Source organism: Triturus cristatus, chromosome 6 (assembly GCF_964204655.1).
Source record: "Triturus cristatus chromosome 6, aTriCri1.1, whole genome shotgun sequence".
Classification (NCBI taxonomy): Eukaryota; Metazoa; Chordata; class Amphibia; order Caudata; family Salamandridae; genus Triturus; species Triturus cristatus.
In genome coordinates this window covers 1,426,768,550-1,427,056,907 of record NC_140589.1, presented here as the reverse complement: position 1 = coordinate 1,427,056,907, position 288,358 = coordinate 1,426,768,550, and the positions used below count along the sequence as shown (strand labels likewise).

General features: G+C 43.6%; 1 long non-coding RNA gene across 2 annotated transcripts; it reads left to right on the top strand.

The window, feature by feature from the left end:
* Positions 1–81,690: 81,690 nt before the first annotated feature.
* Positions 81,691–208,461, top strand: LOC146821491 (uncharacterized). Of its 2 annotated transcripts, XR_014962729.1 has the most exons (4): positions 81,691–81,746; positions 114,043–114,090; positions 154,538–154,716; positions 207,155–208,461. It is a non-coding gene; the product is annotated as an uncharacterized LOC146821491 (long non-coding RNA). The 2 variants fall into 2 exon arrangements; XR_014962728.1 differs by lacking the exon at positions 114,043–114,090 and having other exon boundaries at positions 81,693–81,746.
* The last annotated feature ends 79,897 nt before the right edge of the window (positions 208,462–288,358 follow it).

Below are 288,358 nucleotides of genomic sequence, written 5' to 3'. Positions count from 1 at the left end.
TTGTACTTAACGCAAGCATACATACTCCCATCACTTGCCTTCATTGCACATGCTCTGCACAGCACTACATCTCTCATTAAATGCATGTCTCACCGGCATACACACACCCACTACATGCACTAACCACACATGCACTGCACAGTACTGCTCCATCTTTGCCCTGCACCCTTCCCCGGCACACATACTTTAAGCCAAGGGTCACTACTATTGCACTATGCAGCACTCCACATCTACCTGATGTAGCCCAAGAGGTGAGTTAAGCACACAGCAGAAGAACTTTAAAAAGGTGAGAGAGACTGTAGGCCTCACTTCAGTACTTCTGATCACTACATAATATGCTGCCACCACTGCACTTGTCACAGTGTTGATGAATCACGCACACCACCATAAGCAATTTAATCAATAGTTCTCAGTTGTTTTATGATTAGGTAGGCGTGCGGGGAGGTAACGTCCTCTAAACCAAGGCGTGATTGAGATCAAAAAGGTTGCATTTCCCTACACGGGAGATGTCCCTCCATGCACACTGCCAATGTTGTGAACTTTCATTGGTTTGTAAAAATGATCAATAAAGTTTGAGTAGTTAAAATCAAACATTTATTATCCATGTGTTGTATTATATCTTCATTGTATTCCTGAGATGATGATATTTTGTTTGAAACAAATCCATTAAAGGGTTGTACTTGATTAATGAATCAATCATCCGAATGAAAATCCCAATGCATTTCGGGCAGTTATCCTGCCCTTCGTCAGGGAGTAGATTCCTAAAAAAAGTAATGATGGACGAAAGTCAGGCAACCTGAATGTTGAAATATGAGTGTCTGATAGAGAAAACAGGTGCACGAACAGTAAAACTGGTGCTGTGATAATCCCAGTGAAAAACGTGAAATAATCATGCTCAATGGCAAGGTGCTTCATAGGATGAATAGTGAAAAGAAAAAACAGATATAGATAAGCCTCTTGTTGTTCGTTAAAAAATGTTAATGAGTAATCGCGCTGGTGTTAGTGTAACAGTGAGAAAAGCAAAAGCCCAAAATAAGAGCCCAAAAAGACCGCAGTCACGTAAATCGAGTGCGTTAAGTGCGTGAAAAATAGGCTGTGCCTGTAAACAATAATAAAATGCGTGATGGATGAAAAACTAGTCAGTGTGCACAAAGGATAAATGAATAACACAATGGCGGTTGACAAGATGAGTGCTGCGAGTGCATGATAAATCAAAGAGAATCACATATCCTTAGTGCAAAAGTGAAGGCAACTGCATTTCTCCCGCGGTTGTTGTGTTCAAAGTGTGTACGCTCTCGCAAAATAAAACCCGAACGGGTGTTAGAAAGTGAAAAGGTACTGAAAGCGACAACCAGTGTTTAATGGGTGGATCTATGGCGGACATGTTGGAAAAGTAAACCTTGTCATGGAGGAGGGTGTATCAATCAACGTTGCGGCGAACAGAATGAATGGGGTAGTTCAAAAAATACATTCCTTTTAACAGTATTAGATGTGTATTAACAACGTTAATAAGAATACAACCTAGTGAGGAAATACAAATTGAAGTCTAAAAAAGTGGGGAAACAAGAAACAGAAGTAAAAGAAGTGAAAATGACGAAAGAAAATCGAGCAAAAATGGAAGGGAAAACAGGAAATGATGAGTTTAAAAGGAAATGTGTAGATAATTAAAAAAAATTAAAATGAAACACAATTTAGAAGCTACACGATGAAGACAGAGTGATTGGATGGAACAGAAAAGTTGAAAAAAGGGATGAAGAGGTTAAAGGAATACTGGAAGTAGTGCAAAGGACAATGATTATTTATAAGAAGCAACTATATTCAATATAATCATTTAAGCCATGCGGCACCAACGAGTTCATTTTTCTGATCCAGAACGATTCTCGTTGTAATAGATGTTTCTTATTGTCTCTGCCTTCTTTGATGTCTACAATTTCACATACCAAAAATCGCAATTGGCTGATGTTATGGTTGTGATCAATAAAATGTGCAGCCACAACCGATTTTAAATTCTTGTTGCGTATGTTGCTTTTGTGTTAGTTAAGTCTCGTTTTGATTTTCCTTTCCGTTTTGCCAATGTATACCAATCCACATGGGCATTTCAACAAATATACCAGATTTTTGGAATCACATGTGGCTGTGGTATAGAGTTTGATGGTGTGACCCTGTGTGAGATGACGGGTGGTATTTCCTCTTATGATGTTGTTACAATTGCCACAGTTGTGACAAGGTATGGTTCCTTTGTGCTCTGAATTTGATTCCACTGTGGCTCGTGGTCTAAGAAGTTCAATTAAATTATTACCTCTTTTGTACGCAAAAAGTAGTTCCTCAAAGAAAGCGTTTTTGAAGTCGGGTTCTACTTGAAGCATAGGCCAATGCTTCAATATAACCTTTTTGAGACTTGTGCTTTCAGTTGAAAATTTCATCACAAGTGCCAATCTGGATGTAGATTTTGTGAGATTTTTGGAAGTGAGTAATTGCGATCTAGAAATGGACGATACACGATTTTTGGCTTCAGATGTAATCTCTTTTGGATAAACCCCGGTTGTGAAAACGATTTTCCATCTCTAGTATGTTGGTAAGAAGTAGGTCTGGATCCAATATGATTCTCTTAATTGTCAACAGTTGAGAATAGGGTAAATGTGCTTTTAATGCTGGCTGATGGAAGCTACTGAAATGTAACAGATTGTTACAATCTGTGTTTTTCCTGTCTAAAGCCGTTTCAATTTTTTGATTCTTAATGTATATCAACACATCCAAGTAGTTTATTTGGGAGTTGTCAATGTTGTAAGTGAATTTTAATCTGTCGTCCACTGAATTTAATTGGTCGATAGCTGTGATCAACATGGTCTTGGGGTCATGCCACATTAAAAAAATTTCATCAATGTACCGAAAAAATGATACTAAATGTGTGTTCCAGATGGTGACATTGAGAACGTGATCCAGTTCAAATTTGGGCATGAAAAGATTTGCGTAGCTGAGAGCTGTGCAATTTCCCATGGACGTACCAGTGAGTTGTAAATAAAATTGGTTGTTGTGTGAAAAGTATCTGTGGTACAATGTGAATTGAAGAAGCTCCATTAAGAAAACTTTAAGGTCTTGATTGAGATAGGTCTGTAGTCGGAAATATTCAATGGCTTCTATACCCAGGTTATGGGGTATTGAGGTGTATAATGCCATTACGTCAATAGTACAGAAAAACATGTGTTCATGCCATTGTGTTGAGATGTTGTTGATTTTGTTTAAGAATTTAGTTGTGTCTTTAATGTAAGTTGACATTGATTGTACCAAGGGCTGTAGATATTTGTCTAAGTATTTGCCTAGTGGTTCATGGATTGATCCTCTTGTAGATACTATTGGTCTCATTGGTGGATCTAGAAGAGTTTTATGAATTTTAGGAAAGTCCTGAATTAGATATTTGCGATCTATTTCTCCTATGGTGCCGTTGATGACCGCTTTGTCAAGGATGGTTTTGAGTATCCGTTGAAAATGTTCAATAGAATTAAATCCTATCTGGGAATAGATGGTTGAGTCAAGTACGTGTTCATCAATTTTTCGGTTGTAATGCGAGGTATCCATTATAACCAATGCTCCTCCTTTGTCTGCGTTGATACACAAGATCTTTGTGTTGTTGGCCACATTTTTTAAAATACTCTTATCCTTCATAGTAAGATTTGAGTGTCTGATTTTGTTGTGTTTAAACACCTTTTGTAAATCATTTTTGGCTAAAGTTTCGAAAGTGTCTAGTACCTTATGGCTGATGGGCGCCATGTACTTGCTTTTGACTTTCAATCCCAACAGAATGTTTTCTTTTGTTTCAAACGGTTCTGTCATGACATTGTCGAAGAAGTGTCTCAGTCTCAATGTGCGCATGAATTTCTATATGCTCACCTCAGCCTCCAAGATATTTGAAGTGTATGTAGGCACGAATGAAGATCCTCTTTGTAACACTTTAATCTCATGGCTGTTCAAAGGAGATGAAAAAATGTTGATTTCAAGGTTTTCAGTGTCTTTCACTTCTGACTCCGAGTTACTCGTTTCTCCAATGTGAATTCAGGAATTGTGCCTTCTTTTGCCCCTCCTGGTTCTTCGTTGCCCAGGTGGCCTGTTCCTAAAAAAGGAACCGCAGATGAGGAAGTAGAAGTGGAGGTAGATGGAATAATTGAGGTTGATGGAGGATCCAAAATAATGTTTTCCCTCTGGTTTGTTGGTCTCGGTCTGTCTTTATTGGTATCTGCATCACTGCTGGCTGGTGATGTATCTGTTTCAGATGACTTGTTGGGGGTCTGTTTTGTCTCCTTCTTGCATATACTTCTCCGAGTTTATAGTCTATGGTGTCTCTACTAAATTTGCGGACTTTGTGTTCATTTATTTCTTGTGTGTGTCTAGATAGTTGTTCATTGATATCCGTCAATACCTGTGACCAGTTTTCTGTGGAGAGTTTGGAAGACAATTCACTTTTTAGTTGTGAGATTTCAGTGTTAAGTTCCGCCAAAAATTTTGATAATTCTTCTATGATGAATAAAATTAAGTCCAGGGAGCATTTGTTTAAAATGCCATACCATTTATCTATGAATTTCAGATCGTTTTTGCATAATGAAGGTTTAAGTGAGATTCTTAGGCCTCTAGGAATGCGTTGTGCGCGATGATATTTGATGAGCGTACTGGCATGAAGACGTTGGCTTATTTCTCGTTTGGTTAAATTAATCAACTGTTTAATGTTGCAAATACTTAGACAAATATCTACAGCCTTTGGTACAATCAATGTCAACTTACATTAAAGACACAACTCAATTCTTAAACAAAATCAACATCTCAACACAATGGCATGAACACATGTTTTTCTATACTATTGACGTAACGGCATTATACACCTCAATACCCCATAACCTGGGTATAGAAGCCATTGAATATTTCCTACTACAGACCGATCTCAATCAAGACCCTAAAGTTTTCTTAATGGAACTTCTTCAATTCACATTGTACCACAGTTACTTTTCACACAACGACCAATTTTATTTACAACTCACTGGTACGTCCATGGGAAATTGCGCAGCTCCAAGCTACGCAAATCTTTTCATGCACAAATTTGAACTGGATCACATTCTCAATGTCACCATCTGGAACACACATTTAGTATCATTTTTTCGGTACATTGATGACATTTTTTTAATCTGGCAGGGCCCCAAGACCACGCTGATCACAGCTATCGACCAAGTAAATTCAGTGGACGACAGATTAAAATTCACTTCCAACATTGACAACTCCCAAATAAACAACTTGGATGTGTTGATATACATTAAGAATCAAAAAATGGAAACGACTTTATACAGGAAAAACACCGATCGTAACAATCTGTTACATTTCAGTAGCTTCCATCAGCCAGCATTAAAAACACATTTACCCTATTCTCAACTGTTGAGGATTAAGAGAATCATATTGGATCCAGACCTACTTCTTACCAACACACTAGAGATGGAAAATCGTTTTTACAACCGGGGTTATCCAAACGAGATTACATCTGAAGCAACAAAACGCGTATCGTCAATTTCTAGATCGCAATTACTCACATCCAAAAATCTCACAAAATCTACATCCAGAATGGCACTTGCGACAAAATTTTCAACTGGAAGCACAAGTCTCAAAAAGATTATATTCAAGCATTGGCCTATACTTCAAGTTGAACCAGACTTCAAAAATGCTTTCTTAGAGAAACCACTTTTTGCGTACAGAAGAAGTAATAATTTAATTGAACTTCTTAGACCACGAGCCACAGTGGAATCAAATTCAGAGCACAAAGGAACCATACCTTGTCACAATTGTGGCAATTACAACAACATCATAAGAGGAAATACCACCCGTCATCCCACACAGGGTCACACCATCAAACTCTATACCACAGCCACATGTGATTCCAAAAATCTGGTATATTTGTTGAAATGCCCATGTGGATTGGTATACATTGGCAAAACGGAAAGGAAAATCAAAACGAGACTTAATGAACACAAAAGCAACATACGCAACAAGAATTTAAAATCGGTTGTGGCTGCACATTTTCTTGATCACAACCATAACATCAGCCAATTGCGGTTTTTGGTATGTGAAATTGTAGACATCAAAGAAGGCAGAGACAATAAGAAACATCTATTACAACGAGAAACGTTCTGAATCATAATAAAAAACTTGTTGGTGCTGCATGGCTTAAATGATCGTATTGAATATAGTTGCTTCTTATAAATAATCACTGTCCTTTGAACTACTTCCAGTATTCCTTTATCCTCTTCATCCCTTTTTTCAACTTTTTGTTCCATCCAATCACTCTGTCTTCATCGTGCAGCTTCTAAATTGTGTTTCATTTTTTTAAATTATCTACACATTTCCTTTTAAACTCATCATTTACTGTTTTCCCTTCCATTTTTGCTTGATTTTCTTTCGTCATTTTCACTTCTTTTACTTCTGTTTCTTGTTTTCCCACTTTTTTAGACTTCAATATGTATTTCATCACAAGGTTGTATTTTTATTAACGTTGTTAAAACACATCTAATATTGTTAAAATGTATGTATTTTTTTAACTACCCGATTCATTCTGTTCGCCACAACGTTGATTGATACACCCTCCGCCATGACAAGGTTTACTTTTCCAACATGTCCGCCATAGATCCACCCATTAAACTCTGGTTGTCGCTTTCAGTACCTTTTCACTTTCTAACACCCGTTCGGGTTTTATTTTGCAAGAGCGCACACACTTTGAACACAACAACCCGCGGGAGAAATGCCGTTGCGTTCACTTTTGCACTAAGGTAATGTGATTCTCTTTGACTTATCATGCGCTCGCAGCACTCATCTTATCAACCGCCATCGTGTTATTCATTTATCCTTTGTGCACACTGACTAGTTTTTCATCCATCACGCGTTTTATCATTGTTTACAGGCACAGCGTATTTTTCACGCACTTAACGCACTCGATTTACGTGACTAGGGTCTTTTTGGGCTCTTATTTTGGGCTTTCGCTTTTCACACTGTTACACTAACACCAGCGCGATTACTCATTAACATTTTTTAACGAACAACAAGAGGCTTATCTATATCTGTTTTTTCTTTTCACTATTCATCCCATGAAGCACCTTACCATTGAGCATGATTATTTCATGTTTTTCACTGGGATTATCACAGCACCAGTTTTACTGTTTGTGCACCTGTTTTCTCTCTCATACACTCATATTTCAACATTCAGGTCGCCTGACATTCGTCCATCATTACTTTTTTTAGGAATCTACTCCCTGACAAAGGGCAGGATAACTGCTCGAAATGCATTGGGGTTTTCATTCGGATGATTGATTCATTAATGAAGTACAACCCTTTAATAGATTTGTTTCAAACAAAATATCATCATCTCATGAATACAATGAAGATATGATACAAAACATGGATAATAAATGTTTGATTTGAACTACTCAAACTTTATTGATCATTTTTACAAACGAATGAAAGTTCACATCATTGGCAGTGCGCATGGAGGTACATCTCCTGTGTAGGGAAATGCAACCTTTTTGACCACTGCACTTGTGCCACTTAACTCCTAGTGAAGATAGTAATGTTCCACCACTTTGAGAGTACTGCTTTAAGGGTACCTCCTGGTTCAACAAGACTACACCCCATGAGACATGCCTATGTCTAGCCACACATACCTGATCCGTGTTTCCCTATGACAAAAAATCAGGATTACGTATCCAGACATCAGTACAGTTGGTCACTCAGGGGAGGGCTCCATGTCTCTTACCATGCAGAGGACTTTTCAGTCCCAAAAGAGGTAAATGTAGATTTACTATTTAAACTCAAAACTTTCTTAGCTTCAAAATACGTATATCGCTAAGGTACGTGTCTGTGAAGTTAGTCTGTCCCCCTTTTACTTCTGATACTCTGCTTAATCATGTAAAATTCATGTGAATAAAGTACATTTTTAATATTCAGAAGCTGCAATTTCATCTGGTCATTAATAGTGCCCAGAATCTTCCTATTGTTGGCTGAAAGAGATAGGAGACAAACTCCAGGTGTTACTTAAATAGTGATGGTCAGCAAATACCTGCATTTTAAAGGTCCATCAGTCAATCAATCAATCACGTGTTTGTTAAGCGTGACTACTAACCCGTAGCGGTCTCAAGGCACTGGGGAGGAGGGGAGGTGCAGGTTCCAGTCCATCAAGGAGGAGGTCTGTCGAAGAGCCAAGTTTTGAGGTTTCTTGTGAAGATTGAGAGTGATGTTGTCTGTCTGAGGTGGAGTGGTAGGGCGTTCCAGGCCCTGTCCGCGAGGAAGGAGAAGGAGTGGCCTCTGGATCTGGTCTTTCTGGTGTGGGGAACCACAGCGTAGGAGAGCTGGGCTGATCATAGGGTCCTTTGGGGTGTGTGGAATTCGAGTAGGCTGTTCAGGTATGCCGGTCTGGTGTTGTGGAGGGCTTTGTGTGCGTGGGTGAGAATCCTGAAGCTGATTCTGGCCTTGATAGGGAGCCAGTGGAGTGTGCCCAGGTGCTGGGAGATATGGTAGTGTCTTGGCATGTTGAGGACCAGTCTTGCAGCGGCGTTCTGGATGTTTTGTAGCTTGCGGGTGAGGTTTTTGTTTATTCCGGCTTAGATTGCGCTGCTGTAGCCAAGTCTGCTGGTGACAAGGCCGTGAGTGACAGTCTTTCTGTGCTCCCCTGGGGGATGCATTTGAAGGTCTTACGTAGGAGGTGGAGGGTGTAGAAGCAGGAGGATGCGATGGAGTTGATCTGGCGGTCCATTTTGAACTCAGAGTCCATGATGATTCCAAGATTGCGTTTGTGGTCCATGGGGGTGGGTGGGCTTCCGAGAGCAGGGGGGCCACCAGATGTCATTCCAGGCATCGGGTGTCTGTGGATGGTGGGTGTTCTGAAGGTGAAGTGGATGCATCAATGGTCTGTCCACGGGAGTTCAGTGGTGTGTCTGAAAGTGATGGAGTTTCCTGTTGTGAAGAGGGGGTCGAGGGTGTGTCCTTCTGAGTGCGTGGGTTTGGCTACAATCTGGTGGAGTCCAATATTGTGGAGGTTGACCAGGAGGGATGTGGTGTTGGGGTCTAGCTGGTTGTCGAGGTGGAAGTTGAGGTCTCCCAGCAAGGTGTAGTTGGTGGACGCGATGGCTTGTAGGGAAATGATGTCCGTGATGGAGTTGGTGAATGGTCCACAGGGTCCGGGGGGTCGGTAGATGAGAGTTCCTCAGAGGGTGGTGGTAGGGCTGGCCTGTATCTTGATATGTAGGTGTTCCATCAGGTCTGTGTGCTCTTCGTTGAGTGTGCTCAGCCAGAGGGTGGATTTGTGGACGATGGCGATTCTTCCTCCAGGGTGGGTGGGGCGGTTCTTCCGGGAGATCTTGTATCCTTGGGGAATGGTGATGGCAATGTCCGGTCCCGAGGTGGTGTGGTTCCAGGTTTTGGTGAAGAATGCTGAAAGGTCTACTCACAAAGAAGGGTATTGAAAGGTGGTGGTCAGAGAAAACCTAGAGATTATGGATGTATCACTAGTGCTGCAATAAGGAGGGAAATGGACAACTTTGATGAGTGACCCTGAGAACCTCATAATACACAGGCACAGATCACTGCTTTCTGGAGAATGTATGAATTATGCATAGCTTAAACATGACAAATTCTAAACAAGGCTTAGTTGGTTTTAAGATCCACATTAATGCTCTTCAAGAGTATTGGAAAAGAGCAATGGGTGACCATTATGTTGAATTTTTAATATGATATGATTTGAAATGTTACCTTGAACGCAATTTGAGGCAGCAGGTAGCCTAACTTGGTGCTGCTTTCCCCAATTCCAGCAGGGTCCGGTCAATGCAAGTGATACTCTTTAATTAAAGAGTAGCATGGGGATTGATTGGCTTAGGACAAGGAAGCAAAAGTCCCTCAAGAGTCCTTCAGGGTGCAGCATCTATATCCTAGCTCTCTAGTATGCTGCATGTTGCCAGAAGCACATACCAGAGCTTGATCTTCCATGGGAGCTGAACCGCTGATGTATATTTCTCAATTCCCCAACACCACTGAGAGCTAGAAGTTACTCTGCCCACAGTACTGAGGGGAAAGGGGAATGGGAGGAAAAGAGAGACTGCCACTGCGGTGCTTCTTTTTGCGAAATATCTGGACCTTCCTGCACCTGAAACACCTGTATTACTCAGTGGGATAGCTTCTCTCTAAATGTAGATTTGAAAATTGTCCTGTAAATAGCCTTTTAATTATATCTTGCATGTGCTTGCACAGTCCTCATTAGTCTTTTCCTTTCTTTTACAGTTGCAGCTGACTTGAAGACCAGGAGTGAAGATTAGAGGTGGTAAGTACAAGTACATATATATATATATATTACCTACTGGCGGTCGCCAGTAGGTAGTTATAGTTAGGACCCCTTTTCCATAGGAAATCCGCAACATTCTATTTTGAATAACTTTGGCGCCGGTCGACGAATCCTCGCGAATTTCTCAAAATAGGTGGGGCGCTACGCTCCGCTCCTACCCTGAAAGTCTCGGGAGGATTCGTCAAGCGGGGGCTGAGATAAAAGGGGGGTCCCAAAACGCGTTTTTCCCATGCATTTTTCCATAGGACCTTTAGACAGGGCTACAGCCCGAACGGCTGAACAGAATTACTTGAAATTTGGCAGAGAGGTAGTCCTCAGGTCAAGGAAGTGCCTTTTGTAGGTTTGGTGTAAATCTGTTCAGTAGATTCTGAGAAAATAGCCTTTAAATCAATATATATATCTGAGCCAGCTTACGGTACGCTTACCGTAAGCTTACTGTACGCGTACGGTGGCGTGCGCGAGCGCGATTCTGATTGGCTCTTAGATCTTAGTAAACATTCGAATCGGCCGAAACCAGGAAGCGGCGGCCGCCATTTTCTCTCTCGCACTGAGAGTTAGGTTGTTAAATAAAACCAATAAACATGTAAAGGGGCTGTTTAGACAGCTCCCACACACATAGCCATGTTGAGGGAGTCCCCAAAGACCCCCCAAGGCCAAAAATGCAATTTTTATTTTTTCGCTAATTTCGCCGATTACGCTTACCGTACGCGTACGGTAATTTTTTTTTAAAAAAAACACTATCCACACTCTCCCCACCCCCTGTGCTTTTAGTGGCCGCAGACCACCAAATGTGTAGGGCTTATTAATAGTATGAAAAACCACAATATTTTTAACAAAAATAATAAAAGAAAAAATTATCCACACTCTCTCCACCCCGTGTGCAAATGGTGCCCGAAGGGCACCATTTGCGCATGGCTTATAAAAATTATGAAAAATTAAAATATTACCTTTCAAAACGAAGTGCATCATATGTCCTCCATGTGCGCACGGTGCGCGAAGCGCATCGTGCGTACATGGCCCATCTAGCGTAACGTGGGCACGCGGTGCGCGTAGCGCACCGCGTGCCCACCGTGCGTGCACGGCACTAACTGCGTAAAGTGGGCGCGCGGTGCGCGAAGCGCACCGCGTGCTCACTGTGCGCGCACGGTGCGCAAAGCGCACCGTGCGCGCATGGAACGAACTGCGTTAAGTGGGCGTGCACGCCACGAATGGCGTAAAGTAACTTAGCATTTAAAAAACCGTACAAATTCACTGAAAAAACCATAGGTTTCACACACGTTATAGTTAGGAATTAGCATTTAAAAAACCTTGCAAATTCACTGAAAAAACCATAGGTTTCACACATGTTATAGTTAGCGGAAATTTTACTGATAAAAACCCAGTGAAATTCCCCCGTTATAGTTAGTGCAGGCAACTATAACTCACGCGACCGCAATCTTCTGCTGATGACATATGTGTCTTTATGAAAAAAAAATATTTGTAATATATGTATAGCTAAAAATGTATGGAAGAAGACATGGGCAAATAAGTGTCTAAATACAGTATTAGCATCAGCAGAGGATTGCGGTCGCGTGAGTTATAGTTGCCTGCACTAACTATAACGGGGGAATTTCACTGGTTTTTTATCAGTAAAATTTCCGCTAACTATAACATGTGTGAAACCTATGGTTTTTTCAGTGAATATATATATATATATATATATATATATATATATTTTTTTTTTTTTATAGTTACAAGGATGTATGAAGTACTGCTCTGTTGTTGAGTCATTGAATTGATAAGTAGACAAATTAGATTTATGCAGCGCGCAATTGGATTTTTTAACTGGTATTTCTAGAATACTAGTAGCGCTGAAGATAATATGCCAAAACCAGTTCTAACAGAATAGTCTCATAGCTGGATGAAAGTGCTGCAGAAATTGCGGTGAATCACATAGCGCATTGCTAGTTGGTTTGAAATGTACTAAATTGGTAGCGCTGTTGAATTGGTTGTGTCAGTAACTGACAACTGAGAAAAAACGGACAGGAGAGATTTCCAAAAAACAAAGAAACTCTCTCAGTCTGCTAGGAAATACCTGGTTACTTCTGCAGAGACGTCTCAGAGAAAAAATAGGCATCACAGACCTGCACACTCCAAACACAGAACAAATACAAACTCAAAAGCAAGCAAAGAATTTCCTTGCTGAAGTTTCTTCCTGACTGAAACGCTTCAGGGAAAAACGTTCCTTTCTCCTTCTAGACGACAGTTGAAGTGTGCAGCACCACAGGTGTGCGAGCGCGATATTCCCTAAGCGTTTTAACAGCAAAAAAACACTAGAACGCTAACCTTACTCCAATAGGCGGCCGCCATATTAGAATTCCGCCGAGAAGAATGGAATGAATATTATTGAACCATTTTCGACCGGAACCATCTGGCTACCAATTGGCTCCAATTTAATGGAGATTTCCTGCACAGACTCCTCTGCCCAAAACTGGGTTTGGGACGAGAACAGCTCACTTTTGGAAAGAAACACTCAGTCCTGACAGTACCTCCAACCAAGAACCCTCCTCCTCTCTCTCTCTTGGCTTCTGTGGGTGAGTCTTGTGAAATTCCTTAACCGATCTAGGGGCATGAACATTTGAACACTGTTCGCAAGAGGCTACATACTGTCTCACCTGAGCTTCCATGCTTGGCCACCAAAATAATCGTCTCACAAGGTCCAGAGTCTTCTTCACTCCCTTGTGTCCATCCAATGGATTATTGTGTACCAAATGAATGGCTTCACTCCGTAATTCTTCATTGGGTACATAGAGTTTTCCCTGGTAGAAAAGCTTTCCATCTTTAATTTCTCTATCTGGCCCTTCCAGAACCCAATTCAACTTTTCAGATTCTGAAAGATGATCCTTTATTTGCCTTCCAATTCAGAATACAAAATTGTTCCAACAATCTTTTCTTCGGGAATAATATGGCCTTCTTTTGAGATTTCTCTTTCTTCGCCAGTATTCAAACGGGATAAAGCGTCTGCTTTACCACTGGCTGATTCCGGCTTGTAGGTCAAAACAAAATTATAGTCTGCAAAGAAGAGGGACCATCTCAATTGCAGAGGGGTAAGAGTTCTTGCTGACTTAAGGAATTGTAAATTTCGATGATCTGTAAAAACTGTGATTTCATGTCTTGCTCCCCATAAATAATGCCTCCATTCTTGAAATGCATCCTTTACTGCTAATAGTTCTTTGTCAGCAATTGGATAATTGACTTCTTCAGCTGTAAATTTACGTGATCGGTATGCCACTGGATGAAGCTGGTCCATGTCTTTATGCCTTTGCGAAAGGACTCCACCTATGGCCAAGTTTGAAGCATCTACTTCCACAAAGAAAGGTTCCCCTGGATTTGGGTGTAATAGGACCAGTGCAGTGGTGAAAGTTTCTTTTAATAACTGGAATGCCTCTTCTGTTTCCGAACTCCAAACAAATTTTTCTTTCTTTCTGGGCAAACGAGTGATGGGACTAATCTTCTCAGAAAAGTTATGGATGAAGCGCCGGTAGAAATTGGCAAAGCACATCTTTGACTACACACTTCTCCAACTTAGCAAAAAGTTGGTTTTCCAACAATCTTTGCAAAATTGCACCAACATGCCTGATGTGCTCTTCTATGTTTGTGGATAAAATGAGAATGTCATTGATGGAAACAATGGCAAAACGATCCAGATATTCTCATAGAATGTCGTTGACAAAATGTTGAAATGCAGCAGGAGCATTACACAGTCCAAACGGCATGACCTGGTATTCGAACAGACCAAAACGAGTTCTAAATGCAGTCTTCCACTTGTTACCCTCAGTCATGTGTACCAAATGTTAAGCCCCTCTTAGATCCAATTTTGTGTAGATGTGGGCTTCCTTAACCTGATCCAAAAGTTCAGAAATGAATGGCAATGGGTAACGATTTTTCTTGGGACTTGATTTAGGGCACGATAGTCAATGCAAGCTCTAGGTTTCCCATCTTTCTTAGGGATAAATAACAATGGACACAAGACCGGAGACTTTGAGGGTTGGCAAAACCCATTGGGTAAGTATTTGTCCAAATATTCTTTCAAAAATTCATTCTCAGCTTCTGACAGAGCATATATCCGACTACATGGCAAGGATCCACCTGGTTCAAGATCGATCTTAAAATCGTAGTCCCGATGAGGGGGCAATTTTGTTGCCTCTTTCTCATCAAATACGGAGATCAAGTCATTATATTTCTCTGGTATGTCTTCAACTTCCGCTGAACAAATCATCCGCGTTTGTTCCCCCCGAAAAGACGATGGAGACGGCTGAGGATGGGAAGCACTAGAGTCAAAACAATGCCCCACACAGTAGTCCAAATTCAATTCAATTGTTCTCTTAGCCCAATCAATCTTTGGATTATGTTCGGTAAACCATTGCAGCACCAAAATAAATTGAAACTGGGGGGCATCGATGAGGCTAAAACTCGAGAAACTTCAAAGTCTTTCGGGTCCAATCAACGTGATCTCTTCGGTGTCATAAGTAATGGGACCTGAAGATAAATTGGTGCCATCAACAGCACAAGCAGGCTACGGATTTTCTTTCTTGACAAAGCGAATTCCTAAAGACTCTGCAAATTTAATGTTGCAAAAATTCCCCGTAGCCCCTGAGTCAATCATTACCAAGACCTTTTCCATATCAACATCTCGAAATTTGATCACACAGGAAATTATCAGATGAGGGGCGGACAACTGCAAGGTATTTACTATTTGCTGGGTATTTGGAACTGTCTCTTCGGCTGCTCCCACCAGAGCAATTCCTTCTACTGGTGGAACCTGTCTTTTACTCAAGTATTGTTCTTTGGTTTCTTTGGACACTCTTTGACAAAATGACCCGGATTTCCACAGTACATGCACAGCTTACCACTCCTTCTCTTCTCTCTCTCTTCCTTGGTCAATAGACCACGCACTGTGCCAATTTGCATGGGCTCCTCACCGGCCCCTGTTTTACTGATCTTACCTGCATCAGATTTGATCCTATCAAATCTTGGCAGAATATATCTGACTTCTTTTCGACGTTCATTTCTTCTTTCAAATTGTCGTTGATCAATTTGCAAGTCCAGGTCGATCAATTCAGATAACTCAGTAGGTCTCTTCGGAATTTGCGCTAAGCCATCCTTGAACTCATCCTTCAGCCCTCTATAGAAAATTGTTGCTCTCTTGGCTTCCGGCCAGTTAGTTTCCACAATTAATTTGTTAAATTGCGCTAAGTAAGCGACCAGCTCACGATTCCCTTGCTTTAAATCTAAGAGTTCATTATCTGTGGTCTGTGAGATGGTTCTTCGATCAAAAATTCTAAGGAACTCTGACTTGAGCTCTTCAAAATTGTAAAGAATATTATCATTAGAATTCACCAACAGCATGGACCAAGCTGCAGCATCTCCACTCAGGTAAGACAGTATGAAGGCCACCTTGGACTGGCCTTCTTTGAAAATTATGGGCTTACATAAAAAATTTAGTAAGCACTGAGTGAAGAAAATCTGAGCCTTGTGCGGATCACCTTGAAATCTCTCTGGAGGGGCTAATGGAATTGTCGGGGACATGGCATGGATCACTTGAGTGGTTAACTCAGCGGCAGAAGAAGAAGGAGAGAAGGATTGGGACCTTTGCTCCTAAGGGCTAGGGTTGGAACTCGTGACTAACTCATCTAATCTTTGACGAAGGAAACAGGCTTCCTGGCTTGACTTCCTAACCTCTTCCCTGGTTTCACTTAATTGTTTCTGCAACCCTTCCAACACTGACGCTAAGGCCTTAGCATCTATACCTTCAGCCATTCTGCCCAAGTGGAAGGTTTTGGTAAGGCACTTCAATCTGTCAGAAGATTACCTAATCCACAGCTGATGTATATTTCTCAATTCCCCAACACCACTGCGAGCTGAAGTTACTCTGCTCACTGTAGAGTACTGAGGGGGAAAGGGGAATAGGAAGAAAAGAGAGACTGCCACTGTGGTGCTTCTTCTTGCGAAATATCTGGACCTTCCTGCACCTGAAACCACAAAGCACAATATTACTCAAACCCCCTGACCCTTCCGCTGTTAACTCTTATAACTCTCCCTCTAATTCTATATACCTGTATTACTCAGTGGGATGACTTCTCTCTAAATGTAGATTTGAAAATTGTCTAGTAGATAGCCTTTTAATTATATCTTGCATGTGCTTACACAGTCCTCATTAGTCTTTTCCTTTTTTTTACAGTTGCGGCTGACTTGAAGACCAGGAGCAAGGATTAGAGGTGGTAAGTACAAGTATATATATATATATATATTTATAGTTACTAGGATGTAGGAAGTACTGCTCTGTTGTTGAGTCATTGAATTGATACGCAGACAAATTAGATTTAGTTGCAGCGTGCAATTGGATTTTTTAACTGGTATTCCTAGAATACTAGTAGCGTTGCAGATAATATGCCAAAACCAGCTCTAACAGAATAGTCTCATAGCTGGATGAAAGCGCTGCAGAAATTGCGGTGAATCACATAGCGCCTTGCTAGTTGGTTTGAAATGTACTAAATTGGTAGCGCTGTTGAATTGGTTGTGTTGGGAACTGAGAGAAAATGGACAGGAGAGAATTCCAAGAAACAAAGAAACTCTCTCAGCCCCGCTAGGAAATACCTGGTTACTTCCGCAGAGACGTCTCAGAGAAAAAGTAGACTTTACAGACCTGTAGACTCCAAACACGGAACAAATACGAACTCAAAAGCAAGCAAAGAATTTCCTTGCTGAAGTTTCTTCCTGACTGAAACGGTTCAGGGAAAAACGATCCCTTCTCCTTCTAGACAACAGTTGAAGTGCGTAGCACCACAGGTGCGTGAGCGCGATATTCTCTAAGCGTTCTAACAGCAAAAAAACACTAGAACGCTAACCTTACTCCAATAGGCAGCCGCCATATTAGAATTCCGCCGAGAAGAATGGAATGAATATTATTGAACCATTCTCGACCGGAACCATCTGGCTACCAATTGGCTCCAATTTAATGGAGGTTTCCTGCACATACTCCTCTGCCCAACACTGGGATTAGGAAGAGAACAGCTCACTTTTGGAAAGAAACGCTCAGTCCTGACACATGTAGCCTCGCACAACAGAGGCTTCTTGCTGCACGTCAGGTTGGCCAAGCAGTCCAGGCCTGAGTAGGCACCTTGACATGCACACTTTAATATACAAGGCTTTAGAGGGACTGAGGGACTGAGGGAGGCCTGCCACTCAGGATGCAGCTATGCAGTGAGAGGTCAAGCATACTGCCAATGCACCCATGCAAATTCCAGTGTTGGCAGACAATAAAGAGAAATAAATAGGCAATGCATGATAAATCAAGGGTTATGGGGCACCACTGCAATTCCTATGTGGAAGCAAGATGTTTATAAAGTAAATCACTTTGCCCCATTTAGGTATTTGAACTGAAGTCCATGAATCTTTTGCAACAAATATAACAAGCATTGGCATAGCCAATAGGTCTCGCCTTTGGAACCTTATAAGTATTTAGCCTGCAACAGTTGCATAACTAAATACTTTTAAGGTCCCAAAAGCGACACCTATTGGCTATACCAAGCGGCCGTGCGGCTGCGAAAGTGATCGCGATCTAACATCAAAGCGGCCGTGCGGCAGCGAAAGTGAAAGTAATCGCAGTAAAGCGCGGCGCGCGCGTGCCCGCACACATGCACTGTAGCTCTAGGCTGGCCTGGTAGCACTTTTTGGAGCCCTCTCAGGAAGTCTCGCCAGACCAGCGCATGCGCTGGGTCAGGCGAGACCTAAAAATTAACAATTGGTTTCTTCAGTTCCATAACTATGCACTCAGCCCTCCACCGCTATAAGAATATCATTCTGGTCCCATTCTATATCATAGAATGAAGATTCATCCAAATTATAAAACACCTCCAGTCTGCCCATAGAATGTGCTAAATCCTTAAATACGGGAATCCACATAGCATTATCCAAGGACACCATAGACCTCAGTAGAGCTCTATGAATACCCTTTGCCACATTAGGTCATATGGAAGTCCACAAAATAATATACATTTTTTTTATATAACCCCGGTTATGTACCTCATGAAGGGCATGGTAGACACAGACTGAGATAGGCTCGGAAGCATTCTAACAAAGCAATTTGGTTCTCCCTGAATGGGTGAGGTGTTCACAAATTGCTATGTGTCAGCACATAAACAGCCCTTGCAGTGCCCTCCATCTTATAAATATGCATCATGCAATCAATAAATGTACCACTCTTCTTTGATGCAAAACTGAAAGTAGCTTGATTGACTTAACATTGCTTAAGTAGCTCAGTTGATTTGGATATAAAACCTATTTCAAACTGCACTACCAAGTAGATAGACTCATCCACTTCAATTTCTAGACAATTAAAACCAGAGATCTCAAATAAACAACATAATGAATTACAACCAATCGGGCCACGTCACTGATCCCGTGCATGGTCAGCAGACAGGAAAAGTGGTGTAACTCTGTTCCCTAATTTAGGCGAGTCTTGGCACCCTCCCTCCAATTCATTCCCCAGACGATTGATATATAAAGAAGAACCATATCTTTAAATTGACTGGAGGTGTGATTGAATTTTGACTAACAAACTAATCAAAGCTTCATCCAATACAGGGTCAGCTGTTTTTTTTTCTCCACAATTTAGCTCTATTGAGGAGGTACAAAGCAGGTGCTAAGCCCTTGAATGCAAGATGTACTGTTTCCATGTTTCACCACCACATATTTAGATACAAATGCATAAAGGCTCATGTATTGTTCAGTCATTCCTAGCCCTTTCCCAAAGGAAAACAGTACATTGGATAAAATGCCCTTTTCTTCAGCTCAGCTTTGCACTGTGATGAGAAACAGTCTACCTAAAAGGAGTGAATAATTGAGATTGAATGGCAGCATGCAGGAACTTTACTATCCTGCTTGTTGAATATTGATGCAATAACAGAATGATCCCAAGATCTAACCTCATGCCAGATATAAGACTTGATCTAAATTATATTCAAATAAGCTATTTTAGCCCATTCAGTTATCTAGGGCTGCCATGATCTAAGCTGATGTAAAAACAATGAGTTCTGAAATGGCCACAATATTATTCCTGTTCTGATGAGTAAAATATCTGTGTGCAAAGTATTGCTATTGGCAAAAGAATATAAAAATATTATAGTGGCAAACCCATTGTGACGACCAGTTTCCTGTGACACAAGGGCAGTGAGGGGTTACTGGACTCCAGTTGCATCAATTGGAGCAGTACAAGGAGGTGAGGTGTGTTAGGCATACAGAATATAGTTTACACAGTAATACCAGCTAATAACACCAATGTCTATTCAGGGCTTTGCTTTATAAGAGAAAAGTACTTTAATACACACAAGAAAAATATACTACACATATAACTAATATACACAGTGAAAACGGGAAGTCTCTACAACCCTCTGGACCAGAGTTCTGAACCCAAGCAGTATTATAGCATCTGGACACTATGCACTATCAAAACACTGTTAACATTGCATTATACAGACCACTATCGACAAGGTTAAGCTTCAAAGCTAGAACAATGTTACCAAACTTGTATTGCAGTGAAGTGGTTTCATCAGTTATAAAGGCATGTGAAGACACACCTTCCTGTTCCACTCACTGTCCAACCACTCAAAGTAACTGAAGTGCCTACCCTTCCTTTGCCAGGACAACACTTTAGGGGTGTCAGGCATCTGGTTAGGGGTGCCTGGTGTCTTGGCAGAGTTACTGGAGTGACACTAGTCCAGTAGCCACTGGGCTAGCCGTAGGAGCGTAGTGGCTGTCCAGGGTGCCTCAGGATACCCTCAGATGACACAAAGGGGCAGGTGCCTGTACCACACAGCCCACAGGGGTGGTGCTTCTTGTTACTAATGGAGGACAACAAGAACAAAGATGGAGGCTATGCAAGGGTTCAAATTGTAAATATTCTGTAAGCTGCAGATGATAACAGGCAGTACACATACGTCCCACTATGCAGGGGAGGCATCAGGGGCAAAACAGTCTTAAAGTCAATGACCATATGGAGCTTCCCTTGTCTTTCTCAATGTTGATATGCAGCACCTTTCCTTATCTTGAGAAGCTGAATGCATTCTCTTTGTGCTTCAAAGTGCTTACCACCTCAGCTAGCCTCACAGATATCTTGTTCTTTACTGAGATGCCACCTGATGAGCTGAAGCCTAACTTCTTCAGTCAGACTGGCAAATTCCTTTCATGCATAATCCATCACTGAGACACCTTCTCAAGTTCAAACCCTGTTCAGGGTTCTGGTAAAATGGCATTCCAGCTCTCCTGGATTCCACTCCTGGGTCTCAGCTTCCTCAAAAACCCTGATGGGTATCGGGTCAGAAAAGGAGGACAGCCTTGAAAAAACAACTGTCAGATGAGGCAAAACCTTTAGAATTCCCTGATTCTCAGGCCGATTCAATCAGGCATTCTGTTGCTTTTGAATCCTTGGTGCCCCTCCAGTCACAGGCCATATTTCCTGCATGTTCACTGTATGATCAGTGCATGAGAAGGTCTCTTGGGAATTGTCCTGTCTATCATCAAGAGAAGAATTTTGATAAACTTCAGATCCGGAGGCCCTAACCATCAACTGGCAGAAAGGTAGGGGGTCATGCTGGGAGTGGGATTCTGTGGTAAATACATATAAGAAATGGTGCCTACCCCAAACCACCACGTGTCTACAAGAATAAACAGTAGGTGGGCGGGCAAATGGATTGCCCAGCAGAACAATTATCAGCTTGATTCACATTAAACACAATGGCTCACCATCCTCACCCAGTGAACCCACTAGCTCGCAAAACACACATACCAGACATGACAGAGGCAAAAAGAACCCAGTGAGACTGCAGTAATGGAGATTGCTCAGACTTTACCAGGAGGGAGATGGTAAGCAAAGTCTCCTAAATGGTACTAGGGTACAGGTACCCATAAGTACAAATGAATGCTGCCACTACTGTCAGTCTACCACCACCTTGTTACAGAGGGCAGTAGCCACTTCCGTAAATAAGACATGCGCTATGCATGACCCCTCAACCACAGAGCCAATCTTTCGGACCTCAATTGATATAAACAGGGAGACCCTCAGTGATCATGCATAATTGTCATGTTTACTGAGGTAGAGATCAAGAAAACAGCTTTCAGAGACTTGCCAGAAGATCCACATGGGACAGAGAAGCACACTCTTTAGAGCAATGCAGAAGACTTCTCATCCACCTAGTGATTAGTGAACTACTTTTTGTAATGGAGAAGTACAAAAGTGATGGGTGGAGTGTGTGAATTAATATCTGCTTTTGGTATATTACTCAGGCCATATTATCAGACCTTCACTTTTTGGCCCACTATAGCGCTCTAGAAGAGGCCAGCCACATGCATATCAGTCCAGTCTGAACTTCCAGAAATGAACACAAGCAACTTCAAACTAGTTTTGGTCTTGTATGACTCTCTAGTGGGGGACAGCTTGAGATTTGTTTTGATTTTTCACTTCTATTGCGCTGATTAATCAAAGCCACAAACTTCAAAAAAGCTCTGGGTTCGATACCCAAAGAGACAGCTTCTACATCAGCACATGATTTTGTGCAGATCTTAGACCTCTTCAGTGCAATAGCCCTACGATATTGTATTATCTGCAAAACAATCTCAGTTATACACATGAGACTCCTAATGGAATCATTTCTCGCTCATTGTATGTCCTATGCACTTTGAACTAAGTCACCTTGCTGCCTGGTTGCCTCCTTAACCTGAATTTGCAATGTGTGGGCTACACAATTTTTAAAGTTCCGACAAACCACAGGGACTTGTGAACTCTCCAAGGTATCATCTTGGGAAATGTATATATTTAGACAAGGTTAACTGCTTGTGTATGAACGGCATTAATGACTGTGTCTAGGCATCCGAACCCCTTAGAATACATTTTTCAGCATATTGTTTATCCTTTAATCCAAAGATAATGTGCGTATTTTATGGTTATTCTTTGTCGTTTGGTGTTTTTGAACATTACTCCTATCACTAGAAGTGTTGACCAAAACTAGAAAATAATCAATGAGTCTATCTGCCCCTCTTTCATCAGGTTGGGACCTGGTGTTAAGATCCCCCAGTCAGGTCTAAAATGGTTTTCAAGTTTTATACTTTAAATAACCACGATTAAACATTGAGTGTATACAATGCACAATTGCTTTAAAAAGGGTAATTGTATGCTTACTATTTTTAATCTTTGTCATATTTAGTGCAGATATTTTCTTGATAAGCAAATGTATGGACATTTACATTTTTACGTATGCATTTATCATTTCTTTACCAGGTCTCAATTTGTTTTTACCTCAGAGCTCCTGAAACAACAGGTGAGATGGATCAGTGGTGATGATCAGTAAAATCCTTAGCTGCTAGGCTGGTTTTTTCTTTAAGGACCACCAGTAAGGAGGAGGAGGAACCAAGAAATAGCAGTAAGAGTAAACCCACTAAGAGAGTCACTTGCTCTACTACAAAAAGGCTCTGGGTGGGTACTGTAAAAGGCCACTGAGTGGTAGGACAAATGGACACCACATACCAGGAGACGTGGATTATGGTCCTCCTGGCCAAGAAGAAGATTATACAGTGGCGTGGTCTGTGCACATCCCAACATTATGTGGGCCAACAGGCAACCTATCCATCACTTCAGAGGCCCCCTCAATACCACAAAGGATACCTCTGAGCCTGCATGTGTTGATCAAATCCACTGCTCTGAATAAGTCAGAATGGATGCTTTGAAGGAGGCCATGAGGGAGATAGGTCCTGGTCAATTAGCGATCTCTCAGGATGTGAAGGAGATAAGTGGTCTAGTGGGTACTCTCCAAGAGATGCTAATTGACCAGCATATGGAATTATTTAATCTTCCAATGTCCTTGATGGCAGGCATTACGTCAGATGCCTTCCCATCCCACAACATCTGATGTTGTAACTTCTCCTAGTATCTCAGTCCACATTCTCTTCTACTCCATTTTGACAATTGCGCCTATTGCAAAATTCTCAATGAACTTCCACGAGTTAAAATGTTAGAATTTAATCGTGGTTCATTGAAACAGGCGACTCTTCAATCGCTTTCAACAAACCTGGCTGTGATGCAATACCTCATCTGGAAACCAAATGGTCAAGGTTCGCCCCTACTTGCACCCCAGGCACACATTTGCCTTTTTGCAAATTCAGACCCATGCCCTTAAGCGTTTGGGGCAATGCATCAAGTCTTTAAGGTGGATATTTGTGGTTCAAGAAGTGCTACTTTTGAATCAAAGGGAATACTTCTGAGTACCATGCTACGGCTTAGAAAGAACAAGGTTTCTAGAAGTTCTGATGCCACGCCCAAGAAGATTCCTTACGTAATTCTGGGTTCAGATCTGAGATGTTTGTGGAAGCATCATGGCAAGTGTGACTGAAAGTTACCTTCCAATGTATGTACAGGCCTGATGTTTCCTCGCCATATTGTTGATCTGCATTGTATATTATCATCATTGATTGTTTCTGTGTATTCCGGTTTCCTTTTATATTCTGGTATGGTTGTTGATTAGACTGTGGGAGTGGGTAAGTCTGTATGTGTCCCTCATAGTTTGCCTTGCCTCCTCTCCTTGTGCTCTGGAATGTTGGCCTAGAGCTCTGAGGTGGACAGGCCTAGGGAAACAGAGGATTCATGGGCGTCAGCAGTTGAAGGTGCCTGACCTTCTTTCCCACTGAACTTAAGAAATAATACTTAGACTTCATGTTCCCACCAACACAGTGTTACTACGTCTTAGCATTTACAGTATTACTTGGCTCCCAAAAATCTTACCCCCATGGCATCTTCGTCTTTCATATGAATGAGTATATTTACACACATGATGAATAAATACAGAATCCGCAGATTTACACACATGATGAATAAATACAGAATCCGCAGTGTATATTTAAACACAAATATATTGCTTCAATTTTGTTGAGAAAATACATTCCATTCAATTCAACGTAGGTCACTTTCTAAAAATAGCTATAATTCAGCATAAGAGGAACCTTGCAGAGATGCCAACTTTCATGTCATCACCTATTGCTGTGCAATAAAAGACGCACATGCTGCCATATATGCCATGTCTCTGCTATTAATTACCAACTGTAGGAAAATAGTCCAGAAGAGCTGAAAAGCTAGTTCTGGTTTTCATTATTTTAACCGCCCTCGTAATTATGCTCCATGACCTGCCCTTCACCCTCTCTGCTGTCTCTGGCACTAGTCATCCTGAAAGTCATGAATGTGGAGCAAAGGCATGGATGACATTTTTTAATACAGTCGGGTACCCAACAGGGGATGGAATATATATGTATAACATACAAAAGCCCAATTATAAGCATGACCAATAAGATGTATGCATCCTTTAACAATGTCATCAATGCATTCCCTGCAAGTACTCTTGGAGAACGGACCTAGTGGAATACAGATGAAGCTGTTTTTTAGATCCACCATTAGAAACATTTCACTCTGGTGTGGCAGCTTTCATCCACAGTCTCTGGAACAGCACTTACCATACTTGCAGACACTCAGGGTGAAAAGGATCACATCCGCCATTAATGATTATGACTATAAAATACAATAAATGATCGGACAGAGGTCATCGTTAGCTGAAGTATGAGCAGTCGATAAAGCACACAGGACTTACGTGAGATATTATTATGTAAATTAGATCAATTAGCAACAGAATAGATTATGTGTCAATGTGTCAAAATAATGAACATCAAACCCAACCATTTAAAACACCATTAACAAAGACTGGATAAAGTTACATCATACAAATTCAATTAAAAAGATTTTGAAAGGGGAATATGTATTCACCTAACAAAGAGCTGGAAACATCAAAATTGTAAACATGAATTTAAGTGCCGAAAAGAATTTCGTGTGCAGATTTACTGACCCACGTGAGCTGCTGTACATAGGCAAAACAAAACTCTCAGTTAAATAAAATGGAATAACCAAAAGTAATATCTGAACGAAATATATGAAATCACCCATTGGCATATCAAAGAGAAGACAACATTATTTTAATGCAGTTTCAAATCCTGTGAGTAACATAAAAAAGAAAAGAGGGGGAGACTGTGATACACATTTACTTAAGAATGAAGCAAGGTGGGCAGGGAAACTAAAGACTATGGGGCCTATGCATCAACAATGCCATTTGCGATTCCTTATTAGCGAAAAATAAGGAATCGCTAATAAGGAATAGCAAAAGGCTATGCATGTAGGAATCGCTATTCAAATAGCGATTCCTTAATAGAATCGGTAATACCGAATCGGTAATAAGGAATACCTACCCATTCATTCCTATGGGCTTGGAGGCCCATAGGAATGAATGTAAAGCCAGTCTGTATTAGCGATTCGGTATTACCGAATCGCTAATAGCAGGAGCACTTTCAAGGGTGCCAGGGTGTCAAAAGGACACCCTGTTGCACCCCTGAAAATGATATGTGCACATATGTTGCACACACACATGCTCTAAGGGCATGTGTGTGCGCAACATGAAACTTTGAAAAATGCACAAAAGTGCATTTTTCAAAGTTTTTGCAAATTACCATGCAGTTCATCTTCATGGTAATTTGCTCCCCCTATTAGCGAAATTGCTAATTTTTTAACTTTGATGCATTGCATTTAAGGAATCTCACTTTGGGATTCCTTAAATGCAATCGCTATTTAAGGAATCGGTATTTAAGGAATCCCTATTTAAAGAATAGCTATTTAAGGATTCCTTAAATAGCGATTTCTGCTTTTGGGTTGATGCATTGGGATTGGGTATTTTTTACTTAATACCGGGAGCTATTACCGAATCGGTATTTTACCGACTGAATTTTGGGTTGATGCATGAGGCTGATTGAGTCTAATTTTGACACTGGTGGGCTGCCCGCTCGTCATCAGGATGGGGGGATCAGCTCCTCTGTCACTCCATCGGGTCTACCACCTGCCAGATGACAAGGTCACCACTGGCCTTAGGTGATCTCTATGACTTCAGAGGAGCCGTCGCCACAATAGCTCCGTGCTGAAAAGAGGAAGAGGGACGCTGAAGAGGCGAGTACATCTTCTTCAGCTATATACAACACCGCCCCTCCTGGAGAAAGGATACCGGAAAAGGTCCTGCACAAGGAGCAAGAATCCCTCTTTCCAGGCTTGCATTGCTTGGTATGCCACAAGGCCATCTCTTGGGGGAGAGCAAAGTGGAGGAGTGTGCAAAACTCAGGTGCTTCCCCACCAGGGGACATGTACAAAATATATTTTTCTACCATTTTTTTAAAGTTCATTTTTGTTTAGCTTTTCACAAGAAATAAAACATAAACAACAAAAACAATCAAAATAATTTTCCGAACCAACTTTAATGATTTGTTTTGGATGTAAGTTAGAGCAATTGAGAGTAAGTGAAAATACTGGGCAGCAAGAGAGATGAGTGATTGAAACAGTGAGTAAGACAATGAGTGAGACACTGAGAGGGATTGCTCAGCGGTGGTTAGCCGCAACCTGTGGTGACTGACAACACCCACTGCCGTCTTTGGCCGTGTGTTTCAGGTAACAAGACATGATTAGGCACAAGCTACCAAAGAAATGGCAAACATGGAAGAGATGACACACAGCATGATATGCTCTCCCCCTTAAGTGGAGATCTAACCTTGAAGAAGTTTGGACTTGAGACGAATCCAGTCTGGATCTTTTGCAGGCATCTCTTTCTCTCTACTCACCCCCTTTTAACCTTATATTGAGGCTTCATTATCATCCTTGACCTAATCCAAGAGGTTTCTAGGGAGAGACGGAGGATTTGGCCTAGACATCCTCATGCTTGAAGTACAGAGGCCGTGAGAGTGCACTGCAGCGGTTGGCCGTAATGCAATGCTTCCACCTGGGTTCTGTGCCCAGCCCACTGGAGGAAACCAACACCCTGTACGCATGGCCTTGGTTCATGCAGAGTGGAGGCTGGCCACAATGCTTGGCCTCAGACCAGGCCCCACGCTGAACCCATGAAACGTGGCCAGCACATTGCAAGCAGCCAACTCCCGCTGCGTACAACCTTCAGTCATGCACAGGGGGGCCTGCCTGCAGGATCTGGCCAGAGGGCTAGCCCTGCATCCAACCCACTGCAGCTAACCAATTCCTGCTGCATGAAGGGATTGGATCACACAATAAGGTGTTTAGCCATGCTCCGTTTTTAAAAATGTTATTCAGATTTGTGGATCCTCATTTGGAACCCCAAATCCGTTGCAAGGTTTATGCCTGGGTACATGAGCCTAGGTTAAGCGTCATCATTCCATTCTTTGGTGGCCAGGTTAGTAAAATAGAGCTTAACTGCTTTCATGCTTATGACGAGCCCAGCTCGTCATGAGGCACAGTGGAGCTGTGCTCATGATGAGCTGGGCTCATCATAACGGTCGCGCCACTCCCACGCGTAATTGATTCCCCGCCTGTGCAGGAGAATCAATCAGTGGGTGGAGTCGTGACGAGCCCAGCTCGTCATGAGCACAGCTCCACTGTGCTTCATGATGAGCTGGGCTCGTCACGAGCACAGCGCCGCCGCCACCACCCCCCCACGCCGCGTGGGAATTACCCCCACAGCGAAGGGGATCTAGCAGGCTAAGCATCAGCGCTGGGACGCCCCCGGGTAGCTACGCGCTTTATAAATCCAAAAATAAAATTAATAAAATAAATAAATAAGTTATCATGTCTAAAAGCTTCTCCCACCTTCCAGAACCAGGAAGGTGGGAGAAGCCCCAACGTCGGCTATCTGGTCACGCTAGACCAGCTCAAAGTCAAAACCTAAGGCCTTCCACAATGGAGCACGGGTCGGATACAGTTTCAGAGTAGTCCAGCTGAAGGTTTACCTTCTTAAATATTGTGTCAAGAGTCGCATTTGTGATGGAAAGGGCTGCAGGGAGCAAGGAGTGCATTGCAGGGAACAAGTAGAGCGTTGCAGATGGTGGTCAGAGTGGCACAAAGAGTAGGCTGGGCATCATGGAAGATGGGCTGGAGCTTTGCAGTGGCAGTCCTATGCAGCTTTGTTGATTGCTGTGAGAGGAGACGGGCTGGCAACAGACTGCGCTGATTTTTCATTTGCCCAGGACCTGCGAGGTGCCTCTTGGGGGTCAGGAACTTGCTGAAGGACAGGTCCAGCAGCATTGGGGGGGGTATGTCCTTGTGATGTCGGCTGTGATATGGGGAGGCCAGCAGACTAGCCCTTTCAGTCACTCTGGTGTCCTGGGTTCAAGATGGAGTTGCACGTCTAGTTCTTCCTCCCATGGACTAGGGCAGCAAGAAGCAGGTCAGCACAGCAAGGCAGCAACTCCTACAGCGTAGCAGTCCAGCAGAGCAGCAGTCCTTGAAGTAGCACAGCAGTCCTTCTTCAGAGTATCCACAGGTCCAGAAGTGTACTCAAGTGGTGGTGTCTGAAATCCATCTTCTATGCATTTCTGCCCTGGTTCTGGAAGGTGGGAGAAGCTTTTAGACATGATAACTTATTTATTTATTTTATTAATTTTATTTTTGGATTTATAAAGCGCGTAGCTACCCGGGGGCGTCCCAGCGCTGATGCTTAGCCTGCTAGATCCAGGAGGGGGCAGAAGGGGAGTGGGCAAAATGTCAAATTACGGAAAAGTGTTTAAGGAAATAACCAGGTTTTCAAACGCTTACGGAAGGACAGCAGGTCCATTTCCGTTCGGATGGAAAGGGGAAGGGCATTCCATAGCTTAGGGGCGTTAAATGCGAAAAGGCGGCCTCCTGAGCGTGCTCTTCTTATTCTGGGGGTGCTGGCCAGGGAGAGAGTATTTGATCTCAGCTGTCTAATGGATTGATGGGGTGTGATGAGAGGTCTCAGTATGGGTGGGCCTCTGCCTTGGAAATTTTATGCGTGATGCAGAGGGTTTTGAAGGCAATTCGTTCCTGGATTGGAAGCCAGTGGAGTAATTTGAGAGCACTTGAATGTCATCCCAAGGAAAAAATAGGTCTTGCAGTAGTGTAAAACAAATTTACGGGTTTTTCACTACCAGGAAGTGTGAGAATTAAACGTTTATGTCCAACTTTTTAAATACACTGCACCCTGCCCTTGAGGCTGTCCAGGGCCTACCTTAGTGATGACATATGTATTACAAAGGAAGGTTTGGGCCTGGCAAATGATTTATTTTGCCAGGTCGAAATGGCAGTTTAAAACTGCACACACTGGCTCTGCAATGGCAGGTCTGAGGCATGTTTACGGGGCTACTCAAATGGGGATCACCTTACAGTTCTACAGGCACACTAGTAGCATTAAATTCACAAGCCCTGGGCACATATAGTGCCACTTTACTAGGGACTTACAAGTAAAGTAAATATGCCAATTGGGTATCAGCTAATCTAACATGTTTTAAGAGGAGAGCACAAGTCCTTTAGCACTGATGCGAAGCGTCCTAAGGCCAGAAATTATTTTTCAGCAAAAAGGAAAAATAGGGGTCACAATGTATGTATCTACAATGTATATGCGCAAGGGTTTCTGAGGGAGACACTGTCTGAAATGCTTAAAATGGTAGAAAGATATTGGAAGACTAGGAAAAAACCCACTATATGTTATCCTGGCTAAGGACTGCAACACTATTTTGAGCCTCTGGATAGGGATGACATCAATTTAACTAAAGAGGAAGACGAGTGATGGGGTATGCCCTAACTTGACTTAACTCCTGTTAAAATGTGGACTCAAGCAGCACTCCAACTGAAGGCTCTTTCATTAGAGCAGGGACTTAGTGCAATGAATGGTTGAACAAAATCAGACAGCAGGGGAGCCTTTACATTTAATAAACCCAACTGTGAGAGTTGTATAAATTTCATCTTGATCAATCTAAGATTAAGGGATAAAGTTGGGAATATATTAGTTAAGGAGAGGATTGAGAGTGACTATAATACTCTATGCCTCTACATGCTACGAATCTGGGAATACCTTTCCACTGATTCTCATCTTCGTAGGTTAACACAGGACGTTCAGCTATCCAACAAAACACATACACTGAAATGGCATCAGATAGTTGTATGACCTGATATACTGTCTTCCATTCATCTAGATCTATTCTGTGCCACCTCAAATGTATGTGACTTATTGGTAAATAACAATAATACAAAGGTAGCCACTTGTATTCACTCCTCTTTTTTTGACCAGATAACAACAGATCAATAGGGCTAGGAAGTCTTGGGAAGACGATATGTGGGAGGAGCTAAGAGTATCTTTACAGAATAAGGACTTTAAGACCTTTTGGGCTATTGTTAGCAATGGTAAGAAAGACTCTGACCCCATTACTGGCTCTAATATTGCCCCAGTACTCTGGGAAGGGCATTTCGGTGGCCTATACTCAATAGCGGATTTTAATCCACTTCCCCCAGTTGATTCTCCTCCTATTACAGCTTGTAGTGCTGCAGTTATCCCACGAATTAAAATTAAGGAGGTCCAACATGCCATTTCTATGCTCATACCTAACAAAGCGCCGGGCCTGGACAAAATCCCTGGCGATCTTTTTAGGTCTGAACCTACGGTGTGGGCTCCCTACTTATGTGTCCTTTTTAACTCTATTCTGTATGGTGCAGAGCCACCAGTAACTTGGCGTGGCGCAGAGATAGTGCCTATTCACAAAAAAGGCTGCCCTTTACAGCCCTCAAATTATCGCCCGATAAGTTTAATTGACACGACCCAAAAACTTTTCGGGCGCATAATTTTGAACAGATTACAGGCCTGGGAAGAAGAAAATAATGTTTTAAGCACTTTGCAGGCCGGCTTCAGGAAGGGTACTTCAACCCTTGACCAGATATTTCGTCTTCAGGTTATATTCTGGAAGAATGTGAGAGTAGAGGGTGGCAGCCTCTACCTCATTTTTGTTGATCTAAGGTCAGCTTTTGATCTGGTCCCGAGAGAAAAGCTCTGGGCCGTTCTGCAAGGGCTTAACATTCCCCCCTATCTCTTGGGTGTTTTGAAGAACCTACACAAGGCCAACTTCGCCCAGGTTAGATGTGGGAAGTTTGGCGAACTCTCTGACCGTTTTCCTGTTAGTCGAGGAGTTCGACAAGGATGTGTGCTAGCCCCCACGCTGTTTTGCCTATACATTAACGGACTTATAAAACACCTTCTAGCCCTCAAAGACACTGACGTTCCTAGGCTTGTATCGGGCAAGGTACCTGCTCTAATGTTTGCTGACGACACTCTGTTGTTGTCACGCACTCCCATGGGAATTCAGCGAGTCTTAGATGGCTTTGTTGACTTCTGTGGTGACAGAGGCCTTGAGATCAACCTAGCCAAAACGAAATTCATGATTCTGAACCCCCCTAAAAGTACCCGCCCGAGCCCAGTCCTGAACGGTATCCCCCTTGAAAGGGTGAAAACGTTCTCTTACTTGGGGATTACACTCCAGGAAGACCTTGGCTGGGGAGGCCAGGTGGTCAATTCTACACTTAAGCTGACCCAAACTACAGGAGGCATGGCTAGATTGTTTAGTGGCACGGTTTTCAAACCAGCGGCCCCAGTGGTAGAAATTTTTAAAACTCAAGCCCGATCTGCCGCTACTTATGGAGCAGAACTATGGGGGCATTCCCAAATAGATAGTCTAACGAGGGTCGAAAACTCCTTTATCAGGAAACTATTAAGTTTACCCCTTAGTACTCCGCTGGTCCCAATTAGATTAGATCTGGGATTGCTACCCATTGAAGAAGTGGTGGTGGCCCGGCCTGTCCAATATTGGAAGAGACTATGGTCCAATCCAGACCTGGAAATTTTCAGAGAAGAATTTCTGGATCTCTGGCCTACACTTAAACACATGAAGATCCCTTGGTTAACCCATGTTAGGGAAATATGCCTCAAGATTGGTCGCAGGGAACTCTGGGATACCCCAGAAGTTTCCTGCCTATCTGTTACTAAAACCAATCTTGCTGAAGAACTAAGATATTTTCATCTAACACGCCTGCACATGGATCCGAACATGGGTAGGCTGACTGAACAGTTTCTCCAGATTAAACTGAACTATGGGAGGGAGTTATTTCTGGATCTGATTTTCCCTCCTGTAGCCAGGAAACTATACGTTCAATTCAGAATGGGTACCCTACCACTAAGGTCCTTCACTTCTAGATGGGACATTAATAATAGTATCTCATGCCCTGCATGTGGCTACAAACTGGAGGATGAAATTCATGTGTTCTTTGTTTGTCCAGCGTACATTATCCCTAGGAAACGCTGGGTAAAATCGATTTGTAGGAACCTTGGTTTTAGAGACTGTGTTAATGCCCTGCAAGATTTAAAATACGACACCCATCCCCCAATTGTGTTCGCAGTTTCACGCTTTCTTAATGCTGCATGGCTTCAGCGTAGGAAATTTTCCACCAATTTTTAACAATGTGAAAATTTTAATTTAATCATTTTATTCTGTTTTGGTGGTTAAAAAGTGATCTGCTCTTGTTTTCGATATATATTTTGTTGTATTGTATTCTGCTTTTATGGCCCTTGTGGCCGAAATAAAGTTTTTGACTGACTGACTGACCAGATAGGTTTGTACTTGTTTGTCTCAAGTGCCCAAACTAGAAAAAACACTCACAACAACAATTGGTTTAATAACGAGTGTAGACAGACCAGAAGACAGCTAGTATTGGCTATTAGATAAAAAGCACTGGTACAGATAACAGCTTTGCGGAAGGTGTATAAACAAGTACAACACAAAGCAAAGAGGCAATGGGATGAGAAGAAATAGTGTGAGCTACTGAAAACAAGCACTGGTAAAGATTGCCATAAGTTGGCAGGGTATGCTCAGACGTGAGTCCCTTGCTCACTTTGCCACTGGATTCAAGCAAGCGTGGCTGAAGATGGCTGAAATGCCAGAAACCGGTCCTAGGAAGCTTGTTTCCGGTCCAGGGAAGACATGGCTTTGCAGATCGGGCTGGACTGTTCCCATGAGGCACAGGGTCAGACTGATTTGCATATGGCAATGTCTGAACTGGGGTGACAGAGTGGGCTAAAGAACGGTGATGGATCAAACCCAGATCTGTTGACTGGGTGTGAGTGTTTGATTGATTCTGATGCTCCGTCCATCACCACCCCCTTTTGTACCACTGGTAAAGATCCCCGGAAATTCTGGTCCAGTGTGGCGTTGGGGGATAATGTGATTACACCGAAGCCTGTAAACTACAAAGTGCTGCCAAGTGATTGGTTTAACCATTTCAAGGATTTATATTCTGACAAAATCCAGGCCCCTTACTATGATGACCAATCACAGTATGATATCTATAATGACGATGGGCGGCACTTGGTATTTGATGTGAGCGACATAAAAACTGCCCTAAATGTTTTGCATGTGGCAAAACTCCTGGACCCGATGGTATACCAGGTGAACTTTTCCTCCATGACAAAGATAATTGGTCCAAGCATATCTTAGCATTGACAAATGCAATTTCAAGTGGAGCACTAATTCCTAGCACTTGGAAAATAGCTGAGGTAGTACCAGTCTATAAAAAGGGGGAAAGGGATATGCCTACAAACTATAGGCTTATAAGCTTAATTGACACCCTTCAAAAGGTGTTTTGCCGTGCGAAGTCTGTCTTTGTCAGTTTAAAGTCCTTTTTATACCTGGTATCCCTCAAAAGCTATGGCAGATTTTACGGGATATGGGAATGCCTTCAAATATCCTCTGCATCATAATTCTACTCCATAAGGATAACTTTGCTAGAGTAAGATCGGGTGAACAGGGACAACCTACATACCCTAGTACCATCAAAAAGGGTGTTCGTCAGGGTTGTGTCCTGGCCACTACCCTGTTCTCCTTGTACCTGAATAATGTAATACACTTTTTATCACTGTATTTTAATAATGCTCCCTCCATGGCTGGAGGAAAAATTCCCACTCTACTCTTTGCTAATCACACTTTATCAGTGTCACAATCTCCAAGCGGATTACAATGCTTACGGAATCGCTCTGAGGAATTTTGCTCTAAGTGTGGGTTAGTAGTTAATACAGCTAAAACTAAGTATATTACAATGAGATGTGTTGTTTTAGAACAAATATATTTATTTGACTATTTTAGGTTTATGCTATCGTCTAAAATTTCATGGAAAATGCATGTCAACAAAGGCTCCCTAAAACTTAAACAAGTTGTGGATGCCATACTGAAAAAACACAGTGCATCGAATAGTACAGTAGTTTCCAAACTGTGCACCGTGGCACGCCAGTCAGGGGCGTAACACCGGCCCCCCGCATCCCCCACATGCGGGGACCCCCCAAGCTCCAGGGGGCCCCCACATCACAGTACTCCGTCCAGAGAGCGCCTGATTGAGCTCGGAGGGGGCCCCGCCACTTACCTTGCAGGGGCCCCCCCTCAAGTTTCGTTACACCACTGACTCCAGTGCGCGACAAAAACTAGCCAGGGGCACTGCGTTCTCAGTAGCTGAGCAGAGTACATTATGAATTACACCGCCCTCTGGAGTGCAGGCTGAGGGCGCTTCGTCTGGCGCCCACTTGCTGGCACTTAGTGACACACTGGCATGCAGGAGGCATTAACGCAGGCGATCTTCCATTCTTGTATGCTTCAGCAACTTTCCATTTTCACCACAAGAGGCAGCGCTGTCTGTTATTGCATCTTTCCAGCAGAAGAGCCAGTCTCTCACCCATCGGTGCATATCACGGCTACGGGTACTTTCAGGATACAAACCTGCACTGATCACCTGATCACCACGAGCGAAAACTGGATTGGTTTAAAAGTCCGTAGCAGAAACGTACCGACCGCTACAGGATGCAGGTAGCATGTCATTTTGTGAACAAGCTGTGTATGCTCAGCTTTACAAAAGAGAGAATGGCCTCTGCGGGGCTGGCTCTAGGGCGGTGGGATTGGTGCCACCGCACCAGGCGCTGATTTGGGGTGGGGGCATCATTTTTGCTAGTATATCATCATTTTAAAAGCTCCTGCTTTCGCTTTCCCGGTCTCCAGCAATTTTCAGGCATCAATTAAAATGTCAAGATAACTCCCGTGATTAATCATCTTCCTGAAAAGAGACCGGAGGTTTGTCTAGTGGAAGTCTTGACTCGTCCTAAGGAAGCGCAGAGGGTTAAAATGCCTGCTGCTAAGAACGTGTACCATGCAGATAACAAAGTGCATATAATGTAAATAGGTCAGTGGGTTATTTCTCCTGTAAGAGAGCTCCTTTTGTTACTTGTGGTTTATAAGTCAAAATCCTAATATAGAACATTGAGCTATTAACTGCCATCAACGAGCTGCATGCAAACTTCAGGGTATATGTTAGAGCTATATGTTTTTTTGCCTAGTCTTTTATCATCCTAATCTTGTGAAAAGGGTTCATTTGGGTAGAACACAATTCTTATTATTAAAGAGAACCCCTAACAATGATGTTATGTTTTAAATTCTGAATTTGTGTTTGTCCAGAATAAGGAATCTTAAACTATATTGCCTACCAGTATCGATGACATGTCACTACTACACTACACCTTGTAGTCCTGTCTGATGTAACATTTCCTATGCACTGATTTAAAAACATATGATTGTCTCTGTGTAATGTGTGTGTGATGTAAAGTGCTCTTACATCTTACACTGGTATGAGTGGTGCTATAAAACTAAAGAATCTGAGAGAGTGTGATTATGGAGACGAGGGGCATTGTTAAAGGGTGCTAGTGGGAGAATCTGTGGCAGAGGTGGACATTGGCGGGGCGCCAACAAACATTGTCGCACACGGTGCCACCAGTGCTAAAGCTGTCCCCGGGCGTCTGTGCTGTACCAGGTGGTCTCACAGCGTCTGGAGAACCCGCTCTTGCTTTCTCTTATAATCCAGAGAAGGAAATCAAAACTTTTCAATCTGAAAAGTACATGAAATTTAATTCACTAGATCTAGATAAGTGAGATGTTTAGCACATTTTTCGGGAGCTGCCAAGCTGGAGCTGCCTTACTGCCTCATGTGGGTGTGATCGTTCCAATTGGAATGTTGCCTTAGAACATATCTGATCCTAATATATGCCTTTCTATACTTTTAACCATGTAGCTGTGAAAACTGCTGGTAGCCATTACAATGTTGTTTCGGCCAGTATTTCATTTCCAGCATTGTTTTGGTTATTTGTTGATTATTTGCAATTCCTAGAAGCAAATGTTGATAGCAGTGTATGTATCAATGCAGAAACACTTCGCCATTGTTTGATATCTTACTTTGGAAATAGTAAGAATGTAGTCCAAGGGCATTCACTAACAAAGTTAAACAAAATTATAAAGCAGGCATGAACTGATAGTAGTGATGAGCAGAGAAGCAAATACCTGGTAGCAGTGCAAAGCTGCCAGACTTCCTGCAGAGAATATACAAAAAATAAAGCGGGTTGGGATGAACTATGGAGCAATGAATTAGCAGGGTGGTGGTGAACGCAAATGGCTGTTGGGGAGGAAGAGAAGAAAGCCATGCCCTCACAGGGATGCTAAACGACAATTGCAAAAATTGTCCCTGTCAGCAGTGGAAGGTTGCGAATTTTCCAATCAAAAGGATGATAAAGAAGGATGGCACTAGTAGCGGGACAAATAGAAGAAAAGGGAAAAGGTCACCAAATGAGAGCCATTGGTATGAGAATATTGTTCCTAAGAATTGAAGATGATGAGTCAAAGGTCTGTAGAGGTGACTAAAGCAAAAGTGAAGATGAGAGCTTGCAGTTCAGTGAGTACGGAAATGCTATATAGTAGTGCTTATTGAGGTACTGTAAGAGGAAGAGAGTTAATGTGAGTGGGTATAAAAAAGGGACAAATAAAGCATAGGAGGACTAGAGAAAGTGGAGCGTGTACAGCAGTGGTTCCCAAACTGTGCGCTGCGGCCTCCCGTGTCCCTGGCTGGGTTTGGCTGGATGTATCCAGCTCCAGGCTGAGCACTCACGAACAGCAAAAAGATGCAGTCACTGCATGGCCCGAGGGCGCACAAATATTATGGAAAGCGAAAGTAGACATATCCACACATTATTCTCCATACATTCATCCCAATTATTTTGAGAGATTAAAATGCAAATAATACCAAGGCCAGGCCTACATCCCGACAAAAATAAGTAATGTAATGGGGAGCCGCGGCCAAAAGCCAATTGGTCAAGGGAGCCACGGGTTGAAAAAGTTTGGGAACCACTGGTATAGTAAGCCTCTCTGTAGGGCCACCCCAAACTTTTTGCCTTCCTCCTCCACTTTTTCTGACCTCATTTTTGTAGACTATAGGACTCTGAACACTCTACCACTGCTATCCAGTGCTGAAGTGCATGTGCTCTCTCTTCTAAACATGAAGAAGAAGACCTTTATTGTATGATTATTTAAAATCTTTTACAAAGGAAGCAACAAAAGTGCAAGTTAAAAGCATCAAATCTGGTTTAAAAAGACATGTATAAAAAGCAGAAATACTATACAGTGGTTAAACACTGTCCATTTAGTAGCAGCATATGCAGAATTTGGTGTATGGAGTGTGCAAAGTACCATTGTCGGAGGTGCTTGGTATGATTATTTAAATCTTTTACAAAGGAAGCAACAAAAGTGCAAGTTAAAAACATAAGATCTGATTAAAAGGACATGTGTAAAAAGCAAAAGTACTATACAATGATTAAACACAGTCCATCTAGTAGCAGCATATGCAAAATTTGGCGTGTGGAGTGTGCAAAGTACAATTATCGGAGGGGCTTGGATAAGGATTATTCAGCTGACTCTTCTCTGGCTGTTCGTATGAGCATTTCAGCAGCTGCGTAAAACTTCCCGATTAGTGCCAATTCCATCGGGACAATAGTGGTGTAAATATGCCTTAAGGCCTCCTTACATGATCTCACGCTGTGTTGTATGAACATGGTTCTGAGGTACAAGCGCCTTGGAGAAAGCAGGACTGGGCAACAACAAATGACATGCTCTGCGGATTCTGTATGATATTGACATAGGCAGCAGCCAGAGCTACTTGGTGACCAGTTTTTCCAGTGGGCTCTGTAGTCTTGTATTGGCAGGGTTAAGAGCCTCACTCTCATAACATTTTGTAGGGCTTTTCTAAGCATGGTAATACTGGCTCATACCCAATTGTATATTTAATTTACCTATAAGTCCTTAGTGAACTGCTCTAGATGTGTCCAGGGCCTGCAAATTAAATGCTACTGGTGGGCCAGCAGCACTGCTTGTACCACCCACTTAAGTAGCCCTCTAACCATGTCTCAAACTTGCAATTGCAAATTCCAAAATCCGTTACTATGAGGCCTACCTCCCTCATAAGATAACGCTGGGGATTGCTTATTACATTTAAATAAGCTGTCATTCTTAATTGAGAGGAGGTAGATCTGTCATGTTTAGTACCAATGAAATTGTAATGATAATTCCTCTTTAATGGCAAAGTAGAATTTATTGATACAATGTTGAAAATGCCACTTTTAGAACTTTAAAGGACACACAATTGATGGACGGAATGCAGAACAAATCAAAACATTAACCCTCAGTCAAGAGATCTGGTATAAATCCATCATTCTTTGGCTCACCATGCCACCCCAGTTTAGACCTGGCCATATGCATATTAGTCTTGACCCTTTGCCTCATGGAAACAGTCCAGCCTGAACTGCCAAGCCATGTACCCCCTGGATTGGAAACAAGCATATTGTGTGTCTTTTACTTTTGGAACTTTGGCATTTTCCTTCTCTTGGACCTGTGTGCCTGCAGCCTGTTTCTAATTGCATGTCTGTGGTGGGTGACAGCTGAGCTTTGTGTATTCCCTCTAGACTGCCACACACAATGGGAGCTTAAGTGGGACTTGATGGGCCATCATGGAGGATGGAAGGGAGGAGCTGGGCACAGCCTCACACTTACACCGAATAGGCTATGTCCTGTCCCCATCCATACAAAGGGCAGCATACCCTCTTTAGTGAGTCTGGATCCAGGGCAGGAAGGTATAACCTTTGTGCACCCCAAAGACCCTTCTTTGAAGACTCCCCCACTTCAAAGGCACTACTGTGTATACGAACTGGACCTCAGTACCCACTCAGTACCACTTCAGTACACTTCTACACCTGTGGATACTCCGCCAAGAAGATGGACTGCTGTGCTGCTGAAGGACTGTCACTCTCCTGGACTGCTGCTCTGGAATTACTGCTGCCTGCTGCCCTCCTTGCCTGGGTGGAAGGATTGGACCTGCATTACTTATCCCCAGTACCCAAAGTGACTCCAAGGCCTATTGGCTGGCCTCCTGATCTAAAGTCTCAGGGACATAAATGACTTCAAGCCACTATGCTCCTGGACTCTGCAATCTGTGAGTCTTCCCTGCCAAGTGGTGCCACCAGAGTCCTGGACCATTCGAAGTGGGCCTAAGGTGTTTGCTGCATCAGAACGTTCTCATCTTCTGCTGCGTGAGCAGAATCGATGCGTCACTACTGTTGCAGGAACTGAACCAGTGCACTGCCTTCGTAACCTGTGCATGAATTTCAGAACTGACGCATCCTCTGTTGCGGGAGCAGAATCGTCGCATTGCCTCTGGAACTGGCGCTTCACCTTCAGAACTGACACATTGCCACTGCTGTGTGGAGTAAATCGATGCATCACCTCTACTGCGTGGAGAAAATTGATGCACAATCTCTGCTGTGGGATCTACACCGATGCATCACTTCGGCTGCATCCGGCATCTTCGTTGCCACAACCAGGATTATGGCACTTTCGTTCAGCGGGCCTCACTGGGTCCCTGTATCAACCCCACAATTTATCGCAGATAGCATGAACTTTTTGTCCCGGTACGCGCAACCAGATATCCCAAGCAAGCACTTACTGCTTCTAAGCTCTACTTTACAGTTTATTCTTTTAAAAACCAGATCTCAAGTTCCAGTTATTGGATTTTTGTTGTTTTGGTTTTATTTTGTTTGTTCAATGAAAGGGTATTTCCTAACCTGGTGGGGAATCTTTTTGTGTGGTGTTTTCACTGTTTGAAGTGCTGAACACATACTTTACACCTTGCCTCTAAAGTTAAGCCTGACTGCTCAGTGCCAAGCCACCAGAGGGTGAGCATAGGTTAATATAGGGTGTGTTTGTACCATGACTAGGATTGTGGGTACTGCTTGACCAGGGCTTTTAGCCCAGTCAACCAAGAACTCGATTTCTAACAGCCAATTACTCCAGCTCTACAGCTTTATGACTTGAGCCTGTGTATGCTGTCCTCTATGGTGCCAAGCTTTGTGGCTTTCATAATTTAGCAGATGTGCCCAGAACTGAAAATACATTTATAAGATCCTTTTTCTCCCTTCCCTCTAGTACTCTGTTGAACCAGATAAAACCTGACATGGAGATAAAACCCATTACAGACAAAACTAGAATCAGACCAGACCTGAACTGGAGAAGGCTGAGAGCCACATTGGAAATATCTGGCTAAGCTGAAGCTGTTCAAGCGATAGTACAGCAGGATAGATTTCATAAAATGGACTGGCTTAGTAACGTCAAGAAACTGCTGAGCTCTTTGGGTCTACAAGATCTTTGGGAGATTTCCCACACTGAGCGCCTTCCATCTAAAGAGATAATTAAAGGATTATATTGGTTTTGGATAGGACAGAATCTCACCCAGAATACAAGTCGGCATACTTTGTCAATAGAATTCACTGAACTTAAGACCACTAGCGCTTTCAAACAATATGTGGTCCTTATCACTGATCCGCTAGATAGAAAATTATATATTCAATTTCGATTTGGATCTTTGCCTTTCAACGCGTTTACAGCTAAACTTCAACTACTTCATCCACTTTATACCCTGTTTGTAATATGCACACTGAAACACAAGCTCATGATCTGCTTGTCTTGTATATCCTATATACATGACCAAGGCTTACTTGGATTAAATCAGTATGTATTCTGATGGCACACTGATTCATGCGGAAGCTTTAAGAATACTAAGAACAGACCCTAGACCATTTTATGCCTGTGCAGTAGCTACATTTTTGGAAAGGATGTGGATTATAAGGCTGAAAACCATGTTAGCCCTAACGCAAACTTAAAAGCCCACGTATTTATGATTTGCCTGCATAGAAGAAATTAACACTATCCAAGTGCAACCCCAATGTCGACCCCTTATAGTTTACATAGCGGGCCTGTATAGAGGTTTTTGTTTAATTATTAGGTGTTGCCCCTTTCTGTTATCCAAATGCCCCAGGGGATGCTTTTGGGCTTTAGATGAAGCACTACTAGATAGATAAATAGAACTTTCGCTTGAGTCCCCAGCAGGATTCCGATGGGGCTCGACCATCATTGTGAAATTGCAATCCGGGTGTTGCGATCACAATCTTTTCTACTTATGCCTGACATATTTGGTATTGCTCTCCTTAAGATTGTACTTGTGGTCTACAGGCCTAGATTGTGGTTTACATATGCTAGAGTGATTTTAATGAACTGAAGCTTTTGCACTATTGCATTTTGCACCTTAGATATGGATTGTCACGACGCACTTTATACTTCATACATGGGCAACATGGTAATCAACTTCCTTTTACCTTTCATTAGCAATGGGAACATCCCTTGCTTGTAAAACTCTATGCTACGGAACTATGTAAAAATCTGTATCTAGGGAATAAATTTTTTTAAAGAATGTGGTATATGATTCCAGGATACATTTCTAGACCCTGTTCTGAATGCGACTACCTTAAAAAAAACTCATGAAAAGGCAACTTGTCCATGCTGGTATTCAGCTGGAATCTGCAGTCCCAAGGGGGCACAGTCACAGGTAGCAAAATTGTGGTCGCCTAACCATAGCCAGCGGCATTCCAACCTCTTAACGTAGCAGGGTGTTCCTTCCCTGTCCTTTGCGTCCTACTGGTGACCTTAGCGATGTATCTGCTCCAAACGAAGCTCTGCAGAAATAAACAAATACATTAATAAATACAAGCAAAAATATTTCGCTGCCAAAAGTAGCCTAAAACATAAATATATAATGACACAATTTAATTTAATCGAACACCGCCATCTATAATAGATTTCGCTGCAGTAGACCACAAGCGTCGGATTATTTTCCTCAGCTCCGGATTGCTGCAAATGAAGAAGCTGGGACTTCAGACTCTGTGCGGCACACATCTTGGAAGAGAAGTGGGTTCGGGGAGGTGAGAGAAGGAAATGAAACTTTCTTTTCAAAGGATGGCATTGCTTTTATAGAAAGCTCCGGTGGAGATCCGACTGCCAGGCCCCAGAAAGCGGCACTGTTTTTATGGTAGGCAATTTATCACCCAGGAATGTGTTCAAAGACATATTTTTGACACTCATTCCACCTCAGAAGGAATTCATTACCTACTTTCCCAGCCACAGAAATGTACCAAGATGCACTCGCTTGAAACTGCAATACTTGTTCATCGGTTTACGGAAAGGTAGTGTCGGAGGGAGAGCGCGTGGATTCCTTATTTTCGCAGAAATCTTTATTTATTTTATCTGTTGCACAGCATGAGTATAGTTTTGTAGCACCCTCGCCCCTTCTTATATGATTCTTGACGAGCTTTTCGAAGCCATAACTACGAGGAGAAACAGCACAGATACTTCTGTTGATGCTTATGAAAAATATAATGCATACCGAAACGTGTCATGTAGACCCCACCTATAATATCGGGCGGTGAACGGTAATATCGGGCGCAGAAATCGGGTGCCACCTAATCGGTAATATCACCTGCTGAAATCGGGTGCTCGACATATTTTTTGAGCAATGATTCACTTCCTGGGGTTTACAAATAATTGGTAACAAAGGAGCCGGCGCTGTTTGCACGCCTTCGCCTATGTTTTTCACATTTTCGTGCCGAATTGGCAGTGTTTGTTAATGTAATTTACACTCTGATGTTAAAAGTCTGCTAGTGCTAAAAACATGTCAACACCATTTGTTACTATTTTAACAGAACTGCACGGACCTAAATGGCCTCAAAAGGTTTCTAGATGGTGCTAATTTTGATCCATTCTGAAGTTTGCGAAAGTGCTGCTTTACCCTCTCTTTCACCCGAAAAGGAGGGTGAAAAATATTTCAATACTAATTTGTGCTGGTGCATACTTTTCGAAGAAGTTCATATTTGAAACATTCTCTCATTTGTATGTGTAATTCATAATGCAGTTTGGCATACAATTCTTTAATTTGTATTGCGAGTTGAAAACCAAAGAGTCGTTCTTTGGGTGCATGACTTATCGACAGAACCACAACCTTTTCGTATTTAATAGAACCAGAATGGGCCTTCTTTGGTTGATGAAGGTTATATGAGCATCAGCGGGTTGAAGCAGCCTGCGGGTGCAAGGTGTAAGAACGCGCTGTTGCTTGGACGATCATGGAGATCATTCTGGTTGGTTCAAACTTGGGGTTTAGGATATTTTGCCTAAGGAATAGATTAATCGTTTTAAGATTTATATTAAGTAGGGTAGATTTTAGATTACAATTAGTACATTATTGTTAGTTAGCATTAGGATTTGTATAGTGGGATGGTTTTTAATACATATTTTTTTTCTTTATTTCAGTGTTTCATATGTTTATGTTGGAAAATACACATCAAGCATGCAATTTGATGTTAAGGTAAAGTTATTTGTAGGAATTAAAAACTTCAGTTGGAGCAGTTATGTAGCTCCTCAACATGATGTATATATACATATGTCGATTTGGACAAAGACACATGCATTTATCATATAGACTGTTAGACAACACAGCCATGGTTAATCTGCTACATTGTGTGAATGGTCAATTAGATAACTTTTCATTACAACGTTAAAGATGTACCGTTTTTAGATTGCAATGGCAGTGGCACACTGTGAGTTGCCTGGTGATAAATCCAACATTAATTGTTAGTATTTGTAAGTAGTGTAAATGTACTGATATTATCTGTGCCAGACCTGAAGAGATACATTCATTTGGTATAATCACGACAATGTTCTAATGTTTTTTGGTCAAAACTGCACACATTTCAAGAGAGATGGAAGAAGTAAATCCTGGAATTATGGGTCCTTAGTTGCACACATTGTGAATGTCATGCCACGTTGTGACTTAACATATAGGCACACTATTACACTATGATGATATTATCATATTGCGAGGAGCCATATGGGATTAAGTAGCAATGTTACATCATGCTGCACAACTTTGTCAATTAATTTAACTCTTTTAAATGCTATAATCAAATGACTACAAAGCACAGACTGTGATCCTTATGTGAAATGGATATATTATTTATATATGTTCCTTTCTTTGACTTGTGTGGAACAAACAAGGTCACACTGACACTTCATAGAACTCAAGGCCTCTTTGTTTTGTGTTGCCCTTATTAGAGATAGTCAAGATATGCCCTTGATAGTGCAAACTGTTTACATTTTCTGATACTAGCTGGAAAATACTGACCTCTATGTACTTAGTCAGTGTGCAGGCTAGTGAATGATGACTTTGAAATCTACATAAACAAGTGATTTGCTACCTATTTGCATTTGGTAACCTATAAAGTTTGTCATCTGTATGGTCATTCAGGATGTTGTACCTGAGGTAGAAGTGACACTTAGACCTGACATATGTGTACAAATCTTGTTTAATGTGGCTGAATCATGGGTACCATCGTAGAGTGCACAGTCTCCATTCTGCTAACGTATCACAGCGCCATGTAATTGAATTTGAAACAGCACATGAATTAACTACAAACAAAAACACTCATGTTAGGATAATGTAATGTTTAATCAATGTTGTCTCACCCACACTAGTTAATGGGGAACTTATGTTTATGAAAGTTTGTTGTAGAGGAGAAAAGCCAAACAACAAGTAATACAATAATGCAAAACAAATATGCTCACAAATTGAGATACATAACATAAGAGTGCCCTACAGAACATTACAATTAGCTAAAAGGTATGCTTTAAATTAAGAACAGACGAACAAGATCAACTACATGTCACCAACTGAAGACTGCAGTTGTTTGAAAAGAAGGTGCCATGATGTCAAACACACAACAAAATAAATAAATAAGTGTTCAGAAATCATCACTAATGTTCAATGGGCCATTCTAGGTCTCAAACTTGGGAACTGTACATCTTCAACTTCTGACTAGTGTTCAGCCTCCTGTTCTTGTTTTTGAGGTGGTATAGGAAGCTGTGGAGTGATGGTAGATGGCTCCAATGCACAAACGTTAGAGGGTGAAGCTGCATGGCCCAATTTCCCAAGAACATTAGTGAATGCCACAAAGACGGCATTATATTCCCTGGCAAGGTCCTGCTGGTGCTACTACACGGTTACAAAATTGCTGCTGAGGGCACTAGTTGTTGCAATGAAGGAATCCATATTCCATTCAGTCCTTGTTCCAAGGATTGGATGGAGGAATTGATGGCTCATAGGTGATTCACAACATCACTGGTGGTTAATGTTGAAGGTTGTTGTTTGCTACTCTGTGACATAACACCAGAGCTGTCAGGAGACGAGGCACCAATTCCATGGAGCCAAGAGTGGGTGTCTAGTACTGCCTCTGACAACCCCATTTTGGCGCTGAGACACCTCCAGACTCCTTCAAGAGTTCCCACTACAGTCTCTATCCCCAACTTGACTTTTTCCGTCATAAACTGCTGGACCCCTACCACTCTCTGTTGAAAGTTGACTTGGGGGACCTCACTTGCACTTGGCAAACAGGTGTATGAGAAACAGTCTGGAATGTTTCAATTTGAGACCCAACAATGTCTCCTTCCCTTGCCAAGATCGGAGAAGAACTGTCAATGGTGTCCAGGAGTTGGTTGAAAGTATCTTCATCTATGGGGGGTGGGAGGAGTCGAAGGTAGGATGTTCATCATGAACAGGCTGTTGTACAAGATAGGTAGCAGTTTCCTATGAAAAAGAAGTGGACTACATTAGCGTTTCGCAGAGGTTGTATTTCATGGACAGATTCCTACATTGATTATGACAGTCTTATTTATTTATTCGGTTCATAGAAAAAAACCTTAAGAGCACATACACATAAAAACATTAGAGTAATATTTTTAAAAACAAGTAAAAATTACAAATAACAGATTAACATCAGAAAGCTTAATGCTACAGTCAAATTCATCAAAGTGCAATGCCCGGAAAAAATGATAAAAGATAATACATCTCATTTACTAGAACAACCCAGTTGACACCACATTTGTTACGTGGCAATTATCGGAAGGCACAGCCACAGTCCAAACAGAATTGCACTAAAATAAGAACAGGTCAGCTGCAATTATAAACATTGTCTATGCTGGAGGGCACACTTCAAAAACAGAAGCCACACCTAAACATACTTTCAGGGAAGGGATCCTCTGTAGAAATAAAAGGGCTGTTACATGCTTAGTAATCGAGGCATCTTTGAGAAGAGGAATTACAAATCTTTTGGTAAAACAACAATAAAATCTCCAAAAGAATACAAAGTGTCCTGGGGTTTCAAAGAATCCTCGTCACAAGAGTATGCCAAAAGACAACAGGATATTTAAACCAGCTCCAAATATGGCTTCAACCCTGGTGTGGTTTGGACCAGTAGATATTCCCTTTTGGCCGGTTTCTTCATCTCCAACAAATTTCTTATCCCCCTTCTAAGGTCCCTGAACATGGACTTAACCCAGACTTTATTGCTACTGGGTATATTAGCTGGCTGGAGAAATATATTGGGTCTGCCTAGCGTGTTACAGATATCCCTAATATACAGAAACCATAGGATACAGGGGCTCCTGTATCAGGCATAAGTATTTTGTTCAGACAGGCTTCAGGGTTGTTCCAGGTTGAACACCATAACATCAGTGGCTCCAGGTTGATTTAATCAGTAACGTATGGTATGCCAAGTTCCTCATGAGCCAAGTACGTGAGCGATCCCTGCAAAAATGCAAGAATACATCTACATACTCTGTTCTCCTTGCCCTGTAGGAACATGGTTCCCTCGAAGCCCCTCAGGCCGGCGCCGTATTTTACGACAGGTAGACACTTCCATTTGAAAATCGCAACTATGGATGCAATGGGCTTGCTGCTGATTTTAGAGGAAAGACTAAAGAGCAAGCCAATAGAGTTATAAAACTTAAGTCTCCTCTGTTTCATGCACGGGCCCCAGGTCCCCTGGGAGTCAAATGTTATCCCCAAGTTAGAAAATTCATGCATTCTAGAAATTGGGGCCCCTACAGTGCGAGAATTCGCAGCTTTACATTTTTGAAGCTGCAGGCCATGACAAAAGACTTAGCAGAATTTGTGACAAGGCCGAGGCTGGCCATAAAATTTACAAAAGTATCTAAAAGTAGCTGCAGGTCATTAGGTGTACTAGACAATAGAACAGCATAATCTGCGTACAGGAGGACAGGGATTTTCCGCCTGTTTGCAGCTGGCATGTATTTTCCCTTATTAACTAAATTAGAATCCAGGTCAATAATATATAATCAAATTAAAACATTTAAAAAATATATTTTTATTGTTTTCAAACACAACACAAAATGAATGCAGGATCCGTACATTAAGACTTCGACGGATCATAAATCCAGCTATACATTCTGATATTACACTCATCTAATCCCCCCTCTTACCACCTGCGCTCCTAAAGCCCTTCCTGCTCGGCATGATTTAGGTGTGTAGTTCCATCCAATGTGGGGCCTAATGAATCAACTCTCTGCCTATCTCTCCACCCTATGCCCCTATACCTCTATCAGGGGTGCTATCGAGTGGTTCTTTTCTATGTCTCCCCTTCTTCCATGCCCCATGGCCCCATATCTTCACATATTTTTTCTTGCACCCTCTGCCCTTATAGACCTCTTTTTCGATAATGTTACAGTGTGCCATTCCTTCTTCCCAGTGTCTGAAAGATGGAAGCATGTCGCATTCCCATTTTTAAGCTACGTCCCTCTTAGCCACCATGTATCCCATGTTAACCACTATCTTCTAGTACCTTGTGAGGTCAGAGGGGTCCCATATACCCAGCAAGGACCTGCAAGGTGATAATTCAATGTCTATCCCCACTGCCTCCCCCAGACATTTATTCACTTTGTCCCAGAATGTGCAGACTGCAGGGCATTGCCACCAGGTGTGAAGGAAAGTCCCATCCTCTGCACACCTATGGAGACACAAAGGGCTTTCAACCTTCCCCATCCTGTAAAGCAGGGTTCTGGTATAATATGTTCTGTTCAGTATACCTTGATTTGTATTAGCCTAAACCTTAGGGGAGAGGTTGTGGCCTTACAGCCAGAGCTGCCGACTTTAGAGCTGGGGAACCAGGTTCGAGCCTCGGCGTCGGCTCGGCTCGGCTTCCAGTGATTTTGGGCAAATCACTTAATCTCCCTGTGCCTACCAAAAAATTAATGTGTCCTTGTGTAACTCAACTGTTGTTCATGTAAAGGGCTCCTTAGGGTCGAGTTTACGCTATATAAATCTGCAAATAACAAAAAAAGCTTGCCTTTATGGCCCCTTCTGCTGGGAATCCCAGTGCTTCCTGCCAATCCTCGTCATCAAATTCCCCTGAATATGCCATCCACCTTCCTTTTGCTGGGAATCCCAGTACTTCCTGCCAATCCTCGTCATCAAATTCCCCTGAATATGCCATCCACCTTTCTTTGAGGTTGGTCAAAGGCCCCTGCATATTCTGCATTAGCGTCCCATATGTCAGCCATATAAGTTTGAACCTAATCTGTCTGTCTAATAACCTGTGTTCTGATGGGGAAACCGACTGGGTCTCTTCCTTCTTAGTAATAATACGTGTGAGTGCATGTCTCAACTGCATCTAATTCAACCATTGTGCAGTAGGCATCTGGTACTTCCCTTGTAGATGATCAAAAGGGACAACCCCATTTGCATCCCACACCTCAGTCAATGTGTTGAGGCCTATTCTATCCCAGCCTAAGAAGTCCTTCAGTTCAGCCACTTTTTTTCAGACAAGTAGCCTCCCAAATCGGAGTTCTGGGTGTGAGCCTTATGTCCCACTTCATTTCCCTTAGCAAGCTGTTCCAAATATATTGAACTGTGGTCAAGGCCTGGCATGCCCGCCTGTCTAAGAAGCCCCCATATAACACATCCATATAACTATGGTCTCCCATTCCCCATTCGTCCACATGAATTGCTGGGTCCACTGCGCCTGTTTATGCCCAACCATTAACTATCCCCACCAGCACTGCCTCATAGTACTTTCTAACATTGGGCAGAACTATGCCCCGTCATATTTATACTGCTGCAATGTATACATTGCTCTGCGGGGCTGTCCCCAGAGCAGCCCCCTCACATGGGCGGCCATTCGTGAGACTATAAGGGCAATTCGGCAGCACATAGCAGGCGGGGCAAAGCTGTCATTTTAAACATTGCTGCTTTCCCCAGTAATGGCAGGGGTAACGTACTCCAATGTTTTAATGTCCTCTTTTAGCCTCTGTAACAGCAGGTCCATGTTGGCATATATATGTGAGTCAGCATCTCAGGTGATCCAGATGCCTAGATATTTGAAGCTATGTGGCTCGACTCTCGGTGGAAGTGTAATCAGATTTGTCTGGTTCCAGTCCGCCATGGGAAGCAGAAGTGACTTCTCCCAGTTGATTGCAAACCCGGAGAACTCCCCGTATATCTGGAAGATCTCACGGATTTGTACCAGTGACTGGTCTGTGCCGGTCAGATCAAGCAGGATGTCATCCGCATATAGTAATATTCGTTCTTCTCACCCTGAGTCCCCGTCCAGCCCCATATTCTGGCATCCACCCTCATGTGGGTCGCCAGGGACTCTCGCCAAAGCGAAGAGCATTGGGGAGAGGGGACAACCGTGCCTCGTTCCCCTCACCAATAGGAAATTTCCTTGAAAAACAACCGTTCACTCTTACTTTAGCACACAGTTCCTGATAGAGCAAGTTTATCCAGTTAAATAACTTTGGAGGTAGTTATGCTAACCAGTGGAGGGGCATGGCCAGTTATCCTGCTTGCTAAATATCTGGCTTCACGATCCTGCCTGCACTACCCCTTGGTACCAGAATGTAATCCAGTCTGGAGGACATATCATGAGAGTGGGAATAAAAAGAGAAGCCCCATTCTTGTCCATAGAAATCCCTCCATACATCCAGTAGATCAAAGACCTGCAGAAAGCCCTCCAATTTTAATTTCGTACTTTCCCCTTCCAAACTTGTACTCATCCTATCCAGGTATGTGTTATGAACTAAATTAAAGTATCCCAATGATTGTGAATGCCTGTTGGAAACTCCTTAAGAGTTGACCTATTTATTTTAGTGTAGGTGATTGGAGACTTGGTGTTGAGGATCATCACCTTTTCAACTTCCCATTTCCCATTATCGCTGTGTAACATTGTGCTTCATCCAACCATGTACGGAGGATATGTAAAGTCAGGGATCTTTTCAGTAAAATGACCACCCCATGTGAAGTTGGATTGTGTTGTGTATATGATGCCACCTTCCAAGTCTACTGTGTTACACACCTATCAAATGAGTCTCCTGAAGGAGAATTAAGTCGGCCTTGTATCTATTGAAGGCTCTTGCCACCAGGCTTCTCTTCAGTTTATTACCCAGCCTGTTTACATTCCATGAGACTAGGGTTAAGTTATGCGATCAATCCATAGTATTTACACTGGCCCCTATTCTCCATGCCTAGTTGCACAGAGGGATAGTATTACTGCCCTGCATCCTGATTTAATGTTGATGTGTCAACTCCTGCATGAACTGTACTGTAACATTCCCCTGACTCCCCCACCCTACCTTGCCATGCTGTGATCCACAACTAGACCACCTCTCATATTCACGGTATGTGTGAACCCTTGGACCCCAAAACATGTTAACCCTTCAACTTTAAACTGCTCATGTGGAGGAGTGTCTCCAAAGATGCTCATTCAACAATAGCCCACCTTCTGATAGGCTGCCTGTCACCCCTGCCCAAAGCAGTCATGAAGCCTATCAAGGTATCTTTCAGTTCCCACTGGGATCCATCAGTCACTTTGTCCACCTCCTAGGCTCCTACCGCATAGTCATTACTTACAGTTTGCCTGCACACATGGGCACCAATCAAACAATATGATCTGATGTCATTGGGGTAGTCACCGGCAGGGTCTCATCATCAGTTTCTGTGCTAGAGCCCACATATTCTGTCCCCCCATAGCCAAGGCTCTCCATTTGTTGTTGTCTAAAATGTCCCTGCTGTTCTTAATGGCATTCACTGCTTGTGCTTGCTCTGTTTTTATCTGCTTCTTCGCTTCTTCCTAGGAGAGGATCTACGGTCCACAGTCCTTCATTTCCTGGGTTTCCGTTGTTTCCGTTGTTGCCATTCTGAGTCATTCTTCAAGGATTCTGCTGTTATGGATCATTTGGCCTTCAGCCATTGCCACACCTCATTCAGTGAGAGTAAGAAATACACCTTCTCCTGATAGACCACTCGCAGTTTCACCGGGAAGATGAGGGCATACTGAGACCCAGTTGGCACAGCACGTTCTTGATAGGCCTGAAAGCCCCCTTTTGCCTTCTGACCAGGGACGTGAAGTCCAGATATATGTTGACTTCCTGTCCCTCCAGCAGCCATGGGCCGTGCCATCAGGAGATTTGAAGAATATTGTACCTGTCCTTATAGTTAATTAGGCATGCAAATATCAGTCGGGGAGGACGCCCCGGGGCCAGTGCCTTGGCCGGTATGCAGTGTGCTCTCTCCACTGCATAAAACATGAGGGCTTACCATGCAGGACTGTCTTCTTCAACCAGTCCTCTACCAAGAGTTCAATTCTGGGCCTCTGCCTTCTCAGGGACCCCAACAAGTCTTACATTGTGCCTCCTAACCTCCCCTTCACATCCTTAAAATAATCCGCGACAGCAGCCGTATCCTTTTCTTGTGTTGCGCATCTCTTCATGAGCTCTCAAATCTCTTGGTGGGCCATGTCTCATTTCAGTTCAACATCTTGAATACTCTCCAATAGTTTCTTATGGTTTGCTTGTAGTATGCTGGCATCGTTCACCACAAATGTAATCTGCGCCTGCAGAGACAGTCTTATGTCCTTAATTGCAGTGAGAATGGCTGCAGTATGAGCTGTGAGCACAATCTCCCAGTGCCTAGGGATAGGCCACTCCCCTCCTCCAACTTCCACTACAAGCACCTCCATTGTAGTTAACTTTGCTGCTTTTGACTTTCCCATCGTGGATCAGTCAGTTTCACAGCATGCAGTGGTAGAGCCCAGGAGCCCCTGTGAGAGGCACTAATTATATGGGCCTAGTAATAGTGGTTGTGGTGCCTTGCAGCTGTTTCATCCGCAGCCCACTCTGCTCTCCCTTATCTCCAAGAGCGTATCTTTTATGGTGCAAGTAGAACAATCTTGAATCCCCCCAAAAATAAAAGGGGGAACTGATCGTTTCCTCAGCACCATACCTCCCACTGAATGTTGGAGGTATAAGTGATTCCTCGCAGTGATAGCCACTGCTTTATGCTGCTTCAGTGCCCTTCGCTGTCTACATAGAGGTCAGGGCCCTCAGTTACACTGCGTCACATCCAAAGCGGGGGTTAGGGGGTCCCAAGCAGCAGTATTCAGCCCCACCCCCACACCACATCTCAATCATTGCTGTTGCTGCCCCCATATAAATTTGGGGGTCCCAAATGTCCAGTTTAATCCACCTCCAAGGCGGTGGGGGGTCTGAGGGGGAGACGGCCATTCCTACCTCCCATTGTGCGGGCTTAATTCAGGCCTCTATCCAGTCTCCAGGCTTAGGCCGCACCCACCTCCAGTTTACCAGCGGGTTGCTGGTCTTGCCCAACCACACTCCGGCGCCGCTGCTCTCTCTGCTTCATCGGACGGCAGCTGCTGTCCACCAGGGGTAGCAGGCAATAGGGCTCTCTCGCCGACGCTCTCGGTATCTCAGCCTACCTCTGATGAGCCTGAGGTGGTTCTATGCTCAGTGTTGTTGTCTGGGCGCCATTTTGTGGAGACACAGGCCACCGCATCCAGACCTCTTTTCTGCTGTCTGGCCTGTGTGTGGGCCTGCAATAGTCCCCAGTACAGCTCCGGCAGCTGTTGTAGTAACTGCCCATCCGGCACTGCTGGTTTCAGCGGCTGTATGTCAGGATTCCCGTCTCCGGGGCCTTTATGACAGGAGGAATTCAGTGGAAAATGTCTTCTGCCATTGCCTGCCAGTCCACGCCCCCCAATAAAAATAAGATTGGCACTAAAACCCAACCTTGCATAACACCTCAGCCCAGGCTAAAACTCCCACTAGTTCGCCATTTGGCCTGAATCTGACAGTAGCATTTTTAGTCCGTGTGAAAGGCTCTTAAAAGGACACAAGCCCAGGATCCAGCCCCTTAGATTCAAGTACCTCCCAGTGTTTGGACCTGACCACGATGTCAAAAGCGCAGGCCAGATCCATAAATGCAAGGTAGAGATGTCCTTCCTTAGCTAAGGTGTATTTGTTAATTAGAAAGTATAGATTGAGGTACTGCTCCTGGGTGTCCAAGCCTGTTCTAAAACCGTATTGAACATCAGAAATAATGTGGTTCTTGGTAGACCAGGACATCATTTTGTCAAGAACTACCCTGCCAATAACTTTGACCGAGGACTCAATAAGGGAAATAGGCTTATAACAACTGTGGGAGGCCCTATTATTTTTTGTAAAGATGGGTATAGTTATGACTGAGCGCTTAGACTCTGGAATGCCACATTTACATGCAGCATTAGCAGGGGAGATCATAGTAGTAAAATGAGGTTTCAGATGACTCAAAGGAGAGATAGAGGAGGGAAGAGTCTAAAAAGGGTTATACAGAAGATCACAGTAGTAGTGTGAGGTTTAATAGTCAAGTAAGGATCATAGGGAGATCATAGTAGTGGAATGAGGTTTGGGATGAATCGGAGAGTGGAGGTAGAGGATATATTGAGAGAGGTATAGGAGGAGACATAGAGTAGTGCATTGGAATAAGTTGAAGGCTTTTTGTCTTTCTTTCTACAGAAGGAGCAAAGTAATACATGTATAGATACATAACTACATAGAAAGGATATACATATATAAGGAAAATACAAAAGAGATCAGTGGCGGCTGGTGAGGTTTGTGAGTGGTGAGGATAGGCTTTGTCGGGGTGGGGGATTTGGGAGGACGGCATTTTTTGGGAGAGTTGCTACATGCAAAATAAAGTCAACCCATTGTGTTACCACCCAACAAAGAACCAGAAAGACAACATCTTTTCAGCTCATGATGTACTCACCGTACACATGTTGTAGCAGCCAAATAAATACTGTTTGACACATGATGGTCTGCACTGGAAAAATAATATTTCTTTACCCAAATTCCGCTAGGGCCACCTGTCCCAGTCCTGGTCAATCAGATTTAGGGCATTACTTATAAGTGTCACAATATATATTACTTATAAGTGTCACAATAATTTAATACTTATAAGTGTCAGAAAATATTATTTTACTTATATTTTATTACTTATACTTAAATTACTTATGACTAATCTTTGCAATTGAGCAATAAGGAGGCAATGCTCTTTTGCCATGTTTGCTGCTTGTATTAAAAGGAATGCCCTGTAGGTCTTACATAAAAACACTTGTGACTGAATAGACAATGTTGCAAAACAAATGTTCCCTATTCTTTGTTTATATGATATGGATAAAGGGCAGACCAGTTTGCTCCTTGCCATACTACACAAGCAGCGACTACTGTGCAAACGAGCATTTACTCCGCACTTGTAACAGGACAAAGCTTGAGGCCATATGTTTTCGTGACTTGATGAACAGATCACATCTAATTTCAGAGAATTTAGGGATGTTTAATGCTACCTATACTTTTGGCATAATCCAAAGTTACCCCCATCCTATGTATCCTCTTGACAGCAGTGCATTTTTACCTCTTTTTCACAGTAGGCTGGTAAGTAACAATCTGATACTCTGAAACCTGTTCTCAATAGTCTCAAGTTATCGCATAGAAAATAAATAGTTTACATTTTTCATTACGTTTGGCATTGATGGCCACTATTTACCAGGGGTGGCGGGGAGGGTGAGTCGGACGGGGAGGGTTTGAAACGGAAAAAAACACTGACCTACAGGCCAGCCACCTGGCCGGCCACTGACTCTCAGTCTGCTCGCTGCCGCAGCCTCTCGGACCTGGAAGCAGGAACAGGAAGCACCCAGGCTCCTGACTCCCCTAGCCAATCACAGTGCTACAGTGTAGCGCTGTGATTGGATTCGTTTTAGCACCATGGTTCAGCGCTCAGGCAGGGCATGGGAGCCCGGGCCATGTTCTGTACCCAGGCCGTGAGGCAGCCTGGGTGCAGAACATGCAAAGTGTGCATGACAGGTTTGGGCGGCCTGAGAGAGCCGGTTAAAGTGTCAATGCGCACTTTTGAGTGTGCAAACCACTCCTCCCCTGTCCTGCTCTGGCAGCCAAGCCCTGCCCTGCACCAGGAAAGGAAAACTGAAATGATATTAACACTAGTTATTATCATTTTAGTTTTCTTTGACTACTGCTCACAGAGCAGTCTGGTGACGCTCCTTCAACTTAGCAGAGGAACCGCCACTGAAGTTTGGAGCATCTAAGAACTCTCAGCCAACCTGTTGGTTAAGGTAAAACACGTGCAAATTTTCAGCCTGAGGGGACATGTATATAGTTGAAAGCATGTGAGGCATGTACTAACCGCAGCACACTAGAATAACGGACGACTGCAGACAGTGAGCTGCACATGATTCCATGAAAGGTGGAAAGTATATATTTATATATGTGTGTATATATATATATATTTTTCCACATGCACAGCAGTTTCAGCAGCGTAAATAGGAGAGCACTCACAGGTCCTCTTCAAAAGTTATTTATTGGTGCACAGACCCCCCCGCACTGACAGTCGCGTTTTGGTAATCGGCCTTTTTCGATATATATATATATATATATATATATATATATATATATATATATATATATATATATATATATATATATATATCCCAATACCGTAGGGACGATTGAAGATGGCAATGGAAATGCCTCAGCTCCAAAGACCACACGGACACGGACCGTCATGTGAGTGCTGCTTTTATTTTACTGGCAGTGTCGTCTTGACGTTTCGGCTCCCATGAGCCTTGTTCACATGACAACGTGAATGTATAGAATGACCCAATAAATAGTAATGGTAAAAGTTCATAGTTCAGCCTAAAGTCATGTGACCATAGACATAAACAAATTACTTCAGTATGATCTTAGCGCTGACAGTGCAAAATAGGCAAAAACTGATTTAAATGCAACCAATATAAAGATACTTTCCAACTTATTGTATATACTTAAAAATGTGTAAAATACATTATAAAAATACTGAACAACAATAAATATTCATATAAAAATATATATAAATATATATAAAAAGACACAATTCAGTTTAAAATCCACATCTGCATATTTACATAAAATAATGTAAAAAACTAAATAGCTTAAATGCCATGGCATCAATGGATTTGTGCATGCTAAACGGATATGAGCTCCATCCACATAATTATAGATGATAATGCTCTATTCCCTCTGAAAAAACTGATACGTTTGCTAATTTAGCCACGACAAATTAGCATTTGCAAAGGCTTAAATTATCGGCTTGAATGCCAATGGCTAATATCGGCCAGTTAGTAAGGTTTGATCATACATTACGAAAACTCGATTAAAAGCATGTTTTATAAACGTAAACTAGTTATATAATAATTTATATACATTTATTATGGTTAGTATTGCTAATAGCTAACAGTCATCAATATAGATCCTGAAATCATACTCTATACTTTGAGAAATGAAACAAAAAATCATAAGGAAATTACCATCACTACAGAAGAGTACCCACATACCTAAAAAACACCTAATGTGGAGACGTACTGGAAGTGAAATGGGAAATGCAAATGTGACTTATACACTGTGCCTAAATAAGTGATATGTAGTTACTTACTCAAAGAATATTTTTATTATTTATGTAATAGTATCAGTTTCATCGCTAAAGCATAAGTGTTGGATTCATGCTACACTACCCAATAAATTATGGATATATCATTGTTAAAATTGGCCAACCATGCCTGTAGAAACTAGATTAAAACCAGTTAGCTAAAAAATCTAAAATGACTAAAACGTTGTATAATTAGATAATGTCTGAGATGTAAATGGTGACACCTACAGAGCTTTTCAATGGGTTCTATAATCCGTAAGGACCACATATGAGACTCACTTCAAATGCATGATCTAGTGATTTGGTGTTATACATACGATCAGATATACAATATTAAGATAGTACAAAAGTATTGCCAATCAGGCCTGATGGAAATACGATCGCAAAAATCCATTAATATACTGTACATTACCAAAAAAGCGTCATTTAACAACCTATGTAGCACTCAAATAACTTTTGAGATCAACCAATATAGTCAAAATAAATAATTTAACAGTATTCCACAGACTTGTGTGATATCATAAGAGAGAAGAGAAGAAGAAAAAAGATCAGTTAAACAGTACTCAGTTAAGGTAGACAGGTTTATAGGTCCTCCGTGACATTCAGACCCTTAGGGCATTTTGTATCGAGCTGAAGAATGTAACGGGTTTCCAATTTACGGAGTTTGGCTTCTCTGTTACCCCCCCGCCTGCTAGCATTGACAGCGTCAATCACAAAGAATTTGAGGAGACGATTATCACTCTGATGTGTGTCTTTGAAATGTCTAGCAACAGGGTAGGTATTGTCCTGATTCGATATGGCTCTTAAGTGTTGCAATATCCGTTTATGAACGGCCAATTTGGTGCTGCCGACATATCTAAAGGAGCAGGGACATTCAAGTATGTATATGGCATATTCAGTTTTACATGTCAGCAACTTTTTAATCTGATGTTCAGTATTGCTGAAGCCATCCTGATATGTCTTAGTGTTCACTCCATGCGTACAGGATTTGCAGGTTTTACATCTAAAGAAGCCAGTATTAGTTTGTAGCCAAGTAGATTTTTCAATAAATTCTGGATTAGTATCAACTAAATGGTCCCTCATAGACATAGCTTTGCTGAATGTTAAGGAAATTCGTTTAGGCAGTGATGGCCCTATGATAGGATCATTCAAAATTATGGGCCAATTATAGTTGATGATCCTATAGATATCTTTATGCTGTTTACTAAAGCCTGTTATAATTCTAAAGGTATTCTCCAAGTCATGAGGACTATCAGTGATGTTGATACCTTGAGTTCCCTGTTCAGTTGGGGCCATAATAGTATAGATACTTAATAGTTCCTGTCTCGTATACTTCATTGATTTCGATATGGCACTATCTGTGCTACGTCCAGAGTAACCCCTTTGGATGAATCTCATCTTGCTCGCTGACTGTGCATTTTCCAGATCTAAAGTATTACTGCAGACTCGTCTAATTCGCAGCATTTCCCCATACGGGATGCTTGCTATTAAGTGTGCCGGATGTGCACTACCTGAATGTAATACAGTATTGCCTGCTGTTTTCTTACGAAACAATCTAGTTTCCATTGAGTTGTTCTTAATATAGACTTCAGTGTCTAGAAATGTAACAGATGTCTGGCTCATGTTAGCAGTAAACGCAAGATTGAGATCATTCACATTGATACTAGATATGAACTCCTTCGCTTGTTCTTCGTTACCCTTCCAAACAATGAAAAGATCGTCAACGTAACGATACCACGTAACCACATATTTGTCAACTGTTTCCTTGTGTTTGTCCCTGAGGACCAGTTCCTCCCAAGCGCCCATATGTAAACAGGCAAAACTTGGAGAGAAACTGGCCCCCATAGCTACTCCCTGAAGCTGACGGTACAGTAGATTGTTATACATGAAGACATTATTGGTCAAACAGAATTTAAGCATGTGGAGTAACATATCGTTATGATCATTATTGAGGTTTTCCCTCTGGTTTAGATAGTATGCTACTGCCATTAAACCATCATCATGCTTGATGCTCGTATATAATGCAGTTACGTCAAGGGCTAGCATCCAAAAGCCTTCCATCCATTTGATTTGTTGAAGCTTGTAGAGAAAATCACCTGTATCCTGTATGTAGGACAAAAGCTTTTTGACGTGTGGCTGCAAAAAGTAATCGATATATTCAGACGTTTTTTCCAATAGTCCCCCCCTAGCAGAAATAATAGGCCTGCCTGGGAGCTTGTCCTCATTCTTGTGTACCTTAGGGATAAAATATATCACAGGGGATATATATATTGCTTCTCTAAGTTCCCGGCAATTTCTCCAAGAACCAAGCACTCGCAGGGGGAAAAGTTTGCTAGTCTTTATTTTGCAAACACACCTGACGCGTTTCGGCTGGACGCCTTTTTCGATGGTCACAGGCGCGCTGGAAACGGCCATTTTTATATTGCATCACAGCAAGTTTCAAACATCAAAACATCGTTGATATTGAAAACAGACAACTTAGGTCAAAAATGGGGACGCCATCTTGTAAAGGCCACGTAACAATTCCCAGGCCTTCATATACTTAAAAATCTCATTTAAATAATGTAATTATATCATTACATCAGATTAATCGATGACTGATTTTTGAAAAAACACACAATTTAGCCCTGTATGGGCCCACAAAGCCACCAATTAATAACTCTTAAAATTCATTGCATATATCGCTGACTCAAGCCCTATATGGGCATACAGTCTAAATTCATATTGTTCCCAAATTAACCTCCAACGGAAACAGTTCAATTCCAGAGAAAACAGTTCTACAATCAGAATCGCATTATCTTAAAATACACAGTAACAATGGCTACTAATCCCCTAGATGTACAGCAAGTTCCTCATTCGTATTCAGCCCTGCAGGTGCTTTACTTTGAAGATCTATAATAAAACGTGATTCTAGACGCCTCAATTTCATGACTCTGTCTCCACCCCTAGGAAGTGTGGGGAAACATGATCCAACACAAAAAACACCAAATTGGTTGATCTCGATTACTATTGTGTTTGGCCATGAAGTGGCGAGCCACTGGGTATGTCAGATCACATTTTTGAATATATATATATATATCCATATGCAAAGGTCAAAAATTTAGGCGCCACATATTACTTATGTTTAACAAGGGATATATATATATATATATATATATATATATATATATATATATATATATATATATATATAAAAAATATATAAATATCCATATGCATGGTCCAAACATTTAGGCGCCACACACAATCGTGCTTAATCCTTCTTTAATGGCAGGTTGCAGGGAGACAAACATCACCTTGGGCAGCAATAGCGTTCTCCATCACCAAACGTTTCTGGCTACCAAGCCCTTGATCACTGGAGTCTGTGGGGGGCAGGCTGCAACACGTTTAACGCCGCACTCGTGGCGTTTCTGAGATAGTCCCGCCTAGTGGGCGTGCCTCCCGGCTGCATTATGGTACTTGTGGTGTAGCTAATTTCTCCATAGTGGTATGCAGCCCACTTTCACCGTGTTTTTAAAGTCCTGTAGTAGGTTGCTGTGCCAAGAGACACTCGAGTCCATGCTTGTATTCTCCTGCCAAAAATGGACACGTTGTTCCAATTTGCTCTGCCATTTTCAAAACAGCGCTGGAGCCACTTTTCAGTGGCGGGGCACCTCGCGACCCTGAGCGGGGCCGCAATATATCCATATGCAAAGCCCAAAAATTGAGGCGCCACACACAATCGTGCTTAATCCTTCTTTAATGGCAGGTTGCAGGGAGACAAACATCACCTTGGTCAGCAATAGCGTTCTCCATCTCCAAACGTTTCTGGCTACCTAGCCCTTGATCACTGGAGTCTGTGGGGGGCAGGCTGCAACATGTTTCACGCCGCACTCGCAGCGTTCAGATATAGTCCCGCCTAGTGGGCGTGCCTCCTGGCTGCATTATGGTACTTGTAGTGTCGCTAATTTCTCCATAGTGGTATGCAGCCCACTTTGACCGTGTTTATAAAGTCCTGTAGTAGGTTGCTGTGCCAAGAAACACTCAAGTCCGTGTTTATATTCTCGTGCCAAAAATGGACAAGTTGTTCCAATTTTCTAACGCTTGGTAGCCAGAAACGTTTGGAGATGGAGAACGCTATTGCTGCCCAAGGTGATGTTTGTCTCACTGCAACCTGCCATTAAAGAAGGATTAAGCACAATTGTGTGTGGCGCCTCAATTTTTGGGCTTTACATATGGATATATTGCAGCCCCGCTCAAGGGTCGCGAGGTGCCCTGCCACTGAAAAGCGGCTCCTGTGCTGTTTTGAAAATGGCAGCGCGAATTTGAACAACGTGTCCGTTTTTGGCAGGAGAATACAAGCACAGACTCGAGTGTCTCTTGGCACATTAACCTACTACAGGACTTTAAAAACACGGTGAAAGTGGGCTGCATACCACTATGGAGAAATTAGCTACACTACAAGTACCATAATGCAGCCGGGAGGCACGCCCACTAGGCGGGACTATATCTGAACGCTGCGAGTGCGGCGTGAAACGTGTTGCAGCCTGCCCCCCACAGACTCCAGTGATCAAGGGCTTGGTAGCCAGAAACGTTTGGAGATGGAGAACGCTATTGCAGCCCAAGGTGATGTTTGTCTCCCTGCAACCTGCCATTAAAGAAGGATTAAGCACGATTGTGTGTGGTGCCTCAATTTATGGACTATGCATACGGATATTTATATTTTTATATATATATATGTATATATATATATATATATATATATATATATACAGCTCCCAAGACTCCCTTACTTTTCAGATAGAGTTAAGCACTCACTGGAGGGGTTGAATATCGGATTTTCTTTATTTCAGCAGAAAAATCGAACAGCAAGACAGACGCGTTTCGAAATAATCTTCATCAGTGTCTCGTCAACAAGACCGCGCGCAAACATTAAATAGAATTGCGTCATGTTTGGCGCGACAGCATGATCAAAACAAATGATGGCAGTAATCCCACGCTATCTCATTTTGAGTGGGGCGGCCATCTTTGAGTGATGTACTATATGCACAACAAAATGTGAATAAAACGTAAATCTTAACCCTCGAGGAGCCATTGCAGAAAAAATTATCACACACTCAATGATTCATTCGGTATTTCTCTTGTGTACAATCTAAATGTGTCACAATCCCCAAAATTAGGAAATCAATGCAGTTCATCAAAATATGTATATTACAATGATGGCCTCCAAATGTGAGGAAATTAATATACACATAACCGTAACTCAATGGATAATTCTATTGCTATGTGACACACAACCGACATAACGCCATATCTTGGCTATTCCTCTGCATATATATGCAAAACGTGTTTCGGACATGGCTCCATATTCCACAAAATCAATATCACAGTGCCATCTATGATGTGAGGGAACAGAGGGTAAACAGTCAGTAGGAGAGAGGTAAGAGGAAAAGTGCGAGAGAGACAACAAACAGAGAAGTGAAAGAAGTGGCCCTGGAAAAGGCTTAGATAAAGTGTATGAGAGGGGAATAGAACACATTGAGAGTTTCACGAATTTTCAAAATTCAACAGTGTCACAGAAACTGCAAAATTCAAAGAGTTTCTGAAACTTCTACCAACCATGTAATGGCCCAACATCCACACTCACTTGCATATTCCAAATTTAAACATTGTTTGTATTGATAGTATGGATGCTACCAAACGCATCCATATGACCTTAATAGCATCTCCAAGGCGGTCTGCAGCATATTTATCTACCCAGGTGTACATTCAATTCTTCCCCACTATTGAGACCGTGGGGTGCCTTCGTATGCAGGTCTATAATGTAGCGGGACTCTAATCTTCGCAATCTTTGGACCCTATCACCCCCCCTGATATTGACGGGCACATGGTCCAGACCAAAATACTGTAAAAGCTCCCTATTGCTGTGATGATTAAGAGCAAAGTGCCTGGCTACAGGGTAATTGGTGTCTTTCTTATTGATTGCGCGCTGATGTTCTAAAATGCGCATTTTGACGCTGTTGATTGTACTGCCAATGTATTTGAGCCCACATGGGCATGTTAGGCAATATACTACATGGGTGGTAGAGCAGGTGATACATTTGTCTATGTGTCTTGGTTTGCCCACCCCTGGAATGCTGTATGTGAATACTCTTTTACAATTTTTACAGGCCCTGCACTTTCCACATGGGAAAAATCCTTGCAGTGCTTTAAGCGTGCCTGTGGTCGGTTGTGTGTCACATAGCAATAGAATTATACATTGAGTTACGGTTATGTGTATATTAATTTCCTCACATTTGGAGGCCATCATTGTAATATACATATTTTGATGAACTGCATTGATTTCCTAATTTTGGGGATTGTGACACATTTAGATTGTACACAAGAGAAATACCGAATGAATCATTGAGTGTGTGATAATTTTTTCTGCAATGGCTCCTCGAGGGTTAAGATTTACGTTTTATTCACATTTTGTTGTGCATATAGTACATCACTCAAAGATGGCCGCCCCACTCAAAATGAGATAGCGTGGGATTACTGCCATCATTTGTTTTGATCATGCTGTCGCGCCAAACATGACGCAATTCTATTTAATGTTTGCGCGCGGTCTTGTTGACGAGACACTGATGAAGATTATTTCGAAACGCGTCTGTCTTGCTGTTCGATTTTTCTGCTGAAATAAAGAAAATCCGATATTCAACCCCTCCAGTGAGTGCTTAACTCTATCTGAAAAGTAAGGGAGTTTTGGGAGCTGTCTATTTACGTGGGGCATCGCCACGCTATAGCACCCGCCTGCGAGTGACCTGGCCTGCTGGTGCAAGTTCAGGAGCGTACATATATATATATATATATATATATATTACCTACTGGCGGTCGCCAGTAGGTAGTTATAGTTAGGACCCCTTTTCCATAGGAAATCCGCAACATTCTATTTTGAATAACTTTGGCGCCGGTCGATGAATCCTCGCGAATTTCTCAAAATAGGTGGGGCGCTACGCTCCGCTCCTACCCTGAAAGTCTCGGGGGGATTCGTCAAGCGGGGGCTGAGATAAAAGGGGGGTCCCAAAACACGTTTTTCCCATGCATTTTTCCATAGGACCTTTAGAACGAGCTACAGCCCGAACGGCTGAACAGAATTACTAGAAATTTGGCAGAGAGGTAGTCCCTATGTCAAGGAAGTGCCTTTTGTAGGTTTGGTGTAAATCTGTTCAGTAGATTCTGAGAAAATAGCCTTTAAATCAATATATATATCTGAGCCCGCTTACGGTACGCTTACCGTACGCTTACCGTACGCGTACGGTGGCGTGCGCGAGCGCGAGCGCGATTCTGATTGGCTCTTAGATCTTAGTAAACATTCGAATCGGCCGAAACCAGGAAGCGGCGTCCGCCATTTTGTCTCTCGCACTGAGTGTTATTTATCAAACATGATGCCCAAAAACATGTTACGGGGCTGTTTTGACAACTCCCTCCCACATAGTCATGTTGAGGGAGTCCCCAAACATCCCCCAAGAGCAAAAACGGTTTTATTTTTTTTTCGGCAATTTCGCCGAGTACGCTTACCGTACGCTTACCGTAAGCGTACGGTAAAAAATAGAAATAAAAAAAACACTATCCACACTTACCCCACCCCCTGTGCTTTTGGTGGCCGTAGGCCACCTAATGTACAGGGCTTATTACATCAGTAAAAAAACTATATTTTGGCAACATGAAATTATAAAATCGAAATAAAAAAAACACTATCCACATTGACCCCACCCCCTGTGCTTTTGGTGGCCGAAGGCCACCAAATGTACAGGGCTTATTAAAGTTGATAAAAACCGTGCACGGAACGCACTGCGTTAAGTGGGCGCGCACGCCTCGAATGGCGTAAAGTAACTTAGCATTTAAAAAACCGTACAAATTCACTGAAAAAACCATAGGTTTCACACACGTTATAGTTAGGAATTAGCATTTAAAAAACCTTGCAAATTCACTGAAAAAACCATAGGTTTCACACATGTTATAGTTAGCGGAAATTTTACTGATAAAAAACCAATGAAATTGCCCCGTTATAGTTAGTGCTGGCAACTATAACTCACGCTACCGCAATCTTCTGCTGATGACATATGTGTCTTTATAAAACAAAATATTTGTAATATATGTATAGCTAAAAATGTATGGAAGAAGACATGGGCAAATAAGTGTCTAAATACAGTATTAGCATCAGCAGAGGATTGCGGTCGCGTGAGTTATAGTTGCCAGCACTAACTATAACGGGGCAATTTCATTGGTTTTTTATCAGTAAAATTTCCGCTAACTATAACATGTGTGAAACCTATGGTTTTTTCAGTGAATTATATATATATATATATATTCACTGAAAAAACCATAGGTTTCACACATGTTATAGTTAGCTGTACATTTCACTCGTAAAAAACCAATGAAATTCCCCCGTTATAGTTAGTGCAGGCAACTATAACTCACGTGACCGCAATCCTCTGCTGATGCTAATACTGTATTTAGACACTTATTTGCCCATGTCTTCTTCCATTAAATTTTAGCTATACATATATTACAAATATTTTTTTTTCATAAAGACACATATGTCATCAGCAGAAGATTGCGGTCGCGTGAGTTATAGTTGCCTGCACTAACTATAACGGGGGAATTTCATTGTTTTTTTACGAGTGAAATGTACAGCTAACTATAACATGTGTGAAACCTATGGTTTTTTCAGTGAATTTGCAAGGTTTTTTAAATGCTAATTCCTAACTATAACGTGTGTGAAACCTATGGTTTTTTCAGTGAATTTGTACGGTTTTTCAAATGCTAAGTTACTTTACGCCATTCGTGGCGTGCGCGCCCAGTTAACGCAGTTTGTTCCGTGCGCGCACGGTGCGCTTCGCGCACCGTGCGCGCCCACTTTACGCAGTTAGTGCCGTGCATGCACGGTGGTCACGCGGTGCCCACGTTATGCGGGATGGGCCATGTACGCACGATGCGCTTCGCGCACCGTGCGCACATTTGTTAATTTCATAGCTCTTATATGCCATGCACAAATGGTGCGCTTCGGGCACCATTTGCACACGGGGTGGGGAGAATGTGGATAATTTTTTTTTAAAAAATTTTTTACCGTACGCGTACGGTAAGCGTAATCGGCGATTTTCCGAATTTTTTTTTTATTTTTTGGGGGCTTGGGGGTTGTTTGGGGACCCCTATATCAATGCTGGGTGGTTAGGATCTCAAGAAACTGCCTCTTTAGACATTTTTGGGCTTCGTTTTTGCTGCCCAACTCAGAGAGCGAGAGAGAAAATGGCGGCCGCCGCTTCCTGGTTTCGACCGATTCGAATGTTTACTAAGATCTAAGAGCCAATCAAAATCGCGCTCGCGCACGCCACCGTACGCGTACGGTAAGCTTACGGTAAGCGCACCGTAAGCGCACCGTAAGCTGCCACAGATATATATATTGATTTAAAGGCTATTTTCTCAGAATCTACTGAACAGATTTACACCAAACCTACAAAAGGCACTTCCTTGACCTGAGGACTACCTCTCTGCCAAATTTCAAGTAATTCTGTTCAGCCGTTCGGGCTGTAGCTGTGTCTAAAGGTCCTATGGAAAAATGCATGGGAAAAACGCGTTTTGGGACCCCCCTTTTATCTCAGCCCCCGCTTGACGAATCCCCCCAAGACTTTCAGGGTAGGAGCAGAGCGTAGCGCCCCACCTATTTTGAAAAATTCGCGAGGATTCGTCGACCGGCGCCAAAGTTATTCAAAATAGAATGTTGCGGATTTCCTATGGAAACGTGGTCCTAACTATAACTACCTACTGGCGACCGCCAGTAGGTAATATATATATATATATATATATATATATATATATATATATATATATATATATATATATCCCTTGTTAAACATAAGTAATATGCACATTTGTTAATGCTAGGGTTTAAGGTGAGTTACCAATCTAGAGCAGAGGTTTGCTGCAGGTCTGCAGGCCTGCTCACATGAGTCAAACCATTTGGCAGCACTGTCTATTCACTTTTCTGACTGCCTGGAGCGAAGATGGCATCCGCCCGCTCCAGCATTAACTCATGTGTGAAGCAGACACCACAAGTTGAGTCTGTGCAGTGTGTCTTAAGCCATGTTAACAAACTATGCAGACCTAATATCTTGCCTTCCCACACTCAAATGTCTACAACACCCTTACATAGCTCATCACAGTATACCGCCCTATGACAATTTGGGAAAGAGAGGGGTCACAATGCTCTCCACGCCCTGATTGACGTGGAGGCTTAGCACTACAGGAGTTGAATCAAAAACGGCCAGAGCTAACTTTATCTCCATGTCATTTGGGAGTGGAGACTGGTACTTTATGTTCGGTCTTTGCTGAGCTGATGACCTCACGGGCCTCAGGACTGTGAAATTGTCAGCCCAGCAAATACTGTAGCCTATGGGAACAAGTAGAGAAATCCGCCGTCCTGTGACCTGTCACGCTGCATGCACTAGTTTCAACCTTACAAACAGCAACAACGGTGAGTCCAGTCGTGAGTGGCAGACAGTGCCCGTATGATTGCTATTATTTTTATAGGGAATGTAAAGTAGGCGGAGCCACGATGCCCTCCTGCAGAAACTGCCACTGAAAAAGATATCAAATGGTATTGCATAAAGTTCTATATGTGCAAGTATTGATAGATAGTCATAAATTCAGACTTTCAGGTGTTGTTGTACGTAAAAGCTAATTTATTTGTGTATTTCTACAATTTTTTTAATTTTGTATTTATTTTATTTTTATGTCTTTCCTAATATTTAAATAGTGAAGTGCTAATAGGTACAATTGTTCTGATCATATTTACATATTGTGATGGAAAAATGTATTTAACTTAGACCCATAAGCCGCTAATCAAATAATTTATATGAAAACTATGCAGTGACCTATATACATGTTGAACATACAAACATATATAAATATATATTTCATGTATATATATTTTTTTTAACCATATGTAATATATACATTTTTTAAACTGACCTTAAGAATATTTACATATTTTTAAATATTAAGTAGGAAATATTTTGTACAAAGAAATGCACATATCTAAATAGTCATCCGTGGCTCTTATGTTTGGGGGTAATGAATTCTATAGATTGGCTGCTTGAACAGAGAAAGAAGTACCACCATGTTTTTTTCTTGCATGCTGGGGTTTTGAGGCAAGGTCCCAATATTGAGCAGAGGTTCCTCTGTTGTATGTATTTGGTGATTTTATTCCTTATAATAAGTGCTCCTGTTCCATATATTGCTTTATGGTTGACACAAAGCCACTTGAAAGTGCATCCTCTGGCAATTAGAAACCAATGTAGGGCCCTCAATGCAGGGGAGATGTAGGCTTGTGGCTTTACATGTAGGAGAAGTCTGGCAGCAGAGTCCTGCATTTGTTGTAGTTTTTCCATTGTTAATAAAGATGACCCATAGTGGAGGCCATTGGTGTAATCTTTAGACAGTACAAGAGAGATGGTTGATTGGACCTTCTGTGGGAATCCTAGGTGGGGGACCATGTGTTGCAGAATTTTCATAGTATTGGAGCATCATCTTGCTAACTTGGCCTCTTGGGTATTCATTGATAATTTGTGGTCCATGGTAATTCCATGGATTTTTTCTTCCTTTTATACTTTAGAAGGTGGCCCCAGATCATCAGGTGCTGAGTGGGTCATAATTTTTCCAATCGCCACATGTGAGTATTTCTGTTTTGGAGCATTCAGTTTGAGGTGGCTGCGTGTCATCCACTGATCAACCACTCTGAGGCCACTAAAGATTTTTGAGTTTCCAATGTCTTTGGGGCTATCCAGTTTAAGAAGCATTTGTGCATCATCTGCATAGTTATAGCATGCGAGCTGAAATTAATTGATCGTTGTCGGTAATTACTTCACATAGATTTTGAAAAGCATGAGTGAGGTGATAGAGCATTGAAAAACCCCTACATTTTTGAAGTATGTATTGTTTCTGTGTAACTTTGTCCCGACGTTACATCTAGGTGACGGTTTTTGTTGCACTGGGAACCTTGCACACTATTGTCACTTTGTATCGCCTTTCTTTCAACAATGAATTCCATCTATGGTATACTGTGCTAATACATTGCTATTGGACATCCTGTAGCCCTGAAGAAGTCGTGGTTTCATACCCTGACGAAACACGTGTTGGCTGGGCATCTGATCACTGATTAAAACCACAAGAAAGATAAAACGCCATTTGACTACTGTTATAGTTGTGTATTTTGTGACTTGCAGTAATTCAAACTGTTGATATTATTACGTGTTCACAGGTCATCTGTAATACTTAAATCTTAGACTCCGGTCTTCTTTGGGGGTTCAGGGTTATCCCCCCACCTGTAGCACCGTGCAAATTTGCTTTGATATATAAATACGTACACACGAGGAGGCGCCACTGCATAACGCATCACTTTAAACCCCCTGCGATATTTTTTGTATTTTTGAAGTATGGTTTGGATGTGAAAGGGGGAGTATGGGTAGCATTTGTCCTGTTTTGAAGGTAGGATGTGATCTAGTCGTGAGCAGTCTCCTTTGTGCTGTCTTCGTAGAGTCTTTGGATTTGAGTGTCATGGTCAACTGTGTCAAAGGCAGCTGAAAGGTCCAAGAGCAGTAGAGCAGCAACCCCTTTCCAGTGTACTGTGTTTTTAAAGTCATCCCGGATGGCAATGAGGGCAGTTTCTGTGTCCTATTTGGAAGTCGGAATGTATGGAATTACCGTCTATGAATTTTGACACCTGGATGAATATTGTTCTTTCTGTCAGTTTGCCTAGGAAAGGTCCAATTGTAATCGGTCTGTAGTTGTTTGGATCATGCAAGTCCAGGTTTGTTTTCTGTAATAATGTATGTCTTTTTGAAGTCTTCTGTAAAGATCCTGTAGTTAAAGAATTATTGATGATTGTTTTACTTCTGTGGCAGCAGAGGTAGTTAAAAGAATTTCTTGAAGATTTGTGGTGGGCAAGGGTCAGAGGGCGGTCGACTGGCCCCCTTACTTTGACTAGATCCATAAATTCAATTTATGATAGCTGTTCGAAGGAATGCAGTGGCTGGGATAGCCTACCCTTGGAGGGGATTGTTGGAAATAGGTTAGTACTGGTGGTTTTCCTTTGCTTTAAACAGGAGACCAACATGTCTGCTTTGGTTGTATAAAGATTTGCCAGTTTCTTGGTAAATCCTTGAGTTCCTTCTGTGCATTTAGGTTTGCGAAATTCTGTGAGAATTTTATGAAATTCTTTATTTACATATTTTGCCTTTTGAATTCTGTCTGAATAGTCCCTTTTTTAGCTCTTTTGATTGTTTACTTGTATGGTCTGTTAAGTTTGCGTGGGTGAAGTTTGTCTTGATTACTATTTGTTTTGACCCAAGTGAGCTGCAGTTCTGCAATGTGTTGTTTTATATTTTTAGTTCCTCCAACATGCTTATTTTTTTGTCATGCTTTGTTGTTCTTTGTGATATTAGTATATAAAACGCTTCCTGGAGCCACTCATAACGTTTTTAAATGGAATATACTGTGTCTTATCTTGTTGGAAGTTATTTGTTTTTTTAAGTATTCAAAATGGAGTTTTTTCCACGGTTGATAGGTGGATGTATGTACGGTCCCTTATGCATGTTGATTTGTGGTGTTTTGAGTTGGAAAGCTACCAGAAGATCATCTGACCATGTGAGTAATCCTTTGAAGGATAACTAGTCTTGGATTTGTAAAAATACATCTAGGATCTGCCCAGCTGTTAGACCTGGCACCTTGGCGTGAGTCTCCCTTCCACTTTTTGTCGTTGTGCCTCATGTGTTTTGCTGGTGTTAGCTGCTCAGAGCACTGTGCCACTGCCAACCAGTGCCACAGTGCAAGTGCTCCCTATTTAAAATGTATATGTTGGTTGGATTCCATGATTGGCTTATTTGGTTTACTGTCAGACCCCAGTAAAGTGCACCAGGAGTGCCCAGGGCTTGTAAATACAAATGCTGCTGGTGGGCTTGCAGCACTGGTTGTGCCACCCACAAAAGCGGCCTGGTAATATGTGTCTAAGGTCTGCCATTGCAGAACCTGCATGCAGTCTGGCACTGTCATGCTGACTGGGCAAGTGCACCCACTTCCCAGTCCCTAAACCTTCCCTTAACTTCATATTAGTCACCCCTATGGTAGGCCCAAGGGCAGGGTGCATTGTAAGCATAAGGTAGGACAAGCCCTGATGTGTGTGGCATGTCCTAATAGTGAATTACAGCCATTTTCGTTTTTCACTATTGCAAGGCTACCTGTTCCCATAGGCCAGAATGGGCTGTTAGAATTGTTACATTCTATGATCCTAACAGACCCAGGGAACATGGTAGAAATTTGAGTTTAGTATGCCTGAACTCAGAATAATAAAATACATATTTTAGTAAAGTTTATTTTAATATTCTGTGTTTGCAAATACCACTTTTAGAAAGTTGGTATTTGCTTGCCTAACCATTTCAGCCCGCCTCTGCTATGATGTGTATCTGCCTGTCTGGTTTGTGTGAGTGACAGGGCTGGGGAAACCCAGAGGGGCAGGGCTAGGTAGCCTGGTGGTGAATAGAGAGATTGACATCCAGATGGGTGGGAGGAGTACACCTGGACTCTGAATAGGGCTGTGCTCTGCCACCACAATGCTGGCTCCACCTCCTGTGGAGCGGCTGATGTCTCTGCCCTGCACCCTGGATAGAAAGTCAGAGTCATGTCAACAAAGTGCTCAGGAACTGGTTTGGACTGGGCAAAGGCCCCTCTACCCCAGAGGAACAAAGGAATTAGGGGTATAAGTATTGGGACCCTGCTCCCAAGAAATTAGATCCTGCTTAACAAGAAGAACCTCTGCCTGAGGAGAAGGAACTGAGAAAGCTGTAAGGAGGAGTACTGTCCCTGACCTGGGGGATTGGCCTGCAGTGGTTGCCTTGCTGCTGAAGGAGAGGAGAAAAACTGCAAAATACTTTATTTCAACTTGTGCTTAAAAGATCTCCAAGGGCTTGGAATAGAGCTTGCCTCCTGCTGAAGTCTCAGGAACAACAGACTTCACCCCCCAGCTCCCCAGAGTCTTTTGGAAGTGCCTGCTGCTGTTGTTGGGCCTTCTGAGGGACTGCGTGTCGCAAGGAGCTGGAAGCGCGACTCAAGAAGGAGAAGCGTGCCGCCGTCGGAGCTGTTGTCGTCGCATCTCGCAAAGTGTGTTGCCGCTGCAGCATCGCATCGAGCGGAAGCGTCTCGCATCATCCAGGAAGTGTCTCGCAACGCCAAAAAAGCGTGTCGCCATCATAGCCATCGTAGCTGACGCATTGCACCGCATCAAGAGAAGAGTCTTGCATCGAGGAAGAAGCGTGTCGCCATCGCAGCCATCGTAGTTGTCGCATTGCACCGCATCAAGAAAAGCGCCTCGCATCCACGGAGAAGCGTGCCGATGTCGGAGCTGCTGTCATCGCATCGCGTAAAGGGGTGTTGCCGCTGAAACATCGCATTGAGCGGGATGGGTCTCGCAAACGTCGGAGAAGAGTGCCGCTGCCAAGGCCGCTGTCGTTGCATCGCGTAAAGGGTGAGGCCGCTGCAGCCGACGCATCGAGTCGAGTCTCCTCGCAACATCGGAGAAGCGTAACGCATCTGGAAGATCTTCACGTCTTTATTTCTTTGCACCAAAAACTTCATCGCATCAACACCCGTTCAACACTTTCGTTGCCCTGCGTGACGCATCTAAAAGGTACATTGACTTAAAGTGTCGCATTTAAGAACTTAAGAGAACTAAGCAACCTTCTACCATCTGAAGTAACAGTATTGTGTATTTTTGTCGTTTAATGGTCTTGTGGTAACTCTATATAAAGAATCCTTATTTTTAATAAAAAACCTGTGTGGTGTCCATTTGTAGTGTTGTCACTGGGTTACTGTATGTGTTCACAAATGCTTAACCTATAACGCTCTGAGATAAGCCTTGTCTGCTCGCGCCAAGCTACCTAGAGGGTGAGCAGGGGTTGTTTTATTAGTGTAACCCCTTACTCGGACTATAGGAAAGGTTCCCTGCTTGTCACAAGTACCTACCTGTGCCAACCAGAGAACCCGGATTCTAACATTGGTGGTCAGCGGTGAGGATTCTGGACTTGCATGTGTGACTCATGTACAATGATTGGTGAACACTACTTAGTGAGTGCAGACCTTAAACGCAACCAATACTTGTTGGTAGATTTCTTTCTGGGACTGTCTATTTTTGAGTACTGCCAAGCTTAATCATGGTGGAGAAAGCAGCATCCATAGTCTCTGTTGATACTGAATGGGAATGGGAAGAAGAGAAACCGGAAAGCTACAAAGTGTCACAGCTAAAGTTCTTCTGCAGGAAATTTAATGTTTCTACTACTGGATGTAAAAACAAGGCAGAGTTCTACAAGGCGCTGAGGGCCTGGGTAGAAGCAAGGAATGCTACTGATGATGATAATGCAGAGGAGCAGATGGATGGGACAGTGGGTCCAAGAGGAAGGAGAACCCCTTCCCCTGCCGGTAGCAGTGTTTCTGGTAATAGTCTATCTGCAGAGGAGTTGGCAGATAGAAAAGGGTGTAGGATGCACAAATTGGAGCTGACCAAGCTCAAGTTAAGTGGGCAGTTAGAATTTGAGATGCAAAGTAGAAAGTTAGCCCTAGAAGAGGAAAAGCTACAGTATGACCATGAAAAGTTTTTGAGGGAGTTGGAGCTGAAAGCCCAGAGTTTAGAAAATGCTCCCTCTGGTGGCAGCACACCGTCAGTGCAGGCAGAATCAAGGGTGTACATACCCAAAGATGTAGTGAAAGAAGTTTTAAAAAATGATGACATAGGGCAGTGGTTCAAAGCCTATGAAGTAGCCATGTCTTCTCAGCGGGTCCCTGAGAAGGATTGGGGAGCGGGGTTGTGGGGACGGTTCCTTAGTGAGGGGCGGGACACATTGCTAGACTTGCCTTCAGATGATTATAATTCTTATCCCCATATGAAGGCAGCTTTGATGACTAGGTATGGGTTGACCCCTGAGTTGTATAGGCAAAGGTTCAGGGGTTGCACCAAGATTCCAAACAGTACGTATGTTGAGTATGTGACTTTGTTTTGCAGAGCACTGGATGGTTGGGTGAAGGGTAGCAAGGTTAATGATTTTCAAGGGCTTCTTGATTTAATGGCATGGGAGCACTTGTCCAGTAATTGTTTTCCTGAGCTACGCCAGCACCTGATTGATAGTAGGCTGACTAACCCTAGGAAGCTTGCTGAGGAGGCGGACCGCTGGGTCAGTACCAGGGTCCACAAGGGTCCAGTGGGAGACTCCGCTAAAGGTGGGCAGGGTCCCCAGCAGAAGAGTGGGAGAGAAAAGGGTAAACAGAGGGAGTTCCCAAGATGGCCCCAAAGTAATCCCCAATCGGAACCAAGGGAAAGGTTCTCAGCCTCCCCCACCCCAGAAACCGACCGGGGCCCCAACAGGTCCACCTGTTCAAAAGGGGCCCATAAAATGTTACAAGTGTAGTAACATGGGGCATTTTGCCTCTGATTTAAAGTGTCCTTTGTATGGTAAACCAGCACCCACTGGTGCTCCGCCCCGGCATGTGGCCAGTGTAGCCTTGGGGGAGGAGATGGGTGTCCAAGGTGGGTGGAGTCCCACAGAGATGTCCCTTGTCTCATTAGGAGACTGTGAAGTGGTCCCCCAAACCCAACTGCCTGAGAACACTAAGAAGTACAGGCAGTGGGTGACCATAAATGGCCGTAGAGTGGAAGCTCTGAGAGATACAGGAGCCAGTGTGACAGCTGTGAAGTGTCACCTGGTGTCTCAAGATCAGGTTGTCCCAGGAGCATTCTATCCAGTTGTTGCCGCTGACAACACAGAGAGTCACTGCAAGGTGGCTCAGGTTCCCTTTGAGTGGGGGGGGGGTCTCTGGTACTCTTCAGGTAGCTGGAGGCCCGCCATGCCTGTAGACTGTCTGTTAGGGAACGATTTGGAGAGCTCACCTTGGGCTAAGGTGGAGCGGAGTGCTCACATGGAGATGTTGGGTATGCCAGATTGGGCGTGTGTCACCACACGGTCCAGGGCAGCCAGTAGAGGTGCTCAAGAGGTCCTGGAGCCTGAGAGGGAGGCCCAGGGACCGGCCTTAGAGAGAAGGAGCAGGGGGCGCGGGAAACCGGCCCCTGAAGTTCCCACGGCCCAGGAGGAAGCAGACCTTGAGGGGAATGCCCTGGAGCCTACAGGGAAGCAGATAGCTGAACTGGGAGACCTGCCTGAGCTGACCCATTGGCAGCAGGAAGGAGGTCCCACCAGGGAGGACTGTTGTAAGGCTCAGAAAGAATGCCCTTCTCTCGTGGGTATGCGGCAGCAGGCTGCAGACCAGGCCGCAGGTGATCAGTCTGGGTCACATTTCATTTACTGGGAGAACGACCTCCTGTATACAGAGCCTAAGGTTGCTGAGCCTGGGTCAGCCCGTGTGCTGGTGGTACCCCAGGACTTCAGAGCCTTCCTACTGGGGCTGGCTCACGATGTGCCATTGGCAGGGCATTTGGGGCAGGACAAAACCTTTGAAAGGCTTGTCACCCACTTTTATTGGCCTCAAATGCGCAGGAGTTCAGACACTCACTGCAGGACATACCAGACTTGCCAGGCAAGTGGAAAGAGTGGGAGGAAGCAGAAAGCTCCACTCCAGCCATTCCCTGTGGTCGGTACCCCATTCCAGCGAGTGGGGATTGACATTGTAGGGCCACTGGACCCCAGGACAGCCATGGGCAATAGGTTCATCCTGGTCCTGGTGGACCATGCCACTCGGTACCCGGAGGCCATCCATCTGAGGACAGTGACGGCCCCCTTGGGGGGACGTGCACTGATGGGAATTTTGTCCCGAGTGGGATTCCCTCTAGAGGTGGTGTCTGACCGGGGTACCAATTTCATGTCCAAATACATGAAATCCCTTTGACAAGAGTGTGGTGTAACCTACAAGTTCACCACACCTTACCACCCCAAGGAAATGGGTTGGTTGAGAGATTCAACCGTACCCTCAAGGGCATGATAATGGGTCTGGAAGAACCCATGAGGCGTAAGTGGGACGTCCTCTTGCCATGCCTTCTCTTTGCTTACCGTGAGGTGCCACAGAAGTCTCTAGGAGTCAGCCCCTTTGAGCGCCTGTACGGCCACCCAGTGAGAGGACCTCTAAGTCTGGTCAAGGAAGGCTGGGAGCAATCTCCCAGGAAACCTCCCCAGAATGTATATAGTTACATGCTGGCCTTTAGGAATCAGACTAGGCGATTCAGGCAACTTGCTGAGGCAAATCTGTAAGCCAGCCAGAAGGAGATGAAGCGGTGGTACGACCAGTATGCCACTCTGGTAGAGCTTCAGCCTGGACAGAAGGTGTGGGTCTTGGCCCCCGTGGAGCCGTGTGCGCTCCAGGATAAGTGGACCGGTCCCTTTGAGGTTGTGGAGTGCAAGAGTCCTGTTACCTACGTGGTGGACCTGAAGTCTCCTAGGAACCCCTTAAGGGTCCTACATGTCAACCGCCTCAAGCCCCACTTGGAGAGGTCCCAAGTGGGCATGCTCTTGGCAACAGATGCTGGGATGGAAGAGGAGACCAAGCCTCTTCCTGACCTCCTGTCAGCCCAGGAGCAAGATGGGTCAGTGGATGGTGTCATCCTCTCTTCTGCCCTGACCCCTGAGCAACAGAATGATTGTCGCCAATTGCTGGGGCAATTTTCTGATCTGTTTTCCCTGGTTCCCCGTGTCACTGATTGGTGCGTCCATGATGTGGACACTGGGGATAGTACACCCATGAGGCACAAGGCCTACAGGGTGACTGACAGGGTGAGAGCATGCATCAAGGAGGAGGTCTCCAAGATGTTTGCACTCGGGGTAATTGAGTCCTCCAGCAGTCCTTGGGCCAGCCCAGTGGTCTTGGTCCCAAAGGCTGCAGTGCCGGGAGCCACACCCGAACTCCGGTTCTGTGTGGACTACAGAGGACTCAATTCAGTCACCAGGACTGACGCACACCCCATCCCCAGAGCTGATGAGCTCATAGATCGGCTAGGGGTTGCCCACTACCTCAGCACGTTTGATTTAACGTCTGGGTATTGGCAGATCGCCTTGACCGATGGGGCCAAAGAGAGGTCAGCATTTTCCACCCCTGATGGGCACTACCAGTTCCGGGTTATGCTCTTTGGGATGAAGAATGCCCCTGCCACCTTCCAGAGGTTGGTCAACCAGGTATTGGTTGGACTGGATTTGTTCAGTGCAGCCTACCTGGATGACATCGCGGTGTTCAGCTCCACTTGGGAAGAACACCTGCACCACCTCTGGGAAGTGTTGATGGCGCTGCACAAGGCAGGCCTCACGATCAAGGCGAGTAAGTGCCAGATCGGGAAGGGTTCTGTGGTGTACTTGGGGCACCAGGTGGGGAGCGGCCAGGTGGCGCCCCTTCAACCCAAGATAGAAACCATCCTGAATTGGGAGTCGCCCAAAACCCAGACAGAGGTGAGAGCCTTCCTAGGTCTCACCGGGTACTACAGGAGGTTTGTCAAGGGGTATGGCAACATTGTTGCCCTCTTGACAGCGCTTACTTCTAGGAAGCAGCCCAGGAAAGTGATTTGGACTGACACCTGTCAGAAAGCTTTTGAGGCCCTGAAAGCTGCCATGTGCACGGCGCCCATGCTCTTGGCTCCCAACTTCTCCAAAGAGTTTATCGTTCAGACAGACGCTTCACAGCATGGTGTGGGGGTTGTTCTTTCACAGATTAATGAGGAGGGCCTAGATCAACCTGCAGCCTTCCTTAGCAGGAGGTTACTTCCACGGGAACAGAGGGGGAGTGCTATTGAGCGTGAGGCATTTGCTGTGGTCTGGGCACTGAAGAAGCTAAGACCCTACCTGTTTGGGTCTCACTTCCAGGTTCAGACAGACCACAGGCCCCTCAGATGGTTGATGCATATGAGGGGTGAGAATCCAAAGCTGTTGAGGTGGTCAATTTCCCTACAGGGTATGGATTTCACGGTGGAACATCGCCCTGGTACAGATCACGCCAATGCAGACTGTCTGTCCAGATTTTTCCGCCTTAGTGATGAGGAACTCCCTGGGATAGGGTAGTTCTCCCCACTTTTCAGCTGGAGGGGACACGTGTTAGACCTGGCACCTTGGCGTGAGTCTCCCTTCCACTTTTTGTCGCTGTGCCTCATGTGTTTTGCTGGTGTTAGCTGCTCAGAGCACTGTGCCACTGCCAACCAGTGCCACAGTGCAAGTGCTCCCTATTTAAAATGTATATGTTGGTTGGATTCCATGATTGGCTTATTTGGTTTACTGTCAGACCCCAGTAAAGTGCACCAGGGCTTGTAAATACAAATGCTGCTGGTGGACTTGCAGCACTGGCTGTGCCACCCACAAAAGCGGCCTGGTAAAATGTGTCTAAGGTCTGCCATTGCAGAACCTGCGTGCAGTCTGGCACTGTCATGCTGACTGGGCAAGTGCACCCACTTCCCAGTCCCTAAACCTTCCCTTAACTTCATATCAGTCACCCCTATGGTAGGCCCAAGGGCAGGGTGCATTGTAAGAATAAGGTAAGACAAGCCCTGATGTGTGTGGCATGTCCTAATAGTGAATTACAGCCATTTTCATTTCTCACTATTGCAAGGCTACCTGTTCCCATAGGCCAGAATGGGCTGTTAGAATTGTTACATTCTATGATCCTAACAGACCCAGGGAACATGGTAGAAATTCGAGTTTAGTATGCCTGAACTCAGAATAATAAAATACATCTTTTAGTAAAGTTTATTTTAATATTCTGTGTTTGCAAATACCACTTTTAGAAAGTTGGTATTTGCTTGCCTAACCATTTCAGCCCACCTCTGCTATGGTGTGTATCTGCCTGTCTGGTTTGTGTGAGTGACAGGGCTGGGGAAACCCAGAGGGGCAGGGCTAGGTATCCTGGTGGTGATTAGAGAGATTGACATCCAGATTGGTGGGAGGAGTACACCTGGACTCTGAATAGGGCTGTGCTCTGCCACCACAATGCTGGCTCCACCTCCTGTGGAGCAGCTGATGTCTCTGCCCTGCACTCTGAATGGAAAGTCAGAGTCATGTCAACAAAGTGCTCAGGAACTGGTTTGGACTGGGCAAAGGCCCCTCTACCCCAGATGAACAAAGGAATTCGGGGTATACGTATTGGGGACCCTGCTCCCAAGAAAATAGATCCTGCTTAACAAGAAGAACCTCTGCCTGAGGAGAAGGAACTGGGAAAGCTGTAAGGAGGAGTACTGTCCCTGACCTGGGGGATTGGCCTGCAGTGGTTGCCTTGCTGCTGAAGGAGAGGAGAAAGACTGCAAAATACTTTATTTCAACTTGTGCTTAAAAGATCTCCAAGGGCTTGGAATAGAGCTTGCCTCCTGCTGAAGTCTCAGGAACAACAGACTTCACCCCCCAGCTCCCCAGAGTTCTTTGGAAGTGCCTGCTGCTGTTGTTGGGCCTTCTGAGGGACTGCGTGTCGCAAGGAGCTGGAAGCGCGACTCAAGAAGGAGAAGCGTGCCGCCGTCGGAGCTGTTGTCGTCGCATCTCGCAAAGTGTGTTGCCGCTGCAGCATCGCATCGAGCAAAAGTGTCTCGCATCATCCTGGAAGTGTCTCGCAACGCTGAAAAAGCGTGTCGCAATCACAGCCATCGTAGCTGACGCATTGCACCGCATCAAGAGAAGAGTCTCGCATCGAGGAAGAAGCGTGTCGCCATCGCAGTTGTCGCATTGCACCGCATCAAGAAAAGCGCCTCGCATCCACAGAGAAGCGTGCCGCCGTCGGAGCTGCTGTCGTCGCATCGCGTAAAGGGGTGTCGCCGCTGCAACATCGCATCGAGCGGAAGCGTCTCGCAAACGTCGGAGAAGAGTGCCGCTGCCAAGGCCGCTGTCGTCGCATCGCATAAAGGGTGAGGCCGCTGCAGCCGACGCATCGAGTCGAGTCTTCTCGCAACATCGGAGAAGCGTAACGCATCTGGAAGGTCTTCACGTCTTTATTTCTTTGCACCAAAAACTTCATCGCAGCAACACCCGTGCAACACTTTCGTTGCCCTGCGTGTCGCATCTAAAAGGTACATTGACTTAAAGTGTCGCATTTAAGAACTTAAGAGAACTAAGCAACCTTCTACCATCTGAAGTAACAGTATTGTGTATTTTTGTCGTTTAATGGTCTTGTGGTAACTCTATATAAAGAATCCTTATTTTTAATGTAAAACCTGTGTGGTGTCCATTTGTAATGTTGTCACTGGGTTACTGTATGTGTTCTCAAATGCTTAACTTATAATGCTCTGAGATAAGCCTTGTCTGCATGCGTCAAGCTACCTAGAGGGTGCGCAGGGGTTGTTTAAGTAGTGTAACCCCTTACCCTGACTAGAGGAAAGGTTCCCTGCTTGTCACAAGTACCTACCTGTGCCAACCAGAGAACCCGGATTCTAACACCAGCCATGTACATGGGTTTGTGGACGATCTGGTGTAGGTTCAGTGTGTCTAGACCAGTGATGTAGGTCTTGGATCAATCATATTGGGTTTGTCAAACCATATGTTTAGATCACCAAGGATTCATAGGTTGGAGTGTAGTGTCATGAGGTATTAAACTACATCTAGAACGCGTCATCATGATGGATGACAGCCATTAAATAGTGAGTAAATAGTGCTCACAGAAGCTCCACACAGCTACCTGTAGTACAGCACTAAATTTCACATTGATTTCCTATAGGAGTTGTGAGATTTGATCAGATTTCGTAATTAATGAAGCGCAATTACACTCCTTTGCCAGGCGCACAGCGATAACAGGATTCTCCTGAAAATGTTTCTTCCATTTTTACAATTCAAAAAATCTTTAATCCAACTTTTCAAATGAGTTTCATCACTTCAGTTTATTGTTCTTATCAATTGCACATGTACGATGTTGGAGTGTAATTGCGCTTATTAAGTACGTCATTTGAATCCGTGATACCAGGGTGGATCACGTTGTCTAGGCTGCACGCAAGAAGTTTGAACTGGATGATTTATGGCATAGACGAGAATATTGGTGTGCACTGTATCACTTTTCTACATTCGTAAGACGTCTGCCCTACCTTACATGTAGCACCCATTGGATTACCAACAAAACTGAGTACAATAACTGCACACGGAAGAAGGCACATCCTGGCAACGGATTTTAAAGGATATTTTATTGATTTTCTGGAGATTACGGACATTTTCAGTGCTGTCGAGTTTTCGCTTTGTGTTTAGAAATGGAGTAATTGATGTGAAGTTGCTTTCCAACTGTGCAAATTAGAATATGATGCTATCGAAGCATGAGCGTTATTAACATCATATGGGTGGGCGGGGTATTTCGACAGAATTGTTTGGGGAGAACATTTCACTTGAGTGAGGGGAAGAGCAGTATTTACAGCAGTAGGTTAGAGCAAGTTTGCGCGTAAATGAAGCCACAAACAGTGCATTATGGGCAGTTGAGTTTTTGGAGGACAAATCTAATTAATGTGTGGCTGCGCACATCCGGTTAAGCGTGAGGGGCGGAGCCACGTGAAGTTAATTTAAAGAGGGGGAAAATCAGGTAATAACAAGATGCTGTCCTGAGGAGGGCCATACAAGCGGAGAAGTTTATGCCACTGCAAAAGTCAAGAAGGTACGAGAGTAGCTTGGGTCGTTGTGTACCATAGCACGCTGTAGTTTGTAGAAGTTAATAGCACGTTTACGAGGGCGAACATTCAGCTGGGTGTATTGAAGAATATGAAAGTTAACATGGTGAAGGAAGAGAGAGTAGGATATAGGCTCTTTCACGGTAACTGCAAAGTGAAGATTCTAGAGGGAAAAACGCTATGCGAGGCAGGTTGCGATAGGATTACATTGCATTTGCATCTTTTATGTTACTGTTTATGAAGACAATGGGAGCTTGAAGTATTAATCCATTGGTATTGTTTTTTATTCGTAGTAAACCCCTGACGAAGAGCCGCCAAAGGCTCGAAATGCATTGGGTACATTGTTTATCATTACCAAGGATCTGTTGTGAATTCTATCGTGCCCAGAAAAAGGCCCGGATGGGCATATCTGTTGCATTAGAAACAATGAAAACACCAACATCGTACGTGTGCAATTGATAAGAACAATAAACTGAAGTGATGAAACTCATTTGAAAAGTTGGATTAAAGATTTTTTGAATTGTAAAAATGGAAGAAACATTTTCAGGAGAATCCTGTTATCGCTGTGCGCCTGGCAAAGGAGTGTAATTGCGCTTCATTAAGTACGTCATTTGAATCCGTGATACCAGGGTGGATCACGTTGTCTAGGCTGCACGCAAGAAGTTTGAACTGGATGATTTATGGCATAGACGAGAATATTGGGTGTGCACTGTATCACTTTTCTACATTTGATCAGATTTAACATTTTACACAACATTGAGAGTAATTTTACATTAGCCTTCATAGGGATTCTACTACAAGTATATGTTAAGGTGAATTGTGAGACCATGTTTCCTCACTTACCGTCTATGAAAATTCTATAACATAATGATCCTAAACATGGCAGCCAGTATGTTCTTTAAAACACATCCATACTTGCGCCATTTTTGGCAAGTAACACATATTAAGGTAATTAAGTGTTCTGTGCCATGAATGAGGATAAGCCAAGCTATCTCTTGGAGTGCAGTATCATGACCTCTGGGTATTATTTTATAATGTTGGCATTTCTGAAGGTATACCACAATCCTTCACACACATCCAAGCCTGCAGTGCAAGCACCCTTGCAATTTGGGTGTGTGTGTAAGGTGTGTAATTAGGCAGCACTTAATGCACTACAGGTAACTAGTATATGGATTGTGGACCTTTTTCATAGATTTTATATGGTACTATACACTCCATTTATAAATGCACACCACTTCAAGTTGGCTTGTGGGGCCACTGCACTGGACAATTTAGTACCAATGCCGTATGTTTGTGTGAAGGCAGATTTGTGTGCTTAACAAATGGCCTGGGGGTATGTAGATAAGTTATACAGATCCGTACATATCTGCCCATGTGTTACAGTACACCTCCTATATATACACAAATTTTGATTCGTCCTGGTATATTCTGCATGTTCAGCACTATATGATAATGCAACATCAATTCTGTAACATGGACAGTGGCACTATGTGTGCTTACATGTAAAGGTTATTTGAGTGGGGCCAGATTGATAAAGGGCTTGCATTGCCCTTGCATCACGCAAGGTGACACAAGCCAACTCGAGCTCTTTAGCGGGATTAACTAAGCCACTCAAAGCCACTTTGCATGGCTTAGCAGATCCAGAGCAAGACAAGGTAGCTCAAATCGCTGCCTTGCATTACCCTGTGTTGGAAAAGTGTTGCATACGTAAAGAATGGTCATTCCTATCCCCATTAGCACATTCCCAGTTCTACACAGACTTGTAAACCTGGGAATATGTCCAAGTGGTAAGCCTTCACAATAGATGTGTCATGAGGAGTAATGTGTTAATGTGTTAATTTCTCTGCGCTATTTCCTCTTTCTACATGTGTTGCATTCTGCAGCACACATAGAAAGAAAACAAATGCCTCTAAAGATAGTTTTTTTGCAGGAAGGTGTCCGCTCCAGCACAAAACCAATCCTGCCTATAAGACAGGTACCCTTCCTGCATTGGTGCTAGACTGCACCCAGTGTGCTAGCACAGGGAGAGAGCAGGAATGCATCATATCTAAGTAGATATGGTGCATTCCTGCTCTCTTACTTTTACGCAGTGCAGCAAGTTGTCTTTCTGCATTGATTTGTGTGACATCTTTGTATATCTGGCTCTGTGTTTGTGATAATATTGCCGATTTAACATCTCTATCACATGCTTTATCACTCATCCTGTACATCTTGTTGGTTCTCAATGCCAGCACTGTCCGTGTCCTCGACTCTGGCAACCAACTCAGTTGAAATGAGTGATACCACCTGCTTCTTCAATGGGTTCTACTCCTCCTGGACATCTGGTACTCCTCTGGTATTTATTGTAGCCTTCAGTTTACTGGCCAGTTTCTCTTTTGCCACCTTTTCTTGCATTCAGCTGTGGTCCATCTTGTTGAAGCCACACAGTTGATCTTGTCCACTATTACTGCCATAAAGTATCCATCTTTGCTAAGTAATTTACAGCTGACAAACAAAAATGTATCATTTTTCACCATCTCAGTGATCAAAATTTGGCTTTCCTCCTCTGTGAAATCGACCTTCCTCTTCTTCGTCTGGATGTCAGATCCATCTTCAGGGTTGCTGCCCTCCTGCCTTCCTGATGCTTCTTCCATGTTTCCAAAATATTGGTGTGTTCGAATTTACAATTTTGTGCATGGCTTTTTGAACTTTCGTGCCAACCAACTGCCTCCTGTGTGATGCAAATCTGACATGTGGCACATAAAGGTGTAATCTGGCACACAAGCAAGCTTTGTGTCACACTGGTAGCTGTTGTGGTATTACACAATGCTCTGAAACTATATTATGCTATTTGACACATCTCTCAGCCCTGCGTCACGGTGCGCATATACAAAATATTGTGCATCCATGATGCATGAAAGTGGCACAGCGCAGCTCAAAACATTCTCGCGCAACGCTACACTATGCAACACTGCATGAGTAAATCTGACCCTAGATGTCCTAAAATGCTTTGTTGATTTTTGCCTCTTTCCTCCATGAATCTTTATGGCTCACCTGGGCTTCTTCATAGCCCTCCCATGCCGAGAATCCTGGAGCCGGTTCTGGTCAAACGTATCATTTGTTAAATAAATGCCTTTCAGAAAACATTTCACAGTGTCTTGGACGCTATGCTTTGCAAGGGTCTTGAATGTCAACCATCATGAATTGTTTTAGTTCTCCAACAGCCTTGTCTAGGTTAATTTCTGGGCACAGGAACTCATCTTTATCAAAAAATATTTTATGATCATGTTTTACTTACAACCTAGACACGGACACCCATGAGATTTTGTTCTGCTTCTTTCACCACTCTTCGTCCCCTTTTTAATTTTCTTGCAAGGAAGAGATTGCTGCCGACTTTGAAAAAGAGACTACAGGCTTGAATCACGGCCTCGATTCAACATCCCGTGATCCTGGGCAAGTCACTTGGGGCCATATGTAGGTAGCTAAATACCGGTCGGTAACGGCCGAAATTCGGTAAATATGCCGTTACCGACCGGTATTTAGTCAAGTTAGATGTAGGAGGCCAAAAACCAGTTTTCGGTAAATATGAAGCGGTAAATACCGATTCATATTTACCGAATACAGATTTACCGAAGTGGTAAATATGAAGTGGTAAATATGAAGTGGTAAATATGAAGTGGTAAAACTGAAAAAGACATGCAGGTAAATTCGGTAATTAAGAAATCCATGAAATTCGGTAATTAAGAGTCGGTAATTAACACGGATTGAAAGCAGGTGGTAAGCATCAACAGTGCATATAAGCAATCCCAAAATGCAACAGCGTGGACAATATGGCCGCTCTGTATGTCATTGCAAGGCGCCTACGTCTACAGGCAGCAGGTCTGAGGATTTGGAGACGGGAGGAACGCATCTACAGACAGCGCATCACACTCTTTCAACAGACTGACGCAGAGATACATGAAAGGTACAGGCTACACCCACAAACCATCATGGACCTGATCAGGGACCTGCCCCCACTCCTGGACCAGCCAACAAGAAGGGCGCATGCCATACCACCACATGTGCAGGTGCTCTGCAGCCTACATCTACTCGCATCTGGCAGTTACCAGGGGGTGATAGCTGCGGTGGGCGGTGTATCCCAGAGTTGCCTGTCCCGTTTCTTCAGGAAGTTCCTGGATGCCATGATGCAGAGAATGCACCACTACATCAGCTTCCCAAACACACAGGCTGAACTGCAGAAAACTAAAACTGACTTTTATCACATGGCACAGTTCCCCCATGTCATTGGCTGTATTGATGGCACACACATCCCAATCTGCCCACCAGCTGCCACTGAGCACATCTACAGGAACAGAAAGTCCACCCACTCCATCAATGTGCAGGTAATCTGCGATGCAGGGAACATCATCACTGATATTGTAGTGAAGTTTCCTGGGAGCACCCACGACTCCTACATCTTCCAGAACAGTGGGATCTACACACGACTGCTTGCCGGAGAATTTGGAGACGGATACCTGCTAGGTAAGTAACAGTGACGCCCCATGAGACTTGCAAATCATAGTGTATTGAGACATGTGACTGATGGTTCACTTTCACTCACCTAGGTGACAGTGCATATGCCGTGCGGTCATTCATCCTCACTCCCTACCTACACCCATCAACCCAGAGTGAGAGACGATATAACGTGGCACACAAATCTACACGCAACGTGGTGGAGCGCAAGTTTGGTCTATTGAAAAGCAGGTTCCGCTGCCTCCACAAAAGCGGAGGCGCACGCCAGTACACACCCATCATCTGCTGCAAGATCATTGCCACTTGTGCAATGCTGCACAACCTTGCCACAAAGAGAGGTACAGAGGTGGAACTAACAGATTATGAGGACAATGATGATGATTCAGGTCAGCCAGAGGACAACGCTGCTGGAGTGCCAACAGCAACAGATGGGAGAGAGAGATGGGCAGAGATCACATGCAACTATTTCTGAGTAAGTAAGGGGACACAGCCAATTGTTGTATGTCATGACGTAGTTTTAATGCGGCACTACGCCACAACACCAAAAATATGCCATTCTGGCAACATTGCGTATGTACAAGGAGTAAGTCCAGGGTTACGTCACCCAATAGTATTTGGCTATGCGGTGCAGCATTAATGCTTGCGTCCACGCGCTACAGTGCCGGATGGCACGGATTGAGCCTCCTCACTACTGCCAATCCCAAGCCGCCTGCTGCTCCTGCGGGAATCTGGGACCGGGGGTGTTATGCTGCTCGTGCTGCTGGTCTCGATGCTTTCTGCAGCATCCCCTGCACCACTTGTGGCCGCCTGACTGATCAATAGCACCTCCAGGGCACTGGTGACCTGCACCATCCCCCTAATAACGTCGCTGCTGCAGTGTGTCAGGCCCTCCTGCATGTTGACTGAGCGCCGGCAGAGTAGTGAAGTTGCTGTTGCCAGGCGGTTGAGTGCCCTGGTGTCCCTGCCCCCCCTCTGGCGTTCCCGGCGCCTTGCAGCTCTATCTGCGTCTAACTTGCTGCACAACAGCTGCATGGACTGTGACACGTCCCGCAGGCCCGCTGCCATGTCAGTAATCCCCGCCGCCATTGCGCTGATGTTCCTGCCCATGTTTTTGAATGTGGTTCTCAGTCCCCGCACATGCCGCTGGACTGACATGACTGCCTTTGTTTGTAGGCGCTGCTGCTAGAGCATGTTGCCCTCGAGTCCCACAAAGACCCCATGGCTGTCACCGTCTGCTGGTGGACTCTGAACCCGCGACCTGCGGCTCCGTCTTGCACCCGTGGGTGCTCCCTGTGAGGTGGAGGGCACAGTGGCAGAGCTCCCATCCTGGGGCATTGTGTTTGGCTCCAGGCCCATGCTGTCGTCCGATGAGGTTTCTAACGCTGCCAACCTGCCAGCAGCACGCCTCCTCAGCATCACAATTGCAAGTGGTGATGTGGGCGGTGACTCATGCATGAGTGGTGATGCGGCCTGTGGTGGTGGTGATGCAGGCTGTGGTGGTGGTGATGCAGGCTGTGGAGGTGGTGATGCTGGCTGTGCAGTACTCGTGCTGGCCAGAGCAGACCTGTCTTGCCGGTGTGCCCTCTCTCCTGTACCATGTGCAGTCCTGCGCGATGTTACATCTTTGGACAGAAATGCAACATCAGCTCAGTGTACCTGAAGGGCTGCATTGCAAGCATCACAATAAATTCATGTAACACTCTCACATTGTCCTCTGCCTGCTTTTGGCTAATGTGTGTACCATGCATTGTTGTCCTGTGCTAATCACTTCATGGTTGGGGGTTCCCTGACTACATCTCCCATAATGCATTGCCTGTCTGCACTAACACATGGACTGGAGTGGGATACTCATTTCACAATGGGGGATGTGGGAGAGGGGTAGGAGGGGCTACATTGCTGTGCATTCGTCTTACCTTGTTGGGTGGCGGCTCTGGCAGAGCTGTCGGCATCCCCAAGGCCCACGACGCTCTCGTGCTCTATTGTGGCCTCCACCAGCTCCTCCAGTTCGGTGAGGGCAGGTGCCCTGTTGATTCCACCTCCAGTCTGGCTGGCCTCCTTCTGGATTTCCCCCATCTTCATCTTTGTCACAATCCTCAGGTCGTACCAGCGCTTTTTGAGTACCTCGATGTCCCTGTGGGTCACTCCCACAGCATTGACCTGCGCCTGGATACCCAGCCATATAGTGCGCTTCTCAGACTCCGGCACTTGCAGGGACTGCCTCCCAAACAGCTTCTGGTGCTGCTTCACCACCTCCTCCACTAGCACCTGGAGTTCCTTGGGGCTGAATTTCATCTTCCTCCTCCTTTCCCCTCCATCTCTCTGTGTCCTCTGGCTGGACATGATGATTTAGAGCTGCACAAACAGGCACTTGCTCCCTGCCTCTCCTCTGCACTCCAAGCCTCTCCAGAGTCTGTTAATTGTGTGCACCTGCCTGGGTGTGGCCACTTCCTGGTTGGGTGGGGTGTGGTTGCACAGGATTGGCTGTTTCATCCAGTCATGTGATTTTCTTTTCCCGATTCGGTAAATACCGATTCGGTATTTACCGAATCTGTAAATACCACCTCGGTATTTACCGATTCGGTAAATACCACCGCGGTATTTACCGATTCGGTAAATTCCGATTCTTGAATACCGAATGTTACCGATTCGGTAAATATTACCGAATTATTACCTACATATAACTTACCGATTCTTAAATACCGAATCGGTACGGTTCGGTATTTAAGAATCAGTAAATTTTATTTACCTACATGAGGCCCTTAATCTTCCTGTGCCCAAAGACAAAAATAAATGTGTCATGTAACCTGATGGCTAAATACCCTTGACCATGTTTGTGTATATAAAACTGAAGAAGAAAATTATTTTTTACACGCTCTCTGATTTTATTTTCTTGAACAAACTTAGTTCCACTAACCAGCCATGCTGAACTTTACAACTATTCCCTCTGAACCCCACCTTTTCTTCACCCAGTCAAAAGAAAGCTATGTCTGAAGAGTGCAGCTGTTCTATTGATTAGGATGCAACCATGTTACAACAAACTTAGTTCATGTTTATTTCTTTATATATTAAGAGGTTGAGTGTAGAAGTAACATTGTGCCTTACATGTCTCTTCAGAAATGGAATTCTCCAAAGTTTAGTTGCTCCAGAGCTTCAATGTCGAATTCCCTTTAATGTAAATGAGAAAAGTTGAAGGTCAAGTGGGCAGTATCTGTTACATTCTAAATAATGTTTGTCAGTTAGGCTAACAGAGTTGCTTGACATGACCACAGAAGATAGGATGGATAGGAGGGAGGGTAGAGAGCTTCAGTTCTTGAAGTAAGGTGGTAGAGTTGTGGATCGAGGCAGTAAAAGGGCATCTGGAAAGTTTCAAAATGGGACCAGGGGCTGGGCCTGGACTGGCTTATCTGCCTGGGGAGTATGGTCACAATGTAGAGGGTCATTTAGGTAAGGCACTTCAGCAAATCAGCAAACAAGATGCATGGTAGATAGCAAGCCTGGGAGTGGACCAGCAGTGAGGGGAGGATTCTGGGCTGTGAAATTGCTGAAGAGCAGCCCCCCGGATCTAGAAACCCTGAAATGTGGTTCAGGTGGCACAGACCTGGAGGCCAAGGTCAGAGAGTGGAGTAATAGGCACTCATAGATCTTCTTGGATGAAGGCTCCCAGCAGTGGAGCTGCAGGAGTGATCGATGAGTAGGCAGTCAATCAATCAACCAATCAGGGTTGATATAGCATAACTATTCACCCGTGAGGGTCTCCAGGAGCTGGGGTTGGGGAGCAGATCCGTCTAAGTGCTAGGGCCATTTGAAGAGCCAAGTCTTGAGGTCCTTCCTGAACTGGATTAGCGTGGGCGATAGTCTGAGGTGGAGGGGTAGGGTGTTCCAGGTCTTGTAAGCGAGGAAGGAGAAGGACTTTCCCCCGGTTCTGGTCATGTGGATCCATGGGAAGGTGGCCATGGTGAGCTGGCCGGAGTGGAGACGTCTTTTGGGTGCGTGGAAGGAGAGGTGGCTGTTCAGGTATTCTGGTCTGGCCTCGTGGAGGGCCTTGTAAGCGTGGTTGAGGAGTCTGAAGGTTTTTCTTCTGTCTGCCAGGAGCCAGTGGAGTTTGCGGAGGTGTTGAGTGATGTGGCTGTGCTGGCGGAGTTTGAGGACCAGTCTGGCTTGGCGTTCTGGACATTCTGGAGCTCGCATAGGTTTTTCTGTCTGCAATATTTAATAGTACACAATAGAGACTTTCTGATGTGGCTGCTCTCACATTTTGCAGCATGCAACAGATCTTTGTTGATTGCAAGTTTTATTTACATATTTTAATGCAGTTGTGCTATACATTCTTTTCTAAAAGTGAACAGCTTTTTTATTGAAATACTTAAATCATCTCTCATGCTTGCGTTGTTTTTTTGACTATGTTTGCTCATATAATATATTCTTAGGTTCCATAACCAATGCAATTGTTTGCTGCTGTACGAGAAAATACTTTAATCGGCCCTTAACCTATTCCCATGGTGCATTATGTGCTGCATGGAAGAGCTACTTGGTGCATGATATCTAGTAACATCCTAGGTGGCTATATAGTATCACTTTGCCTTAGAAATTATGCTGTTATTTTCTGCGGAAACATTTTGTGAAATTGAAGGAGTGCCCCTTTAGATTGGGATCTGGTTCAGAAGTGGTGTTAAAAAATATTACACAAGCTTTACTTTCTATTTTTTTCTCATATGGGTCCCAGCCTCATGAAGAAGAGATTTTATGTTTCCTCTGTTTCTGATTTTAAGCAGGCGGCTATAGCCAACAAGCAGTGGCAAAGTCAATAGGTCTTACAAGTTTGAGACCTATTGGCTTTGTTAATGTTCTTTAGGCTATGCTGTACTGCCTCTTGCATTATTTTGCAGCTGCGGTGCACCATGCGTACTCCTACAAAATTAGGAGGTTGCTTTTTTTTCCTTTTTATTTGCTGACCCAATTCAGATTGGAAAATAAAAGGAAACAAATGTGCTAGAAAAAATATTTTTGGAAAGCAGGTGGGGGAAGCAACACTGTACGGATGTATCATGGGGCACGGTGGGTAGGGGTGAACCAACACTGGCAGAGGAGCATGAAGGCAACATGGAGGGGCCGGTGCAGATTGAGGCAACATGGGTGTAGAGAAGCAACACTGTGGATGTGGGTGGAGTGGCAACATGGAGCATGAAGGTAGGGGGAAAAAGCAAATGGATGTGAAAGAGAGAGAGCATTTGGAATTGGGAGGGGGTAGAAGCATGTGGGAAAGAAAGCCACACTTGCAGGGGGAGCACACTAGGACAAGCAATTCACAGAGAGGGGACAGGGATAAGCATATGGGTGAGCATCAGCAGCATGGATAGAAGAAAGAAGCATGCTAGGAAGCCAGCCAATAGCTAGCAATGGGTGTGAGCGAAGCCTACACTAAGCTAACATCATGTCTCACAACAGACAGCGCATGCACTATGTAACATAACAGGTGTATTTGTAAAGCGCATGGTTACCCGTAGGTGTCTTGGCACTGATTAACAGATGTTTCTTGTTACCCAACGGTATTCATTTTATCAACCTCAGATGGATGAAAGGCTGAGTGGATCCGCCAGGATTTGAACCTGTGACCATGAGGTCGAACACAGGCCCCTGCAGTGGCTGCTTTAGTCCACTGAGCCACCAGACCCAGCTAGAAGTCAATACCTAAAAATGCTAGATTGGCAATTGCTTTGTGCCATATTTGAGGGCAATGTCACAAAGGTGGCTCTCCCCTAGATATGAAAAATGTTTACACGCACCCCCATTTCTTTATGGGAGCCTGTATTATGGCTGGTTTACCGCAGTATCATGAGCTACCATAGAGAATTGGGAGTATACAACCGAACAGTGTTTGGTCGCATCGTAATCAGGCGGTTGGAACCGCACACCGGAGGTCGGTCGGTCCCATTACCGCCACAGTGTTTGTCGAAGGAAACCGGTCATATGGGTGTGCTACCTGAAATTAGGTGGTTGATGAATATTTAATAAATATTATCACATGTAGGGGCATGACTAGATAAGTAAGCATAGCCTCTTTTAGGAGTAATACATGATACTCATTTGATATAGATTGTTTAAAGCTTTCATGTGTTCTCTATAACCAGGTCTCGTTTTTTGAATCATTGGGTGCCTGCCACAGGGTGCATGATTTTACGCACACCCCCATTTGTTTATGGGAGCCTGTATTACGGCCGGGTAACGGCAGTAGCACAAGCTTCCATAGAGAAATGGGAGTATGTGACAGAGCAGTGTTACGTCGCATCGTAATAAGGTGGTCGGAACTGCACACCGGAGATCAGTCGGTCCCGTATCCACCACGGTGTCATCGTAATAGACCCCATAATGTGGTATGATGAGAACGAGGAGGCAAAGAAATTCAAAATTATAAGATCGTTAAGATTTTTAAAGTTATGCAAAGTTGTAGTTCAACATACACCAGTAAAAACAATGCAGCCAAAAAAGCAACTGCATGCATTAGCTCATAGAGAAAGAGAACCAGCAGAACTGACGACTACGTTTGAATAGAATGAACTTTACAGATATTCTAACTCTTAAAAGGTTTTGACATGTGATACCATTGGGAAATGTAGCCTGAAGGTGTTAAGATTTCATTAAAGAAGATACACAAATAAGACTGAATAGACCCACAGAATATGTGAGATGGAAGGCTGGAAGACTGTTTAAATATTGCTTTGAAGACATAGTCACAATTTTCAATCTTATTTATTATATTAGACTGTTAAGAGGTGCATATGTGGATGACGATTTGCACCATAGTTATTGTTAGAGAGATAAGTGTAAGTAAAATATTTCTGAAGTTACCAATGATGCTGTTGAAGGCAAATGATTACATTTATTTATTTTCAGCATTTATAGAGCACTCAATCACCTAACAGGCATCCTGGCGCTGACATAAAGGTGCACAAAAGACTAATGTTCCGGGGAATTGTCAGAAATAACCAATTAAACACTAGGGAAGAGCCAAGTTTTTAGTCTCCTTCTGAATGGGAGTAGCTCCTCCAGTTGTCTCAGCTCCAATGGAAGCTTGTTCCAAAGTCGGGCAGCGGAGATACTGAAGGCTCTACCTCCAGTTTTAATTTTTTTTAATCTTGGCACCCTCACCATTCTAGCTGAGGAAGAACGGAGGCTTCTCTGAGGCACATACCAAGCAAATTTCCTCTGTATTAGTTTCGGTCCAAACCCATGCAAGGCTTTGAATACTATGCAGAGAGATTTAAACTGGACTCTTTGTAGTATCGGGAGCCCATGCAGCATCTTCAGAGCCGCAGAGGAAGAGGAGCATCTTGACCTCCCCAAAGCTAGATTAGCTGCTATGGTTTGAATCCTCTGAAGCCTCACCATTAGATATCTCGGGGATTCCAGTAACAAGGCATTGCAATAGTCCAATCTACTTAAGATGGTACTTTGCACTACCAGTGCCAGAGCATGAGCTGGCAGGAGCGGAAGAATTTTTTTTAAGGACTCTAATGATAGCGAAGGAGCTACCCACGGTTTTATTAACCTGTAATTCCAGGGTCAGCTTATTATTAAACATGATCCCTAGGTTACGAACCTTCTCGACGGGCATCACTGGGCTAACAGTAGCTACTGGCCAGAAGTTCAAGGGAAGCACAGGAGTGGCCTTCACTACTGGGCAATAGAGAATCTCAGTTTTATCCGCATTAAATTGCAGCGAATTCTCCCATAGCCACTGAGCTGTATCTACTGAGCTGTATCTCGTAAACAATCATGGAACACTTCAAGAGATGCAGACTGTTCTCCCTCTAAGGAGAGAGTAAGTTGAGTGTCATCCACATAATTTACAATATTAAGATTATGCGCCCTTAAAACAGCAATCAGAGGTCTCAAATAAATGTTAAATAAGATCGGGCTGATCGCGCAGCCCTGAGCAACGCCATGAACGATGTTAGTAAAGTCAGACTGATAGGGAGGAAGAGCCACTGCCTGTCTCCTATCCGAAAGGAAGGATTGAAACCAGCTCAAAGCCGTGCCTGCAATTCCCACCTCTTTGAGTCTCTTCAGGAGAGTAGCATGGTTGACCATGTCGAATGCGGCAGACAGGTCAAGCAGGAAGAGTACCACCGCTTGACCTCTGTCTGCACGCATACGAAGCTCATCCAACACGGTCACCACGGCAGTCTCTGTACCGTGTGCAGGGCAGAACCCAAATTGCACGTCCTCCAGGATTCCATTAGTTTCCAAATAATTAGAGAGCGATCTACTAACCAGGTGTTCTACAATTTTAGCTGGATAAGGTAGCAAGGAGGGACGGCCTGTAACTTTTCGGGCAGGTTGGATCAATTGTTGCCTTTTTTAGAAGGGGTGTCACCAGTGCCTGTTTCCAGCGGGTCGGTACTACTCCACTAAGAAGTGACTGATTGCAAATAAGGCGGAGTGTAGAGTACAGTTCTTCTCCCAACTTCTTTCAAATTTTATGAGGTAAGGGGTCTAGAGGTGATCCCGAGGAAATAACCAAGGCTACTTTGAACAGGTAAACAACAAATTACTAGGATTGATGGTAAACTGTAATCTAAAACTAATGAATTAACACCTATATATGTCTGAAGATGTCATTAGAAATCAATAAAGAGACTGACATGAAAATAAGAATTAATACATTGGAGCCAATGCCTATTATATACAGGGAAGATGTCCTGGAGGCAAGTGTGGTTTGCATGTTGAAAGATATATGGTGTACCGTTTACAAATCGCTTAAGTTTGGGGTGCAAGTAGTACTCTATGTTAAACAAGGTAAAGGCTGAGAGCACCTGATGTGGGTTTTACCTTGTATTTTTACAATATTGCAACATGGGGTCTTGTCGTTTAGTTGTCAATACTGGTATTCTGCTGGTGAATGGTGTATGTTACCAACTATAGTTCTGCTGTTCTTGCTATTATGCTGGTTCTTCTGATGCAGCATATTTTCCTTATTGGTGTGTTGGGACATAGTTGGTGCTTTCCTTATAGGTGTTTGCTAAAGGATACCTGTTGAAGACTTGGCACTGTTTAGATTATCTTGACAATGTTAGGAGTGAGACAAGAAAATGGCACAAATGGTAATATGCTCTTGGCTTAAAGTTCATCTTTGCACGGTTCTATTTTTCGTTGTCTAAGTTCGAGAGTTCCTCCCTTCCTTGTCCATGATCTACATATTTTACTGCTGTGTTTTTGTGTGTTTGAACAAGCCATGAAAATAAGATGTCATGTTTTTATACCTTCAAGATAATGGGAGGTACAGAGGTTTTTTTTTAAGCTAGATCTATTTGCCTGGGGCCTGGACAAGAGTAAGCTTCGATGTAATGAAGAATTGAAAGAAGCATTTATAACCCTTATCTTTCCACACCACTTTATGTTTTAGTAAGAATCAATGATAAGCACTTTCTCTCTCTCTTTGAACAGTGCTGCATAATGAGTACATTATTCTGTTATACCATAAAATTAGACATGTTTGGAACACAGATACCTCCAAACAAGTTTTTTTATGTCAAGTAATTCGTAAATTGCTTGACATAAATATAGAATAGAATTGTTTTTGGACAGTTTAGCTTGCAAATGTGCAAACAATCTCCTGGCGCTGGCCCTGGGCATTTATCATTTAAAAATATCATATTTACAAACTGCACTGGAGCAAATCTGCAGTTACAAGGATGATCTTCAAGATACACTTGAAGAATTGCTTGGTGTATTGCCTTTTCAGTTGAGCATGTCATCGATGGTCTACGCATCTTCACATTTGCTCTAGTACAGGTCGTAGTGAATAAGGAATACACAAAACCATTATGAGCTGCTTGTGGGCATCTCTTAATTTATTTTAGAGAACATACATGTGATCCGAGATGTACTTTGGGAAACTAGAAATGGAAAAGTGTGGTGACTGTCAGCTTACCTAAGGGTGATTATGAAAACCAGCATGGTCCCACATTTGAAACATATGGGCCAGATGTATCAACATTGAATTTTGCGATTCCATAATAGCGAATTTTACTGATTTGATAATTATGGAATCGCAAAATGCAATGTATGTAGGTTTCACAAAACATAATTGCAATTCCTACATATTCCTTAATAGCTAATCGCAAATTGTGACTCGTTATTAAGCAATGCCTTCCCAGTCATTCCTCCATAGGAATGAATGGTAAGACATTCGCAATTTGCGATTACCATATTGCTAATCACAAATTGCAAATGCAATTACAAGGGTGATAGCGGGCCAAAAGGCCACCCTGATGCACCCCCAAAAAAGGTAAGTGTGCACATGTGGCGCACATGCATGCCCTAGGGCATGTGTGTGCACCCCACGGCACCGAGAAAGTCAAAAATGTGCATTTTTCTAGGAATTTGCAAATTACCACCAACTTGAAGTTGGTGGTAATTTGCGATTCCTTAAAGCAAGGTCGCAATTTTTACCTGCTTCCTGCATTGCATTTAGGGAATCGTAAATTACGATTCCCTAAATGCATTCGCAAAATAGGTAATCGCAAAAATTGCAATTCCCTATTTTGCGAATGCCTTTTGGGATGATACATCCCAAAAGGCTTTTTACCATTCGCAAACGGGCCGATACTACGAAGCGGCCCGTTTGCAACTGGTAAAAGGCTTGATACATCTGGCCCGATGTCACTAAAATCGTGGTTGGAACTGATAATCAGCACACTTAAAGAATAGCTCTTACTACTTTTTTCATCATATTTCTTGCACTTGTGCATAAGTGTGTGTTGATGAATGTACTGTAACACACACACATACACAAAACATGAACGCACAGGGACATGCATGCATGAATAAATACATAGGGATATTATCAAGGGTTCCTGGCCAATGTTAATGCAGCGAATCCTGTGCTCCATTGTTAACCCCATAGTCCCAATCCTCAATTTATGACATGCATAGACTAAAGTTTTTTGTTTGTTTTGTAATATACAACATCTCTCAAGGCATGGAACTGCACTTAGTTTCCCTTATCAAAGATTAAGGGCTATTCGGGTTTGTGAAACTATTATTCCTTTTTTTAATTATCTCGAGCTAAATTGTGGCGGAAACCATAGGCTGGATCATAAAACATTATAGCTGGCTCTAGTTAATGTTCTTGGTGGTAAGTAAGGCAGTGCTTGGTGCAAACACCTTTTACAACTGTATTATTAATGCATGTATGTGGAGCTGAAGATGTATGACTAGAATATATGTCCAAATTCATGAAATTACTGTCATGATCGGTGGCCCTCACTTTCCTGCCTGTTTGGTCTTCTATGGAGGCATGATATTCTGAATGTCCTGAATGTATGTACGTGCAGACAGGAACAGCTGAGGCTGGTGGTATGTGTGGAAAGAAGCTTTGCTTCTCTGATAAATGCACGGTGCAAGACACAAGAACAAAGCCAAGAAAGACTACATGCCCCATAAAGCCACAGGAGTTTCATCAGACTTGCAGATAGTGGGTGCCATCTTGAACTCCTGTAGTACACATTTCTAGTGGCCCACAGAATATGTGCTAAGGAATTGAGATACATATTTGCTGCAACCGGGAACTTGGCAGAATGCTTTTAATTTGCAGATTGTTGTTCTATGGGAGCAGTATGGCACATTACCTGCTTTTTACTGACCATCCCAAAGTCAGTGAGCAGGGGACAGCTTCATGGCCTGCATACTTTTACAGCTCACAGCCAGGTGATGAGTATGAATTGTAAATTGTGTGATCTTTTTATTCATACCATCAAAACACCCAGCACCATAGTGGGATGCCTTGAGAAGCCATAGCTGCATACCCTTCATCACCTTTGCACATGTGAGCAAGATCTTTGCAGAGGTTGTGTAAGGACCCGCTCTCAGCACATGCTCACATATTTAATAGATAAAAAGGAGGGTCAGCATTGTAGGTGTCCTGAAAGATTAAGTTTCAGAAACAAGTTGTTATCATTGAGATGCTAATCATTAAAATGTGAAATTCCACTGTCAAGAAGCCCTGAACAATTTATTGTAATACTAAGTCCTCCCTTAACCAGATTTAATTAATGGTAAGTACATGCCTGATTGACAAACAAAAGTTTCCATAAAGATGTGTTCTTTTCTCCTATTATCATGCTTGCGCTCCACAGGTATGCACAGTATAGGCTCCGAAGCAGGGACCTCTTCCTTCCCTCACCAGTCAAACAGATGACTGAACAAAACTGATGTTCAGACTAGAATAAACAGTCTTCTATGTCATTTATTGGTGTGCTTCCAGTATAGTTTTGGCTTTGCAAAAGTAAGATTTAGGGTTACAATGCATCCATGCAAAATGCTTTACTGTACCAAATGTTAACAAATCTCGTGTAGTACCCAGTGAGGCCTAAGAAGGCTCTCTCCTGGGTTTGGGTCTTGGAAGGCTTTCAAGCAATGATCGTCTGTATTTTTGGGTGGAAGATGCCACACTTTGCCTCCACTTACTTGGTGGCCCTATCTGGCACTTACTTGTCTTGATAGTCAGGCCTTCCTGGAGGTATTGCAGCTAGTCATCCCAGTTGGAGCTAAACACAGCTGGAACTGGTTGACCAACCTCTGGAAGGTGGCAGTGGCGTTCTTTAGTTCAAAAGGCATCACTGTGAACTGAAAGTGGCCCTCGGTGGGAGAACGCTGGTCTCTACTGGGACCCCTCAGCCTGGGCAATCTGATAATATCCTGAAGTCAAGTAACTTGGCTTTCTCCAACATATCAATGAGCTCATCAGCTCTGGGGATATGGTGAGCATCAGTCTTGGTGACTGAACCGAGGCCCCTGTAATCCACACAGAACCTAGGTTCTGGGTGGTGCCTGGTGGTGCCACCTAGGGATCCAGTATCACTGGACAGGACCTGGGACTTTTTGAGAGCTCAAGAACCCCTGAATCCTTGCTTCAGGTTGTCATGCTGTCCAAAAGACTGTAGATGCCATTCTTGACAGGCATGCTGTCCCCAATTTCTATGTCATGGGTAGATTAAATTGTGAACCCTGGGTTAAGGTAGAAGACAGAGGCAAACTGTCCTAGAAGTGGAGGCAGTTTCTGTGTTGCTCTGTGGTCAGGTGTGGGAAAAACAATTGCTTCCACTGACCCATATTGCTCTTTGGAAGACAGGGGGCTTGGGAGGGTTTCACTCTCCTCGTCCTCACTATCATCTTTCAGCAAGACCATAGTGCCTTCAGTCCTCTCAAAGTGAGCTTGAGGCAAATCACATGTAGGACCCTCCAGGGGTACATATGGGGCTTGAGGTCCACCCAGTAGGTGACCTCACCTATTTAGTCGCTCATCTCATAGGGTGCGGTCCACTGTTCTTTCGTGGGCCAGGGCTCCATGGATTCCATCTCCTACACCTTTTGGCCAGGCTAATACTTCACCAGAGTGGCCTACTGATTATCCCAGTGCTTCATGACTTCATGGCTGGTCCACTGCTTCTCATTTGCCTTTTTTCAGAACTGCTTCATCTCAGACTTGAGGGCTAACATGTAGTTCACTACATCTTCAAGAGGTTTCCTGGGAGCTTGCTCTCACTCCTCGTTCACAAGACTGAGAAGTCCAAGCATAGGGTGCTCAAATAGAAATTGAAATGGATTTGACCCCACTCACTTCTGAGGCACTTCCCCATGTGCAAATAGCAGACAGGGCAAGCGGACGTCCCACTTACTCTACAAGGCTTCTGATAGGCCCATATTTATGCCTTTCAGGGTATGGTTGAATCTTTCAACACACCATTGGTCTGGGGCTGGTATGATGTGGTGAGATTATAGTTTCCCCACACTCATCCCACACTGAATTCATGTACACTAATATGAAGTTGAGACACCTGTCTATCACAACCTCCATGGAGAAACCCACATGGGTAAAAATACTCATCAGTTCCCTGTCCACCACGGATGCAGGCACCAATCTCAGAATAAAGGCCTCAAAGTAACTGGTGGCATAGTCTACCAAGACCATGATTAACCTATTGCCTATGGTATCTTGAGGCCCAACCATACCGAGGCCCAACCATACCAATGCCCACCCAATCAAAAGGGTGTTCTCACTACAGGGATTGGAATCAAGGGGGCCTTTTGCATTACCCCTGACATCCCAATGGTAAGTTGTGCAGAATTCATTTGATTGTACCATCATTGGGCCAATAAAAGTGGGTGACTAGTGGGTTAAAGGTTGACGCCTGCCCCATATGTCATGCCTGGGGGATGTCATGTGTCAACTCAGAAAGAAAGGCCTGATGGTGTTGGGGGACCATCAACATATGGGTTGACCCAGTCTCAGGGACCTCAGGTTCACAATATAGGAGACCATTCTCTCACTAGAAGAGGTGAAAACCAGAGGTGTCACCAGCTGCTAGGGCCATGGCCTGCCGCCATAGCCTTTAAGAGTGGGGAACTCCTTCTGTGGCTAGCGGAACTCTGCCTAGGATGGCCCAAGTTGGACACCCAGGGCTGGAATGTCTTCTCCTGTAAGTTCTAAGGCTTCTCTTTGAGGATCTGCCTCCTCTTGCACATGGGAATTTCTAGGGTGGTTTTCCCACACCCCTGCCCTTCCTCTCCTTGGCATGCATTTGGGCAACTTTTTTAGACTCCAGTTCCTTTTGATTCGCCTGACAGGCTGCCATGGAATATGTGGACAGGCACCCCCATTCAGGTAATTCCCACATCTGCAAGTGGGACCTGAGCTCTATCTATTTTCAGATGGTGTGCTCTAGGAAATTTTCTAACTGACGTCAACGGGCATGGCTGGACTCAAGGCTACCTATAAGGAACCTGAAAAGGGAACTCGAGGCACTGGATAGTTATTCATCTGGTTGTTTGCTGTCCCAACCTGATGGATGACAGCAGAGACTACCTGCTCTGAGGACAGCAGATGACACCCAACAGTAGCCATACTGACTGCTGTCTGTCTCAAAGCTTTTTCCCCTCTGTCCATTGATAGTGAGGCACTATATACTTTTTCATATTATCAGGCATGTGAGCCTTAGGCACCATCTCTTTGTAACCAAGGGACACTAGCGTAACCTTTGTGCTCCCACAATACTAACTGACACAGCCTCCTACATCTGTTTCACACTGACCATTCACAGGGTAGACTCACCAAAGGGGAGCTGCTTCTGCTGGGATAGGTGACATCCTCATTTCTGTGCCCATGCTGGTAACATTCATGGCACTTGGGATGGAAGTAGCAATGGGGACTTCTTCCCATTTAAACCACCTGTTAGACCTATCAGCCTTAGGTTGATCTTACCCAAACATATTTCCTTCACCCCTCCTATTTTTCTGACTTCGTTTTTGTTGGCCTTAGAACTCTGTGCATTTTTTACCACTGCTAACCAGTGCTAAGGTGCTTGTGCTTATTCCAATACATTTTGGTAACATTGGCCTATACCTGATTGGCATAATTAATTTACTTGTACGTCCCTAGTAAAGTGGCAGACCATATATCCAAGGTTGGTAAATTAAATGTTACTAGTGGCCTGCAGCCGTCATTGTGTCCCTTCCCTAGTTATATAGCCCCAATAAAACATGTCCCTGAGCTGCCATTGCAGCCTGATGGCAGTTTCAAACTGCCAATTAGACTTGGAAAAAATAACTCATTTGCTAAGACTAAAACTCCCTTTTTATTACATATATATTATCCATAAAGTAGGTCTAAAAAACCCAGAGGGCAGGGTGCATTGAATTTAAAACGTTTGACATATACTTTTAAGTTTCTCATGCCCTGGTAGTGAAAAATTTAAAACTGTTTTTCACTACTGTAAGACCTAACTCTTCCATAGGATAACATTGGGTTACCTTATTACATTTAATAAATGATAACTTTTATTTGGGAGCAAGTAAGAAAGTCATGTTTGGTGTTCAAGACATTGTAATTTAAAACCCTCTTTAATTGTAAAGTCATTTTTTAAGTCCCAATTTTGACTGTCACTCTTAGCAAGTTGGCATTTTCTTGGCATTACCATTTGGGGCCTGCAACTTGTTCCTGAGTCTCATGATTAGGTACCCAAGTCAGTTGGCTTTTGTGTATGCCTCTCAGACAGTATCACAATATAAGGTCTGGGTGTTGGCAGGATCACAATCTCTGGCTGGATGGGGGAGTAGAGCGGTCACCTTCCACACTTGCACTTCAAAGGAAGTGGCCCAGCTCACACATAAATGACTTAACACTAGCCTATTGTGCCCCCAGGCTGATTGAAACCAGTGCAGGTAGGCAGTAAATTCAAGACACCTCAGTAGGGAGAAAGTCGAGAAGCTTCTCCCACTTCAAAGTGGGCACAAAGTATAAAAAGGGGAACCCTCAGACTCACTCTTCAGATGGCTTCTGGGCCTTTGGAAGACTGGGATTAATGAATGCTATGTTGCTGCTCTGCTGCCTTGATGCCTTGCCTGCCTGCCCTGAGTGGGAAGGGTATGCCCAGACGTGGGTCCCGTGCTCTCCATGCCACTGGAATTAAGCTATCCTGGCTGAAGAGGGGTGAAACCCCGAAACAGGTCCTAGGATGCTTGTTTCCAGTCCAGGGAGGACCTGGCTTGGCAGTTCGGCTGGACTGTACCCATGTGGCACAGGTTCAAGACTGATTTGCATATGGCTGGGTTCAAACTGGAACAGCATGGTGAGCAAAATAACGATGGATTTAGGCCCAGATCTCTGTCCTGGGGTGAATGTATGACATTGTTCTGCATTCTGTCCATCAACAGTTGTTTTTTTGCATTTGTCACCCCGAGTGGGAAGGGTATGTCCAGACTTGGGTCCTGTGCTCTCCATGCCACTGGAATCAAGCTATCCTGGGTGAAGAGGGGTGAAACCCCGAAACCGGTCCTAGGATGCTTGTTTCCAGTCCAGGGAGGACCTGGCTTGGAAGTTCGGGCTGGACTGTACACATGCGGCACAGGGTCAAGACTGATTTGCATATGGCTAGGTTCAAGCTGGAACAGCATGGTGAGCAAACAAACGATGGATTTAGGCCCAGATCTCTGTACTGGGGTGAATGTATGACATTGTTCTGCATTCTGTCCATCAACTGTTGTTTTTGCCTTCAAAAGGGACTGCTTTGCTGCCATACTACCTCAGGAAGAAGGACTGGACCATCACCTTGAACCTAGGACCACTTGAGTGACTCCAAGGGCTGGTTGGCTGGCATCCTATTTTGAGCTACAGGGACACAGCAAGCTTCAATGCCCTTAAATCAGGCACCTGGACTCTCTCTGCTGTAAGTCCTAATCCTCTAAGTGCAGCCTCCCCAGTCCTAGACCATTGGAAATTGAGATAAAGGTGCTCTGCCAGCCCAGCTGTGGTCCCCATCGGAACCAAATCAGCATGACCTAACTCAATGTAGTCCTCGCAGCTCCTCATGGGAACAGACGCTGCACGACACAACTTGATGCAGACCTCTTATTGCAGCCCTTGCAGTTCCTCATTGAAACGGACGCAGCACAGTGCAGCTCAATGCCAACCTTGCAGTCCTTGCTGGTTCTCATTGAAACTGACGCTGCATGATATGTCTCAAAGCAGGATCCTGCATCACTCCTCAGAGCCGCCACTGCATGGTGCAACTCCCTGCATCAATGACATAAGGTACAATTCTCAGCTAGCCTAATCTGGTCCCTGTATCCCGCTGTGCTCCATTGTGATTGGTCTGAACTTGTCACTTTGTTCTGGTCTGTCGTGACCAGATAAACACAGTTGTCACTTTGTGCTTTTAGGCACTATTTCTTTTACCTAAACCTTTAAAATTTGCATATCTTAAGTCCTACTGATAGGATTATTGTCATTTTGGTGTCAAATAATTAATTAAACATTACTCTATTTTTCTCAATTGGTGTGGGATTTTTCTTATGTTGTGTTTTTACTTATTTACTGTTTAAGTTATGCATACATACTTTTCACATTGGCTCTAAGTTAAACCTGATTGCTTTTTTACCAAGCTACCAGAGGGATAAGCACAGGTTAATTTAGTGACTTTTTGTTGTTCACCCTGACGAGAATTGGGAATATTATTTGAGGTGGGCTCTAAAACACCTCAAATAATACACCATTTTCTTACATTGATGTTCAGTGGTGGGTTTCAGTACTTGTGTTTTGGCAGTGCCACTAAGTGATTTGTGTTAAACCAAAAATTCCTTGTTAGAATTTGATATCAAAAGCCGGTGCAGTTGTTGAAGAATGTGGGAAAGCTCTGAATGGAGAAGTCTAACGTTTGTGCCCAAGAAGGCCTTTACATTGATAGGATGCTGCTCGGTATCGGTCCCATTGAAGCCATCTACGTTCATAGTTAGAAACTTTTCCAGAAGTCAGATCTCGAGTGACCGCTGCGCCTCTCACCAGGCCGGGTCACCCCCTTGCTCCTCCTGCCGCCTCCTGCTCCTGCCTGCCAGCCTTGCTGCCTTTTTCCGACGCAGACGCCCCCCTGGCCCCCCAAGCGGCCCAGCCTCAGCAGAGCCGCCCGCTCGCCAGTTTCCCGCCACAGCTCGCCACAGGCCCCGCCCACCACCGGCCCATTGGCCGAGCCGCTCCCGCCGCCCAGCTGACCCGCCCTCTCGTCCCCCTTCTTAAGGGGACAGCAAGGAGTGCTCGGGAGTGACCGCTGCGCCTCTCACCAGGCCGGGTCACCCCCTTGCTCCTCCTGCCGCCTCCTGCTTGCCAGCCTTGCCGCCTTTTTCCGACGCAGACGCCCCCCGAGCGGCCCAGCCTCAGCAGAGCCGCCTGCTTGCCAGTTTCCCGCCGCAGCTCGCCACAGGCCCCGCCCACCACCGGCCCATTGAACGAGCCGCTCCCGCCGCCCAGCTGACCCGCCCTCTCGTCCCCCTTCTTAAGGGGACAGCAAGGAGTGCTCGGGAGTGACCGCTGCGCCTCTCACCAGGCCGGGTCACCCCCTTGCTCCTCCTGCCGCCTCCTGCTCCTGCCTGCCAGCCTTGCCGCCTCTTTCCGACGCAGACGCCCCCCTGGCCCCCCGAGCGGCCCAGCCTCAGCAGAGCCGCCCGCTCGCCAGTTTCCCGCCGCAGCTCGCCACAGGCCCCGCCCACCACCGGCCCATTGGCCGAGCCGCTCCCGCCGCCCAGCTGACCCGCCCTCTCGTCCCCCTTCTTATGACACCCCCAGAGCGACCGCGCAGCGGACGCGCGCAGCGGGAGCGCCGACTGAGCACCGAAGGTGTGCCAAAGGTAAGCCTGTCTGCGCCCGTCCGCGCCTGGCAGCACCCAGCGCCAGGACCCCTGGCCCCCGCAGACCCCAGCCCACCCGCCGGACGTACGATGCCGCCACCCTCAACGCACTCAACGCCGGCCGAATCCCAGGATGCTACCGAGCCACCCCGAGACGCACCCACGGACCCTTCTGCTGCAACGCCTGCAAGTTCACCTGCATCCGGACCAGCACTACTCCAGCACCAACCAAGACCAAGACGAGCAACAGCAGCAGCCACCTGAAATGCATCCTGCTCAACACCCGCTCCGTCCACAGACACGCCATCGAGCTCTGGAACCTGCTCGACACAACCTCACCAGACGTCGCCTTCCTCACGGAAACCTGGATGAACGCCTCTTCAGCGCCCGACATCGCCATCGCCATCGCCATACCAGACGGCTACAAGATCATCCGAAGGGAACGCATCAACCAGACCGGAGGAGGCATCGCCATCATCCACAGGAACACCATCCTCATCACGACCAACACCGACGACACACTCGTACCCGCCGAGCACCTGCACTTCCAGGTCCACATCAACCCCAAGACCACCCTCAGAGGCACCCTCATCTACAGACCCCCGGGACCACGCACACAATTCAGCGAAGACATCGCCGACTTCATCAGCCCGCACGCCCTCCTCTCCGCTGACTACATCCTCCTCGGGAACCTCAACTTCCACCTGGAGAACAACAATGACCGCAACACCACCACCCTGCTGGACAACCTCGCAAACCTGGGACTCAAGCAGCTGGTCACCACCCCCACCCACTACGCCGGACACACACTCGACCCCGTCTTCTCATCCAGTAAGGACATCGCCTTCAGCCACGCCACCGGACTCCACTGGACGGACCACAGCTGCGTCCACTTCAGCTTCAGAAGGACCACGATCCACCACCACCTGCAACAGGTTGCACGCAGAAGCTGGAACAAGATCACAGCCGACCAGCTCGCGACCTCCCTGAGCATGAACCCTCCCACCAGCGCAACGAACCCAAGCCAGGCGGCCACCAACCTCGCGAAGTATATCAGCAACTGCACAGACGACCTCGCCCCTCTGAAGACCCCGCCTAGCAGACCCGGTAGCAAGAAAGCCCCATGGTTCACCGACGAACTCAAGAGCTCCAAGAAGAACTGCCGAGCCCTCGAGAGAACATGGCGCAGAGACCCAACACCGGACAACATGACTGCCCTCAAGCTCGCCACCCGAAAACACCACCAACTCATCCACGCCACCAAGAAAACCGCATTCAAGGAACGACTGGACAACAACGCACACAACAGCAAGGAACTCTTCAACATCGTTAAAGAGCTCTCCAACCCTAACTCCGGAAACGACATCACCCCTTCGCAAGACCTCTGCAACTCCCTCGCCTCCTACTTCCACAACAAGATCGCGGACATACACAACAGCTTCAGCACTCAACCGACGCACGCCACGACCGAACCACGGCCCCCCACCACCACCCTCTGCGCCTGGACCCCGATCAGCACCGAAGACACCGTCCGCACGATGAACTCCATCCACTCCGGATCTCCTACCAACCCCTGCCCTCACCACGTCTTCAACAAGGCTGATGCTGTCATCGCACCCCACCTGCGGGACATCATCAACACCTCCTTCGACACCGCTACCTTCCCGGAGAGCTGGAAGCACGCCGAACTCAGCGCTCTACTAAAGAAGCCATCAGCCGACCCCACCGACCTCAAGAACTACCGCCCCATCTCGCTGCTCCCGTTTCCTGCAAAAGTCATCGAGAAGACCGTCAACAAGCAGCTGGCCGCCTTCCTCGAGACGAACGGTTCCCTCGACCTCTCGCAGTCTGGCTTCCGGGCCAACCACAGCACCGAGACCGCCCTGATCGCAGCCACCGATGACATCCGAGCACTGCTTGACAACGGAGAAACAGCAGCCCTCATCCTCCTAGACCTCTCCGCGGCCTTCGACACTGTCTGCCACCGTACACTAATGCAGCGACTCAGCAACGTCGGAATCCAGGAGAAGGCACTGGAGTGGATCATCTCCTTCCTCGCCGGAAGGACACAGAGTCCGCCTCCCCCCGTTCAGATCTGAAGCCACCAAAGTCATCTGCGGCGTTCCTCAAGGCTCCTCGCTCAGTCCAACCCTCTTCAACGTCTACATGAGCCCCCTCGCAGACATCGCACGCCAGCACAACCTCAACATCATCTCCTACGCCGACGACACCCAGCTGATTCTCTCCCTCACCAACGACCCCACCACCGCCAGAGCCAACCTTCACGAAGGGATGAAAGAGGTAGCCGAATGGATGAAGAACAGCCGCCTGAAACTGAACTCGGACAAGACGGAAGTCCTCATCTTGGGATCCTCACCCTCCGCCTGGGACGACTCCTGGTGGCCCCCCGCCCTAGGCAGCGCACCCAAACCAACAGACCACGCACGCAACCTGGGCTTCATCCTGGACTCCTCCCTCTCCATGACCAGACCAGACAAGTCAACGCCGTCTCCTCGTCGTGCTTCAACATCCTGCGCATGCTACGTAAGATCTTCCGGTGGATCCCCACCGAGACCAGGAAGACGTCACCCAGGCTCTCGTCACCAGCCGTCTGGACTACGGCAACTCCCTCTACGCCGGAACCACCGCCAAACTCCAGAAGAGACTCCAGCGGATCCAGAACGCCTCAGCACGACTCATCCTGGACATCCCCCGTCGCAGCCACATCTCCGGACACCTGAGAGACCTGCACTGGCTCCCGGTCAACAAGAGAATCACCTTCCGACTCCTCACCCACGCACAAAGTCCTACACAACCAAAGCCCAGGATACCTCAACAGCCGCCTCAACTTCTACGCTCCCAAACGCCAGCTTCGATCGACCGGCCACGCCCTCGCCGCCGTCCCCCGCATCCGAAGAGCCACCACAGGGGGACGGTTCTTCTCCTACCTCGCCGCCAAGACATGGAACTCCCTCCCGACCCACCTCCGCCTGACCCAGGACCACCTCGCCTTCAGGAAGCAACTCAAGACCTGGCTGTTCGAGCAGTAGCGGACCCCCCTCCCCCAGCGCCTTGAGACCCTCTGGGTGAGTAGTGCGCTATATAAATGCTTTGATTGATTGATCTCCTTCAGTGAGGCAGAGAACAAGTAGAGGCTAACCAGTGATTTAACATCGAAGGCTGCATCTTCAATACCACTCGTGTTCAGCCTCATAGGCTTTCATTCCAGGCAATGGACAAATATTTTCTTTTAAGACATATTGTGAAGCATGCTCAAGTGCGTTTACGTGTAAGTATATAATCATTAATAACATTTTGATGAGAGGTGTTTTTTCCCAAGTTTTATTGTTGTATGTTAAGAAAGAGACACAAAGGCTGTTGAATTCAGTCTGGATGTGCTGAGGGTGACCTTCAGCGCTTCCTTGAAAGCAGAGAAAAACATACATGTTGTCTCATGGTATTTAGTATCTTTGATTTCCTGGGGTACCCTTCATTTTCCCTCTCCCTGTCCCTCTCGCTCTCTATCACTTCCCCTGTCTTTAATTGTTTCCACCCTTTCTCTCTTCAGTCTCTCCTCTCTCTTGAATCTTTTCTAACTTTGGCTGATTCCCTCCCTGTCACCCCTCCCTCTTCGGCAAAAAAGCTAAGCATCAGAAGCTTCATTTAACAGCACCCACAAAACAGCATTCCCCTACCATTTCATATACCATGTTGGGATAGGGAAGAGGGCAAGGGCATGGGCAGAAGAGGAGCAGGTTACCTTACTACCCCGACATCAGTCAAGATCCAAAGAGAGTGCATGTGAAGTGGGTAGGCTTTCGTCCATTTTTTTAACAAACTATATTTCTGGCTGACCTCACACACCATAACCAGGTAAGGATCTTTGTAAGTCTGGGCTGATACGAAAAATTCAAAAACAAAGCACCATTCATCTTAGAATCAGTGAAGCCAGAGCAAACCATCCTCCCAGAACTATTTGGACCAGACTCACATATAGCACAAGGTTTGGGCAAAATACAGAGGAAACCATATTGGCTGAAAAAAATATTGTGTCAAGAATATTGAAAACTAAAATATTGTGAAGGTACGTTTCTATGGGAAAGCAAAGTTTTACTGTACTAAACACCACAGCTACATACCTTGAAGGTAGATATATAGCTTCAAAGAACGTAGATGTGGAGTTAAGAACAGTTAATCCATCCTGACCTTTTTGCACGTTCCTACTCGATATTTTGGTCCTACAATATTCTGTCCACACAATATATTTGTTGTCGATATTCTATCAAAAATCCTATAGCACATACACAAAACATGCAGCAAACATGTGACTCGCAGGTACTCACATCAGTTCAGTGTTGAATCAACAGTTGTATATGGACTGGGTAAAACTGACTTCCAGACACTATACATGAGTTTTATCTCTGCTCACAACTGACATTACTTTCACTCTGCATTCACATTATGTTGTTCAGACAGTCTGCATAGTCATCTGGCAACCATGGGTAGAGTGGTGATCAATTCATCTGCAGAAACCCTAGAGCGTATGAATGAGGGCTGTTTACATATTAATCATATCCTTTTCAGTATGCCTTATAAAAATATAAATGATCACTCACAGCTATATATCATTCTGGTACAGTAGCCTTTGATGCCACATAGATATAGCCTGTATCTTCAATGACAATTATGTCGAAGTACCTTAGCCATATCAATCACTTGTAGACCAGCATCTTCTTAAATATATGGTCTCACTGACCGATGTGTCCACAGAAAGTAAATAATGAAAAGATTGCAGCTCAACCAGCTACATTTTCTTAAAGAAAAAGGATATGCTGAGAGCTTGACCTAGGAGAAACTTGCTGCCTGATCTGTCCTTCTGCTGTGCGGCTTGGACACCCATTTTACAGAAGATCAGCAATTCCCAATGACATCAAAATGAAATTGATTCTTTGTGAAATAGCTGAAAGACCTTTAGCCTGCTGAACTTAATGTAGGAGATGTAAGTGTCTCTCCCCTCCTTCCACTGCTCTCCCAATCTACGGTTCTTAAAGCCTATGACAGATTCAACAGGACTGGGTTGAGAAGCAAGAGGCAAGTTATTACAACTAATGTAACACCCATGGAGAAGGTGGGCTTGAGGAGCCTGTGGAAAGCTGTCATATCCTCTAGCTGTAAGAGAATAAACAGGAGACACTGGCTCTGCATGGCACCTGGAATGCTCCCAAGATTGTGTGCTATAACATGTTCTCCAATCTATTCCAGCAGTGGTACCTGAATACATTAAAGTATGGTGTGGATAATCATCAGAACCAGATATATTGCATGAAGGTAAAACAGAAAGGGAGCTAGTACAAGTGAAGCTGATTGCAAACTCACATTCATGCATATTCCCCTGCATGAGTTTGGAATGCATGAGCCAGCTCCTGGCTTAAGAGGTATACTCTGAGCGGCCCTCCCAAAATATTCCTCCCCACTGCATGATGTAACATTGCAATCTTCAAGCTTCTCATACAAAGGTATCCTGGCACAAAATAAGCAATTATGAGGTCAGCTACTTTAATCAAGAAGATTGCTCAGAGCACAGGCAGAAATTGAAAAAGCTGAGGTGATGAAGAAAGGGGGCTGCTGCTGCCCACCCTTCCGAAAAATCCTGATGTTTGCCCCAGAAAAGCTATGCATGTAACTAATTCAGTTAGTAGATTGCCTTGCTTTGTTTGTAACTTTGTGAACTACTTACTGTGTTGCTGCTTGGCTGCTCCCGAGAAAAAGATTTAAATAAAATTGATTTTTGTGAAAATAATTCAGCCGCAATAGGATAATTTACATACCAATTGCACAGGAGGAATACAGTGGTACAACAAGTGGTATTGTACTACATGTGAGATTGCAGATCATGGTGGGAGTGGCAATGAAGATTTCTACTGGGAGCAGAAATTTGCTGCTGTATTTTTAATTAAAAGGCTGCCTTCATCCGTTGGAGCTGCAACAATTTTCAGAATGGGGGTGCTGCCATCAATGTTACATTAGGGAAGTCCTAGAGATTGTTTAAAATCCAACGGTACACAAAGAACATGTGTTGCAAAAAAGCCAAACTCATTCAGCAGGAGAGTAGTAATGGTGTAGTATGTAGCTGGTGGTGTATTTTTTAACACACTGTTGCACATATATTAATATAGCGTGGTGTGGTAGCACACTGTCTTTTACAGTCTTTTACTATCTTTGAAAAGGCCACTAAATTTTCAGAGGCAAGCAGCGTTACTGATAAAACCATTTAGCCCACAAATGGCAATGTGTTGAAATAGGGTTTCAGTGACTAATTATAATTCGCACATCACTGAGTAAAGTGTCTTGATTTGTTTTGATCCTATTAAAATCTTTGCTTCCACCACACTTCAGGAGTAAGAAAACAGTGCATATTTGTGATTTCTTAATGCATGGTATACTTTGTAATATGTATACAATACATGCATATGCATTAAAATTGTATTGTGTTAGAAACATTCTACAGCCCTTCCTTTCACACCAGCAACATTGTCACATGGTTCACTTTACTAAATCCTCTCACTTTGCAGTCAGAGAAACAAAAGTAAAATCTACACTCTATGTTAAACAAACATGCAGTAATTTGTCAGAAGACATAGCCTGAAATTTGAGCTCAGGCTTTGAACCCTCAGCAAATGTAACAAAATAAAAACACAATTTCAAGGCATTTTCTTGCAGGTTCACCTTCTGAACTCCAGCATATCTATTCCTGGGGTGCTGCAGCACCCCCAGAATGCCTACTTGTGGTGCTCATGCCTTCATTTAATCACCTTGCTCCCTTGGGGTACCCTAAGCACCATCAAGTTGACATGATGTTGCAGTTGCAACACAATGAGAGGTGATAATAAAGCACTGATTCCCTATGAGGTAACCTTAATTTGCCTAAAAACTCTACAATCTGTATTTTTCCCACAAAATTGGAGGTATCTGTTACTGTCTGAGTTACTGCAAGTTCAGGGGTACAATGGACCTGGGCTTCAAGAGCTATACCCTAGTAGGTGCCAAATAATATTTGGGCTTCCCCTGATAAAAAAAATACAGAAGGAAAATCAGAATCTGCATTTACATGAGCACTAGAAAGAGGAACAGAATCAGCCAACTTGATGAATCCCGCCACTACTTACCAGGCTCTAGATTTCAAATTGATTAGTATTCATCACAAAAAACTAACTCGTGGATCAGCAATTAATTGCTCCTCCAATTGAGAAGACCAAAATTCCTGAGAACCGCATGCTCCACAAACAATCAGAACACCGCTTAGTCTAGAGACTGGGGGAGGAAGCCCTTGAATACAAAGGTGGAAATTGCGTGGGCAAAATCACAGAAATTTCAACCAGAATAGAGAGAATATAGCAGAAAGTAATCTTTCTAGAGGAAACTCTTGATTACATGTTGGCCTAGAATACCAAATGCCTTTGTTATTTATAGTGAAACAACAGGGCCTTAAAATTCATTTCCACCGTTCCCATTTTAATCTTGTGGGGGCGGTGAAAGGCAAAGTATTGCAAGTTCTGTGGTGGAATTTATAAGTCAATACCTGGTGAAGGATGGTTCTAACCCTGATGTCATAGCTGCAAGAGTTCTTTCAGCTCCTTCTATTACTTCATCCCCTCCCCCAGCCTCCTCAGAATTCAGATATTCATATCAATCTGACCAGGACTTGAGTCATCTCCTATTACGTAGGTTGACCATCTTAATCATGGGTCGACCATCTTGAGCATTGCAGTTTTGAATATTAGAAATGAATGTACGTTTATTTCTGGGTTGTATTCTAGAGTTTTGAAGAGATGCTATTTACAACAAGTGCTGAAACACAGAAAAACAAACCCTTACGTTCTGCAGTAAATATGTTGGGGTAGTATTGTTTTCTTAAATCAAAAAAGTAGTATTGTTTTCTTAAATCAAAAAGTAGGGATGTGCTACCCTACATAACTTAACATAAAACTGCAGCACATGCAAAGAAGTAAGGAGTGGTTGAGATGGTTTAATGACTTTTAGGGTCCACAGTCCTCTCATGCAGATGGAAAGTCTGATGTTGGGGCGACAGGGGCACTTGGTGGAGAGGGAGAAGGAAAACAAGTGCAGATTGCAACAAGTATGCTTCTGATTTTCAGAAGAAATGTGGTGTTCTAGGAACTGCAATATGAATTTAGGAAAGCACATTAAAGTCATTCATCAAATATCCTCAAAAGTGTGAGAACATGCAACTGCAGCAATGGGAGAGCCACCTCCAAATCCTGCTTAGGTGCCAAGTTCTCTTTCTCAGTCCCTTCCCAGTTCTTTCTTGGGTGTAAGCTGAGGGGAGAAGTCGTGGGTTGCCTGTCCCTTTCCTCGGCTCTGGAGGGATCAATGACAGTGAGTCCTGGGGGCCAGCAGGATCTTCTGGGTGTGACAAATCTTTACACGGATCAAGATTGTAAATGTATGTTGATATATTTTGTGAATCCGGCCAAACACATTCTAAGAAGTCATTCTGAGGTGAATAAAAAGTATTGTTTGAGTATTCTCCATCTCATGCATATATGATTTTGTTTTTACCGATAATTTTAAAGATTGTATTTTTTTTTTTTAAAGCTATTGGACATTGGCTAGCTATCTTTTCTGAATGGAGTAGGTAATTATGTAAGTAAGTATTTTGAATGTATTTTTTATAAAAATTAATTTGAAGGTACTACCAGGCTTGGTTTGCCTGTGAGTAAGTGAGTGATCCAAACCCTTGCTGATGAACACAAATGAATGCTATGGCACAGGTGGCAACTACACACACACACTTCCCAAGGAATACATTATACAGTAATTATTACCTCACATACACTCAATGCAGTCAAGATTTACCACCCAGCTAGCTATCACATACTTCACAACAGCACTGAGCAAGTAGAAAATACACACACAAACTTCAAACAGAACCTATTAGAACAGTTTGAATTCATTTACCACTGTAGATATATGCACAGATCTGCCATACTGTTGGCTATCCCCAAGTACGTAACACTATGATAAGACCCTTTTCCAAGAGCACATTGGACAGAAGTCCTATCATACATAAAATGCATCAAACGTATCCCAGATACTCCATGTAGTCACCTAATTGAAAAGACCATACATATGTCTCTATCTACTGGCAATGGGCATGTTTAATGGCATTCAAGATGCATAAGCAATTAGCAAAGCCCTATGGCTATGAGCATAAAACCCCCAAACCACATACTAAGAGCTGATTAAATAAGACATACTCATATGAGTGAGAAAATGACCACAACATATTTCAAACACATAATCACGTGCTGCTGAATCAGACTCCAGATTGTCAGGGTAATCAGAGAAACAATGAAAATAATGCAAGTCTTGAAAGCACTGAGAGGGCATAAGATTAAGAATGCTGTTATAAGAGGTTCGATCATGATAGCGCAAGGTGGGATTTGGGGGTTTGGAATGGGGGTTTGGAAATTCTGTGGATGGGACCGGATGGGAGCTGGGAGAGGTTAGATTAAGGATTGTGAGAAAAAATGGGGATGGGTTTGGGTCAGATGGGTCATGTTTGAGGGAAAATGGGGATGTATTTCAATGAGGCTGGATGATGAGGAAGGGAGAGATAATTGATGTATTGTTTAAATGTGATTGGGAAGGTAATAGCAGGTTCACAGCATAGTTTTGAATGGGTTAGATGGGATTAAGGAGGTTAAAGGGGTGGGATTGAATGATATTTGAAAGGTGGGTGGGTGGTAAATATAAGTAAATATATTTCATGATGTTTGGGCTTGTAGGGCGTTGGGTTACTTGGAGAAAGTTTGGGTGAATGATGAGGGGGTGGCAGGGTAATAGTCTGGAATCTTAGAGAATCCCCCCCCAAAAAATGCCTCAACTGAATGAATCTTCTTCATTGCATATGCTGAGAAATCATCCAAGTGTATGATTCATATGCCGTTGATTGGGTTTGAAAAAATCAATCCCTTGCTGCTGTCACTGCAGCTAGTGTGTAGGCTATTTACTACATATGAAATACATTGATATGGTTGTTGTATTCATAATTGAAGTAGAAGCTCTTATTTAAGAAATACGTATTCCCTACGTATCTGCCCCGTTTAATTTTTCGTCTTTTAATGTGGGAGAGAAACTGGGGACAAAATGAGCTAGATCAAGTATTTCATATTCTGCCACTGAGGGTTTCATTGTTCAATACGCTTTCTTCTTTAGATATTGCTGAAATATGTTGTCAAATTTCAATTTATTTGCCTTATTCTCTGTTAAAAAAAATTGTTTTTATTGATTTTAACAAAGTTCAAAAAGGGGGGCATGGCTTGGCACCTGAGGAGCACGGCGGCGTCCATGTGAGGCTCTCCGGTACGACGCTGAAGTTTCACGTTACCAGGGAATTCTTTGCGAAGACACCAGATGCCAGAAGTGTCTGAAGGTCTCCTGGATGCAATGTGACCCTTGGTACTCCTGACTGCAATGACGGAATGTTTTTTTTTTCCTGAGTGATTCTTTGTTTTCGGTGACACGATATCTCGGCCGCCATTTTGTTTTCGCTGCCCGAGTCACAAAACTTTCCCAACTTTGAAGTGATACCAGCTTGGAAATGCCTCTAATCACTTCAAAACCTCCTGACTCTCTATAAGTGCACTTACCCTCCTCTACACTCCTTGTGGGTGATCTGACATTTCAGTTCACCTCTAAATTTGAAGTAGATGAGGAGAAATGATTGCGGAAGCCATTTTGTGAATTCCTTTCTCCCGACATTTAGTAAGCCTTCGTTCAAATCATCACAGTCTTCTCGAATTTCACGCGACTCTTGAGCTGCCACTGTTTCTGCCCATGCACCTATCATTGTGACTTCCTTCCTCATTCTTTGTGGCCACACTGATACAACATGCCACTCTGGTGTTCTTTTTTTTCCGTGTTGAGAAGTGGTCTCTGCGGAGTTGGTGTCTTTACTCCTTACGTAGATGATGTCATGTAAGTGACTTTGGCTGCATTGCATATCTAATATGTGTGACTTTTTCTTCAGTGTATTTTATTAATAAAGTCCACTTAATCTTGGACAGGGCAGTCGTGCGCTTGTTATTGTCAAGAGTCGTGCTTATCTTGTGATTTATGGGCAGACTGCAGGGAACTCTTTCTTCGTGCTCACAACCAAAGCATATTTTTGTCAAAAATTCAAACTTTTTTTCTGAATTCTCCAGGATGGAGGATTCTCTGGCATTCCCATCTCAGGGTTCTGCGACATCAATGGATCCCACTCTTGTACCATCAGGGAAATCAATTACTAAACGCCTAAAAAAGGACCCTCCCTCTCTGCCTAAAACAGTCTCACCTGTCTCCATGGAACTGTTGTTGGAAGAAATAAGAGCCCTTCGACCCTTTGTAGAAGAAAGCAACGCCAAAATACAAATTCTTACCGATCAATGGTCTCAACTTGACACAAGACTCACTACAGTTGAACACCGCATGTCCTCATTTGGAGAAACTAGTGCCAACATCTCTCAACTCAAATCTCAAGTCTCTGTGCTCCAACGGCAGGTCGAGGACATTGAAAACTGCAACAGGCGTAATGACCTACGCATTTACGGTCTGAGGGAGGGAGCTGAAGGGACAGATCCTCTCGCCTTCTTTAAATCTTTCCTCCCCAAACTACTCCACATGCCAGAGGATACAGCACTTAATATCCAGCGAGCACATAGATTGGGTCGTCTTCCTTCAAATGCCTTGTCCTCACAACGACCAAGAGGAGTCATCCTATATTTTTTAGAGTATACGGATCTGTTAAAAGTTGTGTCAGCGTTCAAATCAGCTCAACGAATTACTTGGTCCGGCTCCACCTTATTTTTTGCACAGGATTATGCCAAGGCCACTGCAAATAGGCGCAAGGCATTTCTCAACTAGAGGCCTGATCTTCGGTCAATGGGAGCCCATTACGGCCTCATTCACCCGTGTCTTTTTAAGGTCACGTATAATAACAGAACAACAACATATGAGGATCCACTGCACCTACAAAGCTTCATAAACTCTTACAAGACAGACACCATGGTGTTTTCCGGGCCTTCGTCCTCGCATAACGCTTGATTTCATGTATTTTCCTGAGAGGTCCCTCATGTTCTGTTTTCTCCTTTGTAGCATTGTTCACTCATTAGATGTTATTCTTTGGATTTAGATAAACTTAGCGTTTAATATGCTTTTCTTCAGCTTTAGATAGGCTTAGTGTTTTAGTTAAGCTTCTGTGTATGTTGGGTCACCCTGTTTGATTCCACTGTTCTCCTGTTCATTTTAAGTTGTATTAATTATCTCAATACTTGTTATTCTTCGCCTCCACAGATGTCTCATCCTCATGGCGTGTTCCCCCCCTGGTCCTCTGTGTCGTCGAACCTGGATGTATCGTCTGTTCTATGTGGTTTCACCTCCCCCCTATACCCTTGAACCTTCTTTGTGTAGGTCTGTTACTTTTCTACATTCTGTTTTTATTTGTATTCTCTCTTATCTATTTCTTTCCAAACCCTTTTTCTGTCTTTTTTTTTTCTTCAGGTGTCGTCAATATGTTTCTCTTCTGTTTTCCTCTTCTCTCCTTGCATATTCCTAGTATCTTTCATCTGTTATTTCTTGTACTCTTCTTCTTCTTTCTCATGTTCAATATTTTAACTCACTTGGATTTCTGCTTTTATCTATCTTAATGTTGGATTTTATCATCTCTTCTATCTTTTTCTCCTTGCTTTATGGTAAACATGGTCACTTATTTGTACTTTTATTATTCTACGTACTTTTGTCTTTTTATTGAATTGGATTGTTTAACTTTTTTCTCCTTTTTCTTAATCTTTTCTAATGTTTCATGACGTTGAAAATAATATCTTGGAATGTTAAGGAATTAAATTCTCCCATTAAGAGACAGAGTTTTAAGTCATCTTGCTAAATTAGAAGCAGATATTGGGGCCGATTAGGATCCTGGAAAAAATTTCCCCGTACGACTCGTATCCGGTCTTTTTACCGTACGAATCGTACAAGTGCCATACAAACTGCCAAGTACGATTTGCATGGGAAAAAGTCCATACGAATCGCATTGGGAATAATTCCCCACACGTCCTCGGGTCGGAAAATGTGTCCGACACGTCCCCGGACGATTTAACGTACAAATGTGAAAAGTGAAGTCCGACCGCGCAACCGTATGGAAAAAACACCGTCCGCACCGAACTCCCATTGCAACCATGGAGACATGTGCATACATACGCGCCGAACCACCCCCCCCCCCCCAGCCCCCATATGTACGCGCCAAACCACCCCCCCCAGCCCCCGTATGTACGCGCTGAACCACCCCCCCAGCCCCCGTATGTACGCGCTGACCCCCCGTGTATGTACACCCGTGTATGTACGTGCCGTACCCCACCCGTGTATGTACACCCGTGTACGTACAAGCCATACCCCCACCCGTGTATGTACACCCGTGTACGTACGAGCCGTACCCCCACCCGTGTATGTACACCCGTGTACGTACGAGTCATACCCCCACCCGTGTATGTACAGTGCGTACCCCCAGCGCGTGCGTACACGGGTGTACATACACGGGGGGGTCGGCGCATACATACGGGGGCTGGGGGGGGTGGTTCGGCGCGTACATACGGGGGCTGGGGGGGGTACGGCGCGTACCGGGCACCCTAATCTGGTTGTTTCACGGCGTACTTCGCTTTTCCGGCACTTTTTGGGTGCCATAAAAATATTGCCGTCCGGACTGCTGTCGGTTCGATTCGTACTTCCTGGTTCGTGACACGCTGCCTGAACGCGTCCCGACGTCACGTCGGCGCTTTCCCGGATCACATTTGTCTATATATTTTCGTTGGTCGGTGTTTTGTACGACTCGTACGGAAATGGTGTTTCCGTGCGAATCGTACTTGCATGTTTGTAAAGTTTTACAACCGGGTACGAGTCGGACGGAGAAAACGCTCCGACCGACGGTTCGTACCCGGTTTTTCCAGGATCGGAATTGGCACCATAGTGTGTCTTCAGGAATCCCACCTTACAGCTGTTGAGTCATTGAAACAAAAAATGGGCTGGGTGGGGGATATTTTCTTTTCTCCGGGTGATGGTAAGCGTAGCAGTGTCATGTTACTTTGTCATAAATCACTACCTTTTAAAATCATCTCACAAGATTCTGATGCAAATGGCTGCTGGTTATATGTTAAATTATTGTTGGGAGATGCTCCGGTCTCTTTTCTTATTGTTTATGCCCCCACTGGTGGTGATTCCTCATTTTGGTCGTCAGTAGTTCAACAAATTACTTTATGTATTGAAGACAATTTTAATATTAGCTGGTGACTGTAATCAGGTCTTGGACCCATTTTTGGATAGAAATTCTAAGGTCTCTTTTTTCCCTAATAAACCCCATAAATCTTTTGTTCACACAATTACCCAACATAAACTCCTAGATGCATGGAGATTATGTAACCCTACTACCCTTAGTATACTTTTTATTCTCCCGTACACCATACCCAATCAAGAATTTACTATTTTTTTGTCTCTCATAATGTATCCCAAGCCCTCATGAATGCAGAGATTGGCTCCATTTTATTGTCAGATCATACCCCTATTTCAATCCAACTTGATATTTTACCAAAGGCTAATGCTTCTAGGCGATGGTGTTTTAACAATGCCCTCCTTTTGAACCACTTATTTACCTCCTCCTTCACTACCTTTTTCAATGAATATTTTTTATTTATTCAGAATGACTCTATGTCCTTCTCGACTATTTGGGATGCCTTTAAAGCATCAGCCTGAGACTTCATCATTGGATATGTTGCTAAGAAGTGAAGATAGCTCGCAAACATACTAGTGATCTCCTTCATAAGATAAAGAGACTGGAGCTATCCTATTACTCATCTAATTCTAAAGAATGTTTATCTGCCCTTATAAAAGCTAAGCTTCAGTTCAATAAGGAATCCACTGATAACGCTTCATTGTATTTATTAAAATCCAGTGCGAAATTCTAGGGTGGCCAAAACAAGGCAGGAAAAATTCTGGCCAACTATCTGAAAATTAAACATAACAAGCTAAATATTGATTCTATTTATGATGAACGCTCCATTTTAAAATTCAAGACATATTAACTGAATTTTCCCTCTTCTATCAATCACTATATACTGCGGAAACACACCCAACAGACTTTATTATCCAAATTCTTCTCAACCATTCAAAAACCATCTCACACTTTTCCGGATTTATCTCCTTTAGAATCAGATCTCACACAACAGGAACTTCTTGATGCCCTTCAGCACCTTAAAAAATTTAAAGCACCAGGACCAGATGGTTTTACGGTTACATTTTTGCTTTGCTTCTCCAAATTATTACTGACCAAATTACATTCTTTGGTAAACTCTTTTTGTTCCCCAAAATGTTCCACTGGTTCTTTTTCTGAGGCACATATTGGTCTCATTCCTAAGGAAGGCAAAGACCCAAAATTTTGTAAAAATGACAGGCCCATCTCACTAGTCAACATTGATTACAAAAAAATGTCAAAAGCCTTGGCTCTCCGCTTAGATACCTTTTTACTAAATTTATTAGGTAAAGAGCAATCTGGTTTCGTCAAAGGCCGACTCATCACAGATAACACACAACTCTTTTTCGACATTTTATCCAAATCCTCCCATTTAAAACAGTCCCCTGCAGCAATAGCGTTAGACGCGGAAAAAGCTTTCGATAGAGTTGAATGGCCATACCTTTTTTATGTCCTTAGATGGTTTGGTTTCGGCCCAAGGGTTATCTCTCTAATCTTGCTTCTTTATTCGAATCCCCATGCTGCTGTCTGCGCCAATGGCTTAATTACTCCATTCTTTGATTTGGGCAGGGGTGTATGCCAAGGTTGCCCTCTATCTCCTTTTCTATTTAATTTGGCTTTGGAGCCTTTCCTCTCAAAAATCAAAATAAAGATATACACGGTTTTGAGGTCAAAGAATCTCACATCAAACTTGCAGCTTATGCTGACGACATTCTACTTTTTAGCCTTCTCCTCTATTTCTGGGTATAAATTAAATACAGATAAATGTGAGATCCTGCCCCTCACCAAATACACTTTTAAAGATGATTTTGCACCCTCTCACTTCACGTGGAGTCCGAACCACATTAAATATTTATGGTTGCATTTTACTCCTTTAATTCCTGACACTGTATCCTTATGTATGAATAAAGGTGTCCAAAAAATATCAGAATTAACCACTAAGTGGCATCCTCTCTATTTATCTTGGTGGGGCCAGCTCGATGCGATAAAGATGCTTTCCCCTATAGTGTTATTCACCATTTCCAACATTCCAGTCCCTATACCTGCCAAAACGTTTAAAAAGATTAATTCCATCCTTTCCTCCTTTCTATGGAATAACAAGAAATCTCGTTTGTCATTGTCCAAATTGACTCGCCCCAAATCCGACGGAGAAGTCAACTTCTCTAACTTTTTTATGTATCAAGAGTCTTTCCTTTTATGCCTGTCTGCCTATTGGTTGAGTGATTCCATACATGAATGTCCTTTATGAACCTTAGCTGAGAGATTATTTCTATCTCCATTTTCATTTCAAAAGTATCTCTCTTTTGCCCGCAAACCACAGTTCCTTTCCACTCCCAAAATCAAACACACGTATCTGCTTTTGGGATCCAATTCCTCTTTAATTCATGAAAATTCTGATTATTTCCTTAATTCAACAATCTGGCATTATAACTCCTTGCTAATAAGTAATAAACCTTTCTACTGGAAGACTTGGAGGCAGAAGGGTCTGATTTCTGATTCACAAATTATACCTTTCCCTTTACTCAGCCAACTGTTTGGCTTACCTGCTTCTTTTCTTCCCAAATACAATCTTAGGAGGGTTGTGTTAGACACTTGCACATACTTTGCCATCACACCTGCTGTTGCTCATACTCCTGTTTCACCTAATAATCTCCACACTCTATTACGTACCAGGCATAAAGCCTCTAATCTTTACACTCACTTACGCTCTCCTAGTGACACCACACAAAACTAAAACGGAGAGTGCATGGAAGCAGGATTTGGGGTCATCTTGGCCCATGTCTTTCTGGGGTAGGATTTGGACCAAGATACATAAATCCTCAAGAGCTCCCAATACAACGCAAACACTGTTTTTTATTTATAATAGGCTCTTGCTCTGCCCAAATACCCTAAGTAAACAATTTCCCTTGGTAACGGATAATTGTTGGACATGCTCATCCCCGAATGCTGATCTGTTTCACATGCTGTTTTCCTGCTCGTTTGTGCGATTCAATTTTTGGCACTAACTTCTCTTTTTCATTTACTCACGTGTTTTTGGGAAGCCTCTCTCCTATTTGGAATAATTACCCATCCAATGTCAAAATTATTGATTTACTATTAGCAGTTGCCTTACAACAAATTACTAGGAACTGGAAAGACTTCACCAAAATCTCCTATCAGGCTTGGTGGTATGTAATCTGTCACAATCACAGGTTGGATACTTCTTTTGTTTACCCTATATCTATGGCGAATAAACGTTGTATATTGATATAAGTGCCAAACGTTCTCTCCTGCCAATGCCATATCAACAAGAAGTCCTTAAACCACCATGATTCCCCTGATCATTCCTTTGTTTTACTTTGATATTAACTGTATATTTTACTCACCTTCTTGAGTTTTATTCTTACCGTAAAATACTCCAATTCATGTATTTCTTTGAAGGCTTCTTTGTATTGTGATGACCTATGTTTAATTTATATATTGTATGTTGACACCTTTATTCTCTCAATAACATTCTTTTGAACTTAAAAAAACAAAGTTCAAAGAGATCAAGGTAGTCCATATGTTACATACTCATGTAAAGTAATGATCTATATTCCCTCAGAAATCCATAAATAATGAGTAGCTTCATAGGCAAGCACATACACGTGTGGTACGGACATCATAATCATTATTGGTAAGCACTATTAGTCGGGGTGGAAATATGAAGCAGGAAAGAGAGCAAAGACATTAGAGTGGGGGGAGTAGGAGCGTTCTCAGTTGGCTGTTTCTTGACTGGCTGTGTATAGGGAAGTAGTGCCGGTGGGAGCGATGGGTAAGGCATTAGGGGAGTCGGGATATGGGTTAATGTATATGTACAGAGGGGTTGCCACATATCTTTGGGTTTGGCAAATGAGAGATGTAATGTGGCGTGGACCTCGTTAGTGAGGTTGCAGTATGTCATGCAATTTAGCCAAAAGGCCACAGTTTGCCACTGTGCATTGCCCCACCGAAGAGCAATTGCCCTCTTAGGCAGTAATGAAGCAATGGTGGAAAAGTGACGCAGATGTTGATGGTTAGTGGCAACATTGTCCAGGAGTGCCAGAAGGGGCGTGGGCACAAGTGTGAGTGAAATTGTGTGCGATAGAGTCTCGGAAATAGCTGTCCAGTATGTAGTAGGAACAGGGCTAATCCATGTCATGTGTGTAAAGTCAGCTTTTGTGTCTTAAATTTAGGACATTGCTAAGATCTGGAGGGATCTATCTTGGCCAGGTTGGCCGGAGGAGTGTAGGTTCTATATAGAAAATGGAAGTGGAGCAGTTTATGACAGTGGTTGGGGGATACCAGTTGATTTGTGTGTAGCAATACGTCTAGTAGTCAGTGAGAGGATGGTCGAGGTCACGCTCCCATAACTGCTTGACTTTAATATCATGAGTATCTTTAAGGGCCATACTAGCATAATAAAGTCTCGAGACTAGGAGCTTACTATTGGGGTCCGTAATTAAAATTGTGAGCAGTACGAAGTCTTCGGTTGCTAATGGATATGTAGGAAAATGTGAGCGGACCATGCTGAGTAGCCATCAGAACACAAATTGATCCTTGAGTGTGGCGTGGGTAAAATTTGGGAATGCCTTATTCTTTGTTATGTATCTATTCTTTCAATATGTTAAAGTGTTTTCTTCCAAAGACTGATATCTTTCATTATCTTTCGGTATTACAATGGTTACATTTATTAAATGTCAGAAAAATGATATTGTAGGAATTTCCCAATTGCAATGACATACCCTTGGATATTTTGTTCTTCCTTTCCATCATTCATCTGTAACTTTTTTTCTCAATATTACTAAACTGTACATCTATAGTTCCGAAATTCTCAAATCCACCTCTTGTTTTCAAAGATCTGTATAGTTCGTACTTTAAATTGTATTAGAGTAAAAAAAAATATATCTATGTTTAATTTGGAAAATGCTTCGTGTCAACTTGTGTCTGCTGATCTAGCTGTACTAGTGATAGATTTTCGGAACTAGCTGTTTATACTTTGCGACGAGGTGTGTGACACCTTGACTTGGTTGATTCATGTTCACTAGTTTGTTTAGAGTTTGTGAGATGTTCAAACATTGATCAGTCTTCTTCAGCTACTGCCTCATTGGGTTACATATGGAATATAAGATTGGGGTGCAGGGGCAGTAGTGCTGACTTCATATCATGCATCGCCTTTATCAACCCCATTCTTGTTTATAATGTCTCTGATTCCCAAAACTAAATGTTGATGCTTCACATAAAGATGAAACTTAATCTCCTGTTTTTGGGATGCTGTACCTTCAAAGGTAAAGCCCCATCTATGCCCCAGAGATCTGTCTGCTAAATATGTCTGATTTATCTTTGCCCTTTTTATGAAGATGACCTGTCTTTTCAGTGTCCCTTCTTTAATTATTTATAAATTAAGCCATTTCCCATGAACTATTGATAAGGTGTGTGATAGTAAATTTTAAATACTTCAATTTTCGTTGTTTTCTGTGTAATTGACACACTTTAACATTATTTTAATTTTTAATTGTGCTTTTGTTCCTGGATTTGGAATAAATGTCAAAATAAAAAAAAACGTTATTTTGGCTGTACAGCCTTAAAAGCACATTACATATTACAATCCGTAAAATATAATTGATTATTCCTACAAAAGAGATGAAGTCGAGTAGAAATATTCAAAACATCAATGGATTAATAAAGGATAGTATAAAACATTCTTATTGTAATATTGGCTATCGCCACCTAATCTACCCGACCCCCCAGGAATGGCATACATAATTATCAGAAGATTTCAGGTCACCTTTGTGGGAACTATAAAAGTATTAAAACCAGTTTTTTTTTTTTGTTTTTTTTAAATAAATTAAAAGAAAAACATTAAAATTGTTTTACCTAAATAAATATTTTATTACAATTCTCTAGATGGGGCTATATGGAACATAGGACAGTTACTTTATTAGCAAATAAGCAGCATCTAGATACGCCCCAGCTCTTTCCCCTTTAAGATACCTCCACGTATGCACCACATCGCAAATAAAAATTTCGAGGTAGCGACTACAAATAGAGGAAGTGTTTCATATTTAAGTAGCCTAAAGACCTCGACATAGTTTCTAAGCCCAAGGTTCCTACAAAGTTGGAGGATCCACTTTGATCTGGGCCTAATATAAGCAGGACAAAAGAGCGTTACGTGGAGTTCAGTTTCTTCTGAGTCAGAGCAACCAGGGCAATCAGCCTTGGTTGCACCCTTCCATCTATTCGTGAATGCATGGAACGTTAACGTGACATGCCTAAATTGTAAATACAATTTTTTAGCCATGAACGGTTGGATGCTGTCCAGGGCCAATTCTAGTTTGCACTGCTGCTTAAGATCCAAAAACCTTGATGTCAGACAGCATGAATTCGTACTCTGGGTCAACAAGGCTAATTTGTGTTCTTTGAAAGCAAGGACTAGGGAGTTTTTCAGGATACTGGGACATGTCTCTTCCGGAGTAAGCCACATATTTGCCCACCCCATAGAGTGGCATAGATTCCTAACATAAGACAGCCATGGTCAGTTGGCTGCTCCCAGTATGGACATAACATCCCTCAATTCCTCCCTATAGCTGACCAACTCAGGTGTGCTCCATATGCGACGCCAAAAAAGGAGCAGACGCAGGGCAATTAAATCAGCAATAGGGCCAATACCCAAGTCCATCCTCAATGGGATTAGGGGCGTACTTCTTGGTAGTCCCACAACTGCCTAATAAAAATATTCTCTTTAACCGACAGAGTATAAGATGGGCTATGTCCCCAGAGTTCAGCTTCATATAAAGAGGCTCCCCTCGCTTGGATTTTATAGATTTCTGCCGGGGGACCAACCCCTTTCTGGGTGCAGTTTTTGTAAACTTTCACTATACCACCCATTGACTGTGTTAATTTCAGATTGGCCTTCATAATTTGAGTCCCCCAATCCATCTTGTCATTAAGTGTAATACCCAGGTAGTCAAATATGGATACTCTCTCTAGGGACCTACCCTCCATTTGGGGATGTGGACAATTAATAGTTTTGGCGTGGAAAACCATATATTTAGTTTTCTGAACATTTATCTCCAAATTCCTATTCCTGCAGAATGCACTAAACTCATCCAATACATGCTGCATACCCATTGATGATTTAGACAAGAGCAGTGTGTCATCAGCAAACATTAAGGCCGGTATTTTACGATTAGCTAGCCTTGGTGAGTCTATATCCTTTACTGCCAAGAGGGTCTCAATTAAGCCATTTAAAAAGAGGGAAAAAGGGTTGGCGCTAACACACATCCCTGCCTTACCCCCTTCTCCACAGGAAAAGGAGCAGTCAGTTTTCCTTTCTTACCGTATCTTACCCTCGCACACGTGCCTTCATGTAGGCGCTTCAATAATTGGCAAAGGTAGACCGGTGCACCCATATCATAGAGAAAACACCATAACTGGTCACACCGAACCATATCAAAGGCGGACTTAAGGTCCACGAAGGTTAAATAAAGGCTACTCCCATCCAGAATAACTGTTTTCCAGTGGATTAATGGCAATCTAAAAATCTGATCGATGGTCGAGGTTTTAGACCCAAATCCCGCTTGTAGCGGGGTTAAAACATTCATCTCGTCCATCCAAGATTGCAATCGCCCCAGGAGAACACAAGCAAATATCTTTTGTGAAACATCAATAAGGCTTATTGGCCGATAGTTTGCTGGGTTTAGTGGGGAGCCTTTTTTAAAAATTGGGATAATTTCCGCACCAGCCCAAGTCGAAGGGAGTGCCATACCTTGAATGATGGCGTTGAATAATATCTGTAGATAAGGAGCCCACACCACCTGTTCATTTCTGAACAGGTCACCAGGAATTCTGTCCAAACCCAGTGCCTTATTAGGAAGTAGTTTGTACAATTTTGGCAGTTAATATGGCGCTGGGCAAAGTGGTGGGCCGATATTTGGGAGAATTTGATCTAGGTCTACTGACCCATGTGCTGCAGCTTCATCTAGAGGCATAGAATATAAAACTTTAAAATGTGATCTCCACACTTCTTCCACCAAGTTTGGTTCAATAGCTGAGCTGCCTTCGGAGTAGCCAGTTTTAACCAAGTTCCAAAAGCCTCTCGTATCTCTAATGTCCATAGCTATCTTAATTGCTTCCCATTTTTCTTTCTCCCAAGCTGCTTTTGCTTCAGCAATGGTATTTTTATAGTGCGACCTGTCAATTCTGGTCCTTATTCTTAACCCCAAGTACTAATGTACGTTTTGCTTCCCTACACGCTTTATTAAACCAAGGGTGTTTAGGTTTAGGATCGTAATTGTTATTATTTCCATGATTATAAAAAAACACTGCTAACTTTAAAAACATATCCAGATGATTCATATTTATCATCAACAAGGATTCCTGGCCTTGATGATTTTCAGACCCACAAAAAGCAGTTTCTAAATAAGGAATAGATTGTGTATACAAAGAGGCCATTTTTTCATTAGATGTAGCAAAACTCCCCCAACATACTCTTGTACCCCCTTCTATTGCAATTAGGTTTGGGGGAGGTTGAATTGACAGACCCTGATCTCTCATGAGTTCGGGGTAGGCTATCACAAGTACCAGTGGATTGTGGTCATTTTCACATCGTGGATAGACCACAAAATCCTTGGTTCTAGACCAATTCTCAACATCTACCAAAATATAATCAATTATGGAAGCCTGCCCCAATTTATTAAAGGTTGGGTTTAATGTGCTATATCGGCATAATGTTCTACTGCACGTTAGTTTGACTTGCTGCTTCTCAAATACTGACATGCCATTTGGGTTCCATTTATCTTGTCCTCCATCACTATATATTGTTGCTGCTTAACTACCTCTCCCCTTTGTAGATATACAGAGGAATATACATCATTGTTTTATTTAGCAGGGCAAACATTGTTGTATCAGATTCCGTGATGTTAAGTGAGGCATTATTTGAGTGACTAATAAAGGTTTACACCAATTTCTCCTTGATGTCCTTTTTCTGTTGGATCATCATATGTTGTTCTCGTACGTAGCTTGACTGTAGCACATATTTCTGAGGAGTCTATTTTTGGCATCCCTACACTGGATTTTCCACATGCGTCTCTATTATGTGAAAGTTTGGCCTTTACCATACTATGCCAATATTATGCACACTCCTGTTTCTCACTCTTACACTGGCTTATGTGTGTATCTGGATTAAAGATGGCTCGTGTTCTGGCACTTGTCTGATATTGAGTTGTCCCATCAGCTGCACCTTTAGCACATGTCATGGCATCGGTTTGTTGAATTGTCTGCACTACCTAGGGTGGGCGCATAAAGCAAATGGAACACAACAAGGAATATCTGCGATTTCCTCTTCACACTGCAAATGGACCATTCTTCTAACTCTTGGCAATTTTGTTAAAACAGAAAAACAGGTGTTTGTAGAAACACAGGGCAATCTCAACAAAGTATATCTTGGCTTGTGGAGTATTTTGACTTGAGTAGGGTGGGCAGGCGATGGGAAGACAAGCACCAAAGAGAGATTCTGCGGCCTACAAAGGCACCTAGCTCTCAAGGCTACGCCTCTCCTCTTCATGGTCTGATAATGCAGCAGGAGCAGCAAGTACATGGAAATCCCATAATACATTAGCCGTTCTATCTATAAGTATGCATAATCACGCACTGTAGATGATTTAAAGATTAAGTTAACTCTTATACTAAAGACTATAGTGTCTATTCCTACCGGCACAATTAGCAGACATGGCTGATTTGGGGAAATTGTGGACAGACTTGAATTAGGGAAAATGATTAATGAGAAACCTATACACAGATGAGGTCTGTAATTTTTGTACATAATTTACTTGGCCAATACTGTCTTTCCTATTGGTAATATCATTGCCTGTGTCACAGAGTTTTGATTCATTGATTCAGTCCCCTCGAGATTTGAAGAAATGCTGTGATTTTCTGGTAGACATATCATAAAGTTCTCATTTCTAATTAGATTTGTGGCTGCAATGAGCTTCTAGGCGAAAGAAAACCATGTGGGGAAATTTCCTTGTGTTCATTGCGACTTAGGTGTAATTAGAGTCGTAACGATGTGCACGCTGCATGCAGGCTTGGACTGCACAGGAAATACGCCTGGGCTCCAAAATAAAAATGACCCCCATTAGTGAATTAGACAGCTAAAAAAGTGTCCTGTTACAAATTCGTGCAGTTTTGAGTTTGTAAAGAAACGCTATATAAGTAGTCTGCAAGGTATGGAAGACTGCATGGATTTGAGCTTGCTGCAGGCAATGTTTATTTTAATTTCAGGAAAATCAACAGCAAAAACAGAACAGTAGTTCATAAAAGAGGCCCACAAACAGTCAAAAATAACAGCCCACACACTGACCTGGGATTACCCTATGGGCCAGTTGACCCTGGCAGCATGTAAGTGTACATTTTGGATGCAAGCTTCTATTATGATGGCCCCATTTAGATGATTTTTAAGAGAGGTCGGCTAATATCTCAGATGGGTGCGAAGTGGTTTGAAGTCACGTAGATGCCAGTCTGCGCAGAACAATTAACAGTTTATCATAAGGTGCTGTGGCATGGCATAATGCCACGTGAATCAATCAATCAAGTATTTATAGAGCATGGCAAATCACCTATGAGGGTCTCAAGGTGCTGGAGTAGCTAGCTGCTTCGTGGTGATCGTTCATTCGAACAGCCAGGTTTGGAGTACTTTCCTGAATTCCCAGAGCGATAGGATGGTCCTGAGTTGCAGGGGAGGTCGTTTGGCTTTCACCGCCAGGTGTCAAAAGGAGCGTCCTCTGCTGTTGCTTCTAGGAATCCTGGAAGTGTCTGCGAGGAAGAGGGAGGCGGAACGTAGCTGCCTGTTCGGTTGATGGAAGGCATTGCATTTGTTGATGTATGCTGGTCCTCGTTGTGCAGGGCCATGTATGCATGGGTCAGCATTTTGAACTAGCATCTCTTGTGGATCGGGAGCCAGTGTGGCTTCTTGAGCTGCAGTGTGAGGTGGGTCCGTCTGGGGAGGTCGAAGATGAGTGTAGATATAAATCACACAGGATCTCGAGCGCCAAAACCACTGCAGGGCGAGGAAATAAATAGCATGCACCCTGCCATCCTACAGACAAAATCTATCATTTATCCTGCTAAGATCCTTTCCTTATTTTACCACGAGGGCATTCATCCCACCGGCACCTGTCGTCTGCTGTGGAAATTAATCTGCTGTCAACATCACAAACAAATAAATGGATTTGCCTTGTCGTGATACAGTGCCGCATTTAAGACAAACACCAAGCGTGCCCTTTATTATTTAAACGGCAGCAGGTGAGTTTAAAACTTAAGAAGCAGAGAGCACGGGAGAATGTCAAAGGCCGGCATGGAGGTGCGTCATTGTTCCACGGCTAAGAACATTGCCCAGACATTTGCACCGCATACGTTCCTGCGTGTATGCAAATAGAGTTTCCGTTCTCACAAAGTAACAGGGCTTCTGCCGGAATGAAACGTGCCGTCAAACGTACTCCGTGCACTAAATGCAATATATGAGTGCGTCATCCCACGCTCAAATCCAGCACTGGACACGTTTCGCGGAGAAGGCCCATTAAAGATATCAACCTAAGAGATTCGTGGTAATCATTGAAATTATAATACAGACCATGGATGGGAGAGTGTGCATGATTAATGAACTGCCTAGGAATCCTAAAGAAATGTCAGGGTCTATAAATAGCTTGAAGCACCCTGTCTGAAGTGCTGCGTAGCCGTCACCAGCCTGCAGAATCGCTACACTGCAACTATTGATGCCAAACGCGTTGTAAACGTACATTCAGGACCAGGCATAGAGGTTTTGCCCTCCCAGACTAGCATCAGAAATACGCCCCATCACACCTCCCCCCCCCCCCCTTTCCAATATGCGCGCGCGCGCACGCACGCACATTCAAACAGACGCTCACGCATTATTTATTTAACACGCGCATACGGCACCATTAACTAAGATGCCTAGTAATATGCACTTGAAATGGTACATGCAGATTTCATCTTTAGAAATAAACATATTTTAGCAGATTGGGCAACAACCACCACCATGCTGCGGGACAGCCTCCGCTCTACCCTCTCAATAGGGCAACTAGCCATGTCCACATTACCACCGCGACATTTCTCTTCAGGTGTCACCCTTTGCCTCATAGACTTTAACCTATCAACGTTTTATTGAGTGTCCTCTGCTCGGATGTGAAAGCGCCTGTCCCATTTAAAATTGCCCTTTAAATGCATTGATCGGAAGGGATCATTTGGAACGCCAAAGCAGGTAATGATACAAGCTGTGGTATATATTTTGCTAAATATTTTAATTATCCATGTATGTATACGATTTATATATTCATTTATGTATGTTTACATACATGTAAGTTGATTTATAAAGGGATTTCAATATTTGTATATATTGTTTTTATGTACAGCACATAATGTTATTCAGTAGGTTATTTCCTCGAGAGACTTTTTTCTTGTACATATTGTTTTACTTGACTTTTATGGTTTTGTGAAAAAACCGAATAAAGTGATCTGATGATGATGATTTATAAAATGCAGGGCTTGCCTCAATCCCGTCAAGCAATCACTCCTTAATTCATCTATAAGACTCCTATTCATGTCTAGGTATTGTTCAGGTAAGAGTTCAGCATAGATCACATCCATAAAGATGCCTAAACAGGCATGTTAGACACCTTTGCATCTTTGCATGCTGCAGCAGAAGCTAGCCTTGTGAAAGATAAAAGGTTTTCTCTGGATGAATGAGTTCTGCTACTCCTTATCTCCTTCTACTCCTGGAAAGCGCCTGGTCGTGCCAGGCTATGGGGCCAATCCAAATGAATGTTTCTTTGCAGGAAGATATGCTTGAATATGCCCGAGAGAAGCAAATAACTTCATGCATTTAGCTGTTTATCTATGTCATTAAATTGTCTCTTTTGAAAAATGAGGCAATTTCGCTCGCAATCTCTGAACAGTGAAGACAAACTCAGCCGCGCCTCTTCGTCATAAGGTCTCTCCCAATGTTCTTCCCAGAAGCATTTAAGCATCACAGATAAGGGGTGTATCAGCATGACTAACATTCCTGCACTGGCGAACGCCATGGTCGTGTCAACAGGGCACTATGTAGCCATAATAAAGGCCAGACAAGATTATGAGATTGCACACAAATCGACTATTGCAAATTGCGCAGGTCAAAAATATGCATTAGTAGAACGAAAGGAAGGAATGAAATGGTATCTAAGGGATGCACCTGAAATGTATGGTTGTAACATCCCTTGTAAATAGCCTTCTGCTGTAGGACAGCCAGGGCTTTAAGTGGGCCGGGTCTCACCGGGCTGAGCACCGGCAGTGTTTTAAAGGAGGCTTAGAAATGGGTGTCTATCGGGCTCTGTTTTGTATCCTGGCCCAGGCGGTCCGTTTTTTCCCCACACTGCAGTGACAGCAGGCACATCGATCTCACACTGCTCACTTCTCACTAGTGGATAAGTCACGGCATGATGTCATGCCAGGTGAGCGTTGTAGGGAAATGGAAATCATTTAAAGAGAGTCCTTTTCTCTCTGGATTTCCCTACTTCTGTTTTTGAAACTCAGGAGAGCAACATTGTCGTGGTGCCAATAGTCCTGACTTGTTGTAGGTATGATGTTACTTGTTGTATTTTATATCTGGATGCAATTAGATAGACAGCAAAATACAAGTCGGGCGGCACACTATGATAAGCACAGATGTTTAGCTTACATGTTTTAAGCCACACCCCTAATTACATGGGCCACACCCCTTTGAGAGACCCCCCCCCCTTGTTTCCTTCCTCTTAAAGCCCTGAGGACAGCCATGCAGCTTACATCTAGTATCATAGCTATCACTGCTCGGTAGCTTCCTTTAAACATAGATCGACATTGAGGTAGAATATAATGGTTTTGCTGTGGCTGAGACGCTTTAGAGTCATTTTTACATTCATGTTTCGAGTCATATCTAAATTTAGGGCTGTGCTTACAGTGAGGTGTGGGGTTTGTGGTTAGATTTCAGATTTAACCTGGAGTATGTGTTAAAAGTAAGGTTGTGCTTACATTTGTTAACAATGTTCCTCGTGCTGGTGTTCTTTATCCATGCTATCTCATGATTGTGCAAGGCAAAATACATTTCCTTGGTTCTGGTTTCATATTAATCACTTTTTCATAAATGTATTTCTTCAGTCATATTTGCATATTTCATTATCACACATCCAGGTAAAAATTGAAACATGTACCAAAGAAACAAAGTATCCATAAAAAGTAATATCTAAGAAATATCTTTTCCTGAGCTGGTGGAAATGTACTTTTAAGCCAGCACCGTTTGTGCTGTTGTAAATACTTTTCTATCATCCTTCCTTTGACAGCTCTGTGTGCACACGCTGCGAGGAGAGGAGTTAAGAAGCGAAAGATTGTGAGATGCAAATGTAAAGTCATTCCCACACACAGCGAGGCACATGAAACAAATAAAATATGCACATCTGAGCCCCGAGGCAGCATCATCTGTGCTGGATAATTACAAAATATAAACACGATTTTGCCCTCTTGCCTTTTCTTTGAATCTCGGCTGAGGTGAGTGCACTTTGGAAGACTGTGGGTCTGCTCCCACAGCACCGGGGCCTAGATATATTCAAAAACAGAACTGTAGGAACTGAATACGAAGGAAATTCACCGGTGTTTAGCACGTGCAACTCCTGTAACCCGCTGGTGTACCCTCAAAATGAATTCTGCACAGTTGTTAATTCATAGGCAAGAAGTGGTGATTCTGAGCAAATCAGATTGGCCTGGAATGCTTTCACTTAAAGTAATAAAAGGACGTTATAAAATGAACATCAAGATAGCTTTTCATGCAAATATATTTGTAAAGTAATACTCTTAGCGGCAAGGAGTGCTTAATTTGAGCTGGTGGTTGCAGGTGGGGCCCACCAGCTTTCATTTTTGGGGAACAGCACTTATTTGAATTTGGCTCAGGACAATTCAGGGGAAAAACACACAAGGGTGGAAGAAGGAGGCAAAACTGACTGAAAAACGCGATTAAGGGAGAAAGCAGGAACCTAGAAGGGTGAGGTAAAGGGCCAGGGTGGGAGTGTTTGTAGGTGGCCTAAAGAAGCTTGAGGTGGAATCAAGACTACTCAGCCTTGATAGTCCGCATGCCGAAAGACTTGGGGGCATATTATCAAGGACGGCGTTAAAATTATCGCCGCTTTAGTGGCAGGAAACTGCAGCTAAAGCGGCGATAATGGGCTTGATAATATGCCGCAGAGAATTCCAATAGAAGCCCATGTTGACACCAGAACATGGGCTTCTATTGGAATTCTCTGCGGCATATTATCAAGCCCATTATCGCCGCTTTTAGCGGCAGTTTCCTGCCAATAAAGCGGCTATAATTTTAACGCCGTCCTTGATAATATGCCCCCAAGAGAGCCCGCCCTTGGCTTCTGTGAAAACCATGTGGCTGGGGCCCAAGTTTGACTCCTTCTTTTACAAAATTATGCACTGGAGGTCACCCCTTTCTCCAAATCCAACTCCACAGGTCTCTGGCTGTAAAAGCAATACCACCCCCTGAACCGACAAAAATATTGTAAAATATGTACACAAAACTAGATTAGAAGAGAAGGAGATGGGAATCTGACGTGTGGAGAACAGTTGGGTTTACGCAGTAAGCAAGCAGCCCTTTGGGCCGTTTGATACTAGCCGCATCAATGGATTGTGGTCCATTTGTGCACTGATGTGCGTTAGAGATCCAATCAGATTTCTCACTGTTTCAAATTATAACATCAGAGGGACCTCTCCCACATTTAAATTCAGCCATAGACATAAGGGGCAAAGATATGTTTCTTTATGCCTGAAGGGAGCGGAGAATAAGGTTTGACGTAAGATAGTTTCTCCAGGCACAGACTACTTCAGGTGAAATACTGGTACAGTGATACTCATAAGAAACATTTGGAGCATCCTCTTACTAAACTATCTCTAGAGAGTGTGGTAGCTTGGGCCCTAGGCCCACATTCTGCAGAAATGACCACACAGTACTAGGGTGCTGGAACTGGCCCAGGGCACGTGCGCCCGGCCCCTTTTATTAAAGGGTCACCTGGCTAGTGACGCCTGTGATGGGTGGGTGTTAGTGTAAGTGTTGAACAGGGTGAAACACTAGAATGTGTCCAGCCGGACACTACATCCCTTCCAAACTTTAATGAAAGGAAACAAACAAAAAGTCCAACCTGTAAGAAAACAAATAAAAAATGCACAGCACCAAATGATTCTCTACAGGCCATCAACCAGGCAACGCTGGAGCTTTGGACCGCATGGTCAGGACTCTTTAGTCCGCCTTGGCAATGTATTTCAGACCGGCCTGGTCTCGCGGTGTCGGAGTCTATTTACAAAGTTCAAGTATCGGTGCATCTGGAGCAGAGGTGGAGTCCACTCTGGAGATCTTGCAGGCACTCAGGTTCCGGAGGACTTCAAACCGACAGCTGTTGGGGATGATCTCGGTGTATGAGGCCTTTCCTTGGAGGCGACATGCTCGATGGTCTTTCTAACTCCTGACAGCCGAGCAACTTCAGACTTGCCTCTCTTGTCTGGACTCCTCTCTCACTGGAGCCTCCTGGAGGTCCTTCCTGCCGGGCTGCCATGGGACCGTGTGGACTGTGCGGGTTTTGTGTAGTCCGCACAAAGGCGTCGCTGAGGAACTGCCAACAGGACCCACAGCCAAGTCGCTCATGTAGCCACAGAGGGTGGACTCTCAGTCTAGATGTTCTCGCCGTCAGGACTCAGGTTCTTTGCCTTCCTCTGATGTTCTTTGGGTGACCAGTCTTCGACTGTGACGTCCATGTTTCCTCTGCCTGTTCTGGCGATGCTGCAGACGCATCTCTCCTATTCGGATTCCCCTCTCACAGGAACTGCATCGAGGCCCTTGCCCCTGGATTTCCACATGACCGCATGGGCTGTGCGGGCCTTTCGTAGGCTGCGCTGAGGGGTCACAGCAGAACTCCCAACAGGGCCACGGCCAAGCCTTGTGTAACCGCAAGGGTGGATATTCCAATGGTTGGGTATGCTTTACTTCGGCAGGCTTCAGGTTGAAGGGGGCACATAGAAGGTTCCTGGGTGGCTTGCCTCATTGAACTCCGGTTGTCTAGAGTGTTGGGGTCCACTCTGGTGGTGCGATGCTCCTTTGACTTCTTTGGTGATGATGCACCTGGATGACGATGACAACCACAGTAATTTTCCTTCAGTTGGGCAACAGGCAACAATCTCTTGCCTTGGGTGACCTTGTGGAGTGAAGAGGGCTAGAGGGACTTTGTGGCCACTTGCAGTTGTCTTCCAGCAGGTGCCCTTGCTAGGCGTGGTGATATCGATACCAAGCAGCCGGTGACAGGTGAGAGTATGGTCGAACTGCGAAGCATGGGGCCTGGACACAGATCACGCTTGCTAGCGGCTTATGGTTGGTCCTTCCGCGAAGCTGTCTCCAGTGAAATCTCTGCACCCTGTGGCTGGCTTCTGCTGATGAACACCTTCTCCAGTGCTGGCACGAGTCCTCTGTCCTGTCGCTCTTCTCAGTTCCATCTTGCGTGCCTGTGGTGGTTGTCTGTCCTGTGGTATTGTGCCACTGTTCTTTCTTCCTTCGCGGAGTGGCATCCTGCCACTCTCTTTTCCTCCTTCTGACAAGGTCCTCACTTGGATGTGGCATCCTGCCACATTTCTCATGTTTGCGCCACATGGACATCTCACTGGTTGCGTCCAGTTCTTGGGACGGTCTTCACTTTTCCGCGGACCTGTCTCAGGTCTGTCCTGTCAGTAGGACTTGCTTCTTCCTCTTGGGGACCTTTCACGGGCACCATCCCCTCCTCAGGGATTTCGCGGTGCTGCTCTTCACTTCACTCGAGGGCATCATGCTTGTGCTTCGAGGCTGCGCCGTTGTGGCGCTTGATCCTGCCTCCCTTCGGGCATGCTTGGTGGAGGTGGTCACTGCCAGTGACGTGCTCCATGCTTGCGGCGCTACAGTGGCATCCGGCCATGTGTCGCATGACTTTGAAATGTCCGTTATGGTGGCGGCCTGCCACGTGGGGTGTGCGATTCTCTTCTTGCCTGTCTTGGGTCATTGGCGACTCCGTCTTGAGGCAGTGTGAGGGAGAACACTCTGCTGTCTTTGGTCCACTGTGGGGCTTTGCTGGTGCAGTGGAGATGTGGGTGCTCTCCTTCCTGCGTTCGGCAGTGCTGCACTGTGGAGGTGTCTCTATCTTTCGGGCACCTGCCCATGCTGTCAGGTTCGCTGATACATCGTTCTTTGCCCCTCTGACTTTGTGCTCTTCGTTCTACTTTGCGGGCGCACTCCTCTGGCACTTGGCGCCCTTGCTCTTTATTGTGGTGGTGGCCGTTCCCCACCAGAAGCGTGTGGTGCAGTTTCTTCACTTGCAGTGGCATCAAAGAGCCACTGGGGTTTGCTCGCCATGTGCACGGACTTCCCGTACCTCCTGTGGGCCAAGCTGTCTCCTTTGGCTTTGCTTCTTTTGTTTGTTCGGCATTTGTCTGGGCTAGAGCAGGTCCGGGCTCCTTGGGGCCCGTGGTGAGGAGTGACAGTGTTTCTCCTTTGAAAGTATAGACACCCGTAGTGTCACCTGTACCTGCCAGGAGCTCCGCCAGCCTGCACGAGTTTTGGAGGGGGAGAGAAGCGGAGGTGAAGTGCCTCTGCACCATCAAGTGACCCCCCAAGTGTCGATGCCTGCGTGGGATGACAAGACTGCACACAGCTGCCAGCCACGAGACGACTGCATTTGTGGGCCTGACACTGGCCAATGAAGTTTGCACAAGATGCACCGCATTGCTGTTACGAGGAAGATAGAAATTCCGTAGCCCATGTGAGCAGGCTACACCCCAAGTAAGGCAGCCTCGGCGAAGCTATCCACGTTTGGCCCTGTTGCGCAGCGGAGCCAAGCCGGCCAGGCCCCAGACCGCACCTCGGGTTTCACTCACCTGCCTGCCGTTAGGCACGGTGACAGTAACAGAAATGCCGGCCTGCTGAATGGTGCCTGTACAGCCTGCTGACGGTGATGTGTGCATCCAGTCACCTATAGAATCAAGCCCACTGCAGACACACCTCGAGGCTGCACCGATAGCGTATGCCTCGTACAGAGCGTGCATGAGCCGGAAAGCCTGCAGCCTCAGGCAGCTGCTGTGGCTGGAGTAGAGACATGGCTGAAGCACCACCTAGCGGATGAACCATTCCCCGCAAACACAAGTGCCCTGCATGCGGCAGCCCTGTCGTGCACTGGACTTCCGCGAGACCGCCACCCCCCCTTATTTTGCACTTCCAGCCCCTAAGCAAGTGTCCTGGAATGATGAGAGGCCACCACAGGGATAGAAAGGAGAAGTAGTTTTTAACCTTGCTAGCACTCCTTCCGAATAAAATTTGTTCAAGAAGCAGAGTGAAGCAATTTTATCTCACTTTCCCCCACTTTCACTGTACTTCTTCAACCTTATTCCTGGTCACTACAGCTAAAACCAGTGGTCTAAAACCTCCAGGTGGAGGAAAAGCATTTCAAAATAAAACTCAATAAAGATGCTTTCACGTTTCGAGAGGCGGAGAACCAAGATATCGCTCCTGTACGTAACTGAGGGTTTTTAATTACGGCTACTATACCTGACCCTGGGATTACAGGTACAAGTGATCCATTTCCCTTTGAATATTAGCCTTTGACAGGAAGCTGCATGGATCAGAGCTTCTCCCTCCCTCCTTTGATTATATGGCAGTTTACCTTCTGCCACTTGGACACTGTCGGAGCAGGAGATGTCTCGCCTCTCGCAGGTGGATCGGCAGTGGGGGAGTGCCTCGAGCGTGGCGCTAGCTGCGACACTTCCCCCTGATTCATAGCTCTAGGCCACCGGCAGCAGGTGTGTGGGGGTTGCCCTAGACTTGGGCTACACCTTCCCCCATGAAGACCAGTGAAGGAGCTGCCAGCGCAGACGCGGGGATCGGCCCGCTCATCGCCATTGTAGTATCATGGGCCCTAGGCCCACATGCTGTAGAAATTAAGACACAGACATGGCATACTAGGGTGCTTGAACTGGCCCAGGGCACGTGCACCCGGTGCACCCGGCTCCTTTTATTAACAGGGTCACCTGACTTGTGTTGCCTGTGATGGGAGGGTGTTAGTGTAAGTGTTGAACAGGGTGAAACACTAGAACGTGTCCAGCTGAACACTACAGAGATGAATGTGGCATCCATCAAATCTGTCTTTGTTCAGTTGGTGAACTGGTTTGTGTATTTACAGAACGGGTCTACCTAAAATCTCATGCAAGTCTCGACTACTGTAGTTTAACTGACCGAGAAGAAGAGACTTTATACCCTTTGGGCAGTTGTGTGGCCCACTACAGCACCATCTAGTGGCAAGGCCATTCACAGCATGGCAGTGCAAACAACTTTTCATACTCTAGTGCCAACAATAAGAGTGAAATAGAAGGCCTCTTGCTTTACAAAAATGTGTAAACTTTTTTTGTTTTTACTTGGGAGAACTTAGAAGAGCTTAATTCTCCTGCCAGGATACCAGTAGGACATACAATTAATTTGTGAGCCTTAGTCTGGCCAACCGTCCTGTGGTACTATCTTGCATTATAATGCGTCTGTTGTGCTTAAGCAACTAAGGGTTCCATTGTCAGTCAATCAATCAAGCAGTATTTGTACAGGGTGACTTATCTCCCTTGAGGGAATCCAGGCGGATGGGGCCCAAAGCCTGGATGCTTGTAGTCTTGAATGCCGAGTAGGGAACATTGTGATACCTTAATATTGTAAACAAACAACAGAAGAGTAATTGTAAACAAAGAGATTGTATGAGGAGTCACGCCTGTTTTTTAGAAAATCCCTCACTCACCAACCTAGTTGGTGGCATGCTTCATCATTGAGATCCCACCCAAGGGGCCGAATGCTTCTGGGGTGTGCTTCGACACCTGGTTACAGCGGAGCGTTTTTTTTTGGGAAGTGCATTCAGTGAAAGTGAAAAGTTAAAATTGCCTTTACTTATCTCAACTATTTTTATTGGTGGAGAAGTAAGGTATGATTAAAAAGTGGTGAAAGTGGATGTGAAAACTGGTTAAATTGACCAGTCACACACTAATGTGGAAGTGCAATTACTGGTCTACATATTTCAGCCTCCGGTTGCGAGTAGCGAGGCTTTCTTCAGGACCAGAGGGCCACGGGGTATGCACATGCTAAGGTGAACCCTCACCTGTGACACATAAATACCACAAAACCTACGGTTACAGTGGGCCTACAAAACATAATTCAAACGTATTCATTGCAAGCAAAAACATTGCACCGTTCATCAATAAAACTCTCAGAACATTTTTAAATACATCTCAGTCATGAATGGAGCCAGAGTCTTTCTTCACTGTTTACAGGCCACATAATGTAGCCATAATACCAACCTCAAGGGGTCCTCAAACTCCTGAGCTACAAAGCAAAAAGCAAAAAGAGAGAGTTAGGGAGAGTTTTCATGCAAACCTTCCAGGGACTGCTTCACTGCCTACTGCCTTCTAGATAGTATATGAGTATTGTTGACGGTGGACCTGTACCTCTAATGGCACCAGAGAAAGAAGTTAGGCCAATTTTTAGCCCCCTCGCTGGATAGTATGGTTTGCTGCTGTTTTCTGTGGCTTTGCAATGCAGGATTCTCCCTTTTGTGGGGTGCTCTGGTCCCATCTGCACCACCCATGAGTATTATGGGGGTCGTTGAAGGCCTGCGGGGGAAGCCCAAAGACCTCATCCCTCCCCCACGGCTTCCAGTGCATACTGCATTCCTTGAGTTGTGCAGGATCTGGCTCAATTAATGTGTTTCCCCATCACAGTGAACTCGGGTGGGGTGATAGTGGTGGTGTGCATCTGCTCGACCCAGTCACAGGGAGTGAGGGAAGGTGAACAGCCTCAGAAGAGAGTGTGTTGGTTTTCCTGCAGACTCCATAATGTGTGGTCTTGTGAGATGGGATCCTCGTTGTCTGAAGTTGGCTTGGGCAAGGGGTCCCCATGCATGCCCCTCTTCCCATGGACAATTGTAATAAAAGGATATGCTCACTCCTGGGCCCTGGTCTAGGCTGTGGGTATTTTCAGAGACTGGAGCAAAGTGCCAAACCCTTGGTTTTCTGTTTAACTAGGAAATCCTTAAAATTGCATATCTCTGGCCCTGTTGGCCAGATTCACTATCTTTGGTTGATTTTGCTCCTAGTGGCAAGCTCTAGTAAAGGTCTCCTGGCCTCTAAAGAGCACACTTTGCATGGAGGTGGGTCTTCTGGCTCAATGCACCAGCATTTTCTGCGTGACTCTTGGAGCTCCTCGCCTGCTGGTGAGGGCATTTTGCGTGCCCCTCTGGTGCTAGCTAGAAGAGCATCCTCCTATCTGCATTCCTCAGGCCCCAGTGCCTCCTGGTTGCCTTGAAGGGCACCCAGTGGGGGGCATTGAAGTCTAGGTCTTCCCAAAACACATCCTCAGAGGACAAGGGGCATAAAAGTGCCAGTTCCACGGGCTCTGTAGTCCCATCTTAGTTCTGGGGTCAGCTGGAGTCAAAGTCCTTAGTCCATCTTTGCAGGAAATCAGATGGCTTCATTTTCCAGCTGACCTTTCATCCTCTGTTGTCGCCTCCTAGATCTACAGTCTTCTTCTCCATCTTTCCCTTGTACAGACTTTTGAAAGTGGAAATTGACATTTCTAGATGCCTGGCACCCCTGGCCAATCCTAGAATGCCACATCATCCCTTCACTCCTGTCGCAACCCTCTTGCACAGCATTCTGGGATAATCAAACAAGGCGCCGTCAAGTTTCCTCTGGAAAGAGCTCCTATGAGGGCCTCAGCTCCGCCCTAGCTGACATCACTGCCAGATCTCTTCCCACCATAACTTCAAAGATGAGCCCTGCTTGTGTTGGCTTCAGAGGTTTAGCCCTCCTCTCCATAGCGCCCCCATGTTAGGAGTGGTGCCGGGTGCTGACATGGGGTGGGGGAGGGGCAGGCTGTGGAGTAGTAAACTACGGATTACGGCTGATTAGAGGTAAGTAAACATATAAATAAATAAAACTAATTTCGTTGCGCGCGTAGCATCGCATTTGGGGATGCAGCGCACGTAGCGAAATTTGTTTGATTTATTTATATGTTTACTTACCTCTAATCGGCCGTAATCTGTAGTTTACTACCCCCCGCCCCACGTCAGCACCCGGCAGCCGTCTCACCACGGGCCGCTACTGCCTCCTCTTTTGTTCTAGTGTGCCTGGGCTTACTGAGCCTAGGTGCTGTGTGGCAAGCTAATTATCTGGTGCAGATTTTCCCCACAACCATTCTTTTCCCAGGAAGAGTAAATCACTGACAATTCCTCCTTTTTGTGTGGGGAGATTGTTGCAGGGATTCAGCTCAGAAACAGAACTATACTTGGGATTATTGAACACTAGTAGATTCAACCTCAGCACCATGGGCCAGAGTCCGACTAACTATAGTGTCTCACTTGCCCTCTTACCTGTATCCAGAGAGACAAGTGAATTGACACCCCAGAGCACAATACTCCTGACCCTCTCAGGGATCGTGGTAACAGGAAACACCTTTTCGCTCACACACCCATACTCGTCCACAATAAAATATGACATAGATATGAACGAAGTTTGAAATGTTTATTTAAACTATCATGCTCTAGAATGCAGTATACGTGCCACAATCAGAAAACAACTGCCTAGCAAAAATACCATCAGCATAGTCAATAAACTTTATATAATGAAAAGCCCTTCCATATTATAAGACAGATTAGCCTGACACACCTCCCCTTCTACAGAAGAAAACTGATTATATAGAAAACATCTCTGGGATTAGTAGCGGACCCCATAACTTACTATACACAGATGGACATTCTACAACTCAGATACAGCCGTGATCTTCTTTAAGAAATCTCTTTCTCTCTCCCTGTCTGTTACATTGCTTTTCATACCTATATGACAAGGTTTATAAGCAACAGCTGTATTTCTGTGTTGTCTAGGTGTGAGTGCCTGACCAGAACAAAATAATAAGGGACAAACAGGCACATGCATCAAGAAAAGCTTTTGCGAGTCCTTAATTGCGAATATTAAGGAATCACAATTAAGGACTCGCAAAAGCCTATGCATGTAGGAATCGCTATTAAAATAGCGATTCCTTAACATTCATTAATTGCGACTCACAAATTGCGAGTCGCAATTAATGAATGGCTTCCCATTCATTCCTATGGGCCTTCAGGCCCATAGGAATGCATTCGAGATTGCGGGAGCAATTTGCGAGTACCAGTAGGTACTCGCAAATTGCTCCCGCAATTTCTAGGGTGCAAGGGTGTCAAAATGACACCCTATTGCACCCATGTATTCGAACTCTGCACACATGTTGCATACACACATGCTCTAAGGGCATGTGTGTGCGCAACATGAAACTTACAAAAATGCAAATAAGTGCATTTTTCTAAGTTTTAGCAAATTACCATGAAGTCCAGCTTCATGGTAATTTGCTCCCGCTAGTAGCGAAATCGCTATTTTTTAAACTTTAATGCATTGCATTTAAGGAATCTCAATTAGGGATTCCTTAAATGCAATCGCTATTTAAGGAATCGCTATTTTGAGATTCCTTAAATTGTGATTTTTGCATTTGGGATGATGCATCCCAAATGCAAAAATACCGGTCGCAAAGGGGCAGATTCTGAGAATCTGCCCGTTTGCGACCGGTTTTGTGGTTGATGCATGTGCCTGATTGTTGTTTGACCTTGTCGGCTGTGTTCAGACTAAAGTCCAGGAAAGAACAGAATGGGAAGACAACTGCAGGTTCTGTGTGAAAATATAATGTGGTCCAGAAGCAAACGTGTTTATATAGTAATGTGCAAATCTAATGCGGTTTGTATAATGCACAGTTATACTAACATAGGGAAAACCACAATCGGTCATGTATCGTATCGTACACTTGACACCCTCCCTTGGTTGGTAAGAGAATGGAAAGATAAGCAAACTGAAATCCATTGTTAAATTTAGCTGTGATGAAGGATGCAGAAAAAAACAATATACTAACACAAAATATGCAATGAATGCATGTCGGAGGAATCCAGTATGTAATCAGGCATTGTAAAGTCAAAGGGCTCCACGATGGGGTTCGACTCCAGGCGGATGTATAGGTCTACGGCCCAGTCCATAAGTTCTAAAGAACAGACACGATCTTCAGCTCCAACAGATGCAGATACTGCCATAGGGCAACCTGCGTTGATTTCAACAAAACTCTGATCTAACAAATGCTGTGCTAATGCACAGGGTCTCCGGTTGACCATTTGCTCCAGACTCAGATTTTGTAGAAGGAGCAAACCCAAGGAACAGACCTGATAATGTGCCACTGAGGGACTCATTGGCGATTTGAGATCCAGGGCAGTGGGCATCTGTAGAGCCAGGCATATGTCTATTGCCCATTGAAAGGGGCCCCAGATACAGTGAAATACAGGTTGCATGCAGGTGAAGTAAGCACGGTGGAAGGTTAAACACCAATCCACATCCAACACCTGCAGTGGAATCATGCTAAAGAGCAGCAGCATACGCTCACAGTAGTGCTGAAGAGATGACAGGTCTGCGGTGGCCGCAGAAGGAACACCCATTACGGGACAGCAGCAACAGGATGAGAATGCTGCAAATGAGGAACAGCAGTACTGGGAATCCACCGAACACGTTGGAAAAAATTGAGTGTATAAAAGCTGGAAAAGTGACGAGGCCAGAGCCTACAATTTAAAAAAAATCATCTACACCCATTATAACAGAAGCATTACATATTTGATGTATCAATTCACTGAAATGCAGGGGAAGATTGTATTTAACAAGGACTGTATTTCAACCGTAGTTCTAGCCTCCTGCAATTCGAAGGTCTCGCGGGATGATGTGAGAGCCACTTCTTGTGGGATCAATAATGCTTTGAGTCTGCTAAGCTTGTTGAAATCTGCTTTCAAAGGTAGAATGAAAGGCCACAACAAGCTATCCCCTATCCCATGGAGAGGGGGAAACAGAACGTTGTTGCAACAAGTGACTAACTGGGAAACGGCCCACATACCGCAACAGTCTTGATTATTAAGTATGAGATAGATTCCATTTTAAGGTATAGTAATGAAGGGAAGAATTGCGGGGACTGGAGTTACTTTTAAATAGCAAGCCAAATTAGGTGCCAAAACATTACATGCACTGTGGATTTTAACATGTTGAAAAACAAGTGAATGGTCGGCAGTGGAGTCACACTCCTCTCCCATAAGAAAAACTTCTCTATCAGCATGCTCACAGCGATAGGTCCAGGGCAGGACCCATAACTCATGGATGTAGCTGCTCCCAATGAGTTCATATCGATCTATTGGAAAATGCTTCATGCAAGCTGTAAATTGAAATGTTGATATGGACAATGAGATAACCCATTGTAATAAGCATATTGCCACTTAGATATCAGTGAATGGACGTTTTTCTAATTTCTCTCAATGTGACACAGTGTAAGTTGTGTGTTTCGTAGACATTGATTGTTGTTTGTGTTTTAGATTGAAAGGCAGAAACAAAGCAGTACAGTTCGGTAATGCCAAGGAACACATCCATTTTTGAGTGTTTGATGCGGCCAGCTAAATTGCATAATAGATCTGAGCTGACTCTGACCATGATACAATGTTGACATACCATTCTGTACAATATCCATAACAGATGGCACAAAGCTATTCAAATTATAAATACAGGAGTATAACATATTAATGCTGTTGTCCACTACTGCAAGTACTTTATCCAAATTATCTTGATCAATTTGTCTCCACGCATAGCAGCTTCAATTTGTGATAATTTCCAGATTTCATTGTAAGCCACATATAGAAATCTTTTAGAGTGAGGGGACTTGGGACCTATCAAAAAATCAGATAGATTCATGTCCTCGGATAGAAGAGAACATTTTTGTTTCACTACAGACAGTGTAGAATGTTCCAACCATTGCTGGCTTAAGTTTCCGTATGAATAGGTGGTAATAAGGTTAGAATGGGTAGACTGTGAGTACCGTGGATCTGGTCTATTTGATTTGAAACCGGGGGTGTAGTTAAGAAAACGAGCTTGACACCCATTTGTGTCTACTGGCCACAAACACCCACCAGGATTCAAAAATGGCGAGTTAAATGTACCATTTTGTTTTCTGTATAATTTGTGTAAGATTGACACTCATCAAAGCAGGCAATTGAAGCAATGGTCGGGGCATTTAGTTCTTTGATTTTTGCAAACCCCAAGTAGTTTGTTGGATCGCTTCGTTTAGGAAAATAATTTGTATAGGAATCAGACTCTAATAAAGTTTCTGTGCCCTGGACCAGCTGGTTGACGAATGAAGCAGCATATATCAGCTTAATCTGAGTAAGAATAAACTTTTTTGACTGGGTTGGAACCAACTTAAAATAGTATGATGTTGGGTCTGAAAGGTCATAGCTTCCCTGTGGTGGAGTTGGACATTGTTCCCATTGCATATAATTATAATGGGGATGCTGTCCACTTGCCCTATGCAGGCAAAATGATGTTCATAACAGTGGTAACAGAACATCTCAGCGCAATTAGCGTAATTAAGGTATAGATCATCTGATTCAAACACAGTGTAATATTCTAATTTGTAAAGCAGTGAATTCACAGTATTAATGTAGCACTTGGCCCTTTTTGGCTAAGGTCCCTAAACGTTTTGCTTTCCCCCTAGATCTTTTTTCTGCCATGGTGTTGAACTTAGATGCTTTGGGCACTTTGCCACTGCCAAACAGTGTCAAAGTGTAAGTGTTCCCTGTATAAAGTAATGGTAATTGGTTGTCCATGATTGGTATGTTTGCCTTACTACTAACGTTCCTAGTAAAGTGCACTATGCGTGCCAGGGCTGCTAATGCAGTTTGTGTTGTGAAACTGCCATGTTGTTCTGACAAGTGCACTCACTTGCCAGACCTTACCCTTCCCTTTCTGTGCACCTAAGACATCCCTATGGTAGGTCTGGGGTCCCCCTGGACAGGGTGTAGTGCATGTGAAAGGAAGGACATGTACTAAGGTGTGTGTCATGTACTGACATTGAAATAATCTCCATTTCGTTTTTCACTGTTGAAAGGCCATTTTGCCCATAGGACAGAATGGGAGGGCTGTGTAAAATGTTTTCCAGCCTGTCATCCCAAAGGCTTAAGATGGAAAGGTTTGATGAGAGTTTGAGTGTGTGCACCTCTTTACATAATGTTGGTGGTTGCAGTCACCAAGAAACTAATGTTTCTTAGGGTCAATTATCCCCGAAGGAAAGCAGTTTCCAGATATCTTTTTGAAGAAAGTCTTTATTAATTACATAGTATATTCTTCATGTGTAGTTTTTGTAATTACGCTCTGGAGGTGAAATAGCCAGACAGCCGACACGTGTTTCACCCTTTGGTCAGTATGACCTGGGCTTACTCAAGGCTTTCATAGTTGTACATAAAGTCAATTATAATCTCATATGATAGAGTGCATAGGTCTTCAAAGCAATGAAACAGATAGATATTGTTTTTCAGACAGTGGAGTATACAAGTCCCGGGTCAATCCCACATGATGGTTTGCAAGATGGAAAGGTGAAGTTTAGTATACCTGAACTCCGGTTTGGCAGCATAGAAAATGGAGCGAAAAACTTCACAATACATGAGATTGCATATTTAAGCAAAGCTTGGTTTTCAATCGCCCCAATCCATAAGAGAAAACACGAAGTGTGTCCTGTTGAGGATTCAGGCACTTAATCAGTCTAGATGGAATTTATATAAGGTCCATCCACAGTGTGGCCTTCCTTCTTCATTTTGTCTTTTCGAAATAAGTAGGATGATCAATGGTCTAATGTATCAGGACACAAAACTCTCCATGCTTGCCCATTTCTAAGAGGAATTATCCTCTAGAAGTTTTTCGAGCCTAATGCCCTATTTGAAATATGGTCAATTTTTTTTGGAACCAGAGGCAACGTCAATAAACACACAGAGAACCCCCACTCTTTTCATCGTATAGATGACAAAGATACCTCCAAAATATACTTTGGTCCTGAAGAAGGAGACGCGAAAATCGCACATAGTCTCCGAAACGTACGTAGACCAAGAGTACCAACCATACATCTGGGAGATCCATAGAAGAATCCAACGTCAACGTCCTGACTATACAATCATAGGACTTTGTAAGAACTATTTAAAATCCAATTTTTTGGATTGCAATATAGTAGGATTTCATACCAGAGTTGGTTTATGTTTTTACCCAAAAAATACTTAAATTTCTTTTGTTCTCTTTTTTTCCTTTTTCCTGTGTAGAATATCTGATGGTACGTAAGAGTGATTGATAGGTGAGAATGCGATGGTCTTTTGGAAACGATCAGTTTGGGGGTTCCTTGTATGGGGGGTTCCTTGTATGAGCTTTTTAAACTGTTTTGCCTTTCAAATTTGTTCATGTAAATCAATCAGTGAAGAAACATCTGTGTAGTAATGTTTGAACTGTATGCAAATTACACACTAAAAGAACATATATGAATGTTTTATTATCTATAAAAAAAAGAAAATAATAAAAAGAATGAAAATGTTTTTGAAATAACACTGTTTCCTGGGGTTTTTGTAAAGAATAAGTGATTAACACAATATAAAAAAGATAGGTCAGATAAGAGGTCTCTCTCTTTAATCTGTCTTTCTCCCCTCCTCTTGGACCTAAAAGTACCCAGGGGAAACTTTTGCACACACAATAGTATACCTGAACTCACAATGTAATAACACATCTTTTTATGTAGGTGGTTTTCGCATTGTGTGTTCAGAAGCCACTCTTTTGAAAGTGGCTGTGTGTTTGTGCTCTGACATTTCTGTGTGTCTCTGCCTGGATGTGGATTGACTGTCTGGATTTGAAAGCGATAGGATCTGGGGAGTGTCTTGACCCAGGGGAGGAGGAGGTGAGACAGCAACAGGCTGACCTGCACCTGGAGTGTAGGGGAGGAAAAGCACCTAGGGGTGAAGAGGCCTGGGCTGCTGCTATAAAACAATTGTCCCATCTCCTGCTGAGTGATTGAGAATCCAGACCCCCACTAATCAAAGAAGAAGGTGTCACTGGCAGGAAGGCCCCCAGAACTGGTTTGAGCAGGGGTCAGTGCCCCCTGAGGCACAAAGACTTCAAAGCCATTGAGGGGTATAACGAAGAGAACTGAAGCCCCTGAACTTTGGAGAATGGCTTGATCAAGTGTGAACAAGACTGAAGCTACTTCGTGGTCAAGAGGACCTTTGCCAATGAAGAAACAACTGAAGAGACTGATGGATAGGACTGCTCTTGCTGTGTGATCTGGCGCTGGCCTGCAGTTTGCTGTTTCAACCAAGGAAAGGCTAAAGGGACTTTGCTGTGTGCTGTGTCTCCCTGCTTGAAGGACTTTGTGGTGTGCTGTGTCCTGAAGTAACTATACCAAAGGGCCTGAGGTGATCTGGATCCCTGTGCGGAAACACAGGAACATAAAAGTTTTCAGGAGAGTGTCAGTGGCGCTGGGTAAGCACCTGTTGTAGTCGGAGACCCTCGTAAGGACTACCTGTGATCGTAGGCGCCTGGCGTCCAAATGAGTCTCAGTGGCACTGTGTGTGCGTGCTTTGTGCAGCCTGAATCTTCAGGAGGATTCGTCTGTGATCAGGGGTACCTGGAGTCCAAGCAAGGATCAGCGACACGGTGTGCGTGTGCTTTGTGCAGCCTGAACCCCTTTGTGAGGATTGTCCAGAGGTATTGTGCACCGGAACCCAAGTGAGTCTCAACGTTATTGTGTGTGGGTGCATTGTGCACCGTGAGAACTTTGTGAGGATTTTCCATGTTATCGTGTGGACTGGAGTAAAGTGAGTCTCAGCGATGCTGTGTGTGTGATCTTCGTGCAGCCGGAGACATGTGTGTGGAGTGCCCAGTGATCATGCACCCAGAGTGAAGGAAGATTCACGACGCTGTGTGCATGTGTTTTGTGGTAGCCTGAGATCTTCGTAAGTGAAGTGGCCTGGACCGGCAGTCCCGGAGGAGCTGAGTTGCCAGCCCGAGCAGCCATTGCCACTTCACAAAGCTGCATTGGAGGCCGAGCTGCTGACTGAGGAGAGGAGAGTGAGTTCACGCCCCCCAGGTAATATGTGTCGACTCCTAGGGCAGAGCGCGGGCTCGGAGGGTGACACTCTCAGCATCTCTACCGTGTTGGCAGCGCGAGTCTCTGCTTCGGCTCGTGTCGTGGCCCGTATCGCCAAGGAGTGGTGGTACAGGGGCCGGAGTGCGGAGCTGCACTTTGGGATTACATTGTCCTGTGTGAGGGGCAGCATTGAGAGGCAGAGAGACCGCCTAAGGTCCGGTGATCAGGGCCTGAGTGTATTACGCATTATTCCATTTCTGAAGAACGGAGTACCTGACTTTCGTATTACACATTGCATCATTTCTGTATAACGGAGTACCTGATTAGAGTATTACTCATTGCATTATTCCTGCATACCAAACTACCTGATTAGTGTATGACGCATGGCCTTTTTATCTGTATAACAAACTACCTGATTGTCATATGACGCATTGCATTGTTTCTGAATAACGGTCTACCTGATTAGCGTATTGCGCATTCCATTTCTCCTGCATAACGAATTACCTGATTAGTGTATATGCATTGCCTTATTTTTTGCAGAATTACATATCCGGTGGTGGTATCACGCATGGCATTATTTGATCTTGCAAAGTACCTGATTGTTACGTTACGCATGACAGTATAATTACATTGCACAAGTATCTGATTCTGGCATTACGACTGTATGATATGATTTTAGGAGTACAGGAGAATGTTTAGAAGTGCTCATTGATATCGCCAGAACTTACAAGGGTTGGCTGGCCTTACAACTGACCAGTAGAAATATTACACAACCTCATATGTTGGTTTTATATTGTGTGGTCTGATCGTATATCTTTTTACATAAAGTTTATACTCGTGTTTACAAAACTCGTGTGGAGTCTATTTGTGGTTTCGTCATTGGTTTATTGTGAGCGTGATTGTGAATACTTTACACATTTGCGTGGAAGATAAGCCTGGCTGCTCGTGCCAAGCCACCGAGGGGGAGAGCGGGGCTATCTAAAAAGGTGACCCTCCTTTCCCTGATGATGGAACGCGGATCTTTACTTGGCCTAAGGTACCTACGTCAGCCAACGGGGGATCCCGGGTCTAGCAATCAACATCCCAATCATCGGATTGGAACCCCGGTACTACAACATCACCTAAAGAAATTTTGAACACATATGGAATCTGCAGGGTCTTCGTAGGACAAACCATATCAAACAGAAATGTATCCCAAACAATTCTGTCAGTCACTGGAACAGCTGAATTGTTGACTAGGGACAGGTCTCTTTTCATTCTATGTGAGGAGGAATGTGGAGCCAGTTCTGTAGCAGAACGTTCCGGAAGGTGATGGCTGTTGATCAGAAGGAAAAAAACTGTCACAAATCAAATCCACATGAATAAAAGAACCAAAGAGAATACGATCCAAATATATCTCCAAGGAGGAACTCGATAAGTGCGTTTAAACCAGGAGATAAAAACACAAATCAGCGCTGGAGGTAGATGAAGAATCTTAAGACCCTGAAGAACTGTCAGACGAGAAATGGTCTTGATCCTTATAGTACCTGGAGGAACTTAAATGGAAAAGAGGAGGTTACGATTCAGCATTTAGATTTGAAAACTGTATCTCACAAGGGATATCTAACGGCGGATCAGTATAAACAACATCCATTGTTGGAGATGGAGAAGTAGTAACAGGTAGCAAGTAAACAGAAGTTTCCGCCTCCACCCCCGGAAGCCGGGGAGAAGCAGTAACGGTGTTGCTTATGGGCTGCAAAGGAAAGTCTTGCGAGTGACCACTCCTGGGCATACTATAGAGAATTGGTCAAACGGTGTAGCTTGATATTTTCAATGGAGACAAAGAGATTTTTTTATGTACTGGAAGTGGTGCCACAATCACAGTTTGTGTATCCTGGATACCAAGGACTGGAACAGGAGCATGGTACGTTGGGCTGAATTCCTTCTTGAAGGCCACCTTTTCACAAACAAGGTCTCCAGCCTTGGGAAGCCAACCAGGAATTTAAGTATCAGTACTCAATGAAAGAGCTGGAGGCAAATAACTTTCGTAGATCCTGCAAGACAGTACAGTGATTAAGTATATCAAAGGTTGCAGCTGCCACCATAACGTCTGGACCATCAAGTTCTGGAGCACACATCTTGATGCCAAAGAGCATTTTGTACAGAGTCCACCCACCCAGAGATCTTTTAGGGAAATCATTTAATGCTCGTTGAACCCCATAGAGATGATTCAACCTACCACACCCGTACCTAATACTCTAGCCATCAAGGATTGCTTTAAGTCACAGTTCATTATGTCCACAACAGAATTGCCCTCAGGCCTATGAGGGACAGAAAAAGACACCTGCACACCCATGGACTCCTTTGAATCCCATTGAATCCTGGCAAGCCTTAGAGGCATAAGCCAGGCCTTGGTCTGAGTGGAATGTGCGACAAGCATAAGTCTCGACAAAGACTTGCAAATCTTTAATAACAGTTCAAGCATCAGCCAAGTGCTGTGGCCAAACCCATAGGAACCTGGAGCAAGAATTAACTGCAACTAAAAAAAACTTGAATGCAGTATCGGAAATTAAAGGACCGCAATGATCTAGATAAACGCAGCCAAAAGGCTGATTTGAAATAAACAAATCCATCTGTGGTAGTTTAGACACAGTGGTACGTTTAATTTGTTGGCAAATGTCACAACCCAAGACATGTTTTCTGGTTTGTTGGTACAAATCCTGCCACCAATACCGTTGTTCTAAAAGGGAAATGGTGGCAGCCACTCCCCCAAGTGCAGAAGTGATACACCCTCAGGCGCGTCAACTATTGAAGAATGTCTGCGGTCAAGATTGGGCATCATGCGGTCTCCAACTGCTGGTATAGTCCCAAATGGAACCTGTTGTTCATTTAGGTAATATAATATTTGGAAGGAAAACCTTGAGGTAAAACAGTGATGGCTTGGAAAGCAGTGACGACAACCATGATGAAATTATAGAGATGCTTGCTGACTTCGATCCGAGAAGAACCTTCCAGCCTCTGCTAAATTCTCCTGCTTGAGTGCTAAGACTTTATGCCTATGCATTCCTATTCTCTCATCAGAAACTTTCAGAAGCTGGCACCTTACTTTACTTTGCTTCAAATAAATGCCCTTTATGCCCAATCCTCATTAATTTAGATTAGGGTTTTTCCTTTATGAAACACACTTGCTGCTTATTCTGCATTCTTTTTGTAATTCTTACCAATGTTCTATTATATCTTGTTTTGAAATATTGACTTTTAGATTATTTGAATCTGTAATAATGACGACTAAAATTTAAATACTTACCGAACTAATGATTGATTTCTGGGGAAATCCTAGAGGTGGTGACAGGGTACTCTCTTTACGACAACGGGAGTCTAGATATATCATAGATTTTCAGACAAAAACTCCGGGGGGGCTAAACATGGGTGAAGAGTTATCCATTCACCTCAAAGAGAGTTCATAAACAATGTTCATCTTTGTAACATCAGGTATAGGGCCTTATCCCATGTGATGTATATACTAGTATGTATGACCGTAACCAGCCTTATGTCTCCTTTTCTCTTAGAGGTTGTTTTGTCTTTTCAGTACTTGTCTTATGTTGTTACTTTATACATACAACCTTCTTGCTTCTTCTACTCCCTGTTCGGATGTGCAACATATGCAATTCGTTTATAACATTTCGTACTTTAACTATCTTATGTATTATTCTTCTTTACTTTTTTCACAGGAGAAAAGGAAGGGGCCCAATTTCACGTATTCACCAGCACGGGCAACCTACCCTTTTCATCCGGTATGACAACACGCTTGGCACATCTTTATTTCATGCTGCCACCAGCCATGAACACTGATATTTACACGTTCCAGGTTAGCCAGGTAGTTCTATGTTGTGGAACATCTATCTGACAAGTATGTCCTTCTCTCCTTTATAATTTGTGCTCTAAAGACCTTCTTTTGTTATCCTTCTAGCATGGACTGGTCCTGTTACACTAGCACACACTATGTGTCTACTTTCGCTCAGCTATGCACTTGAGCCAAAAAGTCATGGATTGTATTTGATATCTACACATATCTTCTGTCATATTCGGCCACGTACATTTACCTAATCTGGTTGAATTGGTACAATTGTGTACCTATTTCGTTATCTTGCTGAACTATGTACAGAGGTTATGTTTATTAACTGAGGCACACTATGTGATCACCACGTCCAGCCATGCATATCTACCTGGGTTTCATTAGTCGAAGGTAAATGCTTCCAGCATAAGTGTTTATTCAATGTACATATATGGATGTCTAATTTGGTTTTCCTTCCCCAGACAACACACAATTGGTTTGTACTCTGCGTAATAGCACATTTTTGAATACATCTTAACCGTATGCCAGGGGATGGTTTTGTTTCCTTATGTATAGAAGGGTATTTTACCCATTCAATAATGGCCGCCGTGCTTGTATTCTACACAGTGCTAACTGTCCTATGTTTATTTCTCATTTGGATCGTGTTAAACTTTATCAGTGTGCGATACTGACAGCACCTCACACGTGAACAAGGCTTCTGCCGAAACGCGTCGTGTGCATTAAACTGGTTATTGGGACGCTTGTGTTTGCCTTTCCTTCCTGAGAGCGTATTTACGATACTTTCGTACACTTTGGATTGATATATATATATATATATATATATATATATATATATAGTAAAAAGGAAGGTTTAGGCCTGGCAAAAGGTTTATTTTGCCAGGTCAAAATAGCAGTCTAAAACTGCACACACAGACTGCAATGGAAGGCCTGAGACATGTTTTTAAAGGCCTACATGAGTGAGGGACACAATAGGTACTGCAGGCCCGCTAGTAGCACTTCACTTACAGGCCCCCAGTACATGTAGTGTCACCTTACTAGGGATGTACAAGTAAATTAAATGTGCCAATTGGGTTGAGCCAATTTTACCATGTTTAAAGGAGAGAGCACAAGCACTATAGCACTGGTTAATAGTGATGAAGCGTGCATTGTCCTAAGGCCAACAAAACCAAATTCAGCAAAACAGGAGTGAAGGCAAAATGTTTGGGGGATGACCACCCAAGGGTTTACAGTCTAACACCAATCCTCTCAATCTCTCACCATTCATGCATCCTATTCACTTAACTACAGCACATAGCAGTCAATCGTTTGCTTCGAAGAAACTTAATTCTTGATATTCTAGGCTTGACAACTGACAAAAGACTGACCCTCCAATCCATCCTGACACAACCCCTGGGGTTCCAGGGTCACAAGTACATGGGTTCTGACAGCACTTGTCCTTTTTGAGCTACAGCCCCCAACAATTACAAGACGCCACATAGAGTTTTTAATGTTTTTCAACACTCGTTTGCATCATCCCTGTCAGAAAGTGGGTTATTAATGTGGGAACGGGGTCCTTTCATCAGATTAATAAACGCATCCTTGATAAACTAAAAACCGTTTCAAGAAAATCTCTGCTTAATCCTTGGTACCTGTAGCACAAGAAGTAGATAATTCAACAGAGAAATGTGTATTTATCTCAAGAAACTTCAACTATTTTAAAGTTCAGAAAACAGCACAATACATTTCCAAACCAATTTTGAAAAATATAGAAAAATGTAATAAGCAAAAAGATTCCAAAATGAGCAAAATCTTAAAATGGGATTTAGAGATATGAGTTAAAGTTTTAAGGCATAAAGTTTCTTGAAAAAGTAATGCACCAATGTAAAATATCAGTCTATGCTTTACCCAGACCTTGGCACAATTTCAGGCCAACTGCAATTGACTGGAGGTAGTCTACATCAAGAGGGTCACACTGATAAAAGATACAAGTTTTTACCTTGGGACTTAGTCTAACTTTTGGAACTCTAAGTCTTCCAGTGGCGCAAGGTCCGAAGCTGAAGTTGGTGCAGGTCCCTCAATATCAGGCAGGTCATTATCAATCTTGCGGTTGAGTGCCAGGGCAGGTTTCTGTTCCCATTCCGGCCGTGTTCCCTCCTGCTGGACTTGGAGCCAGAACATCTGGGAGAGCCCTGGGAATGTACTGTAACAGTTCCTGCCAGCCCCATCTTGCATCTCCAAGTGAAATAAAGATTTGTTAAGGCTGCCCTTTGTTCTCACAGATGTTCATCTCCCACTCCCAGATGGTAAACTAACCACTTGTTGACAACACCCCTAATCCCTGGTCCAAAGGCCAAAGCATTGTCTTCTAAGAGCAGAGTTTGTTAACATTCAGCCAAGGATATGTAGTGACCCTCTAGTTTTCTGTTTTAGGGCTGATAAACTGGCTTTATACCATTTTAAACCCAGGCAGCACAAAGTGCCTTCCTTAAAGTTACTTTTCCATTAAAGTGATAACAATCTTCTTTCACTACTGAAATAGAGTTAAATGCAAATTTATAAAATAATGCTTTTATTTATAGTTAGACATCTTCGTGAACTATGCAGCTTTACCAACACATTGGAAAAAGCTTTTGGATAATTGTTTGCAAGCTATTTTAATATGTAGCATTTTTATATATTAGAAATCCAGCCATCGGTGCTTACTGGGCAGCTTTTGGGGGTGACTTAGCCAATATATAATAAACATTTGCAATGCAATAGGTCTCACATTTGTGGGAGTTTGAGCTGTTGGCATTGTAAATGACAATGACTTTTATTTATGTCTTTTGAAAACCTGCAAGCGGTGCATAAACACACACTTTGTACTTTTAGTTCTTGCTTGAGAAGCAAGGCTGGCTGTAAACGAGGTGCAGTTACTGCCAGCCTTGCTTCTCAAGCAAGGACTATTAGTACAACGTGCATATTTACGTCCCGCTTGCAGGTTTTCAAAACACATAAATAAAAGTTATTGTCATTTAAAATGCCAATAGCTCAAACTCTCGCAAATGTGAGACCTCATGCATTGCAAATGCTTGTTTCTTTTCCACTGCACATAGTGGGCAGGCCCTGGCCCTCTTAGAGCAGAAGCTACTATTCACTGTCACGCAGATCTCGAGGCCCAAGAGGAACATGTGTGATATTTGTGGTCTGTGGACTAAAAGCTAATGTGTGAAGAGAAAGCTCTATACCTCAAAGTCACAGAAATCACTACAGACCACTGAGACTGTCCTGGAATAAGACTGTGCCCTTGGGCGCGAGATGTGCATTTTATGTGGCAGGTTAGGGTTGTGACGCTTTCTATAGAATTGACTAAAGTCCATCATTAATAAATTAATGTCTAATGTCAATGTCAGGCCGACATTGTGTTTCCTTAACCCCTTCGCCGCGGCGGGAATTCCGCCGTGGCGCTGGGAGGTGCGGGGGGGCAGCGCGGTGGCGCTGTGCTCATGATGGAGCCGCTCCGCCCAGTTGCGTTGTCCCCCTGCACAGGCGGGGAAACAGCGCCGCGTGGGCGGAGCGGCCGCCAACGGGCGTGGCATGACGGAACCGTTCCGTCATGAGCACACGGCAACCGTCATGAGCGGGGAAGGGGTTAAGCTGCTGTATCATAAGGAGCTCCACGCCCGTCAGTCAGCTGTCTTTAGTTAATGATGAGGATATAATTCCTAATTTCTAAGATTCCTTCTAAGGGGAACCAGGTCTAAATGTGTGATTCTTTGGACATGACTCACACTGGCAGCATAAGTTAAAACTTACCAGGCCCATTTGTTTGCAGAAGATAGGTGCCCAAAAGTATCCCTTCTGTAAGAAAGCTAATAAAGCAAGCAGGTTTGGATCCTAGATTAAAAACAATGAGTCATGCCTGGATATAGTGCCTGGGCAGCGTCCCCACTGAAGCCTGTATCTCCCAGCGGCGCACTATGCAAACACACACCGAGGGAGGAGACAGGGACGGTATTTGCGATTAATAAAAGTATGCGTAAAGTGCCACGAGGGAGAGAACAGTCAGAGTATGAGGCACCAAAATAAAAGTATCCTTTTGGACTGCAGGGGCTGAACACAAACACATATAAATGTATGCAGTCGTGTCAACTGTCCCCGATAACAAATGTACCTGCTATTAAAACAAAGGCTGAAGGTTAGAAAAGCCCCACAGGAGCAGTAAAGGCGCTTGTTAATAGTTCAAAAGTGGGTGTTTACAAATATCACGTTTTCGGAACCTTGAAATAAACACGCCTAGGGTTTAAAGATATACTAAAGCATGTATACTTCACTTGTTTTCCTAATAACAGAAACTATAACATCTTTTTTTTAAATTTATGTTTCCAAAACAGCAGTTTATATAGCTTAAGGAACAAATTGTTCAAGATGGTAAAACAAAGGCTGCATTTTCTAAATATCCTTTGGGGGCAGCAATAGCTTTTACTGCTAAAAACAAACGCTGCATACTATAAATGTCCCGCGCAAGCAACAATAACCAAGATAGAACAAGATACTATAAATACGTCCTTCAACTCTAAATAATGATTACAGATAGCATATGCTGCGTACATTTTTCTTTCAGACACATTTTAATTTTTGTCTTCCTTCTTTATAAGGAGCAGGTCAGTGTATGCCCGTGGTCGCCATCTGGATTTCCCAGGAGCTGCGGTGAGTGTTGCGTTGCCACTCCCCCCCTCCACTTTCTAGGATGCTGGGTCGTGTGACCAGCTTCGGCTGGGGCAGCGGCTCGCAAGTGGGGGGGAGACAAGCTTCAGCGTACCGGGTGCGCTACCGCTGTAAGGCCAGGACTGTGTTGACCAGGGGAGTACGCAGAGCTGGAGGCTTAGGCCACCCAGCTTGGGAGTGTCAACCTGCTGAGAGCCCTCGGGGTACTGCGGGGCTTTGTGGTTTTGCTGGGGTGACTAGCTGGAATGGGGTGGAGTTTGGGTCTGCGTGCCTCACGTGTTCTAGACGCGTGGCATTGGGCTTGTGAATGCGGCAATGCAGACAGCGACGGGGGGCGGACCTGCCCACGGGTGTATAGGGTGGTTGCAGGCTAATTATTGGAGGGGGGAGGTGCGCCGGGTTTGAGTCCCAGGTCGCTGTTCTCCACCGCATGATCTATGGCTCCCCACGCTACCCGGTGGTGGCGTGAGGGATGGGCGGTCAGCGAATAACATGCCTCTCACCTCCCACTGTTTCCTAGGCAAGATGCTTTGTCCCATGGGGTCATGGCCCTCCCCCTCCCGGGGACGAGGTAGTAGCGCCAGGAGTGGTTCGAGTATTACTCATTGTCCATCAATTGAGCTGTTTGCTAGAGCAAAGAGCGAACATGGTTGAGCGCCGAAAAGTGAGGCTCCGCTCTCGGGATGCTTCTTGCCGGTCCCAGTATGCGGGTAGATAGTCTTCTGTACAATGCGCCCACATTGTGGTCATTTGCACATCACTGCGGGGCTCTGGAGGACGATAGCAATCACGCTTTGTGGGTAATGCCCCCTCCCTGGTGGGGGCAGAGGGTGCTGCGGACCGGGTGGGTGCGGTGTCCCTACGCGTGTGTGGTTATGCAGGGGTGTGAACCGGGGGTCCAGGGTTTGATCCTCAGCGCGGGGCTGGAGGCGCATCTTAGGGGGTGCAATACATGGTGTGTATGTGGCGTAGCGGGTTGCGTGCACCCCTTCCACCCCGGTAGGCCGCTGGTGTGAATGGCTCACCCCTGGGGTGTTTGAGCAGGACCCTGCCATGGGCCGCATGGAAGGAGGTGCTGGTGTTTGAGACTTTGTTCCCCAGGATATCTTATGCGTGTGGAGCAGACTCTGCTATTGAATTATTCCGGAGTGTCTCAATGATGGGGGAAGGGCCTGCAGTAACTTGAACCAGGCCAGGTAAAACAGGACGAAACTTGTGCCTTGTGCCTCTGGCATGCCAGAACTTGGGGTTTCGGTCACGTGGCAGCTTGCCTCCTGCCTCCTACCTGCTGTGCCCCCTATCACTTATTTGGACTGTGTGTAACAGTTGACTGTAGAGCAGTACTTATGCACCTGTGATTAGTTCATGTCTGTGTGCAGAGTGAGCCGTGTTTACATGTATTACCTGCAGTGTAAACTACAGATGGGCGCTGCATTCTCTGCAGTGTGCAAATGCAGTGTCACAACACCCTGTAGTTCTCTCAAGGTACACCCTAGCTGGCCCGGCAGCGCACCTCACTGTGCTCCTTAAATTCACTTGAGACAAAGTCTGTATTGTTGGCAGCCTGGGCAAAGGACATGGGACAGGATGTAGCCTTACGGCTAGAGCTGCCGACTTGGGAGCTAGGGAACCAGGTACGAGGCCCAGCGGTGGGCCAGCATCCGGTGTTTCTGGGCAAATCACTGAATCTCCCCGTGTCCACCAATAAATGAACGTGTCCTTGTGCAACATAACTGGTGCTTGTGCTAAGCGCTCCAATACCTTCGGGGATCGTCGTCTCCTCCACCACCTCGTATACATGCAGCATTGGATGCGCACTGGTTATTTAGAAGCGCCTCAGACCTCTTCAAGGACGCCCCCAGGTGCCCTAGAGTAGGCCCTTCCTTCCAGTGTGGTCCAGGCAGGCTGGGTTAGCAGCTTCCTGGGGCCCGGTGTTGGGGCTGGGGTAGGATGTGGTCATGACAAATATGGGGTGCCGGGTTTGCCCGGGTGACCTCTTCTCACCAGGTAACTAGACTCTGTTTCCGTTTCGCCCCCTTTTGTTGACTGCCTTAGGCCATTCTGGGTGTGGAAGTCTTGTGTTGCTTCCCTTGAACTCATTAGACTGTGAGAGCTGATCACAGTGATTTGTGGGTGAAAGGTTCAGGAATGGGGTCAGTGTCGGTAATAGCCTGGAATGAGGCGGCCACTCTGCTGTCTACGAGTGCGCTTCAAAGGAGCACGCTGGGAGAGGCTCTTAAACGTGTCCTGGGTCTGTCGTTTAAATGGAGGCCTTACCCAGGGGACTGCAACCCTGAGGTGCCGCTCTAGCCTCGATGCACTTTCACTGCAGCTTATAACCGGTGTTTATGACGGAAGATGAGTAATCAGAGGTTGGAAATTCACGGCTCCACTGAGCGCACTCCCCTGCTGTGCAGTGGAGCGAGGACCGGGGCAGAAGGGAGAAGCGACCTGGAATGGCGGAGAATCTAGGAATAGATCCACCACAGGGCCGGACGGATCCAGGTGTGGCCATCTCAGCCTTCCATCTTTTGGTGGCTGATGAAATAAGCATTATTTTGTAGGTCACAAAACTTCATGCAACAAATGCTTCAGTGATGCGGTTTGCGGTGACTCTCTGTAAGCCGTCCTTATTAGTGTTGTTAAATGAGTCTGGAGGTGAGCTTAGTCCCCCCCCTCTTTTTCTTGATGTTGTCATGGTGCGGTTGCCTTTGTTTCACTGTGCGGTTTGAGTGTTTGCGACAGGAGAGGCCAAGTAAGAAGTCTTGGGAGAGGCCTGTTCAGCACCGGTGCTGGAAATATGCCCCGCTGCCAATAGCTCAAACTCTCGCAAATGTGGGACCTCATGCATTGCAAATGCTTGTTTCTTTTCCACTGCACATAGTAGGCAGGCCCTGGCCCTCTTAGAGCAGAAGGTACTATTCACTGTCACGCAGATCTCGAGGCCCAAGAGGAACATGTGTGATATTTGTGGGCTGTGGACCAAGAGCTAATGTGTGAAGAGGAAGCTCTATATCTCAAAGTCACAGAAATCTCTACAAACCACTGAGACTGTCCTGTAATAAGGCTGTGCCCTTGGGCATGAGATGTGCATTTTATGTGGCAGGTTAGGGTTGTGACGCTTTCTATAGAATTGACCAAAGTCCATCATTAATAAATTAATGTCTAATGTCAATGTCAGGCCGACATTGTGTTTCCTTAAGCTGCTGTATCATAAGGAGCTCCACGCCCGTCAGTCAGCTGTCTTTAGTTAATGATGAGGATATAATTCCTAATTTCTAAGATTCCTTCTAAGGGGAACCAGGTCTAAATGTGTGATTCTTCTGACATGACTCACACTGGCAGCATAAATTAAAACTTACCAGGCCCATTTGTTTGCAGAAGATAGGTGCCCAAAAGTATCCCTTCTGTAAGAAAGCTAATAAAGAAAGCAGGATGGGATCCTAGATTAAAAAGAATGAGTCATGCCTGGATATAGTGCCTGGGCAGCGTCCCCACTGAAGCCTGTATCTCCACTATGCAAACACACACCGAGGGAGGAGACAGGGACGGTATTTGCGATTAATAAAAGTATGTGTAAAGTGCCACGAGGGAGAGAACAGTCAGTCTATGAGGCACCAAAATAAAAGTATCCTTTTGGACTGCAGGGGCTGAACACAAACACATATAAATGTATGCAGTCGTGTCAACTGTCCCCGATAACAAATTTACCTGCTATTAAAACAAAGGCTGAAGGTTAGAAAGGCCCCACAGGAGCAGTAAAGGCGCTTGTTAATAGTTCAAAAGTGGGTGTTTGCAAATATCACGTTTTCGGAACCTTGAAAGAAAAACGCCTAGGGTTTAAAGATATACTAAAGCATGTATACTTCACTTGTTTTCCTAATAACAGAAACTATAACATCTTTTTTTTTAAATTTATGTTTCCAAAACAGCAGTTTATATAGCTTAAGGAACAAATTGTTCAAGATGGTAAAACAAAGACTGCATTTTCTAAATATCCTTTGGGGGCAGCAATAACTTTTACTGCTAAAAACAAACGCTGCATACTATAAATGTCCCGCGCAAGCAACAATAACCAAGATAGAACAAGATACTATAAATACGTCCTTCAACTCTAAATAATGATTACAGTTAGCATATGCTGCGTACATTTTTCTTTCAGACACATTTTAATTTTTGTCTTCCTCCTTTATAAGGAGCAGGTCAGTGTATGTTTGTTTTTATCTTAACAAAGGATGGAATAACATAATTGCAGGTGATGGGAGTGTCTTGCAGAACGGTGCGGAAAGGCGGATGTCAGTAGATACACACTATGCGGCTGCCTGAGGCCCCCGCAGGGGGCCACTAAAGAGGGCGGCGCTCTAGTGCCATCGGGGCACCATCCCACCCCCTTATTGGTGCGGGGACTCATTGAGGGGTCCCCCCCACCAGCCTGGCCTGCGGCGTGCAAGGCGTGCATCACTTCCGGTGCGCGAGGATCAGGGGAGGGGTATATAGGCCTCCCCCTCCATTTGGGCTTCCTCTTTTGCGCGCCAGACACGCCGTCGTGTGTTTGCCTGTGGTCGCCGTCCGGATTTCCCAGGAGCTGCATTTAGTGCAGTGAGTGTTGCGTTGCCACTCCCCCCCCTCTCCACTTTCTAGGATGCTGGGTCGTGTGACTGGCTTCGGCTTAACAAAGGATGGAATAACATAATTGCAGGTGATGGGAGTATCTTGCAGAATGGTGCGGAAAGGCGGTTGTCAGTAAATAAGCACTATGCGGCTGCCTGAGACCCCCGCAGGGGGCCACTAAAGAGGGCGGCTCTCTAGTGCCATCGGGGCACCATTCCACCCCCTTATTGGTGCGGGGACTCAGGGAGGTGCCCCCCCCCCCAGCCTGGCCTGCGGCGCGCGTCACTTCCGGTGCGCGAGGATCAGGGGAGGGGTATATAGGCCTCCCCCTCCATTTGGACTTCCTCTTTTGCGCGCCAGACACACCGGTGTGTGTTTGCCCGTGGTCGCCATCTGGATTTCCCAGGAGCTGCGGTGAGTGTTGCGTTGCCACTCCCCCCCCTCTCCACTTTCTAGGATGCTGGGTCGTGTGACCGGCTTCGGCTGGGGCAGCGGCTCGCAAGTGGGGGGGGGGGAGGCAAGCTTCAGGGTACCGGGGGCACTACTGCTGTAAGGCCAGGACTGTGTTGACCGGGGGAGGACGCAGAGCTGGAGGCTTAGGCCTCCCAGCTTGGGAGCGTCGACCTGCAGGGAGCGCTGGGGGTGCTGTGGGGTGCTGTGGTGTGGTTTTGCCGGGGTGACCAACTGGGATGGGGTGGTGGTTCCTGCCTTGAGCGGGTAAAGCGCCTTGCATAGTGGGTGCCCCACTTCCCGCTTACATGCCATACGCCCGCACAGGCCTTCCTCCTTCCGGGGGCCCACACTGGTGTTCCACCTGCGGGGTAGATAGATCCCCATGGGACGGTGTTCCTCAGGCATGGCAGTGCATGGAGCTGACCATGCTGCATGGGCCCGGTTGTAATTGTGGGCCGCTGGGTGGACCACTCAGGACCTGGGCCTCGGGGCATTCTCACTGAGGGGGGCAGCATGCCCTCTTTAGTAACACCGATTATCGCCCACCCGCCCCGGCAGGGTCTGTGGCGCACTGAGCCCGGACTCAGACTCAAAGAGGCTGTTACCGTGTGAGTGTGGCTGGCATGGCTCAGTGTGTCTGACTTTACCCGCTCTCAGACCCTGTTCACAGGAAGAGCACAACTTTGCGATGTGGGGCGGCTCATCCTTTCTTAAAATGCATCGGTGACTGCGGAGATGCATTTCCCTGTGGAGTTTGGGTCTGCGTGCCTCACGGGTTCTAGACGCATGGCATTGGGCTTGTGAGGGTGGCAATGCAGACAGCGACGGGGGGCGGACCTGCCCACGGGTGTATGGGGTAGTTGCAGGCTCATTATAGGAGGGGGGATGTGCGCCGGGTTTGAGTCCCGGGTCGCGGTTCTCCACCGCATGATCTATGGCCCCCCATGCTACCCGGTGGTGGCGTGAGGGACGGGTGGTTAGCGAATAACATGCCTCTCACCTCCCACTGTTTCCTAGGCAAGATGTTTTGGCCCATGGGGTTATGGCCCTCCCACTCCCGGGGACGAGGTAGTACCGCCAGCAGTGGTTCCAGCATTACTCATTGTCCATCAATTGAGTTGTTTGCTAGAGCAAAGAGCGAACATGGTTGAGCGCCGAAAAGTGAGGCTCCGCTCTCGGGATGCTTCTTGCCGGTCCCAGTATGCGGGTATGTAGTCTTCTGCACAATGCGCCCATATTGTGGTCATTTGCACATCACTGCGGGGGCTCTGGAGGATGATAGCGATCACGCTTTGCGGGTTATGCCCCCTCCCTGGTGGGGGCAGAGGGTGCTGCGGACCAGGAGGTGCGATGTCCCTATGCATGTGTGGTTATGGGGTGTGAACCGGGGGTCCAGGGTTTGATCCTCGCGCGCGGGGCTGAAGGCGCGTCCTAGGGGGTGCAATACATGGTATTGTGTGTATGTGGCGTAGCGGGTTGCGCCCCTTCCGCCCCGGTAGGCCGCTGGTGTGAATGGCTCGCTCCTGGGGTGTTTGAGCAGGACCCTGCCATGGGCCGCATGGGAGGAGGTGCTGGTGTTTGAGGCCTTGTTCCCCAGGATATCTTATGCGTGTCAAGCAGACTCTGCTATTGAATTATTCTGGAGTGTCTCAATGCTGGGGGAAGGGCCTGCAGTTACTTGAACCAGGTCAGGTAAAATAGGACGAAACTTGGGCCTTGTGCCTCTGGCATACCAGAACTTGGGGTTCCGGTCACATGGCAGCTTGCCCCCTGCCTCCTACCTGCTGTGCCCCCTATCACTTATTTGGACTGTGTGTAGCAGTTGACTGTAGAGCAGTACTTATGCACCTGTGATTAGTTCATGTCTGCTTGCAGAGTGAGCCGTGTTTACGTGTATTACCTGCAGTGTAAACTACAGATGGGCGCTGCATTGTCTGCAGTGTGCAAATGCAGTGTCAGAACACCCTGTAGTTCTCTCAAGGTACACCTCAGCTGGCCCGGCAGCGCACCTCACTGTGCTCCTTAAATTCACTTGAGACAAAGTCTGTATTGTTGGCTGCCCAGGCAAAGGCCAGACTAGAGCTGGGGAACCAGGTCCGAGGCCCAGCGGTGGGTGGGTCAGCATCCGGTGTTTCTGGGCAAATCACTGAATCTCCCCGTGTCCACCAATAAATGAACGTGTCCTTGTGTAACATTACTGGTGCTCGTGTTAAGCGCTCCAATACCTTCGGGGATCGTCGTCTCCTCCACCACCTCGTACACATGCAGCATCGGATGCGCACTGGGTATTCTGGAGCGCCTCAGACCTCTTCAAGGACGCCCCCAGGTGCCCTAGAGTAGGCCCTTCCCTCCAGTGTGGTCCAGGCAGGCTGGGTTAGCAGCTTCCTGGGGCCCGGTGTTGGGGCTGGGGAAGGATGTGGTCTCGACAAATATGGGGTGCTGGGTTTGCCCGGGTGACCTCTTCTCACCAAATAACTAAACTCTGTTTCCGTTTCGCCCCCTTTTGTTGATTGCCTTAGGCCAACCTGGGTGTGGAAGTCTTGTATTACATCTCCCTTGAACTCATTAGACTGTGAGAGCCGATCACAGTGATTTGTGGGTGGAAGGTTCAGGAATGGGGTCAGTGTCGGTAATAGCCTGGAATGGGGCGGACACTCTGCTGTCTACGAGTGCGCTTCAAAGGAGCACGCTGGGAGAGGCTCTTAAACGTGTCCTGGGTCTGTCATTTAAATGGAGGCCTTACCCAGGGGACTGCAAACCTGAGGTGCCGCTCTAGCCTCGATGCGCTTTCACTGCAGCTTATAACCGGTGTTTATGACGGGAGCTGAGTAATCAGAGGTTGGAAATTCACGGCTCCACTGAGCGCACTCCCCTGCTGTGCAGTGGAGCAAGGACCGGGGCGGTGGGAAGAAGAGACCTGGAATGGCGGAGGATCTAGGAATAGATCCACCACAGGGGTGGACGGATCCAGGTGTGGCCATCTCAGCCTTCCATCTTTTGGTGGCTGATGAAATAAGCATTATTTTGTAGGTCACAAAACTTCATGCAACAAATGCTTCAGTGATGCGGTTTGCGGTGATGCTCTGTAAGCCGTCCTTATTATTGTTGTTAAATGAGTCTTGAGGTGAGCGTAGTTCCCCCCTTTTTATTGATGTTGTCATGGTGCGGTTGCCTTTGTTTCACGGTGCGGTTTGAGTGTTTGCGACAGGAGTGGCCAAGTAAGAAGTCTTCGGAGAGGCCTGTTCAGCACCGGTGCTGGAAATATGCCCCGCTGACAGTGCACTTTTAACCCTACCCTTCAAGGTGGGAAAAGAAATCCAGAGTGACTTGAGTTGGTCCTGCAGGTTGACCCCGAGGGGTTGCAGACTCCCCTGCCGTTTAAATGGGTTTTGGTGTATGGCGAAGCGCTCAAGAAGGCGAGCGATAGGGTGGCATGGTACTCATCGGTGCACCATATAGGGTATTAAGTCATGCTACCCGGGGGATTAGTGGGGTTGGTGTTAGTTGCTTTCACAGAGTGAGATGAATAAAACGAAATTTGTACTTGGCGGGCGCCAATTTGATAAGGGGCTGTGTTTCTTCGCAAACAAAGTGAGTTGTTAACTAGTAGGTGGCTATCACAAAATTTTGGGGCCATTCATGAATGTATGCAATTCCAAGGGTAATCAAAGCATCCTTATGAATCATAGGCTTACAAGAATTTAAGAAGGCACTACGGGTACTTTTCAACAGAGTCTGGTACCCATAAAAGGTGTGGATTGTCTCATGATTGCAGTCTTTACAAGCGATAACCTGGGAGGAGTTGCATCAGCAGTGTTCGCTCATCCCATTAGCCTTCATGGCTGCCGTTCGAGGGGTTTCATTTCCCGCTTTTAGCCACAGAGGAGCAAGGTGTGGTGGATTACCAGAACTTTTACTTGTTTACCTGGATCGTGTTTCTGGGAAGGCACTTAATCGCATCGTATGGAAGAGGCAATTTAACTGGAGCTCAGGTATAGCTCTCTACCACCCAAGGCTCCATGACTGCAGAATAACAAGCCATGTTAAGAAAGCACATTTTTTGCAGTTCTTTTGTAGCAAGTGCCCTGCACCACTTGGAAGTGTTACATTGGATACGGCTCTTGTTAAGTCGCTGGGCATCCGGTAATGACCTCTAGTTTCTAGTCGTTTGTCTCATGACTGCAGTCTGACCCCGGTTCGGTGGTCTTTCACTTCATTCGTACTTGCTTGTGTAGGTGTAGTGTTGCGTGTGCAGTATATCTGGAGGCAATGACAGATGCCGCAACTACCAGCCGGCGGGTCACAAAGCTACGCACCATAAGGATTTGGGAAGGACTGCCTTATACCTCCATTTTAACATCACATACAACACACTGTCAAGCCTGGGGAGCGGCAGAACAGAGTGGCTTGTTTTCGACTTCTTGGTCCCAGATTCAGATCCTGGCAGATCCACTTAACATTTCAGCCATCTGAGGTCGATAAAACAAGTATCATGGAGTTGCATAACAATAAACATGTTATGCAGCGCCAAGATACCATTGGGGGAATGTGTTCCCAAATACAGTCAGAAACGGGAATTGTCCAGGAATTTGGAATGCAATGGGCTGACTAAGCAGTGTAGTAAGCAAGAGTTTAGTTTAGTTCCATAGGCCGGAAGGGTGGCGCAGGCAACGAGTTTGAAACAGCCTAATCAAAGTGGGGCACGTGGTGTCATATGCACAATAGACATATATCCAAAGCATGACACTGGGAATCTTGATATCAATTTTAGGGGACTCTCGCACTCTGGCCTGGGAAGAGTGTTTGCAGAACAGCACAGGAGTTGACAGAACAGGGGAAACACCTTTCCAAACCTGGCACCAGAACACAAGGTTAGACGGGGCCAACTTGGTGTTGGGTGACTCATGTAGGCGAAGACTTATGACAGTTCTTGCACATTTTCATAATTTCAGAATTTATGCTTTGCCCTAGATACCCCTGGGCATAGAGGAAGGCCAGACAAGTGGCCAGGGGATCACAGAGCAAGTGCACCCTGTCTTAGCTTAGTCTATGCAGGCTGCATCACCTACACAGCAAGCATTCCTTTAAGTGTTGGTTGGGACCCATACAGGACATCAAGGCTTAATTTAGCTATGGTACTGTGCATCTGTGAATGGACGGCAGTGAAACAAGCCTGGTGAGCTGCGTAAGTTGTCACTCCACAAATGGGTGAGGTGTCCCCAAACAGTGGGCACAATACAGCCAGGCAATGTCAGCACCCACCCACACTAAGCTGATTGGTTAAGGCACCCTGGGCCGCATACACACAGCCCAGTATCAGGCCCCTGTCAGGGTCTTCAATTGCTGAACTCATCTGAACAAGAGGCATGACCGTGGTTTACACTAGCAGAAGTATGGGGAGTGCTAGACTCCACCCAGGGTGTGGCGGCCTGAATTCGATGGTCTAATCCAAAATGTTTCACAATCAACTGCAAGTGGGAGAATGTCAATCACCTGTGCATAGTTCATTCTGATACACAGTATCCGTGAGGACGCCAAGTGGCATTAAAGAGGCCAGTAAAAAGGTTTAATGTGTGTGTGTCTCTGGCCTCACGGCTGCGTGGAGCCAGTCTCATTTAGAGGTACGCCCAGGTGGATATTGTGTGCTTCTTAAGGTTCTCATGGCCAATGCGGGTTGTGGTATCTCCCAGCAGGTCACTAAAAGTTTACTGCAGCAAAACAGGAAATTGGGAACCTGGGATTCCGACACTTTTGCTGGTTTGAGCATCCAGGCTCAGAGATGGACAGCAGGCACTGTGCATATGTGATCTGACTGCACTTAAGCAAGCGGGGTGCGCTGCGTAAGCTGTCGCTGCAGGAAAGGGTGAGGTGTCGTCAATAGATTGGCACAATACATATATTCTTTCAAACCAGATTTGACACCAGCAAGGTGTTCACCAAGGTTTAGCAATCAAAGGGGTCTGTGCAATTGTCTGGCCAAACGGGGCAAAGCAAGGGCACCCCTGAACCAAGGGAGGTGACATGTTGCTGCAGTTATGCTCAAATGCCCCGCTGGTTAGCTATAGCAGCCACGCTGGGTGGGGACGCGGTCAGCCAAACTTACAACATAGTGTGCTGCTCTCCCAATAAATCAAGAAACTAGGTGCCAAGCACGTAAGGCTGCCATGTAAAAAGAACATTTGGAACGTCCGGTATTCAACAAAATTAAAATTTAGGGTAATTTTCCACTGTTGAGGATGCACAGGGTGGGCAGGGTGAAACCCACCCCTCTAATTGGGGAAGGAGCTAGCATGGGGGTAAAGTAGGACTTAGTCAATCCCGATTATGAGGCACCACATTACAGACAGTGCGCTTTGTATTAAATCAGGCAGATGCATTAAGCTGGTAAGCCTAGGGGGTTTCACCACAGAGGGAGCTGAGCAGGTGAAATTCCCATAAGGAAGAAGGGGTGCACGGCAAGTGCATGAGGACACACTTGCTCATTGTCACTTACTTCTAGATAGAAACATTCCTGTGCATCATGAATTAGCAATCAATGGGACGGTGCAGAAATATTAAGTTAAAATCTTCTTGCCCTAATAGCCAAAGTAGGCAAGCGGCTTGTGGGAGCGGTCACCTAACAAATGGGCTGCCGTCCCATAGTTTGGGGACACAGGTGTTCAGACACACATGGTGCTACAAGGATGGCGGCCCAGTGAGATCATCTAATGGATGGGGCACTGTGAGCGTTGGTGCCTGTAATCATCCCGCCCAGAGTTAGCACGGGACTGAGCTATGTGAGGCAGGGGTACTATCCCGCAGGAGTGTGAATAGTCAATGCACAAGTTCATAGGCCTAGGGGCTTTGGTTCACCAGACACTAGCTTATCTGCATGGGGTTCCCTTGAATGAGTTGGAGCAGCTCCGAACAGACTGGGGCAGAGACTGGCTGGAAGGGAAGGTCTCCCTAACACCTTGGTGATCCACTTAGGAGGCTAAGACTCCATTGCCAGGGGTAGTGGGGCATTGTTCAATATACGTTGACTTAGGTGGGGTCAGCAAAGACATGGGTCAATGTTAGCTCTGGTGGTCTGGGATGATTTCCCACAGAGTGTGACACGGGGGGAAGGCAGAGGAGGCTGTTGAACATTCCCGAAAAAGAATGAACAGTTCATGGGGCAAGTTCGCAGACCAGAGGGGTCTGGGTTTCATCAGACACAAGCTGATTCAGGCTAATGTTAAAGGATACTTGATAAAGATGGGGTCCATTGTTGCCTTTGGGAATGGATTTGTTTCTCTTGGACATGCAGGGGGCCTTGGGAATGAGAGGTGGCAAACGAGAAGACATCTGTCTTGGTGGCACAGGCCAGCCAGGCGTGCACCTGTAGGGATGGACTCTTTCTTCTAGATTTGTAGGAGGCTCCAGAGATGAGAGGTCGCAGGTAAGACCATAGCTGTTTTGGTGGGGAGCTCTGGCGGTGACGGTGGCCACCTCAAGAGCTGTGGCGGAGTTACAGGGCGATCTGGAAGCAAATGGGTACAGAAGAGTACCTCTGCGCAGCACAATAGGGTTGCCAGAACCAAGTCCCAGGAGCCTCATGGAAGGTTCCAGGAAAACCATGTTGGTGCCCCGTTAGTCCTTCGGGCAATTGTGGGCCTGAACAACCGGGGGCTTGCCTTGCTACTCTCTGCCCTGAAAGGGGCGTGAGTAATAAGGGACCAAGGTGTCACGTGATCTGGGAAGAGGATCACCAGAAGGGGCAGCACAGATGGGGTTCGCCCCAGTGCTGCTTGGCTCATCAGGCGGGCAGGCGGCCCAGATGGTTGCCTGCCCTTGGATCGCCCGTCAGATAACCCACCATATTGCATACCATTGTATGTAATTAACCTGCAGCAATATTTACCCAAACAAAGAAATGTGTGGTGTATTTATTTATTTGCATGCATGCTATGTGTGTTGGGGTGGGGTGTGTTGCCAAGGGTGGTGCGTGTTGCCAAGGGTGGTGCTAGTGCTTTTGGAAAGCTTGGCAAATCACTCAATCTCCCCTCAATCTCCCTGTGCCTAAAAATGAATGCGTCCGTCTGTAATGCAACCAGTGCTTATGGAAAGGGCTCTGATAACTTCAGATCGGGTTCGTGCTATATAGAACTGTAAAAACTAGAACCGAGCAAGGCATGTAATATATTATTACAAATGCGTTATGTGTACTCCTCTGTATTGCACGTTTTGTGATCAAAGGTGCCCAGGACAGCAATAAAGAAGCAACTGTGCCTCCCGAGGAAGCCAGCACAGCCTGAGTAAACAAACGGGGAACTGCCCTCACAGATGGTAACAATGGAGCCGAGACCAGTTGCTCAAAGGCTGCCCACACGCACCGCCCGAGTTATAAACCTAAATAAGTCACAAAGCGCAGGGCAGACATGGAGAGGCAGGTCACACTCCTGAGAGGTGGCATGTGATTTACATACTTCCTGGGGTAGGCGAACTGCCAGGGAGGAGACAGTTCAGTCCCCATCATTTTGTGTTACGTCACGCAGTCTGTGCTGGGAAGAATGCCTGTTACTTTAAGAGGCCTCTGACCTGCCCTCTCTCATGCCTTGGAGTACTTAGGGCACCCACTGTTCAAGTTATTGCAGGGTCATTTAAAGACCTCCTTCATAGATCATGATCTCGTTGGGCCCTCCCCTTCTCCTTGTCTGTTAAATAGGTCATGGCATTATGTTCACTTTGTTTTGATGTGGACATGCCAATCCTACTTCCGTGTCTTCGCCTTCACATCAGTGCCTCACGCCGCTGGCGGATAATGGCAGCGGTGACAAAGTGTGATGGCGAATGATGAAGAGCTGTGAGCTGCACCTTAAAATCAAGAATTTTAAAATCACAGGGCCTCAGAAATTAGAGGTACATTTTTAAAGTGGAACAACTTGTCACAGCTTCTTGAGACTCTCGAGTCGGGATCACACTGAACTCTACGGATGGTAATGGAGGCCAGATGGTGCTGGAGGGGTGATTTGTCGCAGTCCGACAGCATGGCAAATATTGTAAAGGGGGCTAGGAAGGATCCTACCTGCTGCATGAGGCAGCGCTGGCTTGCCTCCAGAGTACAGGGGGCAGAGGATTATGGTGGGCAACTCTTTCTCCTGGACCCTAGTGCCGATGCAGAACCAATGCCCTGGTTCATGCACCAACAGGACATTGGCTGCAGCCCTAGACAGGCTTCAATGGCTTTGCAAGCTCATCATTGTTTCACCTAGCGCCCGGTGTCTGCTTCTCACTGGCTGAGCCTCCATCGTGCTCAACCAATGAGGAACAGAAACAGGGACCTTGAGGCAGGGCTGAGCTCTTGAAGTTAGTTATATTACCACCACAAGTACTATCAACATTGCCACTTTGGGAAGCGCTCCCTGTCATCAGCACACCATTGTGTGCATGTGAGTAAATGGCAAAATAAAGGCGTCCGTCCCATAGTGGACAACAAGGCAGCCACTTAACCAGGCAGTCGTCCTTTACTCCTGCTCTGATGGGGCACCATCCATGATACCCTCGTAGAGATTCTGACCATGCCCTCTGAGAGGGCTTTTGAAATACACCCATCTCAGTCGCATGCTCTTCCTTTGAATGGTTAGCGGGCCTCTAGAGGGACTAGCCTATTGCAGGCAAAAGGGGATGTAAACAGTTGATATGTTACTAGAGGCAATAGCATCAAGCATCTAGTCTCTCTTTATTGAAGGCATCAGCCATCTGAAGTCATGAGGCAGAGGGCTTCTACAATTGGACAAGGTAGCAGGCTGTTACCCTTATTAGGCCTGTTGTCAGGAACATCAACATGCTATGCATCACTTGTGGTCAGAGTAGATGAGGATTCGTCAAAATGACCAATCAAGGTAGATGTGCATAGACATTAGAAACACTTATGCCTACACTTCCTGTACGTGCTATTGAGCTAACTTGGCTGAGATGTGGAAAGGCTTTGTATTGCAATCGCAGAGGTGTTAGAGGCCAGGGTTTGGTGACACAGCTCTAATCCTTGGAAAGGTTTGCACTGCACTTGCAGTGAGTGCTGTATGTGAAGGTTGAGGTATATTCCTAGAGTTGTGTACTGGTCCCTATTCTGAAACAGCAGACATTGCTGCAAGAGGGAGGTGCAGTGAACTAGATGTGTTTCCTCCCCCATATTGGAACTGCACAGGGATTGTAGCAATCCCCTGTGCATTGTCACCCCTGAACCCTATTTTTGCTGGGATTGGGACTGTGCACTGTGACACCGACTCCATTGCTGAAGTGTGTGTGCTCTGCTCCCAGTTTAGTATTGTAAACATTATTTCATTCATTTATTATACTTAACACTCTAATGAGGCCACTGTAAGGTGCTGTGAGCAGAAATTGCTCCAGCGGCATTGAAGGTGAATATCATATCAGGGATCCAGTGTATATTTACACCATCCAACCATATGACAGAAAAATGTGGGTCTCAAGGTAGCACCGTTGTTCCCTGGCTGGGCGGCAGTTAAAAAGTACTGCAGTAACACATGGCAAAGAAAGCACCTGTGCCATGTAGAAAATCTAATTTTAGGTTGAGCGTACAGCGCTTGCGCTGTCGCTTAGCGACCTGTTGTGTATTGTTTAGGAGTTGAACTCCACCCATGGCTTGCCTGCAGCTTTTTATTGGCCTAAGTTAGTGCCCTTTACAAATACTTGCTTGCCAATGGACAATCTGCAGTCTTTGTCCCTCCTTCTCGTTTCCGGTTTTCTCCAAGCAGCACCGACCAAGTACTATATTGTTACGCTTTATGTGTTTATGTCTTCCTTTGGGGACTACTTTCCTTCTTCTTGTGCTTCCCTGCCTCAGCGCCAGACATGCTTTTCGTCCGCCACGCTTTACATTGTAGAAACTGTATTCCCGGCTCTATTTTCTTGTGCCTGACTCTGATAAAGTCCCTGATCTGTCCACAAGCTCGTCCGTCACTCACGTTTTTTTAATATCTTTTTTAGCGAACGCACATGCCGCACAGACATGGCGAGCGTCCTCAACGTAACATCCGATTCCAGTTGAGGACAGAGCCGCAAAAGTGAAAAGGGCAGTCACGCAGCAACCCCCGCTGCCAATCCCCAAACACTGCAGAATGTGTTGCAGACCGCTGGGACTCTCATATTCCACCAATAGTCATAGTCCCGAGGCTTTGAAGGATGGGGACACCCCTACAGCACATGGGCAGCAGGGGCCCTGTCTTATCCCCCTGCGCAGAGTGAGATATTGGTCCTTTTAGGAGTCCAAAGCAGGGAGACCATCAGGTTAGAAACAGAACTAAAGTAGCTGAAGAAATCAAAGGAGAAACAGTGGATAGCGAAGGAGGGATTCTCTATCCTGCAGAAATCAGTAACATTGACACACTACTGTCGAACAAGAATCAAGCAATCTACTTACCATGAAGCAAAATACAATTGCACGCATTGTCTACTCAGCGGGCAACAACAGAAAAAGTGTGTCTTTTTCTGTGATTGCCTCCATTGGAGACCAAATAATAGTCCGGGCAGTTAGTTCACTTGACAAGACTACGCAAACAAGGACTATTGTCCTAACCCAGCAGCTAAGTGAATGCCCACTCTCCTCATGACAGAACCATCCTTGAAAGGAAAATAAATAGAACATCTGAAAACACCAAATGTGACTGTTTCTTCCACAGTGCCTCTGCAGAGCCTAAAGGTCCTGGAGACAGATGTATCAGGGCTTTGCAGCAGTGCAGTGTGTCAAAACGTGACACAGGCCATCAAGAGGTCTTTATTTGGGATTTGCTTTCCAAGGCTAATCTTGATTTGCTCTGGAAAGTAGCTCTATAGTAACGTAAATCAGTGTCTAGCGCTACTTTGCGTCAAGAGGGGATCCCATTTACATTATGGGGGCATCCCATAGGTGGTACATGGGGGTTCCCATGTGACCACCCACCGATTTTGGCATAACCCCCAATGTACTAAAAAAGGTAGACAGGGATTTGTGCTCAAAGTGTTCACCTCCTTCGGGTAGGTGTAACATTTGAGAAAACTTTTAATTTTCTCGAAGCTTCTCTAACTTTGCCTGTGTGCTGTAATGTATGTCTACTAGCAAAAAAATTGGTAAACCCAGTAAACCCTTGAGGCTTGGGTAAATTGAAATCAGTAATAGGTGAGAGTGCCTTCAAGAGCTCCAGCGTTTTCTATCGCGACCCGATCCATGAAAGTAGCTTTATAGTAACGTAAATCAGTGCCTAGCGCTACTTTGCATTAAGAGGGAATCCCATTTACATTATGGGGGCATCCCATTGGTGGTACATGGGTGTTCCCCTGTGACCACCCACCGATTTTGGCACAAACCCCTATGTAAAAAAGGTAGACAGTGATTTGTCCTCAAAATGTTTACCTCCTTCTGAAAGGTGTAACATTTGAGAAAACTTTTATATCTGTCAAAGCTTTTCTAACTGTGCATGTATGCTGTAATGTATGTCTACTCGCAAAAAAGTGGGCAACCCACTAAACCCCCGGAGGCTTGGGTAAATTGAAATCAGTAATAGAGCTCCAGCGTTTTCTATCGCGACCCGATCCATGACGGACTCCCGATGCGGCTAATGAATTTTTACAAATGAATACATTTTGTTTTCACCCCACCACCGCTCTCCGGAATTCCGAAGTTGTTGGTATGTTACACATTTGTCTTTTGTCTTGTGACGAACATAAGCAATTTGACAGCCGTCATGAAAACACTATAGATTGTGTGGAGGCCATTCTGCACTCTTTTTCCGTGATTAGTCCAGTACATAGGGTTATATGCATTTATTGCTCCAGGGTCTTCAGTTCACACAAGAAGACTTTGTCCTGAAGATGGTCTTATAGACGTTAGCTCAAGACAAGACCGAAACGCCAACAATCCTACCCATTTTCTTTTGTGAATGTCTGTTTGGAATTGTTCATTGTATCTTCAATGATGTTGTCCTCATTTGAAAATATTTGAAATGGGCTACAACAAAAGTGTCTATGAGAAAAGAGTTGTTGTGAGAAAAAATTATCTCAATCACTTTTGTATTTGTGTGTATTATATTTTTTACCCTTTTTTGTACTAGAATTTTTTTACATAAATTTGCATTCCAAAAGTATACACCAGCTTACATTGTTTGCATTTGTGCTGTTTTTCCTTATTTATTGTGTATATATTTGCCTTGAATGAATATAATTCATTTTGTTAATTTACTTGTTTTAAGCCACTAACCAGGGCTTATGAATCTATATCCGTAATGTATGTCTAAGCATAGTATTTTGTACTGAAGGGTATACCACACACACACACGCACACGCACACGCACACACACACACCACTGCACTATGGTGTATGGGTGTGTGTGGCACAAGGCAACATTTAGTGCAGGTTTACCTTAGTAGTTTTGGCATTGTCCTGCTGTCTCCTTTCACACAACACATTTCTGCTGTAGTGCATGAAAAAATAGTAAATTTGGCCCTTTTTATCTATCAACCGCGTGAGAATGAAGTATTCCAATGGTGTTTAAAAGAAGTTGCCCTGCAGCCAGAGCTCTGGACTGTGTGTATGACCATGTCGATGTCAGCATGCATACATGGCTTTGCTGCATAATTAATCTATTCCTTCAGGTAAGAGAGCAGTATTATGTCTGTGTACACGCATGATGTTGTAGATGTTTATTTTATATTGTTTTCATTTATTCAAAAATGTTCCCTGGATGTTCAACTATCGGGTTTCAAATTGCAAGTGATGGGAGGCATGGAGCTTTAATTTCCTAGTGCTGCAGGCTGGAATTCACTTGTTTCCTGACCCCTCACTCAAAGCTTATCTTCAATTCACTTTTGTACAACGTGTCTTTTGGCAGCAGTGTAAGGCCAAATATTAAATGGACATGGAGTCAGGACTTGCTGGTGGGCAGCAAACAGTGCTCTAAAAAAGAAAGTGTTGTTTGAGCACCGCATAGGGTGTTATTGAAGGCACCAAAGAATGCAGGTTTAGTTGCACCATTGAGGCCAGTGCAAGCTTAGTAGAGACAGGAGGGGATAAAGTCAAAGTGGATTTTATGTTTGGTCATAGAGTAAGAATCGAGTATACATCAAGTGTTGAGTGTACATCAGCAGGCAGATGAATTAGGGTTCTGGTCGAGTTGTACCCGTCAAATGCTGGTTGAGAATGCTGGATGGTGTTAGAGGAATTAGGTCATAAGTTTTCCATGGGAATAACCTTTACCCCAAGGCACTTATACAACAGTGAGGAGCACTCGATATGTGGAGGAGGGAGGAGAGGCATCTCCGGGCCATAGAGTTGATTCCTACCCCATGAATATGCTTGAAAGTAAGAGGCAGGCAAATATCTCCCTATAATCCCTTACACAACTGGCTGTTGTTGAGGCTGCCATGATAGTTAACCGAGGGGGGTTGTTATGTTATTAAAGTTATAACTTTACAGATTTCCAGGACATCTGACCCATACTCTATGGACATGGTAGTTTACAAATTTCGAGCAGACCTAACGATTGAAGATATGTTGCCTATTACATGTTAAAGAATACACATTGATCTTAGCAATGTACACAACTAAATACTAAATGATGCACTATGCCTTGAAAGGCAGACGGAACTGCACTATGATTTACTATGTATGCATAATATTGCACTTACGGCAAAAATCAAGAACATATATATTTTTTTTAAATGAGTTTGCCATGGGAATGTTGGGAGATGTGTAGTGCAATGTCGGAGACGAAGTAGTCAAAATGGCAATGCAAGTACAGGGTGTTTTAGATATGATTATTATATGCTGAAGTTAATATCGCCAAGGATGATCACTGTAAATGGTAGAGGCAATTTTTTTAGGATAGTGTCAAGGTCATCGAAAATGATTGAATGTGTCTAGGTGGGAGAGATGACAACTATGGGTAATTTACAGGAAGCTGCCACAGTAACAAGTAGGTTTCCAAGAGGGGTTGGGGAAGTCATAGATTATAATAGAGGTGCCCAGTAAAGCTGCTGTACTGCAATGGCCTCCTCTGTCACTTTTGCATTACCTATGTGATAACAAGCTCCGTTCAAATACCCTTGCACCCACTTCATCCTCCAAAGCTGATAAATGCCAATTCTTCAGTGTTTCATGAATATTTTTATCTTATGAGACCTCAAAAAACTAAAACTTTTAAACAAACAGAGCCTCATAAACTTCTGGTAGGAAAAAAGAATGGTTTCTCCATGATATATAAAGTATATATTTATAAATGATTTTGTTTTTTAATAATTGATTCAAGTTTACATGAAGTGTTTATATCGGGGTAGAGCCCATGTTCTTTCCTATTATTATCATTACCCAGGCTCCTCCTTATACTGCCCCCTCCAATGTTTCATGGAAGCAAAAGTTACTGGAGCAATTTTAAAGAGGAGCAGCTGACTTGTCACAGCATTTTGAGATTCCTGACATATATTCAGCCCATCTGAGCACCACTGATTGTTGTGCTGGCAAGATGGTGCTAGATTGGTTAAACTACACTGTTCCTCAGCAGGCCGTATGCCCTTGCAATGCACTTGCCTCCAAGGTACAGGAAACAGAGAACTGTGGAGTGCAGTTCTCTCTCTTGAGCCCAGCGGTTGATGCCTTTATTGTGTGTGTTGTAGGTGAGGCTTTCAATGTGTCGGAAAGAGAACGAGTACAATGATACTGTGTGCAATATGAGTATGTTTGTTGGGTCCAGTGGGCTAATTCATAGGCGTCCCTGAATTCGCTTTTTGTTATTTCCCTAATACATTTCACCACCCAATTCAATGGTGCCAATGTTGAATCCCTTGGAAGAATTAAGTCTGACTGAGACACTGAACCTGCCATTGCTGCTCCAGAATGCTGAGACTGAGAAACAGGAGAAGGCAAGAGAGTTTGAGAGGGCTATCTTGAGATCACCCTGACAGGGACAAGAGCAAATGAGACAGGAGAGAAAAGAACAATGGGTCTAGAAGAAAGAAAAATGTAAAGAGAGGAAAGGACGATGAAGAGGAAGAGAGAGAGAAGGAAAGTCGAGAGAAAGAAAGGAAAGAGAAAGTGTGTGAGAGATGATATCCTTGGAGAAAGAGAAACTCAGGATGACAGCAGAGACTAATGGATCAGGGATAGGTGACCCACCCAACTCTGCAGGATTTCCTGTGAGGGTTCTAAAAGAGCTTGAGCATATGTATGTGAATGATCATGATATTTTAGAATGGTTTGGTATTGTAGATAATATGCTTTAAGGGATGTGTCTAAGGCAAAAAATTAGTCAGTTGTCCATAGGAGGAAAGGCAGTAATTGGGAGGGTGCTTGTGGTTGATCAAATGAATTATGAGTGAATGAAGGAAGCTATGCGATGATGGTTTGGGCTGAAGCCAGTTCAGAAATTCAGAGACAGCAAAAGATTGATGATGTTTTATTTGAACTGCAGATTCATGGTGTGTTGTGTGCCTGGAATGAGTAGGTAAGCGGATGAAGGCCAACAATTGACATGCCAAGAACAAGTTAATGGTAAAAGATGACATCCAAAAGGAGTGGGATAAGCTTAAAGAAGAGTGCTCCACCCTTCTAAGCAGTACCTGTATGACTTGACGCAGAAGGAGCCAGAAAAGCGTGCCATGTTCGCTGTCAAGCGGTTAGCTAACAGGATTAATAAAATGCTGAAGCAGCACTGTTGAAGCCAAAAGGAGAGTGGAATTGTCATTAGGCTGGTTCCAAAGCAGAGAGTAAGGGCCTGGACAATTTCCAATGCTTCAAATGGAGGACACAGGCAGAAAAGGAAAATAGACTCAGATGCCCTAAAGCACACTTATCCAAATACAAGGGGATTAGAGTTGGAAACAAGTTTCAATGAGAGGAAGGTTCCTGAATGATGACAAGGAGTACCTAATTGGCCGAGCTGAGGTAAAAATTGATGGCAATTCGGTCATGCTTGATGCATGGGAAGAGAGAAGAAAGGTGCTGAGTGTTTATTGGTTAATCACTTAATTGCCCCATGTGTACTTCCAGCATCGGAAGCCTACATGGCTTGGATTACATCAGCAGTGTTAACCAGAGCACAGGCCACATCAAGCTCTAAAGGAAACTGGGACCATTTCACATTTGCAGAGACCACATTAGTCACATGATTAGGGCAGACACTGCAAAGACATAGGCTTTTGGCACCCTGTGCCCCCACTCCTTAGGTAGAGCAGTTTGGGGCACCCAAAGCAGGCCAGGTGTGGGAGTCTGGGTCTCTACAAAGAGTTGCATGAGTTGTTGGTTGCTGGAGGACCTACCTAGAAGGAATTCCACCTGGAACAAGTTTCATGCCCTACACTTTTGGGACTTCAGAGAGTAGCCCAAGAACAGGTCAGCAAGGGAGTGGTTGGACAGCTTTATATTTGCCGGAAGAGTGGACTGCTGTATAGTGAGCTTGTGAATTCTGAGCCTGGAGCTGGCAAAATGCCAGCGATTCCCGTAGTGCACAGGAATTTCCTTCTGTCACTGGCCAGTGACATGCCTTTAGCAATTCACTCGGGCATTAAGAAGAACCACAATCGGTTGGACTCTTTGTTTTTGTTGGCTAAGGATCCTCAGAGACCTAAACAGGTTATGTAGAACCTGCCCAACTTGCCCATTGGGTAGTAGACAGAAAATAAGATCAAGACACTGTTAATGCCACAGTCAGTAGTTAGTGTTGCCATATGAGTGGGTGGGCTTTGGCATTGTTGGTTCATTTCAGCCCACACCTGCATCAGACAAAAAGTATATATTGGTTGTGGTGAATCATGCTAACAGGTTTCTAGAGAGGAGGTACTTCTAAGGAGAACAGCTGCTCAGATAGTAGCTGGGCCACTCCCAGGATACATTCAAGGATTGGATCTTCTTAAACTGTGATTTCTGACAGGGGAAAAAACATTAGCTCTTATTATATAAGAGAGATGTGAGAGCAAGCTAGTGTGTCCTACCACTTTTTGGTGGCATACCACCCACAGATCAATGGGTTGTGGAAGGGTTTATTTACACCCTTAAGACGATGAGGGGAGCGTTGCCAGAAAAAGTCAGGACAAAATAGGATCTTCTTCTACCATGTCTCATATTTGTCTACAGAGAAATTCCAATGCAGGAGGTGGGGGTTCCGTTCCTTTCAACTTTAGCCTGGTTGCCCAGAGCATTGCCCGCTTACATTAGGGGCTGAATCTTGGGAAGGAACTTTCAGGTCATCCCAGAAGAATCATGTAGGCTAAATGGTTTGCTTCATAATGATAATGGTGTGCAACATGAATCCGGTGAAGAAAAACCTTCAGGCAAGTCAAGAGCTGATGATGGATTGTCAGAGTGGAGTTTGACCCTGACAATCTAGAGGGCGAAGAGCTATTGATGATGAAGCCCATTTGTCCCAGAGGTTTGAACGATACGTGCTGTGGCTGAAATAAAACATGCAGAAGGTTTCTGAAGTAAACAACTTGGTGGAAACAAGTGCCAAACTGGAACCATGAAAATTCTTCCATGTTAACCAGATGAAGCCTTACCTCCAGAGAGGTTTTACTGGCAATATCTTGGCAATGACAGAGGAGGTTGAGTAGGGCAGCTAAGCACTTCCTAACCTATTGCACAGTGATGAGGTGGATGGTCCTGTAGAAGGGGTGCAACTTGTTCTTGAACCGACTCCTAAATAGTAAGACGAGTATAGAGAGGCACTGGTACAATTTTCCCATCTCTCTTTGCTTACACCTATATGTATGCATCAAACAGACACAAAAGATAACATACTAGTCAAGAGCAGACTTACAGCATGTCAGATTAGGTCCAACAATGTATTAAGGCAGAGATTGCAAAGCCATTGGTCCTGGGAGTGATTGGGTATTCCTATAGTCCTTGAGTTAGTCCAGTAATGATAACCAAGCAAGCACCTCCAGACACTCGCTTTTGTATCAACTACTGCTCCCTCAATGAGGTGACCAAGACTGATGTAACCCGATTCCTCGAAATGATGAATTGGTGGACCGGTTGGGTTCTGCTTGCTTCTTTAGCATATTGGATCTGAATAAGTGGTTATTGCCAGATAACACTACACCTAGTTCAAAGGTGAAGACCACATTCCCAAAGTCAGAGGGCGTGTATTAGTTCAGGGTTATGCCTTTTGGGCTTAAGAAAGCTCCTTCCATCTTGCAGTGTTTGATGAGGTACGGTCTGTTAGGGCTTAAAGTTTTCTGTGTTGCCTACCTTTATGATACTGCCATTTTTAACAACTCATGGAAGGACCACCTGAGGCAGTTAGAACAGGTGTTGGTCAGCAAAAGTGGCCATCAAGGCAACTAAGTGCCAGTTGAGACAGTTTTCTGTGGTCTACCTTAGACATCATGTCGCAATAGGAAGATTCGCTCATTTAAAGCCAAGATGCAATCTGTGTTAAAGTGTGAGATTCAAGTAAGAGCCTTTCTTGTGCTCATAGGAAATTACAGAATCTATGAGGCTGCCTCTGGCTCCCTACTTGTAGCCAAAAAGCCCTGACATCCAAGAAGCAACATAAGAAAGAGATTTGGACTATGGCGTGTCAGAATGCCGTTGATGGCAACACTGTGCAATGTCCTGGGTTGAATGTACCTGACTACAGGCAGCTCTTCATTGTTGGCAATGACACCTCAGACAGTACTGGCTCACTCAACGACAAATGTAGTGAGTTTTCATGAGTCGTTATCAGCAAAAGACTACATCCTATAGGCAGAATTGGGCAGCCGTTTAAAATTCTGCCTTACTTTTTGGCACCAGGATTGTGGTCCAGATTACTCCCAAGGCACTTGACTGGTTGGTGTCAATGATAGGTGAACATTCCAAGTTGTTGGGATGTTATCTTATGTTATCTTATTGAAAGGGCTAGATTTCACTCTAGAAAACCAAGCTGAAATGCAGCATTGACATACAGATTGAAGCTCTTTCCAGTTTTGCCAAACTGATGACCAGAGTTCTCAAATGTTAGAGTAAGGTTACGTGCAGTTTGATCTGAGAGAGGCATCTGTTAGGACATTAATATCCCCTGTATGGTGTATGCATGTTTACCCCACTCTGATTAATGTGACTGCATGTGAAACTTATCCTTGTTTTTAGCTGGCACAACTAGCATACTAATATAGCAGGTGCACCAAGGCCTATGGTAAATCCAATGTACAGAACCAGTTATGTGAAAGGCACACTCATGTAAAAGTTTAGCTCCATTGTGATGCCTACACTTTTACAATGAAATCGCCTGTGTGTGTGTGTCAAATGTCTGTAGCTGTGGCACAAACATGACCGTGAAACTGTGGAATGCTAGAATGTTTGCTGGGACCATTAGGATCCATTCTGAATGGTCCCTGATTCAGTATGGCCCAAGTTGGAGGATGGATACAGCTTCTTTAGACAGTGAAAGTACATTGACTATATTCTTGAAGCAGGATTGTAAAACTGCTAGACATTTAAGTGAGGGAGGATGGAGACAGGGCAGCCCTTACAATTTCTGTGATCACCAGCAAGGGATCGCTGATTAGATTTTTCTGAGCACTGCCATTTGATAGATACTAGGGGAGAAGGTGTCAGTCAATAGATTGTGTTGTTAAAGGTAATAAAGTTTCAAGTAGGACCTGGCTTTTTGTCTTTCTGTGAATGCTATTTCAGGACTTCTGAAAATAGCCAGGTACAGAGTCTTGACACTTAGTGTGCCCCTGTTTTGGATACTTTTGCTTGGAACCAGTGCCATTACTACATGCTGTGAGAGCCATCACCATCAACATGAGATGAGTCTGCAGTATAGACAAGTGTGCTGAGCAGAGCTGGTAAAGCAATGTCCCATGCAAACAGGTAATGTTGGTCTTCGAAGAAAAAGACTGCTTCTTTATCTTGAACTATAAAAGCCAGCCTGCCATTAGAAGCATCGAATTATTAATATAAACTCTTTTAGTGCAGGATCACAAGAACTGACATACAAGTTGCTGCCTCATGATAATTGCAAATTCGCACCTTAGCTGTTGTTGCTTATACCCTGCCATCCACTTGAAATATGCCAGACTGGGGGAGCCCCTGAGTAATGGGGAAGGGAGCACTAGAGGTGATGGGGTAACTTGCAGGAATCTTTATTCTGGATACTGAGCCCTGTATTGAACCTAGTTATCATGTGTAGTATTTTGATTTACTTTGACATTAAAATGCTTTGATGTGTTCTGAGTCTTTTCACCCCACACTACCTTCCTGAAAAGTCTTTGACTTCTGGCCCTAACTGCCCTGTTAGCCAACTGCAGAGGAAGTGCCCTTGGTCCATTTGGCGAGCCATATTAGTACGGACCCTAGGTCACCAGAGGTAAACCACTCTAACCCCCACTGTTTTTGCCCAGTAACTCGAATCTGCTCTGTGGACCCCAAACGGGGTCTGGCAAGGTGCATTTCCAAAGTGATGTGCTATTCCCTCTTCTGGAATAGCAGTGGATGCAGCAATAGTGGGGTGCATTAGCGAAGATGGATCCCCTCACCCATTCTGCAGTAGCAGGTGGATGATGTAGATCAGGTTAAAATGCATTCGAAATTCTTTATTTTGGCTTCCTTTCGCATTGGTGGAGTAGGTGGAATCTGGATGTTTTGAAGATTGCATGGTTAATGCTCAGGTTGCCAGCTTTGACTGTACTTTTACTTCTTCCTTGTTCATGAGATGTGTTTATTCAGCAGCAGGCCATATCCTTGCCTTTAAAAAGTGTGTAACTACTGCTCAGGCCACCAACTCCCATTCTTGCTCTTTTGGAATCCTTTTACTGTTTCTTCACCATCTCTGCCTGGTGCATGTCACCATATGGATTCCTGGGGGTTCTTGGAGTACTTCCCTTTTTGGTGTAACCATGCTGAGCATCCCGCTGCCCTAGAGCAAGACTGGTGAGGTGTAGCTGCTTATATGTTTTTGTACTTTTTACAATTATAATTAGGGCGTTTATCTCTCAAATACCCTCCTACATCATGCCACCATAGCACAATAACTGCACCTTTATGGGCATTGTACATGACTGGAAAACATTTTGCACATGGACTCAGGATGAAAACAGTGTCCTCCCTACCACCCACCATACACAACAAGTGCTACAACACACCACATGGGGGTAGTAAGTGCTATATAAATGCTACAGCAGTCCAAATCAATATACATGTATATTGCCCATATTCATAGGCATGTCCTTTTTGATGGAATTTATTTCATGTGCAAGAATCTATTGAGACTTTGGCTCATATGCAGGTTACACAATTCCACCAGCAAAGGGTGTCCCTGCCTAGTGATCACTAGCAGCCCAACACTTGTGGGGTTCTCTCCGCGGATCAACAGCGACAATCACTGTACACATATTGGTTCATTTTCTGTAATACTTTAGCTCCCTGCCAACACAAAAGTATTTCACCCTAACACATGTTATGCGGATGAAAGCTGTATTAATTCTTAGCAATAATTCTTACATTTAATCCAGCCAGTTCAACCCTGCTCTGCCAATAGGCTCTCCTCCTGGCGAGTAACTGACATCATGTTTATGTATATCGTCCATTACACATACGTGCTATTTTTTATGCTGTTTCCCATGAAATAAATAGCTGACCTACTTTCCCACCTGTTGGTTATAACATTCTGCCATAAGAGGGTGTCTCCAGCATATCCCTGCGTAATATCCTCTAATAGAAGAGGTCTTTAGACTGTTTTGCACTGAGCCCCCCTCTAAGCAACATATTCTGAAGTTGAGGCCTCTTCAAAAACTTTATGGCAAGGATTGGGAGAGCGGAAGGAGCAGGGATGATCACAGGTGGCAAGGATTATGCGATCATTTCTGGGGGGATTTCGGTAACTCATAATCCACACTAAATGTGACATTTGCAAAAAAGCAAATACATCAAACAAACACAAAATTGACCAAAATTCTACTCCCCTTAATTGGGGTGCTGTGAGACCCTTGCACTCATGGGCCCTAATGCCCCAGCTGCACTAATGATAACTGCAGCCCAAGAAGCAGGATATCTTCTTTAACACCTTCCCCACCATGCCTGCCCACCACTTCAATTTCCAAAACTGTCTTTCTGTCCCTTCTTTTTATAGTAAGGGTGCCCTCTGCCATAATGCTTGCAAGAAAATTAGTCCTTATGCCCCCCCTTTCTTAAAGTAAGACATTCATAATTGTGATGCAGTGGGCGGCTCAGACCTTTGGGGTCCAATGCTACTGCACCTCCTTCAATATTGATAGATACTGCTTTGCAAAGCAGGCTGTATCCTTTGCCCTTGTTAGCAACATGAGAACCTATCTCACGCCATCCCTTCGGATGCCCAAACCAAAGTGTCTCCTCTGGACCACTTTTTCCCTTCCATGAGCCATTGCTCTGAGGCCTAAAGCAAAACTTACACATCAAGTATGCACTGGTTCCCTAATGCAAGAAAGAAAAGAGTAAAACTACAGCTGCAGCACCAATGATGCCTACAGCTCTGCAAAGCAGGCTGTTTACACTGCCCATTTCACATGGCCATCACATCTAGGCCTGATGCCCAAAGTAGGCTTTTTGCCAATCTGTATAACATTTTTAAAAACACATATGCCCCACCCCCCCAGTTACTTGGGCGCTGTTGTGTGCAGCAAGAGTGACCTGGGCCCTATTGCTAGCATGGAAAATTGGCCAAACACATCAAGTTTTATAGAAACAGTCCAAACTTGTGTTCAATGGCCACTCACATCCATGCACCAGTGCACCAGTATCTGCTGCACTACTGGTAGTTATTGCCAAGAAAAAATGGTCCCATTGATATATAAAGACCCATTGTTCCCAGTGGCATCTCTCTAAGTAAGCTGTGTCTGCTTTTAAGTAGAAAATGAACCCCTACATGGCCCCCCCTCTTCTGGACCTTCTCTTTGGCAATATCATTGGATCTCTCTCCTCTGCTTATTTCTCCTGGGCCATAAGGCCCCAGGGAGTTTTAGCAGCTCACAGATTAACATCTAAATGCAACCCTGCTTACCTCTACCCTTCCGCTACCTTCATCCACCTTTTTGCAAAAACAACCTGCCCAGAGCAGTTAATGCTTACCTTGTGGTGCCTCTGCATGAAAGAGAAGGATGGGGCATGGGTTGAGGCTAGGGATTGGGGAGGGGGGCTCTTGTGCTGTGAAAGAGAGAGTTAAAAAAGAAACACTTTTTTTTTTACTAGAGTTTCTGCTACTTGAAAGAAATGTAATTGTGTGCAATTGGTTAATTCCCAAATATAAAGGATGCTCCGGAGCCTGTATAAGCATTATTTGATGGAGTCACTTGAAGCTTCATGGTGACATATAGAGGTAGTATAAGGGTGGTATCAGTGGAGTTCTGTTTGCACTAGGTTATTTATTACTAAAGTGTCCATTTTTTAAAGCATTTGTTTTATCTTAAAGACTCCATCATTTCATAGCTGCCAAGGTTTCAGTTTGCTATGCGTGACATTTTAAGAATTTCAGTGTAATTAGGAGTGGGATTCAATAGCTATAAGTGACACTTTCTCACGAGAAAAATCAAGCAATAAAGACAAGGGAAACATTGTTAGAAATGGGGGTCTCTAGTTGGTAAGGGCTTGCACCTTTGTCCAAATAGGGACCCTTCTTCCTAGACAGGGTGAGGGAGTTAGACTCTTAAAATAACCCGTGCTCACCCCCTTGGTAGCTTGGCACGAGCAGTTAGGCTTATCTTAGAGGCAGTGTGTAAAGCATTTGCACATAACCAACAGTAATACAGAGTAAGCACTACAAACGGACACCAAACCTGTTTAGAAAAATATTCAACATTTTTATGTACTTAAGACAAGACCAAAAACGATAAAAATCCACAATACAATACTTAAAAATCTTCAGTTATCAAAATAACCTTGTGAAACAGTTCCTTGATGTCGATAGCTCCGTCCGGGGCTATCACGGCGTCGTGAGCAAACAAATCCAAACAGTTCTGGCTGGCCGTGGCATCGAGGGCCAGCTGCAGCGTCTGGAAGACCCGCAAAAAGTACCTTTCAGAAATGCAGAGCGTCGATGACCTCTCGTTAAGTTTCCGAACACACGGCTTCTGCAGGCGTCTGTTCCGGAGGTCGGCGCAGGAGTCGTCGGGGCCCTCGAAGTCACTCGCGTGGCAGATCGAACTCCTCCTTGTTGAAGTCAGGAGCGCCGGTGTCGGCAGGCGTTGGGTATGTGGTGCGAAGTGCAGCGGTCCAGCGTGTGGTGCCCTCAGGTTGCGTTGCGAGCAACAGCTCAGTGGTGGCATCAGATGGCATCGTCGGAGAGACCAGGGTCGCAGTGTGAGATGAAGGCGGTGCTCGTCGTGGTGCTGGCAGGTCACGGTGCAGGCAGCTGCTTCATCATGGCTGGAGAGCTGTCGTCAGCTGACGAACTGGAGTCGATGGCACCGGCGTCGGTAGGCCAAGGCTGCGGTGCGGGATGAGGGTGGTGCGTCGTGTAACTTTATGAGTGGTGCCCTCGAACCACCGTGCAAGCAGCACCGTTGATTCTGGCATGGAGCGTCGTCATCGGGGATACCATGGCGTCATCGTGAAGTGAGGCGGTGCAGAGTGCGGTGCCCACAGGTCGCGGTGCGAGCAGCAGCTCGGTGGTGGCGTCAGCAGGCGTCGTCGGTGAGACCAGGGTCGCGGTGCGGCGTTGCAGCGGTGCCCTCTGTGGTGCCTTGAGGACACGGAGTTAGCAGCGGCGTCGTAGATGGCGTCGAGCTTGAAGTCTTTGCTTTTCCTGAGACTTCTTGAACAGGGGGCAAGCTCTACCTCAAGCCCTTGGAGAAACTCACAAAAGTAGATTGCAGAGAGTTCAGTCCAGTCCTTTCACTGCCCAAGAAAGAAGCAGCCACTGCAGGCCAACACAGCAAAGCACACAGCAAAGTGGCAGTTCCTCTTCACAGCTTCTCCAGCTCTTCTTCTTGGCAGTCTTCTTGATCCAAAAGAGTTCCGAAATCTTGGGGTCTGGGCCCCCATATTTATATTAGCAAATCCTTTGTCCTCTGCAGGCAGAGGTTCCTGGACCTAGTTCAAACCAGTTCTGGGTGCATTCTGCCAGTGTACACCTTCTTCCTCTGTCAGTGTGGGCCAGGGCCCTCAGACGCACCACAGGAGGTGGAGTCAGCATTGTGGAAGCTAGGCACAGCCCTATTGAGACCCAGATGCTACTCCTCCACCTATCTGCATGCAGATAGGTCTATTCAGCCCTGTGCTGACTCACCCTGACTCCTGGAGTCTCCCCCAGTCCCGGTCACTCACAAACTAGACAGACAATACACAAGCTAGCAGAGGCAGGCTGGATGGTTAGGTAAGAAAACACCTACTTTCTAAAAGTGGTATTTTCAAACACAGAATGTTAAAACCATCTTCACTATAAGATGTATTTTATCATTCTGAGTTCAGGCATACTAAACTCGAATTTCTACCATGTTCCCTGGGTCAGTTAGGATTATAAGATGTCATAATCAAACTGCCCATTCTGGCCTATGGGGGACAGGTAGCCTTGCAATAGTGAAAAACAAAGTGGCTGTAATTCACTATCAGGACATGCCACACACACCAGGGCTTTTCCTACCTTTCTCATACAATGCACCCTGCCCACAGGGGTACCTTGGGCCTACCTTAGGGGTGACTAACATGTAGAAAAGGGAAGGTTGAGGGACTGGCAAGTGGGTGCACTTACCAAGTCGACATTGCATCCCCAGGCTGCACACAGGCTCTGCAATGGCAGGCCAGATTTACACTTTACGGGCAGGTTGCGTGGGTGGCACAATCCAGTGCTGCAACCCACCAACAGCATTTGATTTATGGGCCCTGGCACGCGCAGTGCACTTTACTAGGTACTGACACATAAATCAAATAGGCCAATCATGGAAACCAATTCATAACACATTTTACACGGAGAGCATATGCACTTTAGTACTGATCAGCAGTGGTAAAGTGCCCATAGTCCTAAAACCAACAAAAGGGCCATCTCCAACACACATAAATATCAGGAGCCTGCCATCTATTGAGACAGAGATATCAGAAATTATACCCCTTTGAACAATGAGAAGCTCGAAAACCCTTTTGAAACTGGTACAAAACGCCTGAAATGCAAGGTCACTAACCTATTACCCCTTTCTACTATATAACAATTGTGTCACCATATTAAACTGTTTACTCTCAAAAAGGAGAACAAAACAATGAAGATTAAAGAGCAGAAATAGTTGCAGAATATTTTGCCCTTTAAGCGATAATGTCTTTAACTCCACTCCCATACTCGGGCATCACCATCACTGCACTTCAATGCTCTGCTGGAGTCTCACCTGTGCCACCCAATGATCTCCATCATGTGCATAATGACAAGAGGGCTGATGTTGTTATTTTCTTGGCCAACTTAATTGCCTTTCAGCAGCATGGACTGGAGCCCATCTGAATCCTGTATTATAAATGGCCCACTGAGCAATACAGAAGACTTTGAAGGAGAAGCGTCTGGCCGTGGATATCCAATGGAATACTTGAAGGGGTGGGTTTACGTGGTTCTGGAGATGTAGTAGTTGTTGCTTGTTCAGCAAGAGAAACTCTGCAAAAATCTATACATTTGAAGAACTAGCTAAAGGATATTACCCTAACCTACAGAAATCGGATCCAAATGAGAACCATGAAAAGGATTTCATTTGTCAACTTGTCTTTAATACATTCTGAGATTTTTTAATGCACTGTTTAGAAAAATCCCCTAGGTTTTGAAATATTTCAATATGTTTATCTTCTAGGATAGGTTCGCATAACGTTGATTTAAAACTTTTTTTTTTTTTTATATATTTTTTTTATTTTTTATTTTATTTAAGGCATCCAATCAGCAAACAATATACTATTACAAAGGCTTCGTACTTTACAAACGGTATATAGCATAGACATGTTGAGCACTGACACATCTGGAATGCTTCTCACCCGTCCTGTCGGGTCCAACCAACAGTAGGCAACTGTACATCTTATAGTTCCGCCCCACCAGCTTATTCTTCCCAATACCCTCCCCTCCATACCTAATATTGCACTATATCACGCTAAGTATGTGAGCGCTAAGATGTGTAAACCACCCATCCATCCCCCTGAGTTTTAAGAGGAGAGAGAGGACATCCCCACCAGTGCGTCGTCTGTGTGTGTGTACAACAATAGCCACCCATTATCCATCTTCCCGCGGGCCCTGTAAGTATTGTCGCAGTGGTTCCCAGAAATCACGGGGTCTGGAGGGCAGCGGTAGCTCCTCCATATACGTGTCCATAGTTTCCCTGCAGTACGTCATGTCCGTGAGCCAGTCCTTGAATCTAGGTGGACGTTTGCTTCCCCATCTGATCGCCACTCGCCTCTTTGCCAGCAGCAGCGCCACCGCCAGGAACTTCCTCATCCTTGTCGATTGTAGTCTATAGATCCCCAATAAACACACTAAGGGCCTATTCGGTATTTGTCCCGTCTGCATTTCGTTGATTGCATCCAGAATATCCTGCCAATATTTATTTATCTGTGGGCACGCCCATGCTAGGTGTAGGAAGTCCGCCCCCGGGGCATTACATCTCTGGCATCTATCATGTGCTCTAAGGCCATATCTGTGAAGCTGGGTTGGGGTGTAATAGAATTGGTGGAGGAATTTAAAATGTATTATCCGTAGGTTGCAGTTTGGTGTCATTAATTGTAGTTGCATGCAACTGAACTCCCAATCCCCCTCCTCTATTTTGTCACCTAGTAGTGTTTCCCACCGAGCTAATGATCTATTTGCGCCATCACTGTGCTCTAACTGCGACTTCTGATATAAGCAAGTGACTAATTTCGTGCGTGTTGGTGCTATGAGCATAGTCTGTAGGGCGTGTAATATTGGTGGTTCCTCCGGGTATGTAGGGTAAAGTTCCCTGACCGCTGCTTGCAGCCTTAAGTATGCAAACGTCTTCATTGGTGTGTTATGTATACTGAGCGCCGGATCATTTCTTTGGATAAATTTCCCATGCGGGAAAACCTCCTTCATTGTAGATAGTTTCATATCCGTTAGCAGTTGCATCATTCCTTGCTCCTGCGTCACTGAGATTTTAGGGTGGTTGGCAATGGAGAGCGCCGGAGCATATATAGGCAATTTGTTGGCCCGATGTGCCAACATGTGCCAAGCATATGATGTGCAACTTACCGGTCCTATCTTGGCCTTTCGGATATACGGCCGCGGGTTCGAGACATACGCCATCAGGGCGTCCGGGTGCGCACTGTCCGTTTCCACCGCGACATGCGGGATATGCGCATGCGGCCTAGTCCAGTAATGGGCATGCTGAGCCTGAGCGCAATAAAAGTATAGCTGTAAGTCCGGTGCCCCAAAACCGCCCATGTGATGCGGCTTCGTCAGTATGGTCCAGCTGATCCTGGCTTGTTTACCCGCCCATGTCAGCTTTTGCAGCAGAGATCGCAGCTCTGCAAAAAAGGCTCGCGACAGCCAAATTGGGATGTTATTGAATAGGTAGAGGAACCGTGGTAGCACAATCATCTTTTGTAATGCAATTCTATCCGCCATCGTCAGCGGCATCCGTAGCCATTTGGTTATTTGCTCATCGAGTCTGGCCATTGCTCTACCGTAATTTTCCCTGAGTACCAGGAACGTTGATTTAAAACTTACCCAGTAGGTAAGAAACTGAACAAATTACCCCTTTGGTAATAGTTACGAGAAGGTGAATGCTGAGTGTCTTTAAGTGAACGTTGAAATTGTTTGTAGAATGTACCATTGTTGTAGTTGTTAGAGGTAACCTCTTAGAACCAAGGGGTATACAGTTCCAGAACTCATGTTCTTTATTCAGTTGGGCTGCCGTCTGAATTCTAAGACCTTCTGAACTTTCTTGTTAAAAGCAAGACCTCGGGAGAGCATGCGCCGGCAGCAACCAAGATGGCCGCCCAGTGACTTTCCTCCGTGGGAGCCGAGGTATCCCCTCTTTATTGTCGGGCTGTTTCTGCACTTATTACCATATCGGCGGCACCATTAATTGTCGGAAAAGGCAGGGAGCTGTCTGGTAAGCATTAAAGCTTATTAAATAAGCATTTTCAGAAGCTTTTCTTGCCGCTCCTTGCCCTGTCAGAATTATAGCCACCATTTTGTTTTTGGATGTCCTTTAGCCTGCCTTAAATATCACAATGGCTTGTTTCTGTTTTTAAAGACTCTCTTTTTTCTCTGCTAGGTGGCACGTTTTTATATATTTATATTTTATCCTGAAAGATATTCTAACCTCTCATTATTTGCAAATCTCTGACTGCCTGGCCATTATTGTCGGTTGCCTCCAGTATTGGTTGCATATTGTAAGCTGACCCATCAATCCTTGCTAAACTGGTCTACACCACCAAGCTTCATTATCGATTCAGCGCATACCTCCAAATCTGTGTCTTCTTCTGTTAACGGCGCGCGCAAGGAGTCTGGAGGCGGTGCTAATAAAAGAGTAAAGAAAGATCTTTCTTCACCTACGAAATCTCCTTTACCCTTGACTCTGGAGGATATTATGGATGAGTTAAAAAATATGAAGCCTTTCATGGTGGAGACTAGTGCAACTTTACAATTAATTGAAGACAAGTGGTCAGCTCTGGATTCAAGGCTCACTGAGGTGGAAACAACTGGTTAGTGACGCTCAAGATGTTACAGCCAAGGTTTCCCATCTAACCAAGGAGGTTACACAGCTCAAAAGACTGGCTGAAGATTTGGAAAATCGTAACCGTCGCAATAACCTACAAATTTATGCTATACCAGAGGGTTCAGAAGTTCACGATATGATTACATTTCTCAAGTTGCATATACTCAAAACTGTGGGGCTGAAATCCTAAGTGGAATTGAACATCGAAAGAGCTCATAGAATTGGTCCTTCCCCTTCGGCATCTTCTAATAGACCTAGAGGAATTATTGCTCTGCTTTTACTATATTCATATCTTATGGAAGTCCTTACCATGGCCAAACAAAGTAAGCAGGTACTCTGTTAGGGGCACAAAGTCTTTTTCAGTCAGGATGTAGCCACGGTCATGGTAGTGAGGAAAAAAGAGTTTTTGAACTTGAGACCAGTTCTGAGATCCATGAATGCGCAGTATGGGCTTCTTCACCCTTGCTTCTTCAAGGTCACAAGACGAACACCTTTGAAGACCAGAAGGATCTCAAATGATTCATACTCGAACACAAAGGAAAAGAAATGGAACTGAGTAAAATGTAATTTATGCAACTCCTTTTCCTGGTTTTCATATAGTCTCTTGTTGTTGTTTTATACAGGTTTTGCGCTCCTTTGGTCTGTTTGACTGTGCTGTGACGGTTATTGTTTGTCATCTTCCCAACTCCAGTCTTCGTGTTTTCATGTATGTTGTGTTAAGCTTCTCATCTCATGGCAGGTATGTCCAGCGTTTCCTAGTCTATATGTTCATGTAACAGCTGGGTCTGGTGGCTCAGTCGACTAATGCGTCCATTGCAGGGGCCTGTGTTCCACCTCATGGTCACAGGTTTAAATCCTGGCGGGTCCACTCAGCCTTTCTTCCATCTGAGGTCGATAAAATGAGTACCATTGAGTTGGGTAACAATGAACATCTGTTATTCAGCGCCAAGAGACCTCTGGGTGAACGTGCGTTTTATCAAATACACATGTTATGCTCCCAACTAGTATCCCTTTGTTCCTCTTTCTTTCTGACGGTATGACTGAAGTCCTTTGACTTTTTGCCATCTTTTCACTTTTCTATATACAGGGGAGGTATTTTTCTCACTCCCCACTGTTCTATGTTTTTTCTCTTTCTATTCTCTCTTCTTTCTGTACACCCATTAATTGTGGCTCTCCACTAGCTTTCACTTATCCATCTATATTTCTGCTTATTCCATCAGTCTATGGTGTTTTTTTCAATTCATGTGGTGCCAGTTTTTTTGTGGTAATGCAAATTTTTGTCTCTCTTACTGATCATTACTGTATTTGTTATTCATGGCTCAGTTGTGTATTGTTTCTTGGATTGTAACAGAACTCCACAATCCTGTTAAAAAGCAGAGGGTGTTAACTCACCTTTCCAAGTTGAATTGCCAGATCGCTTTTTTACAGGAGTCACATCTTAAAGATATTGATATTAATTGCATATGAAGGCAATGGGTATGTTCAGTTTACAGTTCATCTGCTGTAAACAATAAGAATGGTGTTTTAATTGTATTTAATAAATCTCTGCTCATTCAGGTGATTAAGGAAACTAAGGATGCGGCTGGGAGGTGGTTGCTACTGACCATCAAGATTAATGGAACTCTTTACTCATTTTGTGATATTTGTGGCCCTACAGGTGTAGATTGACATTTTTGGGAACGACTCTCCATTATTCTATCTGCATGTTCTTCAGACAACTTTATAGTGGGGGGACATTGTAATCAATTAATGGCTCCCTTTAAGACTGGCGTTCTCAAGTTAGATATATCCCCTATAAAATGCAAAAATCCTTCCATAGGGTTATTTCCTCTAGAGGTTTAATTGATTCCTGGCGAATGATTCACCCTAATATTTTGGAATAGACATATTTTTCTCCTGCACATGCCTCACAATCCAGAATAGATTACTTGTTTGTCACACAAAATGTTCTTCAATCAATTTTGAATGTTGAAATTGGTTCCACCCTGATTTCAGATCATGCCCCTGTTATTTTAGACCTAGATATCCCCAACAATAATTCACGGCCTAATAGGTGGAGATTCAATAGTGTATTATTGCAAGATAAACATTTTACTGAAGCATTTGCGGATTTTACAACCAATTTCTTTGCTATAAATCTTCCTGTTGATTCACAAACAAATTACATATGGGATGCATGTAAAGCGACCGCCAGGGGTTTTATTATTGATTATGTTGCATGGGAAAAGAAGAAATAACTTAAGGAGTCTGCACAACTACTTAAACAATACAAAACGCTGGAACATGAATACTTTTCTTCTAAAAAAGCAGACTCTTTGCCTAAATTAATCCAAGCTACATTGCAATACGACAAACAATCTTGTATCGATGCATGTGGCAATTTACTTAAAATAAATGGAAAAATGTTTGGAGGCCGTAATAAAGTTGGTACATTGTTAGCCAATTGTTTGAAAATGAAAAACAAAAATCTAAAATAAATGTCATCACAGACAAAGACGTATTGTCTCACACTAAAGACAAATACATTCTAGAATGTTTTTTGCAGTATTACACCAACTTATACTCAGCAGGGACCTCTCCCACACTAGAGCATTGGATTCTTTTTTTCAATCTATACCCAAACCGACAGTCAATGCATTAGATCTCGCTGTATTAGATGCTGACATAACTGAGGGGTAATTAAAAAATTCTATTTTTCAACTTCCTAAACATAAGGCTCCTGGTCCTGACGGATTTACTGTTCAATTTTACTCCCATTTCGGTCATCTCCTACTTCAAAAATTAATCCTTTTAATTTTCTATTTTGTCACTCAGGAGTGCACACAAGGAACTACAGGCGATCCTTGGCCTACTTCCCAAGAAAGATAAGGATTTATCCAAGTGTGGGAATTAGAGGCCTATTTCTCTTATAAACAGGGACTGCAACATTTTTGCTAAGGCCCTCGCGATACGCATCAAACATTAATAGACATCCATCAACCAGGATTTGTGACAGGACGTTTTATCTCAGACAACTCTTGAACTTTCCTCAATATAATCCACATGGCCTCTAAATCTGAAATACTGGATGTGGCTAGAACTTTAGACGCTGAAAAAGCCTTTGATCATGTTAATTGGGAATTTATGTTCTGTGCACTAAAATGGCATGGTTTCAGCCCTCATGTTCTTAGATATATTCGTCTTCTATATTCTCAGCCTTCCACTTCAATTTTCGTTAATGGCATTCAATCCTCATATTTACCTCTTTTCCGTGGTACTAGACAAGGTGGACCTTTGTCTCCTCTTATTTTTAATTCTTTCTTTTGAGCCCTTCCTAGAGAAAATTCCCAGCTCTCTGACTTTTTCTGGATTTAAAGATAAGCAATTGGAAATCAAATTCACTGCTTATGCTGATGATGTATTACTATATGCGCCTAATCCCCTAAATACGCTTCCTGCTTTTTTACAATTATTAAATGAGTATTCTTTGGTATCTGGATATAAACTCAATATAGAAAAATCAGAGATATTGCCTTTAAATAAATACTGTCTCCCTAATATGATTAAAGACACTGGTTTTACATAGACTTCTAAACCGATTAAATGTTTAGGCATTCTATATTCTAATACCATTAAAGAAACGATTCAAATTAATTTAGTACACGAAAAATTAAAGATCTCTAACATGTCGCTCGCGTGGTCCCTTTTTTCTTATCTTGGTTGGGGAGATTAGCTACGATTAAAAATGATGATGTTACCAATAAATAATTTTTATCTGTCCATGCTGCCTGTCAAACTCCCTCTAAGCTTTTTCAAGTCAGTCAATCGTCTACTTGTAGCTTTTTTTTATGGCACCAGCGTAAATCGAGAATATCTTTACGAAGGCTTCAACAGGCCAGGAATAATGGAGGAGTCAATTTTCCTGTGTTCAGCCATTATCACTCTGCTTTTTCTCTCAAACAAATCTGGTCCTTTCTTTCAGTTCCCTCTATGGACGAATGCACAGTCTGGGGCCAACTGGAACAAACTCGTATTGCCCCTTTTTCGCTCACGGAGATGGCCTACATATGTCAGGCCCCTAGGACTTTCCTTTCACCTTTACTTACACATTCTCTCTCAGTTGTCAAACCTTTACTATTTAAGACTAATTTTCTACTATAGAGTGTTCTACAAACTCTGATATGGTATAATAAGCATATTAAGCTAAACAATCGGGCCCTCTATTGAAAGGAATTGATAGATAAAGGAATATTAGTCTTTGGCCATTTAATATCTGATGATGTAGTGTTAGAATTTAGGGACACTCAACTTAAAAAAAATCTTTCATTGTTTTATGCAGTTCAATATGACAGTATAAGACCCACTATTCTTCAACTTTTTTCTTAAACCTCCTCTTTATCAAGTCCTAAACTGTCTCCCCTGCCTCCCATTGATTTTCCCTCAAAGGTGAAAGCTTCTTATACATACAAGGTTTTATGTCATCCACCTGAGAACAGACCTAAATCAAAAATTGAATTAAGTTGGTAACTGGACTTCAATCAATAATTTTCTCAATACACTTGGGAAACAATTTGGGTTAAGATGCATACTACTTCCCGCTCTGCCGCCACAACCCAAACTTTATTTTATTTCTATAATAGACAATATTATACTCCCACTCATTTACATCAGTTTCATTTAACTAATGACACCAAATGTTGGTCTTGTGCCCAAGAAGATTGGGAGTTATGGCATATGTTTTTTGATTGTCCCAGAGTTCGTTTTTTTGGCTGTTAATATCATGCACGCTTAATAACATAATGTCTACATATTACGCATTTAACACTATTCATCTGTTTTTGGGTAGTGCGTCTCCTTCATGGCTTTCTTGTAAGACAAATGGGGAATTTTTTGATTTGACGATAGCCCTAGCTTTTCAAATTATCACATCCAATTGGAAAGACACCTCAAAAATCACCTCGAGATTCTCACCGCTCCGTAGTTCAGGTGCGACCCCGCCCCCCAGAGGAGGAGACTGTGGCTGACCCGGTGATGGCGGTGATGGTGATGGTGCGAGTAATGGCGGTGGTGTGGGCTCGCTGAGAGATTCGAGTGCGATACGAGGACATAAGGAAAAGGAGATTTACAGCGTCTGCTCGCCGGTGCCCAACGTGTAATCGGCAATTTTTCGGCGAAATTGGAGAAATATTTAGGTGTTTTGGACGGCTTGGGATGGCTCTAAACCTCGCCTATTCCGGATGTTTTTACACGCAAATATTGACAGCTGCTGCTGCCGGAGGCTGCCCGAGGCCCAGGTTTATGTGTCCCCTGATGCTTTGTGGCTGCAGGAGAATAAGGAACTATCATAGGTTCCCATAGGCTGCTACTGGCTATTACTGGCTGCCCTGTTTGATTTTGCTCTGTGGAGTGCAGACCATATCGTTTATTCAGCTGATTTGAGCCCCTAGCTATCTGTGTATAGAGAAGTGGGGAATATCTGCTGCAAGCTTGTAAATGGCAAGGCATTCAATGGACTTGATTAAGGACTGATAGTGGACTACTGCACTGTGGAAGGGGATTAATGGAGATCAATGAGGGGAGCAGCCCTTATACTATATTATGTTATCATGCAAGGGCAGTAGACAGCTAGGTAATGGCGATTAAATAAAGTTTGTAGTCTTATATCAAATAATTTATTTAGAACACCGATAAATTCAAACAAAGTAAAAGGATTTCGATGCACGATGGGAAGGCACTTAAGACAGACGAGCGCGGTGGCCAGGGTGGAGACAGCAACAGGATCAAAAGCTAAAAAACCTAATATGCTGGCTAAGGGAGTTTTAGCTCAGACGAAGGTCCCAGGCGCCGGAAATCGTTCAGGAGCAATTTCAAGTTCAGAAAGTTCCATAGAAGAGCTGTCTGTGACACAAGGGTTACATGAGTAGGCAGAAGAAGTCGTCCCAGAACCCGAAAAGGTTCTTGAGGGATCTAGCAAGCCCCTTATGCCCCTTATGCAAGCAAATAAAATTGAGATAGGAAATTGTAAAGATTTTCCATTGTTTGTAAAAAAAAATATTCAGCCTATACAATCTTATCCAACTGTATCTCCCTTAGAGCCAATTGAATCCCTTCCTGTAACATTGGATGAGGTAGTAACAATCGATTCTTTTGCAAAGCTGCATATTTCCCTTCCTTTCGAGGTTTCATCTCCGGTCCTGGCATTTTCTGTTTTTTCCAATTTTAGAGGGGAGAATGCATCATCGTCTTCCGTGTTGATTGAACCTACGGAAGGGGGTGTACTATCGCAAAATCCTCCAGTAACCACCAGCTCAGAACAGCAGCTAGAATGTTTGCAGCAGCCACAGGAACTCTTGGAGAACACCCAGATATTACTAGATCAGTCTGATAATAATAATGGGAACAAAAATGACCAAGAGAAGCCGCAAGAAAATCCGGAACTGACACCCTCAAGGATTAATTTACAACAAATGGAAGTAAAAGACCTGCTTAACCTTATATTAGAGGAAATAAGGGAAATGAAAAAATCCCAGACTCAAGAGATAGCCATTCTCCATCTAAGGCTTGAAAAGATTGAGGAGTCTATCTCAGGCACACCTGCAAGGCTCGAGGAAGCAGAATCAATAATAGCACAATTGGAAGATCAGATGAGCTCCACAGTACAGAAAATCAACAAGGTAATGGCTGATAAGCTCGCCTTAGAGACTAAGGTAGAAGAGTTGGAAAATCATTCACGCCGTTCAAATCTTCGCATTGTGGGAGTGCTGGAGGTGACAGATGGTACTAATACCTTGAGCTGGGCTGAAACATTTATTAAGCAAAAAGTACTTCCGGACTTTACGGGGGATCTGACTCTAACCAGGGCCATCGGGTACCGACGCATCCTATACCTAACTCTAAATATCCTCGTACTATCTTAATACATTTCTCTGATTATAGAATAAAGGAAAAGGTGTTAAATAAGGCAATTCAACAGAGACAATTTGTTATTAATGAGGGTGCCAAATGCCGTTTTTTTTCAGACATGTCAGCAACAGCAGCCCGTATACGCAAATAATTTGTTAAGCTTTTGCTTCTATTTAAGGCACAAGGGGCTCAGGCGTCTATCGTACAACAATCAAAGCTAAGGGTACTGGTTAAAGGCAAATTTCACATGCTCTCTCGGGTGGAAGAAGCTCAGGAGTTGCTGAGAGATATCTCTACCGGCAAATAAATTGATATTGATATTGGTATTGATGGAATTTATGCAAGTTATAATACATAATGTGTGAAGGACCTTTTTTTCTTTTCTACTTTTTTTTTTTTCTTCACCAGTTTTTTTTTTTGCTCTGGGGGTTGGGGGACTCACCTAGGGTGCAGGTTCAAAGCGCCCCATATAGTGGGAGTTATGGGAAAATGTGGTTGGTGGGTTCAGTTGAGACCACATTTTGTGGGTGGGAAACGATCATGTGGTGGGGTTGGGGGGGTTTTGGGGTTATTTAAAAGTAGGGAAAAATGAGCAGGGGAAACAAATACGAGTTTTTACAGAATTTTCTTTTTTTGATATAGGTTATCGTAATGGGATTGTTTAAATCTATAGTTAGATGGTTCAATTGCAGACTGTGAAAATTGTTTCCTGTAATGCTAATGGATTACTTAATCCACGTAAAAGAGCGGCCTTCTTAAACTGGGTTATGCCTCTTAATCCTGAGATCGTTTTTCTACAAGAAACTCATTTTAGATCTGATAATCCTAAAATAGTATTCCCTAAAAGGTATACACAGAAATTTTTTTCTTCTGCCAATTTAGCTGTTTGAGGGGTAGGGATTCTAATTGCTAATACACTTAACTTGCAAGTTAAAGAAGTTCAGCCAGATGGGAAAGGTAGATGGCTATGGGTAAAGGTTAAACTACATGAAACAATTGCTGAATTTGGTAAATTATCATGGCCCTATTCAGGATGACATTTCGGCACTTACTCAAATTTACCAATTAGTAATCAGCATGGAAGTTTTTATAGTTTTGGGTGGCGACTTTAATTTTATCTAGAATTTATTTCTGGATTCTTCGAATAAAACAAAACGTCAACTAAAACCCAAAACTGCAAAGATAATTAGCAGCCTTATAAGAGATTTTTCTTTGGTCGATCCCTGGAGATTAGCTAACCCTACTCTCTCGCAATACACCTGCTATTCGGGCAGATTCAGGCCAGCTTCACGATTGGACTATTTTTTAGTCGATAAATCAGCTGATAAGGGGCCGGTAGAAATTGTGACTAATTCTTTTTCAGATCACTCTCTAGTTTCTTTTTCTTTATTGTTAAATAAAGGTGCCAAAAATAGACCTAGATGGCAATTCGATAAAACTCTTTTACAAGATATGACATGGTTAGCAGAAACAAGACGGTTTGTAGAGGAGTTTTTTCAAAACAACCTAAACACGGCCCCATTATTTTCGGTATGGGAAGCCTTTAAAGCCACGTTTAGAGGGCATGTAATCTCCTATAAGGCAAGAATTAATAACTCACGGAGATATAAGATTGCCACACTTCAAGCTGCCGTGGAAGAGGCGAGGCAAAAAGTAATTCTTGCAGTTCTTCCAGCACCTATAATAAAGGCACAGCAAAAGGAGGTAGCCATGGCAATGGAGAATCTGAAATATTTTTTTCTAACAGAGGAAATTGCAGGTAGCAGGGCCTACCAACAAAAATTATACGAGGAGAGCCAGCAGATTGGTAGATTTCTGGCCTGGTCCACAAAATCACAGAAGGCAGCACAATTTATTTCTCAAATTAAAAATCCAGTAACTGGCTATTTAGTTGAAGGTAAGCAAGGTATAGGTGAGGTGTTTAGTTCACATTTTAAGCATATTTATGGAGAAACGCAGGGAGTGGATGAGGTAGCTCTTGAGAGATATTTTGATTTATTGGACTTACCTTTGTTATGAGAGCAATCCTCTAATATACTATGTTCGCAAATCAGAATCCCTGAAGCACAGGCAGTACTAAAGAGTATAGCGAATGCCAAAGCTAGTGGACCAAACGGGATTCCTGTAGAAAATTATAAGCTATTTCAGGTAGAACTGCTTCCTTTTTTAGTAGAATTGTTTAACGAAATTAAGGATGGTATAGATACTCCGAAGAGTTTCAAAGAATCGGTTGTAATAGTTTTTCTTAAAAAAGATAAGGACCCTGCTGATCCAAGTTCTTACCGCCCTATTAGTCTGCTAAATTCAGATGACAAATTTTTAATTACATTTTTGGCTAAAAGGATCGCTCCCTGTGCACAACAGCTGGCTCATAGCGATCAAAATGGTTTTATTCCGGGGCGTTCAATGGCATCAAATACTCATTTTCTAACCCAAGCCATTGATTTTTTTTCTATTAACCAGACAGATGCGGTGATTATGATGATGGATGCTGAAAAAGCTTTTGACTTGGTGGATTGGACTGCATTATTTTTTATCTTATCTAAATTTGGTTTTCCACACCAACTTATTAAAATGCTGATTAAAATATATAGAGGTGCAGAAGCTACAATTATGACCAATGGCATAGCAAATGGTAAAATTACCATTAAGCGAGGCACCCGTTAGGGATGCCCGTTGTCTCCTCTTTTATTTTCGTTGTTTATCGATCCCCTGGCTCAGAAGATTCGGAATAACATAAGTATTGTCTCCCCTTTAGAGGGTATGACTAAAATCAAGCTTTATGCAGACGATATTATTTTATATTTGAAGCCTGGGGTAGATAACTTACAAAATCTACTAGATGAAATTCAAACTTTTACTCAAGTGGGTGGATATAAAGTTAATCATGCAAAAACCGAACTTTTGACATTTAATACGACTCCTTTAGATTTTCCACCTACCATCCATCTAAAACCCCTGCATCCAATCAGATACCTGGGAATTTATGTTACAAATGATTATGCACAATTATTTTTTATGAATTATGTTAGTTTGCTTACTAAAGTTAAAAAGTTAGTGGATAATTGGTCTTTGCTGCAATTATCCTTGGTAGGAAGAGTTTCAATGATTAAAATGACGGTACTTCCACTGTTCTTGTTTTTGTTCATTAACCTCCCTATGAAAATCCCAAGCTACTATTTTAAGGAGCTGGACCAAGTTATAAGGAGGTTTGTATGGAATAATAAACAACCTAGGGTTAGGCTCTCTATATTACAACTGGATGTAATCTCAGGAGGATTGGCACTTTCACATTTTCTAACATATTATCAGGCTTCTTTACTCGATTTGTTTTCGCAATTGGGTAAGGAAAATTCTGCTTTTGACACATTTTTTTTATACATATGTTAAAAGAAAGCGCCATTGGACTTCCAGCTTTTCTACGCTTGGCAAAACTTCCCAAAAAATCACGTTATAAGGTTATTTTTACTCTAGCATATAGAATGCAGCTATTTTTTAAATCTCGGAATATCCCTCTATTCCATGCATATACCCCATTACAGGACGGAGCATTTGGAGGTTTTAAACTTTCTAATCGGCTTTGTCAGCAATGGCAAGAACAGGGATATTTTCAGTTGGGGGATTTTTATAATCTAGATTCTTTAATTACATGGGAGGCTGTTTGTCTTCATGCCAATACGCCAAATACCGCACTGACCCTGAGTTTTCAACAAATATCTAATTTTCTTAAGAATAACTATGTAATTTTAGATGAGACAACACGACCAATTGTCAGGCAGATAGTAGATAAATTGGTAGGAGTTGGCTCCTGGTATCAGATACTTCTTCAGAAAGCCAATTCAGAAGAGGTCCTGACTAAAGAGCTCCAGAAAATTTATTTAGAGACAGACTGTAAGTTTAATATTAGAGAGTGGACTAAGCTAAATGACTTAGCCAATAAAGCTCTCAGAGGTGCTAATTTTAAAAGAATGAATTTTTTATCTAGATGGTTACTATACTTTACCCCTCTGAAACTGTCCAAAATGTTTTCATCTTGCCCAAATAAATGTTTCCGTTGTAATAGTGAGGGGGCAGGGGGATGGTTACATATATTCTTCGAATGTAATGATTTACATAATTTCTGGAAAAGGGTCTTTGAGGAAATATCTTGGATTTTAACCTTAGAAATCTGTCCGTCAGCTATGTTGGTGTTATTTGGTTCCTCTGCAGAAGTGAAATGTCTCACAAAATATCAACAATATTTTATATTAATTGCTATAGCAGTTGCTAGATCACTTGTTTAGCAAAATTGGAGAACCAACATACAACCTAGCATTGAACATTGGTTTAATAAGCTGATTAAGATGTATAAATTTGAAGAGGCCAACGCCAAACGAGTAGGAGCGTTAATAAGATTCAGAGCAATTTGGCGCTTCTTTGTCCCTTTTGGCTGCACGACCTAAGTCTGTTAATGTAAAATATGAATCAAAATGATTTGCACATCGCACTTTGAACTTTATTTGTTTTTAATTCACTTGCCACTTTATTTGCTTTGGGTGGTCAACTTAAACTTTTAAACTAAGAGGCCTGGCTCAGACGAGGAGTGCGGGAGGGTGACTCTTTATCAGTGCTGTTTACATTTTTAATGTGAAATTCCTTTTTTTGAACATGTATGCATTGTTTATTGGTCGGGTTACTTCATATGTAAGATGATAAGTAAAATATTTGTATTTATTGTTCTCTCATGCTCTAATAAAAATTATTTAAAAAAAAAAAAAAATCACCTTTATTGCCTGGTGGAATTTACTATGTCATCATCACAGGTTAAACAGAAATGAGAGGCCTAGACTCTGAATGGTGACTAGGACTGCAACCAGCACAGCTGTTTGATTTTCTTACATTCAGTACAATTTATTAATCAATTGTTAACATGGAGGTATAAACATAATGAGCAATAAACATGTATGTCTTCAACAAAAAACTTTTCTTTAGGAAAACAGGTTATTCACATTGTAAATTATCCACATTGTATTTCCTTTGTGTGCCAGAACTTTAAATTGAATCAGCACCAACACCCAATGCATTTTGGGACTCGAGGTCCCTTCGTCAGGAGTATTCTGTGAATTAAAAATAATAGGAGACTATTCTCAGTAGATGCGTTCTGGGTTCAGGTAACAAGATTAATGTTATGTATGTATGAGTTGTGCTCCCATCACCACTGTGCTTAGAGCAGACGAATGCCTGACTTACTCACTTGTTATATTCTCACCACAAGGTTAAGCCCCCTGGGTGTGAAGGAGAAGAAAAGAAGAAGGAAACCAACTCAAGAACACCAAGACCAAGTATAAAAGAAACTCTCAAGAATCAAGCTAATCATAGACACGTACCTGATCACTGTACGTGTTAATAGACAATGCTTCAATTAAATATCTGTCCCATGGGACACCTGGAATAATAAAGATACCGAACTATGAAATATGTTTGGGATCTCTAGCATATACGCCTATGTTTAAGCAATACACAGCTGTAATAAATGAGCCTGTAGGTGATAAACTCACCTTCCAAGTTGAATGGGTGCGGACTTCAGGTGGCTATGTATCGTAAAGTGCAGGCTGTAATCATAAATAGCTGAGGGATTTTTCTTCAGGTGGTAAAAAAATGCTCTGTATCACCTGTAGAATGCGTAATAAACAAGAAAATGTACTCCCGATGTAACTCGAAACAAAATGAAGTATGCAACATTTTTTTACAACCCGAGGATCATGCTTACCAGAACATATTAAGTGTACAGCCGGAGGCCGATCAACCATCCATGAAGGGTTAAACAACGCTGTTACTCCGGTGCAGGTGCCAAACTTCCTGGAATAAGCGCTGGCATAATGGCATGTTAGACACAACGTTTAAAGCCAAGCTTCTGGAATGAGGCATGCATATAACATCCAACCGACGAGACACGCTGGTAACAAGCTTCCTAGAGTTAACGCTGGCGGAATCGCGTAAGGTGCGAGACGCTTTAAGCAGAGCTTCAAAATTGAGGCATGCGCATAAGATCCAACCGGCGAGAGACTAAATACGGACTAAAGGGCTACTAGTGTGCGGAAGAGGCGCACCAGTGATAAAGAAACTAAAAACTGACTTTTAACAAAACGTAAATTGCGGTGAGAAGAAGCGTAAATAAGAGTCCAAAAAATTGAGAAATTAAACTATGAAATCTCAATAAACAGTCTCCATACCAAAAGAAAAATGGATGTGAATCAATGTGAAATGAAAACCTGAGGTTACACACCAGAGTGCAAAGCGCTATTTGTGTACTCACTGCTACTAAATAACCAGTGTGTGCCATGAGTCATCTAAAGGTGTTTTTAAGGGGAATTTTACAAACCCATGAACAAAAAATATATAACAACTAAATCGTGCTCACATCTGATCAGCAGTTGAAATATTCTGATCTAGACATAAGATTATGATATGAAAACATGAGTTGTAAACACTTATGCACACCGTAATTACTAACATGATAAATCTAAACATGATAATTCACTGAGTCAAGGAATAATATGAAATAAACAATGAATAATTATGGTCTCGTGTCTTGGTTTCTGTGGTCTAAATGTGAGTGTTAATCAGTATCCTAATGGAGATGTCGTGTATGGAGCCCATAGTGGTCAAATGATTAGTTTATGTATTTTAAAGAAAACAGGCCATCTCAAGTTTGTCATTGAGGCCATGCGGCATCAAAGTTTGTAATTTGTTGATCCAGAAAACTTCTCTCTGTAAAAGAAATTTAGAATTGTCTCTATCTGGAGTTTTTGGGACTTCCTCTATGATTTGAAATTTGAGTTGTGCTATGTTATGATGTTGTTCTTCCCAATGTGCAGCTAACCTCGATGTGGTACTCTTCGTGCGGATTTTGCTTTTGTGCTCAGACAATCTTATTTTCATTTTTCTTTCTGTTTTGCCCACATACAACAATCCGCAAGGGCATTTTATTGCATAAACCACATTTGCAGAGTTACACGTCATCCTGCTGTGAATCTTAATTTTAGCACCGGTACGAGGGTGCAGCAAGATGTCCCCCAAAATTACGTTATTGCAATGAATACAGTTCCAACACTTAAATGTGCCGTTCTTGGTGGTTGTGGGTTCCGTGGTTACCGGAGGTTTGCTCTTTTTAGATAGCGTTTCTTGCAAGTTATGTGCTCGAGTATATGCAAACAAAGGTTTCTCACAGAATAATCTATTGAAATCCGTTTCCGATTCGAGTAGATCCCAATGTTTATGTATTATCCTCTTGATAGCGGGTGATGCGGTTGAGTATTTGGATACAAATCAGGATGAGTATTCGTTGGTTTCATGACCTTTGTAAGTAGTTTGTCACGAGGCAAATTTTTCACTTTGTTTAATTGTTCTCTTAAAAGGTCTAAGGTCTGTAGGATATCCTCTGTAAGCATAATTCTTGATTTGTTGCTGCCATGTCTCTTCACAAGCTTTGTCTGTGGATGAGATCCGACGAGTTCTGAGAAATTGAGAAACGCGTACATTTCTGATTAAAGACGATGGATGAAAGCTGCTAAATAACAGAGCGTTGTTCTTATCTGTGGGTTTTTTGAAAACACTAGTGTTAATCTCTCCTGATTCAATGCTAATCCAAACGTCCAGAAAAGAGAGTGCTTTTTTACTTATTGTATGGGTAAATTGTATTCTTGGATCAATCAAATTCAGTGTGCGTATATTGTTGATCAAGGCTGTCTCCGATTTGTTCCAAATGAGGAAAATGTCATCGATGTAACGACAAAAAAAACACCAAACCATCTTGCCATGTAAAATCTGATAGAATTAAATCGTTTTCAAATTTGGCCATACAATTATTAGCTTAGGCTGGTGCTCCTGGAAAACCCATGGAAGTACAATTTAGTTGTATGTAAAATTCTTCTTTCCAGGAAAAATAGCTGTTCTGTAAGCAAAATTCCAGTAATTGAAGAATGAAACTTTTGGGTGCATTCAAATCATCTTGTCTTAGTAAAGCCCATTCAGCAGCTTCCAGTCCATTTGCATGAGGTATGGAAGTATAGAGTGCCACCACATCGATGGTACATAGGATCCAATTCTCAACCAGTTCTGCATTGACACTCTTCAATCTTCGTAGAAAATCTGTTGTGTCTTCGACGTAAGTTCTCCAGTTTTGGACAAACGGTTGAAGATAAGTGTCTATAAACCGCCCTGGTTTTTCAAAAATAGATTCACATCCTGAAACAATTGGTCTAAATGGAGGATCAGTTAAACTTTTGAATATTTTGGGCAGTAAGTAAATTTTAGGCCTCCGTGGAAATTGATTCGAAAGATATTTTTTTGTAGATGAATCAATCCAATGTAATTCCTCTGCTTTGTCTAGAATTTGATTGAGAGCTGTCGTGATTTCCAAAGTAGGATCCTGTGAAAGATGTCCATAGATTGCCTCATTGTTAACATGTTCCAAAACTTTGTTTTCATAAAAGTCTGTGTCCATCATGACAAGCCCACCTCCTTTGTCAGCTTTTTGGAACGTAATCCGTGGGTTTCTTGCCAATGTTAACACGGCACTATGTTCTGTTCTGCTTAAATTTTTCAGTTTTTTGCAATATTGAATGGTTTTAAGATCTTTTCATCACAGGTTAGACAGAGCCCATGCTACTACAATACCCTTAATGATTAAAAGAGATTTGGTCTGGCTCCCTATGATGTCATACCTATCAAGAACTGCTGGCCCTGCCAGACCTGATTTCACCACTTTAGAATTCCATGGGTAGTCACTGTCTTACATGGTTATTCTGGTAATATCCGATTATTGTTAACTATGTTATTTTAACCTGCGCTTACATCCTTCTTTCTTCCTTCTCCTTTTCTTCTTCTTTTCTCTCTTTCTCCTTTCTTTCACTCATCTCCATTCTCTAAAAGAAAAAGTTTTTCAGAAAATGCTACAGTTTATATTGTATTGTTCTTTCTACTTTAGACATTATGCTTCCTTTCGATATTTACATCTTGGTTCTTATTCGTTTTAGATATAATATTTCATTGTTTTATACATCACGCTTACATGATGCTTGAATTGATGTATCTCATTTTACTTCGTATTGTTTTTCAAATGTATTCAATAAAGCATTTCTAACAACAACAAAAAAGCAAGTCCTCCTGCCTCTCGAATGATCCTTTTTAAAATCTGCTGAAGAATAGGGCCTCTAAGGTTCCCTTCTTTTTTAGTTTATACTCTTCTACATTTCTTTCCATATTTCCCTCCTCATTTATCTTTGTTTTCCTCTTTTCCATCTCTCGCTTTTCTTTTTAATGTTTTTCTTTCTCTCCTACTTCATTCTGAGTTGGTGGAGCATTGTTTTGGCAGACAAAAGACCAGGACTATCATGGATTAACTAAATGTGTTTTTACAAATCACACTTGATTGGTTTCGAGTTGGTTTGATGACAGGAATAGGATGCATGAAAAGTGAGGCATTGGGAGCACTGGAGACTGGCGTCCTCAGCATACATCAAGTCTGATTATGTTGGGAGAGGGAAGTTCTGGCACCACACCCATTCAATCTCTGGCCGCTCTGAAGCGACAGTCAGTATAGCACTGAAAATGTGTTCCTAACTTAATTGTGGTTTCATGAAAAGGTTCTCACATTGATGTCAAAGACAAACAGTTCAAAAGTGAAGTGAAACTAGCAAGTGACTGAGAGTCAGGAAATAATTGAAATTCAGCCTGCTACACTAGGAAATGAAAGCCCCATGACTCACATCAGTTGCAGAGTGAAATCCATCAGTTGTACATTTCTCGTTATGCCAACATGAGCAGGGTGCCCAGCAAACTATGCAGAAAGAACAAGGTTAACACATTTAAAGAGCAATTTCAAGTAACATTTTTAGATAAACACAGACATTTTGAAATGAATTCTTCTATAATGCCACTGGTCTGTGCAAATACAAAATGCTATCAGGTTGCTTGAAAGAACAGATTAATTATGCAGCAAGGCCATGTGGGCATGACTATGCTAACGCGCACACTGCAAAGACCTGTGTACAGGGTCAGTGTTTTCAAATACCACAGTGCTCATGTCAGAATCTCATCCCCTGACGCTGATAAATACCAACTCTGCTGTGTTAGGTGAATATGTCATTTACGTATGAAAACTTAAATCGAATCGTTTTAAAAGAACAGAATCTCATAAATTAGTGGGATATTTTACAGTGAAACATCTCATAACTACTTAAGATTCCTGACAGTGACTTGTGCTCATCCCAGCTGAGCTACACTAAATGTTGTGGTGGCTGGGTGATGCTGAAAGGGTTAAAGTTCTCAATGTCACAGTAGGCCACGTGACACAGTAGTGCGCTTGTCTCCTGAGCCCAAGAAGCAGACACTGCGGAATGCCAGAGACGTTTTAATGCATGGGCAAAGTGGGCTCTGGCCCAGGGCCCCAGCCTTTCAGGGGGCCCCCTGACAGTCAGCTCCATTATCCAGAGTTTTGCCCTAATGACCTTGAATATTTCCTAAACAGTTTGTTTTAAATTCTGTTTTCCTTTCATTTATTTCTTATGTACCTGATGTGTGAGAGTCTAGTACAACCATTTTGCAGAGAAATTTTGTGTTTATGTTTCATGCAATATACATAAAAAACGTTTATTTTAGATCAAAACAAGGCCTAACATATAAGAAATGGGAGGGCGTCACCGAGATTATTTGCAGTAATATTGGTGAGCTGCTGCTGTGTTACAATATTGAAAATACACATAACTACCCCTGAATATTAGATGGAAACACATTCAGGGCCTTATTTATGAGAAGTGATGCATCGCTGTGTGAAAACAGGGATGCATCACTTCTTAGTGCGCTCTCGTTGCGACATGATGGATGTGTCATATTTACTGTATGACGCATCATGTCGCAAGGAGTTACAGATATGTCAGTATTTCTGACGAATCTGTATGCGCAAAAGTGGTGCATAGCTGGGGTGTGTCTGAAAATAGACGCAACTCCAGCAATGTGTCCTTTCACATGGGGCAAGCCCCATGTGAAAGGGCCTGCATCAGTCTTATGCCTGCTGTGTGGCAGGTGTAAGATATTGACGCAATTGTGTCCTAGAAGTGGCGCACTGAGTTCTCATAGATTTCAGTGCGCCATTTCTACGAGGCATCTTGCGGGGCAACACCCACCCTGCATACATTATGCCTGGCGCAGGTATAATGCGGTGCAGGGGTTTACAAAGTGAAGCATCTGCCTAGATGCGTCACTTTGTAAATAGGGCGTAACATTGCACATATTTTATGCTGCCGGTGCGTCACAAAAAGTGACGCACCAGCGGCATAAAAGTGAAGCAAAGCCTCATAAATAAGGCGCTTAGAATTTGGACGAGTGTTCCTTTGCACTGTCAGGGACCTAATGAAATGAAATTGTGTATTTAATAAAGCGCGCAGCTACTCAGACTAGAGAGTCCTGGCTCATGACAGTGGGAGGAAAACATGCGTAAAAGACCCATCAGTTATCAAAAAGCCAGGTTTTTAAGTTCTTTCATGAAAGAGAGTAGGTCTGTGGTTAGTCTCAGAGACTCAGGGAGGCTATTCCACAATTTTGGGCCTAGAAAGCCGTGGGATCTGCCTCCAATGTGGGCACTCTATATTTTAGGCATGATGGCCAGGTTGGCATTGGAAGAATTTAGGGGTCTAGCTGTTGTGTAGTGATTAATGCGCTTATTTATGTAGCCGGCTCCTAAGCCATGGAAAGCTTTAAAGAAGATGGTCATCGCTTTGAAGCCGATCCGTTCTTTTATGCGGAGAGACTTAAGAATAGGGGTCATACTAGATCTGGGTTTAGGTCTCAGGATGGCTCTGGCCACTGCGTATTGTACCACTTGTAGGCACTGGATAAGGGATTTGGGAAGACAGAGGTACAAGCTGTTGACATAGTCAAGCTTTGATGTCACCAGAGTCTGCACCACGATCTTTCTGCTCTCAAGCGGTAACAGTGGCAGGAGTTTTTTTTAGCATCCAGAGTATGCCAAAGCAAGTGCCATTTAGATTTTGAATTTGAAAGCACATGGAGAGTGTCTTGTCTATGATAATTCCTACGTTTTTGACTTTCTCCTTTTCAGCGGGTGAGGGTCTTTTGGCCACCAAGCGCTCCAGTCAGTCGTTTATGGATTACCAAAGAAAACAACTTCAGTTTTGTCAGGATTGCACTGCAGCTGATTGATCTTAAGCCAGTTAAAAACCGTTGTGAGGCAAGACCTAATCATAGCCCCGTCAAAGTCGGTTCCTTTTCACACGTAAAAATCAGCTGAGTATCCTCAGCATAGGAAACAATTTTGGCGCCCTCTTCCTCTACCAGAAATGCAAGGGTGATAGATATATATTAAAAAGGGTAGGACTGAGAATGGAGCCCTGAGGGACACCTACATTCATGGCCGGAACTGGGAATGAAAATGGGGGGAGCCAGATGTCCTGAGATCTATTTGCCAAGAAGGATGACATCCATTGTAAAGGCGGTCCGCCCCCAGACCGATGTCAGCAAGTCTCTCCGGGAGCCTCTCATGTGGGACCATATCGAAGGCCGCCGACGATTCGAGCAGTATCAGAACAATCTTGCCTCCCTGGTCCAGCTTACCCTTGAGAAATTCAGTCACTTCCAGCAGAGTGGACTCCATCCTGTAGTTAGCCCTAAAACCGGATTGGGACTCATGAAGGAGCTTCCCATCTTCAATGTGTTTTTGGAGGGCCTTGTTTACATGCTTCTCTAGTACTTTGGAGAGGGTCGGAAGAAGGGAGATTGGCCTGTAGTTGGCAGGGTCCGTCGGTTTGGCGTTAGCCTTTTTTATCAGTTGAAGAATCTTAGCATTCTTCCATAATTTCTGCATGTTGCCTGAGGAGAGAGAAGCATTAAAGAGCTGGTTTACTGTGGGGTTTCTGCTGGGAGCTAATAGGTTCAAGATATTCCCTGGACATGGGTCAGTAGGAGAGCCAGACTTAATGCTTTGGAGAGGGGTCAGTGACTCTTCAAGCTGAAACTCAGGGAAAGCTAGTAAAGAGGTGAAATTTGCTATTAGAACTAAGGTAGAAGGTCAGTTCTTCCTCTGAGATGTTAGTGAAGCCGTGTTGGATCATGGAGATCTTTTTGTGGAAGAATTCAACTATTTACTTAGACCATTCTTCAGTGCATGGCCCTTCCTTTGTGCCGGCTCTCAGGGCAGTAAAGGATTTAACTATGCTAAAGATTTCCTTACTCTTATTTTGGGCATTTTCTATCTTGGTTTGAAGGAGGTTTTTCTTGGCTGCCTTCACGAGAATGTAACGAGCTTTTAAGGTGTCTTTATACACCTTCCTGTCCTCAGGTAGATAGGATTTACGCCATTTACGTTCAATTGTTCCACAATTTCTGTTGCGAGATCTAAGGGAATCGTTAAACCATGGAGCTGGTGGGGCTGACCTCTTTGAGGAGCAGCAAACAACCAGTACCAATGCATCAATGTTGGTTCGGAGCCATGAATCTATTGAGAGGGCGTCCGAGTCGGGGCAGCCAGACAGCTCTGGTGAGGAACGACCGAGGGCGTCTGCTAACATCGGGATGGATATTTTATGGAACGTCCCGTAATTAGAGACCCTCTGCCCTGTGTTAGCTCAAGGGGCTGTGGCAGAGTTGGGAATGACTAATTTTAATAGGAGGTGGTCAGACCAGGTAATGGGAAGAGGTAGGCTTACTGATATGTCAAAGTTGTGAACGATTTGGTCTAGGGTATGGCCCTTCTCATGGGTGGCCAAAGAAACAGATGGAAACATGTTGCAGGCCTGCAGCGCCTCCAACAAGGAAATTGTTTGAGGGTCTTTTCCATTGTCCATATGTATATTGAAATATCCCAGAATGAGGCAGTTGTTGTATTTTAAGGCCTGGGAGGTGGTGGTGGCTATATTAAGCGTAGTAATAACATTTCCAATAGCACTGGGAGGTCTGTAAATCAGAAATCCAGCTATGCTATGATGGGGAGATAAGGTACAGCAGAAGCCTAAGCAGTCTAGTTTTTTATTGTAAATTATGGCAACACCTCCCTCCTTCCCATTCGATCGGTCCCTCCTAAGAATGTTATAACCCGTAGGGATGGCCGAGGTGATAGTAGGGCTTCAGACAGCCAGGTCTCAGTGAGAAATAAAAGATCAGACTGTTAGTCTAAAAGTAGGCCATAAATGTATGGTTCATGCTTTTGTATAGAGCGACAATTTAAAAGCGGGGCCTTTAAGTCCTCTGTTTTCACACTTATTGTTGCGTGGGAGGATATTGGGTGCGAGTTTCCTGGGCTGGAGGAGAGTCCAGTTGCACTTATTGCATCGAAAGTCTACCTCCAACTTCGGATCAGCGGCTGTACAGTGACATAATGGTATCCGCTTAAGGCTAAGCCGTTTTTCACTACTGCAATATAGTAGAAGAAACTCACCGAAGGGGAACTGGGCAGCATGGCCGGTGCCGAACGCCTCTGGGTGCAGACAGGCTTACCTTCGGCGCCAGCGGCGCGCCCGTTGTGCATGTCCACTTAGCGCGTCCGTTTGCATCGGGAATATATAGGCTAATGCCTATGATGCAAACTGGATCGCCAACGCAGCTGAGGAAGTGGAAACTGCATAGGCATAAGTGAGGAGCCCGATAGCACCCCAGCCCTCTGCACAATCGGCGTATCAGCCGCGGCGGACCAGGACTGGAGGAAAAGCGAGATGCGAATCGAAGCAGCTAAGGAGGTGTAGGCAAGCAGAAGCAAGTAAAGTGCAAGTGCGCATAGGTAGGAGAAATTATTAAAAAGCACAGAGTAATTCAGCCAGACATATACAATTTAAAAAGTAATAAAAACCATAGTAGCAGGGCAGGAAACACTAAATCCTACAGCTATCAGCTGCGCGCATCCGTTTGCATCGGGAATATATAGGCTGATGCCTATGATACAAACTGGATCGCTAGCACAGCTGAGATAGTGGAAACTGCGTGGGCGGAAGTGAGTAGCCCGATAGTAGCCCCAGCCCTCCACACAATCGGCGTATCAGCAGCAGCGGACCAGGACTGGAGGAAAACCGAAATGCGAATCGGAGCAGCTAAGGAGGTGTTGGCAAGCAGAATCAAGTAAAGTGCAAGGGCGCATAGGTAGGAGAAATTGTTAAAAAGCACAGAGTAATTCAGCCACACATATACAATTTAAAAAGTATTAAAAACGTAGTAGCAGGGCAGGAAACCCTGAATCCTACACCTGTAAGCTGCACATGTCCATTTACATCGGTAATATATAGGCTAATGCCTATGATGCAAACTGGATCGCTAGCGCAGCTGAGGAAGCGGAAACTGCGTGGGAAACAGGGGCTCAAATTAGATCATAAATTCAAAGGTGTCCTGAACAGGGGCCCCCAAAATATGTTTGGCCCAGGGCCCCCCAAATCCTTAAGATGTCCCTGCGGAATGCACCACTCTTTCCTGAGTCAAGGGGTCGATGCACAGATAATTGCGAGATTCGGCAGCTACCAAACAGGACGATGGCTATACCGAAGGCAAGGCAGTTTTACTTTTAATACATAGGCAAAGTGGCAAATTGCCCAGGGCCCCAACTTACATAGGACCCGCTGGGAAAGTAAACTTTCCTTTCTATGGCACTTCTGAGTATGTTTGTATCTTAACCTTTAATATATACTTAAATATTGTTAAGGAGTATAGGGCTTTAATTAGCCCAAAAAGTTTAATACATTTCAAAGTTGTTCAAAATAAGCGACCCCAAAATATTTCTTGCACGGGGCCCCCAGAATCCTTAAGATGACGTTGGACTTGATGCGTGACTGGGGCAAGGTTTGTTGAAGGCTTTGATGGCTCTGCGAGCTGGTTACCGTGATACACAGATCTTTGCCTCAACTTCTCACTTGCTGACAACGATTTGGAGGAGGGGCCGAGTTCTTAATCAACACTTGATGTAAGCAGTGCTTAATTTGTAAAATATTAAGTGCCAGGGCTCTGGTCAGGAGGCCACTGCAGCTTGCACCACCCTCCGCCCTTGTCATCGCTGCCAAAACAACTACTAACCATCTCTCTTGCATGTAAATGCTACAGGTTCGATTATTCCAGGTCCCCAAAGCTGAAGGAATGGCTGGGGAGACGGGTATTAATAATTTTAATGTATATTGTAGTCCTAAACTATCATTGTTCTGCTCATCTCTAAATTAGATGAGGTGCGCCACCATGTGGTGGACTGTTCTAGGTATGGTTTTGACAATTAGGTGCCGGTGCCAAGCACTGGAAACCAATTAAGTGCCGGTGCTGAGCACCAGAAAGCACTGGTTCAAATTAAGACTGGAAGTAAGTTGTAATACTGACCCAATTAAATTACTGATAAAAATATTAGCTTTGGAAGCGCTCCCTTCCCTAATTCCTGTCATGAAGCTCATCCAGTGTGCATCCTTGATGGGAGATAAAGTTAAGAACACTAAACTGACACTTCACCTGAGGAAATGGTTTTCTGACCATGCCAGTGAGCACACAAGCTGTGTGTTCTCATGGGCAGCAGAAGTGGCTCAGTGGTTAAACCTATTTACCAATATGGGGTGTCAGATTGCAACACCGGCCAAGGACTCTCCAGATAGCCTTTGGAGACACTTTCCGCAAGAACAACGTCTCCACTTGATCATGATAGACTAAAGTTGCAGAAAATGGACACGAGCTCAAATGACCACCCAAAAACACTATCAATCCATTAGTAGAGGAGAGAGTGGAAGAGGACAACAATTTGTGATCTGTCACCAGGCACAGGAACGTTCTTTGCCTTTTTCCACAATCAATCCTTCGTGTTTAGTGAATCAATTATATGGAACTAGATTATTGTTCTGTTATTTATTTGTATCCCACTCACTTTTACATACACTGTGGTTCATGACACTCCTTTCTGTATGTGTGTTTACCCTGTATATACTATGGTTAATCATGTGCTCGCAGCGGTTGACTGACACCAACGACAACAAATGTGTATGTGACATTTGAAATGTTTGTTTGATTTACTGCATCACTTGTTCACATATACATTTTGCAGTGTTTACTTTTTAAAACAATAAGTGCCAGGGCCCTCATCAGTAGGCCCCCGCAGTTTGCACCACGCATTGCCACTGTACTACACAACTACGAACCATCACACTGCTACAGGTGTGACAATTCAGACTGTTTGAGGCCGCCAAAGCTTTAAGAATGGCATGGGTGACATGTATTAGTTGTTTTTAATGTATATTGAATTAACAAACAACTGTTTTTCTGTTCATCTTTAAATTACACAAACAGCGCCATCATGTGGCAGCTGTCATAAGTGCAGGTTCCGGCAATTATCTGCTGGCAAATAAGTGCGGTGCTGAACACGGAAACCACTGGCTCAAATAAGGCACTGCACATGCGTGCCAATGAAGACACAAACCATACACATCCAGCTGTGCCAAACACTCATACTAAGAGAAAGAGAGTAAGGTCTATTAAAACCAATCTGCTTTTGTGTTACCCATTCATGCTAGTTTTCTGGGACACCTACAACACAGATTTTTTAGTTGTTGCATCTCTGGAGCTTGCGGCTATTCACCCAAGGAGATGTTCTCTTGCTCTGAAGATTTATATTTGAAGAGGGATTAAAGCATTTGGGGGCATATTTACGAATCTTTCACGCAACTCAGAGCATCAAGCACAGTTTCTGTGCTGTATTGTGTAAAAGGGACAGAGCAGAGCTGCTCCATACTTAAAAAGATACGGAGCACTTCTGCTCTCTCCTGGTGCTGGTGCACTGTGTGCAGCCTACCATCAACGCAGGTACCCTTGCACAAAAGTGCATGGGTGCCTGCGACATGGGCAGGATTGTTTTTGTGCAGGAAGGGAAACCTTCCTCCAAAAAAAAATCCTTAGAGATATTTTCCTCTTTCCATGTGTGATGTGGAATGCATTGCACATTGAAAGAGGAAGTAACAGGAAGAAATCAAGATTTTTTTCCGCGTTATGCCTCCCTGGGGATTCCCAAGGTTACTAGCTTTAGTAGATCTAGGTATGCTCCTTCCGTGGAAACATAGGAATATCCATTCTCCAAGCCATGGAACACCTCCCAGTTGAAGTATAATGCAACACAGCGCAAGGGGCTGCATTGCATGACTTTTTCTTTACAAAGCTATGCAAGGTGGCACAAATTGCTCCTTGCATGGCTTAATAAATTCCAGTTAAGGACTTGCATTTCCTTGCGACAATTTGCACCACACAAAGACAACGCAAGCCTTAGCAAATGTGGGCCTCGGTTTTTGGGCTCGTGGCCCTTCACCAGAGAAGATCTTGTCTTGGAGCTCAGACTGTTATTTGAATAGGTACTATGTTGTATGAATGGTCCACTATTTGTAAATTGGCATTGCTGCACTCTCCTTATGGGCTTCAAATGGGGCAACATGCATGTTGAGAGTTGCATTAAAGAAAATGTGAAAAATATTTACCACGTCACTAACTACTATCATCATAACACATTGGGATATGAGCATTTGTGCTTTTGAAAACTACAATGGTGCTGGCTGATGAAGACACATTGTAACATAAGACAAACAAAAAAGAAGAGCACATAAAGTCTGATCATTATTGATGCAAGTTTGATGAAATGTGTAAACAGCTCACCATTTTTAGGTCTGGTGTTAGCCAAGATCATTGGAGTTTTCTAAAATTATATATAATCTAATTATTTATAGGGCCTTTCATACAGCCCTGTCCCCTGGGAGCTTGGCACAGAGCAGTCAGGCTTAACTTAGAGGCAATGTGTAAAGTATTTGTGCAGCACTCCAAACAGTAAAACAGTGAAAATACCACAAAAATATATGCCACATAAGGTTAGGATAATAGAGCTGAATCTAATAAATAAAACAACATCAACATGACAAAAATCCAACCATTAGAGTTATTATTTTTAAAGAATAAACAGCTTTATAGCGCCTAAATACATAGAGCACCAATCACAGCTATCTGGTTGCGCCAGGCTGAGTCAAGTCAAATGTTCAGGCTGACTGAAATGGAGCACGGGTCAGGTACAGTCCCAGATTAGTTCACTTGAAGGTTTCACCTTCTCAAGTTTTGTGCAAAGTGTTCTGCTCGCATTGGTGAGGGTAGTGAGGAGCAAGGATAGCATCAGGGCACAGTGTCGCTGATGGGTGGTCAGTAGCTTTGAATTGATGGTCCCTTGAGGGCTGTTGATGCTGCTTAGCGAAGAGTTGGACTAGTGGTGATTTGGGATGATTGTTGGTGAGAGCGGTGCTGTTGTGGTGTAAACGGGCCGTTCGTGGTCGCCAAAAGCCCAAAAGCTTGAATTAGGAGCCCACTGAGCTACACCAAGGGTCCAGGACCTGATGGGCACCACTTGGGAGTTAGGAACGTGCTGAAGATGGGTCCAGGAGCTGTTAGTGAACCTTTTATGTCCCTGAGGATAAGAGTAGGAAGCCAGCAGACTGGCCCTTTGAGTCACTCCGGGGTCCTGGGTTCAAGTTGGTCCAGTTCTTCTCCAGGCAGTTCAGCATGACAGGGCAGCAGTTCTTTCAGAGCAGCAATCCAGAAGAGTGGCAGTCCTTGTAGCAGCACAGCAGACCTTCTTCCTGGCAGACCTGCAACTTCATTTTGAATGCAGTACCCAAGAGTGTTTCCAAGAGCTAGTCTGCTGGCCTCCTGATCTGAGCCTCAGGGACATAAGAGGCTCTCTAAGCAGTTTCTGGACTCAGCTGCAGCGAGGTCCTGACCCCCAAGTGGTGCCTCTCAGGTCCGGAACCACGTGTGGCTCATAGGCTCTTAAAGCAAGCTTTTGGAATCTTTGCGAAGGCAAACGGGCACAGTTTGCACCAAAACAGCGCTCCTTGCTCCAAAATCCAGCGTGAGCCGCCGCCAGCCCGTCTATTCACACAGCAGCATCGACAGTCTGTGAGGAACTGCCAGTGCAAAGGTTCAGCCTGTCTGTCCACTATACCTGGCCCTCCTGCAATGCTTTCCTTGCACTCCGCGACCCTTGCAAATGCGACTCTTGGGACCAAAGGTGAGAAGGTAAAACCTCAGCTGGACTAATCTGGGACTATAGCTGACCCACACTGAACCTTTGACATTGAACCAGTCCATCGCAACCAGATACCAGCAGTGGGTGCTTTATGCTTTTGGTCGGTATTTTTCACATTATTCTTTAAAGATTTATAACTCCAGTTCTATTGAGTGGATTCTGGTTGTTTTGGTCTTTTTATATTTATTATATTCTGCTCTATTTTTCAGATCTGGTGTGGGATCTTTTTGTGTGGTGTTTTTACTGTTTGAAGTGTTGCATGAATACTTTACACATTACCTTTAAATGAAGCCTGACTGCTCTGTGCCACGCTTCCAGGGGGTTGAGCACAGGTTAATTTGGGGTTTGATTGTGCCTTACCCTGACAAGGATTGTGGTTGCTGCTTGATCAGGGCTTACTCCACAATCAACCAGAAACCCAATTTCTTACATGCAGGTTATAAAATGTCACCGGATGGGGATGTCTCCACTCTCCAGCATATCCCTGCTTAGTAAGGGCTTACAGTCCAACCATGAGGTTGTTGTTTCCACTGATCAGTGGGGCTGCTGTATCTAAACTTTCTGGCAATATAAATATATCATGGTAGTGGTATTCCCAGGGGTATCGCACCAGCCCATGAAGAGCCACAAATCTCACTATTTTGAAGATCAGTGCGGAAACACGTGTCCACATCTACTAGCACAAAAGTTGCTTGTAGGTAATGCATTTGGACCCGCACTCAGCCCTTCAGAGGATTGGACCAAAGAGTTGCCAAATTTTGTAGTATCAATGTATCAATGTAAACAGTCGATGGTGCAGTTGTTAAAATATAAATTAGGGGCACCCAAAAGTAAGTACAAAGATTTGAGATATCACACAATGAGAACAGTAATTTGGTTCTGAAGACTTCTTTATTTGGATGTTTCTTTTAAAAGTGATACAGCTAAAGCCAGTGCATTTCTATACAAAAAGAACTTCTGCAAGGCATCAATAAAGTAATTGGTCTAAATCAGTCCAATCTTCCAAAGAGATGTTTTGCAAAGGTGCAAAAACTCTCCTGCAACTACCAGTAGTAGTTATAGGGGATTTATGATAAGGCAGATTTGAACACCGGAATTAGTGGCCAGAACGACACATTTGGAATGGCATCACGTCACATTAAAACATTGTTACCACTTCATTTCCATTAAAGCTAGGTGGGTCACAAAAGTTAGTCGTTCTAAAAAGTGGGTACTCTTTCCTAACTGCTGATGTTTTCTGAAATATGTCTGCAGTTCATTTATAGGTATATATATTTGTATTGTATTGTATTGTATCATAGATTTGTATAGCGCAGACTGTCACCCTACAGGTATCCTGGCGCTTCGACTTATCAGGTGGCACCAGCAAAACAGAAATCCTATTTGCAAAGTAAAGAGCTCGTTTTACTCATTCCTAGGGAAGAGCCAGGTCTTTAAGCTTTTCCTGAAGAGAAATAGGAATTAGATTGTCTAATATTCTGGGGCAGATCGTTCCAGAGGCGTGAAGCTGCTACTCCAAATGCTCTGCCTCCCATCCTGGTTTTCTTGAATCTGGTAGCAGTTACCAGATTTGCACTGGAATAACGAAGATTTCTCCCAGGATTATACCAGGTGAGTTTCTCCTGCAGAGGTACTGGGCCCAAACCATGTACTGCTTTAAATACAGTACAGAGAGACATAAAATGAATTCTCTCCTTAATGGGTAGCCAATGCAGGTCCTTTAAAGCCAACGTCGTTGAAGATCTACGCTGCCTTTTTAACACCAGCTTTGCTGCTATAGACTGGATTCTCTGCAATTTCTGCAATACTGATTGTAGTGCTCCTAGGTACAGAGAATTGCAGTAATCCAGTCTGCTTAAAATTATATTCCTCACTACAAGAGGTCTAGTGGCGCTAGGTAGTAGTGGAAGAATCTGGCGAAGCGCCCTTAGCAAGGAGAAGCAGATGCTAACCATTTTATTGGCTTGTGACTCCATTTGGACGTTGTCATCTACTAAGACCCCTAGATTACACACTGTTTTAACTGGAACCAATGGTTTGTCCTTAGGGGTTAGTCTGACCTCCGGCAGCAGGTGCCGAGACATTTTAGCCGTGGAGCAGTACACAACCTCAGTTTTTCCCCCATTAAATTGTAGGGAGTTTGTCCTAAGCCAATTAGAGGTCTGTTGCATACACTCCTGGAATGTGTCCATAGTTACTGCTTGATTCCCTTCCAGGGAAAACACCAATCGGGTGTCGTCCGCGTAATTAACTAGGTCAATTCCAAATGACTTGATAATAGGGATCAAAGGGCGCAAGTATATGTTAAATAGAATGGGGCTTATTGCGGAGCCCTGCGGCACCCCATGGCGCACCGGGGTCTTAGTGGATGTGAACGGTGTAATGGTCACAACCTGTTGTCTACCCGTCAAATAAGATTGCAGCCACTTCAGTGCCCGTCCTTTCACACCTATATTCTCTAGTCTTTTCAGCAGTATTATATGGTTCACCGTGTCGAATGCGGCCGACATGTCTAGTAACACTAGTACAGATGGATAGTCGTCTCGCATTCTTAGATTGTCTAGTACGGTCACTAGGGCTGTTTCAGTTCCGTGTCCTGGTCGGAACCCAAACTGGTCCTTGTCTAACAGATGATTTTCCTCTAGATATAGGGGCAGAAATTTACTGACTGCCTTCTCCAGGATTTTTACCAGATATGGCAGGAGAGAGATTGGTCTGAAGTTCATAGGACTTGTAGGGTCAATAGACGGTTTCTTAAGCAGCGGAGTCACCACTGCCTGCTTCCAAACTTCTGGGACCATTCCTTCTTCCAGTGACTGGCAGCAAATATGCCCCAGCCAGGGTAATAATTCTTGCCGAAACTCCTTCTAAATCCCATGTGGAAGAGGGTCCAGAGGAGAGCCCGAGGATACACTTTGGGCAAGGCTGTTAAATGTATCCTCGGTAAGAGGTTGAAAACACTCTAAAGCGGGCAACTGACGGCTATGAGATGTTTCTATCTGTGACTCTTCGGCTGGTGTCTGAAGTAATTCATCCTGACAGCTGCTGGTGCTGGGGTTAAAACCCCCAACAATTTTGATGATCTTCTCGTCAAAATGGGCGGCGATGTCATCACAGAGTTTTTGCGTTGCGACCACCTTGTTGCCCATACAGACTGGATTGGATAGGTCCTTTATAAAATTAAAAAGTGCTTTAGTACTGTTGGGCGCTTGCAGAATGGATTTACCATAAAATTCTGTTTTGGACTTAAAAATAGTTTCCTTATACAGAGCCTGCAGTAGTTTCAACTCTTTTTTATCTGACTCTATATACGACCTTCTCCATTTCCTCTCGGCCTGTTTGCATTTTTTCCGCATCAATTTCAACTCCTCACTGTACCAAGGGGCTGAGGGCTTCTTTCTATTCTTCAATCTTTTTACCGGGACAATCAGTACCAGGGTACCGTTTATATAGTTACAGTATATTTGATAGTTTTCTTCTACTGAGTCGTTAGGGCAAAAAATTTCTGCTCTAGGAATGTCGGCGTAGTCTATTTTTTCCTATCTTGGCCAACTCTCTTCCCTTACGATAGGTCACCGACCGATTTGTGTTATTCACTAAACTAGGCAGTGTTATCCTAAAGTGGATTAGAAAATGGTCGGTCCAAGTTTGGGGCAGTACATCCATCACCTCTGTCTCATTCCGATTAGCAAACAGGAGGTCTAAGACATGCCCTCCTTGGTGAGTTGACTGATGTACCAGCTGATGTAGGCTGAGGCTTTCACAGGTTTGCCTCAAATCTGTCAGATGGGGTCCTAGGTTCCCGTTATCCCAGAGATTGAACTCCCCTAATATAACCATTCTTGAGTGCGCTAAGGTCAGGTCGGCGAGGGTGTCGAACAGGGCTTGATATTGGGTATTTAAACCCGGGGGTCTAAAGCAAACAACTCCTGTTAGCAATCTTCCTCTTGCCTCTTGCAATGAGAAGCCTAGTAATTCAATACCCTCTACATCATCGACATGTAATGGAGCAAAATCCCATTTTTCTTTAAAAATCACCCGACCCCCCATCCACTCCCAGAAGACCTTGGTTTATGAAAGTTTTTGTATCCTCCTGGGCATTCGAAGCCCAGCTCTACGGAGGAGTTGGTGCCAGTCTAGGTTTCCATTAAGAATAAGGCATCTAGGTCCAGGCACTCTAACATATTTGACATCTCCTGGTAGTGCTTCCTCCATTTTGTTGTGTATTACAAAAAAATGGCATCCTCCAGCCTTTCCTTTCACATGCCCTTTACTCCAGCAAGATTGTCACATAAAGTTCACTTTGAAAACACATCCCACTGTGCAGTAAGAGAAAGAAAAGTAAACATCGGTCCATATTATAAAAGAGTGAGCAGCAATTTTCCTAATATATAGCCTGACATTTGACCTCTTGCTTTGAAGCACAGCAAATTTGACATTATAAATATAAAATGAAAGACTTCTTTATTTATTGATCTTTTGCAGCCCACCAGCAATGACTTGGTGACCCACCAACGGGGTGCGACCCACAGTTTGGGAAACACTGTCATAGACTATTATGTTGGTCCATCTACAACAACAAAATTGGTGTGACAACCCATATCTATTAGTTTACACATGGCTCAGATCTGTCTTCTTTTTGGCCCTAAGCCAATAATTACTGCTGCTACCATGCCCTTGGGAAGAATTTTATAAGTAAATGTGCAATCAAAACAATTTTTTTGTTTATGGATGGGTCACTTTACCCTGGTTCAAGATGTCTTGGGGGGTGGGGTGGTTAACCTCTTAGGGTTGCCTCCTTTGACTGGTATTGTGTTGCTGTAAAATCAGAGACAAAGTGTATTGGCTTTTTACCCTATGAAACGTTTTATCTGTATCAAGTGAGAGGAGAAAGCTGGCATTTTTAAATTATTGTGACTTTCTCCAAAATGAGCAATATGTTTCATATTATTAAAGTTTATCTATCCTTCTTAAATTCAAATGTAATTGGTTAGGCCTTATTATCCCAGGGAGACAATTCTTTTTATATAGGTTTGTAAGAATATTTATCAACCTTATGGATCTCTAAGTTATTTCCATGTTTAATTTAAAGATATTCAACTATGCCAATGAGGCTGCACAATGAGTTGCATTTTCTGACACGCATGGCTATTAAATTTTCTGCCAATGTTTCATGGGATTTGTCACTTAGGACCTTATGTTATTGAGTTATGTTATGACGATTTGTAGAGTACACTATCACCCAGGAGGCTAGCCTGGTGCTATATTGATTTTATAACATTTTAAATCTTTCCACGGTGGTTTCTTCTTCTAATTTTTCTTCAGGTCTTTGGGGGCAGGGGTGGGTTAGTTGAGACATACGTGAGATGATATTCCACTGAGATCCTCCCTGTGAGGGCAGGGTATTATATATAGATATAGAAAGATGCTCCCTATCAGGACGTCTGCAGGGGAAACAAAGGGTAAGGGAGACAGAGATAAGGCAATTGTGCTGTGGCCTTCATGTACTGTGGTCCGATAGGTAGGTCTTAATAGTTATTCAGTGTACAGCACACAGTAGAAGTTTGGAATCCTGACAAAATGGAGTATACTTCAGTACAACAATGTATACTTTCTGAACATAGTAATCTCAAGCAGTGTATGACTTACACCATGCTCTAGATGGTGGACCGTTGACAAACTCAGACAGTACTAGGAGACATTTTCCAAGTTCAGAAGTACAGGAGGCAGCAGTGTGAATAGCAGGATGAAAACACCTGCTGGTAATACATCACTAAAGGATTCGCAAAACGTACAGATCCTAAACATAGGGAGGGAATTGAAAAAAAACAATAGAGGTTAAGAAGTACTAACTGTGACTATACTAAGTAGCATGGGAACCTTACAACACGTTGTGAGGCCCAGATTGTTTCCTATTGCTGTTACCCAAGGACACCTGGAGGTATGTACCCTATCTTCTGGCCGAGGAGGGCAGCCCTGATTGTCTCTTGATTATAGGTAGCCCTCAGAGTCTCTCCTTCTCATCCCCAGCCCCCACAGGTCCGTCCTCCACAACTTAATTTATCTAATCTTAAGTGTATCATAGTTTACTAATTGTCTCTATCTAGTATTTTTAAGGAATTCATGAATTTAAATGTTAAGGCACTTAAATTGTGTTTGGTTGTAGTGAAAAATCCTTTGATTTGATGGGGAAACATTAAATCTAAAGGAAATTCACGGATGAGCTTTAATTTATTATCCTATCCCTGCAGTATTGAAGTTTCGGCCAGTTGAAATTCTTCCATCATTGTATCACTATTGTAGTTCACATTGTAGCTGGGTCTGGTCTCTTAGTTGACTAATTTGTCCACTGTAGAGGCCTGTGTTCGACATCATGGGTTCAAATCCCAGCGGGTCCACTCAGACTTTCATTCATCTGAGGTCGATAAAATGAGTACCTTTGAGTTGGGTAACAAAAACATCTGTTATTCAGTGCCAAGATACCTCAGGGTGAATGTGCGCTTTAAAAATACACATGTTATATTATTTCATTGGTGGACTCTCATCTAGATTTAGCACTTGATCCACAAACCAGAAGAGTTTTCATTACCAGTCAACTTTAAATAGGTCCCAATATCTCTACTCTGTTAGCATTGAAGTGAACTTTACCTAAAGACTCAGTTCAATATCTCATTTTTAATTACTTTTTGATGTTCCTGTTTTATTTAATGCATATCTTCTTCTTTGTTCTCCACATCACTTCTAAAGTTCAAGTCTTTAAAACAGAGCACCACTTAACTCTCAGCTACTATTGTTTATTCCTTTGGGAGAGACATTAAGTGATAGTGTTAGTTGGGTATAGTCAAAGATCAAAAGAAACCATGTCTTTTTCACTCTGAGTTTTGTGTTTGTAGATGTATAGTGTATGTATTTATTATATGTGTGCTTCAGAGTGTTTGAATTAGCTAGTTCACTGCCTGTTATCATTCAACCTACTAAGGCGAGGATCTCAAATTAAAATGAAGTGCCCAGTTTTTAACCTTTACAAATTCCATTTTATTTTCTTTGGACCCTGAGATCCTGACCTATATTTCTGTTTGGGGCATCAACTATTTCCAAATTTGTAATCTACGTCTTCATTGGTCCTCCACCATCCAGTGTCTCTCTTCCCTCACAGCTGTATTTTTCTGAGCCTTTAATGACCAGAGCAGTTTGTCTCTTAGCTGAAGCTTGATAATTTGTGCATAAGCAGTTTGACGAAACCTAAACTAACCAGTTTTTAATAAGTGGGAATGGCATAGACAGAAACAAATGAGATTTTCCCGGGTAAAATATTGCCATGTTTTAGTTCACTTAGAAGCTAAATGTAGGTGTGTACATTCAAGGATAGTCATCCAATCAGCTCTCTTTGAAAGAGGTCCTTTTGACCAATTTTGCTCCACTGTTGAAGATATAAATCAACTTCATGGGTGACACAGAAGTGTGGTATGTAGGTTTCAACGTGGTTTGAGCTATCATTCTACTAGCTAATTTTCACTTTCACCAAACTTAAAATCAGTTATTGACCTCATTCTCTGTCAGTTTTATAATATACATGCAGGAGAACACAAAAACTGGAAAATTCAACCAATGAGTAGCCAGATGTGTGTGAGTATCTCAGTAAATCTCAAATATAACATTCCAAAAAAGCTGTGTTTCATATCAGGGAATTACCTCTGATATGCCAAACGATTTCATGAGCTATATTGTGACCGTAAGCCAGCAAAGGGGGTGGGTATGTTGCCTCTAATAGCACTTCCTCTGTTTCTGTTATCTTATTGCCCTGTGGACTTTGTAGTTTTATTTTTCACAAATCATCAGAATGATCTCACGGACAGGTTACAATTACCCAGATTCTCATGTTTCAATGTATTATAGTTGTTTTAGGAACTGATTGTAATACAGTTAATTTCAGTGCAATACCAAATATGTAATTCACAAATCTTTCAGATCATTGCATACATGTAGCAGTGCTAATCATAAGCAATTAGATACTTTGCACATTATAATGATGATGATGATGAACACAGATTTATAAAGCACACAGATGCTCATAGGAGTGCCCCGGCGTTAATCCAAGAGCAAGCAGAATTACAAAGTGAATTGCCAAGTTTTTAACCCCTTCCTAAAAGCCGATTCAGAATTTTCCTGCCTCCGGTGCACTGGAAGGGAATTCCATACAAACAGGCCTAGAAAGGAATAGGACTGTCTGCCAATCCTTGACAATCTGACTCTCGGCACTCTAGCCAAATCCAAATGTGAAGGCAGGAGGCTCTTTTTAGGATTGTAAAAATGAATACGAGAAGCTAGATAGCATGGACCAATATTGCGGACAGCATGAAAAATCAGCACCAAGGATTTGAACAGAATTCTCATCCATACTGGAAGCCAGTGCAAGAAAGAAAGATGATTTGGGATCCTAGCTCTCTCCAGCACATTTAATAAAAGTTGCACCACAGTGTTTTGCACAACTTGAAGTCCTTGGATTCCATATTCCGAGAGGCCAAGATACAAGGCACCACTGCCTGCCCTTAAAAAATATCTTCCCCTGCATTTGCAAAGGGGAATGGGTCCCCCGGGGACCTCTTCCCTTTTGCGAGTGCATTACCACCCTCTTGAAGAGGGTGGTAGTTTGCGAGGGCTTTGCTACCGCAGTTGCGGTTGCAAAACATTCAAACATGGGCTTGCACTCGCTTTTAGGAAGGGAACGCCCCTTCCTAATAGTGAGTCGCAAAACCTATTTAGCGAGTCACAAATAAATTGCGACTCGCTAAATAGGCTTTGTACATGGACCCGTTTGTGCATGTAAAAACGGTCAGACATCTGGCCCTTAGTGCTGAAAGGGCTAAGAAAGTTCAATTAAACTTATATTAATATGCTTTTGATGGCCTTATCTGAGACCCTAAATCCATATACCCAAGAAAGGTAGAGTGCCAATCAATCTCCTGATGGATGCAGTAGCATTTCTTCTATGTTTATATTTAAAACACATTTTCCAAATATATTGGTGGATAAAATGTATGCATAGTCCCAAACTGCATTTTGTAGTATATTTTGTAGTACTACAACATGTACTACACACTGCAATTCACAAGCCTACTTTTACTAGTACATATGGAAGAGACAGAGGGGAGTGGCTGGGAAACGGGGAATACTTACTACCTAAGGGGAGCGGAATAGGGAGGAGTGAGGGACTAAAGGAGGGCCAGGGTGGGGTTTAGGGAGGATATGAACCTATCCACATAAGAGTAAGATGAATGCTATACACAATATGCACATCTAAAGTTACTACAGCGCAACATGGCCACAAAACTTTAGTAAAGGACTACAGCTTGGAAAGATTTCTTAATGGAGAAGACACAGCAAAGTCATTCTTCAAATGCAGATTCTTTGAATACCAAATCTCAGATTTATTATTCATATATACAAATATCTATAGTATGGATAATATACATCTATCATAATGTTTCCATCCGAACATAATACATTCAATTTATTGAAAACATAATTCTTTCACAGCCCAATCCAATAAAGAGACATCGATTATAGATATACATTGCATCAGATTTATTCCATCAACATACAGAAACACAAAAACTGGTATCTCGTTACAGTTGACAGGTAAAAATAACCATTGGAGGAGGCTTCAATTCTGTTGAGCTGCATAGGTATGAAACAGAAATAATTCCAGCCATAACGTGTTTTGCAAATAATATTGCTTCATCGGGTTCCCATGCAGGTCATATTCAAGTACAAAGCACCAATTTCTTCTGTTTCTTCAAAGTAATTCAAAGATTAAACATTCGCTTCACAAACATTGAGATGTATAATTCTTTCACTTCATTATAATGACTCTCCACATAGCAAACTATCAGACATAATATTCCTCGAACACCTTCCATTACTGTAAAAGTTCCATGATAAGGGCTTCACATCATGTCTCACACTCTCGGTGTCAGAGTTTGCCAAGTGGATTTCAAACTGTGATAAATCTCTTTGTTTTATTTGAATGGCTGATTCCATATCTTTACTGTGACTTAGCAATTTAAAGGATTTCAAATAAGCCACATTTGAGTATGAAAGCACAGGATAGTGAGAAGTTTGTAAAGTCTCCATATGGTCAGCTAAAATTATGTAAATATGTATTATTGATCCAATGATGTAACAAGTTAACCCCACATCCTGTAGTCCCATCTCCCAGTTCATCTTTACTCACTGATTTCACTGATAGCCCTGTATTTAATTCTTTCTGTGGGGTGTATGGTTCTGCTACTGTCATCATATTTACTTCTGCAGTTGAGGAGAGTGATGATAGCTGGTGACTTTTGCCCCCAAAGCCAGAAATTGGAGTAGGATACATTTTGCGGCTTGGGATTCTGACTTCATTATACTTTTGGACAGTGAACTCTTGTGTTTCAACCCGTTATGGATTGGGACTTTTTTCTGTTTCCCCTTTGAATATGGACTGGCTCCTTTGAGGGGTCCGGGCATGTTTTTATTATTTGCTCAATCCCTACCAAGTTAGCATTTCTGCTCTGAGTTAAGACTTCATTTTCATTCCTTTTGGCCTCTTCCCAAGGACAGTTTTTCTTTACTCCAAGATATATGATTTTCTATTTGAATCTTTTTCAAATTATATATATATATATATATATATTCACTGAAAAAACCATAGGTTTCAGGGGCGTTATAGTTAGCTGGACTTTTCACTCGTACAAAACCATAGAAATTCCCCCGTTATAGTTAGTTCAGCTAACTATAACTCGCGCGCCCGCAATGCACTGCTGATGACGTCACATATTACATCACTCATGACATGGTCAGTGACATCACTCATGACATCACTGATGACATCTCAAATGACATCACTGATGACATCACTGATGACATCATCCAGTGAATGTGTGTTTTTCTGAAAATTACATATGTTTTATATATGTATATCTCAAGGTCGATGGAAGAATAAATGGGTATATAAGTGTCTAAATGAATGATTTGATTTTGAAAAATTGATTGTATAACTGACTGATTAAGTGTATCTTACTGAATACATGGCTTAGTGAGTAATGTTTAAATATGTAAATATCTGTATCAGTCTCTCACTTTGTGTATAAGTGGCTGCATGGGTTGGTGAGTAGCTACATGAGTGTCTATATAGGTTATTAGTTGGTTTTTTGAATATCAGTATAAGTGTCTGATGTCTGTATGGTTCGGTGGGGGGTATTACGTAGTGCATAGGTGCATGAATGAGTGACTCACTGTTTGTATGTGTTGAAGACAGCATAAGAGCAGGACTGTATGGGTGGATGAGTGTGTGCATGTGTGTGTTAGTGAGTGAATGACTGTCTCAATAGTGTCTCTATGAGTAACTACATATGTTTTAAACTAGTATATGTGACTATTGGTGTATATAAGTGAGTATATGTGAAAGTGAGAGATTGAAAGAGTTCCTGTATGAATAAGTATGTGTTTCTATAAGTGATTGTTAAAAAGACTAAGTATGTGTAAGTTTCTGTAGAAGTAAATGTGGTGGTGTGTGTATAACTGTATATGCAGGTAAACGGATGTTTGATTCTTTATTAGCATGAGTGACTATGTGTGTGAGTAACTTTATGGATGAGTGGCGTTGTGTAACAGGATGTATAGGTGTATGAGTGCATATGATGAGTGAGTACATGTATGAGTGACTGTATAGGACTGTTGGTGAATGAGTGGATGTGGCTGTGGATCTTACAAATACTGAATAGGTTGTTGTAACTGGTATTGGTATGTCCATTGTTTTGAAAATTTTAATTTCTATTTTTGAATGTGTGTATCAAAGGTTATATTAGGGGGAGAGGAGGTCTGCCACTCTATCACAAGGATGATGTCATGAGTGATGTCATGAGTGATGTCACTGACCATGTCATGAGTGATGTAATATGTGACGTCATCAGCAGTGCATTGCGGGCGCGCGAGTTATAGTTAGCTGAACTAACTATAACGGGGGAATTTCTATGGTTTTGTACGAGTGAAAAGTCCAGCTAACTATAACGCCCCTGAAACCTATGGTTTTTTCAGTGAATTTCTAAGGTTTTTTAAATGCTAATTCCTAGCTATAACGTGCCTGAAACCTATGTTTTTTTCAGTGAATTTCAAAGGTTTTTTAAATGCTCATTTCTAGCTATGCCTACAGAGATAGGACATGTGAAGATAGAAGGTAAAACGCACAGAAAGAAAAAAAAGAAATGCAGAAAGAAGCAACAGAAGTCCTCAAAGACGAAGAAAAGTGCAGGAAGAAGTATAACGTGCAGAAAGAACAAACAGAAGAGCAGAAACAAGCCTTGTTGCAAAATCATCCTGTACCCTCAACTTTTTCAGACGGATACTGGTGGTAACTGAGTCTGACTAACCAGTCCTAGAGCCAGTGCTATGTTAAAAGACACTCAGAATACAGTGAAAACACCTACATACACTAGGGCACACTATGTGTTGGGATCCCCCTGTGATTAGCATGACCTCCTCTGTAAGACCCTAGTATATAATAGGGCAGGGGATTTAAACTACCTCTTAAAACGCACCACAGGGCGTGTTTGAACACGTCACCTCATGCCCCGTCCCCTCCCTTCCCCACTGTGTAAACACGCCCTGTAGCCGTTTTAAGTTGGGACATTAAGTCCCCTTGAATCCTGAGGGTCCCTAGGGTCCAAATAGACCACTAGGTACCTCCAGTAAGCGCCACAGAGCTGCGTTGCAGAGAGGTGTAAAAAGTGGCACGGCCTGCACCACCTCTCTGCAACGCAGAGCAGTGGTGCTTACTGGAAGCACCTGGTGGGCTAGTTGGACCCCAGGGTCCCTCAGGATTGAAAGGGAATTATTTCCCCAACTTAAAAACGTGCCACAGGGCCTGTGGGCGTTCTGAGTTGAGAGATTAAGTCCCCTTGAATCCTAAGGGTCCCTAGGGTCAAACTAGCCCACTAGGTACCTCCAGTAAGAGCCACAGAGCTGCGTTGCATGGAGGTGTAAAAAGGGGCGTGGCCTCAGAACACCTGTCTGCAACGCAGCTCCCTGGCGCATACTGGAGATACCTGTTGGGCTAGTTGGCCCTCAGGGACCCTCAGTATTGAAGGGGAATTAATTCCTCAACTTACAACTGGCCAGGGGGCGCGTTTGCAGAGTGCTGCAAGTAGGGGGCGTGGCCTCCGGCGCGATGCCGGTCTTTTCTTTATTTACTTTTAAGAAGGAGGGCTCTGTGGCCCCCTTTCTTTTTCTAATTTATTAGCCCTGGGGACCCAATCCCCCAGGGCCTGCACCCTAATTTTTTTTGTTGAAAAAAATTAATTTGGCCCTCCCAAGGCCTTAATCGGCCCGGGGACCCCAACCCCCAGGTCATGGCCTTTTATTTATTTTTTTATTCTTTAGGAGGGGGGCTGTGTTGCCCCCCCTCCTCAGGCCGCTTATGGCCCCGGGGACCCCATCCCCCGGGGCCGGCCTTTGTTTTTTTATTTTTAAAAAAATATATATATTTATAGAAACACCTAGGACATGCTGGACAAACCGTATGAACCTATCACCATGACGATTTGCGTCCATTGAATCCACGGAGAATGTATCCACACCGCTAGTGAAGCTCTGACATGTCTGACACCCTACCGTGCCTAATCCCGGCGCCCCCGCTGGTGGGTACTCTCCAAGTAGACACCCTTGTTGTTTATTTATACAAACATGGGTAGCTATTGACGGGCACATTTAATACACATGCACACCAAGCCATTCAAAGGGGATTCGACAAAAATTCGACGAAACTATGCGAGAAACCCCCTGACGGTTAATAAAACACACATCCACCGCCGGATGTGTAATACTTTTTATTTTACTCCCTGGAAAGGAGACAAACCTCACTTGAGAGTCACAGCGTGCTCCTGGCTGAGTCCAATGCTGTGTTACACCCACCAATGCCCGCCGAGTGCCACACACCTCTGTGTTGTATTCCACCAGCTAGTGCGTATGCTATGACGCTCTCTAGCCCATGTGCACTGTAACGCCACCCCGTGAATATGTCATGCCACACTTGCCTTCGCGCGGGTTATATTGTCCCATCTAACGTGCCTTCCTCGATGCCTATGCACAGCGCTATGCCATACATATTACAATCTGGGATCCATATCTTTGTCACAGTGCATATGCAATGTTACACTACCCAGCACATATTTTATATTTACAACTTTAGAGACTACTTAGGTTACACAACACTGCCCTGTGCATATTACACTCCAAGGCGCATATCACATAGCAAGCGCTAGTGCCTGTGCTATCTCGCGCTCTCCAATGAATCTGTCATTGCGCACAATGTATTGCATATTATATTTCACGCCCCGGTTCATCTTATATCACACTTTTGGGTGCATAGTTTTTACCATATACTATATCTAGTTTTCATTTTCAATCGTGCTCTCAGGACTATGTTCTATATAACACTGCGTCCACCTACCCTTTTTGATGGGGGGTGGAGGGTCAGGGGATGTTTCTGCCAAGTGAGCCCGGAGTCACAGTCCCAAACGTCCTCTTCTTCCTGAATAAAAGTGAGATTATGCTGCATACTTGTTCATATTTTAAGTAGTTCGCACAGACACACATTTTAAAAACAATAAAGTTCCTAATACCCACCTTCTATGAACAGTTAGCTTGCTGCCCCATCCACCTCCTCCCTATCCTCTGTTGTCTGAATCCATGGACTAGCCTCCTCCCTCCTGCCATGCATGGTCTGATGTGCTGCCACTGCCCTGCATTTAGCATGATGTACCAGTCCACTCATCCTGCCTTCCATTGCCCAATTATATGGCCCATCATTGACCTCCTGCTTAGCCTCTGTGCTTTGCTTGCTGCCCCTATTCTCCTTCCCCCTGCCCTCCGATGTCTTTGTGCATGCCCCTGCTCCATCCTTTTTGACCACCATGTTCCATGGACCTGCCACTCCTATCTACTCTGAGTGTTCTGTTGAGCTGCCACTCCCCTACCACCTGCTAGCATTGTCAGATGACTGTAACCTGTCCCTGCCACCTCCACCCTGCCTGTCCACATGCCATGCCCCTATCCCCTTCCTCCTGTCCTCCATGGTCCATTTTACTGCCACACCCTTCTGCCCTCCCTGGTCTGTTGTGCTGCAACTGCTCCTCCTGCCTGCCCGCGCAGTCTGTTGTGAGGCCCCTTTCCCTGAACTCTCTTGTCTGTGCCCAGGTCCTGATCCTCCCTTCTATCCTCCATGGTCCTTTGTGCATGCCCCTGCACCCTCCTTCTTGCCCATCATAGCCATTGTGCTGCCACTAACCCTCCCGCTTGCCATGCATGGTCTTCTGTGCTGCCATGGCCCCTCCCACCTTCCCTGTGTGGTCAGCTAGCTGCTTCTGACCCATCCCACCTTCCCTCCATGGTCTGTGTGTATGCCATCATAGTCTCACTGTTGCTCTCCATGGTGTGTCTCGTTTCTAGTGCCCATCCTGCCTGACCTACATGGTCATCTTGCTGCTCCTGCCCTGCCCCCAGCCCTCTGTTTCCATGTGCAGACCCCTATTTCATCCCTCCTGGCTTGTCGGTTCCATTGTAATGCCCCTGATCCATCCCTCCTGCCCTTTATGGTCTGTTATGCTGCAGCTTTCTCTCCTGTCTGTCCATTATGGTCAGCTAGCTACCATTGCCTCTTTCCCCTCTGTTGTCTGTTGTCAATGTGCATGGTCCTGTCCCCTCCCTCTTGCTTTCTATGGATTGTTGTGCTGCACTCCCTTACCGCATGCCCTGTGTGGTGTATTGTGCTGCTGCAAACCCTGATGCCTGCCCTGTAGGGTCAGTTTGGTGCACCTCTCAATGTCCCTCCTGTCCTCTGTTATCCGAGTCCATGTCCCTACCCCAATTCCTCCTGCCTACCATGATCCAATGTACCATACTTGCGAACATTTTGAACTTGATAAGAGGGAGATTTTGAAATAAAACTGGGGTATTGATTTTCCCCTTTGAGTTACATTGAAAAAGAGAAGATTGTAGACAGGAAACAGATCAAGTAAAGCCCATTTGAGCTTAAAAACATTGGACGTTTCCTGGCTGAAACGGGTCTGTTGGCATGTATGGTTGTATGACCACTGCCTCTTCCTTCTGTCCACAATGGTCTATTATATTGCCACAGCCTCTCTTGCCAGTCCTGTATTGTTGGTTTGTTGCCCCTGCCCCCCTATCCACTGCCCTTCATAGTCTGTTGTGCTGCCACTGCCCTTCCTGCCTGCCTAGTGTGGTCAAATTGTTGCCTCTGCACTCTCCTACCTGCCTTCAATTTTCAGAGTCCGTGCCCCTGGCCTCTGCCTCTCAACAGTATCCCAATGAACAACTAGATTGCTAACATTCTATATTTATTACAAAAGTGTGGAATGCCTGACGTCATCTTGATGTAATCAAAACTGTAATGCCTAGAGCATTTCCTTAAGAAATTACATATATGAGAGGGTCTTATTTGCATCAAAATTATGGTTAGTGCTCTAAAAAACTAAAATGAGGACACATTTTCTGAGTTTTCAAATAGCGACAAAGAACTTTTAAATTATTTGTAATCTTAGTTTTTTTATCCAGTTGACCACTTGATTAAATGTTGCATCCAAGGGGAGAGGGTGTGGTGTTACTTCCAGAGCTGCAGACTTTGCAACTGGGGAACCAGGTTGGAGTTTCTGCTTCAGCTCAGCATTCTGTGATTCTGGTCAAATCACTTAATCTCCCCATGTCTACAACCAAAATGAATTTGATCTTGTGTGATGTAACCAATGTTCATGTAAAGCACTCCAATACCTGACAAGTCTGCACTATATAAAACTGCAAATACACAAAAAAAAGTGTTTTACACACTTCTGTCATTGGGCTACATTTGGGCTACATCTGGGTGATATTTGGGCTACATTTGGGCTCTTTTGTCTCTGGTGGCCATTTTAGGAGATTTATTTGTTATGAAGTTTCCTAATTTCCTTATTTACTGCAGTCTCCTCAGTAGGAAATGGTTTCAGTTTTTTACTTTGATTCCATCAAGAAGGTATTCAGATATGTCACACATTTGCCATAAATTCTGAATGTTAGCACTCTAGTTGCTCATTAGATCACTGTAGTAAAGCTACTGCTCATCACGGAAGTCTGCTGCTAGTATTAGAAGTACATGTTTCAGTCTACATGTCAGAATTTTTTAATGAAATAGAAGAGGATTTGAGAAGTCACTCAAAATGTGCCCTATTTTTTCTTTCTTCAGCACTAATCATAATTTCTATGGCAAAATGAACCCCCTCATTGTGTTCCTTTTTAAATTAAATGTTTTAAGTGTTACCAGTTTATTCCAATCAAGATGGCTTCAGGTGTGCCATACTTTTGTCATAAGTAAGACAGTAAGCGCTCTAGTTGTTCTTAAGAACACTCTGGGACATTCTGTCATTGGGCTATACTTGGGCTACATCTGGGTGATATTTGGGCTACATTTGGGCTCTTTTGTCTCTGGTGGCCATCTTGGGAGATTTATTTGTTATGAAGTTTCCTAATTTCCTCATTTACTGCAGTCTCCTCAGTAGGAAATACTTTCAGTTTTTTACTTTGATTCCATCAAGAAGGCATTCAGATGTGTGACACATTTTCCATAAATTCTGAATGTTAGCACTCTAGTTGCTCATTAGATCACTGTAATAAAGCAACTGCTCACCAGGCAAGTCTGCTGCTGGTATTCAAAGTGCATGTTTCAGTCTGCATGTCAGAATGTTTTTATGAAATAAAAGAGGATTTCAGAAGTCAAAATGTGCCCTAGTTTTTCTTTCTGCAGCACTAATCATAATTTATATGGCAAAATGAACCCCCTCATTTTGTTCCTTTGTAAATTAAATGTTTTAAGTGTTACCACTCTATTCCAATCAAGATGGCTTCAGGTGTGCTATACTTTTGTCATAAGCAAGACTGTTAGCGCTCTAGTTGTTCTTTAGAGCCCTCTGGGAAGCTGCAGTAGAACACAAAGGAATCAACTGACAGTCTCTGCCCTTGTTGGATGTACATGTTTTACTGAAAATGTCAGACTTCATTCTTACATGACTGAGAAAGATAATGTGAATTTACAGAAAATATGTTCTCAGTTTAGCTTATAGATCACCTTCCAAACCTCTGTGGGAAAAGTATGAGAAAATAGTTTTCTCTCAAACATGGTTCGTGATATCACAGCAGAAGGCTTTTTCACATGGTAAAATCACCTTAGAACACACCACAATTCCTAAAATGAGTATGGTACCATCAACAAATGATTTATAATGTAACTAAAGTCTTAAAACCTTCTATTAACTGCAATGCTTTTTAATGAGGTGCTATCATGTATATTGGCCCCCAAGATGGCTGCCAACACTTCTTGGATGAAGTACTGACAGCCAATCAGATCTCATGATGAGATGTGTGGTTAGGCTCCGCCCAGATATGTATGTGATTTTACTTTTGATTTTCTCAGGAACTACTGAACAGATTGACACCATATATGCAAAAGGCACATGCCTGACCTGAGGACTACCTCTTTGCCAAATTTCAAGTAATTCTGTTCAGCCGTTCGGGCTGTACCTTGGACTAAAGGTCCCTATGGAAAATTGCATGGGGAAAACGCGTTTTGGGACCCCCCTTTTTTCTCAGCCCCCGCTTGACAAATGCCCCCGAGACTTTCATGGTAGGAGTGGAGCGGAGCGCCCCACCTATTTTGAAAATTTCGCGAGGATTCGTCAACCGGCGCCAAAGTTATTCCAAATAGAATGTTGCGGATTTCCTATGGAAACACGGTCCTAACTATAACTATCTACTGGCGACCGCCAGTAGAAAATATATATATATATATATATATATTCACTGAAAAAACCATGGGTTTCAGAGATGTTATAGTTAGTTGGACATTTCACTCATACAAAACCAGAGAAATTCAGCCGTTATAGTTAGTTGAGCTAACTATAACTTGCACCCCCGCATTGCACTGCTGATGACATGAGTCCCGTGCTCTCCATGCCACTGGAATCAAGCTATCCTGGCTGAAGAGAGGTGAAACCCCGAAACCGGTCCTAGGATGGTTGTTTAAAGTCCAGGGAGGACCTGGCCTGGCAGTTCGAGCTGGACTCTTCCCATTGGGCACAGGGTCAAGCACTGATTTGCATATGGCTGGGTCCACACTGGAATGGCATGCTGAGCAAAAAAACGATGGATTTAGGCCCAGATCTCTGTACTGGGGTGAATGTATGACATTGTCCTGCATTCTGTCCATCAACTGTTGTTTTTGCATTTGTCACCCCGAGTGGGACAGGAATGATCAGACGTGAGTCCTGTGCTCTCCATGCCACTGGAATCAAGCTATCCTGGCTGAAGAGGGGTGAAACCCCGAAACCGGTCTTTGGATGCTTGTTTCCAGTCCAGGGAGGCCCTGGCCTGGCAGTACGGGCTGGACTGTTCCCATTGGGCACAGGGTCAAGACTGATTTGCATATGGCTGGGTCCAATCTGGAATGGCATGGTGAGCAAAAAAACGATGAATTTAGGCCCAGATCTCTGTACTGGGGTGAATGTATGACATTGTTCTGCATTCTGTCCATCAACTGTTGTTTTTGCATTTGTCACCCCGAGTGGGACGGGTATGCTCAGACGTGAGTCCCGTGCTCTCCATGCCACTGGAATCAAGCTATCCTGGCTGAAGAGGTGTGAAACCCCGAAACCGGTCTAGGATGCTTGTTTCCAGTCCAGGGAGGACCTGACCTGGCAGTTCGGGCTGGACTGTTCCCATTGGGCACAGGGTCAAGACTGATTTGCATATGGCTGGGTCCAAACTGGAATGGCATGGTGAGCAAAAAAATGATGGATTTAGGCCCAGATCTCTGTACTGGGGTGATTGTATGACATTGTTCTGCATTCTGTCCATCAACTGTTGTTTTTGCATTTGTCACCCCGAGTGGGATGGGTATGCTCAGACCTGAGTCCCGTGCTCTCCATGCCACTGGAATCAAGCTATTCTGACTGAAGAGGGGTGAAACCCCGAAACCGGTCCTGGGATGCTTGTTTCCAGTCCAGGGAGGACCTGGCCTGGCAGTTCAGGTTGGACTGTTCCTATTGGGCACAGGGTCAAGACTGGTTTGCATATGGCTGGGTCCAAACTGGAATGGCATGGTGAGCAAAAAAACGATGGATTTAGGCCCAGATCTCTGTACTGGGGTGAATGTATGACATTGTTCTGCATTCTGTCCATCAACTGTTGTTTTTGCAGATGACATCACATATTACATCATTCATGACATGGTCAGTGAAAGCACTGACGACATCACTGATGACATCTCAAATGGGTGAGTGGCGGAATGTGTGGGTGTTTGTATAGGTGTAAGATTGCATATGATAGTGCTGTATTGATGAGTGACAGCATGTATGAGTGACTGTATGAGTGAAAAAGTGGATGTGTGTGTAGACCTAGGAATCACTGAGTGGGTATGTAGTATCTGGTATTGGTGTGTCTATGGTTTCGAAAATGATAGTCTGTATTTTAGAGTGGGTTATCAAAGTTTATATTAGGGTATGAGGTGGAGCATCAGATTATCACGTGGATGATGTCATTTGAGAAGTCATCAGTGATATCACTGACCATACCATGAATGATGTAAAATGTTATATCATCAGCAGTGCGTTGCGGGGCAGCGAGTTATAGTTAGCTCAACTAATTATAACGGCCAAATTTCTCTGGTTTTGTACGAGTGAAATGTCCTACTAACTATAACGTACCTGAAACCTATGGTTTTTTCAGTGAATTTCAAAGGTTTTTTAAATGCTAATTACTAACTATAACGTCCCTGAGACCTATGGTGTTTTCAGTGAATTTCTGAGGTTTTTTAAATGCTAATTTCTAGTTCAAGTTCAATCAAGCTTCATTCGGTATATAGAAATATAACCATAAAAGAAATTCTACAATAAAAACATTCCATCATAAATTTAAAAAAAAATCAATTTTTCAGATCATGAATTTCCATAGAGAGCACATTTTCTCAGAAACATGGGTGAGGCATATCGTTAACTGTTTGCATATCTTTACAGTTTGCATTGCTTTACATCTTTACCAGAGATCAACAGAGAAATCATACATTAATCCATATAAGATAATAAAAACTTCAAATAACTTCTTTTTATTATGATTAAAAACTTTATATCGGGGTGTGTTATATTTAAAAATATATATGTTAAGATGTAATCTATTCAATTTCGTTATTCAGCTAATTTCTAACTATGCCTACAGAGGTAGGACATGTGCAGAAAGAGGAAGAAAGGCGCAGAAACAAGCAAGAGAAATGCAGAAAGAGGCAACAGAAGTTCAAAAAGAGGAAGAAAGGTGTAGAAAGAAGCAAGAGATATGTAGAAAGAACCAACAGACGTGCAGAAAGAGGCCTTGTGCAAAGTCCTGGGCACCTCCAAAGTTTTTGCTTGCTGACTGGCACTGGTGGTAACTGACTCCGACTGACCCTGGGCTCTGCCTAACCAGTTTTGGAGCCATTGCTATGCTGAAAGACACTTAGAATACAATGAAAATACCTACATATACTAGGCTACACTATGGGTTGGGGTACCCCTGTGATTGGCATGATGTCCCCTGTAAAGCCCTAGTACACAATAGGGCAGGGGAACTAAAACTACCTCTAAGTCCCTAGCATATAGTAGGGCATGGCAGTTTAAAGGCCAGCAGCCCTTTACTGCACTTGCACGTGTGTACTGCTGAGCTTGAGGTCAGTTTAAAAGTATCCCTGTAACTCCCACACAGCAGGATTGCTAAGTTGTCATAGCAGGCCACACCCCCTTTCCGCACCACTCTGCAAATGTGCCTCCTGGCGCATTCTAAGTTGGGGTATTAAGTCCCCTTCATTTCTGAGGGTCCCTGGAGGCCAGCTAGAACACCCGGTACCTCCAGTAAGTGCCACACACCTGGATTGCTGAGAGTGGTCCGAGGCCATGCCCCCATTATACACCACTCTGCAAACGCACCTCCTGGCAAACTGCTGCTCAGGGGATGAAGTCCACTTGTGTCCTGAGGTCCTTGGGACATTGAAGGAGCTGGCCTTAGGGGATGGCGGTCCCCAGGGCCATCAAGGGCTCCAGGAGGGGGGCCATGCGGCCCCCCTCCTTACATTTTCAAAGATTTGGACCCCCGCATTTACATTAGTGTATGCCACGGGAAGGTGGTGGTCCCTGGGGCAGTGTGGGGGGCCAGGAGCCCCCCCACTTTTTTATATTAATTTATGTTTCGGGGAGGTGGCCGTCCCTGGGGCTTGGGGGGGGCCCGTGGCCCCCTGCTATATAATTCCACATTGCCCCAGGACCTGGCCCAGCACAGGAGCCCACGCTTCATTTTTTAAAATGTTCTCGGCCTTATTCGTGCAGCCAGCACAAATTCGGCCGCTTTTGAAAACAAATGCTTTCTTTGGCCCTGGGGTTCCTTACGGGACCACTGAGCAGGCCTAGGGTGTCAGGGTGTTTCTACCCTGTTCCCTTTTCTTGTTTTTCATCTTTTTTTACTCTTTTCTCGTGACTTGGTTACCGAGTCACAAGATTGCTGCCAACACGTCGTGGTTTGTGGCGTTGGCAGCCAATCAGAATGAAGCTCGTGCTCGGGAGGGTTCGCAAACCTTCCTCGGTGCTCAGATATCGATATTTTTATTTTTTTAATTTCTCAGGAACTACTGAATAGATTTACACAATTTAAAAAAATTGCTTTCTGAAACAAGTGCTATATTTTTGCCAAATTTGGTGTAATTCCGTTCAGCAGTTGGGGCTGTAGCCTGTTCCAAAATTCCTATGGAATTTAACATGGGAGGAAACGCATTTTGGGACCTGTCTTTTTTCTCAGGCTCGCTTGATGAAACACCTCAAAACATTCAGAACAGGAGCTGACCTGAGTGAACCATTAGTTTTGAAAATTTTGCAAAGATTCGTCAACCGGCGCCAAAGATATTGCCTAAAGAAAAAATGCTTTTTGGATAGAAACAAGGTCCTAACTATAACTACCTACTGGCGACCGGTGTCCAGTTCAACCCACCTTTGCATCACAAGCCATTTATCGAGGGCACAGGAAGACAGCACCGAGCAGGTAAAAAACAAACGGCCCCGTAATTCTTATGTAAACACTTTTATTCTTTTTAAAGGTTTTTAAGTTTCAGCAAAGTGCATGTGCAGAAATGGGGGTGGGGAAAGACCTACACGTTTCAGCCTGGGGCCTTCTTCGGGATCATAGAGTGTGCTATACAGAGTGTCTATAAATGGGGACTCAACAGGTCCCACCCACTACCATTAAAACCAAAATTTAAAGGAACACAGGTTATTTGTTTTAATACATTTGCAAAAGCCATGTAACAAAATTTTGCAGAAAGCCCTATTTGATATATCTACACTCATGTTGAGATACTAGTGTGAGCAACAACACAAAGCATGTTATCTAAGCCTTCGGTGAAGTACCCCCTAGTGTGCGCTTTGTAGTATTTGACATTATGTTTACAAAATGCAAACTGATATACAGATCAAATGTTTTCAAAGTCCTGGTGAGGTACCCGAAAAATGCAGTGTCACATATGCTCACACACAATTCTCAGAAAATTAGTATACCCAAAGGGATTTAAACAGAAAGAAGAGCGCACTATATAAGCATATAGGAGGTTATTCAGAAAGTTTGATATTGGCCTCATTCCAGATCAAGTTTAGCAGAGGAAAGGATTAAGAAGTATGATTAGTATCGGGACTGGTGGCTTACTAAAGAGGGATCGATACAAGACGAATTACATGAGATTAAATAAGGGCTCAGATCAAGAAGATATGGGTTGCACCAATACTGCTGATATCATACATCTTGGTAGCGATATGAATAAAGTTGTTATTTAAAGTGCACAGTGCTAGGCTTCAACAGAAACCAAACCAAAATAATCATACAAGCTCTCTCTCCGGAGATAAAATATTATATTAAAGTGCAATATTAAATTAAAGTGCATATCATCTAATTAAGAGGCGTTCATGTAGAGAGTATGGTAGGTGTCTGTGTCTTAATTTCATAAAAGACAAGGTGCCTGTTCCTGAGAATCTTAAAGTGCAGAGTGCTGAATTGCTTATTGACCTACAGGGATGATGTAAACATTAGTTTGTTAATTTAAACAACCCAAAAAGTCGTAAGGTAGCAATAGATATTGAAGTGCACCGTGCTGGCCAGGAAGTGAAATTATAAACGATATATGAACAGCTTTCTCTTATTTTTCTCTCTTGAACATCTCACAGAAGTCTGTGATCAAGCTTGAAATATATATATATATATAAAGTTATTTTAAACTTCAACAAAAATCTCTTTCTTGCAGTTACTTACAAATCATACTGTATGATGAATTGTATGTCAGGCAAAGGAAGTGATTGATTATTTAGAAGATGCTTTCTATATCTCAATGCTTTATACTTTTGAAGATAACATACACACCACTATTCTATGTGATGTATGCAACATAAAACAATCAACACAGGTAAAATGCTTGTGCTGTAAAAGGTGTACATGCTTTCATTACACAACATTTATAACAGTAAATGTATTAGATACAATCTAGTGGTGAGAATGTTTGAGGCTGTGCTTGTGTTCTGGGTAGTTGTGTAGGTGATGCAGGCTGTAGAGGTGGTGCAACTGGTGGTGCAGGTGGTACAGATGTTTGTGTGTAATCTGCATAAACTGGCTATGAGGATTAACTATGGCTTTTTTAGCCAATTGCTTTTATAATCCACATGACCAAGGCATGGTGTCTTGCACTCTCTTACCTAAATGTACTTTGCATGAATATACTGCTGCACATTGCTTTGTTGTTCGAAAAACTGATCCTTCCAGTGGCCGGCATAAGCCCATGCACACCCCCCACCATCGCATGTGGGGCCATCTCAAATTGCCAGCAGGTTGACCTGCATGGAGAGGGGGAGCACCTGAGATGTTGTGGGAAGGGGATTCATGAATGGGTGATAACTGCTCCTCATCAGGGGTGTACTCTCCCTCAGATGATTGACAGAACATTGTAGAAGCACTTTCATGTAAGGAGTGTAGGAGATTTTACAGAGAGACCTGTGAAGTGAGGCTGTGTGGTTGTGAGTGGTGTATAGGCAGATGGAGCATCTACGGCTGTGTGACTGATGGCTGGGAGCTGGCAGTCCTCAAAAGGGATTAAGGCGGAACATCAATACCTAGCCAAGATAAGGACTTCTTTAAGATTGTATGTGTGGGACAGCAATGCCCCACACTTCCTCCAGGCTTTTTCACTCCTTGACCAGCTCCTGCTTCTCCTACTCATCTTGGTGAGCAGTGCTGGCAATAGATATTTTTTCTTGGAGGAGGATTGGATTCTCTTATAGGATTAGATTGCCCCCATCCTTCACTTGTGGATGGTTCAGCATCATCATTCAGGTCAATGTTCCCAGGCCCTCGAGGAAGATTTCAACATATCAAGGATCACATTCAGTATTGTGTCAAATTCCCAACATAGTACCTTAATTAAAAAATGGCTGCAAATGAAAAAATAAAGTTAGAAACATGTGAGCCTAAGACAAAATATGCTATTATGGGTTGACCGATGGATGAATATATTGCAACAATATAAACTCACAAGCTCTAGGCAGAGAGATGACTGTTTGGAGATCCCTTGTGAGGTCAGTTGCTGTATGGCCAAATCTAGCACCTTTAGAGATAATTTGTAGGCTCAATTCATATTGTCAATCTATATAAGTCATCATGACCACAAATACAGATACATTACAGAGACACAAAGGGGCTTATACGTAATAAAAAATAAATCTTTGAACATTTTATTTAGTAACAAAAATGAGAAAAAAAGGCTTTCTACTTGTCTAACAGAGAAGTGTTTAGGAAAGCTGGCGGAGTTCCAGCAGGCCCAGACACTAGAGAGCCTCCCTCATTCAGAAAATATAGGATGGTTTGAAAGTATTATTTCTGAAGTAGTGCAATGTATAAGGGTGGACCTAAAAAGTCCAAGCTGTAGGAATCATAGAAAAGGAGGGACTCAGTGTGAAAACAAGAACTGGTTCAATGAGGAATGTGGAAAAATAACATTGAATATAAGGAAAAAGGAAAGACATCACAGATTAAAGTATGATTTATACACATTCATTAGCCTACAGAAAGAAAAGAAACTATATAAAAACGTTATTATAGAGCAAAAAACAACATATAAAGAGAAATGCTGGAGAAGATTATTGGAAGCTATTGAAACAAGAAATGCAAAAATTTTTGGGAAATTAGTCCAAGATGGCTCCGGAAGGGAACAGGGGGCTATGAACTGTGTGGTGATGGTAGATGCCTTGGAGAGTCACCTGTTAGAGTTATATGGAAAATGGGTCGGTGTAGTAAGTCAGGAAGATACATTATGGACAGAGGTGGAACAAGATATTGGGTCTCTTTCACATGTATTGTGAGAAGTATCATATCTAAGTTAACACTAACCCGCGCAGCGGGCTCAGATAATCTCCCGGCAGCAATTATACAAATTAGACCAGACTTGGTGGGCAGATTTCTTCACCAAAATGTTCAATTACATCCTTGATTTGGGGAATATGCAAATAAATTGGAGAGGGGAAATCACCTGACCTATCCATAAGCGAGGAGATATAATTAATTCCCAAAATTATAGGTTAATTAATCTATTGGATATCAGTGAAAAGGTGTTTTCTAAATTAATCTTGGGAAAACTTAAGGAGTGGGCTGAGGAAACCCAAATTGTACCTCCAGAGCAGGGCGGCTTCCGGGAGGGCCACTCTTCAATTGATAACTGCTTTGTTTTGTGGGCAATGGCCTGGATGTCGATGAAACAGGGGAGTAATCTGTTCTGCTGTTTCGTAGACTTCCGGACAGTATTTGACCTGGTAGACCAATAAAGGCTATGGTAAATGCTAGGTGACTTAGATATTCCGCAGGGTCTTCTGTCCATAATGCAAAGGTTACATTCTCAGAATTGGGCCCAGGTTGTTTTGGATACAGAAGGAACACTTTCACATATGATACCGATTGAAAATGGGTTAAGGCAGGGGTGTGTCTTGGCCCATTACTCTTTTCCTTATTTACAGTGGATCTGCCAGCCACTCTGAGAACGGTGCAGGGTGCCAGACCAAAAATAGATGGGAAGCATGTTGCATGCTTACTTTATGCAGATGACTTGGTGATTGTGGACCAAACTGAGATAGGTCTGCAAAGAAAGCTTTAAGTGTTTGGTGAGTACTGTAGTTGGAAGAGATTAACAGTAAACCTGGAAAAAACTAAGTTCTTGTGCTTCAGTAAAAAGAGGAAGATTTTCAACTGGTTCCTTGGCTCCATACAATTGGAAAAAGTTAAGGAGTAAAAGTACCAAAGGTATTTGGTTTGAAATATCTATGATGTGGAAAGTACATTTGAATGCATTAAAGCTGCGGGCTCTATCCTCGGTTAGTGGCCTGAGGAAATTCAATAATACTTATGGAGAAATTATGGACAGACCAGTTCTGAAGACTTACACGACAATGGTGCCATCTCAGTTCTTATATGGGGCAGAATTGATATTCCTAAGTGGTAAGAGTAAGTGGGATGAGGAAGAAGAGATTTGGGTAATTATCCCTACCAAGATCCTCATTGATCCAGGCAATAAGATTAGAAACCGGAATGGTTTCTTGGGAGAAAATAGTAAGCATGCCACTATTAAGATTTTGGCAACGCCTGGGCGGTGAAGAGGAGCAAAAAGTGTCTTCTTGGTGTAAATGTGAGATTCTACTGAGTGAAATGAAGTGGGCAAAAGGGGTCATAAAACGGTTGCTATGGTGTGCAGGGATTTGAGGGCTAACGTAGGCCAGCAGAACCATTATACTACCATTAGGTAAGAAGAAACTTAGGACAATAGGGAAATAAAGATCACAGGTCCAGGATAGGCAGTACTTGAATGGTAAAAGTTCTGTAGGTTTTATGATAAAAGCTTGGCAACAGGGTCAACAGTTTCCATATAGGGATATTCTTCCCAATCGTTGGCTAAGGAGAGAATTATTAAAAATAGGGATTGGGATAAATCCATGTTATGAGAATGATAGGATTAAAAGGGCCATGATTGACTATGAAGGGAAATGTAACTGTAACCCAGGCACTAAATGCGATATTTTGCACATCTTATTAGACTGTCTAAATGTTCTTGATGCACGTAAACTGTGGTTACGACCAATCTTCCTAAAATATGAAGTTAAGAATCTTACACAGGCAATAGACCTTTTAACTGAAATGCAGTCATTAGATGTAGCATGTGCAATGGGGAAGTTCATGCTTGAAGTTAACCTAAGTTTTTTAAAACGTGTAGAGTGGATATTTTATTACTGATGTTGAGTTAATGAATTGTACTCCAGTTTTATAAATGTTAACTGGAATCTAAAAAATTGTTGTATAGAATATATTTTCATATTTAAGAAGATTCTTATATTGGATTTGGTGTTTTATACCGATATTTTATAGCTCTTAGCCTAAGATGTTTTTTTAAATCAAGATTTTTGTTTTTTATGTCTGTATATCTTTAAGGACCTATGGTCTAAAAAAACAACTTTTTGAGTGACTGACTGACACTACTAATATACTGCTTCAACTTAGACTACTAATATACTATTTAAACTTAGACTGCTTAAGTACTACTACTAAGATACTACTTAAACTTAGCTAAATTAAATCTGGATACTTCAAAATCAAACTATGAGAAGCATATCAATATGAAAGCAAAATATTGATTTCCCAAGTGGAACCATTGTAGAAAAGATACACTCTGTTTAAACCACATTTCAAGGTACATTTGTTTAGTGTCAGTAAGCACTGTGACTGCGATCTAATTATGTTTGCCAGGCTGGAATGTGCTGCACTCAGTCGTTTATGTCTCCATGTTAGAGAAGGACTGGCTTCAGCAGCTTCCTTCAAATAATTTGTGTTGGTGCATGATGAACATCAGTGTGAAATGTTCCATATTCTAGATTGTACACAATGGATGGGATTAATTTGGTACTTCCTGGTGACAAAGGGGAATTGTCTAGAAAACAGATTACAGGAACCAACAAGCTCCACCCATGTCCCTCAATTTGTGCAGAATATCTATCCCTTCTTTCTCAGATGTTAAAGGAGAGGAACCCTGGGTAAAAGAGTCAAACTCTGGGTACAGCACACTTTCTGGCAAAGGAAAGTATGATAAGCATATATTACTAACCCTTGTAAGTTTGCGCTTGTTTTAAGAGGGCATTTGGTTAAATTGCTATTGTCATCACACGGAATGAATAACTGGGCTGATTTGCATTTTATAGAATCATACAATGCACAGTAAACCTCAATGAACTGCATTTCATGGAATCACACAATGTGCGGATAAACTCAATGAATTGTATTCCATAGAATCGCACAATGCCTGGTAAAAGGCAAAACCATACAACTCGGATAGCCATTTATTCTGTGTCGTCCTTTCGTATGCAGGAGGCAAATCTTAAAAGGTGTGCTCGCTACTGATATCCAGTCCAACTGGGCAATCTAAGGCTGGTGTCTCACAACCTAGACCCTGAGGGCATATTTATCAAATATTCATGCAATGCAATGCAGCAAGCCAACTTGCTGTGCTGCGTGGAAGGGAGAGGGCAGGCATATGTCATATTTTAATTTATATGGAGCATTCCTGCTCTCAGCCTATGCTGGTGCACCAACCGCTATGCAGCAGAAATGCAGGCACATTTGCACCATGATGCAAGGATGCCTGCATTGTATTCAGGATTGTTTTTTTGCCGGAAGGGACATCTTCCTGCACAAAAACAATACTCTTAGACTTTTTCTTCTTTCTATGTGTGCTGCAGAATGCAAAAGCGAAATAAAAAGGAGTAGAAATACGCATATTTCTCCTCGTTATACCTCCCCTGGGGAGGCATAGTATTTGTATACATGCCCAGGAATAGAACTAATGGTTCTGATTGGCTAGGAGACTCCAATCAGCTGAAGGGTGGGCGGAGCCTGTTAGGTCACAGAGCCCTTAAATGTGGACAGCAGCACAGTCGCGCCTTTAATCTGCAACTCATGCCACTTTTTTATACTTTTTACATCACTATTAACTGCTCATTTGCTGCTAGTACTTGTGAGGTACTTTATTTAGAAAATTGCTTAAAAATTTCAAATCTTGCTGCATTGTTGTCGCTGACGCTGAAGGCAGTGTTCTAATGGGCTAGGAGACCCCAATCGGCAGAAGGGTGGGTGGAGCTTGTTAGAGCTTGCAGCCCTTAAATGTGGACAGCAGCGCAATGGTACGTTTATTCTTCAACTCACTACGCTTTTTTATACTTTTTAAACCACTATTGTCTGGTCGTTTGCTGCTAATATTTGTGAGGCACTTTATTTAGAAAATTGCTGAAAATTTTTAAATCTTGCTGCATTGTTGTCGCTGACGCTCAAGGCAGTGTTCTTATGGACTAAGAGACTCAAATCAGTAGAAGGGTTGGCAGAACCTGTTAGAGCTTGTGGCCACTAAATGGGAACAGCAGTGCGGTCACGCAGCAGGCGCACCGAAGGCGCACCAAAGGCATGCCCATCTAAGCCCGTCCAATCCGGACTGCGAACACCGCCAGCCCCCCTGGCCATGTCACCCCATGTAACCTTCTCTCCTCAGACTTTATGAAATCTTGTGAGTATTTTGCTCCTCACTGTGCCCATGTGTGGGACTCATCTTGTATTGAGGTCCCATTATCTTAAATTGTGTGCAAAGGCGAGTTTGGTCTTTTCGTAGAGCCAACCTTCACTACTTTTCAGGCCCACAGTTCCCGTAATAAGTCATTATAAGGTGGGCTTATTAATGCCCGCTCCCTTAGCAAACATGCACAAGAGGTCCACAACTTGATCGAGGACCTCCATTTCGAATTTCTTTTTTACACGATCCTGGCTTAAAGAATTGTGTAACCTGGAGATTGCCCTTGCTCTTCCCCCAGGATATACTATTCTTTGGGGCAACAAAGATGGAACTCACGGAGGTGGCCTTGCCATAATGTTCTGCAATGCATTTCAATGCTTCACTTTTGATTTAAACTCCTTGAATGGAGCAGAAAGCCTTTTGTTTTAAGAAGAGTCCCACTCAATCTTTTGCAGGTGGGCTAATCTACCATTCTCCAGCCACAGATTCTATTTTTTTAGCATCTTTGGGAGAATGGATGATCTGCAAACAATTAGAATGCAATTGGGCCAGACATACAACCCAGAGGACCTGTTTCATTTTAAAATCGCGCTGAAAGCTTACCATGCCCATAATAAGGCAACCAAAAAATCATCTTCACTGTCCAGATTGTAGAGACCCAGTTTGATCCTAAAATTATTTTTAATATCTCAAAAACCTTTATACAACCTAAGGCACTTGCAAGGACATTCCCCCATTCAAACTCTATGCGATCAGATCTCTTCAGTCTTTGAAGACAAAATACATGCTTTTCAATGGTTCTTCTCGAACACCATGCCTCTTTCTGACTGTGTTTTATTAGATACCCCCTTAAAGGCAGGGACCGCAAGCTTGGCATTCTTTCAGGAGATTTGCACTGCCAAAGTCATGACAGGCCATCCTCTCATGTAAATCTGGTTCCCCCAATGACCCCTGTCCCCCTGCCATTCTTCATAACATTGTTGACATTGTCAACCCTTTTATTGTTAAAATTCTTAACACCGCATTATCAATGGCTGAGGTCCACTCAGACTGGAAACTGGCAGTCATGAAACCTCTGCACAAACAAAACTCTTGCAGACCCCACCATCTCTTCAAACTTTGCCCCATCTCACTGCTCCCTGCACTCACCAAAATGTTTGAGAAATGTGTTAATGGCCAATTAATTTCCTTTTTGGAAAATGTCAATGCACGTCGCCCCCGGCAATCCGGCTTTCGCCCCACTCATTCCACAGATTCAGCCCTGCTGGAAGTTTTTGACACCATAAAACTGACCCTGGATGCAATAAATAATGCAGTGTTGATTTTGCTTGATGCCTCCACCACGTTTGACACCATTTCATACTCCATACTTCTTCAACAAATCAAGGACTGAAATTAAATCTTTTTTTACCGGTTGCAGAAAAGCAGTCACACTAGGACCATTTTCATCAATAGAAAGATCAGTAGCATCAAGAGTTCCGTAGGGTTTATCTCTCAGCCCTGCACCATTCAAAATATAGATCGTGTCCCTTAATCTCCCTGATAGCTTCTTTTGGAGTCACCACTACATCATACGCTGATGATACACCACTGATTCTATCGCTGGGAAAAGGGTCCCTTGGCTCTGAACTAAACTTCAAAAACTGCCTCACCGAAGTCATCCTATGGATGCAATCAAACCATCTATAATGCAACGCAGATAAAATCGAGCTCCTGTTTTTGGCAAATAAAACCTTTCTTCCCCAATCCAATGGTGGCCAAATTCTGTGCCCCTACCTTCCCACCCTTTGCAAGAAATGTAGGAGTAAAATGTGATACCTCCCTTTCCTTCAGCCCTCAAGCTCTTGCAGTGGCAGGAATATGTGTCAGCTTAATTAAATCTTTAAGAAAGTTCTTTGACTTTCTCCCATGCAGGATCCTCAAAACCAATGCTCCGTAAACTCCAGATGGTGCAACACGTGGTGGCCAGACGTGTGCTAAAACTCCTCAGATGAAGTTCTGTTTCCCCAGCTCTAAAAACCTTACACTGGTTCCTGGTACACAAAAGGATCCTCTTTAAGATCCTTCTACTGGTCTTTAGAGCATTCAGAGCCACTGGACCAAAATACTTGACTGCCAGATGAATAGGACACTCTACCCCACACTACCCTGCAGTTTTTGCACCGTAAAATCTTTTACAACGCAGGGCTTTACACCGCGAATTATTACAATGCATTGCCCATTACAACGCAATTTACTATTCTAACTCCACTGTGGCATTGTAATGAGGAATGCGTTGTAATAGTTTGTGGTGTAAAGCCCTGCGTTGTAAAAGATTTTTCGGTGTAAAAACTGCAGGGTAATGGCACTGCGGAGTAACGCATGTGGGTTAAAGGATGTTTTCCCTGCCAGATTCACTCACTACACAACCAAAAAAACTCTGAGATCCTCTCATGCTAATCTTCTCAAGCGCCCCCTATTCAGATTAAAACCCGAGGTGGCAAATCCTTCTCGGTTCTAGGATTTAAGGCATGGAATCAACTCCTCAGCCCTTTGCGATTCATAGAATCAGAAGCCCTATACAAAAAGAACTTGGAGTTTTGGCTCTTCTTTGCCTCTGGTGCACTCTGCTATTACCTTATTTAGTTAATTCCATTTTTCTCTTATGTTCCCTTTATTCTGAGTATCAAATTCAACCTTAGCGCCAGGATGCTCCATTGTAGGTGACAGTGCACTTTATAGTCTTTAAACTCATTAAATGTATTCATTCATGTGTACACAGAGGTGTGAAGTATACAAATGGATTGCTGTATGAATAAAACATCTGTCAGCAGCCTGCTACTGTTGTATTGACTTGATACAATTTCTCCAGTTAGCCAAACCTTTTGCTCCCAGCGTTGAGGTAGTAACTCAAACTCTTCACCTTTCTCGGCGGCTGAAAAGAGGATTATCAACACAATAGCATGGTAATGGTGAGCTTTGACTGATAGTACATGTGGTTGGAAGGGAGGCTGGGCCATAGTCTTGAACCATAAATGTATACATGCAAACATCATGGCATTACAACCTCAATGTGCAATTATGGCAGTATTTTCTAAATTTCACCTGCCAAACTGTTGAATATGAAAATTTACTATTACAACTCAATGCCTGTGAAACTTAGGGGCAAATGCATGTCAATATTTGGGTAGGTGATATGAGGTGCCTATGGACATTCATGCATGTTGAGATTTTGGCGATGATATTGGTGTACGTAGAGATTCTTGCCACTCTATTTACTCTTCGCTTCTGGATATAGGATAAATGCAATAGCTGCCCAGATATCCTATGTATTCCCCCGTGTGTCATGTTCAATCTGTAAACATTGTTTGAGTGGACTCCCCAATTTGTACAAAACAACAGATGAAAGTGCATTGAAGTTTGCAGTCTACTGCTAGTGTTTAGGCTGGGCCAGGCACTCTGATGGCCTGCTAAGCCATCAACCTTGACATCATACTATGCTATTAACACTGATACTGTCCAGAGCTGTCAAACTTGATAGCACTCTGTGGTGTGATCAATTACATTTTACTGTATAAATGATCTCTGACCCGTACACCTCACTAACCTTTGAATCTTGACAGCATGTTGGTTTTGAAAGCATGTTATGTCTGGGGTATTACAGCATGGCAGAAAAGAAAGCAGCATCCTTTCAGTTCGAAGAAAGTAATCTAATGACCTGCTCATTTTGATGGATTTGTTAATTCATAGCTTTCCTCCTTCCAAATAGGTGAAATAAAGAAGATCCAGAGGGAGGAACTTTGTACGTGCACTTCCAATATGGAATTATGTTTTAGTAGACACTGTACAGGTTGCATAATGATGTTACGAATGTATGATGTTACAACTCATACATTTACAAAGCAGTTTTTACATCGCAACATCCTTTACAATGCATTCTTTGACATTGCATGCCATTACATTGCATTTTCAGAAACTACATTTACAACACATTCCATTACATCGCATTATACCTTTACAACGCATTTCATTACATCGCATTTAAGGTAAGTGTTGGATAGTATAGGGGTAATAATTACTATTCTAACTCCAGTGAGTGCAACAGTAGGGTAAGTGTTGGATAGTGTGGTGGTAAAAATTACTATTCTAACTCCAGTGAGTGAAACAGTAGGATAAGTGTTGGATAGTGTAAGGGTACTATGTGTTGTAATGGTATGCATTGTAATGACTTACGATGTAATGCCTGCGTTGTAGTGACATGCATTGTAATGACATGCGTTGTAGTGACATGCAATGTAATGGTTTTGTTGTAATGACATGCGATGTAAAGGATGTTGCGATGTAATGACTGCTATGTAAAGTTAGTGCGATGTAATGACTGCGTTGTAAAGGTTGTTTCCCTGATGTTACATATGAATCAGTCAGTGAAAAAAAGAGTCTCAGGGGCCACAATTGGATGGCGAGTCACCACTCATATATAGGATACGCATCATGAGCAGAAATAAACATAGAACTATGCTACAGTGTTTTATTGACTTTTTCTAGTCATGCAAAAAAGCATTAGAAGATGGTCACCGTACATGTTAGTGCACGCATATAGACCATCTTTGAATGATTTTTCTTAAGTTTGATGAAAAACCATCAAAAGATGTCTGGCGTGTCTGTACGCGCATGCAGGATGGCCATCTTGTAATGGTTTTTGTTTTAATAAAGCATAAGTAAAATAATTAAGATTGCGGCCATTTGAGTGGGTGTGCATGGGTGCATCATGAATTGCTTTGATATCATTTAAAGATGGCGGCCTGTTTCTATACTATTCATGTGCAGTGGTTGGAATGCAGGGAATGATGGCTGGTAAGAAGGTGCTGGATGGTGGGTAATTATAATTAAAGAGAGGGAAAGGAAAAAATCACTCAGGCACTGCAATGTAAGCCAGTACATCAGTTGTGGAAGGAAACAACTCCAGTTAAAACACGTGGGATCAAGCCGCTCCTTGGGAGGGGCAAACACAAAAATACAGAAAAATCCATCAAATCAGGATCGAAAAAATTAATTAGACTAGCATACCATCCAATAATGAACGATGGGAAGACGCAAAGTCCACTCTAAGTCCATGTTGGATACAGTTGGTCTTTTGTTAACAGACAGCTAAAGATGTCCTTCTGCAAGACCTATAAAGGGAACTATAAATATAGCAAGAAGTTGGGTTACTGATTGAGGGTTTTGAAAAACAAATCAACCCCAAATTACCTATGCTTAACCCTCTGGTAGCTTGGCAAAAAGCATCAGGCTTAATTTAGAGGCAATGTGAAGTGACCACAAACACCAGCAGATTGTGGTTAAAGTCGAGTTTATTGCTGCTCATCTCATCAACAGCTTCCAGGGAATGAGCTTGTGCTTCAAGCACATACATTCCATCACCCTGGAGCCCATAGAACATTCATGGTGCCATGACAACACCACATAAGCTATTACAATATCTCCCTTCTCTGCATAAATAAGAACAACAAAACAAAAAACAAAACAACAACACAAAATAAATACATTTCAAAAAAGAAAAGAAGAATAACAAATAGATGCGCTAAAAGCACATCAATAAGCTTAAAACATCCTACAAATACTGTGGGCTGTTACAAATCCATACGTTTGGGAACAATTCTTTTGCGTGTACTCCTCCTGATTGAAACAGAAGATCCCTCTGGAGACATTTCTTTGCAGGACCGACTTTCCCCATTCAAACCAAAATTCCCACCTACTGGAAAGGAATTACTGGGACCCGAAACAGAATTGTCCTTCAAACCCATTCGACACACAACCTTATCAGGGATTCTATAAACTCTGGACACATTCCACCAATTTTTCCCCTTGACTCTCACAGCATGCCGCGAGACAGAATCTACACACACAGGTTGACTGAATTTGGAAAAACCTTTAGGTACTTTGTGTGGGATCTTTATCTTAATCGAAAACAGAGGCAGCGGAAGCTAACCCAAAAGGCATCCGTCGAAACTGGAAAGTGCCAGATGGTGAAACAAAAGCAGTCAAGTGTTTAGATGATGCATCTAACTCCACCTGATGGTATGCTGATGACAGATCTATCTTTGAAAACCATTTGAACCCTTGAAACTTTGATACTATGTCATCAATACGGGGTAACGGGTGAGAATCCACCCAGATATTTTTATTGAGGCTGCGTAAGTCAATGCAGACTCTGAGGTTTCCATTTTTTTTCCGTGCGACGACCAATGGACTTAACCAAAGGGATGATTCAACTGGTTCGATCACCCCTGTTTCACACATCTTTTCCAACTCCTTTGCCAGGTCATCCCGAACACTCAAAGGTACATTGCGTAGCTTATGTTTACAAGGAATGGCTCCCTCTTTTACCTTAATAAGGTGTTTAAAGCCTTTGATTAATCCCAGTGACTCAGAAAAAACTTTTGGAAAACTGCTTCCCCAACTGGAAAAGTCTTTTTCACTCCTTGACTCATTAACAATAGAGACTGGTTCCTTAGTGCCTGGCCTAAGAGTCATTTTAAACAAAGCTTGGTGGTACCACCCAAGGATGTCTAATCCCTTAATAGCTACATAAACTTTCCCCGTGATAATTTTTTCCTTGAACATCAATGTGCCTTCAAAGAAACCTTTAAGTTGGATCCTCCTTCCTTCATAAGACACTGGACTTCTATCAGGAGGTTCCAAATGTCTGTCACCCCAAACAGATTCAAACAACTCTTCCGTGATCATTGTCATGCGTGCTCCGGAATCAACAAGCAATTTTAGGACTTTGCCATCCACAACTATGTCTACAATAGGATCTGCACAGTCCTCACCATCATCCTTCACTACTAACATAAGGTCTCTCATGGAACTCACAACTTCTGTGTTACATTCTAGAATGTCGCTCTCCTCCCACACAACGTTGACATTCCTTCTAGAGTTACATACTTTAGCAAAGTGACCTTGATTACCACAATTCCTACACATAGCATTACGAGCAGGACAAACTCGTGAATTAGGAAAATGTGCAGAATAACCACACTTTGAACACAAATTCTTCTTCTGTAGATAAAATTGTTTCTTATCTTGTTTTGCAACTTGCGACTTCCCTTTAACCTCATTGCCGTTTTTCTCACCAGTATTTTTCTCAGGCAAGCCATTCTTGTCTGCACTATTTTTACTATCACTTACAGCCCCCACCGTTGTTTTATCAGATCTCAGTTCGTTGGACGATGACTGCGATAATTCAATGCTTTTGACAATAGAAATTGTTTCTTCAAGAGATGGGTTTTTTAAAGTTAATAACTTCTGTTGCACTTTTTGGTCTCTGCAACGTACCACAATTTGATCTCTTATGAGTTGAGATGTAAACATCTCAAATTCACAGTCAGATGCTAGGATGCGTAGAGAAGCGACATATGATACAATGCTCTCAGAGGTTTGTTGTTCCCTCGTGAAAAACTTATGTCTAGCTACTACTAAACTTTTTTCCACATCAAATTGTTTTCCTAGCATGTGAATAGCTTGGTCAAAATCATTGAGCGGCTCAACCCCCTCTGCTAGCTCAGGCAAAGGTAAATGCTCAAGAACGGCCTGCCCTTCAAAACCCAAATTATGTTCAAGGATAAATCTTTTACGTTCGGCGCTAAATCTGAGACCTCCAATGGCCCCTAAATACTTGGTAAAGGCTCTATACCAAACTTTCCACTCTACTGGTGGATCCCCTGGAAGCTGTAGAAAAGGAGAAGGGGCTTGTACATTTTGCATGGTGAAAATTAAGATAGAATAATCAATCAACAAATAAATAATCAAAAAATACCACAAAATTTTCACTGCAAATGTGAGTTTCCCTGTTCTCCCTGAATATTAGAGTAACATATATGTATCACAATATAATTTTTGTTACTATACACCCTATGTATGTGCTATTTTCCCTTTTTTTTTTGGATATAATACCTGAACATGTAACCTGTAATTCACTAAAACTGCTATGAACAATGACACGCTGTAACTAACGAGCATCCACAAGATGGCGCTAGAGTATTAATGAACTACCAATGTTTGAATCCAATACGAATAAAAATAATAATTCTGTCTGTTGACTGTGCTTTAAAAACTTGCACAACATAAAGCGAAGAGTACCTTGACCCAACAGACTGTCACGTATCACTTTACTGTTCAAACGAAACATCCGATTGTTTCCGTGGCATTTCTGACGTAGAGGAGAAAAAACGGAGTCTTTGGTGTGTTGCCTCGTAGATTCCAAGCGTAGACGTCAGCGCGCACATAAGCGTGTGCCGTGTGGCTCAAAGCACGCTCTTGCTGCACTGGGTGAAGAATCTGGATGACAGGGAACAAACACCATGGAATCCTTGAGGTGGATGACGCGCGCGACTCAGCAACGGTGAGTACGCGAGCACTTTCAAAAGATAATAAATGTAACAGGTATTACCCGCTGATGTCGCTGAAACATCCAACCTTGACCACAATTAACGAATAGATCACCAAGTCTCTGCTGACGAAAAGTCAGACCTTTACAGTGCTACTCGCACAGGAACGTCGATCACCATTTGTGCACCTCGTCCGTGCATTAGCTCCTCGACAACACTCGTCAGGACACACTTGCAAGTTTAGAGCTTGGCTGATGTACTTGTTAATACTGCAATGAAACGGTGATATGGCTAGCGTCTCGCTGTATCTCCATTTAGCGAAAATAGCCTTTACTTGTCCAGCCCGGCGTGGAAAATGTCTGTAAACGTGATCAGAACCGAGACAGAATGTCCCATCGGTTTGGATGAATGTGTAGATCCACACACGAAAACCTTGGATTCAAAAATAGGAATCATTTTCAGAGAAGTTCACAGGTCGAAAAAACCCCCCCCAAAAAATGTAGAAAACAGCACAGGTCCAAGTGCACACACGTGGGTATTGAGGATGAGCAGTAGATCCCAAAACTTGTCGCCAATTGAAGTGACCACAAACACCAGCAGATTGTGGTTAAAGTCGAGTTTATTGCTGCTCATCTCATCAACAGCTTCCAGGGAATGAGCTTGTGCTTCAAGCACATACATTCCATCACCCTGGAGCCCATAGAACATTCATGGTGCCATGACAACACCACATAAGCTATTACACAATGTTTAAAGTATTTATGCAGCACTTCATACATTAATAAAGTGAAAACACAACACAAGAAAAATCACTCACCAGCTTAGAACAATAGTAATAGTAATAAACTATTTCACATCAAAACAACAAAAATCTAATCAGTACATCTGGAGATTTGCAATTTTAATGGTTTAGGGAAAAATAGAGCTTAAAAGCACAAAGCACCAACTGTGGTAATCTGATCACGCTGGACTGGGACGAAGTGACATGTCCAGGTTGACCGTGATGGAGTAATGGCTGGACACAGGGACCAAGTTAGACATGCTGAACAAAGTACCTTAAATCCTAATTGCAGAGCGTTGGGAGATTCTGATTTGACGATGCGTTGTGCAGCTGCAGTTCATATGAGCTGCAGTCTGTGATGTGAAGCCCTGCATTGAGGATGCTTTGCGCTGTGGCAATTCTGGGGAGCTGAGGGCCTGCGATGTGAGGTTCTGTGTTGAGGATGCATCGCACAGCAATGGTTCTAAGGAGTTGCAGGGCTGCAATGCAAGGTTCTGAGTTGAGGAGGAGTCGCACTCTGGCGATTGCGAAGAGCTGCAGGGTCCTGCATGGGGGCTGCATTGCACAATGGCGATTCTGATGTGGTGGTTTTAGGAGAAGCATTGCGCAGTGTCAGTTCTCCTCAAAAGACTACAACTGGGCTGGCGAAGCACCTTCAGGTCCATGTCCAAGGGCTGATGACTGGGGTGGTACCACTTGGGGGATAAGACTCACAGTAGGGAGAGTCCAGGCGCAGGGTTAGAGGTGAGTGGAACCTTTTCTGTCCCTGATGCTCTGGTCATGAGGCCAGTCAAACAGCCCTTGGAATCACACTGGTGGTCCTGGGTTCAAGTCCTAAAAACCAACCAAAATGGGTTCAGGACACAGGAGGGTGAAACCAAAATGTTTGGGGATGACCCCGTCAAGAGGGCAAAGTCCAACAATATACATATGACTAGCCATCAGTAGTTTGAGAGGTCATTTGATATAGTGAATTCGAGAGTATATTATCATTTCTAATTACAAAACTGCAACTCAGGTGGAGATGTTTAGTATGCACAATACGATAAATGTGTTTATTATGACTGTGTGAGCTCTTTGACCAGGCAGGGTCACACTGTGTTTGGTAATCACACAGAACTATGGGTTAAACCCAGGCTCCAAAGTACTCCATGTTCCAGCCATGAACACTGCTGAATCATGTAGAGACAAACTGGTCACCTGTTAAAACTCCAGCTAAGAAGAGCCTGACAGAAGAAATTAACAGTAGAAATGAAGCATGACAGGAATCTGTGCTCCTTCCTCCTTTTTTACCCACTATAAAGAAAGAAAGGAGTACCAGATGATTTACGTCCAAACTGGGGGTCAAGAAAATATCCACAATTATTTTTTTCTAACATCATGTTCTTCTTTTGGCTACTGCTTCGTTCTTTAATAAATATGCAGAGGACAACAAATGAGAAAATCAACGGATCTTTCAGCATATTGTTAAATCATGATAAATAACTAACTCTCTTGGCTCCCAAAAATTGTCTTCCCTTACAGCTATGCATGGATTTGAGGGTTTTTATGAAGGATGTGGTTCAGGATGATTTATAATTCCGAATTTACCTCTCACTTATGAGGAAGCACTTTTGTTCCTGCTTGTGGTTTCTGGTTAATCATATTGATTAGGTTTTATTTTAAACATTTTGAAAGTCAAGGGCTATATTGTGTGAAGCGCTTAGACTGAACTTTCCTTAAAATCAGCTTTGGAAAAAGTTCTTGACATTGTTAGTTTGTGGCAGTCCGAGTTGGATTATTCTCTTACAAACTTTCATAAAACACAATGTAAGTAGGTGTTACACACCAATGCAAGGTGTTACTTCTCTGGGTTATCCGAGTTAACAGATTAGTTGAGCATTGGAGTCCCCCTGTATTGGCTATCTATTGCTAGATGCAGATGAAGGCAGAGGATTCTTATATCAAAAAGCTGCAGAGTGTCAGATATACAGTAATTGACTGGAAAACGTGTTTATGGCAGATGTCCTCATCTTTAACAAGTTGAGTCGACCTTACCTGAAGATTAAACTGCAGCTGCAGCTGATTCTATTACAGATTTACATAGAATTTATGGTAAGGGATTTTGCCCTTGCAGGACACTATAGGATCAAGGTATGGCCTATCCAGGCAGAATAGACTGGTTGTGATGAAAATGTTATCCTTGTTAGTGTATCCGCCTCACTGGTGATCTATTAGTGTATTTACCACAGCCTTTTTCTTTGCACAATTGGGGCAATAAGGTTTTTTAGGTTTGTAAATGACAATGTGATAGTTATTTGGAGGGGAATTTAAAAAAAAAAGAATACGTTGTGCATTTTAAGATGTAGTATAGAACTAGAGGGTGCTTTAAAATAATTACAAAAACTGAGAGACTACACCTAATTGTGGTCTTGTATTTGTAGGGTTTTGCCAGATGGCAAATATTACTTTCCAACTTAGAACATGGAGTGTAGAGTGTAAGAAATAAACATGTTATGTGAAATATAAACAACACGAAAAGTTCACCATTTATCATGATATTTCTAACTCAAAATGAGCTTCTCACCCACAAACCATTAAAGAGGTTGGAACTCATGCATCTGTAAAATCTATTGTCCTCTTATATTATTATGTATTTGGTTGGAAACAACCTCTCATCAAATTATGTGTATCTTGTAGCTGCACAAGGCAGTACGGATATGTGTCTGGAGGGCATTACACTATATTAAGCCCATTATTCGCTGCACAAACATAGTTTCTGTACTAATATGTTTGCAGTACATCACAATCTCTATCGCGTTTTCTGTGAATGATTTCAGAGTATGATTTCCTACGACAGATTTGCACTGTTTTGTAAATAAAGTGACATCTGCCATAATATCTCTCTCCTCTACGGATTCCGTCTCAAATAATTTATGCAGCCATCTGTAGACCAAATAATTCAGGAAAAATGTGGGCGCCTAGGAGTTTCCCACTGGGTTTTCCTTCTGTCTCGGCATCTCCTTCCGAGTGATCAACAATTTTATTGTTTTTTTTTGTAGTTTTGTGCTCGATGGATTATAATATAAGTTATATTTTGTGAGCTCTGCAAGCCACCGTAATGCACATTGGGCGCTAATTTGGGATGTATTGTGTATAAATAAACTAAGGAGGCATTATTAGGAAAGGTATTAAAGTTTACATCATGAGAGCTGGACGGTTCTACTTCGAATATTGAAATAATATTCATCATGTCATTTGCTGTTGTGCAAACCATATACTCATAAAAAGTAAGTCACCGATTCACAGAGGTTCCGAAAAATAAGAGTAGCACACACATGACATGTAGTAGCGGATATGGTCATTTGCATAGAAATACACTGGAATGCTGATTATTTTGGGAACAAGTCTTGCTGTGACCCATTAACAATAATCTATTCAAAAACAGTCCATGCTTTTACTGCTAAACTTGTTGTCTGCATGGCATGTGACTCTGTGTTCATTGCTGTGATGCTCAATGTAGTCTATGTATCGAAAGCACCAATTACTTACTGGTAATCCTTATTACTCTGATTACTTTTTATCGTCTCGATATTAAGTAGAATGAGGTGAGCCCAGCTCCCGACAGGCACCAGGTGACTAAGCTCAAGCTACAGGAACTCATACCCTTCTTGACTCATTCTCAAGGACCAATCCTTTTACTATCACATCATGAACCAACCGACAATGGGGCAGAGGAAATAATGTAAGTAATGGGATGAGGAAGGTTCATCGAAGTAATGAAGATTTTTAGTAAATAATCACTGCATTATCTCTTCAACCATTCCTCATTCCAGTTCTTTCTAAGATGCCTGTGACTCAATACCCAACAATTCACCCAGTTGCCGAGTAACACAATCATCTGCCGGAGCGGAGAGAGTAAATAATCTGAGTTTTCCCTCCTTTCTCTTCTACGTTGTTTTAGGTGAGCTCAGAGCTATATATCACATTACATTTTCACAATCTCTACCTATATCAGACAATAATGAGAATTTGTTATGAGTTGAAGGGTTTTATTCTTCAAATATTTTAGTAAGTCATCTTTATTAGATCACAAGTTACATTTAATCAATATCAGTCATTAGAATCTCATTAGAAATCGATTCATCAATAAGCAGTCAATAAACCACAATAAAATACATTTAGCGTGCTCCATAAAGGAATGAAAATCCCTAATCTAAGAATGAAGGAAATGGGTGTCAGTCTGAGTAACCCATAAAGAGTTCTGATATCGAGAGATATCATAAAGCATAAAGCTTCAGCTTCAAAATCATCTCAATAAATCAATGATCAATCATAGCAAAACTTCCAATAAAGAGAGGTTGGAGAAACTCAGTAGAGTCTCAGAGCAGTTGTGGAATAAGGGTAAAATGGAAAAAGTGGCACTGGCAACGGATGAGAAGCTGACCTACTCTAACAACATGCATTATTATAGACAAACAAAAATATTGTTTCAATCTTCATGTTACTTCTTCTTCTTCTGTTGACCAATCAGCTTTTGATGAATGCATGATAACAAGTTCACTCCCCGTCTTTACGCAAGAGCACAGCATTCTTCAAAAAGCAACTTCTAGGACTGTAATTAAGATGCATAATTTCTAAGTTTATCACAATTCTTTCTTCCATCCTAGTCTACTTTCCCATATGTGAAATTACATTTATAACCTTCTAAATAACAAATCTATTCATTAGCTAACATTGATGCATGTAGAACGCAAAACATCTATGCAAGTGAAAGATTTTTTTTGGCACAGCAACCATTCCTTGGAAAAAAACAAGTATGTTAAAAAGTTCAAGTTTAAATGCTACATTTACAGTTTCTTAGCTCTTGGTAGCTTTAATAAGTCAGTGTCTCAGCATATTAGGATGGTTAAGTATGATTGCTTAGTACAGTTGCTGCACTCATTTGTGTTTTGAGTCTCGTTAGCTGTGCACATTAACATTTTCCCTTCATATTTTAAAATGCTTCTCCACATCTGTTTTAATAAAGACCACTGCATTACAGGAGAGGCACAGTAGTAAAACAACAGCTGAAAGCACTCTATTTCCAAAGTCCAAGTCCTGCCCATCCTACAAATCCAAGCAGGTGTGGGAGACAAAACTATCAGGAGAAATCAAAATTGCAGCACAACAGAAGTCCTGGATGATGGCCTAACCAAGCTCGGCCAATGAGGAAGCCATCATACACATGGGTTACCCACTGGCGTAACCAAACTTGAGGGGGCCCCCCTGCAAGGTATTTTTAGGGGCCCTCTCCAGATTCAAAAGGTAGCTCACTGGCCAGAGTACTGTGCTGAGGGCCCCCCTGGAGCTTGGGGCCACCCTGCACCGCGGGGGCTGCGGGTGCCTGTGTTACGCCACTGGGGTTACCCATGCACAGAAACAGGCAAAGAAGTCTACTGTGAGGCATGGGAAGGCCAGTGTCTTGATTCAAAAACTAATAGAGGAAGCAGAGTGTTACACCCCCACCAGACAACAACAGCATTAGAAAGAGTCTCTCACAAAGCTGGCAGAAAGCAGAATGGAAAAGATATACCGACACATCTTAGGTTAAACCCAGGAGATGCAAAGCTTTCCCCTTAGCCAAAGAAAGAATAGGAAAAAAAAACCTTAGGGGAATTTCATGATTAGGATGGAAGGAAGACACCACTTTAGGATGAACCCCCTTCCCAAAAAGTAACACCAACTTTTCAGGGAAGATAAACTAAAAAGTGCCTCAGGTAGATAAAGGCCCAAATCCTCAGTCTGGCAGACAGATTTAAATGTTAATAGATTGGGACCTGTGCACTCAAAATGAAATAGCGCCCATCACAATCTGGAATCAGGATCCAGTAAACTCCATATTCTGGGATGGTATCAAGTGGGATTTTCTCACATTGATGAGGAACCCCTGACACAGCAACATATGATAAACCATGGTCTGAAAGACCCATGCAATTGAAGGTGCATGAATCATTTATGTAAGAGAGATAGATGCATACATTGTGGAAGTTAGTCGCTAACAGAGCAAACACATTGGTAAACAAGGTCAGGGCAGATGTCAGACTGGAAGGCAAAATGTGGACCTGCCAATGGTATTCCCAGAACATAGAATTGTTGAACTTCTGTCTAGCTGTGTGGGTGCTTAGGAATATGCAGAGAGGCATCCTGAAAATTAATGACCCTTAACATTTCCCCATGGAGAACTAGAAATGATACTTCGCAAGACTTCCATCTTCAAATTCCCCTACCTTATAAAAGAAGGTTAAACCTTTGGTCTTGATGATCAAATAGTATATGTGTTAGAGTGATTTCTAATTAGCAACATGATGACTATTTAGTGGCATGAACAATTTGCTTCTGAAACAAATTTACTTCACTTAACAGAACCATGTATTCTTAGATTGGCTGGACTAGGCCCTAACTCTATTTTGAAACTTAAAATATGACAATGTTTTCATTCATACTACTTCCATATGCAGCAACATGTGCACTGAAACATGATTGTCTAGTGTAATATGCAATGTAATTGTAGCATTTTTTTTCATAAAATGTGAATCTTTTTAATCTCTTGATGAAGCTTTCCTCTTAAACTGTTGCATTTCCAGGTTCATCCTGTTCCTCCTGCTTGTAGCTCACTGAGCCGATTAATTTCATATGTCAATCATTGTTTACATGCAACAAGACTTGTACTGTCACATCTAGGCACATGGGGACTATTTATAATTCATTTAGAGGGTGGTATCAATTATTCTTGCATTTTCTTCTGTGATGTGATTTGCTGAGTTTAAGTATCTTTTTGCTCATCTCACGATGACTTTGATTTTTACTGTGTATTTTGCTTTAAAAGAGGGCTGATTTTGAAAGTGAGAACTTTGAGAACATTGTTAGAGAGCAGACCCATATCACTCTGTCTCATACTTTGAATGCTAATTCCTTGCATATTGCATTATTTGACCGATTAACTATATTCTTGCCTTCTGTAATGATCTGAACATTTGAATAAACCTTTGTCATTTTTAACTTATATCTGACTCAACAAAGCAAATTTATCTGATTAAATTACTTGATTTAATGTAAATCCTAATCTATTCAGGGGCACATTTCCTCATACATTCTTGAGAACAACACTGCCCACAATTGTGCGTATGGCATTATCATAGATTATCTAATAATATAGAGTCAACACTCCCCAAAAGCCTTAAGTACTAGGAACCTAGAACAATAAACCCACAGTCTGACCTCCTTCAAGGGAACCAGTTGTGTGTGAATGCCATCTGTGTGTATATATGTTGTATGTGTAACAGGATTATGGGTGCAAGAAATTTACTTTATCTGCTTTCGCTTAATTATGCAAACGTTTGACAAAATTACACATATTTATGTGGAATGAAAATCTGTCATTTTGCACTATTTTTATTGAAGATTGCATCCTTGTGCTGAAAAGAAACATTATGCAAGAAAACAAAAGCCCTGCGAACAACAGATGCTCGGGTATGTTGTTCCCATGCATTTGAGGTAAAGTTTTACTACAAAAGGTGCGTTTACGGCAAATTTGTAATATGAATAGCACATAATTACATGAAATGGCATAATGCCTTAATTTCGGGAATCATGCGTAACATTTGTTACACGAAATACACTAAATACGCTAAATTATGCAAATTGCACCACTGTTTTTCTGAGGACAAGTTAGAAGTGTGTTTTTCATGATTTGCAGTGGATACAGAGAAGTCCATCCTGGATTTCCACTGTGGAGACGTTGTAGAAAATGAAGGATAAAGGTAGCCTACCAGACAAACAATATATATTGCCCGGCTCCTTCATTGCATCCCTGAAGCCTTTGTGGGAAGCCAAAACTCGGATATGGAGGAAAGGACACACTGGTTTCCTTTGGAGAGCAAAGATAGTCTTTGTCCATGTCCTGCTCTGTTGTTCCCTCTGAAGTGTTACTCCATTAGGTAAATAGGTGCAGTGGGTGAAGGCATCTCCCTCTTTTGTGTCTGCTTTTTAGGTTTCTCTGAGTGACAGATTTCTAGCCCCTTCCCTCTTTCCTGCTGACACTCAAAGGCAAACAAAAACTGTGACTTGCCTTTCTGGAAAAAATAAGCAAAAGGAGCAGAAACATCTATAAACAATCTGAGAACTGTGATTATGGACTCCACAAATGCTGTCTCGAAGCATGTTAAAAGAAATTGATCTGAAACCCTAAGTCAAACCTCAAGTCACCATTCCAGGACCTCTTACTGATCAGTGTTCAGGCAGCATCCCTTTAGGATGTTGTAAATATGGCTGTGATCCAGAGCTGGTGTCACTGACAGCATACTTCTCGACAGGTGAGAGGACATCACCTAGGGGTCCAATGAATCCTGTTGGAAGTGCAGAAGAGGCTGCCCTTGCGGCTTAGAGAGAAGAGCTGGAGGTATGTCTGCAGCATCAGACTTCCTAAGAGGGTGTCTAGACACACTTCTTAGAAGAAAAGGAGAAAGGAAAATATAAGTTCATTGAGAGAGACCTCCACTGCAATTGACAGGTGTATACTGGCAGCACAAAGTCTATTGGTAATCCCATGTACCCCTGCATGATGAGTGTGTTTGCCCTCAACTGGGCCTAGACATTGTCCCTGCCCTACTCTCTCGCATTGAAGAGTTTGGTTGCCAGTGTGGACTGTGCATATATTCAGAGCAGGGAGCCATTCTGCTTTGTGACATGCCATTAACCCTCTTCTTGTAAATGTATAGCTTCTGTAAGCACAATGCAGTAGAAAGGGTGAAACTATGACTCAGGTTTTTTTTATTTTTTAGGTTGTTTTTATTTACTTTAACAATAATAAACAACACAGCAACAATAGTCATGCTGAATTGAAGAGTAGTCACATGTTGCACCTATCTGAACCATATATGTTATGCATGTGGTAACACCACTAGTATCACATTAAAAATAGGACAAAGAGCAGACCTCAAAGGATCATGATAATGGTAACAGAAAGACAGTAAAGTAGCCAACTGAGACAAACAGAGGTAGTGGACACTTAATTTGAAGGTGCCCAAAATAGCAGAGGGCATTATGCCAGCTGTGTGAACCCCAGAGCACCTAAGGCTACGGAGCGGGTGATGGCTGGCCCAACATACCAGCGTCCCCCCCTCCAGCCCCAGCAGCCGGTGAGTCCGAGTCCCTCTGGCAGAGGAATGAGATGAATGTTTCCCATATGTCTTTGGGTCATGATCTGATCAGCGGGAGCTCCCAGTAATTGGTTGATTGCTCCTGACAGTAGGACATGTAGCTCAGCCATACTTTGATGGTTGGGGTCGGCTTCCTGCCCTAGTGCATGCCCGCCCTGCATTTAGCCAATAGACACAGCATGGCCATATGTCAGCGGTGCATAGTGAGTGTCTATTTTGCGTATCTGACCACGCAGGTGAAGTGGGCCAAGCAACCAGTGACAGTATGATAGTGGAGACCTCCCCCCAAACATCTGCCACTCTTGGGCAGTCTCATGCCAGATAGATAACAGTGGCCTGAGGTGAGTGACATCGCAGACCTCGGGTGTAAGGGACTAACCCCATTTTTAAAAGTTATAGCAGCGTGCAATATAGTCGGTGTATACGTTTGAAATGTATGAGGCACAGCTGATAGTTTGGTAAGAGCAGTTGTAATTGGCTACTGCAAAAGGACCACTGCTCATCTGACAGAGAAAAGTCTAAGTTTGCATTCCATGCCTCTTGAGCCTTCGGGAAGAATATTGGTGAAGAGCTTTGCATACGATTTGCATATGATTATATAGGTGGGTGATTAGTTTACACAGTGATGAGCTGGCGAGCATGTGTTCCAGTGCCGGGAGGGTCGGTGGGGGATATGGGAAGGTGTCATGTGATGCGTGGCATGTATGACGTGATTAATAGTATAGTAATGTTTCCAATAAGGTAGGGGTCGGGATGATATGCTATTGAACGGTGGGATGAACTGGTTCTTGGGGTACAGGCCTGAAAATACACTGATATCTTTCTTACTCACACACATGATGGCACTCTTGTGTTGCAGTGGTGGAAATGTGGGATTGTTAGCAAGTGGGATGAAGGGGGCATATGGAAGCGATAGCCTGGCCCACTGTGTAAAACCCTCCCATACCCAGCACACACAATCATCTGTGTTGATCTCCGCCCTGGACGCCTTGTACGGCTGAAACAGCAACGTTGACAATGGCCAAGGGGAAAACAGCAAAACACACAAGATGATGGACGGAATGTTGCACATTGGCAAAACATTCACCCCCAGTTACAGATCTGGGTTTAATCCATCGTTATTTTGCTCACCACGCCACCCCAGTTCAGACATGGCCATATGCAAATCAGTCTTGACCCTGTGCCTCATGGGAACAGTCCAGCCCGAACTGCCAAGCCATGTCTTCCCTGGACTGGAATCAAGCATCCTAGGACCAGTTTCGGGGTTTCACCCCTCTTCAGCCAGGATAGCTTGACTCCAGTGGCTTAATGAGCACGGGACCCACGTCTGGGCATACCCTTCCCACATAGGGTGAACAGCAAAACACACAAGATGATGGACGGAATGTTGCACATTGGCAAAACATTCACCCCCAGTCACAGATCTGGGTTTAATCCATCGTTATTTTGCTCACCACGCCACCCCAGTTCAGACATGGCCATATGCAAATCAGTCTTGACCCTGTGCCTCATGGGAACAGTCCAGCCCGAACTGCCAAGCCATGTCTTCCCTGGACCGGAATCAGGCATCCTAGGACCAGTTTCGGGGTTTCACCCCTCTTCAGCCAGGATAGCTTGATTCCAGTGGCATGGAGAGCACGGGACTCACATCTGAGCATACCCGTCCCACTCGGGGTGACAAATGCAAAAACAACAGTTAATGGACAGAATGCAGAACAATGTCATACATTCACCCCAGTACAGCCCATGAGGCACAGGGTCAAGACTGATTTGCATATGGCTGGGTTGAAACTGGAATGGCATGGTGAGCAACAAAACAATGGATTTAGGCCCAGATCTCTGTACTGGGGTGAATGTATGAAATTGTTCTGCATTTTGTCCATCAACTGTTGTTTTTGCGATGGCCAAGGGGAAGCATGATTTCTCTTTATGGCCAGGTGTGGCTGAAACAGTGTAGGGTGAAGGCAGTAGTGAAGAACAAGTGCTTGTGTACACAGTGCATACATGTCAAGGGCCCCCAGTCCACCTTGCGAGTCTGGCAATGTGAGGAGCATGTATGAGGCCTGTGGTTGTTTGCCCATCTAAATTAGCGACACCAAGTTTGATCTCTGACGCCTTAAGAATTGATCGGTGAGTGGGAGAGGAACGTTTATCAAGAGATCGAGGAATTTAGGGAGTGTGATCATTTTTAGTATTGCAATGTGGCCCGCTATGGACCGGGGCAGTTTAGACCATGTTAGGATTTGGTCTTCCAGCCAGTTGATTGTGAGACTATAATTAACTCTCCAGAGCTCCTCCCGATCCCTGCTGAGCTATATTCCCAAATATCTGATCGGTTCATTGCCCATTTCAAATAGTTTGAAGGGATGACTTGGGCAGGGGCACTCAGGAAGGTGTAAATGGCACAAGGAGGATTTGCAGACAAAGATAGCAGCTGACACACTTCAGGTCTGTGGGAGTCACAGTGCCAGCATAGCGACCCTCTTCTGGGGCGGCAGTCCCCCAAGGTAGAAATACAAATTTACACAGGTGTGGTGCAGTGGGGGCGGTCAAACAGCCAGTGAATCACTGCCAATTGCAGGTAGCCAAAGGGCTGTTCCAAATCCGTTGCCCCATCACAGTTTCAGGTGTGGGCGCTTGGGGAGCAAACACACTCTGCAGCAGAGTAAGGCAGTGAGATGTGAGGGGACCGCACCATAAAGACACCGCAGTCCCCAGTCTTAAATAGAAGGGGGGAGCTAAGGTCAGACAGGACCTAGTCACAGCACACCGCTGCCCTGAACTCAGACTATTTAGGGCAGTTCCTTTCCCCCAGCATCTTACTACTGAACCATCCACCAGACACCACACAGGCGGTTCAATAGCAGTCTTCTTTTGGCCTTCGATCTCAGGCCCTTTGATTGACTGTGAGGCCGCGTTGAGAACATGTGACCCCTGTGCATGCAGCAGAAGCTGTGTTTGCAGGTCAGTCGACTCTCAGAGCAGGGCCGGAGGGCTCGGGAGGGGACCAGCAGCAACAACGACAATCCAGCTGTGGGCCCCCCCAGGAAGAGGCACAGTGCAGTCCGCTCCCGCACCCATTGCCCGACATCGCTGGTCAGAGCAAGGCCACCTCCCCAGTGTGTGCAGGCTGCCGCGACCCCATTCTTGCATGTTGCTCTATTTCTTGATTGTATTTCATTATAAAACCTATACCAGGCTGGGACCTTTCTGGATGGCTTTGAGACTTCTAAATAGGAGGGAGAATCATCTCTTTAGGCTCCAACTCTTCAGACTCAAGCTTATTGATTCCAGCGCTTCTTCCATATTCCTCTAGCACCTCATCATTATCTTGAGTGTCAAGGCATTAGAACTCTTTATCTTCCAGCAATTCCTTCACAGTTGTTTCTTCATTTCCTGCTATGTGCTCAAGATCCAAGAAACTGTATTTAGTCTGTCATTAATTGATTCAGTATGTGTTTCGCATACATTTGACCTTTTCACACCTGAAGACTGCATTTTAAATTTGTGTGTCAACTGCAGGTTTTTTCTAGTATTACAGTACTTTGAACTTGGCCTTGCAGCCAGGAGCGGTCCGTGCAGGTAAGAGCCGTGGGGCTGGGTGGGTGGCGTTGGGGATTTCGACAGGCGAATACAACGGAAAATTGAGTCATCCTCTGTTGAAATCCGCCCCCCCCCCGACCTGGCTCCACCGCTCTTACCTGCATGGGCCACTCCTGATTGCAATACAGTACTCAAGACTCAACTGGATCAAATAAAAGTTGCCAAATGTCTAGACATAATGGATGCATGTTTTGATTCTTAGTTTTTTTAAGCTTCCATATTAATTAAGTTGAGCTGCAACAGAATGTTGCTGTGTGTTTCCAGCAAGCAGTGCTTCAGAACTCATAAGCTCTCAGTTTATATCTCAATGCATGATCCAATGCATAAAGGTAAAGGGAATTCCAGAATCTTCTGCTATGAGTATGAGTGTGTACTACTATATGTTAACACTTCTGTGCAACGGTCTACTAATAATATTTCGGACCTTTATGAACATTGCCTGTATTACATTCACAAAGTAAGTAAACATAGAACAAGGGAACCCTGTACGTCAGAAGGGACCACGGATGAGCAGTATGTTATTAGCGACAGTGGTCCTTATCAAGGAAACATAAAGTCTTACGCACAGAACTACAATCAGAGCTGTGTAGGTCTACATCCAATAGGAAAAATTGTATTTATTCAAACATTCAATAAACACAGAAAACATAGTATAATGCAGTGAGCAGAAAGTGACGGGTTTTGGAAGTCAACAGATTTCCAGAACTCAGGCATTTGTTTCCAAAGTGACTTTCAGTGATGCATTGTTTACAGCAGTCACAATGAAGAGAACATTTTATGCTCCACATCAAGCATAAGCAGAGGGTTGGAGTCAAGATGTAGTTGTCGATGAGGTTTCAATCCCCAACTGTGGTCGGGAATCATCATCAGGACAGAAAAATCTGAATGTCTGAGAGGTAGCTGCCAGTCCACGATGTGGACCGCGAGCCAGAGGTGTAGAGGATCAATATCCTACCCGTGGCGTCCTGGTGCCAAGGCTCAGGGTTGTGTGGTGATAAGAGGGATCCTAAGGAATCCAATTTAAAGCAGGATCTGAGGGGTTGGGGATCAGTAACTAACTGGCAAAGTCCTGCTGACGAGGCTCGAATTCAAGCTGATAATGAGGCGTGCTTGAGATTCATCAGGATAGGAGCCGATAATCTGGGAGGGGGAGTCCACTGGGTGACTAAATCTGCTGATTTCCAAAACCCAGTCACTTTCTGCTCACTGCATTATACTATATGTTTTCTGTGTTTATAGAATATTTACAGAAATAAAAAAAAATCCATTTGGATATAGACCTACACAGCTCTGGTTGTATTTCTGTGTATAAGTCTTTATGTTTCCTTGATAGGGATCACTGTCTCTAATAACATGTATTACATTCACAGCACTTGTAGCAGATATGTAACCAGAAAGGGAAGTCCAAGGTCTATTGTGTTAATGCAGAGTGCTTCTTAGTGAAGTAATGACTGCTGCATATCTTTTCCACCATAAAATTCTTATCTCCAATGACCAAACTAAGGAGGAATGCCATGTTGGGTACGGGCCAAGCAACACAAGAGGCACGTTCTCTTTCTATCTCTCCCAGTCCCATTTTCTTTGCTCATGCTTATTGCTTGCCCATTACTACCTTGTAAGTGTGGAAGAGGTGGAGCCAGATCACTCCTGCAGGACCGTTGATGGCACCATACAGGTTACTGCTTAACATCTGCTGACAAAATACCACAAAGGACACTCTGGCAAAGGAGAACATTACAAGTGACATCAGAGAGAAACTTGGCCTGTAGCAAATCAGCGTTCTCCTCCCCACCAAATAATCAGATCATTATATTCCAGGGATAGCCAAGAGATGATAAAAGAGGAAGATGAGACCTCACGCATAAGCCGGCAGGAGAGGAAGGGACAGAAACCCAAGCCACATCCTCGCCCCTCAACTTCCAAATGGACTTAGTAATGGTTGGCATAAAAGCCTATATTTGACCTTATGGAGTGGAAAAAGGCCCATGTTTCACTGTACCATGAGGAGGCATCCAGGGTGGTATGGTGCCAATAGGAAGAGTGTTTCCTGTGTTCCATCCTCATCCGAAAGTAAGACTAAAAACACAGAGGGAAGACCCCAGGCAGCCAACACAATGCTTACAACTGACAAGGCAGCAGAAAAAGAGCATCAGCACCACAACACCTGCAGAAGGCATACAGACCATTCCCAGCAGGAGCACCAGCCATCAGAGGGATGAGGGGGAAACTAACATCATTCTAGCAGGAGGCTTACTCCCTTCTCAGAAGCCCTGCCACAGCTGTAGAATTTGACTATCGCTGTGCTGAAAAACCAAGCCAGGCAAGAGTCAGGAAGCCAGGTCTACTGGTGTGATAAGATCCTGTACCCCCACACAGTATCCTTCTATGACACAGAACCTGCTGAGGAGGAATCTAGAAGATGTACCATGGCCATATAATACTTTGGCATCCAACTTGGCAACTTGGCCTCGGCAAACAGCTCCGGTCACTTACATACTAAGCCAGGGTCTTGTACAATCTTGAGAATAATGACAGTCTGTCACCAGCAGAAAGCTATGATGTCCAGCAGACTAAGACATGGTTAGGACACACCGAAGACAGGCTTTTCCAGCAGATTATTAATTCAAGAAAAAAGCATAATAATAAGAAGGAAGCATCTGCAACAAATGGTAGAGCCTATGAGACATTGTTGAGAGTCCTTCGCTTGTCACTGTTGGATTTGGTTGAATGCTGACCACCTCACTCCTTCAACACATCCAAGCATGGCATGCTTATGCATACAATGTTTGCTGCAAGGGTTTTCTACATACTGTGTGGTGGTGTTTACATTACTAGGAAAAATGAAGGTTGCTTAAGAAATGGAACCTGTGCATGCAACAGCAAGATAGTGCTAGTTTAATGGAGGACTATGCAATTTGGCAATTGGTTTACTAGTCACCATTAGGATTTTTCCCCTACGCACCATATCCATACTCCAGCATTTCTGATTCAAAGATAGTCTTCCTGCGGCACTAATTGCCTGTCTTGACCAGAGTGATGTTGCCATTTCTAAAGAATGTAATAAAATAAAATAAAGGAAACCTATGTACTAAATAGGGTTGCAATTCCTAGTTGGGAATTATGAGATGTCCCTGAAGGTCTTTCATTTGTTGTCACCAAGACTGGTGACAAGAAAATCTCTTACCAGTGATCCACCATGGATGGCTAAGGTTTATGAGACTTTACTGTGAGTCATTTACATTTGTTGTTGCTGCTCGGATTAGACACCTGTCCTCCACCTCATTCCTCCAATGATATCTATTGCCTTTAGCTGACAGAGATCATCACCACCTGATCAGTATGTGATACATGCAAGGCTGATAGCAGATGAGCTTAAAAGTCAATGGACCAAATACGGAGGCCATACATGCTGACCCTCTGAGCCCAGAAGCAGTATGACAATATGTTTCAGCTTCATAATGGCAAGCTAAAACCTTTATATTTGAGTAGAATAAAGGCCTGATTGGAAGTTAGTGGTGATGAAAAAGCCTCCAATTTCTCAACAAAAAGTCCATATCTAAAAGATAATTTCCACCAACATGGTGAAACTCTGGTAGGAGATTATTAGCTGGTGGTTTCTCCTCAATACTTAGCATTTTCCTCCCAAACATTAACAATATTCCTTCGCCACCAAACTGTAATCTGGGATCTAAGGGAGTTTGAGGAGTGAGGCTACAAAAGTAGTAGAAGAAGACAATAGAAGTAGAAGCCACAAAATAGCCCCTCTAGGATACAGACATGGAAAGGAGTATACACAGTTTATGATTAAAGACTGTCAAGGATAGACATATTAAAAAGCTGAACTACAGAACATAAAAGTCATATAATTTGCAAACTGTTGCCACCCTCACAGCATATCCCTTATTCACACAACATCCCCTCACAGAGCCGACATACATCTTAGAGCCAAACCAAACCTCACGCTCCCAGCAGAGTGAGAAACTTGTACACCGCTGGAGAATCAGGGCAATACGGCCAGCATACCCCGCTAACCCCAAAATGCTACAGCGCATAACCATCAGAATATTGATGCTTAAATCATACTACATTCTCTGTAGCTTGCAAGCAATGCTGCTTCACAGCACTGACACTTCGGGGCAGGCAATAAAATCAACCTTATAGAACAATTTAAATGGCAACATTTAATACATGCCCATGCACATGGAACACTGTTACTAAATATTATGCTGAATATTCTCAACTGGTTTCACAGAAAAAACAAACCCAGATCAAATTGACAAAGAGTGATTTTATTCTTATAAGTCATACTCTTAAATCAATTTGATCATGTGTAGTATTTCCTGTACAATAGAGTGGTTTGTGTTTGAGTAATCCTGCTTAGGCCCGGGCGGAGTTTGCGTAGCCGTGCTATGCTGAGCTCCGCGGAGTACTAAAAAAACCCTCTGTTGCGCCATGCGGAGTTCCGCAAGCGCGCGGATTGCTTGTCACGCCTGTTCGTGTGACATTTTCTGTCGTATTTAACGTAAAGTTCGTTGTTGCCCCAGAAATTGCACACGAATGGCATCACGCACTTGGTATGGGCAAGCCATCTTGTTTTTGGCTCTGTTTATGGCGCTGGTGATCGCTTGCATCCTTTTCCAGTGGATCCAAGCTTAGCTGACTAGGAGAAATAATAGTCTCACAGTGGCCAAAATATTTTTGCAGGAGATAACTTAAAGTTTGGGTTTCCCGACATCTCTAGAGTCAGACCAAGGGACTCATTTTAATAATGCAGACCAACAGATGTTGGGTGCAGCATTACAAGTTGAGCAAAGACTGCATTGCAGTTATCGTCCAGAAGCTTCCTGCATTGTCGAGCAGGTGAGCGGCACATTGAAATCCCAGTTGACGAAAGGGTGTGCTTCCATGTCTCTGAAATGACCAGATGCATTGCCTCTTGGGTTGATGAGTTTCCAACGTGCCCCAGACAGAGACATAAGATTGTCGCCCCTTGAAATTATCATGAGATGGGCTATGAGACAGCCAGCTATGACTGCAAATGCCCTCATAATAATTACAAGTGACATGTTTCTCGATTGTTGCAAAGGATTGGTGGATGTGGTGCATTCTGTGTCTTGCCAGGTTGGAGAGGCATCTGCCCCACCTCATCAGGAGCAGTGCCATGACTCTAGTACCAGCGACTAGGCAATGTGAAGAAGCATGTGCGCAAGTTGTGCTTGGAGCCTTGATGGCATGGGCCATACCAGGTGATTCTGGTTACCACTACTGCTGTAAAGTGTGGATGTCTCCTGAATTGGAGACATATTGCTCATACTCGCAGAGTCCTGTGTCACCTTGATGATATAACAGCACCTGTTCCTGATGTGCTGATTGTTATATTGAGACAAAGGGATCAGGTTAGTCAAGCTGTTGGGGATCAGCAAGTTGCTGGGACAGCACTTGTTTGGTCTGAGGGGAGTTCAGTAGAGTCAACTGTTGTGAGTTCCGAAGGGTCCAATTCAGTAGAGTTTAATACGTAAGGTTTAGACCCCAGCGGAGGGCCTAGTGCAATAGTAATATGAATAGTACACAGAGACCAATGGCCCAGAAGACAGGAGAGAGGGAGATGCTGTCTGACTAAGTGCAGGTGCCTCACACCATCCCCGAGGGCACTGACGAATCCAGTCAAAGTGATAGCGACAGTAAAGGGCCAGCAGTAAGAAGGTTGAAAAGAGCAAGAGTGCCCTGCAAGAGGTACACCTCACCTCAATGCACCTATTTAGCAGCCAATGATTGAGAGAGAGCATTTTATACCTTTTGCTTTTATGATTCACATCCTCCTGAACCTCCTTGAATTGAACTTTGTGGCTGAACTGAAACGTGAGATTGCCCTGCCACAAGATTGACTGACTCAACTTGTTCTGGAAGTGATCATCAGTGAATTCAAACTGCGCTCTTACTAAATTGAACCTTAAGGTTTGAAAGAGGTTGTTAAAGTGTGTTTTGCTGCTTGTGCCAAATGCATAAAGTAAGTGTGCTGCAATCTTCTAAAGCTAATGGTCTCTCTTTAGTGAACTCATGAAGCCTATTGCAAAATCTCTTAAGCACAAACGTGTGTGCCGGAGTGTTTGCTGGGTTCACAGTAGTATTAGTTATCTTGCTTAGAATGTTGAGTCTAGCACATCATCCGCATGATGATGAGCCGATATCCACCGCACACCCCAAAAAGCCTAATCCTTACAGCAGTAGTTTCCCACTTTAAATCAGAAAACTTACATATGGATGTTTCGAGATGAGAATTTTCACTGGATGTGTATAGGAAACAATTATATGAATATGTGGACATTTATGGATGCTAGGGATTGCTACATTTGTATGCAATTGCCTGCATCATTGCTGAAGGGATTTCCTATCACCATATTCCTTTGACATATGGAGTTACCTATAGTTTACTGGTAAGTTTATTTTACGAAAAATGTAATTTCCAGTATTATTACTCATATCAAAACCTAGTTCTTAAACTCTGCTGCTAAAGAACTTGAATAGACACCAAGATGCCAAGAATGCTGAAATAATTGGACACTTCTTTAGACCCACTATGTCCCTAGACTTTGCTAATGCACACAATTTCCTTTGTTCTGCACTTCTCTTGCTTCACTCTGCATTTCTCTTGCTTCTTCTGTATCTTTCTTCCTCTTTCTGCACTTCTCTTGCCTCTTTCTGCATTTCTCTTGCTTCTTTCTGTACCTTTATTTCTCTTTCTGTACTTCTTTTGCCTCTTTCTGCACCTCTTTTTCTTCTTTCTGCACTTCTCTTGCCTCTTTCAACTCTTCTCTGGCTTCTTTCTATACCTCTCCTGCTTCTTTCTGTGCCTTACCGCCTCTTTCTGCACCTCTCTGCTGCTTATTTCTGCACATCTCTTGTTTATTTCTGAACCTCTATTGCTTTTTTCTGCATCTCTCTTGCCTCTTTCTGCACCTCACTTGCCTCTTTCATCACTTCTCTTGCTTCTTTCTGCACCTCTCTTGCTTGTTTCTGCACTTCTCTCGCTTCTTTCTGCACCTTTCTACACTTCTCTTGCCTCTTTCTGTACTTCTCTTCCTTCTTTCTGCACCTTTCCTCCTCTTTCTACACTTCTCTTCCCTCTTTACAGGGACATTATAGTTAGGAGTTAGCATTCAAAAAACCTTAGTAAGTTACTGAAAAAACCACAGGTTTAAAGGACATTATACTTTGAAATTAGCATTTAAAATACCTTAAAATCTCACAGGTTTCAGGGACGTTATAGTTAGAAATTTGCATTTAAAAAAAACCTTAGATATTCACTGAAAAAACCACAGGTTACAGGAACGTTATAGTTAGGCTGACATTTCACTCATACAAAACCAGAGAAATTCAGCTGTTATAGTTAGCTGAGCAAACTATAACTCACGCCCCTGCAATGCACGGCTGATGACATCACATATTACATCACTCCTGACAGTGACTTATATACTCCAACACTCACATATACTGCCTTTAACATATGCAGTTACTCACCCATATACCACTGAAACATCCATTCACTCACCAAGACAGCCATTCGCACACTCACTCGCCCATACAGTCCCTCACAGATACACTCATGGACCCATACACCCAGGGATTCACCCATTCATACATCAAGCAGGGAGTCACACACCCCTCACCCACCCATACAGACACTCAGGCACCCAAACAGGTACTCAGACAACTAATCAATAACCCATATAGACACTCATGTACCTACTCACCAACCCATGCAGCAACTTACACACCAACTGACAGACTGATACACACTTTCACAGAGATTAGTCACTTATCCATACATTCACTAAGACACATTTAATCACTCACTTATATAGTCAGTCACGCACCCATTAAATCATCCATACAGACAATCATACACCCACTCATTCTTCAATACACCTTGATGTGTATATATATACCGTGATCAAGGCCATTTCTTGGCTGAAACGTTGGTGGTGGTAGTGGTGATAATTGCGCTTGAATAAAGCTCATTTACTGGTGAATCTTGGAGTGCGGTAATCTTTCTTGTTGAGGAGTTTGTTACGAGGTTAAGTCCGACCTCGAAATACCGCACCGGCTGGGAGAATGCGCACGCTGAATCCAGACTGTTTGGTGAAGAATATATATATATATATATATATATAACATTCTTAAACTTTTTAGAAACACTCACTCACTGGATAATGTCAGTGATGTCATTTGAGCAGTCATCAGTGATGTCGCCAGTGTTGTCACTGACCAGGTCATGAGTGATGTAATATGCAATATGTAACATTCACCAGTAGCTAGAAGCAGTTCTATTTGTGTCTTTCAGGTCAGGGAAAATTGTGTAAGGTACCTACAAGTGTTAGAGTGAAATCTTCTGTATTCATTATATATTGCCTGTAGCCCTATTTGTGATTCCTGCTGCTTCATTTGCATGGTTAAATAATGGCTTGTTCTTTTTGCCCTTTTTGTAATGATTCCATTCCAGTCTGGTTAAGCGTTTTCAACTCCAGGCATGAATAATGTATTCAGTTTGAGCTTTTTTTTTCTAGTGTTTTAATCATCGCTGGTGTTGATTTTCTGCATATTCCAAAGTCAGTAGAGGATTTTTTGGTTCTAGTGTAGTTTAGTTTGTTTCTACTTGGCAGATATATTTATATGTGCTGTTTCTCTCGTCAACATTCCTCTTAGGATTACCTTCCCTGCCTCAGGAGAGCTTCTTTCTCTTGACTGAGCCCTCTTTGCCAACAAGCAGCATCTGAGTATGAGCCTACAGATTAGTTTTGGATAACTTGTATCTTGATGTCTTGAGATGACATTGAGTTGATGGGGTGAACATGGTCCAGTGATATAATGAGCACTGATGGAGGCTGGTCAAGCTATGGAATGAAGTAAGAAAAAAGCTGACATATGCGAACGAGTCATATGGACAAGAGGCATGGGGTATTCTTTATCTGTAAGGTAAAATTGAGGGTCAATGCTTCAGTTGCCACTCTGTATGACTCACGGTGAGCCAAATTTAATCAAAAAACACAAAAATGTCTTGAAAAAGTGACCATGGAAAAGTCAGCATCATATACAGCAGCTATGACTAAAGTGGTATTGAGTATATTAAGTTTGGTGATTGTATACCCGCTCTTGACAGTATAACTTTTTGATCATTTCAGAACCTGGGCAGTCAAGGAGACACAAATGTGAAAGCTCTCATTATATAAAAATGGTCTTTCCGCTCATCATTCTGTGGGATACCCAAAACTCAGATATTGAGCTCTACTGGAGGTTTCCACATTTGCGACTTCCCATCTAAGACCCTCAAGAACATCAGTAGGATGCTGCAATGGAGAAATGACAGAGCACTTTCAGTTTTGTGTATGAAGCCTCAGCTCTTTCAGTCATATGCCTGTAGGTTTGTTTTACTAACTCTCCGGACTTTTCCAGACTCTCCAGACTTCTTATGTTCAAACCTGGCTTTTAAAGCCAGGTTTATGCACCTTCACCATCTTTCTAAGCATGTAGCATTTGCTGTTCTTTTCAACTCAATCTTTATATTTTCCAGTCTGGTTTCCAAAGCCAGGACAGTTGTATGCACATGGTCCAACTGTCTAAGCTTGTATCTGTTCCTGTACCTTTCTACTCAGACTCATTTTCAAGTCTGGTTTCCAAGCCAGGAAAGTTTTACACACCTTGATCAACTTTCTAAGCCTGGCATCCATCTACCCTTACATCTCTTTTTGGCCATGTCTTAGGCCTTTGGCAGCCATGGTGACACTTTTCTCCCTTTCTTACTATCATTGCCTGAACATTTTTTATCCATGCCAGTCAGCACCTCAGATACAACATAGTCCATTGAAGAAGATCAATCAAGCTTTTTGTTAGTCCTGTAAATTGGGCATCAAAGTCACCAAAAAGAACAGCGTCTGGAGTAAAACATACATGTCTACATGCACGCGCACAGACACACATGTGCGTGCACACACACACGTGCACAAACACAAATGAATGACTGGGCACACACACATCGACTGATTGGTAAGTTTCTATAGGTAGAATCCATTAGCATTCTGGAACCATGCTCAAAAAGTGCAGAACTAGAGAATAGAAGTACACATTAAAATCCAGCATTTAAAATATTGCAATTAAAATGGTTCCTTCACTTCTTTTGCTTGTCGTCGAGAAACTGGCCAGGAAACAGGCTTTCCTGTCCATGTCTGATCACTGAGGGCTATGACCATCAAGTGGCGACCTTGCACTCGGACTTTACTTCCAACATCTCTGGTGCTGAATTGTAATTACTTTGTGTCAGTTTTCACTTTGCTCTTCCCATCTGTACGTCAGATTGGCAGCACTGACGTGCGATTCTGTGGCTCTTATTATAGCCACACTGACCTCTACATATGCCCGCCCACCTGCATTAAATGTTCACACTGTCCGCGGAAGTGAAGAATCAATGTACAAATGACGACACCGACCGCGCGCCATGTTGTCAGGTTGAAGCTTTTGACATTTGGAATAAGCAATGAGTTCAAAGTCAATAAAACGCGCACCCTTTAGCAAAATACAAACTACGCATTGTTCTGAATTTCAAAGCCTACGTGTAAAGTGTAAATTCCTCTTAAAAAGCACGTCAGGGAAAACCTTACCAAGGCTGACAGATGCTAGCTAAAACAGGTTTGCAGACCGTACATCAGTGTTGGTACCATTATCTGTTATTTTGAAGGCTTTTCGGAAATTTGAATTACTCAAGAAATAATACACAGCGCGCATTCCCCAGTCAATGTTGTCAAAAGCCATCTGTCGGATTAACAAGTATACTTTGCATCCACGAAGAAGCTCGGTCACCTGTTTCCACTGTACCTGGAGCCTGGCTGTAAATAAATGAACGCAAAGAAATTCAGACGCCCCAGGATCCATGCATTTCAGTTTTATGCGTTGTTACAGAACAATAAGAAAAGGCAAATACATTGTTAAACTAGAGCAGTTTGTGAACGTAGAAAAAGAGTGTGAACTTTCTGTGAATCCATTTTATATGCAGGTGGTAGGAGCTCATTACTGCAGCTCAGGCCCCTCATTCATATGTATGTTTAACATGTAAATATATTCTGCAATACTCGCCTTGTTACCATTTGTACAAGCAAGATCTCGATTATGCAGCAGAGGAAGGAACCTTTCCCAACACTTTTTTCCTTGTATGAAAGAGGAAAAAGAAACATGGGGAAAGGGGTGCTTTGGTGTGATTTTTTTAATTGGAATTCATTATCATGCACTTATCTCATTCCTTGCAATAGTCTCTGTGAGTTCCCGCTGACAAAAGATCAGATACTTCTAACATCATAAAGGTAACTCCTGGATCTGAATTGCATATTGGACACAATGTCTGCTTTTTTGCTCCAGCGCACAATTAACTGATTGTGCCCTGGTCAGATCAGGGCGGTGCATCACTTATGTTACGTTATGCTTATGCTATGTTATGTTATGTTGTGGTATGTTATGTGATGTTATGTTAGGCAGATTTGTAGAGCGCACTATCACCAAGGAGGGTACCCTGGCGCTGAGCAGGTGTGAGTCTAGCTAAACCTAGAGCCTAGTGGCACAAAAATAAATTGTCCTCAGCACAGGAACTTTCAAAGTTTGAGCGCAGTAATGAAACACAGGGCAACAGTTCGAAACCGAGGCTCCATCTCTCACTGACGCCATATTGGTCTTTCTTTGAGAAGGGGGTAAGGCATTTCCCTGCAGGTGGGTGCAGTGAATTAGGTGAGGTAAATATATTCTACTCCGTGTTTTGCACAGGAAAATGAGGAATTCCACATAAATATGGTGCTTTGTGCACCAAATACTGCATGTATCTGAAGTTTCTGCAAGTTCTCCACTCTGCACGTTTCAGCAGCTTTGACCTGCCAAACTCCACCAGGAGAAAACTGCCGGGCAGTGATAATTATTACAGCAATGATGAAAACTCTGAGCCCTGGCAAACACAGGTTTGGGCAGAGATGGCTCTCCTAGAATCAGAATCATAGTGCAGCCATGCAATCTCTCAGTACTGAGGGGGGGAGAGTAAAGTTATGCTGCATTACCTTCGCATAAAAGATAGTTTATAACAACTTCTCAAACTCCGGAACAACTACATTTCACAAGTCCTAAATATAATGTTCAAGTGCAGGTTGCCCAAAAGAACGGTTATTAGAGATAGAAGCAGTACAGCTTCAGGGGCATAGTTATGAAATTAGTGGCACAGGGCAGCGCGGCGAGTCACCTTGCTGACCCGCCCGGCATCACTGGGAAAGGGTAGAAATGGGCTGTATTTATCCAATATGGTGCTTTCCTGTCCTTTCCCCTTGTGCTGGCGCCGTTTTAACAGCCTAGCGCCAGCGCAGGCCCCCTCGCATCATGGTGCAAGTGCTCCTCCGTTGCATGCAGGATTGTTTTTGTGTAGGAAGGAGAGCACTTTTCTGCACAAAAACAATCCTGAGAGGCATTTTCCTCTTCCTAAGTGTGATGCAGAATGCAGCACACATAGAAAGAGGATACAAAGAGGACAATACAAATATTTGTGGCAAAGTGGCTTTGCTTGGTTTCCTAAACGTCACTTAGATGCTTGTGTCATGGTGTACCACTTTCCGTGGTAAAAACATGACACAATCCTCTCATAAATATGCTCCTGAGTGTCGGCTCTGAATCCAGCATTGGTTACATGGCTCCACTATGTTCTGCAGGCTTATAAGTGTTATATGGACGGGTAGTAGCTGTTTTGGAATAATCACTTTTCTTCTCATCGGTGCAACCTCACATCTCATATCAGCCATCTCCAGCAGTTTGGATTCACTGTGGGTTCATTTGCAAATTAGCCTCATCTGTTTTCTTCTCTGATAAATGTATTACAGACTCATCCCAGTTTGCAGCTCCTCCAGCGGTACCCTCTCCTTTCTATCTTTGTCTATCTGGTAATGAGTTTTCTACCTCGGACAATTGGAACAAAAACAAACAGTAAACTGAGTCCTTACCTTTGGAAATTAAGCCCTCAGTGTGTATCAGAGAATTCTATCCTTGTCTTCAGTTCATCTCTAACACAGCTTATTTAAGTCCTCTTTGGTACTATCGATCATTACCCTACATAGTAATGCAATCAACCTTTTCCCACTTCCCATCGTAAGTACCTTTTACGAAACCTTAAATGTATGGGGTTCTCTCTTTTCATGATCCCAGTTTAAGTGCACCAAACTGAAAATTGACCCATTAGTCAGGAAGTGACCAACTGGTAAGTTGTATTCAGTTCACAGCTCAGTAAAAGTTTCAAGGCAGAATTTACAAGTGTATTTAGTAATGCAAGTGCTTCGCCTTTCAAATTATTTTTGAAATAGATTTCTAAAAAATAGAGTGCCTTTCTTCCAATTACACAAATAGAATTTACAAGTGTTCCACCATCTATTTCCCCACTCTTATCAATATTGTCGTCCCCCCCAAGCCATATCCACCTCATTTAATTTACTAGTGCTTCACAATGGTAGCTCATAGAAGCATATGCAGTTGCAGTCTTTCTTGTCTTCAAGTGTCTGCCTCAGCTGTAGCAAGCATTGTGAACCAATTCTGGGATATTACTAACATTTTTTCAATTCCCTATATGGTTCCCGGCAATGGTCTATCACCAAACAACATATTGCTCTGATCAGTGTCAGTATCCGTCTCATTCCGCCATCTGTCCACCCATTGAAGCTGAACTGCCAAGTAGTACAATTCAAAATCTGG